The sequence below is a fragment of the Aotus nancymaae genome, unplaced genomic scaffold (assembly GCF_030222135.1).
Source record: "Aotus nancymaae isolate 86718 unplaced genomic scaffold, 86718_ANA_hifiasm-v0.15.2.pri h1tg000028l, whole genome shotgun sequence".
NCBI classification, from domain to species: Eukaryota; Metazoa; Chordata; class Mammalia; order Primates; family Aotidae; genus Aotus; species Aotus nancymaae.
The window spans coordinates 28245858-28465534 of NW_026988441.1; the positions used below are offsets into that span (position 1 = coordinate 28245858).

Below are 219677 nucleotides of genomic sequence, written 5' to 3' on the forward strand. Positions count from 1 at the left end.
AGGGGAGTGGGAGGCAGAGGGGGAGGTGTACAGAGGGCACTGTCCTGGCCGGAGCTCTGAGAGGCCGATCCACAAGCTCTGGTGTCCAGCTCTGGGCTCAGGGCAGGGTGGGATCACATTCTGGGTGGCTGGGGCTGCAGGACTCCAAGGTGAAAGGTCACTCCTGGAAGGGCTTTTCCAGCCGGTTAAAGGTTAACCCGCCCAGAGCCAGAGGCCCAGGCTTCCCCAGCTCACGAGCCCGGGCATCGCACACAAAGGGTGCCTAATAAATGCTGGTCGGGGCCCAGCCCCGGTTCTGGGGGATGGGGTGCGTTGGAGGCGGAGGCAGCTGCGAGGCTCCAGGGCGCCTGGAAGAGACATCTGCAGTCCAGCCGGCCGCCAGGCCAAGCCCTTTCTGTAAAGCACAGAAAGAAAAGGAAATTAAAAGGGAAAAGGGGCAGGCCCTCGGCAGGGGTGGTGGGCATTCCTGTCGCCTCCAGCCGCGGAGCGGGTGGGCGCCCTGCCCCCGGAGGCCAGAAATTCTGGAGAGGGGCCTCCTGACCTCGCCGCCCCGGCCAGCCGGTCTCAGACCACAACATCCCTTCCCCCTAGAGATTCCGGGCACCAGGTGTTAACCCAGGCCGAGAAAGGGTGGGGTGGGGGTCAGACGCCGTGACTTTCTGGAAGAGGAAGCAAACACAATCTAGGGTGCGTGCGTGTGTGTGTGTGTGTGTGTGTGTGTCTCGCGCGCGTGTGTCTTGCGCAGGGGCGTGCCCCCCCGGGTGCCACTGGACCCCCATCACTGCTTTGCCGGGAACGGTGGGGCGGGGGCAGGTTCCGAGGGGCGCCTCGAGGGTGATCGAGGGAACCAACGTCCAAGGCCAGAGGTGGAGGGGGAGGGCCTTGGAGAGACATCTTGGCGAGGCTCAAGAAGGGCAGAGGGCAGGCGCTGCTCAGGCTCCCGCCGCGGCCCGGCAGGGGTTAAGGCTGGAGCCGGGCGAGGGCGAGGGCGGGGGTGCGGGGGGAGGGGCAGGGGTAGGCGGGGGAGGGTCAGGCCCCGCGGCCCCGCGGCCCCGCGATCGGCCCCCGTCCCTCCCGCCGGCCCGATCGCCCGGCGCCGCGCGCGGCCACCCATGCCCTTATAAGGGCGGCCGTCGCCGGGGCAACGAGCGCCCGCCCCCAGCCCGCGGCGCGCGCCCCTGCCCCCGCCCCCGCCCCCCGCCCGCCCCGCGAATGGAACGCTGTGTGTCAAACCGGCCGCAGCGCGAGGCCGGCGCGCGGGGTCGGAGGCGGTGGCGGCGGCGAGAGCGAGGCTCGGGCCCAGGCGCAGGCCCAGGCCAGGCGGGAGCGGCCGCAGCGGGGGCGGCAGCTCCGGAGGCGCCGGCCCCGCGGCCCTGCAGGCCCGCAGCGGCAGTCGCGGGCGCCGGGGGACCCGGGGGGCGCGGCGACCGGCCCCGGCGCGCGCCCGCCGCCCCTCCCCCCCCGGCACGGGCGGCCGCGCAACTTGAGGCCAAACTTTCCCCCCGGCCTCCCGCGCTCGGATGGCGGCCAGCTGAGTTGGCCGCAGCCCCCGGGCGAGCGGCGGCCAGGCCAGAGGGCGCCCCCTGCGCGGCTCGGGCCGGGCCATGGCCCGCGCGCCCCCGCCGGGGCCCCAGGGTGGCGGGACGCGAGTCCTCGGGGCCCCCGGCCCGCGCCTCTAGCGCGCCCCTCCCGGCCCCGGGCCCGGCCCCGCGCACGCGTGGGAAAGTTGGCCTGGAACCGGCCCGACCAGTTCCTCCGGGGCGCGCGGACCGGCCGCAGGAAGTTGCTGCAAAACTTTTCTGGGGGGTGCAGCCCGTGCCCCCCGCGCGCCGCGGCCGGATGCGCGCCGCGTAGGGTCCCCCGGGCTGAGAGGGGTGCCCGGAGGGAAGAGCGCGGAGGGGGCGCCCCGGCCCCGCTGCCCTGGGGCTATGGCCATGGTGACCGGCGGCTGGGGCGGCCCCGGCGGCGACACGAACGGCGTGGACAAGGCGGGCGGCTACCCGCGCGCGGCTGAGGACGACTCGGCCTCGCCCCCCGGTGCCGCCAGCGACGCCGAGCCGGGCGACGAGGAGCGGCCGGGGCTGCAGGTGGACTGCGTGGTGTGCGGGGACAAGTCGAGCGGCAAGCATTACGGCGTCTTCACCTGTGAAGGCTGCAAGAGCTTTTTCAAGCGGAGCATCCGCCGCAACCTCAGCTACACCTGCCGGTGAGCCCCCCATCCGCGCGCCGCCGCGTGCACCGGGCCCCGACCTGGGGCGGGCCTCTGACCCGCTCGGTCACCTTGGGCCTGGCACTGACCTTCCCTGGGCCTCCACTGCCCACTCTGAGATAGGGGCACAGCACCGCTTCCTACATTCCATGGCTGGGATTATGTATACAGTCGGCGCTGCATCGTTGCAGGTTCCCCCCATCAGGTGGTCCCTGGAGGCTTTTGCCCCAGTTACTTGCTCCTCCTTCCTCCCTGCCTTTTCTCTGGGGAGGGGTCATCTCCGCGCTGGGGGGAAGGGGTGCTGTCAGGGGTGGCATCCCGACCCCAGAGCACCCGCTCTCGGGGATCCCGGCACACGGGATGCCCTCAAGGGAATCGAACGTGAAACTTGGACCGTGGAGCTCGCAGCGTCCAGGGGCCATTGTCTGCGGCCGCGCGGATCGATATGGCGCGCCCTTGGGGTCAAATATCACTTCCAAAGTCGCTGTGGCTACCGAGGCGGCAGACGGAGGGAGGCTGGGGTGGCACGGGGCGGCCTTCTTCGCGTGAGGGGCCCAGCGGTGGGGATGGGGGTGGGCGCTGGGCCTGCCCATCCCGGGGAACCCCCCTGGGCTCACTCTGGGCCTTGGGTCACCGGAAATCGCCACTGGAGGGCCGGCAGGGCCACCGGAATTGACTGAAACGTCCCCCTCCCCCAGAGGTGGGTGCAGACCTGGGGCTCCTGGAAAAATCCCTTAAACTTTGGTTGTTTGTGAGATGGGCAGGGTGTGAAACGTTTCCGAGAAGGCGCCCCCGGCTGTCCCAGGTCGGAGACCTTTCTGGCAGGGCGTGGCCTCGGTAGCTGTTCTGGCGGAAGGTCCCCAAGGAAAGCGATCGGGCTTGTGCAGCCCGGAGTTCTTCTCCCACGGTTCGCGCGTGAGCATCCTATCCGTCCGTTTACAAGCCCCTACTCTGCACCCCAGGTACATGCAGGGTCTCGGCAGGGCGGGTCTAGACAGTCTCATCTCCCAGCTGCACAAAATAGAGTCCCAAAGAGAGGTCCAGGTGCCTGCCATCCGTGGCACAGGTAGGGACCCTTCTGAGTTGGGGCTTTGCAGGGGGAACTGTGGGGTTAGGGAGGCGACCGCTGAGTACGGATTGGGGTGTCCCCAGGGTGAACGGCTGATGGAAGGCTTGTTGACTGAGGCCACCAAATAGGGCCCCAGGTACATGAGGGTGGAGTTTGGCCCCAGGTCTTGGGTCAGGGCTGGCCTGGCACGGCCCTGTGTGGCGCGGAGCTGCCTTGCTCCCTCCTCCAGGAGCACAAACTGGGCCACTAGACTTTGGCCTCATTCTTGCTGCTGGAAAACTGCCTGCTCTCTGGTCATATCTTTAGAGAAGGCAAGGAAGGGGGCTCAGGCAATTTTGGGGTTTCAGGGGCTTTCTGAGGGTTGGATCAGGGAGCACCAAGTTTTGGGGGACTTGCTTGGAGCTGGCAGCTTTGAGCTGTGTGAGTTGTGTGACCTGGTGAAGTCACCATTCCATCCTGAGTCTCAGATGGATTTGGCGGGGTCCTGCTGGGGCCCAGCCTGGGTGGTTTGATGCTCGCCCCTCCAGAGAGACCCCAGCTCCAAGCCTAGCACCCAAGAAGCCCCAGTCTGGAGGAGACACAGTGAGACAGATTCCCCAAGCCTGCAACATCTGGGGTCGCAGGGAGAGAGCAGACTCTGCCTGGAGGTCAGAGAGGGCTCCCTAGAGGAGGCTACGGGACATGAGCCTCGAAGCATGGAATTGGCAGTGGAAGAAGGCCACGGGGGCATGCCAGCCAGACAAAACATTTAGTGGCACACTGGCGGAGCTGTGCTGTAAGAGGAGACTGCACAGCCATGGGAGAAGTCAGAGCCAGGTGGGCCTGAAATGCTGGCTGGGGGTAATGGGGAGCCATAGAGGGTGTGTGAGCAAGGGAGGGATCTGATCAAATTGGACTGGTGGCCAGAAGCCCAGGGAGGAGGCTGATTTCGGCCATGGGGTTGGGCAAAAAACCATGTACTCTTTAGGTGGGATAACAGGAGGAACTGTTTCCTTCCTTGGAGGGACGGGTCTGTCCCAATTCCACAGCTGGGCAAGTTGGGACAGAAGGTTCAGGGCCTCTCCTGAGGTCAGGGGCCTCTGAGCCGGGGCCTGCCTGCCTGCCTGCAGGGCTGCCCCAGGCAGGGCTGTTTCCACCCGGCTGCTCTGTATCCTCCCACTGCCCCGCCGCTGGGCTTTGTTCTGGTTCTGCCTGAGCTCCCTCTGCCCTAGAGAGGCCTCTTCCCAGGGGCTCAGCGGCTGGCGCTGCAGGATCCAGGGGGGTGGGGTTGGGGGCAGGCGCAGAGCCTCGTCTTTCCTAAGTCTGCCAATGGCTTCCTGGGCTGGGGCCTGGGTCTCTCTTGACACTGTCCCCACCGTGAACTCCCCTGACCCACGGAGGTATCTGGTGTCCCATTGCCAGGTGAGGAAACCCAGGCTGAGTGGGGCAGTCACCATCTGAGGGGCGGGGCTGGGTGTCTGCAGTTCAGATGCATCTGTTTTTTTTTTTTTTGAGATGAGTCTCTGTCACCCAGGCTGGAGTGCAGTGGCCCGATCTCGGCTCACTGCAACCTCCACCTCCCGGGTTCAAACGATTCTCCTGCCTCAGCCTCCCAAGTAGCTGGGATTACAGGTGCCCGCCACCATACCACGCTAGTTTTTTGTATTTTTAGTAGAGACGGGGTTTCACCATGTTGGCCCGGCTGGTCTCAAACTCCTGATCTCGTGATTCACCCGCCTCAGCCTCCCAAAGTGCTGGGATTACAGGTGTGAGCCACCAAGCCCGGCCCTTTTTTTTTTTTTTTTTTTTTGAGACAGAGTCTCACTCTGTCGCCCAGGCTGGAGTGCAGTGCCTCAATCTTGGCTCACTGCAACCTCCGTCTCCCCAGTTCAAGCGATTCTCCTTCCTCAGCCTCCCAAGTAGCTGGGATTACAGGCATGTGCCACCACGCCCAGCTCATTTTGTATTTTCAGTAGAGATGTGGTTTCACTATGTTGGTCAGGCTGGCCTGGAACTGACCTCAAGCGATCCGCCTGCCTCAGCCTCCCAAAGCATTGGGATTACCGGCGTGAGCCACCGCACCCAGCCGAGATGCATCTGTTTCATTCCTTTAAGTGGCTCTTCAACTCTGTGACTGTCCCTCTGTGTCCTCTGGGTATGTAGCTGGGACCCCAGGGGTAGTAGCTCCAGGTTCAGGCCTTGGAGAACCCCTAGCTCCTGGTGGCAAGAGACCAGGGGTGTCCAAGGGCAGGGCCAAGGGGAGAAATTTCTGGGGACATTTGAAGAATAAGGGCCTGGACCTTCCTGCTTGGGGCTGACCCTGGACGGGGAGCTCACTACCTCTCAGGGTGGGGCCACCTGTCTCGTCCCTGCAAGAGGCAGCAGCATTCACTGAGGGCTGACCAGGAGTATCTCAGGCTTGCTTAGGCGTTGGGTCGTCTTGCCGGAATAGGACTGTAGGTGTGGGGTCTTCAGAACGGAGGACCGGAGTAACTTTACTTATTCCTTCATTAGTATGGGCCTTTTGCGGGTGATAATGCTGCGACCTCGTAGACCATTAGCCCCTGGCCTGACCCCTAGTTAACTCACAAAGCCCAGCTCACTGTCCATGTCCTCTCTGCCTTCACATCATTTTAGAGACAATGACCTTGCTCAGCCTGACAGTGACCAAATAAAATGAAACCCTTTAGGCGTCCATATTTATGCATTTCAACCCTTTTGCTCTGGCTGTACCCTCTCCCTGGGATCAACTCTCTGTGCACCTGGAGAACTCCTATTCATCCTTCAAAACCCAGTGCCAATGTGCCCTCCCTGGGGTGCTCATCTGCTTTTCCACAGACTCCTCTTCATCCGTCGCCACCCATCCGGGTTATCGTGTCTGCTTTGCAGACCTGTAAGCTGAGCTCCGGTTCCCCTTTGGGGCTACCTCCCCCATCTAGAGGGCCCCTCCTAGTATTTCTGAGGGCCAGCCTCCAAAGGCGGCTCAGAGGCTGGTTTGGGGAGAGGACGTAGGGGTCTCAGGGAGCCCTGGTCTCTGTATACTCCAGGTCCAACCGTGACTGCCAGATCGACCAGCACCACCGGAACCAGTGCCAGTACTGCCGTCTCAAGAAGTGCTTCCGGGTGGGCATGAGGAAGGAGGGTGAGTACACGCTGGGGACACGCTGGGCACGATCACAGCAGCTGGGGCCGGGGTGAGCAAACAGCTTCCTCCCTTCTTCCCTCCCTTTCACAGGGGTCTGGGAGCCTCAAGGGGCCGGGGCCAGCGCCTGCTAACCTCATTACCACCAATCCCTTGATCCCGTGGGGTACGGTCTGGCTCCAGGCTGGAGGAATCCAATTAGAATCCGTGGCCCCCTGGTTGCTGCCATGGAGCTGAAAGGCCAGGGACGTCACTACTTGGGCCCATGAGGGACTTTCCCCAGCCCTGTTCTCTTGCAGGAGCTCGCCTCCCCAAGTATCCCCAACCCTGGCCTCAGAGGCGGGTCCCCCGGCCCTGACACCTTGGTGACCTCCTTGTCTCCTAGCCCGGACACCGCTTTCTGAGCAAGGATGTGTGTTTTTTTATTTTATTTGTTTCCTCTCCACCCTTCACCCATGCTTTTTGTTTGCTCAAGGCAGGAACTCTGCCCGATTAAGGCAAAGGGCAGCTTACCCTTTGTCCTGACCCCGGGTGCTGCGAGTCAGAGTGAGGCCCAGCTGCGTCCCTGCTCAGGGGACCTGGGTGGACGTGGGGGCCGCTGGGCCTAGAACTCTGCCAAACCCCCTTAGGATTCAAGTAGAACCCAGAGATTTCCACATGGATTTCTGGGGTTCAGGAATAGAAGCTAGCCTATTGGACAAGATCTCTCTCATGCTGGGTTTCAGGTCCCCCCCGGGGACTGTGCCATGGGCCAGGCTGGCAGTCCTTCCCAATGTCTGACCTGAGCCTCTCCTGCTTTGAAGTTGTTTCTTTTATTTTTTTTTGAGATGGAGTCTCGCTCTGTTGCCCAAGCTGGAGTGTAGTGGCATGATCTTGGTTCACTGTAACCTCCACCTCCTGCATTCTAGAAATTCTTCTGCCTCGGCCTCCCACGTAGCTGGGACTACAGGCACATGCCACCAAGCCCTGGCTAATTTTTTATTTATTTTTGTAGAGATGGGGTTTCACCGTGTTGCCCAGACTGGTCTCAAATTCCTGAGCTCAGGCAATCTACCCGCCTCGGCCTCCCAAAGTGCTGAGATTACAGGCATGAGACACCACGCTGGTCCTCTTTCTCATTTTCTTTTCTTTTCTTTCTTTCTTTTTTTTTTTTTGAGATAACAGTCTCACTCTATCTTCCAGGCTGAAGTGCAGTGGTGTGATTGTAGCTCACTGCAGCCTCAATCTCTTGGTTGAAGTGATTCTCCCACGTCAGCCTCCTGAGTAGCTGGGATTACAGGAGTTCGCCACCATGCTGGGCTAATTTCTTTTTTTTTTTTTTTTTTTGAGACAGAGTTTTGCTCGTTACCCAGGCTGGAGTGCAGTGGCGCGATCTCGGCTCACCACAACCTCCGCCTCCTGGGTTCAGGCAATTCTCCTGCCTCAGCCTCCTGAGTAGCTGGGATTACAGGCACGTGCCACCATGCCCAGCTAGTTTTTTTTTTGTATTAGTAGAGACGGGGTTTCACCATGTTGACCAGGATGGTCTGGATCTCTTGACCTCATGATCCACCCGCCTCGGCCTCCCAAAGTGCTGGGATTACAGGCTTGAGCCACCGCGCCCAGCCTAATTTCTTAATTTTTTGTAGAGATGGGGTCTCTCTATGTTGCCCAGGCTGGTCTCGAACTCCTGGGCTCAAACGATCTTCCCGCCTCAGCTTCCCAAAGTGCTGGGCTTGCAAATGGGAGCCACTGTCTGCATTTTACAGTTGAGGAAACTGAGGCACACATGGGTTGGTGAGGCCATTGGTCAGAGAGCAAGAGAGTTGTCCTTGGGATTTGAACCTGCAGAGTCTGGGAAGAGTGAACAAGAAGTGCAAAGGCCCTGGGGTGGGAACGCGGCCTGGTGAGGGAGTGGAGGTTGCTCACAACCGTTAGCAAAGCGAGGAAGAAGCTCCCTGGAGGACCAAGGAGCTACTTCTGGGCCTGGTCCAGCTTCTCTCCATTTCACAGTTGACTCAGACTCAGGGACCCCTTGGAGCGGGCTTGAACCCAGTACCCTGCTTCTCCGCTCAGCTCCGTTAGCCCCTGGCGTCTGCCCGCATTCCCCTCTCCATTCTCTACACAGTTGACCTGGAGTTCACAGGGGTGATGAGATGGGGCATGCCAACTCATTAAAGCTCATTAATTAGTCTGCTGGCAACCAGCCCAGTCTGCCCTGCCACCCCGGCACAAGCCAGGCAGGCATGTGGCCCTTTTCCGCTTCGTGCCTCAGTTCCCCTTTCTCACCCACCTGGTCACTGCAGACATGTGCTCAGACCAGCAGCAGGGCCTCCCCACTTCACTGCTACTGATGGCGGCTAATGTTTACTGAGGACCTACTGCAGCCCCCCAGGACCTCTCCCTACTGTGGGGCCCTCCCAAACCTTCCCTGAACTGTGGCCTCTGCAGGGACCCAGAGAGACCAACCTGCCCTCAGGGGTTACCATGTGGTGGGGAGGGGATGGAAGGTGGAAAAATGGTCCCCTCTCCATAGCCAAGGGCTGGTGCCGGGTGGGTACTGATTTCTTGCTTTGGGGACCAAGCTGACCACGGTGCCCCAAGTCCTCCGTGGCCCCATCCTCAGCTCTGGGAACCCCATGACTAACAGATTAAGGCTCCAAGCCATGCCCGTCCTTATCCCCAGCAGCTGGGGGGTGTGGGGTGGTGGCTGGACCTGGACGAGGGCTTCTGGCCCCTGACTTTCTAAACAGCCTGGCGCCCATGGGATGGGGTTGGACGTTCTAAGAAAGGCTATGGGCCTGGGGGCTTTGGAGGGGAGGGCCTGAGTGACCCCTTGATGACTTTTGTCTCCCTTCTCCCGTTATTTTCCTTACTTTTCCTGCATTGTCCTTCCCTACCTGACCCCCTCCCCCGCCCCATGTCTCTCTGGGCATCTACATGGCCCCTCATTCCCTCCCCTCTCTTCTGTCTCGCTCCTCTCTCTCTATACCCCTCGCTCCCCTTCCTGTCTCCCCCGTCTCCTGTCCCCACTCCTCTCGGCATTCTGTGTCCCTCCCCCGTTTCCTGCGGTGCCCCCGCCTCCCCTCCCGCCCCCGCCTCCCTCCTGTCCCCGCCTCCCGCAGCGGTGCAGCGCGGCCGCATCCCGCACTCACTCCCGGGCACCGTGGCCGCCTCCTCGGGCAGCCCCCCGGGCTCGGCGCTGGCGGCGGTGGCGGGCGGCGGAGACCTCTTCCCCGGGCAGCCGGTGTCCGAGCTGATCGCGCAGCTGCTGCGCGCCGAGCCCTACCCGGCGGCGGCCGGGCGCTTCGGCGCGGGGGGCGGCGCGGCAGGCGCGGTACTGGGCATCGACAACGTGTGCGAGCTGGCGGCGCGGCTGCTCTTCAGCACCGTGGAGTGGGCGCGCCACGCGCCCTTCTTCCCCGAGCTGCCGGTGGCCGACCAGGTGGCGCTGCTGCGCCTGAGCTGGAGCGAGCTCTTCGTGCTGAACGCGGCGCAGGCGGCGCTGCCCCTGCACACTGCGCCGCTGCTGGCCGCCGCCGGCCTCCACGCCGCGCCCATGGCCGCCGAGCGCGCCGTGGCCTTCATGGACCAGGTGCGCGCCTTCCAGGAGCAGGTGGATAAGCTGGGCCGCCTGCAGGTCGACTCGGCCGAGTACGGCTGCCTCAAGGCCATCGCGCTCTTCACGCCTGGTGAGCCACGCTCCAAAGGGGGCAGTGGGGTGGGGGGACCCAAGGGCGGTTGGGAAGAGGGTGGCCAGGACCCAGACTCCAGCCTCCAGAGCGCCCCGCTCCCCAGCCCTGGCGCCCTGCACACGCTGTGAGCGAGCGGTCGTGGGTGGCCGTAGAGGGGTGATGTAAGCAGTGTGACACTGTGACACCCCCACTCCGTGATCCCAAGACGCTGGGAGAACTCTGAACCCCGGACCCCAGACCCATCTTCCTGTTCCCAGGGTCCCTCAGACCCCTCCTCCCTCACCAAAGGGCCCTTCATGCTTAGTGAGCACTGATAGCACAAAGTTGGGGGGATGTGGGAGGGAAAGTCCTGACCCCTCGCTTCTGGCCCTCTCAGGCCCCCACTGCCTGATTCCCCGGCCCGGGCAACCTCCAGGTAGCCAGGGACGCAGGGATTTAGGTAGGGGCGTGGCTCGGAGGCCCCTCCCATTGAGGGGCGAGGCAGCCCCAGAACCTTCTTAACATAAACATCAACTTTCTAGCAGTGGTAGCCCAACCGTATTCCAGTACCTGGGGGTGCAGCCATCTTTGTTTTTCCACTTTATCTTTTTATTTGTATTTCTGTATTTTGGGACTGGGAACCTAACACGGTTCACTGCAGCCTCGACCTCCAGGGCTGAAGCAATCCTCCCTCCCACCTCAGCCTCCTAAGTAGCTGAGACCACAGGCGTGCACTACTATTCCCGGCTAATTTTTTAAAAGACATTTTCTGTAGCGACAGGGTCTCACCATGTTGCCCAGGCTGGTCTTGAACTCCTGGGCGCAAACAATCCCCCGGCCTCAGCTACCCAAAGTACTAGGGTTATAGGCCTTAGGGTGCTGTGCCTTTACACAGACATCTCTCCCGCCTGACTCCTGGGGAGTTCTTTTCCCTACTGGAAGGCTCTAGATCCCATCAGATGTATCTCTGGGGCTAAGAAGCAGATCCAGGCTACTCTGGGAGGTGGCTTTCATCTGATAAATACGGCCGGCAAGGTTGCTCAGGCCTGCAATCACAGCACTTTGGGAAGCAGAGTTGGGAGAATCGCTTGAGTTCAAGGTAGCAGTGAGCTCTGATTACGCCACTACGTTCGAGTCTGCACAATAGAGTGAGACCACGTCTCAAAAAACAATAAATACGACTTTATTTGTAGTTTTCCCAGAAGATTTTTTCTGGGGTTCCCATCTTCTTGGGTCTCTCTCTAGACACTGCCACATTCTCTCACAGCACAGGCCCTTCTGGGCTCTGTTGTCCTCGTCAAATTCCCTTCCCAGCCCCACCTTCCCTGCAAGCTTCCTTAAAACCTGTCTCCTTGACTGGGCGAGGTGGCTCACACCTAAAATCCCAGCGCTTTGGAAGGCCGAGGTGGAGGGATTGCTTGAGGTCAGGAGTTCAAGACCAGCCTGGCCAACATAGCAAAACCCATCTCTACTAAAAATACAAAAATTAGCTGGGCATGGTGGCACGTGCCTGTAATCCCAGCTACTCAGGAGGCTGAGGCAGGAGAATTGCCTGAACCCAGAGGCAGAGGTTGCAGTGAGCTGAGATTGTGCCACTGCACTTCAGCCTGGGAGACAGAGTGAGACTCCATCTTAAAAAAAAAAATTAGAACCTATCTCCGGGCCAAAGGCATCAGTTGGTCACCAACCACCCTTGAAAGATCACTGCCTGCACCCCGGTGCCCCTGTGGGTAGATGAGACCACCTCACTATCTCTGGAGGAGCGGCTCTGCCTTAGATCCTCCCATTTGCATCTCAAGGTACCATCACCCCCTTCCTGTCTCCTGTTCTTTTTTTTCCCCAGGGTTTTTATGGTGTTAGGTCTTATGTTTAAGGTTTTTTTTTTTTTTTTTTTTTTGAGACAGGGTCTTATTACTCTGTTGCCCAGGCTGTGCTATGATCACGGATCAATGTAGCCTCAAACTCCTGGCCTCAAGAGATCTTCCCGCCTCAGCCTCCTCCCTGAGTAGTTGGGGCTACAGGCACGTCCCATCATACCGAGCTAATTTTTATTTATTTTTTAAAAATTATTATTTTTGAGATGGAGTCTCGCTCTGTTGCCCAGGCTGGAGTGCAATGGTTCTATCATGGCTCACTGCAACCTCCGACTTTCGGGTTCAAGCGATTCTCCTGCCTCAGCTTCTCGAGTAGCTGGGATTACAGGCGCCTGCCACCACGCCTGGCTAAGTTTTGTATTTTTTTAATAGAGATGGGGTTTCACTATGCTGGCCAGGCTGGTCTCGAACTCCCAACCTCAGGCGATCCGCCCGCCTCAGCCTTCCAAAATGCTGGGATTACAGGCATGAGGGTACCTGGCTATTTTTTATTTGTATATTTATTTTGAGACAGGGTCTCCCTCTGTTGCCCAGGCTGGAGTACAGTGGCATGATCCCAGCTCACTGCAGCCTCTGCCTCCCCAGGCTCAAGTGATCCTCCCATCAGCCTCCTGAGTAGCTGGCTACTCTTATTTTTAGTAGAGATGGAGTTTCATCATGTTGGCCAGGCTGATCTTGAACTCCTAAACTCAAGTGATCCACCTGCCTCAGCCTCCTAAAGTGCTGGGATTATAGGCATGAGTTACTGTGCCTGGCCCCAGCTAATTTGTTTTTGTAGAGAAAGGATCTCACTATGTTGCCTGGGCTGGTCTCAAATCCTGGCTTTAGATGATGCTCCTGCCTTGGCTTCCCGCTTGGACTGTGGGTGTGAGCCATCATGCCCGGCCCCTCATTCTTACCACAGTCGCGATTGGTGTCCCCTAGTCACCCCTGTGGGCCCTGTGTTCTCCTGCTGCCTCCCACCCCGTCTGACTTCCCTTTGTTCCCCCAGACGCCTGTGGCCTCTCGGACCCGGCCCACGTGGAGAGTCTGCAGGAGAAGGCACAGGTGGCCCTCACCGAGTACGTGCGGGCGCAGTACCCATCTCAGCCCCAGCGCTTCGGGCGCCTGCTGCTGCGGCTCCCCGCCCTGCGCGCGGTCCCTGCCTCCCTCATCTCCCAGCTGTTCTTCATGCGCCTGGTGGGGAAGACCCCCATCGAGACGCTGATCAGAGACATGCTGCTGTCGGGGAGTACCTTCAACTGGCCCTATGGCTCGGGCCAGTGACCACGACGGGGCCACGTGCGCCGTGGCCAGGCCTGCAGACAGACCTCAAGGGACAGGGAACGCTGAGGCCTCGAGGGGCCTCCTGGGCCCAGGACCCTGGCTTCTCTCCTCAGACTTCTATTTTGTAAAGACTGTGAAATGTTTGTCTTTTCTGTTTTTTAAATGATCATGAAACCAAAAAGAGACTGGTGATCCAGGTCTCAGCCTCGTCCTCCCAGGACCCGTGGCCCGGATGGAGCATGAACTTAGGGGATGGTGGGGGCAGCTTCCCTGGTGTGATGGACAAAGGCCTGGCGTCTGGACCGGAGGGGCCACTCCAGCGGGCAGGGGTAGCTAGCGTGTGCCAGGCCAGATCCTCTGGACGCATAATCTACGTCAAACACTACATGATGACTCAATCAAAGCCAAGAATAAAGACATTTCCTACCTGCCCGGCCTCCCTGATCTTTTTTTTTTTTTTTTTGAGACAGAGTCCTACTCCATCACCCAGGCTGGAGTGCAGTGGCGCAGTTTCAGCTCACTGCAACCTTCGCCTCACAGGTTCAAGCAATTCTCCGGCCTCAGCCTCCCCAGTAGATGAAACTACAGGCACCCACCCCCACACCTGGCTAGTTTTTTTGCATTTTTGGTAGAGATGGGGTTTCACCATGTTGACCACGTTGGTCTTGAACTCCTAACCTCAGGTGATCCGTCCCCACTCAGCCTCCGAAAGTGCAGGGATTACAGGCAGGAGCCACCTTGCCTAGGCTCAGTTATTTTCTTTGGTCAGCACTTAATCTTCTTTTTTTTTTTTTTTGAGATGGAGTTTTGCTCTTTCACCTGAGCTGGAATGCAATAGTGCAATCTTGGCTCACTGCAACCTCTACCTCCTGGGTTCAAGCAATTCTCCTGCCTCAGCCTCCTGAGTAGTTGGCATTACAGGTGCACACCACCACACCCAGCTGATTATTGTACTTTCAGTAGAGATGGGGTTTTGCCATGTTGGCCAAGATGGTCTCGAACTCCTGACAGGTGATCCACCTGCCTCGGCCTCCCAAAGTGTGATAGGCATGAGCCACTGCCCCAGCTCATGGTTTGGATTCCAGTGTCCTTGGGAGAAACTTCTGGGGGCCAGTCCTGTCACATGATCTCAGCCCAACCAATCAGAGCCCACCATTCCCTGGGCCACAGCGATTGGTTTATGATGGGCTTGGGATTCCAAACAGCCAGTGAGATTCTACAGCAGGATTTGGAACTGGGAGGATCTAATTAAAGCAGAGCCAAGGATGGAAGATCAATTTCCCAAGATGCCTTTGGAGTCCGTGGATCAAGCCATACCTGAAACCCTTGGGTGTTTTAAGTTCTATGAACTCACACTTCCCCCTTTTGTGCCTGAGTCAAACTGACATCAATTTTTTTTTCTCACATGGAACTAAAAATCTGTTTCAGGGCCTGGCATGGGTCAAGCACTGGAAGACCCTCCCCCCAGGCCAGGCATATGAACAGTGCCTGAGGTCAGCTGCTGTCCTGAAGTGCCAGGGAGACATGGAGAATGGAGGAATCCGGCTGGGCGCAGTGGCTCATGCCTGTGATCCCAGTACCTGGGGAGGCCAAGGCAGGAGGATCGCTTGAGCCCAGGAGTTTGAGACCAGAGAGAGACCCCATCTCTACAAAAAATAAACAAAATTAACCGGGTGTCATGGTACATGTCTGTGGTCCCAGCTACTCAGGAGGCTGAAGTGGGAAGACTGCTTGAGTCTGAGAGGTGGAGGCTGCAGCGAGCCATGATCACGCCACCGCACTGCGGCCTGGGTGACAGAGTGAGACACAGTCTCAAAAAAAACAGCTGGGCGTGGTGGCTCACGCTTGTAATCCCAGCACTTTGAGAGGCTGAGGCGGGTGGATCACAACGTCAGGAGACCAGCCTGACCAACATGGAGAAACCCCATCTCTATTAAAATACAAAATTAGCCAAGCGTGGTGGCACATACCTGTAATCCCAGCTACTCGGGAGGCTGAGGCAGGAGAATTGCTTAAACCTGGGAGGCGGAGGTTGCGGTGAGCCGAGATCGCGCCATTGCACTCCAGCCTGGGCAACAAGAGCGAAACTCCGTCTCAGCATGAATAAATAAATAAACAACTTGTGTGGGTCACAAATGAGTGCAATCAGAAGCGTTAAGCAACTATACTCAGTAGGTGTCTAATACATGTTTATTTCACTGAAATGGAGAGCAGGACCTACTTCCAGGGAACAGGTTGAGATCTGGAGTCCCTGTAGGGTCAGAGCTAGAGGTCCTAGAGGAGGAAGTCCTGGGAGGCCTGCCCGGGAGGAGGGGCTGTCAAAGCTGAGTCCAAAATGAAGAGGCATTTGCAGTTGTGGAGAAAGCTACCCCCGGTAGGGAGAACTCCAAGAGGAAAGGCTGAGAGATCCCAAGAAAAGCCAGGGACCTGCATCCCCACGTGTCCCTCTGCCTGTCTGCAGGGGCACTCAGAAGTACACAGAGCCCTCGCTGTCTCCTCGGTCATCGAACTTCTGGATCTGGGTCTTGAGATGCCTCAGTTTACCCTTCAGGTAGTGGCAGCGAGCCTGCTTGTCCAGGAAGCCAGGGTCCTAGGCAGGGCGAGAACCCGAAGTCCTTGCAGCAGTCTGCCCTGCGGCCCTCCAGCTGTTCAAGCCTCTGCCTTTCATTCTCAGAACCTCAGTGTTTCTCCTTGAAACTGGGCATAGGCAGCCAGGTGAGCCGGGTGAGGTGGCTCTTGCCTGTAATCCCAGCAGTCTGGGAGGCCAAGGTGGGCGGATCACTTGGCCTGGCCAACATGGTGAAACCCATCTCTACTAAAAATACAAAAATCAGCCAGGTGTAGTGGTGGGTGACTGTGATCCCAGCTGCTCAGGAGGCTGAGGCAGAAGAATCACTTGAACCTGGGAGGCAGAGGTTGCAGTGAGCTGAGATCACGCCACTGCACTCCAGCCTGGGCTACAGAGCGAGACTCTGTCTCAAAAAAAAAAACAAAGGAAAAGAAAAAGAAACTGGCTGGGCGCAGTGGTTCATGTCTGTAATCCCAGCACTTTGGGAGGCCAAGGCAGGCAGATCATGACGTCAGGAGATCGAGACCATCCTGGCCAACATGATGAAACGCAGTCTCTACTAAATACAAAAATTAGCCGGCGTGGTGGTACACACCTGTAGTCTCAGCTACTCGGGAGGCTGAGGCAGGAGAATCGCTTGAACCCAGGAGGTGAAGGTTGCAGTGAGCTGAGATTGTGACACTGCACTCCAGCCTGGGCTACAGAGCGAAACTCCTCTGTCTGCAAAAAAAAAAAAACCAAACTGGGCCTCATGGGAGTGTCAGGGGATGCAAGACTCACCATTTGCTTCTTCTCAAACTCCCTCCAAACTCGGGCTGCAACTTGGGCTTCCTTCTGCAAGAGGAGGAGGAGAGAGGGGGTTTAGGGAGAGTTGAACTCAAGGAGGGATAGGGAAACTGAGGCTCAGACAGACTAAATGCCCATCTAGTGGGGACTTAGCCATATGTCATGGCACCCAGCCAGCCTAGAGGAGAAAGAGTCCTGGAGATCTGGACCCAGTGGGTATCCCAGAGGCTTAAGTCGGGCCACTCATAAGGGCTGCGGGGCAGGGCTTTCTCCCCAGCGCTGACCTGGCTTTGGGGTGGGGGCAGGGAGCTCAGCCGGGCCTCCAGCTGCCTGAGCTTTGCCTGTGCGCACCCCACCTCCCGCTGGAGCTCCAAGTACTCTCCGTACTGGTCCTGGAACACTGCAGCATATCGGCTCCGTTCCCTCGCACTGCTCACCGGTGGGTACTTACTAGCAGGTTGAAGGGGGTCAGAGTGTGAGTGTAACGAACCCCACCCTCTCCCCAGTCAGTGTAATTGGCTTTTCTTTGTCCATGCTGAGTCCCTACTAAAAATGTCCCTTTTCTCTCCCTCTTTTTATTATTTTTTTGAGATGGAGTCTCAAAAATCCTAAAGTAGCTAGGATTACAGGCATGCACCACCACACCCAGCTACTGTTTTGCATTTTTAGTAGAGACGGGGTTTCACCATGTTGGACAGGCTGGTTTCAAACTCCTGGCTTCAGGTGATCTGCCCGCCTCGGGGTCCCAAAGAGTGCTGGCATTACAGGCGTGAGCCACTGAACCCAGCCTATTTATTTATTTTTATATTTTGAGATGGAATCTTGCTGTTGCCAAGGCTGGAGTGCAGTGGCATGATCTCGGCTCACTGCAACTTCCGTGTCACAAATTCAAGTGATTCTCCTGCCTCAGCCTCCTGAGTAGTTGGGATTACAGGCACCCACCACTGCACCCAGCTAATTTGTATATTTTTAGTACAGACAGGTTTTCATCATGTTGGCCAGGCTGGTTTTGAACTCCTGACCTTGTGATCCACCTGCCTCGGCCACCCAAAGTGCTGGGATTACAGGCGTGAGCCAGTGTGCCTGGCCTTATTTTTTAAAAATTTTAATTAATAGGCCGGGCGCGGTGGCTCACACCTGTAATCCCAGCACTTTGGGAGGCCGAGGCAAGCGGATCAGGAAGTCAACAGATTGAGACCATCCTGGCCAACATAGTGAAACCCCGTCTCTATTAAAAAAATACAAAAATTAGCTGGGCATGGTAGTGCGTGCCTGTAGTCCCAGCTACTCGGGAGGCTGAGGCAGGAGAATTGCTTTAACCTGGGAGGCGGAGGTTGCAGTGAGCCGAGATTGCGTCACTGCATTCCAGCCTGGCACCTGGTGACAGAGCGAAACTCTGTCTCAAAAAAAAATTTTTTTAATTAATTAACTAACATTAATTAATTTAGAGACTGGATCTTGCTGTGTTGCCCAGGCTGGAGTGCAACGGCTTATTCACAGGGGCAATCCCACTACTGATAAGCAAGAGATTCTTTTCTCTTTTTACTCTTTGCTAAACTTTTATTTTTTTTTTGAGACAGAGTTTTGCTCTTGTTGCCCAGTCTGAAGTGCAATAGCAAGATCTTGGCTCACCAAAACCTCCACCTCCTGGGTTCAAGCGATTCTCCTACCTCAGCCTGCTGAGTAGCTGGGATTACAGGCCTGTGCCACCATGTCCAGCTAGTTTTGTAATTTTAGTAGAGATGGGGTTTCTCCATGTTGGTCGGGCTGGTCTCAAACTCCCGACCTCAGGTGAGTAATTCACCCACCTCAGCCTCCCAAAGTGCTGGGATTACAGGCTTGAGCCACTGTGTCCAGCTACTCTTTGGTAAACTCTTATTCAACTGTCAAAGCCCCAACCTCAGTTTCCCCTCCTGATCCCAGGCATGAAGAATCACCTGGGGGACACTCACAGCTCATAGTCAGGCACTGGGTGGGGCCTAGGCGTATGCCCCTTAGGGATGGCTCCAATAGGCTTCTTGGCGCCCAGGAGGGCCTGGGAGAGCAGCTCATCCTCAAACACAATTGTCTTCGGCCTTGACTTGTGGGGTCCCGGCTGGGGCTGGCACGGAGGGTGGGGGGCGATGGTTTTGAGGCCTCGAGGCGTCAGTCCCTGCAGCTGCCATAGGAGTCGTGGTTTGGAGTTAAATCGGGGTGTCGGGAAACCGGAGTCCCTCAAACTGGGGGGAATAAATCTTTTGCCTAGAGGCCTGGCCTCAGGACCCCCTCCTAGTCAGGCTCACCGGGGGCCCTGGCCCAGGCGGGTGGGTCTGCAGCAGGTGCCCCCGGGAGCCGCGAGTCTTGGGGGCCTCCCGGGTGGGCATCGGTCTCTGGGAGACGCAGCTCAGGGGTTTCCGGGCTGATGGGCGGGTCCTGCGGGGGGGGTCGTGGCCCGCGCGCGGCGGGGGTGGTCTGCGGGCGGCCTGCGGGTGGACACGTGGAAAGGACACGCCTGGCGGCGGGCACCGAGAAAGGAGGCGTGGGGAGGCAGGTCCGGGAGCTGCCAACTCTCACCCCGTCTATGGTTTTTGCATAGACGCACGCGATTGGTCCGTAGCGACTTCCAGGCCCCGCCCCCGACTGCGTTACGCGGAAGAACGGTATGCAAAAGAGCCCTGACGTCGCCGAGCAACTCCAGTTAACCCCTGCGCTGCCGGAACCTCGCCCTCTGGGGCACGAAGAGCCCACGGACAACCGCGCTCGAGGAGCTCCTCGGGACCTCCGCCCCGCCTGCAAGGCCGCCCAGCTCGCTACCGCCCCGGGTCACCTGTCCCAGCGTCTGGGGCTCCAACCCTTGGTCCGATGTCGGAGAGGCACTGGCGTCCCAGTTGTGCATTAACTGCAGGCTGGCCCCGACTGGCAGGGTCGCTCCGTAGGGCGGCGGGGCGGGGTCTGACGAGAGGGGGCTGGGCCTGACGGCGTGAAGGCGGGGCTGGCCTGACTGGGCGTGGCCGCACACCTGCGAAAGAGGTTCGACTCCGACCTCGCCCCTTAAGTTTATTTGTCTGAAAAGACGGGATGGTTTTGCACATTTAAACTTTGTTTTTTCAGCAATTGTATATTTTAAAAAATTTTAACAGAGTCTCGCTTGCCCAGGCTGGAGTGCAGTGGCGTGATCTTTGCTCACTGCAGTCTCCATCTCCCAGGTTCAAGAGATTCTCCTGTCTCAGCCTCCCAAGTAGCTGGGACTACAGGGAACTACAGGTGCCCACCACCACACCCAACTATTTTTAATTTATTTTTTATTTTTTTATTTTTAGTAGAGACAGAGTTTCGCCTGTTGGCCAGGCTGGTCTCAAACTCCTGACCTCTAGTGATCCGCCTGCCTCAGCCTCCCAAAGTGTTGGGATTACAGGTGTGAGCCACTGCGCCTGGCCCCTTTCATTTATTTTAAGGGCGAGCAGGTGGTGTTAGACAGCAGTCTTTTTTTTTTTTTTTGTCTTTTTGTTTTTATCCTTTTTGTGGAGAATGGGGTCTGACTGTATTGCCCAGGCAGGTCTCGAACTCCTGGGCTCAAGCTTTCCTTCCGCCTCTGCCTCCCTAAAAGCTGGAATTACAGGCGTGAACTACAGCACCGGGCTAGACAGCAGTCTTTTACTTGCCGTGCATGGCTAACTCATAGACAGTGCACCCAAAATCGGCCTTTTTTTTTCGATACAGGGTCTAGCTGTGTTTCCCAGGCTGGAGGGCATGATCATTGCTCACTGTGGCCTCCACCTTCTTCCTGGCCTCAACTGATCCTTCCACCTCAGCCTCCCAAGTAGCTGGAAGCACAGGTGACACCACGCCCCCCCTAAGTTTTGTATTTTTTGTAGAGATGGATCTTGCTATGTTGCCCAGGCTGGTCTCGAACTCCTAAGTTCCAGTGATCCACCCACCTCAGCCTCCCACAGTGCTGGGATTAGTGGCATGATCCTGTAATCGTGCTCGGCAATTTTTTTTTTTTAGATGGAGTTTTGCTCTTGTTGCCCAGGCTGGAGTGCAGTGGCACGATCTTGGCTTATTGCAACCTCTGCCTCCTGGGTTCAAGCAATTCTCCTGCCTCAACCCCCAAGTAGCTGGGATTATAGACATGCACCACCACGTCTGGCTAATTTTGTAATTTTGGTAGAGACAGGGTTTCTCCATGTTGGTCAGGCTGGTCTTGAACTCCTGACCTCAGGTGATCCACCAGCCTCGGCCTCCCAAAGTGCTGGGATTACAAGCGTGAGCCACCGCGCCCAACTCTTGTTGACTTTTAGAAGTTCTTCAAATCTCAGCTGGATTAGGTGGCCTTACACTTGTAATCCCAGCACTTTGGGAAGCCGAGGCGGGTGGATCACTTGAGGTCAGGAGTTCGAGATCAGCCTGGCCAACATGATGAAAACCCATCTCTACTAAAAATACAAAAATTAGCCAGGTGCAGTGGCACGCACCTGTAATCCAAACTACTTGGGAGGCTGCGGCAGGAGGATCACTTGAACCCGGGAGATGGAGGTTGCAGTGAGTCATGATAGCACCACTTCGTCACTCCAGCCTGGGCGACAGAGCAAGACTCTAAAAAAAGTTCTTCAAATGTCAAGAAAATTAGTTTAACCAGGCAGTGTATCTTTTTTTATGGCTGCTATAAATGGGATGCTTTAAAACATTTTGCAGCTATATACATATATAGTACACAAGAAATGAATTTTTAAATATCTGTAAGTTTCTTGCTAGCTTATGGAATTCTCTTGTTGAAATATCTTTAGTCACATTGCTTGGGTCTATCATGTATACAGTCATATCACCTGCAAATAATTTTGCCTTCTCATTTCTTATTGTTCTTTTCCTTCTTATTTTTTAAAATATAATTTTTCTTTCTTCTTGTTTGTTTTAGAGATGGGGTCTCACTCTGCCCAGGCTGGAGTGCAGTGGCACCATCATAGCTCACTGCAGCCTTGAATTCCTGGGCTTAAGAGATCATTGTCTCAGCCTCCCGAATAATTGGAACTATAGGTGCGCACCACCACACCTGGATGATGATGATTATTTTTTGAGACAGAGTCTTGCTCTGTTGCCCAGGCTGGAGTGCAGTGGTATGATCGTGGCTCGCTGCAACCTCCACCTCCCAGGTCCAAGCGATTCTCCTGCCTCAGTCTTCCAAGTAGCTGGGATTACAGGCCTGTGCCACCATGCCTGGCTAATTTTTGTATTTTTCAGTAGAGATGGGGTTTCACCATATTGGCCAGGCTGATCTCAAACTTCTGACCTCAAGTGATCTGCCTGCCTCGGTCCCCCAAAGTGCTGGGATTACAGGTGGCAAGAGCCGCGCTGGGCCTGTTCCTCATTGTGATGGTAGAAATTTTGAGTATTTGCCAATTAAAGTCGACGCTGCCTTTGGCTTGAGATTTTTTTTTTTTTTTGAGAGACAGGGTTTCACTGTGTTAGCCAGGATGGTCTCGATATCCTGACCTCGTGATCCACCCATCTCGGCCTCCCAAAGTGCTGGAATTACAGGTGTGAGCCACTGCGCCCAGCCAGCTTGAGATTTTTAAGTGAGGAAAATAATCTATTTTCTTTCTTTTTCAATTAGGAGACTTTGAATAATGGAGGCAAAACAGTACAAAGTGTCATTTCAGCATGTGATTTTGTTTTCTTTGCTTTGCTTTTTTTTATTTGGAGACAGTTTCCTTCCTGTCGTCCAGGCTGGAGTGCAATGGCGTGATCTCAGCTCACCACAACCTCTGCCTCCCAGGTTCAAATGATTCCTCTGCCTCAGTATCCCAAGCAGCTGGGACTGCAAGTCTGCACCACCACGCCCACTAATTTTTGTATTTTTTGTAGAGACGGGATTTTATCATGTTGCCTAGACTGGTCTCAAACTCCCTAAGTTATCCTCCCACCTCAGCCTCCCACAGTGCTAGCATTACTAGTGTGAGCCACAGTGACCCAGGCAATGTGGCTTCCTGAGTCATAAGGAATCATCCCTGTGTCTCAGGCATAAACTTCATTTTTTTTGAGTAGGGGGATCTCACTCTGTCACCCAGGCTGGAGTGCAATGACATGATCACTGCTCACTGTAGCCTCCAATCCCTGGGCTCAAGGGGTCCTCCTGCCTCAGCTTCCCCAGTAGCTGGGATTACAGGTGGACGTCACCATGCCTGGCCAAGTCTCTTTCTTATGATCTACTTTTTCTTTTTTGAGACGGAGTCTTGCTCTGTCACCCAGGCTGGAGTGCAGCAGCACGATCTTGGTTCACTGCAACTTTTGCCTCCCGGGTTCAAGAGATTCTAGTGCCTAAGCCTCCTGAGTAGCTGGGATTATAGGCGTGTGCCACCACACCTGGCTAATTTTTGTATTTTTTGGCAGAGACGGGGTTTTGCCATATTGGCTAGGCTGGTCTCCAACTCCTGGCCTCAAGTGATCCACCTGCCTAGGGACTGCTAGGATTCCAGGCATGAGCCACCACACCTGGCCCTGACGTTCTTCCCCTGCTCATGGACTGTCTGTGGCTCTTCAGGGACCTCCGAAGACCCTCAAATCTCACTGCCCAAAAAGCACTGCTGGAGGAGGGGCAGGGGACAGACAGAAGACAGACAAGGTGGGTGGGGTCTTTATTTGAGTTTGGGCATGATTCGAATGAAGAGGATCATGCTAATGAAGATGAAGCAGACGATAATGAGCATGGCCCACAGCAGCCAGTTGACTGACTTCTGCGTGTGCTGCTCCAGCCGCTCTGACTCCGTCTTCAGCTTCTCCAGGTTCTGGTCTGCCATTTTCAGTGAGTGTGACAGGGTCTGTGGGTGAGGTGAAAAGGGGGTCAACAGGACTGGGGCCAAGTATGGCCAATCTCTACTTCCCTAGAGCAAGCCTGCCCTCTTGTCGCTTGCTGATGCTGTGCCCTCTGCTGCGAATGCCGTTTTTGCCTTGTACAAAACTCCTATTCATCCCTCAAAGCCCCAGCTACCATGCTCCTGTGCTGGGAAGCCTTCTCTGATGCCCCAGGGCAGAGGCTGGAGAACTCCCCCAGTCCCCAAACCTGGTTGTCCTTCTTGATGACACTCTGGGCAGCCAGCGTATTGGTCTTGAGGCTCCGGGCCAGTCCTAGCATCTCTTCTGCCAGCTTTTCCTGGAGGTTCTGATGTCGCTGCAGGACGAGGTCTAGCTCGGCGGCTGACTGCTTCTCACTCACTGGCTGGGACCCTGCCACGCCACTGATCCCATACACGTGGGGAAGGAGGGCATGAGAAACGGAGTGGGGGAGGGGAGAAGACCAAAACCTTTTTAAGGGACCCAAAGGTCATGGTTCCAGCCACAGCCCTGGGAGGGATTCAGTTTCCCCTCCACTGCTTTGACTTTTCTTTTTTTGAGACAGAGTTTTGCTCTTGTCACCCAGGCTGGAGTGCGATGGCATGATCTTGGCTCACCGTAACCTCCACCTCTCAGGTTCAAGTGATTTTCCTGCCTCAGCCTCCCAAGTAACTGGGATTACAGGTGCATACCACTACGACCAGCTAAATTTGTGTTTTTAGTACATACGGGGTTTGACCACGGCCAGACTGGTCTCGAGCTCCTGACTTCAGGTGATCCACCCACCTCGGCCTCCCAAAGTGCTGGGATTACAGGCGTGAGCCATCGCGCCGGGCCCCCCTTTTTTTTGAGGTGGAGTCTTGCTGTGTCGCCCAGGCTGGAGTATAGTGGCACGAACTCAGCTCACTGCAACCTCTGCCTCCCAGGTTCAGGAGATTCCCCTGCCTCAGCCTCCCGGAGTAGCTGGTACTACGGGCACGTGCCACCATACCTGGTTAATTTTCTGTATTTTTAGTAGAGACGGAGTTTCACTGTGTTAGCCAGGATGGTCTCTATCTCCTGACCTAATGATCTGCCCACCTTGGCCTCCCAAAGTGGTGGGATTACAGGCGTGAGCCATCGCGCCTAGCTTTTTGTTTTTTTTTGAGACAGAGTCTCGCTCTGTCACTAGGCTGGAGTGCAGAGGTGCACTCTCGGCTCACTGCAACTTCCAACTCCCAAGTTCAAGTGATTCTCCTGCCTCAGCCTCCTGAGTAGCTGGGATCACAGGCATGCACCACCATGCCTGGCTAATTTTTGTTATTTTTAGTGGAGATGGGGTTTTGCCATTTTGGCCAGGCTGGTCTTGAACTCCTGGCCTCAGGTGATCCGCCTGCCTCAGCTCCCAAAGTGCTGGGATTATAGGCGTGAGCCACTGAGGCCGGCCTGCTTTGACTGCTGGGAAGAGCACCCACAGAAGTGGCTGCTGGTTGGTTTAGATCCCTGTGGTGGTACCTCAGTGAGCCAGGGTTTGGCCCGTGCCAGCCCCTCCCCGCTGCACTGCCCAATTCCCTCTACTGCCCCAGGGCTGCAGTCACTCACGTTCTCTTCCTCACGTCCATCTCAGGCTCTGAAAACAAAACAGGCCAAGCAAAAAGGCGAGTGTTGGTTTCCCGTTTCCGGCATCCTGCCCATTGCCTGTGCTGGGTCTACTGCTTGGAATGCTGTTTCCTCATTTCATCTGCTGCCCGGTCCTATTCTGACTTCTGACCATGCCTGAATGCCCCTCTTCTACGAGGCTCTCCTTACTCCTGTCTCGGTTCCCTCAGACGCCAAGCTCCCTGCATCCAACCTAGCCTTGGCCCCATAGACTAGGAGTACCTAGCTTTAAAATATTTATTTATTTGCTTATTTTGGAGACACCAGTTTCTCTGTCACCCAGGCTGGAGTGCAGTGGCATGATCTCAACTCACTGCAACCTCCACCTCCCAGGCTCAAGCAATGCTCCTGCCTCAGCCTCCCAAGTAGGTGGGACTACAGGTGTGTGTCACCATGCCTCGCTAATTTTTTTGCTTTTTTTTTGTTTTTGTTTTTTTGAGACAGAGTCTTGCTGTGTCGCCCAGGCTGGAATACAGTAACACGATCTCGGCTCACTGCAACCTCTGCCTCCTGGGTTCAAGCAATTCTCCGGCCTCGGCCTCCCAAGTAGCTGAGACTACAGGTATCTGCCACCACGCCTGGCTAATTTTTTGTACTTTTAGTAGAGATGGGATTTCACCGTGTTAGCCAGACTGGTCTTGAGCTCCTGACTTCAGGTAATCCACCCACCTCAGCCTCCCAAAGTGCTGAGATTACAAGCATGAGCCACAGGACCTGGCCTCCACTTTTTTTTTTTTTTCAGACGGAGTCTTGCTCTGTCACCCAGGCTGGACTGCAGTGGTGTGATCTCAGCTCACTGCAAACTCCCCATCCCGGGTTCAAGCAATCCTCCTGCTTAGCCTCCAGAGTAGCTGGGACTACAGGCATACTCCACTATGCCCGGATAATTTTTTGTGTTTTTAGTAGAGATGGGGTTTCATCATGTTGGCCTGGCTGGTCTCGAACTCCTGACCTTGGGTGATGTGCCTGCCTCAGCATCCCTAAGTGCTGGGATTACAGGCATGAGCCACTGCAGGAGTGCCTAGCTTTGTTTCCTCTGTCCTGGCTCTTCCTCCAGGTGTAATTTGGTGATGCTCCCTTGGTGATATTCTCCCTGGCTGGGGAAGACCCTGTTGGAGTCAGGCTGGTCATGGAGGCCACAGGACAGCAAGGATACATGTCTTGTCCTGGCAGCTGGCCCTCAAGTCCTGTTGTGTCCATGGTGACTCACCTGCAGAGTCCTGTGGAAAGAAGTAAGTGGCATGAGGCCGGGCATGGTGGCTTACACCTCTAATCCCAGCACTTTGGGAGACCGAGGCAGGCAGATCACCAGAGGTCAGGAGTTCAAGACCAGCCTGGCCAACAAGATGAAACTCGTCTCCACTAAAAAGACAAAAAATTAGCCAGGTGTGGTGGTGGGTGCCTGTAGTCCCAGCGACTCGGGAGGCTGAGGCAGGAGAATCACCTGAACCTGGAAGGTGGAGGCTGCAGTGAGCTGAGATCACGTCACTGCACTCCAGCCTGAGCGACAAGAGGGAATCTCTGACTTAAAAAAACAAAAGAAGTAAGTGCCATGAAGTCACCCCTGAAGTCACCCTATTTGTCTTGTTCCTGAACCTGTCCCTTCTGATCTTAACCTCCTCACCTTCAGTTAGGGCCCTGGGGAAATCCCATGACCTCTGAGCCTCAGTTTCCTCAACTACAAACTGGTAACAACAACAGTTCATATTTTGAAAGGTTGAGCTGATCCACATAAAGTGCTCACAAAGGAACATATCATCCTCTTTAATAGCTGAAGAAACTTATCTGTCTTGTAAGTTGCAAGCTAGGAGCCAAACCCCTCTCTTGGGCCAACTCTGGGGCTTAACCAGACACATTACATTTTTGCCTTGTACCAAATTCCTATTCATCTTGCAAAGCCCTAGCCACAGTGCCCTTCTGTCAGGCAGCCTTGTGTGATGGCCCAGGGAAGAGATTGCAGGACCCCCTTGGGTCCCGGTATCTAACGGTATTGTGGGTCTGGCTGCCTGCAAGCCAAGGGTTTCCCAGGGATAGGGAAGGAGTCCTACCGTGCCTAGTAGCTCACTCCGCATCTCGCTGGTGTATCGCGCCCGTGATTGCAGATGTACCGTCTTTGTGGCGGGCACTCGCTCTCTGGCTGTGGTTGGCACACGGCCAGGGGCCAGGAACTGGTTGGCCAGTGCTTTCTCTGAGGAGGTGGTCTGCAGAAATGTGGGAAGAGATGTCACTGGAGGGGCAGGTCCTGGGACCAAAGTGAGCAGTGATATGGTCTGAGCGCGCAGGGACATCCCTGCTCACCAGCTTCTCGGCCTGCAGCATCCCCTTCAGAAAATCGACCTTCCAGGAATATTCATTGATCACTTCAGAGGCCGGTTTGCTAGAAGCCAGGAAGAAGAAAAACACCTGTGCACAGTCCCCAGCTCAGGGAAGGGTCCCAGCTGGGACTGCGGTCCTGGGATGTCCCAACAGAACAGCCACGTGCTGATATGAAAGCCCTGAGGCTGCCTGCACTCACCTCGCGTGGACCTTCAGAGCCTGCAGCATGTCCTCCAGGGCTCCCACGTACTGGGGAGGAAAAGTGGATTCTCACCCGGGGGTCCTTCCCATGTCCTGCTCATTGGAGTGAGAGGGGAGGGGCCAGAACCGAGGCGGGGCCGACAAATGGGGAGGGGTCAAGCGTAAAGGAGTCAGGGCCAGTGGGGGGGACGGGCGGAGTCCCAGGGACGGGGGCGGAAGCTACAGGTAGACGTGGCAGGACTGACCGGAAAGGGCGCGGCCAGAGATCCACTTGGGGCTGGGGAGTTGGGCCGGATGGCTTCCGACACTAAGAACCACCCCTGTGTGTGTCGGCTTCTACGCGGCGGTGCGAGATCCCCTAACCTTCTCTAGGCGCCACTCGTCGGGGTCTCGTTTCTCCGCTGCCATCGCCTCGCAGCGGGATAGCAACCGCACCAGGTTCAGCTCCAGCCTTGACGCCGCCATTATCGCCAGGCCGTGTCCCGCCCCTTCCGGGGGCGTCATGTTAAGGGAGGGCGGAAATGCCTCTACGTGATCTTCTGGGCGGAAGTGTTTCGCCCGCTCCCGTTCGCTGGCCCATGTTTGTTTGGGGCGGAAGTAGTGTCTTGTTTTGAGTCGGGGCGCTGGGCCAGGAGGGGTAGCTCAGGACTGTAATCCCAGCATTTTGGGAGGTGGACGTGAGAAAGGATCGCTTGAGGTCGAGAGTCCGAGGCCAGTCCGGGCAACGTAGCGCTACCCTACCTCTATTTTAAAAAAATAGGAGAGGCGCTACCATTCTTTCTTACTCATGCTTTTCCTCGAGAGCGTGTTAACCCTTCGAGAATGATCGGAGAAAAAAAAAAAAAAAGAATGATCGGAGGACCGGAGTCTTCGGGTGTCAGACCCGCGTGCAATGTGCCCTCTTGTTCTGATATGTCTGCTCAAAGTACCTTCCCCTACTCCTGCCTAGATTCTTCTCTGACGGCGGTGTTTCGCCTCCACGCGCCATTCCCAATTTCTTTTTTTTTTTTTTAATTATTTTTTAATTTTTTTTTTTGAGACACAGTCTCGCTTTGTTGCCAGGCTGGAGTGCAGTGGCGGGATCTCGGCCCACTGCATCCTCCGCTTCCCAGGTTCAAGCGATTCTCCTCCCTCAGCCTCTCGAGTAGCTGGGATTACAGGTGCCTGCCACCACGCCCAGCTAATTTTTGCAATTTTAGTAGAGACGGGGTTTCACTATGTTGGCCAGGATGGTCTCAATCTCTTGACCTCGTGATCCACCTGCGTTGGCCTCCCAAAGTGCTGGGATTACAGGCGCCAGGTACCGCTCCCGGCCCGATTTCTCTTGTAGGAGGGGCTCTAGCTTGGGATTTAGGAATCCAAGGCTTCCCCCACCTCAGAGGGGCTCGTCTGTATTGTTAAGAGTTTCCAGGTCGCAGCTCCACCTCTGACTCCATCCCTGGCCCTGGGCGTGTTTAACTTTTTTGGATCCATTTCTTCTCCCGGGGAAATGGACAGTGTGTCAGTACCTGCCTCAAGGGGGACATGAGCCAGCTTTGCCTGAGAGTGACCAAGGTGGGGCTGGGTCCCTCCTAACGCCCAAACCTCCATGGGGAGAACTCCTTCCTAGCCCACCTCAGTACTGGGAAGCTGAGTACCCCTGCGCCTGCACTGCCACTCTTCTGGACTGACAGGGTAAGGATGGAGGCTTCACAGGGACCAGGGCCTGGCATGCAGCCCTCATCTTTTCCCACACCTTAGGTCATCTGTACCTTGTCACACCAGTGGGCCTGATGTCCTTGGAAAATACCATAGATGGCTGGGCAAGGTCGCTCACACCTGTAATCCCAGAATTTAGGGAGGCTGATGCAGGTGGATTATCTGAGGTCAGGAGTTTGAGATCAGCTTGGCCAACATAGTGAAACCGTCTCTACTAAAAATACAGAAATTAGCTGGGTGTGATGATGCAAGCCTGTAATCCCAGCTACTTGGAAGGCTGAGGCAGGAGAATCACTTGCACCTGGGAGGCGGATGTTGCAGTGAGCTGAGATCACGCCACTGCACTCCAGCTGAGGCAACAGTGAGACTGTCTCAAAAAAAAAGAAAAGAAAAATACCATGGAGGGTCGGGCACGGTGGCTCACGCCTGTATTCCCAGCACTTTGGGAAGCTGAGGTAGGTGGATCACTTGAGGTCAGGAGTTTGAGACCAGCCTGGCCAACATGGTAAACTCCGTCTCTACCTAAACATACAAAAATTAACTGGGTATGGTGCATGCCTGTAACCCCAGCTTTGTTTGGAGGCAGAGGTGGGAGAATTGCTTGAACCCAGGAGGTGGAGGCTGCAGTGAGCCGAGATTGTGCCGCTGCACTCCAGCCTGGGTGACAGAGCGAGACCGTGTTTCAAAAAAAACCCCACGGCAACCAACTATGGAGACCAAACCCAGAGTCCACAAAAGGGGCCTGTAGAGGCTGACAGGGCAGAGTCTAAATCCTAGCCATGCCCCTCCCAGCTGTGTGGCCTCGGACAAGCCCCGCAGCCTCCAGCATGTGCGGTCTGGACTTGCGTTCTTCATGTTTCCCCCAACCAACACCAGCCAGCCACTTCCCACGACTCCCATCCGATGGCAGTCTGGGAGCCCATCTGTCCCTGTTCTGCTGGGCCCATCAGGCACTGGACCCTCCGCCAGATGGGTGGCTGCTGTAGCAGACATTTAGATCTCAGCTGGGCACTGAAACAGGGAAGCCAGAGACGGCTTCCAGGATAGCAGGTGCTCCTCACCTGCCGGGAGCTCCCTGTTTGCTGGAGCGTCAAGGCAGATGTGGGGAGTGTTCCACCCTATCCTGTACCCCTCTTGGCTGAGGCCGCAGGCCGGACCCCTACCCGCCAGCCCTGCTCTTCCAACCTCGATCCCATGTGAGCAGGTGTCCCACGCACACACTTCTCAGGCACTTTTTATTTCTCGCGCTGTGCAGGGGGTTCCTTGTTCCAGATTCGTGGCCATGTGTCTAGGTGTCTGGGGGAGTGGGCCGGGCCTGAGAGAAGAGGGCCCTGCCCCAGAGATCCCAGGCTGTCCCTGTTGACCTGTAAGGAGGTCTGACTTCAGGCTTTGCCCTTCTGGCCCGTGAGCAGTCCTGAGTCACAGGCTCCTGTTCTGTCACTCAGTGCGGGTGGTGCCAAGAGCAGCCTCCTGCAGCCAGCCCCTGGCATCTGGAAGAGTGGCAACCACATTCAAGTCTCCCTGGCACGTGAGGTCCATGGTGCCCCTGTCTCATGTCCTGGCTCCAGCCAATAGCCTAGACCCCCATGGAAGGTTCCAGCATGTCCTCAAATGCACATCGGCCAGATGGCTGTCCCCTGGAGACACGTGTCACACAGGCGCAGATCAGGTAGCCCAAGTGTCCAAAACTCTCACGGAGGGTCCCAGCCTGCTGAACACCCCAAGCCAACCACAGTGGGAGTCTGAGCGTCAGACGGGCAGTGGCCCGGTGGCCTCCGCTCTGACAGCTCACCTCCAGGTTACAAGGGAGATGGGCAGCGTTAATAGAAAACTTTGTACATACACATATAAAAAACCATTTGGTCTTCCATTAAGGCTGTTACAGTTTAAAGTTACGTATACCACATACAAAGAAACAGTTAAACATACTCAAGGGGAGTGGGCAGCTGTGAGGCCACCTTCGGAGACGGGGTGCTCCCCGAGGGCACGTCGGCGATTTGGGGGCCGGGCGCGAGGGGGGCCTGGCTCCAGCCGGACTCTCCTTGCCTTGACTCTGCACTTGGGGCCGATGCCCACCTCACGTTGCTCTTGAGCTTTTGATTCTGGATCCTTCTCTGAGAGCCAAACACTAGCTCTGCAGCTCTGGCGCTCAGCTCCGGCCCAGGGGCCCACCTCGGTCATGCAGACTGTCAGCTGTGGTCCTCAGCCATTGGCTTGGCCCGAGGGGGGCAGGCAGTACATTGGGGGGTCCGAGTACCTCCGCTTGGCCCCAGCTGGCTGGCCGTCCTCGTCCAGCGGCTCCAGGGCGCCCTGTGCTGGCAGGTCTGCCCCAGGTGTGATGTACACAGAGTGTACCTGGTCCGGGCGGCGGGCAGGTGGCTCCCGGCGCCGCACTGGGGCAGCCGCCTCCCGGGCACCCGGTGCCCAGATGGGCAGGTGGGAGGGCAGGCCCGGTGGGAGCTTGATGTTGGCCGTGGGCATGATGGGGGTCCGCCGGGGGGTCTTCACTCTGACCGTTACGAAGGACGACGGCCTTCGACGTGGAGGGGCAGCCACGGTGGGGAGGGGGCTCGGGGCGGGCGCGCCGGGGCAAGGGAGAGCAGGCGCAGGGGGCCCTTTTGAGAGACAGATGGCAGGGTTACTGCAGCTTTGGGGCCGGCAGCCAGAGGACCCTTGCCCTGGGGCCTGCTGGGATGGACGGGAAGGAGAAAAGCAGACGCTACCTTAATACTGACCTTCCGAGGCCCCCCGCCCGGCCCGCTCCTCCAGCAGGCTCTCGGTGCTGGCCGACGTCTCTGAGTCCAGGTTCTCCTCGTCCGAGCCCCTTGGGTCCAGCTCCGGCAACCGGTAGGTGATGTCCTCCCTGGGGGGAAAAGGGTCGTGATGTCCAAGGCCACCCCACCAAAAGTGCCAGGCCAGTGTGGAACAGAGCAGGCTGTCCTGCTCTTAAACTGACTCCCTGTCCCCAGCCTCCCACACCCCAAGCACATCTGGCTTGAAACACTCCTGGATCCCTGAAACTCATCAGGCAAGGGTGTCAGGCCTGTGGCCCCCAACACTGAGCCACCAACACGTTCCTGCCTCGGGGACTCTGTAAATGTGGTTTCTTCGGACTGGAGCACCGCTCCCTGTTCCTGGTTCCTAAGACTAAGGCAGCAAAGCAACCTGGTCACACCTGTTCTCCAGGCATTAATTTTTTTTTTTTTTTTTGAGACGGAGTTTCACCCTTGTTGCCTAGGCTGGAGTGCAATGGCGTGATCTCAGCTCACTGCAACCTCTGCCTCCTGGATTCAAGCAATTCTCCTCCCTCAGCTTCCTGAGTAGCTTGGATTACAGGCATGTGCCACCATGCCTGGCTAATTTTGTATTTTTAGTAGAGATGAGGTTTCTCCATGTTGGTCAGGCTGGTCTCAAACTCCCGACCTCAGGTGATCCGCCCACCTTGGCCTCCCAAAGTGCTGGGATTACAGGTGTGAGCCATGACGCCTGGCCAACTTTCTTTTTTTTTTTTAAGTGATGGGGGACTTGTTGCCCAGGCTGGCTGGCTTCATTCATTGATTCATTTGAGATGGAGTCTCACTCTTTTGCCCAGGCTGGAGTGCAGTGCCGTGATCTCAGCTCACTGCAACCTCTGCCTCCTCCGCCTCCTGGGTTCAAGTGATCTGTCCCTGCCTGCATGGCCAGGTGGCCCCAGTCAGGCTGCTTGTGGCCAACGGTGTGGTAGGAGTGGGTGGGGGAACTGGGGAGGCCCCTCCCTGCTACCCAGCTTCCCGAGTAGCTGGGATTACAGGCATGCGCCACTACACCCGGCTACTTTTGTATTTTTTTGTAGAGGCGGGGTTTCTCCATGTTGGTCAGGCTAGTCTCAAACCTCATGATCTGCCCGCCTTGGCCTCCCAAAGTGCTGGCATGAGCCACCGAGCCCGGCCCCAGCATTAATTTTTAATGGTGCCCCTTTCACACTGACGCCTCGATTGGGTGGTAAATGAGTCACCCTAGCTAAGATCGACTTTAAGAAAAAGTTGCAACATTGCATGTCACTCCTCTCCCCTGTGGGGCACTGTGGTCAAGCATAGTGTTTAAGCACAGCCTGCATCGTGTATTCCTGGTGGAGTTCAAGGACACTGCTGTCCCGTGCAGTACTGTTTGCTCTGGTCCCCGGTTGTGGAGGTTCATCCCTATTATCCCAGCATTTTGGGAGCCCAAGGCAGGAGGACTGCTTGAGCCCAGGAGTTTAAATCCAGCTTGGGCCGGGCGCTGTGGCTCACGCCTGTAACCCCAGCTCTTAGGGAGGCAGAGGCGGGAGGATAGCCTGAGCCCAGGAGTTCGAGACCTGCCTGGGCAATATAGCGAGACCCCGTTCTCCACAAAAAGGAAAAAAACAAAAAGACACACACATAAAAATAATAAATCCAGCTTGGGCAACATAGGCGGACCCCGTCTCTACAAAAAATAAAATTAAAAAAATTAGCTAAGCCTGGTGGTGTGCGCCTGTGGTTCCGGCTACTGGGGAGGCTGAGGTGGGAGGACCCCTTAAGCCTAGGGGATTGTGGCTGCAGTGAACCATGATCCCACCACTGCAATCCAGCCTGGGTGACAGAGCAAGACCCTGTGTCAAAAATAAAGGCCAAGCACGGTGGCTCACGCCTGTAACCCCAGCAATTTGGGAGGCCAAGGCAGGTCAATCACTTGAGGTCAGGAGTTGAAGATCAGCCTGGCCAACGTGGTGCAACCCTGTCTCTGCTAAAAACACAAAATTAGCAGGGTGTGGTGGCGGGTGCCTGTAATTCCAGCTACTTGAAGGCTCGGGCAGAGAATTGCTTGAACCCAGGAGGCAGAGAATACAGTGAGCCGATATAGCGCCACTGCACTCCAGCCTGGGTGATAGAGCGAGACTCCATCTTAAAAAAAAAAAGTATGTTTGCCCAGTGTTAGGGATGACAGGACCACACCTAGCGAGGCCAAGTGGACCACCAGGGACGGGACCTGCCCTCCAGCTTGCCCTAAACATGGAGGATTGAGGGAGGGGGACGGGGCCACTTGCTTCTCCTCCTTGATGGACTGGATGCGTTCGATGAGAATCTCCTTCTCCCGGTCCTCATCACCGCCAGCCGCCTCCTCCTCCAGCAGCACCTCCAGCTCCTCCCCCTGGTTGTCCCGGGCCTTGGGACTCTTGTTCTGAAACAAAGAAGCAGGGGGTCCAACTGACACTTCCGGGTCGGCAAAGTTAGTGCTGGAGGTGAGAGCAGATTGCAGGAGGTTAGTTCTGATGTGGATGTGTTGGGCTTTTAGTGAGACTTCTCTAGGAATCCCACGGGAGAGTGGTGGTCATGTGGCTGATTAGTCATCCTTAGCACAGAAGGTCAGCAGGCAAGGGACCTCCCTAGCATGCAGTTCTGGAAGGTTAGGACAGGCTCTGTCTATCGTACGAGGAGTCTGGGGCCCCAGGGAACCCCAGCATGCACTGCACCGGGAGACATGCACCGTGGGCCCACCGAACGCGTACATACCAGGACTCCCTCATAGGGAGACGAAAACCCCAGTTTGAGAGGCCATGGCTGGGAGAGAGATGAACACAGGGTGACCACACGGGCCGAGACAGACATAGGCATGAGCTGGGGACACATCCAATGACCCGCACCAAGATGGTGGGGGGGGGGTCCCTGGTTCCCACGGGAGCCCAGAACCTGCTCCCCACTAATGTACCCCTGCACTGTGGGCCTGATTCTTCTGCTATGAGGACATTTCCCTGTGGGGAGGGCCCAGGTCAGAAGGGACAAGGCTGGATTAAGGACCTGAACCACCAGCAAGTGGCCAACCGGCCCCCCTACCTGCCCCATCTAGAGGGACATGATTGGAGTGAGGCTGAGCGAAGACCATCATGGTCTTTGTTCAAGGCAGGAGATCTGCCTCTGCCTGCTTGGCCAGGTGGCCCCGGCCAGGCTGCTTGTGGCAAACCGTGTGGCAGGAGTAGGTGGGAAACTGGGAAAGGAGGCCCCAGACCACACCCACGGCCCAGTCCCACCCTCGTCATGGGAGGTCCTGCCCACCCAAGTCCCCTCCCACCAAGAACCCACCCACCAGCCTTCCCAGCAACAAAGCCCAGCACCAGAGACCCCGCTCACCAAACGAGACCCTGCCCCCTCGATCACCGATACTCACAGCATTTTGTCGAAGAAGCGACAGCCTGCGGAAGGCGATGCTCTCTGCAGCCTCCAGTTGGTTGATCTCTTCCATCTTCACTTTGTATTTCCTCATCTGCTCCTTGATCAGCATTTCCACGCACCTGCAGAGAAGGCCCATGGGAAGAAGTGACTCAGTTACCGCTCTGAGGACGTTTGACATCCAGGGAGGTGCTAGCTGGTACCTGGGGGGCAGTGGCTGAAGCCCAGAGACCAAGCAGTGCCTGGGACACGGCTGCGCCGGCTCCCATGCTGTGTGACCTTCGGCAGCTCACTCCACCTCTCTAAGCCTGAGTCTCCTGTCTCTGCACGCCTCCTTGTCTGAAGGAGGGTCAGAGTAAACTGAACCCCTTGGTCACTAGCAGGGTGAGGATTATCCTGCCTCCTAGAGAGAAGTCCAGCCTGTTCATCATTACAATGGCCTAAAAAAAAAAAAAAAAAAGAAGTCCAGGCTGCTGGGCAGTTTGTTGCAGGGGCAGCAGGCAGACGGCCCCAGGAGCTCCAGAACATGTGCTCTGACCCACAGTATGCCCACTTGGCAGTCAAGGCCAGTCTTGTGTTGTCAGTACCAGAGGGACTCAGCTTGGAGTGGTCACTATCAGAAGGAACTCAGCCTGGAGTGGTCAGTACCAAAGGGACACAGCCCAGAGTGGTCAGTACCAGCGGGACTCAGCCTGGAGTGGTTGGTCAGTACCAGAGGGACTCAGCTTGGGTGAGCTGGGCCCATGGTGCTACCTGAAGGGGCTGCTTCTTTTCTTCATCCTCCCGTTACAGGATGCTCTGTAGCAGGGAGAAGAATCCACTAACATTCGCCTATCATCCAGCCTTTGTTAAAAGTTCTGTTTTAGTACAATGGGGTGTGCTCATTAGAGCACATTCAGAAAGAATACAAAGCTGACACACGGCACAGACACAGCTGCTGGGGCCACTGCCATCTGGATAGTTGCCTTTTTTTTTTTTTTTTTTTGGGATGGAGTCTCGCTCTGTCATCCAGGCTGGGGTACAGTGGCCCAATCTCAGCTCAATGCAACCTCCGCCCCCTGGGTTCAAGCAATTCTCCTGCCTCAGCCTCCTGAGTAGCTGGGATTACAGATGCCTGTCACCACATTGGCTAATACATATACACATGTATATATACTTACTTTAATTTTTTTTTTTTAGCTGGAGTCTCACTCTGTCACCGAGGCTGGAGTGCAGTGGCACAATCTCAGCTTACTGCAGCCTCTGCCTCCCAGGGAGCTGACATTACAGGCACATGCCACCATGCCCAGCTAATTTTTTTTTTTTAGATGGAGTTTCGTTCTTGTTGCCCAAGCTGGAGTGGCATGGCACGATCTCGGCTCATTGTGACCTCTGCCTCCTGGGTTCAAGCGATTCTCCTGCCTCAGCCTCCCAAGTAGCTGGGATTACAGGCATGTGCCACCAGGCCTGGCTAATTTTTTGTATTTTTAGTAGAGACGGAGTTACTCCATGTTGGTCAGGCTGCTATTGGAACTCCTGACCTCAGGTGATCTGCCCACCTCGGCCTCCCAATGTGTTGGGATTATAGGCATGAGCCACTGCACTCGGCCTAATTTTTGTATTTTTAATAGAGACAGGGTTTCACCATGTTGCCCAGGCTCGAACTCTTAACCTCAAGTGATCCACCAACCTCAGCCTCCCAAATTGCTGGGAGCTGAGCCACCGTGCCCGGGCTAATTTTTAAATATTTTGTAGAGACAGGATCTCACTATGTTGCCCAGGCTGGTCTCAAACTCCTGGCCTCAAGCAATCCTCTTGCCTTAGCCTCCCAAAATAGCTTGGACTACAGGTATAATCCACTGCAGTTGGCTCTGGACCTTTCTGACACATTTATTTACACAGAGCTAGATGGAGCTGTCGTGGGGTCCCCGGTGGGGCTGCCCTGAGCGTGCCTCTGGGGCGGGGAGGGGGCACTCACGTGGTGATCTTGAGGACATCCTTCATGCTGGTCAGCGGGTCAGAGTTGTCGGGGCAGCGCAGGAGGCAGGGTGCGAAGATGATGGCCAGCGCCCCAGGTGACATGCGGTTGACTTCCTCGAGCAGGGCCACCCTGCACAGCCACTGGCAGTTAGGGGATGGCTATGGCTGAGGGAGGGTGGTCCCACGGAGCCCTAAGACTGAACTTCTGAGCCCTGGGGTGGCTACTGGGACAGTAGTGCCAGAGCCCAGCACTGGGAAATGCTTCTGAAGCACAGAGAGGTGACTCAAGGGACCTGGGCAGGCCAGCAGCCCGGTTGGCATGGCCCTCTCCCAGAACCCCCAGCACTGGTTTGAAACCACCACAGAACGCCAGCCCGGGTCCTACTGGGACATGCTGCCTTGGGGGTTCCCAATGCAGACCCCAACCCCACAGAGGGCAGGTGGGGAGGTACTTGCTTGACAAGGTGGAAGATGAGTCTCTCCAGGGAGTTGTGATTGGCTTCTGGAAGGTGTTCCAGGACAGCGTAGATGGCAGCCAGCTGCTCCTGCTTCTCTGGCAGCTCTGCAGGGGATGGGGTTTGAGGACGTCAGCTCCCAAGGGTCTCCAAGGTGCCTGTGGTCCCCACCCACACGACCTGAGATGCATGGGTGCCACCCACTGTGTGGTGTCCAGGCAAGAATGGATGGCTACAGTAGTGTCCTGGCCCCATCCCACCCTGGGGACCTGCATTGGCCGGGCCGACTGCTTCGGGCCTCCGTTTCTCAGCTTGTGAACCGGGTGGTCCCGCCTCCCTGGCTGGCCACAGCGAGTGCTGTACCCTGACTGTGGCCGCCTGCTTCCGCCCACACCACCGTGGGGCTCACCGACGGCTCGGAGGAAGTCGCCGTACTGTGCGAAGGTCATGAGGGGCTCCGGCAGCTCCCGCAGCCACTGTTTCAGCACCCCCGTGATGGCGTGGATGGGGAAGTTCTCCAGCTTGACTGCTGCAGGGTCTGGGAGGTGGGCAGGGTGGGACTGGTGAGTGGCATCGGGCGGGACGGCTGAACCAGGGGCCTGGCACCGCGCCCACCTGCCCACAGCGCCCACCTGTTTGCAGCGCCTGCCGGAGCTCCCGAGTGCGGTTGGCGGCGCCTGACTTGCGGTAGAGGCCCTCGGTGTACAGGCCATGCATCTCCACGTGTTCCAGGAGCTTCTCCAGCACGATGGGCACCGAGGCCTTGTCGCTGGTCAGGCTGTCCACGCACACGCCGAAGTGGCCCGGCTCAGCGCCCGACTCGCCCTGCGGTGCCGGGGGTTAGGTCTGGGGCTGGTTGTCTTCCTCTCCGGCCGTCTCTGGGGGGTCCCTCCCTCCTGGTCCCACACCAGGCCCTCGGGGCTTCCTCTGTGTGTTCTGTCCCTCCCTGTCCCCTTCTGCATGGCTGTCAGGGATATGGGGCTGCAGAGGTCAGCTGAGGCCAGTGTGACAGCCACTGGGTAGGGGCTTCCTTCGTAGGCTACCCACGGCGTGGGTGATCCTTCGTGGGGAGAGAGCTATTCCTGGCCTCCAAAACCGCCTCACAGGCTGGGCGTGGTGGCTCACGCCTGTAATCCCAGCACTTTGGGAGGCCGAGGCGGGTGGATCACGAGGTCAAGAGATCAAGACCATCCTGGCCAACATGGTGAAACCCCGTCTCTACTAAAAATACAAAACAATTAGCTGGGCATAGTGGCGCGTGCCTGTAATCCCAGCTACTCAGGAGGCTGAGGCAGGAGAATTGCCTGAACCCAGGAGGCGGAGGTTGCAGTGAGCCGAGATCGCTCCATTGCACTCCAGCCTGGGTAACAAGAGCGAAACTCCATCTCAAAACAAAAACAAAAACAAAAAACCCGCCTCACAGAAGTAGACCCTGACTCTTGCTGCACCCCCAGCACTCAGGACCCCACCGTCCTTATGCACAGAGTTGGGGGGCCTCCCTCTGCGTGGCTCAGGACTCTCTCAGGAGCAAGGATGAGCAGGGCTGGAGGAGCTGAGACACATGTACAAGCCTGGGCCCTGCCTGGGGGCCTCAAGGTGTTCGGACAGAACCAGGGACAAAGACGTGTTCTGCAGAACCAGAGGCCACAGCCGCCCCCTGCTGGCTGCCCAATGCCTCACTTGGCCTTCACACCAAGCACCACCTCCCTGTGCACCTGGCCCTGAGTGGAGTGTCATTCTAGAAAGTTCCAGGCCTCGCGCACTCACCTTCCTCCCATAGGTGTAGGAGCAGTGGCTCTGAATCTTGTGCACGCACTTCTTGTGGCAGGTCATCTTGCACACTAGGAGGTCACAGGGTGGGAGTCACAGAGGGTGCTGGGGACCCCAGGTTCCTGGAGCTGCCCACCCAGCTGGCTGGGAACCGCAGACTGCCTTCTTATTTATTTTTTTTTGAGATGGAGTTTCGCTCTTGTCACTGAGGGTGGAGTGCAATGGCATGATCTTGGCTCACCACAACCTCCATCTCCTGGGTTCAAGCTATCCTCCTGCCTCAGCCTCCCAAGTAGCTGGGATTACAGGCATGCGCCACCACGCCCAGCTAATTTTATGTTTTCAGTAGAGACGGGGTTTCTCCATGTTGGTCGGGCTGGTCTCGAACTCCTGACCTCAGGTGATCTGCCTGCCTCGGCCTCCCAAAGTGCTGGGAGTACAGGCATGAGCCACCACGCCCGGCCTGAACTGCCTTCTTTTTGGTTTCCTTTTTTTTTTTCTTTTTGAGACAAAGTCTCACTCTGTTGCCCAGGCTGGAGTGCTGTGGTGCAATCTTGGGGCTCACTGCAACCTCCACCTCCCAGGTTCAAGTGATTCTCCTGCCTCAGCCTCTTGAGTAGCTGGGATTACAGGTGCCTGCCACCATGCCCAGCTAATTTTTGTATTTTTAGTAGAGATGGGGTTTCACCATGTTGGCCAGGATGGTCTCAAACTCCTGGCCTCAACTGACCTGCCCACCTTGGCCTTCCCAAGTGCTGGGATTATAGGTATGAGCCTGAACACCTCTTGAGCAGTGAGGGGTGGTGGGGGATGTGGAGGGGTTTGGGGCCTAGGGAAGCTACTCACCGCTGCAAAGCAGGGCCTTGTCCATGAGCCAGATGTAGGAGAGGCACTGCTCGCACGACTGTGGGATGCTCACCTGGTAGCTGGCGAACACGTGCCCGTTGTGCTCCTGGACCTGTGAGGCCACAGGAAGATGCTGAGCGGGGGAAGGGGGAAGCAGCCCTCCCCGGCCACTGGTGGATGATGGCCCACGGGATCTCAGGGGTGGGTCTGCTATTCAAGACTACAGCTCCTTGTGTACTGGGGGAGAAAACCCACTTGCATGTATACACGCACACATCCGCGTGCACACCAGTCCATGTACACGCTGACACTGACACACACGTGCATGCTCCCGCCAACGCTCGCCTCCTTAGCTCTCATCCACGTGCAGCCTACTCACAGCACGCTCCTGCTTCCGCTTCTTCTTCTGAGCTTTGATCTGCTGTGATGGACAAGAAGGAGGTCAGTAGTGGGGAGAAGAGGCCCTGGGATGAGCCCCAACCCACCCCTGGCACCCCATACCGAGGCGCCTGGGTACCTTTAGCCTTTCCTTGCCTGGAGTGGCATCATTGTCCCTACTGTCCCCCAATTCAGACACCCCAGATCCAGAAGTGAGTCCTTGTGTGTGGGGGGAGTGGGGAGGGTGCAGGGCTCCCCACCAAGAGGTAGGGATGGCGCAAATGGGCATGACATGGTATAGGTGGGCATGACACGTGCTCATGGCAAGGCACGGGTCAGTGTAGCATGTTGTATGTCATAGGTGTGGCATGTCATAGGTGGGCATGGAGTATCTGATCACGGCATGGCACAAGTGGGTGTGGTGTGGGCAGTGCATGGGTGGGCGTGGCATGTCATAGGTGAGTGTGGCATAAGATCATGGGGAGGCATGGGTGGGTGTGGCCAGTCAGGTGTGTGTGGCAAAGATAATGACATTGCATGGTGGGCGTGGTGTGTGGGCAGGGCATTGTGGGCATGGCTGTCATAGGTAGGTACTGCACAAGATCATGGGGAGGCATGGGTGGGCGTGGTAAAGTGATAATGGCATGGCATGGTGGGCGTGGCATGTCACAGGTGGGCGTGGCGTGCTGGGCTGCCCACCTTCACTGGCTCGAAGTCATTCTTGGTGTAGCCGCGGGTGAATTCATCTAGCAGCGACTGGAAGAGGTTGAGGACCAGGTTGGTGTCCTTCTCACCCCGCTCGGTGGCCAGGTTGCTGACGACAATCTGGTAGTTCTCCATCAGATCCTTGTAGCCCACGTGGATTTTCCCATTCTGTGGGAATGCCAGGCATCACCCCGAGGGCCTGGGCGAGGGGCGGACAGAAATGACAGGTCGGGGGAGGGCACGGGAAAAGCTGAGGGCCGGGCCACCACGTACCGGGACGGAGTACATGGTTTTGATGTTGCTCCTGAACTTCTCGGTGGCCTCGATGAACAAGCTCTCGATGGGCGTCTTCTGGGAACGGAGGTCATTGATCTGGAAGGAGAGAGCAGCTGACCCTGCGTGCCTCAGGCCTGGGGACCTGCGTGCCCAAGGAGGTTTCCAGGGGTCACTTCTTCACTTCTGTTCTCTCTTGGGATAAAATCCAGCCCCTCTGGCGAAGCCTGATGTCTCATCGTTTCAACCCAGAGTTAAAGCTACTGACACTGAGGACAGGACTATTCTCCACAGTGGGGCCTGCCCTGTGCGCCACAGCGGGTTAAGCAGCATCCCCGGCCTCTGCCCACCAGATGCCAACAGCACCCTCCCCCCAGGTTGTGAATGTCCCCAGTCATTGCCAGTGTTCCCTGGCGGACAGGATCCCCCCTAGATGAGAGCTACAGGTCAGTTCAGGTCCTTTCCGCTGCCCCACACAGGGGTTCAACACCCAACCATACCCTAGGACGGGGAGGCCTTGAATGGCCTGGTCATTTCAAGATGCCTCTACTCCTAGTAGGGTTTCCTGATCCTTCTGTGTCCCCATTGGCCCTATGTGCAGCTCCCAAATGGAGCTCTATCTGTTGCAAGATCACCCAACCCCCACCCCCATGGGGTATAACCCTCCTGAGAGCAGCCACAGTCTGTTCGCCTCCACTTCTGTTGCACACTGTGCTTCATCAGTCTTTGCTTTGAGACCACGTGCATTATAATTTTTTTGAGCCAGGGTCTTGTTCTGTCACCCAGGCTGGAGTGCAGTGGTGCGATCATGGCTCATGGTGCTGGTGCTTTGACCTTTTGGGTTCAAGCAATCCTCCTGCGTCAGCCTCCCCAGGAGCTGGGACTACAGGTGTGCACCACCACACCTGTGAATTTTTAAACCTTTTGTAGAGATGGGGTCTCTCTGTTGCCCAGGCTGGTTTTGAACTTGTGGGCCAAAGTGATTCTCCCGCCTTGGCCTCCCAGGGTGCTGATATGACAGGCATAAACCATTGTCCCCAGCCTGAACCTGGACTTTGTATTCTTTTTATTTTTTAAATTTTTGTTTGAGATGGAGTGCTTGCTTTGTCACCCAGGCTGGAATGAAGTGGCGCCATCTCGGCTCCGCCTCCTGGGTTCAAGCGATTCTCCTGCCTGAACCTCCCGAGTAGCTGAGACTACAGGTGTGTGCCACCACACCCGGCTAATTTTTTGTATTTTTAGTAAAGACAGTGTTTCACCATGTTGGCCAGGATGGTCTCAATCTCCTGACCTCGTGATCCGCCCACCGTGGCCTCCCAAAGTGCTGGGATTACAGGCATGAGCCACCATACTCGCCCTGACTTTGTATTCTTGACCTGCTAAGCCCTGTGGTGTGTTTCAGAAAACACTGCCTGGCTGTGATGGTTGTCCTGGGTGCCCAGCCTCGTGCCCCTGGCCCTTGCCTAGTGGTCCCACCTTGTTAAGCAGGAACTCGTCCAGGTACTTGAGCTCATTGGCGTTGGTGATCTGGCGGAATACTGATTCCCGCCACTTCTCTGACACTGTGATCTTCCCAATCTTGACGTTTCGGTTCTTCTTCCCTTTGCCTCCGGGTTCCTTGGTGCGCTTCTCACCTGCAGCGTGGCGGTGCTGGTTTCCGGAGGGGGCTGTGGAGGGACAGCAAGCAGCCGGTGAGGGCGGGTTCAGGGGGAGAATACAGAAGACCTCTTATGGCATGCCTTTATCCAGAGCCAGAAACCCCCGGCTCTGAGCCTAGGGCTTGGCCCACAGCCAACTCAAGGCTTGGTTTGGGGACACTGAATGTCCCCAGGGGCACTGGTGGCTCTGCTTTCTGTCCCTGAGGCTGCAGGTGACCAACCTTCCAGGCCCTTCTTCATGGTGGTAGCTTCCAGCACTACGTGCCCGGACACTGCATTCTCCAGCTCCTCCGCGCCCTCCAGGCTGTATTTTTTATCCTTGGTTTTATGCAGAAAAAGCCTCTTAAACGTGGATCTGCAGGAGAAAGTACGTGGCTTCTTTTAAGTCTGAAATGAACATGGATGTGAGGCCCCGCCTCCCTGTGATTAGATAGATAGCAAATGCTCCATCACTGCCTGACTCAAAAAAGGATCTGGCCGGGCACAGTGGCTCAAGCCTGTAATCTCAGCACTTTGGGAGACCGAGGCAGGTGGATCACCTAAGGTCAGGTGTTCGAGACCAGCCTGGCCAACATGGTGAAGCCCCATCTGTATTAAAAATACAAAAAATTAGCTAGATATGATGGTGGGCTCCTGTAGTTCCAGCTACTTGGGAGGCTGAGGCAGGAAAATCGCTTGAACCCAGGAGGTGGAGGTTGAAGTGAGCTGAGATCATGCCATTCCACTCTACCCTGGGTGACAGAGTGAGACTCTGTCAAAAAAAAAAAATATCTGGCTGGGCGTGGTGGCTCATGCCTGTAATCTCACCACTTTGGCAGGCTGAGGTGGGTGGATCAGCTGAGCCCAGGAGTTTGAGACCAGGCTGGCCAATGTGGTGAAACCCCTTCTCTACCAAAAATACACACAAAAAAATTAACTGGTCGTGGTGGTGCACACCTATAGTCCCAGCTATTTGGGAGGCTGAGACAGGAGAATCGCTTGAGCCTGAGAGATGGAGGTTGCAGTGAGCCGAGATCGCACCACTGCACTCCAGCCTGGGTGAAAGAGCGAGACTCGGTCTCGAAAAAAAAAAAAGGATCATCTTATTAAGAGCAACAGTCCTTTCTCTGTACTGGCAGGGGAGTTGCGTGAACAAAACAGGACACCAAACAGAAGTCAGAGGGGGACTCCATTTTCTTTTCTTGTTACAGTTGGGTGTCACTCCGTCACACAGGCTGGAGTGCAGTGGTGTGATCATAGCTCACTACAACCTCAAACTCCTGGCCTCATGAGAGCAATCCTCCCCCGTCAGCCTCCTGAGTTGTTGGGACTATAGGTACGAGCCATGCGCCTAGCTCATTATCTTTTTAATTAAAAAAAGTTATTTTAGAGACGGAGTCTCACTCTCTTGCCCAGGCTGGAGTGCCGTGGTGTGATCACGGCTCACTGCAGCCTGGGAACTCTTGGCCTCAAAGGATCCTCCTGTTTTAGCCTTCTGAGTAGCTGGGACTACAGGCACGCACCACCCTGGCTGGCTAATATTTGAAAATTTTTGTGTAGAGACAATGTTTTGCCATGCTTCCCAGGCTGGTGTTGAGCTCCTGGCTTCAAGTGATCATCCTACTTTGGCCTCCCAAAGTGTTGGGGTTACAGGCGTGAGCCACTGCATCCATCCAGCCACATCCTTGCAAGAGACAGAAGAGAGAAGACACAGACACAGAGGGGAAGGCCAAGTGCCGACAGAGGCAGAGATTAGAGTGATGCAGCCACAAGCCACGGAATACCTGGAACCCCCAGAAGCCAGAAGAGGCAGGAAATATCCTGCCCTAGAGAATTTTTTTTTTTTTTGAGATGGAGTCTCCCTCCATCACCCAGGCTGGAGTATAGTGGCATGATCTCGGCTCACTGCTACCTCTGGCTCCCGAGTTCAAGTGATTCTCCTGCAGCCTCCTGAGTGGCTGGGATTATAGGTATGTGCCATCATGCACAGCTAATTTTTTTTTTTTTTTTGAGATGGAGTCTCGCTCTGTCACCAGGCTGGAGTGCAGTGATGCAATCGCAACTCACTGCAAATACCTCCGCCTCCTGGGTTCAAGCAATTCTCCTGCCTCAGTCTCCAGAGTAGCTGTGACTGCAGGCGTGCACCACCATGACTGGCTAATTTTTGTATTTTTAGTTGAGATGGGGATTCACCATATAGGCCAGGCTGGTCTCAAACTCCTAACCTTGTGATCCATGTGCCTCGGCCTCCCAAAGTGCTGGCATTCCAGGCGTGAGCCACCACACGTGGTTTCGCCATGTTGGTCAGGCTGGTCTCAAACTCCTGACGTCACATGATCCACCCACCTTGGCCTCCCAAAGTGCTGGGATTACAGAAGTGAGCCACCATGCCCAGCCTCCTTATGCAGTTTCTACTGAGCAGATGCCTTCCTGAACATGCTTTGTCAATGTGACTGGTATAGGAGGCCACACTGCTGCGAGGCTCTGGCAGGGACCTCGGGCATCCTCTGGTGGCCTGAGTCTTCCCCAAGCCCCATACTTACTTAGAGTCGACCTGGGAGCCCGGGGACAGCCCTGCATCTGGGCCGGAGGATGCGTCGCCTGACTTCTTCTTCTGGACAGCCGGCTTCTTCGAGTTTCGCTCTCCGTCCATGGTTTCCGATGCAGGCTGCAAGATGGTGGGGGAGGGGCTGCTAAGGAAAGGCTGGCAGGCCTGTCCCCCGCAGCATGTGCACTCCATCCCACCAATGTCACTTCCTCTTTTTCTTTTTGAGACCGAATCTCACCCTGTCCCGCAGGCTGGAGTGCAGTGGCTTGGTCTCGGCTCACTGCAACTTCCACCATCCCGCCTCCAGGTTCAAGCAATTCTCCTGCCTCAGCCTCCTAAGTAGCTGGGATTACAGGCGCGTGCTACCACGCCTGGCTAACTTTTGTATTTTTAGTAGAGACGGGGTTTTGCCACATTACTATTACCTGAGCCTTGGCCGGGGACGGGAGGAGCCTGGAGACGTCGCTTGTGGAGAAGGAGATGCGCCTCTCCCTGTGAGATCAGAAATGTGGCTTTTACTGACCAAGTGAGTTGGCGCTGTTCTCGTCTTAGTGGTTCCTGGGGTCTCACTTGGGCAGTTCTACCCCCCAACCCCAGGGGCACTTGGCAATGTCCAGAGAGTTTTGGTTGTCACCACTGAGGTGGGGGGAAGGAGTGGGTGGGTACTTCTGGCATCTGGTGAGTGGAGGCCAGGGATGCTCCTCAGTACCCTAGAGAATGGTCTCCACCCCAGAGACTGACCCAGCTCCGATGCTGACAGTGTGGAGGGTAGGAAACATTGACTTAGCACAAGAGACCCTGTCTATCCGTCCGTCCGTCCGTCCGTCCCTCTATTCATTGTCTCTCTCCCACCCATCCATCCTCTTTATCTGTCTTCCATCCATCTCTTCATCTATCATCTCTACCCATCTTTTTTTTTTTTGACATGGAGTTTCACTCTTGCCGCTGAGGCTGGAGTGCAATGGCCCGATCTCAGCTCACTGCAACCTCTGCCCCTGGGTACAAGGGATTCTCCTGCCTCAGTATCCCAAGTAGCTGGGACTACAGGCGCGAGCCACCATGCCTGGCTAACTTTTTGTATTTTTAGTAGAGATGGGGTTTCACCATGTTAGCCAGGATGGCCTCGATCTCCTGACCTCGTGATCCGCCTGCCTCAGCCTCCCAAAGTGCTGGGATTACAGGTGTCAGCCACCACGCCTGGCCAAGCCCCTGCTCCTTTAACTCCAAGGAGTGTAGTTAGTCCTGTCCACCAATTAGATCTCAGGGCCCAAGACTGCTAGGGAGCGGGAAAGCCGGGCTTGACCTGAGGAGCCACCTCCTCAAGGCCGGGGCCTTTCTGTGTGAGCACAGCTCCTTCAGAGGCCTCTCAAGGCTCCGGGTCCCAGCCTGGGCCCTGGCTGGGTGCCTTGTCTTCACTTGGCCTTTTGCATGCCCTGCTCGTCCTCCTCCCCTGGGCATACCCACTGGGCATGATGACTCTTGTGTTTCTGGGATATGTGGCACTGTCCCTGGCCTGGACCCCGGTGCTCAGACAAAGAGGCTGTAGGGCTTACTCTGTGGGCGTGAGGGTGGCCCCCATGACCCGGTGTCTGTCGCTGAGGTCCAGGGACTGGCTGAGCATGGTACTGGGGCTGGTGGCGGCCACCAGCTTCTTCCCCCGCCACAGCTCCACGGCGTTGGCCAGCCGCTCAGCGTCCAGGTACCGCTGGATCTGTGTGGAGCCTCCGGGGCTGTCGGGCTTTTCCTGAGACCTCGGGCTGCCGCACGGTTTGCTCCTGTCCTCAGGGGTCTCAGGGGTGCTGCCGGGGGCCGGTGGGCTGACCCTGCCGTCCAAGGCCAGGCTGGTCGGCCGCTCCACCTGGCCAGGCCTGGGGCTCCCACCTGGTGGTGCCTTCTCAGTTTCTGTGGAGACCCTGCCGACTGCCATGGCCGGGGGCTGTTCCATGGGCTGCTTCTGAGATGTGTCCTCAGCCTCCATCTCTACAACTAGAAGGGTTTCATCTTCTCTGCTCTCCTTTTCGTCTTCTGGGAGGCTCAACCCTTGGTCCTGGGTGACCCTTTTGGAAGGTTCTCTGAGGGCACTCTCCTCCTTGCAAGACTGGATGTGTTTGTTCTGGAACTTGACATGCTCCAGCCCTCTTTTTCGACGTGACTCACGCTTCTCCCGGCTGCTGGGGACTTTCTCGTGACTTTCAGCCACCACGGTTTTCTGGGGCGGGAGAGTCTTCTCCGGGCTTGGGGCCTCCTTCTCGGGTGGGGAGTGCTCTGGCGGGGACCTGTCGTCTGGCTGCACCTCAGGCTCCAATGCCAGGTGCCCACCATCCTCCGCCGGCTCCGGCCCCTGCTCAGCTCCCTGCTTGCCGGCTGCCTGGTCCGGCCCATCCTCAGTGCCTGCTCTTGCGGCTTCCCGGGCTTCTCTCTCCTTCTCCTCTGCCTTCTGCTTCTCCAAGATCATCTGGCTGAAGCTGAAGTGAGGAAAAAGCAGAGAGCTGGTTCAGAAACAAACACTCCCTCCACCTCCTTCCAAGTTTCCAGCGGGACCCCCAGCCTGCGGGCTGTAGATGGGGCTGCGCCTGTGCTTAGTGGCCCTGAGAGATGCTTCTGGAAAGCAGGAATCGCCTCGACCAGGAAAGGAGGCGGGGGTTGGTGCCCCCTCCATGTCACAGACACCCCTGCCCTGTGTCTGCCTGGCTGCCTTGTTAGCGGGGAGGACCCTTGTTGGGGCCGTGGTGGGTGGGTTCTGCTAAGAAGCCCCGAACTCCTTTGGGTCCCTCTGTGGGCTTTCCCTTGGGTCTTTATCTAGGAGGCTTTTTGTTTTGTTTTTGAGATTAAGTCTCACTCTTGTCCCCCAAGCTGGAGTGCAGTGGTGCAATCTCGGCTCACTACAACCTCTGCCTCCTGGGTTCAAGCGATTCTCCTGCCTTAGCCTCCTGAGTAGCTGGGATTACAGGCACCCGCCAATTAGCCCGGCTAATTTTTATATTTGTAGTAGAGACGGGGTTTCACCATGTTGGCCAGGCTGGTCTCGAACTCCTGACCTCAGGTGATCCGCCTGCCTCGGCGTCCCAAAGTGCTGGGATTAAAGGCGTGAGCCACGGTGCCCAGTCTGTTTTGTTTTTAATTTTATTTATTTATTTTTTGAGATGTAGTCTTGTTCTGTCACCCAGGCTGGAGTGCAGTGGCACGATCTTGGCTCGCTGCAACCTCCGCCTCTCGGGTTCAAGTGATTCTTGTGCCTCAGCTTCCCTAGTAACTGAGATTACAGACATGCACCACCATGCTCGGTGAATTTTTGTATTTTTAGTAGAGACGGGGTTTTGCCATGTTGTCCAGACTGGTCTCGAACTCCTGGCCCATGTGCTCTACCTGCCTTGGCCCTCCAAGTGCTGGCCTTACAGGTGTGAGCCACTATGCCCAGCTTGTTTTGTTTTTAGAGACAGGTCTGGCTCTGTCACCCAGACTGGAGTACAGTGGCGTGACCATAGCTCACTGCGGCCTCAATATCCCAAGCCCAGGTGATCCTCCCGCCTCAGCTTCCTGAATAGCTGGGACTACAGATATGTACCACCACACCTGGCTAAGTCTTTAATTTTATGTTAGGATGACATCTTGCTATGTTGGCCAGGCTGTTCTCAAACACTTGGGCTCAAGCAATCCTCCCACCTAGGCCTCCCAAAGTGCTGGGATTACAGGCGTGAGCCATTGTGCCCGGCCTTGGAGGCTTTTGCATGTGTGGGTAGGGCCTGCTTTGGGAGCTGGGACCTTACTTGTGGCAGAGCTGTGTCTGTGTGGGCAGGGGAGAGGTGCACAGTTTGCCCGGGTCAGAGGGGCTGGCCTCGGAGCTGTGGGTGCTGGCGCAGGAGCTGCTGATGTCCTCCTGGGGGGTTCTCTGTCCCTGGGAGTGTTGAGCTAGTCCAGGCAGCCCCTCCAACCTTGAGTCCAGGTGTTCCCTGACCGACTCAGGTACAGGGGAGTCCCGGGACAGAGAATGGGTGCAGCCAATGGCAAACCAGGGCTTTGTCCCTGAGTGCTGCCTGCCAGCCTCTCTGCAGCCCATGTGTGCCTGAGAATCTGGTTTCCCACCAACCCCTCCCTGTGTCCAGAATGACATCCCCTTAGTGCCACAGGCTAGATGATATATCATGGGCAGCAATTTGGTGAGTTACCCTCTTGGCTTCTGGAATATTCCGGGGAGCGTGGGCTGGCTCCGCTCACCTCTTGCGCTGCAGATGCCCCCGGCAGAGGCTCTGCAGGCGGATGATGCTCTGTCTCCGGCGCCGGTACAGCTTCCGCTGCCGGTAGCCCCTCCACGCGGCCTGGAGGTACACGGCGGCTTGTGTCCTCTCTAGCGCCCTCCGGACCCGGTAGGACCGCCAGCAGGCCTGGATGGTGATGGCAGCCCGCTTCATCTGCAGGAAGTGCCGGCGCTCCAGCACCATCCGGAACCAGCTCTGCAGCAGCAGAATTTTCCGCACCACCTCCCGGTGCAGCGTCTCCTGCAGGGCCTGCCTCTCCGTCTCCTTCAGGAAGACCTGGTAGGCACGGAGTCAGGTGGCATCAGCCGAGCTGCCCCCGACACCACCTCTGCGCCTGGGAGGTCTGCATAGTCCACCCCAGAGTGAGACCCAGGCTGGTGTGCTGACTGGCCAGGGCTTGCTTTATTTATTTATTTATGAGACAGAGGCTTGCTCTGTTGCCCAGCCTACAGTGCAGTGGTGCGATCTTGGCTGACTGCAACCTCCATCTCCCGGGTTCAAGCGATTCTCCTGCCTCAGCCTCCCGAGTAGCTGGGATTACAGGCGTGCACCACCACACCCAGCTAATTTTGTATTTTCAGTAGAGACAGGATTTCTCCATGTTGGTCAGGCTGGTTTTGAATTTCTGACCTCAGATCTATCCACCTCAGCCTCCCAAAGTGCTGGGATTACAGGTGTGAGCCACCATGCCTGGCCTATTTATTATTTTTTTGAGATGGAGTCTCGCTCTGTCACCCAGGCTGCAGTGCAGTGGTAAGATCTCAGCTCATTGCAACCTCTGCCTCCTGGGTTCAAGTGGTTCACCTGCCTCAACCTCCCAAGTAGCTGGGACTACAGGTGCCCATCACCAGGCCTGGCTAATTTTTGTATTTTTAGTAGAGATGGGGTTTCACTATGTTGGCCAGGCTGGTCTTGAACTCCCAGTCTTAAGTGATCTGCCTGCCTTGGCCTCCCAAAAGTGCTGGCATGAGCCACCACACCTGGCCATGGCTTTTTTTTTTTGAGACAGAGTTTCACTCTGTTGCCAGGCTGGAGTGCAGTGGTATGATCTTGGCTCACTGCAACCTCCGCCTCCCAGGTTCAAGCAATTCTCCTGCCTCAGCCTCCCAAGTGGCTGGCACTATAGGTGCGTGCCCACAGTGAAACCCCGTCTCTACTAAAAATACAAAAATTAGTCAGGTGTGGTGGCAGGCACCTGTAATTCCAGCTACTTGGAGGCTGAAGCAGGAAAATGGCTTGAACCCGGGAGGCGGAGGTTGCAGTGAGCTGAGATCGTGCCACCAGCTGCGCAACAGGGTGAGACTCTGTCTCGAAAACAAAAAAATAAAAAAAAGAAGAAGAAATGTGATCTTATTCGATCACCCAGACTGAAGTGCAGTGGTGCAATCACGGCTCACTGCAGTCTCAAACTCCTGCCTCAGCCTGCCAGGTAGTTGGGACCACAGGTGTATGCCACCACGCTTGACTAATTTTTTGTGTTTTTTTGAGACAGAGTCTCGCTGTGTCACCAGGCTGTACTGTAGTGGAGCGATCTCTGCTCACTGCAACTTCCGCCTCCCGGGTTCAAGCCATTCTTCTGCCTCAGCCTCCTGAGTAACTGAGATTACAGGCGCCCACCACCATGCCCAGCTAATTTTTGTATTTTCAGTAGAGATTGGGTTTCACCATCTTGGCCAGGATGGTCTCGATCTCTTGACCCCATGATCTGCCTGCCTCAGTCTCCCAAAGTGCTGGGATTACAGGCATGAGCCACTGTGCCCAACCCTACTAATTTTTAAATTTGTGTAGAGACAGGGTCCCGGTGTGTTTCCCAGGCTGGTCTCAAACTCCTGACCTGAAGGGATCCTCCCACCATAGACTTCCAAGTAGCTGAGGGACTCTGGGCACGTGCTTCCTTGCTTGGCTGGAAGGGAATTCTTTATACCAGGTGAGGCCTTCCACGGGAACTGACCTTGGCACTTGTTAAACAAGGGTGGCCGAGTAATGCCCCCAGAGCAAGAGGCAACCAGCACATGCCCAGAGATGGGAGACAATCTCTGAAAGGGAAGACAAGGGCAGGCCACCTCCTGCCAGATACTGTGAAGGGGACGGATCAGCTCCTAAACCCTGCCAGTTAGCACAATCGTCCCTTTCCTACCTGTGAGGCAGCAGTAACAGGTGATGTGGAGGGAGTCGCTGAGCCCCGGTGAAGAACAGCAGGTGGGGCTCAGCCACGGCAGCCCCTATCCCTTAGGTGCAGTGCTCTGCTGGGTCCCGAGAAATGCATTTCCTAGAGGCTGGGCACGGTGGCTCATGCCTGTAATCCCAGCACTTTGGGAGGCTGAGGCAGGCAGATCACGAGGTCAGGAGTTCGAGACCAGCCTGACCAATATGGTAAAATCTCGTCTCTGCTAAAAATACAAACATTAGCCAGGCATGGTGGTGCGCACCTCTAATCCCAGCTACTTGGGAGGCTGGGGCAGGAGAATCCAACTTGCACCCGGGAGGCGGAGGTTGCAGTGAGCTGAGATCGCACCACTGCACTATAGCCTGGGTGACAGAGCAAGACTCCATTTAAAAAAAAAAAAAAAAAGAAACACATTTCCTAGACAGAGCCCTGTATGTTTCAGAGAGTGGCCCAGGGTGCCTGCGGACATGGGGAGACATGGTGTGCAGAGGAAGGTGGGGTGCAAGTTTGTGGTGCCCTGAGGGGCAGGAGCACTGACCTTGGTCTTGCCGATCTGGTAGTTCCTTTTGTCTACATTCATCTTCTCCAGGAGGGTGGCGATGACCTCCCTGCAGGGCTGGGCATCCTTGGGCAGGAGTACCTGGAACTGCTCAGTGAAATCCTAGGTGATTGGGTGGAGAAAGGAGAAGCTGGGTGAATGTTGCAGCCAGCATGGAGGAGACGGGGATCTGGTGATTTCCTGGTTAAGGGGAAATTGGGTTTGATGGGAATGGTAATGACAAATCTAAAATTTCAGGCTTTCAGAAATAGTCTGGGCTGGGTGTGGTGGCTCACGCCTGTAATCCCAGCACTTTGGGAGGCCAAGGTGGGTGGATCACCTGAGGTCAGGAGCTCGAGACCAGCCTGACTGACATGCTGTAACCCCGTCTGTACTTAGCCAGGCGTGGTGGCACACACCTGTAGTCCCAGCTATTCAGGAGGCTGAGGCAGGAAAATCGCTTGAACCTGGGTGGCAGACATTGCAGTAAGCCAAGATCACACCATTGCAATCCAGCCTAGGTGACAGAGCGAGACTCTGTCTCAAGAAAAAAAAAAGTAATAGTAGTCTCTCTCTCTCTCTCTCTCTCTCTCTCTCTCTCTCTCTCTCTATATATATATATATATATATATATATATATATATTTTTTTTTTTGAGACAGGGTCTTTGTTATCCAGACTGGAGTGCAGTGGTGTGATCTCAGCTCACTGCAGCCTCTAACTCCTGGGCTCAAGCGATCCTCCTGCCTCAGTCTCCCTGGAAGCTGGGACTATAGGCATATGCGACCACACCCGGCTAATTAAAAAAATTAAAAAAAATTTTTTTTGTAGGGACAGGGTTTTGCCATGTTGTGCAGGCTGGTCACGAACTCCTGAGCTCAGGCAATGTGCCCACCTTGGCCTCCCAGGAGCGGAATTGCTGGGTCATGTGACAATTCTATGATTAGGGTAACTTGTTGAGGAACCATAAGGGGATTTTGTTTTTTTTTTTAAAGATGGAGTCTTTCTCTGTCACCCAGGCTGGAGTGCAGTGGCACCATCTCGGCTCACTGCAACCTCTGTCTTCCGGGTTTGAGCGATTCTCCTGCCTCAGCCTCCTGAATAGCTGGGATTACAGTTGCACGTTACCATGCCCGGCTAATTTTTGTATTTTTAATAGAGACAGGGTTTCACCATGTTGGCCAGACTGGTCTTGAACTCTTAGCTTCATGTGATCCACCCACCTTGGCCTCCCAAAGTGCTGGGATTACAGGCATGAGCCACCATGCCCGGCCAATAGTCTGTAATCTTAAGAAAGACCACTGCAGACAAAAGGTGCTAGATCTTTTTAGATGGTAGAGGTGGCTGGGAATCGGGGCCATCCTTGCAATAGGGCTTACAGTCTAGGACTCGTGAGGGAGTTGGATTATAGCTGGAGGAACATGTCTTTTATTTTTGAGACAGTCTTGCTCTGTTGCCCAGGCTAGAGCGCATGGTACAAACATGGCTCACTGCACCTTCAACCTCCTAGGCTCAAGGAATCCTCCTGTCTCAGTCCCCCAAGTAGCTGGAAGTACGTTGCGTGCCAGCATGCCTGGCTTTTGTACTTTTGTGTGGAAACGGGGTTTCACCATGTTGCCCGGACTGGTTTTGAGCTCCTGAGCTTAAGTAATCTGCCTGCCTTGCCCTCCCAGAGTGTTAATCACAGGTGTGAGCCACTGCACCAGACCTCTATTTTTTGTTTTTTTAAATCCGAGACAGGGTCTTGCTCTGCCACCCAGGCTGGAGTGCAGTGGCTCAGTCATAGCTCACTGTAGCCTCAAACTCCTTGGGTTTAAGTGATCCTCCCACCTCAGCCTCCTGAGTCACTGGGACCACAGGTGCACACCACTTTGCCTGGTTAATTTTTTTTGAGATGGAGTTTCCCTCTTGTTGGCCAGGCTGGAGTGAAAGGGCATGATCTTGGCTAATTGCAACCTCCATCTCTTGGGTTTAAGTGACTCTCCTGCCTCAGCCTCCCAAGTAGCTGAGATTACAGGTGTGCACCACCATGCCTGGCTAATTTTTTTTTTTTTTTAATTTTTAGTAGAGACAGGGTTACACCATGTCAGTCAGGCTGGTCTGGAAATCCTGACCTCAAGTGATCCACCTGCCTCGGCCTCCCAAAGTGCTGGGATTATAGGTGTGCACCACTGGGCCCGGCTAACTTTTAAATTTTGTCCAGAGTTGCCCAGGCTGGTCTCAAACTCCTAGGCTCAAGTGATCCTCCTGCCTCGGCCTCCCAACGTGTTGGGATTATAGGCGTGTGCCACTGCATCCACCCAGAATATTTCCTTTTAGTAAATTATTATTTCAAGTATTTAAGGGCCAAGCATTGGTAAAACACACCAGCATTTCTGTATTTTTATAGTTTTGCCTTTCTTATCAGCATAGGACTAGAAAGACACTATTTTTATTCACTGGATGAGAAGAGAAAGGCACATTACAATCTAGCCTCAGGGTGACACAGGTACCAGCTCTTGGCATGACAGGGGTTCTCTTTTTTTTGAGATGGGGTCTTGCTCTGTTGCCCTGGCTGGAGTGCAGTGGTGTGATCTTGGCTCACAGCAACCTCTCTCCCGGGTTCAAGGTATTCTCCTGCCTCAGCCTCCCGAGTAGCTGGGATTACAGTTGCCTGCCACGATGCCTGGCTAATTTTTGTATTATTAGTAGAGACGGGGTTTTGCCATGTTGGCCAGGCTGTTCTTGAGCTCCTGACTTTAGGTGATCCACCCGCCTCAGCCTCCCAAAGTGCTGGAATTACAGGTGTGAGCCACTGTGCCTGGCCTTTTTTTTTTTTTTTTTTTGAGACAGAGTCTTACTCTGTCGCCCAGGCTGGAGTGCAGTGGAGCCATCTTGGCTCATTGCAACCTCTGCCTCCCAGGCTTGAGTGATTCTCCTGCCTCAGCCTCCTGAGTAGCTGGGATTACAGGTGTCTGCCACCATGCCCGGCTAAATTTTTGTATTTTTAGTAGAGATGGGTTTCACCATGTTGGCCAGGCTGGTCTTGAACTCCTGACCTCAGGTGATCTGCCTGCCCCAGCTTTCCAAACTGCTGGTATTTCAGGTGTGAGCCACTGCGCCTGGCTGAGGCAAGGGTTCCAACTGGGCCACGTGAACCACTGGAAACATTCAGGGATGTCTGTAGCTATCCTGAGTTGCCACGATGGGGGTAGGTGGGGGGCAGAGGTGCTACTGGCATCTAGCAGGCAGAGACCAGGGATGCCGTTCAACGCTGTACCACCCCCAGGATGGCCCCGGCTGTGAACAGTAATCTGACTCCAAATGTCAGTAGTGCTGCCTGGCCAGGCGTGGTGGCTCACACCTGTAATCCCAGTACTTTGGGAGGCTGAGACAGGAGGATTGCTCGAGCCCAGGAGTTTGAGACCAGCCCAGGGAATAAGGCAAAACCCTGTCTCTACAAAATATAAAAAGTTAGTTGGGCATGGTGATAGTCCCAGCACTTTGGGAGGTCAGGGCAGGAGGATTACTTGAGCCCAGGAGTTTGAGACCAGCCTGAGCAACATGGTGAGACCCCACCTCTGCAAAAAAATAAAAACAAAACCAAAAATTTTGCCAGGCGCGATGGCCAGCTCCTGTAGTCCCAGCTACTTGGGAGGCTGAGGTGGGAGGATCACCTGAGTCCGAGGAGGTTGAGGCTGCAGTCAGCCGCGATTGGACCACTGCACTCCAGCCTGGGTGACAGCGTGAGACCCTGGCCCAAAACAAAACCGAAGCTACAAAACCCCATTTTATATCTTTGCAAGTTTGTCCTGGGGCCAGCCACCTCTGCAGACCAAACTTGTTCCCCCAGGAGAGAATGATCTAGTCAAATGCCAACAGTGCTGCGGTGGGAAAACACTGGCATAAAATAATCTGCTGGACTTTTATTTTTTAACTAACTAATTAATTTTTTTTAATTAAAAATTTTTTTTAAAAAAAAGACAGGGTTTCATCATGTTGGCCAGGCTGGTCTTAAACTCCTGACATCAGGTGATCCGCCCACCTCGGCCTCCTAAAGTGCTGAGATTACAGGCATGAGCCACCACACCCAGCCTAATTAATTTTTTTTGAGATAGAGTTTCGCTTTTGTTGGCCAGGCTGGAGTACAAATGGCATGATCTTGGCTTACTGCAACCTCTGTCTCCCAGGTTCAAGTGATTCTCCTGCCTCAGCCTCCCAAGCAGCTGGGATTACAGGCATGCACCACCATGCCTGGCTAATTTTGTGTGTATGTATTTTTAGTAAAGGCAGGGTTTCACCATATTGGCCAGGCTGGTCTTGAACTCCCGACCTCAGGTGATCCACCCACCTCAGCCTCCCACAATGCTGGGATTACAGGCATGAGCCACCGTACCCAGCCAGCCTGCTGGGTTTACACTCCAGAGAGGAGCTCTCTTTGGCAGAGGGTGATCGCCTTGGCCATGAGACAGGTGTGTCCAGGTATGTGCGCGTGGCCTACCTTGAAGGTGTACTTGGCGCTGTACCCTGACCTCCGGATGCGCACGGTCTCCAGCATGCCTGTGTAGCGCAGCTGCTGCAGGACCAGCTCGTCGTCAAAGCACAGCTCTTTCTGAAACAGGAATGCGAGAGATCAGGCAGGTGCCCTTGGCCTGACAGGATGCCCAGGCCCGGGAACTGAGAGATGAGGGCAGATTCCCATGCGACCCCTGCCCCTGGGGATCCCGACCACAGACGGTGTCAGGGGGCACACGTGGGTGCTGGCTAACCGACCTGGGTATGTCCTATGGCACAGAAGTCAGGAGACCCTGGACAAGGGGTCTTTCCTGGTTCCAGATACTCTTTCTGGAATGAGGCCAAGATGGGAGGATCACTTGAGGCCAGGAGTTCGAGACCAGCCTGAGCAACAGAGTGAGACTGCATTTCTAGCCATTTAAATTTATTAAAAAAAAAAAAAAAGCCGGGTATGGTGGCACATGCCTGCAGTCCCAGCTACTCGGGAGGCTGAGGTAAGAGAATTGCTTGAACCCAGGAGGCAGAGGTTGCGATGAGCCAAGATCGAGCCATTGCACTCCAGCCTGGGCAACAAGAGCGAAACTCTGTATCAAAAAAAAGAAAAAGAAAAAGAACCCAAATGCAAATGTGGTTTGGGCTTGTTCTCTGTGCCAGGCACCAGGGTAAGTGCTGGGGATTTGGTGGAGAGGAGAGCTTGGTCTGGGGGCAGGAGCCACATACACGTGATGGGGTGGACAAAACCCAGCATCCCATGGGAGTGTCCCAGGAGAGGGGAGATGCTGCGCTGAGTCCTGAGGAGGGAACAGGCGGGAGCAGCTGGGTGGAGGCCCAGAGGAGGAGGAAGCCAAGGGGCTGATGGGGACACAGGGAGATGCTTCCTGCCAGAGGAGGGAAGAGGCTGGAAATTTGGCTGCCGCAGTGGGCTTTAAGCCAGGAGCTCAGGGGTCTGGACTTCACCCTGGTGGGCAGTGAGGGGTAAGGCATGGTGTTGTCATAAAGACAAACGGAGCTGGGCGAGGTAGCTCACACCTGTAATCCCAGCACTTTGGGAAGCTGAGGTGGGTGGATCACTTGAGGTCAGGAGTTCAAGACCAGCCCGGCCAACATGGTGAAACCGTGTGTCTGCTAAAAATACAAAAATTAGCTGGGCGTGGTGGGCATCTGTAATCCCAGCTACTTAGGAGGCTGAGATGGGAGCATGGCTTGAACCTGGGAGATCAAGGCTGCAGTAAGCTGAAATCACAACACTGAATTCCAGCCTGGGTGACAAAGGGAGACTCTCTCAAAAAAAAAAAAAAAAAACAAATGGGAGAGAATGGGGAGGGTGGTGATGACTGGGGGTGGATGTGGAGGCCAGGGATGCTGGCTGACCCCCTCCAGTGCACAGAACGGCTCTTCTCATAGAGAAGAATCCACTGGCACGGTCCACGACCGAAGGTGCACGATGAGGCATCTCCCCAGGTATAGTTGGCGGGAGGTTCCTGCCTGGCTGTGTGCTCACATTGGTCTGGGAGCCCACATCCCTGCTGAGTCCCTGAGCTGTCCTCCCAGGGACAGAGTGGACCTCTGGGGTAAAGGAAGCCTGGGGTTGGGGCCCCAGTGGTGCTCCCATTGGTGCTCCCACCGGGGCCCTGAGGGTCTCTCTAGAAACTAGCAATGTGAGCAGTGGGCTGTGTGTGCCTCTGAGACTCAGCTACTGCGTAACCTCAGCCCCTGCCTTCCAGAACACTCCCTGCACCGGCTACTCTTTGGGATGTATCTGAAGAGCACCCCCGACCTGTAGCTCCCTGATCAAACCTTCTCTGGGCCCCTCCGTGTTCCAGATGATGTCCCTGCTCTTTTTTTTTTTTTTTTTTTGAGATGGAGTCTTGCTCTGTGGCCCAGGCTGGAGTTCGGTGGCATGATCTTGCTCACTGCAACCTCTGCCTCTCAGGTTCAAGCAATTCTCCTGCCTCAGCCTCCTGAGTAGCTGAGATTACAGGTAAGTGCCACCATGCTAATTTTTTTACTTTTAGTAGAGACGGGGTTTCACCATGTTGGCCAGGATGGTCTTGATCTCTTGACCTCAAGATCCGCCCGCCTTGGCCTCCCAAAGTGCTGGGATTACAGGTGTGAGCAATCGTGCCCGGCCGATGTCCCTGTTCTTGAATGGCCACCTGGGCCACCCTCACTGCCTCCTGCTAACCCCTCATCCCTGGCTGCCTCTGGATGGACTGCGGCACTGTCCCCCATCCTGCGTGGAGGCTGGGGCTGGATGCAGGGACACCGACACCCCTAAGGGTCCAGCATGGGCCTTCTCCTCTGGAACACCGGAGAACCACTCACCTTTTCAGCATTGGAACGGATGCAGCGGATGAAGAAGGGCTCTGCCTTCCCTAGCGCCTCCAGGAGCTTGTTAAGGGATGTCTGTTGAGGGAAACAGAGAGCATTTGGGTTGAGTCAGGGACCCCGGCAGCCTCTGTTCCCTGGGAGGAGGCCTGGGATGCTCTAGCATCAGTGTGGGGTAGATGGGGTCTGCACAGATGTGGGTCCCTGGTGGCGGGACATGAGAGGTTCCTGCTGGATGTTCTGACCCAAGGCTGTGCTATCCCTGGAAGCCCTGGGGGGAGCTATGCGGTCCCTATGGTCCCAGGGCTGCCAGCAGTTGTTTTTGTCTCAGGTGGAAGGCTCGGGCTGGGCAGGATCAGACAAACGCTTTCTGGAGATTTGAAACATGTCTCAGCCTCCGAAGGGACAATGGATATGATGTTTTTTTTGTTTTTGTTTTGAGACAGAGTTTTGCTCTTGTTGTCCAGGCTGGAGTGCAGTGGTGCGATCTCCGCTCACTGCAACTCCACCTCCCAGGTTCAAGCAAGTCTCCTGCCTCAGCCTCCTGAGTAGCTGAGACTACAGGCGCACACCATCATGCCTGGCTAATTTTTTGTGTTTTTAGTAGACAGGGTTTCACCATGTTGGCCAGGCTGGTCTCGAACTCCTGACCTCAGATGATCCACCTGTCTCGGCCTCCCAAAGTGCTGGGATTACAGGCATGGGCCACCTCACCTGGCCAGATGTAGTGGTTTTTGTCCCCGGCCTGCTGTTTCCAAAATGGATTTGAAGGAGCTCCCGTATTAGGTGGTTACCAAAAAAGCCGAGGTGGGAACAGAACAATCAGATTGAGGAAAGAGGAAAAGAACAAAAAAGCTAAGGAAGAGGGCTGGCAGCTGGTGGATGCCCTAAGAAAAAACAAATGAACAAACAAATAAAATGTGTCCCTGAGCCACCTGGCAGCCAGGGAAAAAAGGGAAATATGACCTAAGGACATAGCTCAGTGGTCACATTAGCTCATGACTCTTTTGACTCAGTAATTCTTAACCAACTAGGGACAATTTTGCTCCTCAGGGACAAATGGTGGCATAGTTGGCTGTCACAATCAGGGAGACTAAAAACCCTAGAGTGGGCCGGGCATGGTGGCTCATGCCTGCAATCCCAGCACTTTGGGAGGCCAAGGTGGGCAGATCACTTGAGTCGAGGATGGCCAACATGGCAAAACCCTGTCTCTGCTAAAAATATAAAAAATTATCCAGGCGTCGTGGTGCACACCCATAGACCTAGCTACTTGGGAGGCTGAGGCAGGAGAATTGCTTGAATCCGGGAGGCGGAGGTTGCAGTGAACTGAGATCACGCCACTGCACTCCAGCCTGGTGACAGAGCAAGTTCCTGTCTCAAAAACAAAACAACAGGCTGAGCGCGGTGGCTCAGGCCTGTAATCCCAGCACTTTGGGAGGCCGAGGCAGGTGGATCACGAGGTCAGGAGATCAAGACCATCTAGGCCAACATGGTGAAACCCCGTCTCTACTAAAAACACACAAAAAATTAGCTGGGCATGGCGGCGCACACCTGTAGTCCCAGCTACTCGGGAGGCTGAGGCAGGAGAATTGCTTGAACCCAGGAGGCGGAGATTGCAGTGAGCCGAGATCGCGCCACTGCACTACAGCCTGGGCGCCAGTGCGAGACTCCATCTCAAACGAACACACACACACAAAACCCCCTGCAGTGCGTGGACAAGAAAGATCGGACCCCAGCTGCTTGTGGTGCCTCAATGGGAGCCCTTGGAGTAACTGATGAGCTGCCTGTGCAGGGTGGCGGGGAAAGTCACACAAGCATGCGGCTGAGCTGACTGCCGCCTCCCACCCCTCCTGCTCTGCCTACCTGGAACTGGGCGCTGATGCTTGGTGGCTTTTTCTTCTTGTGCAGATGCAATAAGGACTTGGTGGTGCGGTCGTGCAGGGTCATGCTGATGATGAGTTTCAGGGACTTGGAGTCCAGCAGGTTCTAGGACAGACACATGGGGTCCGGCCTGCCCTCCCGCAGCCCACACGGGCACGGGGAGGCGTCACAAGCATCCCCGGAGCCAGGGCAGAACGGCATCCCCGCAGCAAGCGCCCGGGCGGCAGCTCTTAGGTTTGGTCTCGGGATCACACTGCTGGTGCCGGCCCGGTGGAATGAGCTGGGGTTGCACCTTGCACACAGCGCTGGTTCCAGGAGGGCTGATGACAGCCTCTCTCACAGCCTGCGTGGCTGCCCCATTTCCTCTTCCTCTGGGTTAGGAGAGGAAGCCGGTGCTACTGAACCTGGCCATCCCTCTTCTCTGCACAGCTAGTACAGTTTACGTTGCTTGAGCCGAGAAGGGCCAGGTCCTTTCTGTCTTCTGCATGAGATCACTGGACAGGCCCCCCCCTCCTGTGTCAGCCACTTCTATCGCTGACAAGAGGAACTAGCCCCGTCCCATCTGCTAACTAGACAGCGAGGCTATTCTTACTCTTTTCTCAAATTTCCTAAATGACTGCGCTCGCATGTGGAAACTAGACGGAGCCCCTGGGAGGTGCTCTGTCCCGTCTGGAAGCCGCCCCATAGCCAGGGACTGAAGATGTCCCACTACCTGGGGGCAGAATGAGCCCTGTGGTGCTATGAACCACTAGAGCTCCCCGTGGGACCAGACTGAGGTCAGACTTCAGCTGTGCTGACACCCCTGGCTTCCTCCCTCACCCCTGTCTCTCTGCCTTCTTCTGCAAACCCCCCGCCGTACGCCGCTGTGTGTAAATATCCCCATCTCAGACCCTGCTTCTGGGAAACCCAGAAAGAGACAGCTCCAAATCATCTCAACACGAGAACATTATTTTTTTTCCTTAGAGGGAGGGGGAGATAGTGGGAAGAAGGAGGAAATAAAAGAAGCTGCAGAAGAGACAGCTCTCAAGATGGGCAGAGAAGCAGGACATCTTGGAAGGTGTCGCGCGGGGTGTGTTCTTTTTTTTTACCTTTGGAATGATCTGCTTTTGTTTGATACCTTTACTTTTCCTGTCAAAATATTAAAAATGGTTTTGTGAACAAAAGGAACACAGTGTCGGGATTTGGGTTAGTTCAGCAAGCCACGCCTTGCGGGTTAGACTAAGAGACAGAGAGCGGGGAAAGAGTGAGAAGGCGTTAAGTGCAACAGGGCCGCCACCGCCTCCACGCCGCAGACCTCGGCGTGCATCCGCCACTGTCTGTGGACACCAGTTTCCCCGGGAAAGCGGCAGCCTGACTCTGCTGGTGGCTGCCCCAAGGCAGACAAGAACATTTGGTCTGGGGGCCATTTGGATGTCCGAGAAGTAGGAGGGACTGGCTAGTAATCTACAGGGTGGGGCGTGCATTGAACAGGACTCACTATGGAGGAACTGACATAACCCCAAATAACAGCAGGATACCCTGAGTGGGGCACCGAGGGAGGCTGAGCAGTCCTGGTGGAGACCAGGTGACCAGGCTGTCTTTGCCATGTGCTGGCAGATGCCAAGCAGGCACACGGAGGCCCTTCTGGAACCCTCTGCTGGCAGGGCACAGCAGGGCAGGGACTTGCCCTGCAAAAGAACCAAAGTGGGGACTGGGTGGGAGCTCCTTTCAGGCTCATGCTGGTGGGAAAGAAGAAAACCAAAGCTGGCCAGGCACCGCGGCTCACACCTGTAATCCCAGCACGTTGGGAGGCCAAGGCGGGTGGATCACCTGAGGTCAGGAGTTCAAGACCAGTCTGGCCAACATGGTGAAACCCCGTCCTACTAAAAATACAAAAATTAGCTGGGCATGGTGGCGCGTACCTGTAATCTCAGCTACTTGGGAGGCTGAGGCAGGAGAATCGCCTGAACTCAGTAAGCAGATGTTGCAGTGAGCCGAGATCGTGCCACTGTGCTCCAGGCTGGGCAACAGAGCAAGATCGTCTTAAAAAAGACCCAAAACCCAAAGCTGCTCTTTTGGCCGAGGTAAAGAAGGGGACAACCCCTGTGTTCACAGATACTTTATAGAATCTTAGAGACCAAGGGGAAAATAAATAAATAAATATTTATTCGAAAGGCCTGGTGCCTTTTGAAGACCAGCTAAGGAGATGGTATCTTGCAGGTCTGTGAGATGTTTGGGCCTTCAAGGTTGCATTCAGTTTCCCTTGAATCCCTGTGGGGTAAAATAAAGCATAACAAGTACAGAAGTTTGAGGCTGTGGTGGGCGGATCATTTGAGGTCAGGAGTTCGAGACCAGCCTGGCCAACATAGTGAAACCCCATCTCTACTAAAAATACAAAAATATTAGCCAGGTATAGTGGTGTGTGCCTGTAATCCCAGCTACCTGGGAGGCTGAGGCAGGAGAATCATTTGAACCCAGGAGGTAGAGGTTGCAGTGAGCCAAGATTGAGCCATTGCACTCCAGCTTGCATGACAGAGTAAGACTCCACCTCAAAACAATACAAAATAAAAAAGAACAAAAGTTTGAAACAGGCTCCCACTGGGTGTGGTGGCTCACGTCTGTAATCTCAGTGCTTTGAGAGGCCAAGGCAGGAGGATCGCGTGAGCCCAGGAGTTTGAGACCAGCCTGGCAGCCTGGGCTATGACATAGCAAGACTCCACCTCTATAGACAATAAAATTAGACAGGTGTGGTGGTGCTCGCCTGTAGCTCCACCTACTCTGGAGGTTGAGGCAGGAGGATTGCTTGAACCCAAGAGGTCGAAGCTGCAGTGAGCAGTGATCGCATCACTGCCACACTCTAGCCTGGGCAACAGAATGAGATCCCCATCTCTTAAAATAGAAAATAAATAAATAAATAAACTGGATCCCATGCAGGTGCAAGCTTTGCCCTCAGCCAGCCCATGTCCCAATGGCCACTAAAAGGCGGATTGTGGTGACCTTAAGTGGATGTCCTGTCAGCTGAGGCTGCTGCCTGCCTGGTGCTGGTCAGCATAATGGAAGCATGAGAGTTACTACCCTATTTGGAGGCCAAAAGCAGAGAACGCTTGTGTTCCATGGTGCACTAACAGTCGGGATCCCAGCCCGGTTTATGAACCTTTGGGGCTCTCCCAACTGGCTCACGTGGCCATCTGCAGTGTGCAGGGCCATTCCCTCGAGAAATGGCATTCCCTGCTTCAGATGGCTTCTCTGCAAGCTCACAGTGGCAAAGGCGGGGGCAAGCTTTGCTCTGCAAGTCAGACAGGCACGCGGAGGAGATGGAGGATGGCATGTTTGCAGGTGGCAAATCAGATGTCTCTAGGAAGGAGTGCTCTTGGGAGGCTGTGCCATGTGCTGGGAAGTGCCCGTGCCTGGGCTACAGTGCAGACAGTGGCCAGGGGTGTTATTGATTGGCATTTAGTGATGGCCGGGGGTGAGCCATGAGACAGCACTGTGGTTTTAGTGGCTGTTGCAACTTAGGCAGCCTGCAGGCCCCGCTGGGGTCGCGGGAGTAGGGGGAGGCGGTTGTTGCACTTGTAAGCCGGGCCTTGGGAAGGGGGGACTCACAGGATGAAGGCGCGGGGTTTCTGGAGCCGACTGAGGGACTGGAGAAGCCTACGGGGGTCCTCGCCCTGCCAGGGCAATCCTTTGATGCTCTTGATCATTTGGTTATGCAAATCACTGAGGGGAGAGGTTGAGGGGGCGCAGTGACAGAAAGAAGATGGAGTTAGAGCTGCAGGCCTGCCACCTCGGGGTTCCCAGAGCCATTGGGACCGTTCCCCAGGCCACTGGAGCCAAAACATGCAGCTGGGGAAAGACACTGTGCTCAATGCTGCCCCTCTCTCCTTTCCCAAAAAGGGGGACTGGGCCAGCCTCCCCAATCCCTGGAGCAGGGTGGGGCTTTGAGGCAAACTGGGCCTGGCAACATGGATCATTGATCTTTTTTAATAGGTCATTTCCGGCCAGGCGCGGTGGCTCACGCCTGTAATCAGCACTTTGTGAGGCTGAGGCGGGTGGATTATCTGAGGTCAGGAGTTTGAGACCAGTCTGGCCAACATGGCAAAACTCCATCTCTGCTAAAAATACAAAAAAAATTAGCCAGGTGTGGTGGAGGGCGCCTGTAATCCTAGCTATGCGGGAGGCTGAGGCAGGACAATCGCTTCAACCTGGGAGGCGAAGGTTGCAGTGAGCTAAGATAGCACCACTGCACTGCAGCCTAGGCAACAGAGCAAGACTCTGTCTCCAAAAAAAAAAAGATCATTTCCATCGGATCATTCCACTTCAATCCACTCTCTTCATAGGGATCACTGAAAACGTTCTCTTATTTAAGAGCCTTTGGGGATATTTATTTAGTTTTAAATTTACTTTAATTTTTTTGAGACAGAGTCTTGCTCTGTCGGCCAGGCTGGAATGCAGTGGTGCGATCTCAGCTCACTGCAACCTCCACTTTCCTGGTTCAAGCGATTCTCCTGCCTTAGCCTCCCAAGTGCTGGGATTACAGACATGCACCATCGGATGTGCCCTATTTATTTTTTAAATTCCATGACAGGCTGGGCGAGGTGGCTCATGCTTGTAATCCCAGCACTTTGGGAGACCGAGGTAGGCGGATCATCTGAGGTCAGGAGTTCAAGACCAGCCTGGACAACATGGTGAAACCCTGTCTCTACTAAAAATACAAAAATTAGCTGGGCATGGTGGTGCGTGCCTGTAGTCCCAGTCACTCGGGAGGCTGAGGCATGAGAATTGCTTGAACCTGGGAGGCGGAGAGGTGGAGGTTGCAGTGAGCCAAGATTGCGCGCTGTATTCCAGCCTGGGCAACAGAGTAAGATTCTGTCTCAAAAAAAAAAAAAAAAAAAAAATGCAGCTAGGAGTTGCTCAGAAAAGAAGAACCTAGGGTCTCTACAGGAGAAGCAAATTAGTATCTCTCCAGGATTTTGTGGCCAGATGTCAATCTCCTTGTTGGCTTTACTAAGGCCTTTGGAGGAATTAATTTGAATACGTGAGCCACAGGTTGAACACAGTGGTTCTCAACTGGGGTGATACCATCCCCATCAGGGGACATTTGCCAATGTCTGCAGACATTCACGGTTGTCATGACTTAGGGGCGGCGGTGCTCTCCTGGCATCTGGCAGGTGGAGGCCAGGGAGGCTGCTCAACACCCTACAGTGCACAGGTCAGGTGCCCACCCCAGAGAACGACCTGGCGCAGTGCTGAGGTTGAGAAATGCTCGTTTTCTCTTTTTTCGTTTTTTGCTCTGTTGCCCAGGCTGGAGTACAGTGATGAGATCTTGGCTCACTGCAACCTCTGCCTCCCTGCAACCTCTGCCTCCCAGGTTCAAGTGATTCTCCTGCCTCAGCCTTCTGAGTAGCTGGGATTACAGGTGCCCACCACCACGCCTGGCGAATTTTTGTATTTTTAGTAGAGATGGGGTTTTGCCACATTGGCCAGGCTGGTCTTGAACTCCCGACCTCAAGTGATCCGCCCAAGTTGGCCTCCTGCAAAGTGCTAGGATTACAGGGGTGAGCCACTGCACCCGGCCAGAGAAGCCCTAGTTTAAGGGAATAGTCACCCTCAAAGCACTCTACCTTACTCCCTTCGTTTTGTTTAATGACTGTGGGCTTAGGCTTGAGCACGCACGCTGGAGGTGACACCACGTGTGAATGGGAATGTCTTAGAGCCGAAAACTGGATGCTTTCAAACTGAGTATTAGTAAGGAATGTCTAAATGACACGTTTTTGAGAGACCTTCTAGAAATGAGGATCTGGTTTTTCCTGCTTTTTTTTTGTTTTGTTTTTTTGAATTCCTTATTCCAGACATTTTACTTATTTTTTCTTGTAGGTGTGGGGTCTTGCTATGTTGCCCAGGCTGGTTTCAAACTCCTGGACTCAAGTGATCCTCCCGCCTCGGCCTCCCAAAGCGCTGGGATTACAGGCACGTGCCACCATGCCCTGCCGACAGTGGTTGAAAGCACATGTTTTAGCTCTGGGCAGGTGGCCTGGAGGGACCCAACCCCAGCCCCTGTGCTCCATGCACCATGCTAAGTGCCCGCATGGCCCCACTTACCTGCTCTCCCCAGCCCTCCAGGGAGGCAGAGCAAAGGCAACAGAGGGGTCACCCATCACCTCTACACTCGAGTGGCCTCCACACCCAGGGTGGTCAGTGCAGCGGCCATGGCTTGGAATGTGGCCCTTGACTTTGGCCCATCCCCAGCCCTCCGACCCGGCTAAATCTGCAAATCTGGCGGGAGCGTCCCCCAAGGGCCCTGGCATTCCCTGAACGGCAGGTCCTCTCTGTCTGTGCCCTGGACGCAGCACTGAGTGCCTGGGGAAGATGGCTCCTCTCGGTGCCTCGCTGGCCTCGGGATCGAAGCCTTTCTGCACTTACTTCTTGCTTTCATAGAAAGCAATGATGTCCTCAAAAGCGTTAATATCGAACTCCTCAGAGCCGTCAAATGAGAAATCTAGCATTGAGCAGCTGAAAGGGAGAATCTGTATAAACTTAACATGCTCCTGGGGCAGGACCCGCAGCCCTGTGGCGAGGCCCTGGGGAGATGGATGCTGCTTCTGCTACTGCAGGTCAGAAGTCACTTTGTCTTTAGGGTAAGTGAGGCAAGAAAAAAAAAAAAAAGAAAAAAAAGAGGACTGGGTGTGTGGAGGCTCGTGCCTGTAATTCCATCACCTGGGGAGGCTGAGGCGGGAGGATGGCTTGAAGCCAGGAGTTCAAGACTAGCCTGGGCAACATAATGAGACCCTGTCTTTATAAAAGAAAAAATCAACCAGGCATGGTGGCATGTGCCTGTGGTCCCAGCTACTTGGAGGCTGAGGTGGGAGGACTGCTTGAGCCCCGGAGGTTGAGGCTGCAGTGAGCTGTGATTACATCACTGCACTGCAGCCTGGTCTCAAGCAAAACAAAAGAAAACCAAAATGCAACCAACACAACCAAACAGAAGGAAGCTTTCTAGCTGTTGGGAACTTGGGGATTAAAAAAAAATAGAGGAGTGTATTATTCTCCTTTCTTATGTCCCATTTTGGGTGAAAAAGGCAATTCTAAAAACTTTTTTTTTTTTGAGACAGCGTCTCGCTCTGTCAGCCAGGCTGGAGTGCAGTGGTGTGATCTTGGCTTACTGAAACCTCTGCCTCCCGGGTTCAAGTGATTCTCTTGCCTTAGCCTCTCGAGTAGCTGAGATTACAGGCACCCGTCACCCTGCCTGGCTAATTTTTGTATTTTGTTTCACCATGTTGGCCAGCCTGGTCTTGAACTCCTGACCTCAGGTGATCTGCCTGTCTCGGCCTCCCAAAGTGCTGGGATTACAGGTGTGTACCATCACGTCCGGCTAGCCTGCTCACTTTTCTGCCCAGGGGCTGGCACATGCTTGGGTGGGTGCAGGGCCCGTGGTGATTGCTAGGGTCCACAGAAGACCCCATGTCATCTCATGTGCAACACCGGAGGGCATGTGTTTGTCTGTGAATGAAGTAATGTGGCAGAACTACTTTCAAGGCGTCCTGGGCAGGATGGGGGAGGAACTCTCCAATCAATCAAGCCCGTCTCTGTACCATCAGCGATGCTTGGGCCCCACCTCCCAGTGCCCACCCTAGGCCATAAAACGGATCCTGTGTAAACTGAGCCCCCTCCCATCTCCCTGAAGTGCATCATGCACCGAGGCCTGCTATTCTGTGTCCAGAGAAGCAGAACCATCCAGTGCTGCTTGGTCCTGTGTCTTTCTGGTTCAAACGGCCACTCAGTGACTGATTCAGATATTCAGAGCAACCTTAACCTGGGTTTAGAATGTAGAAACCCCTGAGTCGTTTGAAACAATGCTGCTGCCTATGGATTTCAGTTTGGATGAATCAGGGTCTTGCTCACCGGTAGAGTTTTTCCGAAGGGGTGCTGGCTCCTCTTGGCAGCTCTTCCGGGTGACTTGGGGCACTAGGGCTGCTCATACCTGCCAGAGACACAGAGTGGATGGTGTGGGGATGGCCTCCTGCAGAGGCTGAAACCATTTTAACCCATTTTATTTATTTATTTGAGATGGAGTCTCGCTCTGTCACTCAGGCTGGAGCGCAGTGACGTGATCTCAGCTCACTGCAACCTCCACCTCCCAAGTTCAAGTGATTCTCCTGCCTCAGCCTCCTGAGTACCTCGGACTTCAGCCCACTGCGCCCGGCTAAGTTTTGTATTTTTAGTAGAGACAGGGTTTCACCATGTTGGCCAGGCTGGTCTTGAACTCCTGACCTCAGGTGATCCGCCCACCTTGGCCTCCCAAAGTGCTGGGATTACAGGCGTGACCCACCGAGAATCCCCCGCCCTTTTTTGTTTTTTAATTTTTACCGACAGGGTCTTGCTGTGTTGCCTAGGCCAGAGTGCAGTGGTGTGATCATAGCTTATGTAACCTCCAACTCCTGGACTCCAGCTATCCTCCTGCCTCAGCCTCCCAAGTAGCTGGGGCTACAGGCACATGCTGACACACATGACTAAATTTCAACTTTTCTGGAGAGATGGGGTCTCACTAGTGGCCTCAGCTGGTCTCAAACACCTGTCCTCAAGAGAGCTGCCTTGGCTTCCTGAAGTGCTGGGACTACTGACCGGTGTGCAGCACTACACCCGGACACTTTGACTCATCTTATTTATTTATTTATTTATTATTTTTATTTTTTTTTTCTTTAACAATCACTTCAGTCTAGCTCTCAGGATGTTTGTTTATTTTTTGAGACAGAGTCTTTCTCTGTCACCCAGGCTGGAGTGCACTGGCCCAATCTCGGCTCACTGCAACCTCTGCCTCTCGGGTTCAAGTGATTCTCCTGCCTCAGCCTCCCTGTGGCATCTGGGACCACAGCCACGCACCACCATGCCTGGCTAATATTTGTATTATTAGTAGAGATGGGGTTTCACCACGTTGGGTCGGCCTGGTCTTGAACTCCTGACCCCGAGCGATTGCCTGCCTCAGCCTCCCAAAGTGCTGGGGTTTCAGGTGTGAGCCACTGTGCCCAGCCGACCCATCTTAAAAAGCAGCTCATTACTCAAGTTTGGGCAGTCAGGAAAGTGAAGTTTTGGATCCCCCAAACAGAGCACTATTTTCTATTTCTCATGAAAGCTTTATTCTTCCTCCTTTTCATCAACACCCTTCCGGAGACAGAAGCCACAGCTGGTAACTGAAACTGAAGCTGAGGACAGAAGGTCGGACCCTTAGACCCGGGTGAACCACTGGACTGTGCAGGCCTCAGGTTGCCTCCAGGAAAAGTGAGGACATAGCTTTCTGTCATCCCTCTATCAGCAACTGTACAGGGCTGGCTGAAGTCTCACGTGGATCAGGTACACCCCCTGCCTCAAACCATCTCTGTCTAGCACAGGGAAACAAAAATGTCCCCTTGAGGCTGGGTTCCTGGTAGAGAATGTTCAGATAAAAGAAGCTGGGGCTGAGCACGGTGGCTCACACCTGTAATCCCAGAACTTCCTGAGTCTAAGGCAGGCGGGATCACTTGAGGTCAGGAGTTCGAGACCAGCCTGGCCAACATGGTGAAATCCCATCTCTACTAAAAATACAAAAATTAGCCTGGTGTGATGGTAGGTACCTGTAGTCCCAGCTACTTGGGAAGGCTGAAGTAGGAGAGTCACTTGGACCCGAGAGATGGAAGTTGCAGTGAGCCGAGATCTTGTCATTAAATTAGAGCCTGGGCAAGAATCTTTTTATTGGCGGGGGGGCTTTGAGATGGAGTCTTGCTCTGTTGCCCAGACTGGAGTACAGTGGTGTGATCTCAGCTCACTGCAACCTCTGCCTCCTGGGTCCAAGCCAATGCTCCTGCCTCAGCCTCCCGAGCAGCTGGGATTATAGGTGCATGCCACCACACCCAGCTAATTTTTTGTAGTTTAGTAGAGATGGGGTTTCACCGTGTTGCCCAGACTAGTCTGGAACTCTGGGATTAGAGGCGTGAGCCACGGTGCCTAGCCGACCCTGTCTCTTTAAAAAAAAAAAAAGGAGATAGAGAGAAAGAAGAGAATAAGAGGCCGGGCACCAGGAAGAGCTACATCATCACAATCAGCAAACTCCCAGGGCCAGCGGGATCAGGGGTATTCACTGGCAAAGGAGAGGCCAGATGGAGTTGCTGATAGCATGCCCTGAGGTTAAATTACACACACAGGTCGAGTTTCTGCAGGTAGACAGGTGGCGTCTGAAAGACAACAAATGTACTAAAGGCCACTGAAATGTTCACTTCAAGATGAACTCTGGATGTGCCCCCCATCTCGACAGTGATGCTCCTGTGGGTTCACGCCCCGGCTCCCACCTGCAGCCTTCTCGGCCCTCTCGGCCCGCAGGCGTCCAGCCTCCCGGAGGACGGCCATCGCCCGGATAGCGGCCCGGAGCACGGCCCAGCGGAACACGGCCACAGGGTCCATGCCGATGAGCTCTCGCACGTAGGAGCTGTCGCTGCCCCGCAGCAGGGCCACAATGTCCGGCCGCATGTAGTCCATGTTCTTCTCCCGGAAGTCCTGGTGGGGGATGGATGTGGGCAGTCACTGGGGGGAAGTCATTCACTGGTGCCTACCAAAGACCCAGGGCTGGCGCAGGAAGGGCTGGCATGGGGTGGGGACCATCCTAAGTGCAAATCGCAGTTCTTGAGCTATGGCGCCTTGGACATTGGAGCCGGGCACTCCAATGTCTAAGCGTGTGTTCTTAGAACCCTCGAATCTTGCCCATAGGAGGATCCTCCCACGTGGGCTTCTGGGCCAACTGTGGCTTCCCTCAGGCTTCTGCCCATGGTGACGAGCAGACACCTACCTTGATCTGATATTTCACCTTCCCTGCGAAGTGCTGGATGATGAAGGCTGGCTCCATGACTGGGGTCCCCAGGAAGTACTTATTGTCCTCGTGCTGCTGTTTGAACTTGGCCAGCAGGGTCTGGCTCGTGGCATGGGGGAAGCTGGGAACAGAACACAGAACCTTTGCAGCATGAATGGCGGCAAGGCATGATTTACCTGCTGTGTATTTTACCTTGCAGACCTCTGGTGCACGAGGTGGGTGGGTACATAGGGTGGGCAAAGCAGTGAATTGGCACAGGGCTCCGTAGGCAGAGGGGTGGGAGCCCAGCCAGGGCTACAAAATTAATGCTGAGTAGCCCAATGTTACCCAGAGGCCGGGTAACATTCTCTTCGCCCCCACATGGCTGTTTTCTAGGGGGCTGGGAGAGAGGTCGCTGACCAGGCTTGCTGGGGTCTGCAAAGTCTGTCCCCTGGGAGGTTTGGATCTGTGACCCATCGTGGGCATCTCCTAAGAATAATCCTGGGCCCGGGTGACTTCTGGTCTTGCAGCCATTTGTACCTGAATGCCATGCCTTGGACGGGAGGTCCTTCTCCTGCTCCACAGTTGGAAGGAGAGGTGGGGAGAGGATGATGAAGCCGGGCTCTGGTCTGCTCCGGGGAGCGGGAGGTTGTGCGGGCAGAAAACGGACTCCTTGTACCTGACTCCTTGTACCTGACTGCTTCTGCCTCCCAGGAGGGAAATGATGCTGCTGTTTTGGCACACCCTGCTGGAGCCCGGCCTCACTTTTGAAAATACAGGCACTGGAACGCATGCCCAGATCCCAACCCTGGGGCTCCGAGTTCACGGAGCCGAGGAGGGGAGAGTCTGTAGCTCGGAAACACATCATTTCTGGGACTGAGGGTCCTCCCAGACCCTCAGTTGTTTAGATGATATTTTAGCACACGATCTCAGAAAATCCAAATCAATGTTCAAGAAGAAAAAAAAATTCCATGATGAACAAAAATAGCAAGATTTTAAACAAAGAGACCTGAGTCTGCTGGGCCAGGCCCCGCCTCATGGGCTTCCCCTGATCCGGCCTGGGGAGTTTTTGGGTTGTGATGACATAGCTCCTCCTACTGCTGACTCTACTTGTTTTTTTTTTGTTGTTTTTTTTAAATTATGTAGAGTTGGGGTCTTGCTCTGTTGCCCAGGCTAGAATGCAATGGTGCAATCACAACACACTGCAGCCTTGACTCCCTGGGCTCAAGTGATCCTCCTCTCTCAGCCTCCTGAGTAGCTGGGACTATAACACATGCCACTGTGCCCAGCTAATTTATTTTTATTTTTGCAGAGATGGAGTCTTGCTATAATGCACAGGCTGGTCTTTAACTCCTGGTCTCAAGTGATCCTCCACCTCGGCCTCTCAGAGTGTTGGAATTACAGATGGAATTACAAGTGTTGGAATTCTCTATCTGGACCCCCGCCTCAAGGGGATGTGTCTGTTCCCCTGTCCTGGACAGGAACTAGGTTTGAGGCAGGGGATGTACCCGATTCATTTGAGACTCTGGTCAGCCCCTTGGAGGTGTCACTGACAAGGGATGGATCTGATAGGGCTGCTGATGAAACAACGTGTATATGTCTTTCTTATGAGGCAGAGTCTCGCTCTGTTGCCAGGCTGGAGTGTGGTGGCACAATCCTGGTTTACTGCAACCTCTGCCTCCCAAGTTCAAGCAGTTCTCCTGCCTCAACCTCCCTAGTAGCTAGGACTACAGGCGTGTGCCACTATGCCCAGTTAATTTTTGTATTTTTAGTAGAGATGGGGTTTCACCATGTTGGCCAAGATGGTCTTGATTTCTTGACCTTGTGATCTACCCGCCTCAGCCTCCCAAAGTGCTGGGATTACAAGCGTGAACCACTGTGCCCGGCCAACAATATGTGTAAGTCTTAACCCCCAACCTTGTTTTGAATGTGACCTTATTTAGAAAATAGGGTCTTCGCAGATGGAATTAGGTAAGATGAGGTCATTAGCATGGGTCCTAGTTCTATATGGCTGGCACCCTTCTAAAAAGAGGAGACAGGGCCAAGTGTGGTCACTCACACCTATAGTCCCAGCACTTTGGGAGGTCAAGATGAAAGGATTGCTTGAGCCCAGGAGTTCAAGACTAGCTTGGGCAACATAGGGAGATCCCATCTCTGAAAAAAATTTTTTAACCAGCCTGGCCAACATGGTGAAAAAACCCCATCTCTACTAAAAATACAAAAATTAGCTGGGTGTGGTGGCAGGCACCTGTAATCCCAGCTACTTGGGAGGCTGAGGCACGAGAATCACTTGATTTCAGGAGGTGGGGGTTACAGTGAGCTGAGATGACGTCAATTAACTTGAGCCAAGAAGGTGGTACTACACTCCAGCCTGCGCGGCAGAGCGAGACTCCATCTCAAAAAAAAAAAAAATGAAAACTTAGCTGGGTGTGGTGGCGCATGCCTGTGGTCCCAGGCACTTCAGAGGCTGAGACGGGAGGATGGCTTGAGCCTGGGAGGTTGAGGCTGCAGTGAACTGAGGTTGTGCCACTGCACTCCAGCCTGGGCAACAGAGCAAAAGCCTGTCTCAAAAAAAAAAAAAAAAAAAAAGAGGAGGAGACAGGACTGAGAGATAAGAGATGGAGACAAAGAAGTCCATGTGAAGAGGGAGGCAGGGACTGGAGCAATGTGGCCAAAAGCCAAGGAAAGCCTGGTCTCCCAGAAGCTGGAGGAGGCAAGGAACGTCCTGTCCTGGAGCCTCTGGAGGGAGCAGGGCCTTGCAGACACTTTGACTTTAGACATCCAGGTTCCAGAACCATAAGAGAATAGACTCCTGTGGTTTTAAGAACTCTGCCTCCCGGGTTCAAGCAATTCTCCTGCCTCAGCCTCCTGAGTAGCTGAGATTACAGGCATGCGCCACTGTGCCCGGCTAATTTTGTATTTTAAGTAGAGACATGGTTTCCCCATGTTGGTCAGGCTGGTCTCGAACTCCTGACCTTATGATCTGTCTGCCTCAGCCACCCAAAGTGCTGGGATTACAGGTGTGAGCCACCATGCCCAGCTGAGATGGAATCTTTCTATGTTGCCCAGGCTGGTCTCGAACTCCTGGGCTCAAGAGCCCACCTGGCTTGTAGTGATGCCTTAGGGGAGCCACAGGAAAGTAGTTTGGTCAGTGTCGTGTGATTTCAGTCACTACAACCGGAATGAGGTGCCTTATCGATCTCCCTGTCTGCCATCATGGCACCCTGTGGACTGTGGGGAAGAGGCGTGAAGGCTCAGCAGTGAACCCAGAGACCGGGAGCATCCAGGTCGCAGCTCCACACACTGCATTGCCCTTTGCAAGGACTCGCCAATCCTGTCTCTTGCTCCACTGCCCAGGCTGGAGTGCAGTGACATGATCATAGTGCACTGCAGCCTCAACCTCCCAGGCTCAAGTGATCCTCCTGCCTCAGCCTCTTGAGTAGCTGGGGCCACAGGTATGCCCCACCACGCCCGCCCCCGTCTCTAGTTTCTAGACACAGGCCCATAATCCTTTGTTGAAAACTCCTGGCAGGTGTGTCTATGTGCACAATTAATCACACGTGTTGATGTTTTCACAGTGAGATGTTTGTGCATTTTGCACACACAAGCTTTGGTTTTGTGGCCCAGTGAAATGAAGAGAAAGAAATTCTCAGGACAAGGCCTGGCATGGTGGCACACGCCTGTAATCCCAGTACTCTGGGAGGCCGAGGTGGGAGGAACCCTTGAGCTCAGGAGTTCAAGACCGGCCTGGGCAACATGACGAAACCCTGTTGCCACAAAGAAACACAAAAATTAGGCCGGGTGTGGAGGCTCATGCCTGTAATTCCAGCACTTGGGGAGGCCGAGGTGGGCAGATCACGAGGTCAGGAGATCGAGACCATCCTGGCTAACACGGTGAAACCCGTCTCTACTAAAAATACAAGAAATTAGCCAGGCGTGGTGGCATGCACCTGTAATCCCAGCTACTCAGGAGGCTGAGGCAGGAGAATCGCTTGAACCCAGGAGGCAGAGGCTGTGGTGAGCTGAGATTGCGCCACTGCACTCCAGCCTGGGCGATAGAGCAAGATTCCTCAAAAAGTAAACAAAGAAATAGAAAAATGAGCCGGGAGTGGTGGTGTGATCCTGTAGTCCCAGCTACTTGGAGGTTCATGTCAGGGGATCACTTGAGTCCAGGAGGTCGAGGCTGCAGTGAGCTATGATCGCACCACTACACTCCAGCCTGGGTGACAGAGTGAGACCCTCTTTCCCAGGTAAAAAGTAGTTCTTGGGAAAGTCTGGATTTGGGGTAAGACTCTGGGGGCTGTAGAACCTGACCCAGTGCCCACGTGCCTATGTGCTGCGATGGACGGGGTCTGGACACTCACTTGCTCTCCTCGTCCAGCAGGTAGAAGAGGCCCGTGGGCTTCTTGCTGATGAGATGGATGCAGCCGACATTGTCCGTGTAGCCGATGTTGTGCCACGTGATCCCCTCGCCCTGATACTCCTCCTGCAGGGTTGGTGCGGGGTCAGTAAGTTTCTCATCTCCCAGATATGTAATACCTACGTAACATGTATTCATACAGGTCGAGTATCCCTCATGCAAAAATCTGAAATGCTTCAAAATCGGAAACTTTTTAAACCAATGCATGGCTTAAAATTAATTCTAATAGGGGCCGGGCGCGGTGGTTCACGTCTGTAATCCTAGCACTTTGGGAGGCCGAGGTAGGCGGATCACGAGATCAGGAGATCGAGACCATGGTGGCCATGGTGGCCATGCTGGCCAACATGGTGAAACCCTGTCTCTACTAAAAATAAAAATAAAAAAATTAGCTGGGTGTGGTGGTGCATGCCTGTAATCCCAGTTACTCGGGAGGCTGAGGCAGAAGAATTGCTTGAAACCGTGAGGCAGAGGTTGCAGTGAGCCAAGATCTCGCCAATGCACTCCAGCCTGGGTAACAAGAATGAAACTCCGTCTCCAAAAAAAAAATGTTAACTCTAATAATACACTTAATTTAACACCATATATCTGAAATGTGATTATGTTAACATAAAACTGACATAAAAAGCAACTGCGAGGCCAAGGTGGGAGGATGGCTTGAGGCCAGGAGTTCAAGACCAGCCTGGACAACACAGCAGGATCCTATCTGTACAAAAAATAAAAAAAAACTAGTCAGGTGTGATGGCATGTACAAGTTGTCCTAGATAATTGGGAGGCTGAGGTGGGAGGATGGCTTGAGCCCTGGCTTGAGTTCGAGACCAGCCTGGGCAATATAGTAAGACTCTGTCTCAAAAAAAAAAAAAAAAAGGCCAGGCGCGGTGGCTCACGCCTGTAATCCCAGCACTTTGGGAGGCCGAGGCAGGTGGATCACGAGGTCAGGAGATAGAGACCATCCTGGTCAACATGGTGAAATCCCGTCTCTACTAAAAATACAAAAAATTAGCTGGGCATGGTGGCGCATGCCTGTAATCCCAGCTACTCAGGAGGTTGAGGCAGGAGAATTGCCTGAACCCAGGAGGCGGAGGTTGCAGTGAGCCGAGATCGCGCCATTGCACTCCAGCCTGGGTAACAAGAGCGAAACACTGTCTCAAAAAAAAAAAAAAAAAAAAAAAAGATACCCAGAACTTTTGACTGCCAATGTTACATGATATTCAAAGGCAATGCTCATTGGAGCATTTCAGATTTTGGATTTTCACATTTGGGATGTTCAACCAGTAAGTATAACACAAATACTGAAAAATCTAAAAAAATCCCAAACTCGAGACACTTCTGGTCCCAAGCAGTTTGGATAGGGGATCCCCATGCTATGGGAACATATTTATGTATCAATAGACATGCTGACATATAAGTGCATCTGCGTGTGTGTGTTCTTTGCAGCACTATTCCCAATAGCAAAGAAACGGAAGAAACCTAAATGCCCATGAATGGACAAAGGAAATGTGGTGCATATACATCAAGGAATACTACCCAGCCATAAAAAAAGAATGGGGTCAGGTGGGCAACTCACGCCTGTAATCCCAGCACTTTGGGAGGCTGAGGCGGGTGCATCACGAGGTCAGGAGTTCGAGACCAGCCTGGTCAAGATGGTGAGACCCTGTCTCTACTAAAATACAAAAATTAGCCAGGCACGGTGGCAGGCACCTGTAATCCCAGCTACTTGAGAGGCTGAGGTAGGAGAATTGCTTGAACCCAGGAGGTGGAGGTTGCAGTGAGCTGAGATCACGCCACTGTACTGCACTCTAGCCTGGACAACAGAGCAAGACTCCATTTCAAATAAAAAAAAGAATGGAGTCATGTCCTTTGCGGGGACATGGATGGAGCTAGAGGGCATTATCCTTAGCACACTAACACCGGAACAGAAAACCAAATACCACATGTTCTCGTTTATAAGAGAGAGCTAAATGATGAGAACACGTGGACATATAGAGGGGAACAGCACACACTGGGGCCCATGGAGGGTGGAGGGTGGGAGGAGGGAGAGGATCAGGAAAAATAAGTAATGGGTACTAGGCTTAATACCTGAGTGACAAAATAATCTGTGCAACAGACCCTCGTGACCTACGTTAACAAACCCGCACATGTACCCCTGAACTTAAAAAAAAAATCAGTAACAAAATCCATAGGAGTACATCAATAAGAATACATTAATAATTATATAAACTTACTAGATAAATGAATGATTGTAAACAGGAAATAAGAATGCACATTCTCAAATACTGACCACAGCATGGCACTAAATATCACACTTAAAGGCTGGGCGCAGTGGCTCACACCTGTAATCCCAGCACTTTGGGAGGGTAAGGCGGGTGGATCACCTGAGGTCAGGTGTTTGAGACCAGCCTGGTTGACATGGTGGAACTCTGTCTCTACTTAAAATACAAAAATTAGCCGGGGCATGGGTGAGCACGCCTGTGATCCCCACTACTGGGGAGGCTGATGCAGGAGAATCGCTTGAACTTGGAAGGCGGAGGTTGCAGTGAGCTGAGATCACACCATTGCACTCCAGCCTGGGCAACAGAGTGAGACTCCGTCTCAAAAAAAAAAAAAATTACACTTAAAATCACCTAGGGGTTGGCAAACTTTCTCTGTAAAGGGCCAGATAGTACCTTATGAACCAGATGATGCCTATTGCAACTAACAGTCAAGATGTGAGAATAGCCGCTGATGATATGTAAATGAATGACTGTGTGCCAATAAAGCTTTATTTATACAAACAATTTGTGGGGCTGGATTTGACCCATAGGCTGTGGTTTGCTGGCCCCTGCTCCAGAGCTATGTTGTCCAACAGGAATCTTCACATTTTCTTTTTTTCTTTCCTCCTCAGTAGCTAGGACTACAGGCATGTGCCACTATGCCTGGCTACCAAAAAAAATATTTTGGCAGAAACTCCGTCTGAAAAATTTTTTTTTTTTTTTTAGAGACAGGGTCTTGGTATGTTGCCCAGGATGGAGTACAGTAGTATAATCATAGGTCATTGCAACTCCTGACCTCAAGCAATCTTCTTACCTCGGCCTCCCAAAGCCTTGGTATTGTTAGCATGAGTCACCATGCTCAGCCTCAAATTTTCTAATAATCACACGTAAAAAGTAAAAAAATAGGTAAAATTAACTTTTTTTTTTTTTTTTCAGACAGGGTCTCGTCCTGTCACCCAGGCTGGAGTACAGTGGCACAACTGTCACTTATTGCAGCCTTGACCTCTTGGGCTCAAGTGATCCTCCCCCCTCAGCCTCCTCAGTAGCTGGGACTATAGATATGTGCCTCTGTGTGTGGCTCAAAATTAACTTTAATAATAGACTTAATTTAACCCTGAATATCTAAAATGTGATCATGTTAACGTGTAACTAAGAGGCCGAGATGAGAGGATTGCTTGAGGCCAGGAGTTCAAGAACAGCCTGAGCAACATAGCAAGACCCTGTCTCTACAAAAAATAAAACATAAAAAACCAGCTGGAGGCCAGGCACAGTGGTTCACACCTGTAATCCCAGCACTTTGGGAGGCTGAGGTGGGCGGATCATGAGTTCAGGAGATCAAGACCATCCTGGCCATGGTGAAACCCCATCTCTACTAAAAAATACAAAAACTTAGTCAGGCGTGGTGGTGCATGCCTGTAGTCCCAGCTACGCAGGAGGCTGAGGCAGGGGAATCGCTTGAATCCAGGAGACGGAGGTTGCAGTGAGCTGAGATCGTGCCACTGCACTCTAGGCTGGTGAAGGACCAAGACTCCATCTCAAAAAAAAGAAAAAAAGAAAAAAAAAAAGCCAGCTGGGTGTGGTGGCACGTAACTATAGTCTCAGCTACTCGGGAGGCTGTGGTGGTGGGATTGCTAAATCTCAGCGTTTGAGGCTGCAGTGAGCTAAGACAGTTTATGTTCTTTTTTCTCACGTACTAAGTCTTTGCAATTTTGTGTGTATGTCACCCTACCTGCACAATTTAATTCTGACCAGCTACATTTCCGATGCTTCACTGCCAGAAGGCTTAATAGGAAAATCCGCTGGATATTTACATAAGCCCACCAGTTTCATTTTCCCATCAGAATCATCAATGTGAAGGAGAAGACATGAATAATGATGGTTGACTATTTAGCTGTGAAAAGACACGTCAGGGCCGGGCGCGGTGGCTCACGGCTGTAATCCCAGCACTTTGGGAGGCCAAGGTGGGCAGATTGCCTCAGATCAGGAGTTTGAGACCAGCCTGGCCAGCAAGGTGAAACCCCATCTCTACTAAAAATACAAAAAATTAGCCAGGAGTGATGGTGGGTGCTTATAGTCCTAGCTACTCGGGAGGCTGAGGCAGAAGAATTGCTTGAACGAACCAGGGAGATGGAGGTTGCAGTGAGCCGAGATTGTACCACTGCGTTCCAGCCTGGGTGACAGAATGAGTCTCCATCTCAAAAAAAAAAAAAAAAAAAAAAAAAAAAGGTCAGATAGGTCATCAGCATCCTTGATCTAAGCAAATCCTTAAAAGGCGACCCTGTTTCTCTCCCTTGAAAGGATTTTGTTAGGACAGAGAAGCCCCCAAATGAACAGTGTCTCAAAACATCCCTGACATTTGCCTCATCCTGGGCTGGGTGAGGTTTCTGGAATTTTCCTTTTGACTGAGAAAAATTCTGGGGCAAGTTCGCTGATGATCTGGGCCTCCAGGGAGATTCCAGTTCTAGTTCATTCCATTTTCTCCTTGAGCTGGGTGGGCAACGACATATTTCCTTATAAAATGCTGCAGCTGTTTGTTATGGGAAACAGTATGGTGGTTCTTCAGAAAAATTAAAAACAGAATTACCATATGACCCAGCAAGTCCACTGCTGGGTATATACCTGAAAGAACCAAAAGCAGCATCTCGAAGAGATATTTGCACACCCATGTTCATAGAAGCATTATTCACAATAGCCCAAAGCTGGAAGCAACCCAAGTGTCTACTGAAGGATGAATGGATAAACTAAATGTGGTATATCCAGAAAATGGAATATTATTCAGCCTTGAAACGGAAGGAAATTCTAACATATGCTACAATGTGGATGAACCATGAGGACTTATACTGTGTGAAATAAGACAGTCACAGAAAGGCAAATAATTTCTAATTTCACTTACATGAGGCACTTAGTCAAAAATTATATATAGAGAAAGTAGAATGGGCCAGGCACAGTGGTTCACGCCTGTAATCCCAGCACTTTGGGAGACCAAGGTGGGAGAAGTGCCTGAGCTTGGGAGCTTGGGAGTTCAAGACTAGCCTGGGCAACATGGCAAAACCTCATCTCTACAAAAAATACAAAAATTAGCCAGGCATGCTGGTGTGCACCTGTGGTCCCAGTTACTCAGGAGGCTGAGGAAGGAGGATCACTTGAGCCTAGGAGTTTGAGGCTGCAGTAAGCTATGATTACACCACTCTAGCCTGGGTGACAGAGAAAGACCCTGTCTCAAAACAAAACAGTGGAATGGGTGAGTTCAGGGCTTGCAGGAGGGGGAATGGGGTGAGTGTTTCATGGGGACAGAGTTTTGGTTTGGAAATTGAAAGAGTTCCAGATATGTTTGGTGGTGATGTTTGCGTAACAATGCTAATGTGTGAAGGTACTTACTGTGGCTGAACTGAGTATTTACAAATGGTTAAGATGGTAAATTTCACGTGATGTCTAGTTTACCATGTTAAAAAAAAATGGACAAAAAAGTCCTTTCTGCACCTGCTCCAGTTTGAAGATGTGCTGGTTGAAATAATACTGCAGCTGCTCGTTGGCGTAGTTGATACAGAACTGCTCAAAGCTGTTCCTCTCGAAGTCTTCAAACCCGAAGATGTCCAGGACCCCGATGGACAGGCACTGGGAGAGACAGAGAAAATGGTCACTGCCCAAGCGTATCCCCAAAGGAGCCGGCCTTCATGAGAGGGGCTGGCTCCACAGGCTGTGACCTGTCAGGTTCCGAGGGCCCGATGCTCGGCAGAACACTTTGCCATCACCAGCATGGAACCCATAATTTTTTTTGAGATAGGGTCTTGCTCTGTTGCCCAGGTTGGAGTGTAGTGGCACCACAGCTCACTGCAACCTTGACCTCCTGGGCTCAAGCAATCCTCCTGCCTCCGCCTCCTGAGTAGATGGGACCATGGGTGCATGCCAGAATCTGTTATTTTTGAATAAGGGGCCCTGTGATTTTTCTTTTCTCTTTTTTTGAGAAGGAGCTTCACTCTGCCACCCAGGCTGGAGTGCAATGGCACAGTCTTGGCTCACTGCAACCTCTGCCTTCCAGGTTCAAATGATTCTCCTGCCTCAGCCTCCCAATGGCTGGGATTACAGGAGCTCACCATCACGCCTGGCTAATTTTTGTATTTTTTTTCTTTTGAGACAGAGTCTTACTCTGTTGCCCAGGCTGGAGTGCAGTGGGGTGATCTCAGCTCACTGCAACCTCTACCTCCCAGGTTCAAGCAATTCTCCTGCCTCAGCCCCCCAAGTAGCTGGGACTACAGGCATGTACCACCACACCTGGCTAAATTTTGTATTTTTAGTAGAGACAGAGTTTCACCACATTGGCTGGTCTCAAACTCCTAACCTCATGATCCGCCCGCCTTGACCTCCCGAAGTTCTGGGATTACACGCGTGAGCCACAGCGCCCGGTTGGGCCCTGTGTTTTCATGCTGCCCTGGGTCCCTTGCATTTTGTAGCCCATCCTGTTTCCTGGGCCTGCCTGTGGGAGGAACCAGCCTCTTGACTGCAGATGCCCCGGCTCCGGATGTTCCAGGTCATCTACCAAGGATGCTGGTGCTGAGGACGTGGCCCCCCCTGGCCTGGCTTAAGGGAGCAGATGGGACACTCACTGAGACTGCCTCTTCCACGTCCTTCTTGTTGAGGAGTGCGTGGTTGATCCGCAGCACAATCCAGTCGAACAGGGCACTGTACAGAGACTTGGCCATGGAGTCGCGGGCAGTGATGGCCTGTGGACACAGAAGGGGTGGCTCACCTCTGGCACAGCGGGGCCTGTGCTGGTGTCTTGCTCTGTTGCCCAGGCTGGAGTGCAATGACGTGATCTCGGCTCATTGGAACCTCCACCTCCTGGGTCCAAGCAATTCTCCTGTCTCAGCCTCCCCAGTAGCTGAGATTACAGATGAGCACCACCATGCCTGGCTAATTTTTGTTTTTACTAGAGATGGAGTTTCACCATGTTGGCCAGGCTGGTCTCAAACTCTGACCTCAGGTGATCTGCCTGCTTTGGCTTCCCAAAGTCCTGGGATTACAGGTATGAGCCACCGCCGTGCCCAGCCAAGATGGCCTTTTGAATTTTTTTTTTTTTTTTTTGACACAGGGTCTCATTCTGTTGTTCAGACTGGAGTGCACTGGTGCAATCTTGGCTCACTGCAAACTTCACCTCCTGGGCTCAAGCGATCTTCCTGCCTTAGCTTCCTGTGTAGCTGGGGCTACAGCTGCACAACACAACTGGTTCATATTTCTTTTTTTGAGATGGAGTTTCATTCTTGTTGCCCAGGCTGGAGTGCAATGGCGCAATCCCAGCTCACTGCAACCTCCACCTCCCAGGTTCAGATGAGTCTCCTACCTCAGTCTCCTGAGTAGCTGGGATTACAGATGCATGCTACCATGCCTGACTGATTTTTGTATTTTTAGTAGAGATGGGGTTTTGCCATGTTGACCAGGCTCATCTGGAACTCCTGACCCCAGGTGATCCGCCTGCCTCGGCCTCTCACAGTGTTGGGATTACAGGCATGAGCCACCGCATCCTGCCTTAATTTTTAATTTTATTGTGGAGACGGGGTCTCACTATTTTGCCAAGGCTGGTCTCGAACTCCTGGGCTCAAGCAATCCTTATGCCCTGGCCTCCCAAAGCATTGGGATTACAGGCGTGAGTCACTGCAACCAGCCAAGGTGGCCTCTGTCAACACTGGACTCATCCAACACATACCTTTCCCCCTGTTCTAGAGCATGTGCCTGCACACTGAGGCGTTAACAGACCCAGGGGCCCCTGGACAGGCTCTGAGGCCTCTCCATACACTGGCACGCTCCTCAGAGCAACCCAAACTGCTGCTAGTGAGGAATTCAGGCTCAGGGAGGGCATGGGGCAATTGCGGTAGAACTAGCAAGGAGGGTCTAACTGCAGGCCCCTTGTTCTTCTGGGGGCGCCATGTGGCTGTCACCATGTGCATCAAAGCTCTTTTGTGACTCAGCGCAGGAGCTCACACCTGTAATCTCAGTACTCTGGGAGTCGAGGTGGGTGGATCACTTGAGGTCAGGAGTTCAAGACCAGCCTGGACAACATGGTGAAACCCCATCTCTACTAAAAATGCAAAAAAAAAAAAAAAAGAAAAAAAGAAAAAGGCTGGGCATGATGAGTCATGCCTGGAATCCCTGCACTTTGGGAGGCTGAGGTGGGCGGATCACCTGAGGTCAGGAGTTTGAGACCAGCCTGACCAACATGGTAAAATCCTGTCTCTACTAAAAATACAAAATTAGCCCAGCTTGATAGCGTGTGCCTGTAATCCCAGCTACTTGGAAGGCTGAGGCAGGAGAATTGCTTGAACCTGGGAGGTGGAGGTTGCAGTGAGTCGAGATCACGCCATTGCACTCCAGCCTGGGCAACAAGAGTGAAACTCTGTGACAAAATAAAATAAAATAAAAATGCAAAATAAATTAGCCAGGCCTGGTAGTGCACACCTGTAATCCCAGCTACTTGGGAGGGTGAGCATGAGAGTCACTTGAAGCTGGGGTGTGCAGAGGTTGCAGTGAGCCGAGGTCGTGCCACTGTATTCCAGCCTGGGCAAGAGTGAGACCCTATCTCCAAAAAAAAAAAAAAAAAAAAAAAAAGGCTCTTAAGGTCTAATCTATATAGAATAAATGGGATTTTTTTTTTTTTTTTTTTACACATTCAGGTCTCAGCTCTGACAGATGTATTCAGCTGCAGACAAGATCCAGAACACGTTCCCCTCGTTTTGCATGTCCTGGATGTCAAGGAAATGGAGCCACACAGAATGCAGCCCCTGCCTGGTGCTTCTGGCTCTGCATGGAGCCTCTCGGGGGCACCGGTGCTGCTCAGGTCTTAGGTGCTGTGCCGCCACTTCCTGGCAACATCACGTGGTGCCCCGGACCCGTGTGGGCTGAGAATGTCCCCGGTGCCTGTCTGAAATCCACAGCAGCTTCCCATCGGGTGAGAAGCTAAAAATCCCCTGGCCCCCCACCCCGTGACTAGGTACTTTCCTGTTATTAAACAAGCTGCAAGTGACTCTGCTCTTGAGATGGAAAAATGCAAGAGAAATACAGCACAGAGAAAACATCCAGGCTAGGGCAAAGACCAGAGGGAGGCTTCTTATCAAGATTTAGTGTCACAGGCTTGAGACTCACATGCTGGAAGGGACCATGGGTCATTATTTTGGCTTTGGGGCCTGATCTCTGTCGCAACTGCTCTGCTTAGCTGTTATAGCCCCAAAGCAGTTTAGATGGTATGTAAATGAATGGGTACAGCCATGTGCCAATAAAACTTTATTAGCAAAACCAGGTGGAGGGCCGGATCTGGCCAGCCATTGCTCATGAGAACCAGCATGCACACAGCACATCTAGAAACACAGCTATGACTGCATGTGACTCAGGGTCTGGTCTGAGGGCCATGGTCTGCCTCCCAGGCTGGCTTGTGCCATATTTAACCTCATGTGACAATCAGAGGCACTGCCTGGGTTCCATTCTAGTGCTTCAGGGACAGGAACAGCCCATCCATGCCAGCTGTTTCCAAGGACCTCTCCCACTTGTGTTTTGGGGTCAGGCACCCCATGAGTGCCTGGGCAGCACTCACCTCGCTGAGGCTGTAGGGAAGGATGAGCTTGTCGTTGACGGTCACTGTTTTTCTTTTGGTTAGAACCTCCACCAAGATTTCCCGCTTCACCTGTTTGGAGATCAAGGAGGGGGAGAAGGAAAAGGGAGATGGAGGGCTTAACAGGCATGTCCTGGTATCACTGAGGCAAGGCCCAGAGCCTGAGGCAGCTAGGAGATGGAGTCCCAGCAGCCAGGCCTAGAAGTGAGCTCTGAGGCCCGCCCACCCACCTGTGATGTGCTGGGTTGTTTTTTTTTTTTTTTTGAGATGGTGATGGAGTCTCACTCTATCACCCAGGCTGGAGTGTAGTGGCGTAATCTTGGCTCACTGCAACCTCCGCCTCCCAGGTTCAAGTGATTCTTCTGCCTCAGCCTCCCCAGTAGCTGGGATTACAGGCATGCACTACCACACCCGGCTAATTTTTGTATTTTTAGTAGAGATGGGCTTTCTCTATGTTGGTCAGGCTGGTCTTGAACTCCTGACCTCAAGTGATCTGCCCGCTTTGGCCTCCTAAAGTGCTGGGATTACTGGCGTGAGCCACCGTGCCCGGCCTGAGATGTGCTGTTCTGCACTTGGCAGGTTTCAGAATTCCCACATGGCACAGGCTCGCTGGACGCTCATGCTCTGTGGCCCAGGTGTGTGTATGCACAGTTCTCATGTGAGTGCAGGCCATGGGTCCAGGTGGCACCTGGTGACCAGCACTCACTGCCTTGCCTACTGGAGCTGGTGGTTCCCATCTGTCGCACAGGGACTGGGGCTAGACATTAGCCAGAGAGCCCGACACGCTCATCCCTCCCCCAACTGCCAAGCTCCCTTTCTGAGCTGGTGGTCTCTGCCTATCAGCAGCAAGAGTGGGGGATAAGTGGGGGCTTTCTCTCTCTTTTTTTTTTTTTGAGATGCAGTCTTGCTCTGTCACCAGGCTGGAGTGCAATGGCGTGATATCGGCTCACTGCAACTGCCTCCTGAGTTCAAGCAATTCTCCTGTCTCAGCCTCCCGAGTAGATGAGACTACAGGTGCGTGCCACCACACCTGGCTAATTTTTGTATTTTTAGTAGAGATGGGGTTTCTCCATATTGGTCAGGCTGGGCTCGAACTCCTAACCTCAGGTGATCCACCCGCCTTGGCCTTCCAAGGTGCTGGGATTACAGGCGTGAGCCACCGCACCTGGCCAGCGGGGGCTTTCTCTAAATATCCCAGCAGATGCTCATATATCCCCAAGAACTCAACAAAAGCTGGGGCTCTTGTATCCTACTTTAAGAAAAGCTACAGGTGGAACGCAGGCTTAATTTATGCCTGAGGTTGCAATTTTTTGACTTTTTGCAATCAGACCTTGGTGATGACCTTGAGCAACAGGATGTAACTCCCACATGCTTAGTGTTCCAATAATGGAACACTAGGCATAAATGGGTTAAAAAACAAAGACCAGGGCAGGGCTCCTCAGCCTCACTGCCATTTATACTTGGAGCTGGATAATTCTCTGCCATGGGGGGGCTGTCCTGTGCACTGCAGGGTGTTGGGAAGCATCCCTGGCCTCTGCCTAGCAGATCCCAAGAGCAACCCAGAGTATGGCAACCAGACATTGCCTGGTGTGTCCTGGGGGCAGAATTGCCCTTGGCTGAGAACCAGTGGAGGAGGGGATGGCAGGTCCAAGAGAAAATGACTTTGCTGATCAAACTAGAATTTTTTGTTTTTTGAGAGATAGGGCCTTGCTCTGTCACTCACTCAGGCTGCAGTGCAGTGGCATGATCAGAGCTCACTGCAGCAATGAACTCCCGGGCTCTAGCAATCTTCCTGCCTTGGCAGGCTGGGATTACAGGAGCACACCACCAACAGCTGGCTGATTTTTAAATTTTTTTGTAGAGATCGACAGATACTATGCTGTCCAGGCTAGTCTGGAACTCCTAGCCTCAAGCGATCCTCCTGCCTCAGTCTCCTGAGTAGCTGGGATTACAAGGATGAGCCACTGCACCCAGCCCCAAGCTGTAGTTTCTTTTTTTTTTTTTTTAGACAGAGTCTTGCTCTGTCAGCCAGGCTGGAGCGCAGTGGTGAGATCTTGGCTCACTGTAGCCTCCGCCTCCCAGGTTCAAGCAATTCTCATGCCTCTGCTTCCTGAGTAGCTGGGCCTATAGGCGCGTACCACCACAACGGGCTAATTGCTTTTTGTATTTTTAGTACAGATGGGGTTTCACCATGTTGGCCAGTCTGGTCTCAAACTCCTGACCTCAGGTGATCTGCCTCCCTCAGCCTCCCAAAGTGCTGGGATTACAGACGTGAGTCACCACGCCCAGCCTGCTGTAGTTTTAAAGAGGCTTTCACTTGAGGGTGGGAGGAGGAGGTGCCCTGTCCACAGAGTTCATCAGAAATGAGGAAGGAACACGGTGGAGATGATAGCGTAGGACGTGAGGACCTGGCTGATGAAACCTCAGTCGATGTAGGAAGTTCTGGGTATCATCCCTCGTATTGAGAGGTACCCAGAGGCGTAGTAAGAGTCAGCCTGAGGAGGGACAGAGGTGGCAAACAGTACCTTCAGAAGCTGGGACAGGGTGTCCAGCACCTCAGGCGGCCCAACCTCCAACCCTTCCTCTCGGCCTGTGGCTCTCTTCTTGTAAGTGACGTTGCCGAGGTACAGGATGGCCGAGAGGACAGCAAAAATCCTGGGAAGGAAAAGGCACTCACATTTGGGCAGCTTCTACATTCCTAAAACAGCAGACACTTCCAGGGAACCGGGCCAAATCCATACAGCCAGCAAATTCTGGTAGGAGCGCATGGAGGTGGAAAGATGTCTAAGGCCTCTCTTGAGGACTGCCTCTCTGGAATGTGACTTTGCAGACAGTTCTCTTTTTTTTGAGACTGGATCTGGCTCTGTCGCCCACACTGGAGTGCAGTGACACAATCATAGCTCACTGTAACCTCTAACTCCTGGGCTCAAGTGATTCTACTGCCTCAGCCTCCTAAGCAGTTGGGACTACAGGCTACAACACTTAGCTCATTTAAAAACATATTTTTAAAGGGACAGGGTCTTGCTGTGTTGCCCAGGCTGGTCTCAAACTTCTGGCCTCAGGTGACTGAGGCCTCCTGAATAGCTGGGATTATAGGCCTGAACCACCGCACCTGGCTAGAGAGCTATTTTATTATTTTTTTTGAAACAGAGTCTCACTCTGTCACCCAGGCTGGAGTGCAGTGGCACAATCACAGCTCACTGCAGCCTCAACCTCCCCAGGCTCAGGTGATCCTCCTACCTCAGCCTCCAGGTAGCTGGGACTGCAGGTTTGCACCACCATACCTGGCTAGTGAAACTGTCTCAAAAAAGAAAAAAGTGTACAGATCCCTCTAACTGGCCCCTAGACCAAGAAATAGAACATTCCAGGTCCTGGATCCTGGAGCCCCCCAAGCCCGGAGGAAGCATGGTCTTGACATCTAATGCTGTCTATGAACTTGATGGGAATGAAACTCTAGGTACTTGTGTCTGGCCAGTCACTGGCTGTGTTGTCCAGGCTGGAGTCCATTGGCTATTCAGAGATGCCGTCTCTTTTTTTTTTTGAGACAGAGTCTCACTCTGTCGCCTAGGCTAGAGTTCAGTGGCACTGTGGCCTCTGCCTTCTAGGTTCAAGTGATTCTTGTGTCTCAGCCTCCTGAGTAGCTGGGATTACAGGTGTGCACCATCATGCCGGGATAACTTTGTATTTTTAGTAGTGATGAGGTTTCTCTATGTTGGTCAGGCTGGTCTTGAACTCCTGACCTCAGATGATCCTCCCGCCTCAGTCTCCCAAAGTGTTGGGATTACAGGCATGAGCCACAGCGCCTGGCTGGCCAAACCATTTTTAAGGGTACAGTTCGGCACTGTTAAGAATGTTCACGTTACTTTTAATTGGCATCACCTAATGACCAATGGCTTGAGCCCCTTCTCATGTGCTCGCTGCTGTTGGGCCACATTCTGTGGGGCCACAGCTCTGTTCAGGACACTGTCTGCCCATTTTCACTGGGTTGTGGATTGTACTACAGAGTGACTGGTAAGGGCCACGCATGCCCCCTGTAGGCTCGTGGGGACGGGCTGGGGGCCGCATACTTACTGCTTCTTGGTGGCGGGGAGGAAGCCCACCATCTCCATGGCCTGCTTGAGCCTCTCAAAGTCATGCTTCAGGTCCTCCCCATCTTCAATCTTCAAGTTATGCTGGAAAACAAAGGCGTCAGGGCATTCCTGGGCTGGTGAGGGTGGCGGGCCAGAGTGATTTTGGCTGGAGCTGGCGGGGCAGGGCCCCAGAACCAGGGGAATGAATGGGTTCTTTTAATGCTGCCTTCTGGGAGTGGGTTTGGGGGCCAGGGCAGGCTGCCTCTGACTTCCCGGCTGTGCATAAACAGCTTGAGGCCGGGAACAGAGGTGCCATTTGTGGCTGGGGCTCGAGGCTGTTTACCTGGTTGAGGTAGAAATAATCTTCAGGCTGCTTGAGCTGAAATTCTCGGCGCTCTTCCTCACTGACCCCGAGTAACAAATAATAAAACACGTGGTAGTTCCTGCAGGTCAAAATTAGGAGGAAAACGGTCGTTCTTGGAGGCCAAGCAATAGCTACTCTGCAAACCACTACTAACATGGCTTTGGAGAACACACCTCAAATATGTACAAACTTAAAACAGTAAGTCACTTCTTACTATGTCTTAAAAAAAACAAAACAAAAAAATAAACGTCTTGAGCGAATAGATTTCTGGAGGATTGGAGGTGGGTAGGTGTACATTTCACTTATTTGTCAATCAGAAATGTTTCTTTTTTCTTTTTTTTTTTGAGACGAAGTCTTACTCTATTGCCCAGGCTGGAGTGCGGTGGGGCGATCTCGGCTCACTGCAACCTCTGCCTTTGGGGTTCGAGTTCAAGTGATTCTCCTGCCTCAGCCTCCTGAGAAGCCGGGATTACAGGCACTCACCACCACACCCAGCTCATTTTTGTATTTTAGTAGAGACAGGGTTTCACTATGTCAGGCAGGCTGGTCTTGAACGCCTGACCTCGTGATCTGCCCACCTTGGCCTCTGAAAGTGCTGGGATTACAGGCATGAGCCCCGCGCCCACCCCCCACCCTACTTCTTTTTGAAATGGAGTCTAGCCCAGGCTGGAGTGCAGTGGCGCGATCTTGGCTCACGCAACCTCCACCTCCCGGGTTCAAGTGATTCTCCTGCTTCAGCCTCCCAAGTAGCTGGGATTATAGGCGTGCGCCACCATATCTAGCTAATTTTTTGTATTTTTAGTAGAGACAGGGTTTCACCATGTCATTCAGACTGGTCTCAAACTCCTGACCTCGTGATCCACCCGCCTCAGCCTCTCAAAGTGCTGGGATTACAGGCGTGAGCCACAGTGCCCGGCTAATCAGAAATGTTTCTAATCTTTTTTTTTTTTTCTTGAGAAAGGGTTTTGCTCTGTTGTTCAGGCTGGAGTGCTGGTGCGATCACAGCTCACTGCAGCCTCGACCTCCTGGGTTCAAGTGATCCTCCCAACTCAGCCGCCTGAGTAGCTGGGACTACAGTTGTTCATCACTATGCCCAGCTAATTTTTTTTGGTCTTTTTTGTAGAGATGGGGTTTCAGCATGTTGCTCAAGGTGGTCTTGAACTCCTGGGTTCATGTGATCCTCCCACCTAGGCCTCCCAAAGTGCTGGGACTATAGGCATGAGTCACTGCTCCAGGCCTGTTGTTTTTTTTTTTTCTTAAAGAGACATGACTCTAGCCGGGCATGGTGGCATATGCATGTAATCCCAGCTGCTCGGGAGGTTAAGGCACGAGAATCTCTTGAACCCAGGAGGCGGAGGTTGCAGTGAGCTGGGATCAAGACTCTGACACAAAACAAAAACAAAAACAAAAAGCCCAACCAAACAAACAAACAAAAATAAAGAGAGAAGGACTCGCTCTATTGCCCAGGCTGAAGCGTAGTGTCTAGCTCGCTGCAGCCTCAACCTCCTGGGCTCAGGTGATCCTGTCTGCCTAGGCCTCCTCAATAGCTGGGACGATCGGCACAGGTGCAGGCCACCATGCTTGAGAAAAGTTTCTAATCTAACTATATATTGGGCATAAGACATCTGAGCACCTACTGGGGACAAAACCTCCAGGGAGGCACACAAAGGTGGCTTGGGAGGTATGAGGACAAAGCGTGAGGCCACCGGGGCAGATCTGGGGAGAAGACGGATGGGCAGGCCCCGCTTCTGTGAGAGCCTCCGTGGCCTCCCGCAAAGTTCCTCTGACCTCAGGACATTTGCGTTGCTTCCCTCTGTAAGGGGAAACACAGACGTGACGTGGCATTCAGAGATCCCTGAGGAAACGTTCCCCTACCTCTCGTCCTTCTCCTGAGATACCAGGCGAGACTTTTCAAGCAGATATTTTTCGACAACAGCTCTGTCATTAAGAGAAAAAGAGAAAGAATAAAATGTTAAGTTATGGTATTGTGTTATTATTTTTTTTTGAGATGGAATCTTGCTCTGTTGTCCAGGCTGGAGTGCAATGGCATGATTTCCGCTCATTGCAACCTCCGCCTCCTGGGTTTAAGCAACTCTCCTGCTTCAGCCTCCTGAGTAGCTGGGATTACAGGCATGTGCCACCATGCCCGGCTAGTTTTGTGTTTTTAGTAGGGATGGGATTTCTCTATGTTGGTCAGGTTGGTATCGAACTCCTGACCTCAGGTGATCCACCTGCCTCAGCTTCCCAAAGTGCTGGAATTACAGGTGTGAGCCACCCAGCATTGGTTTTAAGACAGGGTCTCGCTCTGTTGTGCAGGCTGGAGTGCAGTGGCATGATTATAACTAAACGAAGCCCCGACCTCCCAGGCTCAAGTAATCCTCCCACCTCAGCCTCCCGAGTAGCTGGGACTACTAATTTTTGTAGTTTTTGTAGAGATGGGGTTTCATCATGTTGTCCAGGCTGGTCTGTAATTCCTGGCGTCAAGTGATCTGCCTGCCTCGGTCTCCTGAAGTGTTGGGATTATAGGCGTGAGCCATGCATCTGGCCTGTCATTGTGGTTTGGATTTGCATTTCCCTGGTGACTGATGACGCTGAACATCTTCTCACGTGCTTACTGGCCATTCATAGCTCTTCTCTGATGAAGTACCCATTGACATCTTTTGTGGTTTTCTTACTGGGGTGTTGGTACTATTATTGAGCTGTAAATGCTCTTTCTATAGTCTAGACTCAAGTCCTTTGCTGGTTCTGGTCTGCAGGTACCTTCTCTGGATCTGGGGCTTCAGTTTTTTTTTTTTTTTTGAGACAGAGTTTCACTCGTTACCCAGGCTGGAGTGCAATGGCGCGATCTCGGCTCACCGCAACTTCCGCCTCCTGGGTTCAGGCAATTCTTCTGCCTCAGCCTCCTGAGTAGCTGGGATTACAGGCACACGCCACCATGCCCAGCTAATTTTTTGTATTAGTAGAGACGGGGTTTCACCATGTTGACCAGGACGGTCTCGACCTCTTGACCTCGTGATCCACCCGCCTCGGCCTCCCAAAGTGCTGGGATTACAGGCTTGAGCCACCGCGCCCGGCCTAGGGCTTCAGTTTTTTTACAGTATCCTTGAAATCACAGGGGTCTGTGATACCCATCAGTACTTAGTTGTATCTATATGGTCTGGTGTTCTGCTCTTTACTGATCATTTTCTTTTTTTTTTGAGATGGAGTTTTGCTCTCTTGTCGCCCAGGCTGGAGGGCACTGGCATGATCTCGGCTCACTGCAACCTCTGCCTCCCAGGTTCAAGCAATTCTTGCCTCAGCCTCCTGGGTAGCTGGGATTACAGGCGCCCACCACCACACCTGGCTAATTTTTGTACTTTCAGTGGAGAGAGGGTTTCACCATGTTGGCCAGGCTGGTCTTGAACTTCTGACCTCAGGTGATCCACCCACCTCAGCCTCCCAGAGTGCTGGGATTACAGGCATGAGCCACTGCACCTGTCCTTCCTGATCATTTTCTTTTCTTCTTTTTTTTTTTTTTTTTTGAGATAGAGTCTTGCTTTGTCGCCCAGGCTGGAGTGCAATGGTGCAATCTCAGCTCACTGCAACCTCCACCTCCCAGGTTCAAGCAATTCTTCTGCCTCAGCCTCCGAAGTAACTGGGACTACAGGTGCATGCCAATAAGCCCGGCTACTTTTTGTATTTTTAGTAGAGAGGGGGTTTCACCGTGCTGGCCAGGCTGGTCTCTAAATCTTGACTCATGATCTGCCCACTTCGGCCTCCCAAAGTGCTGGGATTACAGGCGTGAGCCACCGCTCTTGGCTGTTTTCATTACGCCAAGCAGTTAAGGTGTTTCCTTCAAGTTAAGTTCTCAGAGGCCCCTAGGAAGGCATGTGGCATCTGTGGGACCTTGAGTCTAAGGGTGCCAGTGCAGGGGACTAGGGTGTCTCTGCAGCCCCAAATATCTCTCAATGCTAAAAGCAGTGGCAGTGAATGGTTCTTTGAGGACACATATGTTGTAGGCATCATTTTATGTATTTCTCAGGGACTCCTCTTACACGCTGGGGCAGGCGCTGGGGCCAGCACGGTGGCTCCTGAGGAGTGGACAAGGAATCGAGGCTTGGAGAGACTGTGCTGCCCAGGGCCCCGTGGGAACGGGGTGGCCTGGTGGGATCCTTTCACACCAGCTGGAGCTGGCTGAGTCTGGTGGGGCCGGTCTGTCATGGGGGTCCGCCATCTCCAGATGTGTGAGCTCACTGGGGCCTCCAGATCACTCTCATCTGAGCCCATCCTATTATGCAGGAGACATAGCTGGTGCCCAAGGGGTGGCAGGGCCAGGGGGCAGCACAAGGAACCCAATGCAGGGCCTGCCGAATGCCACCTGTCTGTCTCTAGGACAGCAGTTTTTTTTTTTTTTGAGACAGAGTCTTACTCTATTGCCCAAGCTGGAGTGCAGTGGCACAATCTCGGTTCACTGCAACCTCTGCCTCTCGGATTCAAGCAGTTCTCCTGCTTCAGCCTCCTAAGTAGCTGAGATTACAGGCATGCACCACCATGCCCAGCTAATGTAATTTTAGTAGAGATGGGGTTTCACCATGTTGGGCAAGCTGGTCTTGAACTCCTGGGCTCAAGAGATCTACCTGCCTCAGTCTCCCAAAGTGCTGGGATTATAGGCATGAGCCACCAAGCCTGGCCCAGGACAGCAGTCTTTTGCCTGCTGGCTCACACAGGGACACACAACATGCACAGGTGGGTTTGGATGGCCTGGCCTGGGGCCTCTCTTCTTTCAAATAGGAGAAAAAGTGTTTCCTTCTATTCCTTCCCCGGGCTAGTAACCATTCAGTTTCGGCACCTTCCTGTAGTCTGTATTCCTGGGGACGGAGGCTGTGTCTGGTTCTAGAAGGAGACTCATGTTTCAATCTCAGCCTCTGGCTGATTCCCTGGGCTGCTTCTGTGGGTCTGGCAGAGGATGTGGCCCCATGGTGGCAGGATGGCAGGCCAGCAATGGGTGTCGGTACTGAAATGTTGCCTGAGCAATGATGGCTCCTTCCCTTCCCCAGTCATTTTCTTTTTTCTTTTCTTTTCTTTTTTTTTGAGACTGAGTTTCAGTCTTGTTGCCCAGGCTGAAGTGCAATGGCGCAATCTCGGCTCACCGCAACCTCTGTCTCCTGGGTTCAAGCGATTCTCCTGCCTCAGTCTCCTGAGTAGCTGGGACTACAGGCACGCACCACCACACCCACCTGTGGGGACATAAGGGACACCGACTCACCCTCTCACGATGCCACTCTCTAGGTAGCTGACTTGGATGAATTTCCCAAACCGGCTGGAGTTGTTGTTGTGGGCCGTCTTGGCGTTTCCGAAAGCCTGCAAGGAAATCAAAAGCAGGTTTTCAGATCATGATGATGGAATTTCTTTTTTTCCCTCTCGTTTTATACTGTGCTTTTACTTTTACTTTTATTTTGTATTATTCAATTTATCTATTTTTTTCTTTTGGTAATAGTCTCACTCTGTCGCCTGGGCTGGAGTGCAGTGTTGTGATATCAGCTCACTGCAACCTCTGCCTCGCGGGTTCAAGCAATTCTCATGCCTCAGCCTCCTGAGTAGCTGGAACTACAAAAGTGCGCTACTGTGCTATTTTAGTAGATATGGGGTTTCACCACGTTGTCCAGGCTGGTCTCGAACTCCTGAGCTCAGGTGATCTGCCTGCCTCAGCCTCCCAAAGCGCATGAGCCGCTGTGCCCGGTCTCTGTTTTTTCTTTAACTGTTCCTGCAAAGCAAGGCTACCCAGTAAGCAGAGAGTAGCCCATTTTCTTTTTCTTGAGACAGCATCACACAACATCACCCAGGCTGGAGTGCAGTGGTGTGATCTCAGCTCACTGCAACCTCTGCCTCCTGGGCTGAAGCAATCCTCCCATCTCAGCCTCCGGAGTAGCTGGGACTGTAGGCGTGTGCCATCACGCCTGGCTAATTTTTTGTAGAGACAGGGTTTTGCCATGTTGCCCAGGCTGGTCTGGAACTCCTGAGCTCAAATGATCCACCCACCTCAGTCTCCCAAAATGCTGGAATTACAGGCATGAGCCATCGTGCCTGGCCTCAATTTATCTTATTAGTTAATATTTTCCAGAATGTGACATAATTTGCAAACACATTTTATTTATTTATTTGTGTTCTAAATAAACTTTATTTTTTTACTTTTAAATTTTATATTATTTTTGAGATGGGGTCTTGCTCTGCTGCCCAGGCTGAAGGGCAGTGGTGCGATCTCAGCTCACTGCAACCTCTGTCTCCCATGCTCAAGGGATCCTCCCGCCTCAGCCTCCTGAGTAGCTGCAACCACAGGCATGTACCACCATGCCCAGACTTGTGTCTGGTTGCTGCTTCTTTTTTTTCTTTTTCTTTTTAAGAGGCAGGGTCTTGCTTTGTCCCTTAGGCTGGAGTGCAATGGTGCAATCATAGCTCACTGCAAGCCTCAACCTCCTGGGCTCAAGCAATCCTCCTGCCTTAGCCTCCCAAGTAGCTGGGACCACAGGTGCATGCCACCATGCTTGGCTAATATTTTAAATTTCTTGTAGAGAAGCATCTCTGTATGTTGTCTAGGGTGGTCTTAAACTCCTGGCCTCTAGTGATTCCCCCGCCTTGGATTCCCAAAGAGCTGTGATGACAGGCACAATGGCTCGCCTGCAATCAATGTTTCATCCCTTTTTCATAGGGCAATCTTTTTGCTCTGTACTGAGGAGTTCACACACACAGGGAAGTGTGTGCAGTGCAGGCAGTATGCAGGGGTGCCCCCTGGGGTTTTCCATACAACCATCACCTGCATGAAGATGGGAGACATCCACTCTCTGTCCAAATTCCTGGGGTGCTCCCTTCCCATGAGAGACTTACTGCTCCAGAGGGGTTAAGATGGAGCCCTGGGGGAACTTGAAGCAAGGAAGGTGCCTGGCGCAGGACAGAGAAGCTGGGAAGAGGTGGCGGGGGAGCTCTTTCTTTTAGGGAGAAAGAAGATGGGGTGAGGCCAGCAGGATGCAGGCTGTGAGGCCTGGCAGATGAGAGCGAGGTGGCAGAGCTGGTCCTGGGGCCTGGCGTTCTACCATCCAAGCCCTTGTGACCGCTGGGTTTGGGGAAGAGGTGACATGGCAGGGGGAGGGCACAGGGGCAGGGGGCACGCCCTGGAGTCAAACGTGGAAAGTTTGGCAGCAGTGATGTTCCCGTTTGAGAGGCTGGGACGCCCAGGGAGGAGAGGAGGGAGTGAGGCCACAGTGGGAAGGGAGTGCCAAGGCCATTGCCAAGGTCCCATTGTAGGAGGTGGGGCAGGAGGTGGCCAAGTACACAGGGGAGGCAGAGACTGGAGACACAAAGACACGGAATAACGGGGTCTTCCTGAAGGCCTCATTCCACACGGGGATGGATACCGGCTGTCATGGACTTCATATCTGTGTCCCCCAAAGTTTTTTTTTTTTTGAGACAGGGTCTCACTCCATTGCCCAGGTTGGAGTGTAATGGTGCGATCTCAGCTCACTGCAACCTCCGCCTCCTGGGTTCAAGTGATTCTTATGCTTCAGCCACCTGAGTGGCTGATATTACAGGCATGTGCCACTGTGCCTGGCTAATTTTTTTTTTTTTTTTAGACGGAGTCTCACTCTGTCGCCAGGCTGGAGGGCAGTGGCGTGATCTCGGCTCACTGCAACCTCCACCTCCTGGGATCAAGGGATTCTTCTGCCTCAGCCTCCCAAGTAGCTGGGACTACAGGCACGAAGCAGCAGACCCAGCTAATTTTTGTATTTTTAGTAGAGATGGGGTTTCACCATATTGGCCAGGATGGTCTTGATCTCTTGACCTTGTTATCCACCCCTCTTGGCCTCCCGAAATGCTGGGATTGCAGGCATGAGCCAGGGCACCTGGCTTAATTTTTGTATTTTTAGTAGAGACTTGGTTTCATGTTGTTGCCCAGGCTGGTCTCAAACTCCTGACCTCAACTGATCTGCTCGCCTCGGTCTCCCAAAGTGCTGGGATTACAGGCGTGAGCCACCAGCCCTGGCCTCCTACAAACTTTATATGTTGAAATCTAACCCTAAGGTGACAGGTTCAGGAGGTGAAGTCTTTGGGAGGTGATAAGGTCACATATATGGGGCCTTCATGAATGGAATTAGTGTCCTTATAGAAGAGGCCCCAGAGAGCTCCCTCACTCCTTCCACTATGTGAGGACATGGGAAAAGACGCCATCAATGAACCAAGAAGTGGGCCTTCACCTGACCCCAAATCTGCCAGAGCCTTGATCTTGGACTTCTCACTTCCAGAACTGCGAGAATGTATTTCTGTCAGCCACCAAGTCTACGTGGTACAGTCATGCACCACACAGGACAACCGTCAATGATGGACCGACGGACCGCATAGACGACGGTGGTCCCACAGATCGTAACACTGCACTTTACTGTACTGTTTCTATGTTTTGATCCATCCATCAAATCTTTTTTTTTTTTTTTTTTTTGGGACAGAGTCTCGCTCTGTTGCCTGGGCTGGAGTGCAATGGCACGATCTCGGCTCACCGCAACCTCCGCTTCCCAGGTTCAAGTGACTCCTGCCTCAGCCTCCCGAGTAGCTGGGATTACAGGCACAAGGCACCATGCCCGGCTAATTTTTGTATTTTTAGTAGAGACGGGGTTTCACCATGTTGGTCAGGCTGGTCTCGAACTCCTGACATCGTTATCCATCTACCTTGGCCTCTCAAAGTGCTGGGATTACAGGCGTGAGCCACTGAGCCTGGCACCCAATATATATATATATTTTTTAAGACAGGGTCTCACTCTGTCGCCCAGGCTAGAGTGCAGTGGCATGATGGTGGCTCACTGCAGCCTCAACCTCCAGAGCTCAAGGTGATCCTCCCACCTCAAGCTCCCAGGTAGCTGAGACTATAGGCATGTGTCAGCACACCTGGCTGATTTTTTTGTAGAGAAGGGGTTTCACTGTGTTGCCCAGGCCAGTCTCAAACTCCTGGGCTCAAGCGATCTGCTAACTTTGGCCTCTCAAAGTGTTGGGATTACAGGTGTGAGCCAACGCACCGGCCTATCTATCTATTTAGAGACAGAATCTTGGTCTGTCGCCCAGGCTGGAGTGTGGTGGTATGATCTTGGCTCACTGTAGCCTCAACCTCCTGGGTTCAAGCAATCCTCCTGCCTAGGCCTTGCAAAGAGCTAAGATTACAGGTATGAACCACCAGGCCTGGCCTATGTTTAGATACACAAATATTTACCATTGTGTTCCAACTGCCCAGGGTATTCAGTACAGTAACATGCTGCACAGGTTTGTAGCCTAGAAGCAACAGGCTACACCTGTTTGTTTTTGTTTTCTTCAGACCAAGCCTCACTCTGTTGCCAGGCTGCAGTGCAGTGGCATGATCTCGGCGCAATGCAACCTCTGCCTCCCGGGTTCAAGCGATCCTCCTGCCGCAGCCTCCTGAGTAGCTGAGACTACGGGCGTGAGCCACCTCACCCAGCTAATTTTTGCATTTTTAAATAGAGACAGGGTTTCATCAGAGTTTGAGGCCAGGCTGGTCTTGAACTACTGACCTCAGGTGATCCACCTGCCTTGGCCTCCCAAAGTGCTGGGATTACAGGCGTGAGCCACCGTGCCCAGCTAGCTACACCTATGTGTATAGGTATAGCCTATTAGTGGTTATACACTAATACACCTATTAGTAGTGTATAATTCACTACACACCTACAGCGTAAGCACGTAGTAGGCTATATCATCTAGGTTTGTGTAAGTTCACTCTAGGATGTTTGCACAACCACAGAACTGTCCAATGACACGTTTCTCCTGTACTTAAGCAATGTGTAACCACATTCTGTTACAGTAGCCCGAACAGGTTAAAATTTTGGCTGACCACTGAGTGGAGGCTTCTGTGGGGCAGCCTGAAGGGGGAAGTCCTGTTAAAAATGTATCTGACTGGCTGGGTGCAGTGGCCACACCTGTACTCGCAGCACTTTGGGAGGACGAGGCAGGAGGATGGCTTGAGACCAGGAGCTCCAGACCAGTCTCGGCAACATGGTGAAATGCTGAATCCAGAAAAAATAAAAAAAATTAGCCAGGTATGGTGGCGGATGCCTGTAGTTCTAGGTACTTCGGAGGCTGAGGTGGGAGGACTGCTTCAGCCCAGGAGGATGAGGCTGCAGCGAGCCGCGTTTGCTCCCCCTGTACTCCAGCCTGGGAGAAAGGGTGAGATTCTGTTTCAAAAAAAAAAGGATCTGACCATGGAAGGCCCGGACACTCCCTTGGAGAAAGCTCCATTCAGCTGCAAAGCCTCGGGCAGAGCTTGAAGCCTGGACAGTGTCTGTGGCTGAGCCCACATGCAGGTCACGTTCCTCAAGAGGGTGGCTGTTTGGGTCATGGGACAAGGAAACAGGGAGGGGCTTGAGATAATGGGGGCAGGAAGGTGGTAACAAGGGGGCCCCAGAGAGAGAGGTGACCTGGCCCTCTACAGGGAAGGGAGTTCAGGCAGTAGCTGGGTGCTTTTCAGAGGGAGGGGAACCTGGGTTGCTTTGCTCAACAGTTGATTTTTTTTTTTTTTTGAGACAGGGTCTCACGCCTAGGCTGGAGTTCAGTGATGCGAGCTCACTGCAGCCTGGATCTCCTTGGCTCAGGTGATCTTCCCATTTCTGCCTCCTAAGTAGCTGGGACCACAGGTATACATCACTCTGCCTGGCTAATTTTTTTTTTTTTTTGAGATGGAGTTTCGCTCGATTCCCAGGTTGGGGTGCAATGGTGCGATCTCAGCTCACAGCAACCTCTGCCTCCCGAGTTCAAGTGATTCTCCTGCCTCAGCCTCCCAAGTAGCTGGGATTACAGGCAGGCACCACCATGCCCAGCTAATTTTGTATTTTTAGTAGAGACGGGGTTTCTCCATGTTGGTCAGGCTGGTCTCGAACTCCCAACCGCAGGTCATCCACCTGTCTCAGCCTCCCAAAGTGCTGGGATTACAGGCATCACACCATGCCTGGCCCATGCCTGGCTGATTTTTAAAATTATTTTTGTTGAGACGAATCTCGCTATGGTACCCAGGTTGGTTTGGGGCTCCTGGACTCAAGAGATCCTTCCATCTCGACCTCCCAAAGTGCTGGAATTACAGGTGTGAGACTGCGCTCGGTCTGACCTGTTGAATTTTGAAACAGTCTCTGGAGGGTCTCATGAAACCTGGGGGGCTCGTTGGTAGTCGGGAACCACCAGGAGCACTGCTGGTGAAGCTGGCTTTCCTGGGTGCCTATGGGACATTTTGGGGGTGAACCACTCCATGTAATGGGATGTTGTGTGTACTACACGATGCTGAATAGCATCCCTGGCCTCTACCTACCAGATGCCATCTGGGATAACCAAAGAATATCCCTAGAGATCATTACATCACCCCGGCTGGGGAGCACTGATGTATAGAGACAGGAATAAGAGTGGGGTGCAGGGCCAGGAAGTCGGGGCTCACTGGTCCCTCTGTCCCTCCTGAAGGCTCCCACGTGCACTGCATCCTAGGTGCTGAGGGATCCCTGCGGTCTTTGGCTTCATTTCCAGCTCTCATTGTCCAATGACACATTTCTCCCGTACTTAAGCAATGTGTAACCACATTCTGTTACAGTAGCCCGAACAGGTTAAGATTTTGGCTGACCACTGAGTGGAGGCTTCTGTGGGGCAGCCTGAAGGGGGAAGTCCTAGAGATGGTGGCTGAGAACTGTTTTGTTTTCGTTTGGAGTGAAACCCGCAGTCTGGAGGCACCGTCTCATTTCCTTGGATGCTCACGGGACACTGCAGGGCCATAGTCTGGAGCTCACGCAGGAAATGAGCTTCAGCCTGGAGCCTGGTGCCCGGGCCTAGGGACCTCCTCCCTGCTCCATGCCTGATAGCACGATGCCCGGCCTTGCCTATGTGGTTCCATGACCAGATTCCCCTCCCAAGCAGCCTCAATTCAGAGATCTGTCAGGCAGACCTAAAATAAACGCCCATGAAGGGGCAGAGAAAGCTCCCCCTGCCTGTCCTAACTATGAGCAGATGGTGAAGGGATGCCTGTCTTCGGAAGGAGCGGGGAGTGGGGCGGACACAGTCCTGTTGGAGGGCCCTGGGGTGTCTGCAGTGGGAAACGGGTCTCTGAGCCGGGGTCCCCACAGCGCCTTGGTGTAGAGCCCGGTCTGTGGCAGAGGCATCCCCAGAAATGTACATTCACACCCCAAAGAGCAACAATGCTCCCTTTAAACCCAGGGGACAAGTCTCTGCAGGGACTTCTCACATCACAGCCAGGCCTAGTGTCTTGGGGACATACGACAGGGAACGCCTTTGGGATGTGAGGTGCCCCTCCCACCACCGTGGCCGCCCGAGGGCTGGCTTTCTGGTTCTGCGATTACCCCGTGCACCAATTATCCATGCACAGAGGCTGCTCCCAGGCCCGGTGACCTCACGCGTCTGGTATGTGGTCTCAGCACACTGCGACTTTTCAAAGCCCATCTAAAAATATCCGGTTGGTGCTATTATACATCCGAGGGGGAAGTGCGGGCCCAGTGCTCGCAGCGAGGGGTGCTATTGTGTTGCTGCTCGGCTGGGCTGGCGGGGGCTCGTACCATCTCCAAGCACAAGGAGATGGTGTGCCTGGCAGATCATGTGGCGTCCGGGGTGGACAGGAGGCAGGAAGTGGGACCCCAGTATCAGCAACTATGCGATATAATCTGGCACATGCACTGGGAAGGCGGATGCCATCGTCCCCCCAGGCTACGAAACCCACAGCGCCGGACACGCTCAAAAGCAAGAAAGGCCTCTCCTTTCGCAGAAACACATTTTTTTTTTCTTTTATAATATAAAGAACATGCTTCTAATATAAGTTGTACACTTTGGAAAAAAAATTATAATCTCACTACATCCAGCAAGACCACTTCTGGGTATCTACCCAAAGGAAATGACATCAGTATGTGGAAGAAACGCCTGCGCTCTCATGCTCATCACAGCATGAATCACGATAGCCAAGACATGGACTTAACCTAAGTGTCCATCAACACATGAATGAATAGGCCGGGCTCAGCACCTCACTCCTGTAATCCCAGCACTTTGGGAGGCAGGGTGGGCAGATCACTTGAGGTCAGGAGTTCGAGACCAGCCTGGCCAGGATGGCAAAACCCTGTCTCTGTTAAAAATACAAATACAGGTGGTGTGCACCTGTAATCCCAGCTACTCAGGAAGCTGAGGCAGGAGAATTGTTTGAATCCAGGAGGCAGAGGTTGCAGTGAGCCGAGACCACACCACTGAACTCCACCTGGGCTACAAGGCAACACTCTGTCTCACAAAAACAACAAAAAAACCCCCCACAGATGAACGGATAAAGTAACTGTGGTTCATATACACAATGGAATAATGTTTAGCCTCCTTAAAAAAGGAGATCCTGGCTGGGCATGGTGGCTTACACCTGTAATTCCAGCACTTTGGGAGGTCAAGGCGGGCATTCACTATTTGGGTGATGTATTAGAAGCCCAACCTTCACCATTACCCAATATATTCCTGTAACAAACTGCACGTGAACCTGCAGTCCAAAAATAACTCCTAGAAGCAGAAAGTAGGGCTGGGTGCTGTGGCTCATGCCGGTAATCCCCCAGCACTTTGGGAGGCAGAGGTAGGAGGATCGCTTGAGGCCAGGAGTTTGAGACCAGCCTGGGCAACATAGTGACACCCCATTTCTACAAAAAATAAAAAATTATTGAGGTGTGGTGGCACACATCTGTTGTCCCAGCTACTTAGGAGGCTGAGTCAGGAGAATTGCTTGGGCCCAGGAAGTCGAGGCTGCAGTGAACCTGATCGCACTACTGTACTCCACCCTGGGCGACAGAGCAAGACCCTGTTTCAAAAAAAAAGTAGAAAGTAGAATACTGGTTACTGGGGGTGGGGGCAGGGCTGGGGAGATGTTGGTCAAAGGATATAAAATTTCAGTTAGAGAGGAGGATTAAATTCAAGCAATCTATTGTACAACATGGTGACTGTAGTTAATATTTTTGTATTTTGAGAATTAGTAAGAAAATAGATCTTAAGTGTTTTCATCACAAAACGTGTTGAGTATATCAGGTAATGCATATGGCTAATTAGCTCCACTGACCCCATTCCACAATGTATATATATTTCAAAATGTCATGTTGTCTGTGATGAATATATACAATTTTCATCAATTAGAAATAAAATAAGGCTTGGTGTTGTGGCTCACATCTATAATTCCAGCACTTTGGGAGGCTGAAGTGGGTGGATCCCTTGAGGTCAGGAGTTCAAGACCAGCCTGGCCCACACGGTGAAACCCCATCTCTACTAAAAATGCAAAAATTAGCCAGGCGTGGTGGCATGCACCTGTTATCCCAGCTACTCCGGAGGCTGAAGCAGGAGAATCACTTGAATTCGGGAGGTAGAGGTTGCAGTGAGCTGAGATTGCATCACTGTACTCCAGCCTGGGTGACAGAGTGAGACTTTCTCAAAAAAAAAAAAAAAAAGGAATAACCGGGCACAGTGGCTCACACCTGTAATCCCAGCACTTTGGGAGGCCAAGGCAGGGGGGATCACTTGAGCCCAGGAAGTTCAAGACCAACCTTGAGACCCTGTGTCTACAAAAAAAGAAAAAATTAGTCAGCCATGGTGATGCATGCCTGTAGTCCCAGCTACTCAGGGGACTGAAACAGGAGGATTCTTTGAGCCCAGGAAGTTGAGGCTGCAGTGAGCCATGATTATACCACTACACTCTAGCCTGCATGACAGAATGAGACACTGTTCCCAGCCCCTGCACGCTCCAGAAAAAAATTAATTAAAATAAAAATAATAACCTGATGAAAAGTTTGCATCACAGAAAAAAAATAAATCCGTAAAGCTATCACTCATAACTCAACCACCTCCCAGTCACAGTTTCCAGGTGAAACTAACATAGAGGCAGTCTTGCCCCCTCCTCTGACAGGGGTGAACTAGGCATGGGCCCAGCGGGGATGCCATGTGCCCACCAGGGACACTGAGAGCTAGAAAAAGTCTGGCCACCTTCCAAATTCCCCTGCCTTTGAGATTTTTCTTCCGGGCGATTTCAAAAGGTTTCTTGAATTGGGAGAGTTAGAGAAAGAATTATTCGATGGGGCTGGGCACAGTGGCTCATGTCTGCAATCGCAGCACTTTGGGAGGCCAAGGTGGGTGGATCACCTGAGGTCGGAAGTTCAAGACCAGCCTGGCCAACATGGTGAAATCCCGTTTCACTAAAAAATACAAAATAAGAATACAAAAATTAGTCGGGCATGGTGGCGAGTGCTTGTAGTCCCAGCTACCTGGGAAGCTGAGGCAGGAGGATCGCTTGAATTCGGGAGGCGGAGATTGCAGTGAGCTGAAATCATGCCACTGCACTCCAGCCTGGGAGGCAAAGTGAGACTCCGTCTCAATTAAAAAAAAAAAAAAGAATTATTCAGTGGTACTCATTAACACACAGGCAGGAAGCCTTTATTCCCAATGCTGTGATGGGGCCTTGCGGTAAAGGCAAATGATTGGGCTCAACTCTGAATACAGCTTGGGCAAGTGAGACTTTATCACCAAGGAGCAGGGTGGGGGTCAGTGGATGGGAAATAACTAAGAGAAAACATTGCGTGTACAGCAGTTTCTAGCTAAACCGACCTAACAGGATTCTTGCTGAAGACAGGCCAGGATGATCAGATAGTACCCGGGGGATGGGGAAGGATGAGGAGCCTGATCAGATATCGAGGGTGATCAGAACTCAAGGGCAGAGGGTTCCTGCTAAACTGACTTAGCAGGGTCTCAGCTGAAACTGAATTACAAAGAGGCACTCAGATGGGACAGGGACAAGGTTCAGAAATCTAATGTTCGGTCAAGTACAGAATCTTTGAAAAGAGACATCCAGGGTTGAACATCCTATGTGGTCGAAAATTCTAGATCTCCCCACTTTTTGTTTTTTTGAGACTGAGTCCCACTCTGTCAACCAGGCCGGAATGCAGTGGCTCACTGCAACCTCCACCTCCCGCGTTCAAGCGATCCTCCTGCCTCTGCCTCCCGAATAGCTGGGACTACAGGTATGTGCCACCAGGCCTGGCTTATTTTTGTACTGTTAGTAGAGATGGGGTCTTGCTATGTTGGCCAGGCTGGTCCCAAACTCCTAGCCTCAAGTGACCCGCCTGCCTTGGCCTCCCAAAGTGCTGGGATTACAGGCGTGAGCGACTGCGCCTGGCCAAAATTCTAGATCTTCTATCTAAAGGATGGCTCTCTTCTTAGGTGGAATGCCTGGTAACATTTTAGGGAGGCTGGGCGGGTGGCTGACACCTGTGATCCAAGCACTTTGGGAGGCCGAGGCAGAAGGATTGCTTGAGGCCAGGATTCAGGACCAGCTGGACAACATAGCAAGACTCTGTCTCTTAAAAGAAAAATGACTGAAAAGTTCGCCGGGTCTGGTGGCACACGCCTGTAGTCCCAGTTACTCAGGAGGCTGAGGGAGAAGGATTGCTTGAGTCCAGGAGGATGAGGCTGCAGTGAGCTATGATCACACCACTGCACTCCAGCCTGGGCAACAGAGCTAGAACTCGTTAAAAAAAATTCTCCTAAAACGTTCTAGAGAGAACAGTGACTGTGACATATATGACATATCATGACCTGTGATGAGGAGTGGCCCATTAGCAGCATATGCTGTAGGACTTCAGACTCCCTCTTTATCTCGATTTTTTTTTTTTTTTTTTGACGTGGAGTCTCACTCTGTTGCCAGGTTGGAGTGCAGTGGCGTGATCTCGGCAACCTCCGCCTCCCAGGTTCAAGTGATTCTCCTGCCTCAGCCTCCCGAGTACCTGGGATTACAGGTGCATGCCACCATGCTCGGCTAATTTTTGTAGTTTTAGTAGAGATGGGGTTTCACCATGTTGGCCAGGATGGTCTCGAACTCCTGACCTTGTGATCCGCCTGCCTTGGCCTCCCAAAGTCCTGGGATTACAAGTGTGAGCCACTGTGCCCGGCCACTCGCATTCCTTTAAGGGGCAGACTTGACATCCCCATTTCAGATGAGGAAACCGAGGCGCTGAAAAGTCTGCTGCCCTCGCTGAAGTCCAAGAGCAGGAGGCTGATGCATCCGTGGCTCCCCTCCTGGCCCACGCCCTGCCCGCCTGCCCTGACATGTTTGGTCACGTTTAGCCAGAGCTCAGGTGTCACAACCTCTGGGAACCTCCCTGGACCTGCCTGGACAGAGTGCGCTGCTCGCCTCCCAGAGCCTTGATGCTGCTGCTTTTTCTTTTCTTTTCTTTTTAAGACGGAGGCTCGCTCTGTCGCCCGGGCTGGAGTGCAGTGGCACGATCTTGGCTCACTGCAACTTCCAGGTCCCTGGCTCAAGTGATTCTCCTGTCTCAGCCTCCCCAGTAGCTACAACTACAGGAGCCCACCACCACGCCCAGCTAAGTTTATTGTATTTTCAGTAGAGACGGGGTTTCACCATGTTACTAGGGGGGTTTTGAACTTCTGAGCTCAGGCAATCCGCCCACCTCGACCCCTTGATGAGCACCCCACCCGACCCCTTGATGCCGTTTCTTCCTCCCTCTGCGACACCACCTCTGGGTGAAGCTTCCGCTCCCACCTGCTCAGTCCACAAGCCGTGCAGAACTTCTGATCTCCCCTGTCTGATCAAGGCCACGCAGGCAATGAGATGAAGGAGTGATGGGTATAGCCAAGAGAGGCTGCGGCTGGAGAAAGAACATCTGCACATATCGATCCACCACAGAGCCTAAAGAAACGGGCCGAGGCCAGGTGCAGTGGCTCACACCTGTAATCCCAGCACTTTTGGAGGCCAAGGCGGGCGGATCACCTGAGGTCGGGAGTTCGAGACCAGCCTGACCAACATGGAGAAACCCCATCTCTACTAAAAATACAAAATTAGCTGGGTGAGGTGGCACATGCCTGGAATCCTAGCTACTCAGGAGGCTGAGACGGGAGAATTGCTTGAACTGGGAGGCAGAAGTTGCGGTGGGTCGAGATCACACCATTGCACTCCCACTTGGGCAACAAGAGCGAGACTCCATCTCAAAAAAATAAAGTAAGGGGCCAAAAGAGGGAGATTGTCCCCTTGCTTTTCGGCCTGCAGAAGTCCTCTCTCCTTCCAGGTGGGGTAAGGGGGAGACCACCATGTGACACTGGCCAGGGCCTGGCAGCCAGCAGAGTGATCTCATGGCTTGGGACTCCTGTTCTTTCCTGGGTGTTCTCTAAGTTCCTGGCGGAACTTTCTACCTGAAACAGCACTCAGCTCGAGGCCACTGAGCAGGTGACGCCTGCCTGGGGACACTGACAACAGTCAGACCCAGATAAGAGCTGTGACCCTGAGTGCAGGCGGCTCAAGCCTGCAGGCGGAGGCCACATCTCAAGGCTGTGCTGGGCCCTCATGGACACAGGAGCCCTGAGGGCAGTGCCCCATCCCAGGAGGCCCGAGAGGCCAGGGGGGTCTGCTGTGCCAGGTCTGCCAAGCAAACAGCCATGGGGCAGCCACTGTGAGCTGAGGCTGTGCTTCATGGAAATCCCAGGGAAATAAACCTCTAAGTCTTCATGGGGTTGCAGGCTATTTCCTTCTTGAGAAAAGTTTTGCTCTGTTGCCCAGGCTGGAGTATAGTGGTGCAATCCTAGTTCACTGCAGCTTCAAACTCCTGGGCTCAAGCAATCCTCCTGCTTCAGCCTCACAAGTAGCTGGGAACACCAGAGGATATCACTGTGCCTGGCTAATTTAAAAAAATTGTTTTTTGGTAAAGACAGGGTCTCGCTATGTTGCCCAGGGCGGCCTTGAACTACTGGGCTCAAGCGACCCTCCCGCCTCGGCCTCCCAAAGCCCTGGGATTACAGGCGTGAGTCACCACGACTAGCCAGGTTGCAGGCTACTTCTGCTGAGACACTGCAGGATTCAGTGGGTCCTGGGGGCCAGTGGGAGGGTTGGAGGCTCAAGGCTACTCTGGGCAATTTGGGCAAATTACTTCATGGCTCTTGATTTCAGATTTCCCTCCTGTAAGGTAAGGTTTTGGAAAAAACTCCCGCCTTAGCAGATTGAAGATTAAGTGGGATTTTTGTGCGAACCAGAGGCCAGCAAACCTGTTCTGCAAAAGGGCAGGTGGTGAATAGTTCTGGCTGTCTGTTGTCACCGCTCAGCTCTGCTGATGTAGCAGGAAAGTGGTCACAGACACACAGGTAGGGGCATGGGTGTGGCCACATGGAGGACACCCTCCCGGTACCACTGATCTCTACTGGGGTCCACACAATATGGCCAGCCACCTATTACTGTACAGCTTATGTTCCAGGGACAGTTTTCACATTTTACAAATGTTTAGGGGGCCGAGCATGGTGGCTCATGCCTATAATCTCAGCACTCTGGAAGGCCGAGGCAGGTGGATCACTTGAGGTCAGCAGTTCGAGACCAGCCTGGCCAAAATGGTGAAACCCCATCTCTACCAAAATACAAAAAACATCAGCCGAGTATGGTGGCAGGTGCCTGTAGTCCCAACTACTTGGGAGGCTGAGGCAGGAGAATTGCTTTAACCCAGGAGGCGAAGGTTGTAGTGAGCCAAGATCACACCACTGCACTCCAGCCTGGGTGACAGAGCAAGACACCATCTGAAAAAAGAAAAAATGCTTAGGGGAGAAAAAAAGTCAAAAGATGGCTGGGTGGCTGAAATTGATGTGAAATTCAATTTTCAGCAGTAGCAAATGACGTTTTCCTGGCACACAGCCACATAGGTCTGGTCTGGCCTAAGGCTGCATCTGAGATATGATAGCAGTCGAGCCATTCAGACAGAGTCCGGGTGGCCCCTCAGACCTATGTGAACTACAGACTGTCTGGTTTTTGTGGGAACAGAGTGGTGGGGGCCGCTGTTCTGGATTCTCTGTTAAATGGCCCCCTCCTCTAAGGATCTCAGACATGGCTCCAGCAGGATGGGTCGGCAGGAGGTGAGTGTCGCCCTGGGTGACTGGTCTCCCTGGGCCATGGCGGGGACGTGGAGAAGCAGGACTGGGAAACACCCAGACAAAATGGGTCCACAGGGTCACGTGCCCCAGAGGGGCTGGGTGAGAAGAGACTCTCTGGGAGCTGGGAGCAGAGGGGGCGGAGGCCAGCAGGCAGGGCTGGAGGCGAAGAAGTGAGAAGTTTAGCTGATGCTTTCAACAGAGCCCAGAGCCGTGGTGGAGGCGGGGCCGAGGGAATGGGGAGGTTGGCGGGGGCCGTGTCAGGGATGATACCAGGCAGGCACAAGGAAGACCCCAGGAAGAGGGGAGTGTAACAGAGATGAGAAGGCAGCTATGGGGTCGGGGCTGGGAGACGGGACTCCCCACACCCCCAAGCCCAAGCCTGCACAGGAGGCAGCTGCAGGCTTAGTTGGCCTGCGGATGTCAGGGCAGGAAGTGGAAGAGTCACCCCAACCTCATGGCTCCCCCATTCGCAGGGGAGGAAGTGGAGGCTCTCCAGGGCCCCTGGCCCAGCCGCTGCCGGGTGCTGTTCTTTTCTGATTGCTCAAGGGGCTTGGGGCACCCGGCAGGCTCTCGATAGTCAGTCGCTGGTTAGATGGACGGGCGGAAAGGGATGTACAGAGAGTTGAGTGATCCCAACTCCATATGCCCCAGTTCACAAGACACACCAACTGTCGGCCACAGATGCAGACGGCACCACATCAAACACTGAAACGCAGCAAGGACTCCCGGGGCTAGGATGGGGCTGTTTAAGAAGGGCAGACTCCTATAAGCGCTGAAATCTCACAGTAAACCCTACAGGGGTGGGGTAGGGGAGCCTTAAATAACAACAAAACCCAAGTGTGAAATGAGTCACTGAAATCTTACATATGTCACTAAATTTGGGTTTAGGTTATCACAAAAGCATGTACTAGGCCACAGAAAGAATACAGAACAAACCAGGCTTTGATGGGGGAAGGTCCTGTTTGGTTCTCAGGGCTGTGAAAATATCTTAAGAATTTATCAAGTTTCCCCTGGGGCTCATCTCACCCATTTTTTTTTTTTTTTCTTCTGAGATGGAGTCTTACTCTGTCGCCCAGGCTGGAGTGTAGTAGCATGATCTTGATCTTGGCTCACTGTAACCTCTGCTTTCCAGGCTCATTCAATTCTCCCACCTCAGCCCTCCAAGTAGCTGGGACCACAGGCATGTGCCACCACACCCAGCTAAGTTTTGTATTTTTGGCAGAGACGGGGTTTCGTTATGCTGCCCAGGCTGGTCTCGAACTCCTGAGCTCAAGCGATCTGCATGCCTCAGCCTCCCGAAGTGCTGGGATTACAGGTGTGAGCCACCAGACCTGATCTCAGCTTGCCCATTTGATGCCCAAATCATTCTCTTTGGGGGTTATTTTGTTCTTTTTCCCAGCTTGAGATAGGACATAAATTCATTTACTTCAAAATTCTTCCCTATTTGTGGATCTAAAGTGTGTTCAGCTATGTGGTGTCCTCTTACCATGGCTTTAAATATAGCCCCTGGATTCTGATAACATATGGGTGTTTGTTATTGATTTTTAGAAAACCTGTAGTTTTTGTTTGTTTGTATTTTTTGAGACAGAGTCTCACTCTGTTGCCCAGGCTGGAGTGCAGTGGCATGATCTCGGCTCAATGCAATGTCTGCCTCCCAGGTTTGAGTGATTCTCCTGCCTCAGCCCCCCGAGTAGCTGGGATTACAGGTACACACCACCATGCCTGGGGAATTTTTACATTTTTAGTAGAGATGGAGTTTCGCCATGTTGGCCAGGCTGGTCTTGAACTCCTGACCTCAGGTGATCTGTGCCTCGGTCTCCCAAAGTGCTAGGATTACAGGCATGAGCCACTGCGCCCAGCTGTGTTTGTACTTCTTTATCTAAGAGTTGCTCAATGGAAGTTTACTTTTAAAAAATTCCATATAGTTTTATTGCATTGTTAGAGTGTCACTTGTAATTGTTTGACTGTGGGAAGTTATAAATGCTTTCTCTTTACCTGACGTAGAAATGATTATTTGTAGAGATGGGGTCTTGCTATGTTGCCCAGGCTGGTCCTGAACTCCTGGGCTCAAGCAATCCTCCTACCTCAGCCTTCTGAACAGCTGAGATCACAAGTGCGCGCCACCACACCTGACGCTGATATATAAATAATTTTTGAGCCCAGGTGTAGTGGCTCACACCAGTAATCCCAGCACCCTGGGAGGCCAAGGCAAAAGGACTGCTTCAGGCCAGGAGTTGGAGACCAGCCTGGGTAACATAATGATAACCTGTCCCTATAAACAATACAGAAATTAGCCAGACATGATGGTGGTGAGTGCCTGTAATCCTAGCTGCTTGGCAGGCTGAGGTGGGAGGATCGCTTGAGCCCAGGAGATTGAGGCTGCAGTGATTCAAGATTGTACCACTGAACTCCAGCCTGGGCGACAAAGAGAGACCTTGTCTCAAAAAGGAAAAAAAAAAAAGAAAGAAAGAAAAATGATTTTTGATAATGTTCCACATATAAGTAAGGAGGTTTATTCTCTCAGAGTGCATGATATGGCCACAATGTCTGCCTTAAGTATGTGGTTTGGGTGTTTTAACACCCTTGCCTATTTTCTGTGTACTTAACCAAGCTGTGTGTGTGTTTCTCCTGGTATCTTTAAGACTTTCTACTTTTTGGCAGGGCGTGGTGGCTCACACCTGTAATCCCAGTACTCTGGAAGGCTGAGACAGATGGATCACCTGAGATCAGGAGTTCAAGACCAGCCTGGCCAATATGGTGAAACCCCATCTCTACTAAAAATACAAAACTTAGCCAGGCGTGATGGCATGCGCCTGTAACCCCAGCTACTCAGGAGACTGAGGCAGGCAGAATCACTTGAACCCAGGAGATGGAGGCTACAGTGAGCAGTGAGCCAAGACTGTGCCACTGCACTCCAGCCTGGGGGACAAGAGTGAAACTCTGTCTCAGAAAAAAAAAAAAAATTCTACTATGTAAAGGCAGTGGCTATGTTGCTTGGTGCATAGACATTCACAACTGTTACACCTTTATTGCAAAGTGAGGCGTTTAGCATCATAACCAACCTTTGCTACATGTTACGTGCGGAGGCCTGAACTATGTCCGAATTGCAGCTCTGCTATCTCCTGTTTCTCACGGTCTGCTACACCTGTGCTTGCTTTTCCCTTTAACTTCCTGAACCTCTTTGATTTAGGTGTGCCTCGTGTATAAAGCAAGGAATTGAACTTGCTTTTTATACTTGAGAGCCAAGCTGAAAATTCTTTTCTTTTATTTACTTAATATTTATTTACTGAGACGGGATCTTGCTCTGTCCCCCAGGCTGGAGAGCAGCGGCATGATTATAGCTCACTGCAGCCTCCAGTTCCTGGGCTCATGGGTCCTCCCGCCTCAACCTCTTATAGCTGAAACTATAGGCCTTGCACCACTACGCCTGTTTAATTTTTTAATTATTGTAGAGATGTGGTTTTACTTTGTTGCCCAGGCTGGTCTTGAACTCCTGGCTTCAAGTGAGCTTCCTGCCTTGGCTTCCCAAAGTGTTGGGATTACAAGCATAAGCCACTGCAACTAGCCCCGAATTACATCATTTAAACTTAGCAGCATCATGGCCTCATTCGCTCCTGAGGTTCTGTCCACCATCATTCAGCCTCTTCCCTGCCTGCTAACTGACACCTGCCTGTCACGGGCTGTCTGTGCCTGTGTCCCAAACTCCTGGGCTCAAGTAATCCTCCTGTCTCAACCTCCTGAGCAGTTTGGATTATAGGCATGTGCCACTACAGCTGGCTGTGATATAGGAATGATTTTTGAGACTGTTCCATGTAGATTTAAGGAGGTATGAGGGGAGTGATTCTCCAGATCACTTTTTTTTTTTTTTTTTGAGACAGAGTCTCACTCTGTTGCCCAGGCTGGAGTGCAGTGGTGCGATCTCTCAGGTTCAACTGATTCTCCTGCCTCAGCCTCTCTAGTAGCTGGGATTACAGGTACATGCCACCATCCCCAGCTAATTTTTGTATTTTTAGTAGAGATGAGGTTACACCATGTTAACCAGGCTGGTCTTAAATTCCTGACCTCTGGTGATCCGCCCGCCTCAGCCTCCCAAAGTGCTGGCATTACAGGCTTGAGCCGCTGGACCTGGCCTCCAGGCCACTTTTGATGACTTCCTGAAATTGTGCATCTCTTGCAAGATTCTCAACCTCATTTTGAGGCCAACTTGAACCATATTTGCATAATGGGAGGAGCTAGTCTTAGGCTGAGCTGAGAGGGGAATTTAAGTGGAGGCTCTTTCTGCAAGTGTTCAGATCATTAGGAAAGGTTTCATCTTGGGATGACGTTTGCTTCCCCACACAATCCCCAAACCTGAACAGCAAGGACATCCAGTAATTTTTTTTTTGAGACAGGGTTTCCTTTCCATCGCCCAGGCTGGAATGTAGTGGCTCGATCATGGCTAAATACAACCTCCAACTTCCAGGCTCAAGTGATTCTCCTGCCTCAGCCTCCGCAGTAGCTAGAACTACAGGTGCGCAGCACTGTGCCTGGCTAACTTTTGTATTTTTAGTGAGACGGGGTTTCACCATGTTGCCCAGGCTGGTCTCAAATTCCTGACCTCAAGTGATTCAATCGCTTTGGCCTCCCAAAACGCTGAAATTACAGGCACGAGCTACCGCACCCGGCCCTTCCACTACTTTCAATGCAGCAAAATTGAGCATTTGCACATGTAAAGAAAGGTAACCTTGCCACGGTGGCTGACGCCTGTAATCCTAGCACTTTGGGAGGCCAAGGCGGGTGGATCACAAGGTCAAGAGATCAAGACCATCCTGGCCAACATGGTGAAACCCTGTCTCTACCAAAAATACAAAAATTAGCCAGGTGTGGTGGCGGGTGCCTGTATTCCCAGCTACTTGGGAGGCTGAGGTGGGAGAATCACTTGAACCTGGGAGATGGAGGTTGCAGTGAGCCAAGATCGTGCCACTGCACTCTAGTCTGGCGATAGGACTCCGTCTCAAAAAAGGAAAAAGAAAGGTGACCTCTTTAGGGAGGGCTCGGGGGAGGGTCTGTAGCTACCACAGCACCTCTCTGTTCTTCCTGAAGGTGATATTGGCTCTCTCTGTAAATTTGGGGTGGGAGATGCCTCTTGGGGCCCCCAGGGTCCCCTTGGACCAACTCTCCAGAGCTGGGATCAGCAACCTGTCATCCTGGGGTTCCCTCACTTGTGGCAGTGGAGAAAGAAGTCTGAATCACCAAGACTTCAGTCAGCCCCATCTCCCTAACCCCAGTGTGGGACCACTGCTATGTCCCTTCGGTGGGCTGGGTTGAGGGAAAAGGTTGACAATCCAAGTACAATAAGGGGGTGTGTTAAAAATAACAGGTCAGGCGCTGTGGCTGATGCCTGGAATCCCAGCATTTTGGAAGGCCAAGGTGGGTGGATGGTTTGAGTCCAGGAGTTTGGGACCAGCCTGGACAACATGGCAAAACCCTGTCTCTACTAAAAATACAAAAATTAGCTGGGTGTGGTGGTGCATGCCTGTAGTCCCAGCTGCTTGGGAGGCTGAAGTGGGAGGATCATCCTTGGAGGATGATCTTATTATCATTTACCCCTTCCACAAACAGCTCCCTCCATGTAGGTGCTGGCTTCATTTTTTAAAAAAATGTAAATTAAGGCCAGGCATATCACCTGAGGTTGGGAGTTCGAGACCAGCCTGACCAACATGGAGAAACCGCGTCTCTACTGAAAATACAAAAAATTAGCTGGGTGTGGTGGCACATGCCTGTAATCTCAGCTACTCTGGAAGCTGAGGCAGGAGAATTGCTTGAGCCCAGGAGGTGGAGGTTGCGGTGAGCCGAGATCGCGCCACTGCACTCCAGCCTGGGCAACAAGAGCGAAATTCCATCTCAAAAAAAAAAAAATTTAAATTTAAAAAACTGGCCGGGCATGGTGGCTCACACCTGTGATCCCAGCAGTACTCTGTGAGGCCAAGGAGGGCAGACCACTTGAGGCCAGGAGTTCAGAAGCAGCCAGGCCAATATGGCGAAACTACGTCTCTACCAAAAAATACAAAAATCAGGCGGACGTGGTGGCGCGTGCCTATAGTCCCAGCTATTCAGGAGGCAGAGGAGAATCACTTGAACCCGGGAGGCAGAGGTTGCAGTAAGCCAAGATCACACCACTGCACTCCAGCCCAGGGGGACAGACTGAGACTCTGTCTCAAAATAAATAAATAAATTCATTTTAAAAAGTTTAAAGAAATATAGAGATGGGGTCTCGCTATGTTGTCATGCTGGTCTTGAATTCCTAGGCTCAAGCAATCCTCCTGCCTCAGCCTCCAAGTGCTGGGATTACAGGCGTGAGCCACGGTGCCCAGCCTCCATCCAGGTGGTGGCTTCTGAATTACCACTGCTCTCTGCAGATTCTGTCCAGAGTGCCAGACCAGATTTTCAACAGCACCCTCTAAAGGCCTCTAAACTACAGCAAGTCTCTCTGCCTCAGCACTACTGACGTACAGCCGGGTCATTCTTTGCAGAGGAGGCTGTCCTGTGCACTGGGCAGCGTTTAGTAGCATCTTGGCCTCTACCCACCAGAAGCCAGGAGCATCCCTCCCTCCCCAGCTGTGACAACCAAAAATGTCTCCAGGGGTTGCCAAACATCTCCTGGTGGCAGAATCAGGCCCAGGTGAGAACCTCGGTTCACATACCCACTAACTAGAATCCTGTGTGTATATATATACACACATATATATATATATTTTTTTTTTTCTAGATGGGGTCTCCCTCCGTTGCCCAGGCTGGAGTACAGTGGCACAATGTTGGCTCACTGCAACTTCCGACTCCCGGGTTCACGCCATTCTCTTGCCTCAGCTTCCTCAGTAGCTAGGATTATAGGCGCCTGCCGCCACACCTGGCTAATTTTTGTATTTTTAATAGAGACGGGGTTTCACCACGTTGGGCAGGCTGGTCTCGAACTCCTGACCTCAAGTGATCAGTCTGCCTGAGCCTCTAAAAGTGCTTCGCACCCGGCTGAGAATCCCGTAATGACACGGACAAAGGCAGAAGTGGCCGTAATTCACTCTCCCTTAAAGAGGTGATGATACCATCCATACTTACAGACAGCCCCCTCTCGGGAAGGTGCTGGGTCCTGATGCCTGACCACTGCTAAGTCATCCCTTTCTGTCCTTTACCCAGGAGGTAAACCATGTGCCGGCTTCACAAGGCCTGTCAGTGGCTGGGCCGAAAATGCCAAACTGCTTCTGGGGGCTCCTGGGAATGGGGGTCTCAAGGGGGCTGATTTCAGGAGCTGTCTCTGGCTTGCCGTGGCTGAGTCACACAGGAAGAAACCTTAGGTGGCAACTGCACTGTGACATGGGGGACTGAGCTGCCCAGGGCAGGACCTGCAGGAATTGGTTCTGTCCTGGATAATCACTAGGAGACAAATCGGCGGCCAGGCCCTGTGGCTGACGGATGCCTGCCCACGCTCCCGCCCAAACATTGAGGCGGACATCGCAGATGGACAGATGGGTCCTCCATCTCCATAATCCCGCAGCAGTAAAACCCCCAGCACATTCGGGGAGGGCAGGGCCATGGCAGGGGTGTCCCAGACCTCATGCTTCAGCTTTTAATCAACTTTCTCCAAATTCCAAGGAGACCTTTTTATGGTGCTTAAAATATACCCCGTAATTTCACTCTTCTCTTAGATGCAGCACTCCCCAAAATATAACTTCCCCTTTTGTCTAAAATAGCCTTAGATCATATTCCAAACGTCAGGACTGTGCTGTTTTATGTGGCAGGGCATGGAAAGGAGGCCCAGGGAGCACCTGGGGATTTGGGGGTGGGTTTCCCTTCCTCCCGGAGGGTCAACACAGCCTCCACCCTCCCTGGTGGTGCCAGGGGCCTTAGCACTCGGCTGTAGGGCACCCCCATCCTCTCCATATCTATCGAAGACACCTTTGGCTCTGATGTGTCCCTCTTTTCAGCTTAGAGGGGCCTCTCTGCGGTCTGCACCTCTCCCTCCGTTCCCTCTTTCCCACCCAGGCTGCCCCTCACAGCACCCCCTGCTCTCTGTGTTCTGTGCGGGGAACACCCAGGCCTGTTGGTCTGTCTCCAGAGCCAGGGAGAAGGTACCGAGGTTGGGAATGCTGCCGGGTCACACTAACCACCACCTTGTTCCCGGCCACCTGACTTCAGGATGCCTGTCCTCATGCTTGTCCCTCTGGCTTAATTATCCCCTGACTGCAAGCTCCAGTGCACCCTCCAAGCTCCTGGTCACACTTCTGACACCCCAGACATCGGCTTCCTCCTGGGGGCATTGTGGCCTTGGCCATGCACCTCTGGTCAGGCCCTGTCAGCTACAGTGAGGAAGGGGGCTGGTGGGAGACCAGGAGGATGACAGGGTCCTGCTGGGTCCCTGGCAGACTGTGTGCCCTGCAGGCAGGATGCACGTGTCTCAGAGCCCAGGAGGCAGCTGGAAACCCTCTGAGAGAAGGGGCCTGCTGACGTTCAGCTCTGTGAGGGTGCAAGGCAGGGAGAGGACCCCACGCAGCTCCGGCCAGCCTCGGTCAGGTCCCAAATGCATGGGCTGTACGACTACTCCCAGCTGCCTGTGGGCAGAGAGACAGAGTGAGCTAGCCCTGCCGAACCCTGTGGGATCTCTGTGTCTGCGTCCTCCTTTCCTGGCTCCCCATACTGCTTTATGGCCCTGTGTGGGGAAATGGACATTTACGAACACATATGTATGTATGTGTGTAAATGGCATGGATACCTATGCAGAGATTCCTCCAGCTGGTGGTCTGGGCTGTCGGGATCTAGGACGGAAAGCTGGCTGTGTTACTTTTGGGAAGGGAGAGCTGAGCGGAAGATCAGAAGACATCTGGAGGTTGGGCGCGGTGGCTCACACCTGCAATCCCAGCACTTTGGGAGGCCAAGGTGGGTGGATCACCCGAGGTCGGGAGTTCGAGACCAGACAGGCCAACATGGTGAAACCCCATCTCTACTAAAAATACAAAAATTAGCCAGGTGTGATTGTGGGTGCCTGTAGTCCCAGCTATTTGGGAGGCTGAAGAAGAACTGTTTGAATCCAGGAGGTGGAGGTTGCAGCGAGCCAAGATCGCACCACTGAACTCCAGCCTGGGCGACTGAGCAAGACTCCATCTCAAAAAAAAAAAAAAAAAAAAGACATCTGTGAAATGTTCACCTTTATGGGATTCTGGAACATTCTATGAAACGGTAGGTGTACTAGGGGTGGTCAAAGAAAAAAAATTCCTATAAAGGGCCAGGAAGTAAATATTTTCAGCTCTGTGGGTCATGTATTGTCTCAGGTGCAATTACTCGGCTCTGTACTCATGGTGCCAAAGATGCCGGGGATGATATGTAAATGTGTGGGTGTGGTTATGCACCAATAAAACTTTATTTGTAGAGATAGGCACTGGCAGATTTAACTCGTGGGCTGTAGTGTGCCAACCCCTGGTAGATACAAAAAGAAATGAAACCTTGCTGGTGTGGTGGCAATGGCTGTAGTCCCAGCTAATTGGGAGGCTGAGGCAGGAGGCTCACTTGAGCCTAGGAGGTTGAGGCTGCAGTGAACTATGATTGCACCACTGCACCTCGGCTCGGGCGTGAGAGACAGTTTCACTCTGTCTCTAAAAAAATATAAAAAATTTTTTTTAAGTTTAAAAAAATAAAAAATGAAAAGACACTAAAAAGACGAAGTGTTTATGGAAAAAAAAAAGGTGGGGGGAAGCAGCTGAGGGAACCAAAAGCGATAATGAAACGTGTCAAGGTTTTGCCAAAGTGGGGAAATCTCTGGCCGCTGACCCTCTTCCCTGGCAGCAGCCCCTGGTTTGCTTCCCACTGGGGAGATACTCAAAGGAGGGAGAGCTGAGCCACAGCCAGCAACTGGCACAGGTTTCAAGAAGTCACCCCAGGAAGACAGGGAGGATGGAGTGGAGGACCACAGAATCCAGGGAGCACAAACCAGCACTCGCTCGCTCATATCAGAAAACAAGCAAAGCTCTTTGATTACATTCCTTTGCAAAAAACCCCAGCAGGGAGTGTGTCACTTCTCAGCCCAGGCAGAGATCCTAAAATTGGGGACTGCGGTTTTTGGCAATGGGGAGCAAGTCTTAAAACAACATGGTAGGCCAGGTCTGTAATCCCAGCAGTTTGGGAGGCCCAGGTGGGCAGATCATGAGGTCAGGAGATGGAGACCATCCTGGTTAACACGGTGAAACCCCGTCTCTACCAAAAATACAAAAAATTAGCCAGGCATGGTGGCACCCGCCTGTAGTCCCAGCTACTTGGGAGACTGAGGCAGGAGAATCGCTTGAACTCAGGAGGCGGAGGTTGCAGTGATCTGAGATCACGCCACTGCTCTCCAGCCTGGGCGACAGAGCGAGACTCCATCTCAAAAATCAAAACAAAACCAAACAAAAACAACATGGTAAGATGTCACTCAAAGTCTATCTGGAAGGGCAAGCTCTTAGAAAGCCAGATCCTCACACATCTAGGGCCGCTCCACTGTCGGTGACACAGGGACATGTCTGGTCATTGGTGGGCAACGACTGTCCTCTGGGCTCTGGGTGGGCAAGTGGTGAGAGGTGAGGAGGCACACCAGCCACCTCCCCCCAGGGATGAGGGAGAACGTTGGACCGAAACTGCTCCCTGCCACCCCCAACAACCACTTCGAAATGGCGCCAAATATGGTTGGGTTGATGTGTAATTCCAATGGCACGACGTTACCGAGGAAAAAAGAATCTGAAAATATTTAGGCAGAGAACATCTGTTGCAATGAAATTGATCTACGCATCCAGTTGACCTAAAACAGCAGTTCTCAACTGGGGCGGTTCTGCTTCTCAGGGAACACCTGTCAACATCTGGAGATGTTTCTGGTTGTTGGGTCTAGGGGCCAGGGGTGCTACGGGCATCTAGCGGGCAGGGACCAGGATGCTGCTCCGCCCCCCCACAGTACCCAGGACAGCTTGGCCAGAGCAGAATGATCCAGCCCCATGTATCAACAGGGCAGGGGTTGGGAACCAGAGTTGGACCAGGAAGCGCGGCGACTGTCCCCAAGGGTTTCTGACTGTGAGGTCTGAAACTGACCCCATGTGATGGCTTATTCTGCTTTCTCATCACCTATGGGGTTTGCCCTGCCCCTGCCCTGCGTTTGGGCCCCAGCTCCTACCTCCTCCTCTGGGCTGCTCTGCAGACCTAGGGCCCCCAAAACTGCTTCCCCCAACCTTTCTGCAAACAGCTCGGGGAGGCCACACAGGGTGGACAGGCGGCCAGAGATTGATTCTATCCTCGCTTCCTGTGGTGCCCGGGGTGCCCACCTCGCCCCCCTCGAGAACTTTCGATAGCTCGTGGTCGGGGCCAGGTTGTACCTCCTCCTTCTGTCCTTGCACTGCCCTGTCTCCCACACACGCCTGCCCACGTGGATGGATGACCCGGATGTTTGCGTGGATAACCATCTCGCGGCCCAGCCTTTCGGATGGTCTGGGCCAGCCTGAGCCTTGACCGCTGGCGGGGTGAGGGTAAAGAGGGACTCCTGAGAGCCCTCACTCTGCCTCCTCTTCCCCCACGACAGCAGTCTGTCCAACTGAGAGAGGAGGATGGGCACCCAGTGACCCTGGCGCTGCTCCCCCTGACCCGGCCCTGGACATGCTGGCATGCCAATCTCCCTCTGGAGTGCACCAGGCCGCTGCCCCATATACTCCGGACCCCGAGCTCCCTGCCCACCACGCTGATACCCCCAGCCTCCTTTTCCCTCAGCCCAGCGAAGTGACAAGGGGTCTCAGGGACCCTCAGCCTCAAATACCTCTGCATTAATGTAACACAGACACAACTTGAGCCACTGGGGGCTCCTGGACCCTTTGACAGACAGACGGGCACCAACTGCAGGTACTGCTCTTCCTCAAACAAATGCTGGCTTCCCTTTGCTGGCTCGTGACATGGGTGACTTCTGCCTTCTGAGGCCTTGACCCTGTCCTGACCCTGAGCATCCTCCGGTTTGTGGCCCATGCCCTGAAACATCCCCCCATGAGAGGGGAGCCACACACCCGCTCTCAACACTTGCTTCTCCTGGCAAGCTCACCTCGCCACATGGCTAACAGGCAAGGGCTGGGTGAGTGCTTGGTCGGGAGGTGCCCCAGCCTGCTGTCTGCCCATGGCCCTTCTCTGACTGGGTCATGCGACTGGGTCATGGCCTCTGAGGCCCGATGAGCTCTGGGGCTGTCGGTTCTTTGTGTGGCTGGCGCTTAGTTCTCCCTTGGACTCCCCATCAGCTGCTCGAACAAAGCACCCCAAACCGAACTCACCAGGACTCCAGGACTGGCCTCCAGGCAGAGCCCCTGCAAGCCATCTCTGACTCCCTCTCCTCCTCCCCTGGGACTGTCTGTCCTCGGCCATCAGCCTCAGATCTGACACATCCCTGAGGCTGGGACTGTTCCCAGGACTCCCTGTCACTCGGGAAGCCATGTGCAAACGCTCCTGCCTTAGTCCAGAGGCCCCTGTGAGCCGGCCCGTCTGCCCTGCTCCCTGCAGCCAGCCTCCCTCTGGCCACTGGGTTCTCAGTAGGCTGGGCAGGATGTGCAGATGGATGTCCTTGCTGTACCTGGGCAACCCTGCCCCCTTCTGTGTTCCTCCCACCCCTGCTTCTGGTCCCATCTGGTGTCCCTCGGTGCTCCAACCATCAGCATGCCTGAAGCAGCCTGCTGGAGAGGACTATTGTCCTCTTTCCCAGGGCTCATGACAGTCTCCAAGGGATCCTGTGTGAGTGTCAATACCCCCACTCCCCAACACTGTTCTTGCAGGGGCCGCTGATGGGAGGAGGTTGGCCTGGCTGGGGCAGGGGTCCAGGAAAACCCCAACCACCTACCAGCTACGCCAAGGAATGAAATGCTGATACAACTGGTGGGCAGAGAAACAATTTACAGTCCATCATCCATCCACACTGTGGAATACGATGCAGCCATGAAAAAGCAGCACTGATCCACGCTACAACGTGGATGAACCACAAGAACATGATGCCGAGTGACAGAAGCCAGACACAAGAGGCCACACAGTGTGAGAGATTCCATTGATCTGAAATGTCCAGGCAAATCCATAGAGACAGGAAGCAGATGAGTGGTTGCCAGGGCCTGGGAGAGGGGAGTGGGGAGTGACTGCTGATGGGGACAGGGTCTCCTTTTGGGGGGATGGAAATGTTCTGGAACTGGAGAGAGGTGATGGTTGCAGAACACTGTGAGTGTACTAAATGCCACTGAACTGCACACTCTCGCCTGAAGCCAGGAGTTCGAGACCAGCCTTGGGGACATAGCCAAACCCTGTGTCTACAAAAAAATCAAAATAAATTAGCCAGGTGTCGTGGCGTGTGCCTGTAGTCCTAGCTGCTAGAGAGGCTGAGGTGGGAGGATCACTGGAGCCCAGGAGTTTGAGGCTGCAGATATAATTTAATTTATAGATTTATAAACTGCAGATATAATTTAATCTATATATTTATAAACTACAGATATAAATATAATTTATTTATTTATCAATAAATAAGTATATAAGTAAATTATATCTCAATAAGCTCTTAAACAGAAACCTCAACTTCGGAGGCGTGGGAGTTGGCACACTGCTGGTTCCAGAACCTTCTATCTCTGCCACCCTTGCTGAGTGGCTCATGTGCCTCAGTTTCCTCACATGTCAGATGGGGGTGGTCAGTCTGCCCACATCAGGATGTGGCGAGGATGACGTATGAGACAATGCCCCCAACACCGGGTGGAGGCTGGCATCCATCCGTGTCTCACCCAACAGACTCAGGGGGAAAGGACATGGCCCAGGCAGGTGTCCTCTAGGGTGGAGGTCGAGGTGGATAATGGCACTGTGGTCTGGGTGACCTGCCCAGCTGGACCTGCCCCAGTGCTGACTGTGGATGGGGGAACAGAGCTTGTGGCCTGGCTGATGGCGGAGGGGTTGGGGGAGTCGGGGGGAACATGAGACTGGGTTTGTGGGGCCCCTAAGGAGGAGCTGAGGACCGGGTCCAGGTAGGTACAAGTCCTAGGTTCCTTTGCCCCAAGAGGGGGGTCTGGGGCAGTGGCAGGTTCAGGGCTCTCCTCAGTCCCTCACTGGAATGCCTTGGGCATTGGCATAACTTTGGGTGAGCTCGGCTCCACCAGCTGGGGGTGACTGCGCCCCGCAGCTCATTACTGTCACGGTGTCCCACTGTGGGCTGGGCCACAGGGGCTCCATGGAGTCCTGGGAACCTTGGGAAGACAGCCTGACAAGCACGGATCCTGATTTTATTTCTGCTTTCAGAATGAAAGCCCACACACACTGCTGGCTTGCTACAGTTCAAGGTAGATGAAGGGAACCCCAGCCTCTGGCCCCCTGGACTCAGCCTGCTCTCAGAAGGGCCCTGAAGCGAGTCCTGGAAGATCTGAGGCTGCGGGCGCAGGGTGAGGAGCGTGTTCTGGGTGTGCTTAGCGGGGAGCCCCAGTGGCTGAGGCTGTAGGCTGCTCTATCCACAGTCCCATGCTGTCAGGGGGCGCCCGCCCTGAGAGGCGAGTGGCCACGTGGAGGATGGGGAGGCTTCTGCAGCCCCCAGACTTGGTGAAAAGTGATGGCAACAGTTAACTGCAGCAGCGGGCATATCAGCTGATTGGAACCGGCTTTCCACAGTGTTCCCTTCCTGTTTTTTGGTCAGCATTGCACAGAGAGGCTGCAACCCTTGCGGGTGGCAGGGGTGGGGGGGTGCACCCAGCGACACCCAAACCTCAAAACAGCTCAACTTCTCCTTTCAGGGAGCTGAGAAAAAGTCCCTGATCGACGCCGAGAGTTGTGCTGATCTCCGGCTTTCTGCATCCCAGGCGAGAGACGGAGAGCACAGAGGCAGCCTGAACGGAGGGCTGGGACTCAGGCCGGCTTCAAAGCCTGGGTTTGGCTATGGCTGTCTGCGGTGTGGCCTGGGGAGTCCACCTGTGGTGGGTTGACTTGTGGCCCCCCAAAAAGATATGTCTAAGTGCTTACCCCCAGAACCTGTGACTGTGCCCTTATTTGGAAAGAGGATCTTTGCAGATGGCGTGAAGATAAGCATCTTGGGATGAGGTGATCCTGGAATTAGGGTCAACCCTCCGTCCAGGCACCAGAGTCCTCATGAGAGAAAGGAGAGGGAGACTGGACACACACGGGGGAGAAGACCAGGTGACGACGGAGGCAGAGGGCAGAGCCACGCAGCCACAAGCCCAGGAACTCCAAGGACGGCCGAAGCCACCAGAAGCCGGGAGAGAGGCCTGGGACAGAATCTCCCTCAGAGCCTCCAGAGGGACCCAGCCCTGCCCACACCTTGATTTTCTACTTTCGGCATCCAGAACTGTGAGAGAATCAATCCCTGCCGTTGGAGGCCCCCCAGCCCATAATACTTTTATCATAGACGCCTCAGGAAACTCGCACATCCACATGTCTCTCTGGGGCTTGGTTTCCTCATCTTGAAAATGGGCAGAGCTGCTGTGAGAGTTGAGAGATAGATGATGGATAAAAATCACGAAGCCCAAACCCTGACACCCAGTGGGCTTGAGGCATGATTTAGCTAATTATTCCTCTTACTAGAAAACGATTCTTGGGGCCAGGCATGGTGGCTCACACCTGTAATCACAGCACTTTGGGAGGTCGAAGCGGATGGATTACTTCAGGTCAGGAGTTCCAGACCAGCCTGGCCACCATGGTGAAATCATTCTCTACTAAAAATACAAAAATTAGCCAGGTGTGGTGGTGCGCGCCTGTAGTCCCAGCTACTCGGGAGGCTGAGGCACGAGAATCACTTAAACCCAGGAGATGGAGGTTGCAGTGAGCCGAGACTGCGCCACTGCACACCAGCCTGGGCAACAGAGCGAGACTCTGTCTCAGAAAAAGAAAAAAAATGACTCCCAGGTTAGCAGAGAACAGATGGATAATATCTAAAAGCTTAGTGGCTGCAAGGAACAGGGATTACTTCTTATGGGAAGAACTCAAAGACAGCGGCTCTCTTCCCAGTGGGCATTCTGTCCCATACCTCTCTACTCAATGAAATGTCTGGGGACACTCTTGGTTGGTGCACCTGCGGGGTGGGGAGTGCTCCTGGAATCTGGTGGGTGGAGGCCAGGGATGCTGTTCAATGTCGTTCAATGCACAGGACGACTCCCTCCCACAGAGAACAATCTGACCCTGAATGTTAGCAGAGCCCAGGTTGAGAAATCCAGCTCTATGTGAAGACGATTGTATCCCTTTGCAAACAGTCGCCCCAGGAAGCACGTTTATTGCCATGACGTGGATTTGGCTCGAGCCTGTTTTGGAAGCTGGTGTGGGCACCACCCTCGAGTGGCTTAGAACCGCTGGAGAAAACCGGCCTCCCCGGCCCCTGCTGCTGAGGCCCCAAGCAAGGCAGCCTGGCAGGACCAGGGCTCTGACTCACAGAGGGTGACTAATGGCTGTCAAAGGCATCCTGGAGACTGTGCAGGCGTGGAGGCTGGAAGGAGCTTTGCGGGCATCCGGGGAAGAATTACCAGCCCCCAGGATGATCGAGGATTTGGGGCAGCCCTCAGGGACCCAGGCAGCAGATGCCACCAAGTGGGACTTGACGGGGGCTGCTGTGGGCTGACTTGTGCCCCCCGCCCCCAAAATTACATCCACATCCTCACCCCTCGAACCTGTGGATGTGGCCTTATTTGGAAATAGGATCTTTGCAGAGGCAATTAGGTAGGATGAGGTCACACCGGAGTAGGATGGGCCCTACATCCCATGAGTGGCGTCCTTGTTATAAGAAAGCCACGTGAAGACACGGACACACAGGAAGAACACCCCTGATGACAGAGGCAGAGACTGACGCAATGTGGCCACCGGCCAGGGTACATCTGCAGCCCCCAGACAAGCTGGAGGAGGCCTGAAGCGTCCTCCCCCAGAACCGGGAGCAAGTGCAGCCTGGAGGATGCCTTGATTTCCGACTTCTGGCCTCCAGGACCAGGGGAGATTCAATCGCTGTTGCTGGAGATGCCTTGCCCCTAACACTTTGTTGTATAAGCAACAGGAAACTCATCCACACCGTGGAGGGTCCTAGGGAGATGGCACTGTGGAGGCAGCAGCGTGGTGGGGAGGACATGGACCCTGAACTGAGGCCTTGGTGGCAATCCTGCCTCCTGGCTGTGCCACGTTGAGACCTTGGGGCTGGGCATGCTAATTCTGCAGGGCTCAGGTGTTCACCCACCTGCCTGGTCCCATTTGGCAAAATGCTTGACATGATAAATGTTGGATCTACCCTCTTGTTCATTCACCTACTACATTTTTTTTGTTGTTATTTATTTATTTTTTGAGACAGACTCTTGCTCTGTCACCCATGCTGGAGTACAATGGTGCGATCTCGGCTCACTGCAACCTCCGCCTCCTGGGTTCAAGCGATTCTCCTGCCTCAGCCTCCCAAGTAGGGATCACAGGTGCGTGCCACCACACCCGGTTAATTTTTGTATTTTTAGTAGAGACAGGGTTTCACTATGTTGACCAGGATGGTCTCGAACTCCTGACCTCATGATCCACCCACCTCATCCTCCCAAAGTGCTGAGATTACAGGTGTGAGCCACTGCACCTGGCCTGTTATTTATTTTTTCAAGACAGAGTCTTGCTGTGTCACCCAGGCTGGAGTGTAGCTCACTGCAGTCTTGAACTCCTGGGTTCATGGAATCCTCTCACTTCAACCTCCTGAGTAGCTAGGACCACATGCACAACCATGCCTGGTTAATTTACTGTTACTACTTCTTAAAATTTTGAGACGAAGTTTCACTCTTGTTGCCCAGGCTGGAGTGCAAGGGCGCAATCTCAGTTCACTGCAACCTCTGCCTCCCAAGTTCAAGCCATTCTCTTGCCTCAGCCTCCTGAGTCCCTGGGATTATAGGCACTCGCCAACACACCCAGCTAATTTCTGTATTTTTAGTAGAGACGGGGTTTCCCCGTGTTGGCCAGGCTGGTCTCAAACTCCTGACCTCCGGTGATCCTAGTACTTCAGAAGTACTGGGATTACAGGCACGGTGGTTCATACCTGTAATCCCAGTACTTTGGAAGGATAAGGTGGGTGGATCATGAGGTCAAGAGATGGAGACCATCCTGGCTAACAAGCTGAAACCCCGTGTCTACTAAAAAGACAAAAAATTAGCCAGGCGTGATGGCACGAACTTGTTATCCCAGCGACTCGGGAGGCTGAGGCAGGAGAATTGTTTGAACCTGGGAGGTGGAGGTTGCAGTGAGCTGAGATTATACCACTGAACTCCAGCCTGGGCAACAGAGCAATAGTCCGTCTTGTAAAAAAAAAAAAAGAAGGAAAGAAAGAAAGAAAAAAAGGCAGACCGCACACTCATAGGTGGCAGACCCCTGAGGCCACACACTGGCCCTGGCCCTCACCAGGTGACCATAGTTGCATTGTTCTGAGACATGTGGATAGACCTCGTCCTAAAACCCTCAGAAAGATGGGTGCTATGTGGTCACTTCTGTAGCCCTGTGGCCACAAGACTCACCCACAGCGGCACATTGAGGGCTCCTGTAGGGTTTGGCTGATAGGGCAATGAACAGCAGGTAGAGAGTATGAGAGCCTGGGTTGGTCCCTTCTCTGCTGCCTCTACAGTGAAACGAGGGGGCCCCTTCCCTTGCCCACTCTGTGACAATACCTCGCCATCCCCTTAAGCCCCAGGCCTGCCGTAAGCCTTGCGGGCTTGCTTCCACCCTGCTGGTCCCCCTAGAAATGCCCTGTGAAGCACTCCTCAAACTGGTTTGAATACCCTAGGCTTTTCTTTCAGGCAACTTAAGAACAAATGGCCATATTTTGGATTCCGAATGTGTATTAACTGTGACTTTTTTTTATTTTTTGAGATGGCGTATTGGTCTGTCACCCAGGCTGGAGTGAAGCGATCTTGGCTCACTGCAACCTCCACCTCTTGGGTTCAAGAGATTCTCCTGCCTCATCCTCCCGAGTACCTGGGATTACAGGTATGCACAATCATGCCCGGCTCCTTTTTATATTTTTAGTGGAAATGAGGCTTCATCATGTTGGCCAGGCTGGTCTGGAAGTCTGGACCTCAGGTGATTCACCTGCCTCAGCCTCCCAAAGTGTTGGCATTACAGGCATGAGCCAGTGCGCCTGGTGACTTGTATTTTCTGTATTTTTACTGCTGTGACATCCGGGGCCTGACTGACCCCAGAGAGATGCCCCTTCCCAATTCCTAGATTGGCTCTAGCCAATTCCTAGAGATGATTCAGGACTTGCCTTCCATATGCAAACCAACCAGTCCAGAGCCTACACCCCAGCCACCTCCTCTCCGGGGCTCTCACAGTCTAGCCCACTATCCCCTACCCTTGTCCCCCCAGGCCCTGGGACCTGACAACAAGGGGCAGCCCCTATGCCTCAGAGCCTGAATAATTCAAACAAGCCAATCCTAAGCCAGCTTACTCTGCCTAGCACGTTCTGATGCATGAAAATCACAGTAAAGTTTCCTGCCTCTCCGGGCTCCCATTATCCCTCTCTCCCTCGGCCTCCTGATGAGTCTCAGTGCTTCCCCCTGTGGCCTTCCATGGCATTGCACCTTCTTTTGGGAACTGTGAGTCACAAACTCTTTCCAAGGGCAGTTGCCTCCCAACCAGTTGGCCTTGCCCTGCCTGAATAATGACAACAGTCAGAAAACTTCCACTTTTTCTCTCTTTAGAGACGGGGTCTCTCTCTGTTGCCCAGGCTGGAGTGCAGTGGTGTGATCATAGTTCACTGCAGCCTTGAACTTGTGGGCTCCAGTGATCCTCCTGCCTTAGCCTCTCCAATAGCTGGGACAACAAATGTGTGCCACTGCACCTGGCTAGTCCTCGTATTTTTTTTTTTTTTTGTAGAGAGGGGTCCTTGCTATGTTGTCCAGGCTGATGTCAAACTCCTGGGCTCAAGTAATCCTCTTGCCTCAGCCTCCCAAAAACCACTGGGATTAAAGAATTAAAGATATGAGCCACCACACCTGGCCTGAAATTCCTTTTCTTTTTGAGACAATCTCTGTCATCCAGGCTAGAGTGCAGTAGCATGATCATAGCTCACTGTAGCCTCGAACTCCTGTGCTCAAGCGATCCTCCTGCCTCAGCCTCCTGAGTAGCTGGGACTACAGGTGAGCACTACTGTGCCTGCCTGGCTAATCATTTTTTTTTTTTTTTTGTAGAGAGAGGGTCTTGCTATGTTGCCCAGGCTGATCTTGATCTTGAACTCCTGGGCTCAAGCAATCCTCCCACCTCAGCCTCCCAAAGCATTGGGATTACAGACGCGAGCCACCGTGCTTTGGCTTGAAACCCGCATTTTCCAAACAAAGGCCCCCTTCCATAGACGGACCCGCCTCCCTGCTCACCTCTAGCACGGGGCCGGCACCCAGGATGGTCCTCTCGACGCCGCTGGCGTAGCCCTTCTGGCTGAGGGCGGTGAGGCAGTGGATGAGGAAGTTGGTGCTCTGGGTCTTGCCCGAGCCGCTCTCGCCCGAGATCACGATGCACTGGTTCACGCGCTTCCTGAGCATGGTGTAGTAGGCCACGTCGGCCAGCGCGAAGACGTGCGGCTCCAGCTTGCCCAGCTGCTGGTTCTCGTACATCTTCACGTACTTGGGGTTGTAGATGGGCAGGAACTTAAAGGGGTTGATGGCCACCAGGATGCTCCCTGCGTACGTGTAGATCTTCTGTTGCAGGAAGCGGTGCTTGAGGTTCTTCAGGAGGTTGGCCTCGGTCAGCTCGGGGAGGTTACACAGGTCATCAAAGTCCGCCTGCTGCCGCGGCAGGAGGCCACGCTCCACCAGGCGCCGGGTGGCCGTGGCCTGCGCCACCAGCTGCATGTGCACGTACTTGATGGTCCCGTCCGCGTTGCGCTCCTGCAGCAGGAAGTAGTAGCCATCCTCCTGCGGGTGCTCGTCCTGCGCCCGCCGGGGCCACAGCAGCACCCGGTGCACGGGCGAGTCGTTGGCGTCCAGCACCCATTCCTCGCCGCCCGACTCTTTGACCTCCACCAGCACGTAGCATTTGGTGCCGTCCAGTCGCAGGCTGGCGATGGCGTCCTTGATGACGTCCGAGGTGGTGCTGTCCTTGGTGGCGGTCACGCGGCACGAGGCCTGGCTCTCGGTGGTGGACAGCTGGGGGTAGATGTGCAGGTGGTAGGCCGCCTGCTCCCGGCGGCCCGAGCTGCCTGCCTCTTTCACACTCATCCTGCCAGCCGCCTGGCTTCAGCATGCCTCCCGGGCTCAGGGCGCGCGTGTCCTGGAGCTGGAAGGGAGGTCAGAGTCAGGCAAGGTCAGAGTGGTGGGGGCAAGTTTAAGGGGCATGCAGCATCCCGCTCCTGGGCAGAAAGCACCTGACCCGAGGCTGCAGTCCCCCACCCGACTAGGCTCTCCCAGAAAGCCAGGGGCAACCATTCACGGCATACCGTGAGGGTCTGTCTGTCATTTAATGTGATCTCTGGCTGCAGGCAGTGGCTCATGCTTATAATTCCAACACTTTGGGAGGCCAAGGTGGGAGGATGGCTTGAGGCCAGGAGTTTGAGATCAGACTGGGGAACATAGCGAGACCCCATCTCTACAAAAAATAAAAAAATTAGCCAGGTGTGGTGGTGCTCGCCTGTGGTCCCAGCTCCCTGGGAGGCTGCTTGAGCCCAGGAGATTGAGGCTGCAGTGAGCTGTGATTATACCACTGTGCTCCAGTCTGGGTGACAGAGAGAGACCCTGTCACTTAAAAAAAAAATTGGCTGGGCGCTGTGGCTCACGCCTGTAAACGCAGCACTTTGGGAGGCTGAGGCAGGTGGATCAGGAGGTCAAGAGATCGAGACCATCCTGGCCAACATGGTGAAACCCCGTCTCTACTAAAAATACAAAAATTAGCCAGGCATGGTGGTGCACGCCTGTAGTCCCAGCTGCTAGGGATGCTGAGGCAATAGAATCATTTGAACCTGAGAGGCGGAGGTTGCAGTGAGCCGAGATTGCGCCATTGCACTCCAGCCTGGGCAACAAAAATGAAACTCTGTCTCAAAAAAAAAAAAAATCTCTGATAGTGGCTTTTATAAATGACATCATCAGACAACCCCCTAGACCTGATCCTTCCCCTGAGTTTGCTCCATCCCAGCCCCCATCCCACCCCATCCAGAGGCAGCCTGTCAACTCTGAAACCCAACAGCCGCGACCCTCTTTCTGCTATGCTTTTCCCAGCCCACATCCTTCCTGACCTTGTCTCTGAATAAACCTCCCCAGCAGCTCCCCAAGCAGATAAAGACTCGGCCCCACAGGCCTTGGCCATGCATCAGCAGCAGCAAGAGGCTTGTGGGGATGAGCAAGACTGAACCTGCCCCGAAACTTGGGATTCCTGAAACTCCAGGGTCCTCAAAACCCAACCCAGGAAGATAAAGTCCAGGAGAGCCACGAAAAACGCACTCAGAAGAACACCATAAAGTGCATTTGCTTCTGAAGCCACAACTCCGGTCTACTGGGGAGAAGAACATTAGGCAGGCCCAGACTAGGGACATCCTGCAGGAATATGGCTGGTGCGCTCAAGATTGTCAAGGTCACGGGCAACAAGGAAAGACTGAGGAGCTAGCTGTCCAAGACCACAGGAGACTCTCAATGCAATAGGATTTGAATGGAAGAACTAGTGACACCAAAAGTGCACCAGGAGGGTATTAAGTAGCAATGTACCAATACCAATTTCTTTTCTTTTTTTGTTTAGACTCTTGTGCTGTCACGCAGGCTGGAGTGCAGTGGTGTGATCTCGGCTCACTACAACCTCTGCTGCCTGGGTTCAATGAATTCTCCTGCCTCAGTGTCCCGAGTAGCTGTGATTATAGGCATGCACCCACCACACTCGGCTAATTTTTATATTTTTTTTAGTAGAGACGGGGTTTCGCCATGTTGGCCAGGCTGGTCTCAAACTCCTGACCTCAGGTGATCTGCCCACCTCGGCCTCCCAAAGTGCTGGGATGACAGGGGTGAGCCACCGCACCCAGCCTACAAAGTATAGGTTTCTTACATGCATATATTGTGTAGCGGTAAAGTATGGACACTGGTTTTTTTTGAGAAGGAGTCTCGCTCTGTCACCCAGGCTGGAGTACAGTGGTGTGATCTTGGCTCACTGTAACCTTGGCCTCCCAGTTCAAGCGATTCTCCTGCCTCAGATTCCTGAGTAGCTGGGATTACAGGCACGCGCCACCATGCCCAGCTAATTTTTTTGCAATTTTAGTAGAGATAGGGTTTCACCATGTTGGTCAGGCTGGTCTCGAACTCCTGACCTCGTGATCTGCCCACCTCTGCCTCCCAAAGTGCTGGGATTACAGGCGTGAGCTACCGCACCCAGCTTTTTCTTTTTTTCTAATAGTGACACAGTCTCATTATGTTGGCTAAGTGATCTTGAACTCCTAAGCTCAAACGATCCTCCCATCTTGGCCTCCCAAAGTGCTAGGATTACAGGAGTGAGCCACTGTGCCAGGCCAATTTGGATACACGTTGCCTGAATAGTGAACACCGTATCCAATGGGAAATTTTTCCGCCCTCATCCGCCTCCCCACCTCACCTTCTGCAGTCTCCAATGTTCATTCCACTCCATATGTCCACGTATATACATTGTTTAGCTCCACAAAATTCACTCTCTTCATCTTTTTTTTTTTTTTTAAGAGACAGGGTCACCCAGATTATTCTTTTATTTTTTTGTTAGGGTCTTGCTTTACTGCCTAGGCTGGGGTGCAGCGGCATGATCAAGGCTCACTGCAGTGCCGTGGTGCAATCTCTGCTCACTACAACCTCTGCTGTCAGGGTTCAACCAATTTTCCTGCCTCAGCCTCCCAAGTAGCTGGGACTATAGGTATGTGTCACCACACCTGGCTGAGGCGATCTCCCTGGGCTCAGGTGATCCTCCCACCTCTGCTTCCCAAGTAGCAGGGACTATAGGTGCATACCACCATGCATGCCTGGCTAATAGTTTTGTATTTTCTGTAGAGATGGGGGGTCTCACTATGTTGCCCAGGCTGGAGTCAAACTCCTGGGCTCAAACAATCCACCTGCCTAGGCCCCCAGAGTGCTGAGATTATAGGCATGAGCGACTGTGCCTGGCTAAGTTTATTCTTTAAAAAATGTGTTTGCTTCTCAAGGTTGCAAGAAAAAGAAATGCTGGTGCAGGCCCACCTGGGAGCTTGAAGCAAGAGCCAGAAATGCGGTGTGAGTCAACCAAGGACGGCTGAGGATATGAGAACGAGGCCAAAGCTAGAAAGGAGAGGTTGGTATGCCACCAGACCTGAGTGCAGACGTGACCAAGCACAACAGTTAAAAGACACACAGCAGGAGTGATTATCCTGAAGGACCAGAGAACACATTAGGGGAGTGGCAATATCTAAGAGGGGTTCTGAGGCCAGGTGCGGTGGCTCAGGAGCCCCAGCTTCAGCTCAGTTCTTGGGGATATGTGAGCATCTGGTGGGATATTTAGAGAAAGCCCCCAATGGCCGGGCGCGGTGGCTCACACCTGTAATCCCAGCACCTTGGGAGGTCAAGGTGGGTGGATCACCTGAGGTTAGGAGTTCAAGACCAGCATGGTCTACATGGTGAAACCCTGTTTCTACTAAAAATACAAAAATTAGCTGGCCATGGCGGCAGGTGCCTGTAATCCTAGTGAAGGCTGAGGCACGAGAATCACTTGAACCTGGGAGGCAGAGGTTGCAGTGAGCCCAGATCATGCTATTGCATTCTGGCCTGAGCAACAGAGCGAGACTCCATCTCAAAAAAAAAAAAAAAGAGGGGTTCTGAAGGATGAAGAGGAGTTTGTTCACCAGGTGGGTAAAATAAAGTTTTATTGGAAGGCAGCCCTGCTCACTCATTTCCTTATTGTCTGTAGCTGCTTTTGCTACAATAGCAGAGTGGAATAGTTCAGGCAGAGACTGTAATATTATAGCCTGGAAAACCTAAAATATTTACTATCCAGCCCTTCAAAGAAAAGGTTTGCTGACCTCTGCCTAAAGAGAAGCATGACTCAGCACTGTGACTTTGTAGGGTCATGGCCACCAGAGGCTGAGATAACTCAGGCTCTGGGAATTCCTGCAGAAGTGTTAAATGCATGCTTATGAGGCCGAGGTAACAGTTCACACAGGGATAGAGTGGCGACCGGAAAGAAGGTTGGGGGACATGGAAGATCTAATTCTTACAACTCTTCCCTGGCCGGACACAGTGGCTCACCCCTTTAATCCCAGCACTTTGGGAGGCTGAGGTGGGCAGATCATGAGGTCAGGAGTTCAAGACCAGCCTGGCCAATATGGTGAAACCCTGTCTCTACTAAAAATACAAAAATTAGCTCTGTGTGGTGGCGTGCGCCTGTAGTCCCAGCTACTCAGGAGGCCAAGGCAGGAGAATTGCTTAAACCCTCCTGCTTCAGCCTCCCGAGTAGCTGGGATTACAGGTGCCGACCACCACACCTGGCTAATTTTTGTATTTTTAGTAGAGACAGGGTTTCACCATGTTGGCCAGGCTGGTCTCCAACTCCTGACCTCAAGTGATCTACCCACCTTGGCTTCCCAAAATGCTGGGATTTACAGGCGTGAGCCACTGTGCCTGGTCAAGACTCTATTTCTTAAAAACAACAACAACGAACTATTTGAATGAAGCAGCTAATCCACTTTTTAATTGTTTGACACAGGGTCTCACTCTGTCATTCAGGCTGGAATGCAGTGGCACGATCCCAGCTCATTGCAGCCTCGACCTCCTGGGCTCAAGTGATCTTCCTACCTTAGTCTCCTGAGTAGCTGAGACCACAGGCACGCACCACCACACCCAGCTAATTTTTGTATTTTTTTCACCGAGACAGGGTTTTGCCATGTTGCCCAGGCCGGTCTGGAACTCCACCCACCTTGGCCTCCCAAAGTGCTGGGACTACAGGCATGAGCCACTGTGCCTGGCCCTCATCCACTTTAGAAAACACTTTAGCAGTTTATTTTATTTTATTTTATTTTATTTTTTGAGTTGGTGTTTCGTTCTCGTTGCCCAGGCTGGAGCGCAATGGCGCGATCTCGGCTCACCACAACCTCCGCCTCCTGGGTTCAAGCAATTCTCCTGTCTCAGCCTCCCGAGTAGCTGGATTACAGGCTTGCGCCATCATGCCCAGTTAATTTTGTATTGCTAGTAGAGATGGGGTTTCTCTATGTTGGTCAGGCTGGTCTTGAACTCCCAACCTCAGGTGATCTGTCCACCTCGACCTCCCAAAGTGCTGGGATTACAGGCGTGAGCAACTGAACCAGCCAGCAGTTTCTTTAAATGCTAAAACACGTATCTAGCACATGACCCAGCAACTCCCCTCTCAGGAGTGACTCAACAGAAATGAAGCAGATTTCGAGACAGAGACGTCTAGTTCTGAGAGCCCCAAACTGAGAACAAGGCAAATGTCCACCAACTGGTGAATGAATGTACAAACTGCCCACACCATGGAATATGGCTCAGCAATGAGAAGGAACCAACAAGTTCAGAATGGTTGGTTCCTGATGTTCACCATGTAAGAAACCAATCCAGAAATATTGCGCTGAGTGAAAGAAGCCTGGCAAAAAACATGACATACAGACCTAGCAATTCTGCTCCCAGGTGAAGACCCAAAAGAATGGAGAGCAGCAACTCAATTCCTTGTACGCCAACGTCCATGGCAGCTCTATTCACGAGAGCCAAAAGGTGGAAACAACCCAATGTGCATTGGCAGAGGAACCGATACACAAAGTGTGGTCCATCCACACAACGAAATATGACTCAGCCATAGAAAGGAATGAAGCCTGCTCCATGCTACATGGATGAATCCCCGAAAATATGATGCTGAGTGAGAGAAGCCAGACCCAAAAGGCCATGTGTTGTATGATTCTATTGATATGAAATGCCCAGAACAGGCAAATCCATAGAGACAGGAAGCAGATTGGTGGTTGCCAGGGACTGGGGTATGGGGAATAGGGAGTGACTACGATTGGACACGGGGTTTCCTTTTAAGGGGATGAAAATGTTCTGGAATCACATAGAGCTGGTCATTGCACAATACTGAATTGCACACTTTAATTTTTAATTTTTTTTCTTTTTGAGACAGAGTCTTGCACTCCATTGCAGTGCTGTGATCCTGGCTCAATGTAACCTCCACATCCTGGGTTCAAGCGATTCTCCTGCCTCAGCCTCCTGAAAAGCTGGGATTATAGGCACCCACCACCATACCTCGCTAATTTTTGCATTTTTAGTGGAGACTGGGTTTCACCATGTTGGGGAGACTGGGTTTCACCATGCTGGCCAGGCTGGTCTGGAACCTCTGACCTCAAGTGATCTGCCGGCCTCGGCCTCCCAAAGTGCTGAAATTACAGGCATGAGCCACCTCACCTGGCCAAATTTTTATTTTTGAGACAGGATCTCATTTTGTTGCCCAGGCTGGAGTCCAGTGATGCAGCTGTGGTTCACTGCAGTGTCAACCTCCCCTAGCTCCAGCAATCCTCTCACCTCAGCCTCCTGAGTAGCTGGGACTACAGACAGGCACATGCCACCATGCCTGGCTAATTTTGTATTTTTAGTAGAGACCAGGTTTTACCGTTTTTTGCCCAGGCTGGTCTCAAATTCCTGGGCTCAAGCAATCTGCCTCTGTCAGTCTCCCAAAGTGCTGGGATTACAGGCTTGAGCTACCACGCCCAGCCAAATTGCACACTTTAGATGGTGAATTTTACATTTTGTGACTTTTCCCCAATTAAGTTAAAAAAAAAAAAACCCTATATTGTATGATTCCATGTTTATAAAATGCTAGAAAATGCAAATTGATCTATGAAGACAGAAAGCTAATTGGTGGCTGCTGAGGATGTGGGGTGGGGAGGGATGGCAAGGGGCCTGAGGACACTTTTCAGATGATAGACGTGTTTATGACGTCGGTCGTGGTGGTGGGCTCATGGCTGTCTGCACACTTAGTAAGTGGAGCTTATTATGCAACAATTTCACCTGGACGAAACTGCTTGAAAAGGCCAGGTGCAGTGGCTCACGCCTATAATCCCAGCACTTTGGGAGGCTGAGGCAGGCGGATTGCTTGAGCCCAGGAATTCCAAACCAGCATAGATCATACAACAAGGCTGTCTCTACAAAAATAAATACATAAATAAATAAATAATTTAGCTGGGCTTGGTGGCACATACCTGTAGTCCCAGCCACCTGGGAGGCTGAGGTGGGATTACTTGAGCCCAGTGGGTGGAGGCTGCAGCGAGTAGTGATTGCACCACTGCACAGCAGCCCGGGCCACAGAGCGAGACCCTGTCTCCAAAACCCCTCACAAAAAACTGCTTTAAAAATTACGTGGATTTGGCCGGGTGCGGTGGCTCGCACCTATAATCCCAGCACTTTAAGAGGCCAAAGCAGGTGGATCACGAGGTCAGGAGTTCAAGACCAGCCTGGCCAAGATGCTGAAACGCTGTCTTTACTAAAAATACAAAAATTAGCTGGGGGTGTTGGCGGGTGCCTATAATCCCAGCTACTCGGGAGGCTGAGGCAGAGAATTGCTTGAACCTGGGAGGTGGAGGCTGCAGTGAGCTGAGATTGGGCCACTGCACTCCAGCCTGGGCAACAGAGCGAGACTCCGTCTCAAAAAAAAAAAAAAAAATATGTAAATTTAAAAGATCCCATTTCCCCAAGAGTTTATCTTTTTAAAGCTTCTTGCTCTGTATTCAAAAGTTTAGCCTTTGATCCCAGGCACAGCTCCTCGGACACCATGGCAGGGAGATGGTTGGGAATCTAAAGGCGTGTCAGGTTCGCAGGTGCCACGTGGTGCCGCTCACCTGGTCATCCCGGGTGGTAATCATGGAATGTTCCCAGGCAGCTCCATAGGGCCATGGAAGTTGGACAGAGGTTTACGCACTTTCAAGCCAGGCGAGGAATACAGGAGCCCAAATTGAAGACATGCATCTTTTTCTTTTTGAAATGGAAGTTTCACTCTTGTTGCTCAGGCTGGAGTGCGGTGGCATGATCTCAGCTCACTGCAACCTCCACCTCTCATGTTCAAGCAATTCTCCTGCCTCAGCCTCCCAAGTAGTTGAGATTACAGGCATGCACCACCACACCCAGCTAATTTTTTGTATTTTTGGTTGAGATGGGGTTTCACCATGTTGGCCAGGCTGGTCTCGAACTCCTGACCTCAGGTGATCTGCCCACCTCAGCCTCCCAAAATACCAGGATTACAGGTGTGAGCCACTGTGCCTGACAGAGATACGTGTGTTAATCACACCTGCATGAATGCATGTGTATGGCATACATACTTCCATGTGCTTGCATGCAGACAGAGGAAACGTGTGAATACACATGCTTGTGTGCACACAGTGCACAAACATGAACACACCAGTGTGCACACAACACAGGACACACCAATACTCATATAAACACAGCACACACGGACACAGTATGCACATACATGCTTGTACACACACATGCTTGCACACACATGCACACAAAGACACAGGTAGGAAGGAACACACGCGCAAGCACTTTCTTTTTTTGAGACAGAGTCTCACTTTGTCGCCAGGCTGGAGTGTAATGGGATGACCTTGGCTCACTGCAACCTCTGACACCCTGGTTCAAACGATCCTCCTGCCTCAGCCTCCTGAGTTGCTGGGATTACAGGTACACCACACTCAGCTAATTTTTGTATTTTTAGTAGAGATGGGGTTTCACCATGTTGGCCAGGTTGGTCTCAATTTCCTGACCTCATGATCCATCCAACACGGCCTCCCAAAGTGCTGGGATTACAGGCGTGAGCCACTGCGCCCGGCCTGAACCTTTTTTTTTTTGAGACAAAGTCTTGTTCTGTCTCCCAGGCTGGAGTGCAGCAGCACGATCTCAGCTCACTGCAACCTCTGCCTCCCGGGTTCAAGAGATTCTTGTGCTTGAGCCTCCCAAGTAACTGGGATTACAGGTGTGCACCACCACGCCTGGCTGATTTCTGTATTTTTAGTAGACACGGGGTTTTACCATGTTGCCCAGGCTGGTCTCCAACTTCTGGCCTCCAGTGATCCGCCTGCCTTGGCCAGAATGTACTTCTGTATGAACACACACTCATGCACACATGTGTGTACAGCCGTGCACACATGCTTGTATACAAACACACCTGCATGCACACGCCCACCCACATGTTCACGCCTACACACATCCATGCACCTGTGTATGTGCACAGGGCGAGGCCTGGGTGGAGTTGCCCCATCCTGTGAGGTTCACGTTCGTGACCAGGGGCTCAGTGCAGCTCCCAGCTGGTGGGCTTTGGGCTGAGTTACGGCTGAGCCTCGTGGATGTGAGCAGCGCAGAGCTCACTGGGATGTTCCTACTTCCTCCTTCACAGAAGAAAGCAGCTCTGCGCAAGAAATCAGGAGAACCTAAGAATGGGCTCTTTCTCCTGCTCCCTGCAATCTCTGCCACCTGAGAGGAGGGCTGATACTGGCCCAGCTCACAGAACCACAAGGGCTGAGGGCCACATGGATGGCTGCACTTGGGACTGTTCCACGGCCTCCAGGGAATGCTGATGGGGCACCAGGAGCCCTCTGAGCTCTGCTGGGAACACAGCCTGCAGGGGTTTCTGCAGCTCTGCGCCCTTGGTGTGCGGGGCAGAAGGGCAGACACACAGGAAACCCCACTCTCAGAGATGGGGCTGAAGGGGACGGTCACAGGACCGGCAGATGCGTGCCCTGCCCCCAGGCCAGGAGGAAGTGGATAAGCCTTGCTCAAGGCGTCTGCTGAGCAGCCAGGGCTGCAGGGAAGGGGGGTAACCAGAGAAGGGACGTCCCTCCCTGGCAGTGGGATGGGGGTGGTGGGAGCAGAAACGCACGGGGACCACAAACTGGAGTGGCCTCTGCAAGGCTCATCAGCCTGGCCCTCTCCTGCTGCACTCTGCCCTCCCAGGCCCATGTCTGTATCCCGGCAAAGCTCCTCCACTCCGATCTGCCCATGGAACTCCTGCCACTGAGCTGGCCTCATCTGGCCCTTCTGCTCAGGGAGCCCACACTTCCCCTACAGACTCCAGGGAGAGAGGCCACCAAGGGCTTCCGTCAGCATCTCCCATTTTGCGGACGAGGCCTGGATGAGTCCCAGGCAAGTGGTGAGGTGAGGGGGAGGTCGGGACCCTCCTGGAAACAGCCCACATGCTCCCTTGACTTAACACCAGAGCCACTAGCTGGGCGTGCTGGCTCATGCCTGTAATCCCAACACTTTGGGAGGCCAACGTGGGCAGATTGCTCCGAAGTTCAAGACCAGCCTGGGCAACATAGCAAGACCCTGTCACTACAAAAACACTAAAAAATAAAAAAAATTTAAAAATTAGCCTGGCGTGGGCCAGGCACGGTAGCTCAACACTTTGGGAGGCCAACGTCGGCAGAAACCTCGTCTCTACTAAAAACAAAAACAAAAACAAAATACAAACAAACAAAAAAAACTAGCCGGGTGTGGTGGTATGCACCTGTAGTCCCAGCTACTTGGGAGGCTGAGGTGGGAGGATCCCTTGAGCTCAGGAAGTAGAGACTGCAGTGAGCTATGACTGGGCCACTGCACTCCAGCCTCAGACAGAGGCAGACCCTGTCTCAAAACAACAGAACACAAAACAAAACCAGAGACACTGAGACATCCTCTCACCACGCTCCCAGCCTAGGCCCCAGCCCAGGGTACAGACCTGTTCCCTCCACGCTTCCATCCAGCCTGGACTCTGCCCTTCCCACCGCCCACCCATCCTGCAACTCACAGCACCCTCCACGCTGTGGAAACCACTGCCCACCAAGCTTGGCCTCATCCAGCCCACCTGGTCCTGCTTGCCAGCTCTGTAGCCCTGGGGTCAGCAGCGTCAGCTAAACCTGCCCCCCACGTTATGCCTGGGCACTGCACTCACATCCAAGGACACTCATCCCATCTCCAGTCCTCCACTGCCTCTCCCTGCCCTGCTCTGAATACCTGGGGGGTTTGGTCCCTGTGTCTCTCACTGATTGCGTTCTGTCTGCTGGCACCCCAACTCCAGCCGGCCAGGAGGGACCCTGGCGGACCACCCACCACCCCCTCGATCTTCTGTGTCACTGTTAGGGAGCTCTTGGAAGTGCTGACCTCTATGGGGACATCCCAGCACAAAGTCCCTCAGGGTAGGCTCGAAGTCCAGCCTCAGAGCCCCTGGGTGTCTGGCCTGACACAACAGGGCCACCCCTTGGCCCCCACATGAGCTCATGGGACATGCTCAGGCTGTTTTCCATGGGGCCTGGGCCAGGCTCATACACCAGACTCTGCTGGGGCCTCCTGAACAGCCAGCCAGCCAGACCAGTCCCATAGAAGCTGTCCCCAGGCCTCTGACACAGAGCAAGGCATCCAGGTCCCCTGTGCCTGGGTTGTACTTCCGGGAGACACTGACCAGGCCTTTGAATGGGCCTGGCACTGCCCCCACCTCCAAGTGTCCCACCTCTGCAGAGAAGTCCAACACCTCCCACCTGTCAGGCCCCCTGACCTCCTCTGACACCATAGGGACTGTCCCCACCCCTCTGCTGCCTCCTGGTGCCATCATTGTTCTCTCAGAACACAGATCAAGGTTCCTGGCTGCTCACTGGCCAGTCCTGCTCCCGACACAGAATCTCAGGGTGCAGTGTCTCCCCAATACGAGAGCCACAGATCCGGTACCCCTGTCCTACAGGTGGTACCAGCCTATAAGCCTGTCCTTTCATTCACAGTTCCAGGCTGACCCCCTCTACCTGGGCCCAAACACTACCAAGCCTGGCTAATTTTTGTATATTTAGTAGAGATGGGGTTTCACCATGTTGGTCTCAAACTCCTGACCTCAAGTGAACAGCCTGCCTCGGCCTCCCAAAGTGCTGGAATTACAAGTGTAAGCCACTGTGGCTGGCCACAAAACCCCATCTCTATAAAAAATAAAAAAATCAGCTGGGTGTGGTGGTGCACGCCTGTAGTCCTAGCTACTCAGGAGGCTGAGGCAGGAGGATTGCTTGAGCCCACAAGGTCAAGGCTGCAGTGAGCTGTGATCTTGCCACTGTCCTCCAGCCTGGGCCACAGAGCAAGACCATGAATCAAAGAAACAAACAAAAAACAAAACCAAACTGCCTCCAAACAGGGAAGCAACTTATAATGCCTTTTGTGAAAGAATCCTTCTCTCCCTGGATTGGGGATCCCCCTTTGTTAAATACTATACATGGAGTTATTGTATACAGGTGGTTCGCCTCTGGGCTGCTGCGGTTCGTGAGGTGCCAAACTGTTTTGATTACCAGAGCTTCAGAGAATGTTCTCACCCGGCACGGCTTGGTCTTTTGCGGTTTCCCAGGACACCTGGGACCTGGAAATTGGTCTTGCTGTGGCTTAAGATCTCTGCCTCAGGTGGATGCGAAACCTGCCCTTGGAGAATCCCCTGGTTCTGGCGGGAATGAAGGGAAGTAAACCAGGGGTGGAGGAACCAGGGGCCTGAAGTCCCTGTCGGGGACAGCTCAGCCAAGTGGCAACCTTGGGTTGTGGTTGTGTGTTGGGGTCCAGGTCCTGAAAACACGTTTCCTTCCTTAATCCACGTTTCCTTCCTTAATCCGAATTGTCTCACCAAAATACCCCAAGGCTAACACACCGGCTCTACCCCCGACTCATGCCCCTCCCACCCACAGACAATGTGAAGGGAACCAAAATACATCCTCCCGCTGATACCATCAGTACAACCAAGGCCTTGTGTAGGAATGATCCCCTTGTCACCAAATTAAACTGTCAGACTATAAAGATCGAAGAAATGCCAAAAAGTGGTAACAAAGTGCCTGTCAACGGATGATTGGATAAACACAACGTGGCCCATTTAGCCAACAGAATATTATTTGGCTTTAAAAAGGAATGAAGGCTGGGTGAAGTAGCTCATGCCTGTAATCTCAGGATTTTGCGAGGCCAAGGCCAGTAGATCACTTGAGCTCACAAGTTCGAGACCAGCCTGGGGAAAATGGCGAAACTCTGTTTCTACAGAAAGAACACAAAAATTACCCTGGCGTGGTAGTGCGTGCCTGTAATCCCAGCTACTTGGGAGGCTGAGGTGGGAGGATGGCTTAAGCCCGGGAGGCAGAGGTTGCAGTGAGCAGAGATTGTGCCACTGCATTCCAGCTTGGCCGACAGAGTCAGACTTTATCTCAAAAAAAAAAGAAGGAAGGAAGCACTGATCCATGCTACAACGTGGATAAAACTAAAAAACATGATGCTGAGTGAGAGAAGCCATACACAAAAGGCCATATGGTGTATGACTCCATTTATAGAAATGTCCAGAACGCCAGAACGGACAAATCCACAGACACTGAAAGTGATGAGCTGTTGCCAGGGGCTGGGGGAGGGGCTGTGGGGAGTGACAGCTAATGGGGATGGGGTTTCCTTTTGGGTTATGAAAATGTTCTGGAATCAGAGCTGGTGCTTGCACAACACTGTGAATGCACTGCATGTTACTCATGATAAATTTTACATTATGTGTATTTCACTACCATAAAAAATGAGCACTCCTTTTAAAAAAACGGAGCAGTGAAAAAAGAAATGGTTTTGTAAAAGGCAGACTGGCATATGCTTTCTGCACTCTGAAAAGACGCAAATCACAATTCAGGGCCTTTTCCTTGTGTTCTCATAGAAAGGAGATGCAAGGAAAAGGAATGACAACGAAAAAAACAGGCCCTGGAGATGACAGCGGTGGCGGGGGTGGGGGTCAGTGTCCGGATGTGAATTAGCCGCCCTCAAGGCCTGCTGTACAGAAAGTAGGGCTCTGCCTACCAGTTTGGCGGAGGATTCGGAATTTACTGGAGAATAAAGACCTCCGGACAGGGCCTCCAGAAAGTGTAGCGTAGCCATTTTGTTTATACAAGGCCATAATTTGAAGCCACATGTTTGTAGGATGAAATCATTCTTAAGCTAAGAGGAGGCTAACTAGCATTACAGCAGAATCGTTCAGGATGCACCGTGTAGCATTCAGCGCCTTTCACATTTCGTGTATATTTCCCTGATCCTACTGAGATTTTTTTTTTTAGAAGAAACGCTCACGGGCAGTATGGCAAAGATGGACACACACACACTGAGGAATGACCACAAAGTCAGCCTGTCGGTCAGAGGGGCTCAGAGCGGGAGGACAACTTAGAGTCCTTTGTCCTCATTTTTCTCCAACCTAACCATAAGATGGCCACGCTCACGTGCGAGTCGGGAGGAAGGGCACACTCAAGAAAAGAAAACATCAAGAAGACTCCAAGGGACGGCCCAGGGCAGGTGACAGGAGGGAAGAACTAAGCTCTTTTCTGGCATTTCAGAAAGTGGGGGTATGGCCAGGTGTGGTGGCTTATTCCTATAATCCCAGCACTTTGGGAGGCTACTTGAGCCTAGGAGTTTGAGACAAGCCTGGGCAACAAAGAAAAACCCCCAACTCTACACAAAATAAAAAATTAACCGGGCATAGTGGCATGTACCTGTGGTCCCAGGTACTCAGGAGGCTGAGATGGGAGGACTGCTTAAGCCTGGGAGGCCGAGGCTACAGTGAGCCGTGATAGCGCCACTGCACTCCAGCCTGGACGACAGAGACAGATCCTCTCTCTCTTTCTCTCGCTCACACACACATAAATAAATAAATAAGTGAGGCTGGTTCTAAGAATCCACTGCAGAGGTGAATGGGCTCATACCACGGTCAGGTACAGGACATCACAGCAATTGGTGGGCATCATTGGTGGTCCAGAGCCTGCTGAGGGGCCAAGTCCTGGGGTGGGACAGACCAGGGATGGGAAACTCCTTGGGGAGCAGCTGGGGGAGCCAGCAAGGCCAAGAAACAGTGTCCACGGGGCAAAATCACAAAGAGGCATCTCCATTCCCTAAAACTCGTGCTTACCCCGAACCTCAGAATTATGACCTTGTTTGGAAATAAGGTCTTTGGGGATGTAGTCAGTTAATATGAGGTTGTACCGGATTAGGGTGAGCCTCAAATCCAAAGACTGATGTCCTTATAAAAGGAGAAGAGACATATATGCACACAGAGAGAAGACGGTGCGTGAATAAAGATGGAGGCGGGGACTGGAGTGATGCAACCACAGGCCCCGGAACACCTGAAGCCCCAGAAGCTAGAACAGGCAGGAAGAGTCCTCCCCTAGAGCCTCCAGAGGGAGCGTGGTCCTGCTGACACCTTTTTTTTTTTGAGATGGAGTCTCCCTCTGTTGCTCAGGCTGGAGTGCAATGGCGTGATCTCGGCTCACTGCAACTTCCGCCTCCCGGGTTCAAGCAATTCTCCTGCCTCAGCCTCCCGAGTAGCTGAGATTACAGGCATGTGCCACCACACCTGGCTAATTTTTGTATTTTTAGTAGAGACAGAGTTTTCCCATGTTGGCCAGGCTGGTCTTGAACTCCTGACCTCAGGTGATCGGCCCGCCTCGGCCTCTCAAATTGTTGTGATTACAGGCGTGAGCCACCGCGCCCAGCCAACACCTTCATTTCAGACTTGTGGCCTCCTCAGCCAACTAGGACAGGTACTTAGTTACGGAAGCCCCAGGACCCGAATCCAGGTGTGCAGTGCAGAAGACCGTGGGTGCTTCGCTCAAGGCCAGAAAGCAGCTGGGTGAGCCCTTCAGTTGCTCCAGGCTTTCTTCTGCCCTAACCGAATATCCCCAAGAAGTTCAACCCAAACATTCTCTCATGACTTCTGCCAATTCCACACTCATCCACGGGGAGTTGAATGTGTTCTGAACATGTTCAGATTGCCCTTTGTCTTCCTCAAGACATTCCCTCAGACCTTCCATCTGGCCTCACTGGCCTGAGCCCCATGCCCTGAAGAAAGTCCCCTCCCAGATATGAGGTATGTGTTCTTTATTTTTTTGGTGGGGGGGGTTGAGACGGAGTCTCGCTCTGTCACTCAGGTTGGAGTGCAGTGGCAAGATCTCAGTTCACTGCTACCTCTGGCTCCCGGTTCAAGTGATTCTGCTGCCTCAGTCTCCCGAGTAGCTAGGACTACAGGCGCATGCCACCACACCTGGCTAATTTTTTGTATTTTAGTGGAGATGGGGTTTCACCATGTTGGCCAGAATGATCTCGATCTCCTGACTTTGTGATCCACCGCGTCCAGCCAGGTATGTGTTCTTTCAGCACATTCTGGCTGCCTGCCTCCCCGCACCCTAAGTGCTCTCCGCCCTGTGCTATACGCCCGCCCCTCCAGGCCCTGGGGTCTCCCTCCCTGGGGTCTGTGCTGATGTTTCACAGGAGGCTGCCTTCTTACATCTGGTCAACAAATGTTTCTCTGGTACCCACCCCAGGCTGGTGCTGGGCACACAGGAGAGGGTGAGAATGCAGAGGTGAAGGAGACCAACATATTCACCACAGAGCAAGGAGGTATTTGCAACAGTGATAGTGCTCTGGGGAGGAAAAATCCAGCGTAATTGTGCCAGCACGGCACTTCTCAGCCTGGGGTGAGGCTGTCCCCACAGGGACAGGAATCTGGCAATGTCTGGAGACTTTTTTTTTTTTTTTTTTTGAGAAGATGAAGTCTTGCTCTGTTGGCCAGGCTGGAGTGCAGTGGCACAATCTTGGCTCGTTGTCACCTCTGCCTCCTGGGTTCAAGTGATTCTCACATTTCAGCCTCCTGAGTATCTGGGACAACAGGTATGTGTCACCACGCCCGGCCAATTGTTGTATTTTTAGTAGAGACAGGATTTCCCCATGTTGGCCAGGCTGGTCTTGAACTCCTGGCCTCAAGCGATCCGCCTACCTCAGCCTCCCAAAGTGCTGGGATTACAGGCGTGAGCCACTGTACCCAGCCACGGAGACATTTTGGATGTTACCACTTGTGGCGAGGGGATACTGCATCTGGTAGGTGGAGGCCAGGGATGCCGCTCAGTGTCCCACAGCGCACGGCACAGCCCCCACAGCAAAAAATAATCCAGCCCCAATACAAGCCTGGCCAAGGTGGGGAGGCCAGGGATAGGAATCTGTGGGGCAGCACTCGGGGCAGATGGTTGCTGAGGCCTGTGCAATGCAAGCGAGCTGGAAGTGCCCAGAGCTTGAGGACAGCAGCCCAGGCGAGGGCGGGGAGTGGACAGGCGGGGTCAGAGCAGGTCTGAGAACAAGGAGCCCAGTGTGACCGATGGGTCCATGGCTGGAGGCGGGGAGAGAGAAGCCGAGATGAGGAAGGTCAGATCCTCCAGGGCCCTGCCAATGAGGTTAGATTTCATGCAAGTCCAACAGAGGCGCCCCAAGTGGTTTGAAGCGGGGCATCAAGACCAGGGTGACATTAGGAAAATGTCACCAGATGCTGTGGCAGATGGACTCTGAGGAGCCCGGGTGGAAGCATGTCCTGTGGGTGCCTCATGGGGAGCTGACAGTGGCCTGGGTCAGGCCCCTGAGATGCAGGTGGGTTCTGGTCACAGGCAGAAGGCAGAGCCACTGGGCCCAGCAGGTGGCCGGGCTATAGGTCCTTCCTGGAAGACCTGTGGGCTTGTAAATGAAGATGGGGGGCAGCCAGGGAAGCAGGTCTGGAAGGGCAGACGAAAAACCTTTGCATCCCCCTCTGCAAATCACACAGCCCACCTGTTGTCACACCCGGATGGCAAGCCGCCTCTAGGGTAAGAACAGTGACAACACACATAACCTCTGCTTGAAACTGAAGATTGGTGGTGCAGACAGCTGAGTCCTGTTACGGCCCAGCAGTCACCAGGGGAACGAGAGAAATGGCATTTGAGTCCCACTCTGTTTTTATGGACAAGGCACAGAGAGGTTAATCAACTTGGCTGCTGGTCACACAGCCCCAGTCTGCCTTTTTTTCTTGGTTTGCTTATTTAGAGACAAAGTCTTGCTCTGTCCCCCAGGCTGGAGGACAGAGGCGCCATCATGGATCACTGTAGCCTCAAACTCCTGGGCTCAAGCAGTCCTCCAGCCTCAGCCTCCTGAGTAGCTGGGACTACAGACGAATGTCACCATATCTATCTAACTAAAAATTTTTTTTATAGGTTATGGGGGTCTTGCTGTGTTGCCCAGGCTGGTCTCAAACTCCTGGCCTCACAAGGGACCAAGGAGGACCTTGGACCATGCTTGAGGTAGCTTCTATGCCAGCTGGGTCATGGGGTACAGGGCAGGGGCAGCTCCTTGGCCTGAGCACTCAGCCTGTGTCACTGACCACTCTAGTCTCCAGGGACCCCCCGGGGATGCATCCCTGTAGAACCTTCCCTCTCACAGGCCCCCTGGATCCCTCACTTGGGGAGCCAGTCTGCCTCACAGCCTGCTGGGAAGGACTTGGGCGACAATACACTTTTTAGTCCAGTCGTCGGGAAACAAAGTCACTCCATAAACACTGGCCTTTGCTGAGCTCTTAGCAGATGAGCAATTATGACCTCAAAATCCACTTGCTGCCTCCCACCAAAAACCCCGCTCCTGATTTCGTTATAACATCTCCATTGACTCATAAACCTCTTTGGGTGGTCCATGGCCCTGCTGGTTTTAACTTCAAAATGTGTTGAAACGTTTTGTGTCCTGCGTCTTTACTGAGATGTAATTTACATACCACACAACTCACCTGTTTAAAGTAGACTGGGCAGTGGCTTTTAGTATACTCATGAATATATGCAACAATCGCCACAATTTTAGAACTTTTTTTTTTTTTTGAGACAGGGTTTTGCTCTGCTGCCCAGGCTGGAGTGCAGTGGTGTGATCGAAGTGCACTGCTGCAGCCTTGACCTCTTAGGCTCAGGAGATCCTCCTGCCTCAGCCTCCCAAGTAGCTGGGACCACAGGTGCACGCCACCATACCTGGCTAATTTTCTCTATTTTTTGTGGAGACAGGGGTCTCCCTATGTTGCCCAGGCCGGTCTCAAACTCCTGGGTTCAAGCAATCCTCCCACCTTGGCTTCTGGAGTAGCGGGACTAGAGGTGCAAGCCCACCTGGCTAACTTTTCTATTTTTTTTTTTTTTAAAGACGGGGTTTCCTTATGTTGCCCAGGCCAATCTCAAACTTCTGAGCTCAGTGATTCTCCTGCCTCAGCCTCCCAAAGCGCTGGATAACAGGCATGACCCACCGCTCCTGGATAGGACATTTTCATCACCTCAAAAAGAAACCCTAGGCTGGGTGTGGTGGCTCACGTCTGTAATCCCAGCACTTTGGGAGGCTGAGGCGGGCAGATCACGTGAGATCAGGAGTTTGAGACCAGCCTGGCCAGCATGGTGAAACCCCGTCTCTACTAAAAATACAAAAAAAAAAAAAAAAAAAAAATTAGCCAGGCGTGGTGGTGCATGTCTGTAGTCCCAGCAACCTGGGAGGCTGAGGCGGGAGAATGGCTTGAACCTGGGAGGTGGAGGTTGCAGTGAACTAAGATTGTGCGCCACTGCACTCCAGCCTGGGTGACAGAACAAGGCTCTGTCTCAAAAAAAAAAAAAAAGAAAAGAAAAAGAAAACAAAGAAACCCTCTACCCTTTAGTTATCGCCAATCCCAATGATACCCCAAAAGTCTGCCAGGTTTATTTGCATTCTCCACGCCTGCTGACCTGCCTAGGTCGCTCCCTACCTGGCACCCCATCTGCCCCATGCTTCTGGTTTCCACGAGGAGTGTTCTCTGCCTGCCAGGATCGCCCCAAGCTATCCATCTGTGACCCGGCCCTCATGGCCCCAGACAGATGCTCCTCCTCCTGGTCATGAAACCCACCCTCTGCCTGGTTTCTAAAAAGGACATAGGGACCTGGTTCCACTTTCTGATAACCTGAGAATGAAACTGGAAGGTGGGGGCAATGGTCCCAGGATTTGCTGCCACCAATGTCTTTGGTGAAAAAGCCACTCCCCAGCTCCCTTTGAAGCTCATCCCTGTGCCAGGACCCTGGTCATCACACCAAGGAGGCCTCAGGCCAGTCATGGGCTTGACCTGCAGGTCTCAACAGGATCTGCTTGCCCTCAAAAGCCCGGCATTCTTCTTATCAGGGTTTCTCCCTGGGAGTTGACTCTGCCCTCAGGGGACACTTGGGAACCTCTGTCCTGAGACTTTTTTTGAGATGGAGTCTCGCTCTGTCACCCAGGCTGGAGTGCAGTGGTGCAATCTTGGCTCACTGGAACCTCTGCTTCCTGGGTTCAAGCCATTTTCCTGCCTCAGCCTCCCAAGTAGCTGGGACTACAGGTGTGTGCCACCATAGCCAGCTAATATTTTTTGTATTTTTAGTAGAGACGGGGTTTCACCATGTTGCCCAGGATGGTCTTGATCTCTTGACCTCATGATCTGCCCGCCTCGACCTCCCAAAGTGCTGGGATTACAGGCGTGAGCCACCGCGCCTGGCTTTTTCTTCCCCCACTTTGAGACAGAGACTTGCTCTGTCGCCCAGGCTGCAGTGCAGTGGCGTGATCTTGATCTTGGCACACTGCAACCTCCACTTCCCGGGTTCAAGCGATTCTTGTGCCTCAGCCTCCCAAGTAGCTGGGATTACAGGTGCACACCGCCATGCCTGGCTAATTTTTTTTTTTTGTATTTTTAGTAGAGACAGGATTTTGCTATGTTGGCCATGCTGGTTTTAAACTCCTGGCTTCAAGTGATCTGCCTGCCTCAGCCTTCCAAAGTGTTGGCATTACAGGTGTGAGCTACCTTGCCCGGCCCGGGGACATTTTGGGTTGGCAGGACAGGTAGGATGCTAGGATGCTACCAACATGAAGTGGGTTGAGGCTGAGAATGCTGCTCCACACCCTGTGATGCTCAGGGCCCCATCACAGAGAGGGAGCCAGCCACAAATGTCAGCAGTGCTGAGGGTCAGAGACCCCACATTAATTATTTGGAAAAAATTTGATGTAGATCCGTTGCTCATACTACCAGAATACATTCCTTTTTTTTTTTTTTTTGAAACTAGTCTCACTCTGTCACCCAGGCTGGAGTGCAGTGGCACCATTTTGGTTCACTGTAGCCTCGACCTCCCAGGCTCAAGTGACCCTCCGGACTCAGTCTCCCGGGTAGCTCGGACCACAGGCGTGTGCCAACACACCTGGCTAGAGATGGCGTTTTGCTATATTGCCCAGGCTGGTCTGGAACTCCTGGGCCCAAGGGATCCTTCCACCTCAGCCTCCCAAAGTGCTGGGATTATAGGCATGGGCCACAGTATGTGGCCCCCAGTGGGTTATTAACCAGGAGAATCCACTCAGCCTCTCTGATTTTCTCCTCTCTCCTTCCCTGTTCATTTTGTGTATTTAAATGTGTGGGCCGGGCACGGTGGCTCATGCCTGTAACCCTAGCACTTTAAGAGGCTGAGGTGGGCAGATCACCTGAGGTCAGAGCCTGGTTAACATGGTGAAACTCCGTCTCTACTAAAAACACAAAAATTGGCTGGGCGTGGTGGTAAGTGCCTATAATCCCAGCTACTTAGGAGGCTGAGGCAGGAGAATCATCGCTTGAACCCAGGAAGCGGAGGTTGCGGTGAGCCAAGACCACGCCATTGTACTCCAGCCTGGGCAACAAGAGTGAAACTCCGTCTCAAAATAATAATAATAATAATGAATGTGTGCAGATCCTAGGACTTCAGTCAGTCAGATGATGACAGAAACAAAGTCACTTAGGAGTCAACAGAACCCCAAACTAGTGTTTCTCATACAGGGCTGACTCTGCCCTCCAGGAGTCCCTTAGCAATTAACGTCTGGAGACATTTCTAGTTATCCAGACATGGAAGCGGGGGTCTACTGGCATGTGAAGGGTGGCAGCCGGGGATGCTATTCAACACCCTGCATTGCAGAAGGCAGCCCCTACCCAAAAGAATGATCTGCCCCCAGTGTCACCAATGCTGCGGCTGAGAAGCTATGCTTTAAATAAATCAGCAAAGTGGCTGGGCCTGATGGCTCACGCCTGTAATCCCAGCACTTTGGGAAGCTGAGGCGGGCGATCGCTTGAACCCAAGAGTTCGAGACCAGGCAACATGGTGAAACCCCGTCTCTATAAACAATACAAAAATTAGCCTGGCATGATAATGACTGCCTGTAGTCCCAGCTACTGGGGAGAATGAGGTAGGAGGATCACTTGAGCCGGGGGAAGTCAAGGCTGCAGTGAGCCAAGATCGTGCCACTGTGCTTTAGCCTAGGTGACAGAGTAAGACCCTGTCTCAAAAAAAAGGCAATATTTCAGCCTCAAGGACTCATGGGCACATGACACGTTAGCATGGTTCCAACCACACGCCTACTTGACTGCAGGATATTGAGAGTGCGGGGCGCATGAGGAAGCCAGGCTTGTGGAAGCACCTGCCCCAGTTCAGGCCACTTTCTTCACTGCAGGACACCCCAATCCCTTCTCCCCTCCCTGATAAATCATAAGGCTGACTCCCTAGGGACCACCCAGGGGAAAGGGACCAGCTCCCGTGGCACCTACAGCCCAAATAGGTACCACTGCACTTCCTCTGCCTCTCCCATTCTCGTGCCTGCCCAATAAACAGCATCTCCACGTGACAAGATGAGGACCCCAAGAATCTCCCAAGCAGTGGCCAGGGCCCCTCCCCCCTCCCCCCACCAGCACATTCACCAGGAAATTCAAGCCCCCGGTGAGCCCCAGTACCCAGGGAATCAAAATCTCAAACGTCACCCTCCTGTCCCCTGGTTTCATCTGCCCTGGAATGGGATGCAGGAGGTGGCAGACACCTCTTCGTGGAGATGCTCTGAGCCGTGAGCCCAGGAAGAGCCCCAGCAAAGCCGAGCCTCCCACTGCTGCTCTGCCACTGTGACGTCACTCGTGAGGAAGCGGCGGTACCCGCCTCGCAGCCAGATGACCCATGGCACGGCTGACTGGGGAAACTCTTGGGTTTCCCACTTCCCCTGTACGCAATTCCCTGGGCCAGGCAGGCTCCCGTCACAGACTCGCCTGCTGCTGGCACCTTCACAGACCCCACTGGGCTGTTAATTTGACTTCCATGCTCCTGACTCCTGGATGAACATCTGAACGGAGGTGAGGGCTATTTCTGTTCTCCTCAGTCTCCCCAAGGGCCAGCTCTGAGCCTGGCTCCCAGCCAATACTTCCCTTTCGATGAAGGATTTTAAGACCTTCCAGAAACTTCTTTCGTTCAATCACTTGTGACACTGGTTGGCCCTAAGGTCACTTGGGTCCACGAGTGGAGTTACTATTAGATGTCCCTTGCCCTGACCATGGCTGTACTGAGAACAGAGACACCCCTACCCCATCCCGTTTGTAAACTTCATCCAGCTCTCCCACCAGGCACACACGGCCTCTCGGGCCTGGCTCTCTACACATCCCCTTGTAAAACCCCACGGGATGCACTCCTCCCTGGGCTGGGTCCTTGCCTCTCTCTCTCTTTTTTTGTTTTTGAGACAGGCTCTCACTCTCTTGCCCGGGCTGGAGTGCAGTGGCACTATCACGGCTCACTGCAACCTCCACCTCCGGGGGTCAAGTGATTCTCCTGCCTTAGCCACCCAAGTGGCTGGGATTATAGGTGGGCACCACCACACCCAGCTAATTTTTATAGAGACTGGGTTTCATGATGTTGGCCAAGCTGGTCTCGAACTCCTGACCTTAGGTGATCCTCCACCTCAGCCTCCCAAAGTGCTGGAATTACAGGCGTGAGCCACCACGCCCGGCTTCTCGCTTCTTGTTAGTCACTCTTGAACGTATGAGTGTGAGATCTGGAAAATTCCCAAAAGGGAGCTTCCAAAATTGATGCGGTTGACCAACAGGCTCACCCCTAAAGGGTTTATTTAAAGGAGTGAGAAGAGAAAAAGTGGACTTATTGATACAATCATTTCCCTCCAAATTCCTGTATTATCTAAAAATGTAATTTGAAGCAGGGCATGGTGCCTCACGCCTGTTATCCCAGCACTTTGGGAGGCCTAGCAGGCGGATCACCTGAGGTCAGGAGTTCAGGACCAGCCTGGCCAACACGATGAAAACCCATCTCTACTAAAAATACAAAAATTAGCTGGGCGTGGTGGTGCACGCCTGTAGTCCCAGCTACTCAGGAGGCTGAGGCAGGAGAATTGCTTGAACCTGGGAGGCAGAGATCACTTTACTGCACTCCAGCCTGGTGACAGCGGAGCGAGACTCTGTCTCTAAATAAATAAATAAATAAATAAATAAATAAATAAATAAATAAAAATGTAATTTGAATTTGCCCCTCAGTGTTATGGGCTGAGCTGTGTCTGTCACTCACCTCCACAAACAAATATTCACATATTAAGTCCCAAACCTCAGAACTTCAGAATATGAGTATATTTGGGTTTTTTTTTTTTTTCTTAGAGATGGGGGTGTCATTCTGTCATGCAGGCTGGAATGCAGTGTCATGATGACAGCTCACTGAGGACTTAAACTCCCAGGCTCAAGCTATCCTTCTGTCTCAGCTTCTCAAAGTGCTGGGAACACAGGCATTCATCAACATGCCCAGCTAATTTTTGTGTTTTTTGCAAAGATGCAATCTTGCTATGTTGTCCAGGCTGGTCTTAAACTTCTGGTCTCAAGTAATCTTCCTGCCTTGGCCTCCCAAAGGGCTGAGATCACAAGCGTGAGCCACCAAGCCTGGCCTAGAGACATGATCTTTATGGGGATGATTCAGTTAAACTGAAGTCATTAGGATGGGCCCTCTTCCATATAACTGCTGTCCTCGTAAGAGAAAATTTGGACACAGAGACAGGCGCAGAGGGAGGACGACATGAAGACCGAGGGGAAGACGAGCCAACAGAGAGAGGCTTGGAACAGATTCTCACAGTCCTCTGAAGGCACCGACCCTGCCAACACCTTGATCTTGAATGTGATCTTAAACGTCTGGCCTCCAGAACTGCGAGCCAATACATTTCTGTCATTCAGCCACCCAGCGTGTGGTTCTGTTACAGCAGCCTTAGCAAACTCACGCCCAGCAACGGCAGTCATGAAATAGCCCTTGTGGGGCTCCTGCTCCCGCACATACGGCCCTGTGCAGCAGGGCAGAGGTGGGTTTTAAACAAGTGAGTCAGACAAGGACATCTTATTCATCACTCCGACGAACCCACAGGCTGAATCCTTGAATCACTACTTTATTTATCATCGGGCTCCGGCTCAGAAAGTCTCGCCGAGGAAATGAGTAGAACCCAATTTCATCAGTTGCATTTCTGAAACATGCCTAATCTCTGAGGCTCTTTCCCGGCCACAGTGGAAACTGAAAGGGAACGGGGCATGGGCTGCGGCGGTGGGCTGGTGCAGAGACAGAGCCCTTTGTTCTGTCACTCTGGGGACCACGAGGGCAGAAGAGAAGGGCTTGTCTTGCTATGCTGAGAGGCCGCCTGGAGCCGTCTGAATGGCCGGCCGAGCAGGGGCAGCCTGGCACAGCTGGGCTGGGGATGCCGGGCACACAAAGGGCCGGTGGGTGGGGTGCGAAGGCAGCACCCAAAAGGGACTGTCAGTCCTGTAGCCCCAGAGTGTCTCCTCTGATCAAAGTGAAGCAGCAAAGTCACGGTCCAGGAGAGGGCCAAGCAGGGAAGGGGACAGCAAGGGGAAAATGTACCCAGAACAAAAATTCAGCAGTGTGTTCTTGGGAACGGGCAGGCAAAAGGGCCCACGGAAGAGATAACGCAGCTTTACAAAAGCTACGTTTATCTGGGGCAACCTCCAAAGTAGCTCTTGGGAGAGAATCTAATACCTCTAATCTCAGGAGAAAAGCAACAGATTGTTCTAAGGTGAGGACAGTTCCTCCAGAAATCCAGGTCAGTCACGAGACAAAGAAGAGAAAGACAAGGGCACCCGCTGTCCACCCTCGGGCACGCTGCCTAACTCCCCCTTGGTCCATTCCTAACGGCTCCTCCTTTTTATCGAGTCCCACTCCCTCCTGATTAAGAACTGACTGGATGGCAGAATTTAGTTCCTAGTCTCTGCCCCCATTCCCACTCTTAGTGGCAGTTTCTCAGGGGCGCCGCCAACACCAAGGACGCACCGAGGCAATGGTTGGCCCCTGACGGGAACCAGGTTTTACTAATGAGCATCGAATTTCACCTGCGGAGGTGAATCTGTCCCCAGGGCGCACGTGGCCGTGGCGAGAGTCATTTTCAGCTGATACAACTTGTCAGGGAAGGAATACTATTGGCATCTCATGGGTGACAGCCAGGGACGCTGTTTCACATACCACAGTGCACAGTGCACAGGCCCAAATGTATGTCAAAGGTGGTGCAGTTGACAAACTGCCCTAGAGATTTGGGCTTCCCCAGTCAAAGGTTACAAAGGATCCTGCATTTTTCTAGAAAGCTCAAGATGCCATCTCTGAAGTCATTACCTGTCTGGACCTGTTTCTGTATCAAGAAGATAAGAACAAGGACCCTCGCACTGCCGACTGGTAGAATGAGCAAGTTGGGACATTCTGTATAGGCCGGGCTTCAAAGGCATCTCTCTGTGCAACCCCTTCTGCCCGGCGTGGTTTAACACGTGGTATCTTTCCGGGTTTACCTGGGACCAGCCACTACCTCCGAGCAAAGTTGCTAGATTCCCCTTTGTCCTAAAGCTTGCATTGGTGGTTCCTAATTCTGCCCCCGTAATATCTTGTGACCCCTCTGTTGCTGTACTGATGACCTGATCTGAACTCCATTTTCTTTTTTTTTTTTAATTTTAGAGGGAAGTCTCACTCTGTCACCCAGGCTGGAGTACAGTGGCACGATCTTGGCTCACTGCAACCTCAGTCTCCTGGGTTCAAGCAATTCTCCTGTCTCAGCCTCCTGGGTTGAGACTGGAGGGACTACAGCAGCGTGCCACCACACCTGCCTAATTTTTGTATTTTTAGTAGAGACAGGGTTTCTCCATATTGGTCAGGCTGGTCTTGAACTTCTGACCTCAGGTGATCCACCTGCCTCGGCCTCCCAAAGTGCTGCGAATGCAGGTATGAGCCACTGTGCCCAACCTGAACTCTACTTTTTCTGAAGGGGAAGTGCAAGGTGAGGGGGGAGGGGAGGGCACTAGTATGTCCCTCCCCCAGGGCATGAAGATTCACCTCTGTCCCCAGGAATCTACGACGCACCTGACACAATCAACCCTTGCGTAACTGAAATCTCGGCCCACCCAAGACACACCACTTGGAAGAGATGAAGAATGGGAAGCAGCAAGTTAACGAGTCCCTGTGGGGAGAGAATGATGAATCCTACAGGCAAACAGAAAGGGAGATTCCCAAGTCTCCACCTGCTCCACTGAGTCACCAGGCCGGACCCAAGGGAGAGTACTGCCTTGGGATTTCCAGCAATTTGCAGTTTCCAAAGCTTTGGGAACAGGTGCAACGTGCAAAAGCACCTTGGACACCGACATTTTCTATTTGGACGAGGAAAACGAGGTTAAAAAAAAAATCATTTTTGGATATAAACTGTCGAATGGAAAAAGGAACAAAAGTAGGATCATCGTAGCATGGAATGGAGCGTGGCGGTGCTGTGTGGAGTTCAAGGCCGGGACTACGGGGACAGGGACTGGAGACAAGAGGGTGATGAGATGAGTTGGGTTTTCAAGGTTGAAAAATGCTGATGGAGACCAATTCATTCATTTTGCAGGGGAGAGGTCAGAAATAGGCACAGAGACTTGACCAAAGCCAGGATCTCCAACACCATGCTCCCTCCACAAGACCCAGCTTGGCCATTCTCCAGGAGCACGGAAGAGGTGACCACAGGGCTATGGGATCAGAAGATCCCGGTCCTGTTCATCCGGGTGTCTTGACCAGGGCAAGCCCACAGTTCAATGTCTGCAGGAGGCATGACTGTGGGCTGTCATTGCATGTCCTGGGGCAAGCCAGGCCAAAAGCCACCTTTCCTAAAGGCCAGAATATTCTGGAAATCGAGGGGGTGCTTATCTTTCTGTGGCCCTCTTTATATTCAAACTATCCAGGTTAATCTCCTGAATGAGCTATAAACTAGTTATGACCTGGGGTTCCCCAGCCTTTCTGGCAGATCCCAGATAAAGATCCCTATAGCAGCGAAAGGGGAGAAATAAATGCCAATCAAAACCACCCTGCAAAGTCCCTGCCAGGGCCACAAGAGCCAGGCCTGTCAGACGTGAAGAACTTTCCTGTCACCCAGGTCACCTCCGGCTGCTCCTGGACACCTTAAGATTCTGAAGACTCCAACACCAAAAAACGAAGCGAGCTGGGACCCTCCAGCGGCAAAACACTGTGTCCCCACTGGCTCCCACCTCAAAGAGGCACAGAGAAGCCTTCCCTTAAAGACCCCTGGCCTCCAGGGTGCCCAGGAAAGAAAGGAGGGCTCGTGGCTGGCATGCCTCTCCAGGGCTGAGCTCAGAGCAACCGGGGGACAGATTTCCTGTATGTCGTTTTACCCATTTAAGTCCAAGGATGCAGCTCTGCGGAGGTGGTGACAGTCCTGTACATGAGGGTGCATGCACACTCCCTCCTGAAACACAGTTCCGGCCGCACAGCTGGCCTTGAGGTCCCTTCCTTGCACCCAGGGACCCCCAGAATCCCGCTAGTCCTGTCTTAAGGGGAGGGTGGTGCAGTTTCCAAGACCAAGAGACTGGCACATAGGGTGTTGGGACTCGTCCCGGGTCACCCAGCTGTTGGGTGTGAAGTCAGGAAGGACATGAATCAAGAGGGGAGGGTGGGGAGACGGAATCTCCAGAGGCTGCACCTTAACATCTGCACGGGGCCACTCTGACCCCTTCCTTCTCTTCCTTCTTCTCCGGGCCCTCCCTCCCTGAACCTACACTCAGTTCTTACCCTGACTTCTACTCCGTTTACTTCCCTTCCAGCTCCCATTTCCCCGCTTCCCAATAGCTGCAGCACCAGTGAGTTCAGAACCCCCGCATTTACTGAGCGCCCACTGGGGGCCAGGTGCCGCCCTCTTCTCAGACACCCTTCCTTCAATCGCGCGGGCAGACGCCCCAGATCGGTCCCGCACCCCTTCCCCCCAACCGCACCCCAGCTGTCCCGCCACTCGTCTTGCCCACTCCCCCAACTTGGGCCTCTCGTTCCCGCCTCCTTGCCTCCCCACAACGCCGTTTCCTGCGACCCCCCAATTACCACTTAAGCCACGTCCTCTTCAGAGAAGCAGCTCAAAGCCACAAGACTCACCCCCCCACGCCCGCAAACTCCCTCACTAGCTCCATCCCCATCCACTTTCTCCTTCATCAGGTCGCTTCCACCTCATCCCCAGCAACCTCTCCACGACCCTCAGAATCGTTCCCGCCCCCTCGACCCCTGCCAGCGCGTCCCCCATTAGCCCTCAGCTCCGTCCCTCTTCTCCGCAGCCCCCAAAGGCACGCTTCGAGCTCGAGTCGCCAACTCGAGGCCGCCTGGAACTCACCTGGCCTCGGCCACCGCGCGCCGCCGGTCCCGGGCCGGGTCCCCGGGCGGATGACCGCCTGCCCGCCCGCCACTGCTCAGGCCGCTCCGCCCCGCCGCGCCCGCCGCTCCCCCGCGCGCTCCCGCTTCCGGGTTCCGGAGGGGCGGGGCCAGGGGCGTGACGCCAGCGCGCCGAGGGGGCAGGGCATCGCTGAAAGCCCCGCCCCTACTTTCCGGCAGATAAGGCCCCACCCACCGTACCACCCTTACGGCCCCTGGTGGGCGAGACCAAGCGCGAGGGGAGGACAGGCGGCGCGCGTCTGGGGCCGCGCTCTCCGCACGCAGCCGGTGCTGTCCCACGCCCGGTAGCTTCCCCTCCTGTAGCTACACAAATGGTCCGGCCCGCAAGCAAGGGGGCGTGTCGGGCTTTGAAAAGCCGGCGGGTCCGGGCTTGAGGAGGAAGGCGGGAAAATGGCGGATTCCTCGGGGCGCGGAGCTGGGTGAGTTGAGGCGCCCGCAGGTCTGGATTTGTGGACGCCAGAGGAGTGAAGAGGACGGGCAGCGGAATTGTGGGGTGGGGACCCTTGGGTGAGTCTGGGTTCGACCCCGCCAGGAACTGCGCGGGTCCCTGAAGACCCCGATGGCGCGCGACCTCTGCGCATGCTCCGGCGTTCAGATACACTACAGGCCCGGAGTTCCGTGTCCTCCGCTGGGACGCGGGGAGACCTCGGGCCAGCTGCCTGACCGCTCAGTGCCTCCCTTTCTTCCGCTACGAAATGGGGCTGATGACGCACTCAGTCTCGTAGGCGTCGCGTGAGGCTGAAACGCGCTTAGATCGGCGCCTGGGTCTTGACTGGGATGTCGCTCTTGGAATTATCATTACGCAGTGAACAAGTGGTGGGCCACCAAAATGTCCCCTTTACTCCTCCCACGTGCTTTGTTCGGTGCTCCCAGTTTACTGAGGAGATGATGGAGACCCAGGGAGGGGAAGTGATTTCCCTAGGATAACACAGCATGGACAAGGAAGAAGGCGAACACTGGGCGAGGGCTAGGCATGGTCCTGAGGCTGTATTTGTCTAGTTTTGTTAATTTTGCCAGTGTTGATTGTGCCAGGTGCAAAGTGAAGTGCAATTGGCCAGCAACAGGAATCACTCCACCGCCCCTTGCCGTAACCAATAAATTGACAGCACCTCCCAGGTACAGGTGAAGTACCTGAGGCTCGCACAGGTGTCGGAACTCCCCTCAGGTCGCAGCAGGTTCACCGAGAAGCCCATTGGGTTTGAGGCCAGAACCCAGGCTCAGACCCCAGAGGGAGTCTGTGCTCTGTCTCTTTGTGGCTCTGAGACTGCCCGGGGGTGGCCTATGTAAGACCTGTGTATCTGTTTTGCAGCAAGAAGAAAGCAGATACGAACAGTTAGGAAGCTGGCAGGTTAGGAGGAGCCTGTGAGAGGACACAGCTGCTAGCACCTGGGGAACATTTGCTAAGTTGCCACTCCTCACGGTGGTCTGGAAGTGTCCCCAGCATTGCCTGGGTCTCACTTTGGGGTCCTGGGAGCCTGCTTCGAGGAGGTGGCTGCAGGGACCAGTGGAGCCACCCTTGGTGATGGGGCAAGAGTTACAGTGCCCTGGCCTCAGCCCTGTCCTTCCACTGTTTTGCTGGTGTCTGTTCCTGGCTCCCTCCTCTTCCCACTAGCTCAGGCTGAAACCCTGAGTCATCCCAGACTCTCCTTCTCCTGCACCCCCACAGCTGGTGAGTCAGCGATTCCTATCTCAGGGTCCCTTCTTTCCTATTACATCAAGCTTGATTCATTCCATTTATATTTTTATTTTGGAGATGGAGTCTCACTCTGTCACCCAGGCTGGAGTGCCGTTTGTCCTTCGCCAGGCTCACTGCAACCTCCACCTCCCGAGTTCAAGCTATTCTCCCTCAGCCTCGAAAGTAGCTGGGATTACAGGCGCCCACCACCATGCCCAGCTAATTTTTGTATTTTTAGTAGAGACAGGGTTTCACCATGTTAGCCAGGCTGGTCTCCAACTCCCGACCTCTGGTGATCCACCTGTCTTAGCCTCCCAAAGTGCTGGGATTACAGGTGTGAGCTACTGTGACTGGCCCATTCATTCTATTTTTAAATTGAGGTGAAATTCACATAGCATGAAGTTAGTGCTTTTAAAGTGTACAATTCAGTGACTTTACCTTCCTAATGTGTGAAACCATTGCTTTTATTCTGGTTTCAGAAGATTTTTTTATCACTTCTGAAGGAAACCTGTTCCCATTAGCCATTCCCCGTTCCCTCTGCGCCACTACCTCTCAGCCACCTATCCACTTTATGTCTCTATGGATTGCCCTGTTCTGGACATTTCATGGAATTGGATCCTGTACTTTGTGCTCTTTTGTATTTGGCTTCTCTCAGCACAGTGTTTCTGAGGATCATCTTTTTTTTTTTTTTTTTTTGGAGACGGAGTCTCGCTGTGTTGCTCAGGCTGGATTGCAGTGGTGCGATCTCAGCTCCCTTCAACTTCCGTCTCCCAGGTTCAAGCCATTCTCCTGCCTCAGCCTCCCAAGTAGCTGGGACTACAGGTGCACACCACCACGCCTGGCTAATTTTTGTATTTTTAGTAGAGATGGGGCTTCGCCACATTGGCCAGGCTGGTCTTGAACTCCTGACCTTACGATCTGCCTGCCTCAGACTCCCAAAGTGCTGGGATTACAGGTGTGAACCACCACACCCCACCCAAGGTTCATCTTTATTGGAGTCTATCCAGACTTCATTCTTCCTTTTTAGGGCTGAATAACATTCAGGCTTTCTTATTTTTGGACAGGAATTCGCAGCACCATCTGTATTCTCTGCCTTCCATCCTGTACTTCCAGTCATCCCTTCACCTTGGCACTATTGACTTCTGGGGCTGGATCCTTCTCTGGGATGAGGGCCGTCCTGTCCGTTTCATTGTAGGGTGTTGAGCAGCACCCCTGGCCTCCACTTAACTCTGCTGATAGCACCCCCTGTGTGACTGTCAATAGTGTCTTCAGATCGGATAGGGTTAGGGTCCTTATAGGAAGAGACACCAGACTCCTGTGAGCACACAGGGAGATGGCGGCCACCTGCAAGCCCAGAGCATGAAAGCTACCTTGCCAGCATCTTGATCTCAGACTTTTTGACCTCCACAAGTATGGGAAATAAAATTACGTTCTCTAAACAGGGCACAGTGGCTCACACTTGTAATTCCAGCACTTTGGAAGGCCGAAGTGAGTGGGTTGCTTGAGCCCAGGAGTTCGAGACCAGCCTGGGCAACATGGTGAAATCATGTCTCTACTAAAAGCATTAAAAAAAAATCAGGCAGGCGTAGTGATGTGCGCCTGTAGTCCCAGCTACTCAGGAGGCTGAGGTGGGAAGATTATTGGAGCTCGGGAGACGGAGGTTGCAGTGAGCTGAGATCGTGCTACTGCACTCAGTCTGGGTGACAGAGCAAGATCCTGTCTCAATAAAATAGAATAATGTTTAAAACCAGGAAGAGACACCAGACAGCTCACTTGCTTACACTCCTTCTCCACACGCTCATGAAAAAGAGATCCTGTGAGCACACTGGTATTGAATATGAGCTGGTATTTTGCAGCCCAAGTGAGGAACAATGGCAGACTAGTCCTTGTCCTTCTAGAACTTTGTAGCCTGTCTTCCTACCAGCTGCCGGTGGTGTGTATGAAACACCATTGATACTGTCATCTCCTGTATCTAACCCCTCCCCATTCTCCTGTTTCCATAGCAGGGCTAGACTATCTTCAGGCTGCAGGGGAAGCCAGAGTACCCTGCTTTTTTGTATGACTGGTAGCTAAGAACAGCTTATACTTTTTTTCCCTTTTTTTGAGACAGTCTCACTTGATCACCCAGGCTGGAGTGCAGTGGTGTGATCTCAGCTCACTGCAGCCTCCACCTCCTGGGTTTAAGTGATTCTCGTGCCTTAGTCCCCCCAAATAGCTGGAATTACAGGCACACGCCACCACACCCGTCTAATTTTGGCATTTTTAGTAGAGACAGGGTTTTGCCATGTTGGCCAAGGCCGATCTCGATTGCCTGGCCTCTAGCGATCCGCCCGCCTTGGCGTCCCAAGGTGCTGGGATTACAGGTGTGAGCCACCGCGCTGGACCTGTTGGCTTGTGTATTTTTAAATTGTTGTTTAAAGAAAAAGTCAAGAATTTTTTGTGACATGTGAAAACTGTAGGGAATTCAAATGTCATTGTAAGTCTCAGAATTCAGTCTCCACCAGACTGGCCTAGCTCTATGTCCTCTCCAACTGTCGTGTCCTCGTTTATCTTCTGGAACTAAACCACAGGACTGAGCAATTCTTGTATCTCCATCAATCCCTCCCGCTCCAGCACCCAGGCCCTTGTTGAACCCTCGTCTTAGGATGTCCTCTGTTGCGTGTCTGAGCTTACTGTGCTTTGTCATACCTGTCCTCCCATCCCTGTACCTGCTGGGACCACTCCTCAGACCTGCCTGTCAAGATGCCGATCTTCCCTTTCTGGGAGGGAGCTCCGTGTTTTGTTCACTACTGTGTCCCTGCTGGTATACAGTAGGCGCATCACTGTCTGGTGAATGAATGAACACAGGGCTAATTTGAGATCTGCTGCAGTCTCTTCCTCTCTCGTCTCCCTCCTCCCTTCTCAGTTCGGGCGTTCGCCTACGCCCTGCTGCCCAGGTGACGGGGGCTGGCTGCTCCTTGTGTCTCTCTTCCTGTTGAGGTGGCCCAGCCTCACTGAGACTGTCCTCGGGCAGCCCTGGGACTGGGCTGTCTGAGCTTCAACTAGCAGAGGCACCTTGCTGGCTTTCCTGTGCTGGTTGGGCAGTGAGATGAACAAGACCTGTCTCTCTCCTCTTGCAGGAAGCCTGCAACCGGCCCCACCAATCCCGGCAGCGCCAAGAAGAAGGAGAAAAGAGTTCAAGGTGAGCAATGTCAGGGTCTCTTTAAGGAACATGGTTTTCTTCTTTCATGAGGTGCTTTTGGAGGAAGAAAAAACAGGCCAGAAAAGGGGGCCTGTGGCTTTACTTCCTTGTAGTCACGCCTCGGGATTCCGGATCTGGCCATCCCAGCCCTGTGGTGAAGGATGTGTCAGGAATGGTGGTGGTCATTTTGAGCAGTGGTTTCCCTTGCGGACATGGGGGTAATGGGCTGTATCCGGGATGTGTCCCCTGGAAGCATGGGTATGGAGACTGTGGAGATCATTATCTAAAATCATACTCTCCCTTTTTTTTTTGAGAAAGGGTCTTGCTATGTTGCCCAGGCAGGTCTCAAACTCCTGACCTCAAGTGAGCCTCTTGCCTCTGCCTCCCAAAGTGTTGGGATTACAAGCGTGAGCCACCACTCCCGGCCTGAAATCAAACTCTCAATTCCCACTGCGTGAATGTGTCAGTCTCACGAGGGGTACCTGTATGTCTGATTTCCACCTGTTGGTTTGGGGTCAGTGTTTTGTTTTTTTTTTTGAGGTAGAGTTTTACTCTGTCACCTAGGCTGGAATGCAGTGGTGCAATGTCGGCTCACTGCAACCTCTGCCTCCTGGGTTCAAGCAATTCTCCTGCCTCAGCCTCCTGAGTAGCTGGGATTACAGGTGCCCACCACCATGCCTGGCTAATTTTTGTATTTTTAGTAGAGACAGGGTTTCTCCATGTTGACCAGTTTGGTCTCAAACTCCTGACCTCAAGTGACCCACCCGCCTCGGCCTCCCAAAGTGCTGGGATTACAGGCATGAGTCACTGCACCTGGCCTGGCATCAATGTTAACAGCCACCCCTGTCATTGACTCTCATCTGAGCCAAGATCGCACCATTGCACTCCAGCCTGGGCGACAGAGTGAGACTGTCTCAAAACACAAAAAGAAGAAGTGGTCAGCTTACATGGTAGATTCTAGAGTCCATCGTTGGAGGCCAAGACTGATACAGTGCAGTGTTTTTGCAGTGTGTGCAGTGTCGCAGGGCTCAATTCAGTAGAGCTTAGAGCAGGGTTTTAGTTCCAAGTGAGGCTAAGTTTGTATGCTGGAGCACCGCTGCGTGAGTTGTCTTTTCATTTCCTGACTACTTATTCCCAAGTTTTTTTTTTTTTTTTTGAGACAAAGCTTTGCTCTTATTGCCCAGGCTGGAGTGCAATGGCACTATCTCACTGCAACCTCTGCCTCCTGGGTTCAAGTGATTCTCCTGCCTCAGCCTCCCGAGTAGCTGGGATTATAGACGCCTGCCACCACACCTGGCTAATTTCGTATTTTTAATAGAGACAAGCCTTCACTATGTTGGTCAGGCTGGTTTTAACTCCTAACCTCAGATGATCTGCCCAGCTTGGCCTCCCAAAGTGCTGGGGTTACAGGCGTGAGCCGCCATGCCCGGCTATTCTCAAGTTGTAAACATTGCATGTTAATCTCGCATGTGACACGTGTCATATTTATGAGCTACCTTGTTTTTGGAATTATATCCTCCTTTATAACATTGCTTCTGTGGAAAATTTAGCCTGTTTATGTATTTATTTTTTTTGAGATGGAGTTTCACTCTGTCATCCAGGCAGGAGTGCATTGGCGCAATCTCTGCTCGCTGCAGCCTCTGCCTCCTGGGTTCAAGCGATTCTCTGCCTCTGCCTCCCGAATAGCTAGGATTACAGGAGTGCGCCACCACCCTGGCTCAGTTTCGTATTTTTAGTAGAGTCGGGGTTGCACCATGTTGGCCAGGCTGGTCTCAAACTCTTGACCTCAAGTGATCGGTCCCCTCAGCCTCCCAGAGTTCTGGGATTACAGGCGTGAGCCTGTAAAAACAAACAGTTGTATTCTAGTTTCCTGGAAACTTGAAAGTGCTTTTCTTCCCCCACTGTCCAAGGCAGCCCAAGCCTGAGATCCTCCTCGTTGAGAAAAACTGTTTGCTGATGGAGTTAGAAAGACCTGGGCAGGACAGTCTCTGTGCTGGGAACTAGGGGTGTCCTTTACCTCAGCTGTTGGATCACCATCCAGGGCAGACTCTTTGTGTGGCTTGGTTCTGTCCTGGGACCCTGCCTGGTCCTGCCTCAGTCCTTACCTGCCTGCACTGTGAGAGTGGCCCCCCGATTTTCCTCATCTGCCACTCAGCCACCTGCACCCACGCTCGCTCTGCAGGTCTGGCGCATTCCTGCCCTGGGGCCACCCAGATTGACAGCCCAGCCCTTTGGCTGACTGCAGGATCCTTGTTCAGTGTGAGGGCACTTCCTTTCCTCTCAGGGTAGCAGCTGCACCCCGAATCCCCAACAGAAGAATCAACTGGCACTAAGATATGGGCAAAGTCACAGTCTCACTTGGCTGAACTCTCAAGCTCTGTGACATTGAGCAGGTCACGCTCCCTGGTCTGTTCAGTACAAAGGCAAGCCTCTGAGCTCTACGGCACCGATATGCTGCAGAATATTCATTTGACCTAGTCCTGGGTGCCTACCCCATGCCAGGTGGTGGAACGTAGCAGCAAGTGAAGGAGACAAAAATCCCAGGCCCCTGGGGGCTCTAGGGAGGAGGTGGGCAGTGCGTGAGAACCGTCAGGAGGCTGCTGGGTGTGCGAGATGATGACAGATGCTGTGATGGAATGGCAGGCGGGGCAGGCATGCTGGGGTCTGAGCTGAGCATGGCCTTGAGACAGGGAGGTGCCTGCGGGGGGAGGCACAGCAAGAGGGTCCACGGAGCAGATCGGCTGAATAGGGCAAGTGAGGGGTGACAGGGTGACAAGAGGCAAGTTGCTGGTGGCACAGGGCCCTGAAGTTTCCCAGAGGCACTCAGGCTTCCTGAGCCCAGGGACCCAGCAGGCCAGCCTGCCTCAGCCCCAAGGGGCAGCTGGGGGCCAATGGAAGGTTTCCCGCAGGAGGGAGCGAGCCATGATAGTGCCTAGAGCTGCGGGTGGCTCAGATGATTGGACTGAGAATGGGCCGGTGGGCTCAGGAGCAAGGGACATCGCGGTGGTCTTGTCCAAAGGTGTTAAGTTCTGGTGCGGCGGTGTGTCTGCAAGCTGGATTGCTGGGGGAGAGACTCAAGGGAAGAAGCAAGGAGAGGGAGGGGAGCTGGTGATCAAGATCTCTGCGGTGTTTGCTGTGGAGGGGATGGGAGGAATGGGGGAGGCAGAGGGTGCAGCCGGGGGAAGAACGACCTGCAGCATCTAGTGGAGAGTGGAGCCGTGGGGACTCAGGCAGGGAGGTGGGAGTTGTGGGTGTTTCCTTTTCGAAGTAAGGGCTGGGCTTTAGTGCCCAGGATGGAGGGCAGTTTATCTGGGAGCACAGAGGTCCATTCACAGGACCGGGGGATGTAGCCCTCAGGACTGGAGGTGGCTAGATGTGGTGGTGGGAGGGTCTCCTGGGGTCACCGGCTGAGACTGGGTGCAGCCAGGTAGAGGAGGTGGGAGGAACAGGTTTGAGGGAGGGTCCAGGAGAGGGCTGGGGGACAGAACGGGACCAACTGGATCCAGTGCAGACCCCTACCCCCAGAATCTGGGGTGACAGGTGGCATTTGTTCCATCCGCAGTCACCCTCCTAGGAGTAGCCCTGGAAGGGGACCTGGGGTCGGGCTGTCACCAGGGATTTGGCTCTGTCTGAAGAGGGCCTGGGTGTTGGGTGTGTCTCAGGGCAGGGGGTCCCAAATTGAGTAAGGGGCGGGGGTAGTAAAAGGTGGTACCAGGAGTGAGTCCTAGACACATGCAGAGGGGGAAGGAGCTGTTGGGGTCACAGCAAGGGGACCGAGCTGGGAGGAAGGCGTAAACCACCTGGAGGCCGTCAGCAGAAGTTCTTTCTTCTTTCCCTCCCCTTGCCTGAGTACAGGTGCGGCTTTGACCTTGGGGCATGTTCCTTGATCTTAGCTCCTCAGGAAGTCTGGGACTCCACACCTGCCTTGGGACTTGCATACAGTAGGTGTCCCATGCATGCTCGAGGCTGGCGAAGGACAAGGCTGGCGAAGGACGTGGTCAGGGGGAGCAGGAGGAGTGATGACTCCCCCTGTTCGGTCACTGAGTGGGGAGGGCCCCGGCATTGGCTCTCTGGGGCGTGGGGTCTGGGTGTGTGGGGTCTTGAGTCCTTTGTATCCCCACAGGTGGAAGAGTGGTTGAGTCCCGATATCTGCAGTATGAAAAGAAGACAGCCCAAAAGGTAAGGCAGCGCCCAGCTTCTGTGTGCAGCCGTTCTGAGCCCGGCTCTGAGTAACTGGAATTCGGAAACTAGTCACGGGAGGTGCTTACAACCCGGTCCTGAAGGAAACGTTTTGGGGTCTTCACCCAGGTGCTTTTGAGATCGTCAGCCCCTCATGCCACCAGTTTTGAGTCTGTCATTGGCGGCTCATGGCTATACGCCATCTCTTTCACAAAGCTGTGATCTCCATTGAAACATAATGCCATTCTTACCTTGTTCTGTTTTTGTTTTTTAGACAAGGTCTCTCTCTCTCACCCAGGCCAGAATGGAGTGGCGTGATCACGGCTCACTGCCGCCTCAGCCTCCCAGGCTCAAGCCATCTTCCCACCTGAGCCTCCTGAGTAGCTGGCACCAAAGGCGTGTGCTGCCACACCAGCTAATTTCTAAAAGTTTTTGTAGAGACTGGGTCTCCCTAAGTTACCCAGCCTGGTCTTGAGCTCCTGAGCTCAAGCGATCCTCCCACCTTGGCTTCCCAAAGTGTTGGAATTACAAGCATGAGCCCTCGCGCGCAGCCTTTTCTTGCCTTTCAACCCAGTTAATTCACTTTCTGGATTCTGAAGCTGTATTATCCAGTGCCCAGCGCACAGTTCTTGGTGTCTGGCTGGTATTTTAAAAAAAACAGCTACTTGCCAGGAGCAGTGGCTCACTTCTGTAATCCCAGCCTTTGGGAGGCCAAGGTGGGTGGGAACAAGAGGTCAGGAGTTCAAGACAGCCTGACCAACCTGGTGAAACCCTGTCTCCACTAAAAATACAAAAATTAGCCAGGCATGGTGGTGTGTGCCTGTAATCCCAGGTACTCGGGAGGTTGAGGCAGGAGAATTGCTTGAACCTGGGAAGCAGAGGTGCAGTGAGCCGAGATTGCGACACTGCACTACAGCCTGGGCGACACTCCATCTCACAAAATAAAGCTGCTTAGGCAGGCCAATCACCTGAGGTCAGAAGTTTGAGACCAGCCTGGCCAACATGGCAAAACCCCGTCTCTACCAAAAATACAAAAATGAGCCGGGCATGGTTGTGAGCGCCTGTAATCCCAGCTACTCAGGAGGCTGAGCCAGGGAATCACTTGAACCTGGGAGGTGGAGTTTGCAGTGAGCCGAGATCATGCCACTGCACTCCAGCCTGGGCAACAGGGCAAGACCCTGTCTCCTGTCTCAAAAAAAAAAAAAAAATTTAAAAATCAGCTATGGATTTTTAGAGAAAAACTATGGGAAAAATGACACACACCAATCATCCCGAATTAGAGGAAGAGTTTAGTGAACTATCATGTAGGCCACACCGTGAAATATCATGAAACCATTGAAAGTAATGGCATGAAAGATATTTAACCACGTGAGAACGTGCTTTGTGTGAGGGTTCCTGGGAACAATCAGTAGATGATACAATTGTATATATTCTTTCAGTGAGTCAAGGTTGGATTCCTCCCTCTGCTTTACAAATCTTGGTTTATGATAAAATGGAGTCAAATTCCCACTGCCTGTCTTCCACTCTGGGTTGGGTGGCTGGTGGGTGCTTGACCCTGTGACTTAAGATTTGGCTTGAGAAAAGAGAATACCTTTGCACAAACAGATACCCTTCTTGGAGCAGTTTTCAACAAAGGGTCACTGTCTTCCACTCCTGATTTTCATGTTGTTGTGAAGACTTGGTGACAGCGCCCCCGTGTGTCTGTGTGCTGTAACGTTTTAGCCCTTTCCAGCTTTACTGTTTTTTCCCCCATCTTTAAAATCAAGATGTCATTTACATGGAGTCAGTATCCCCCTTTTCAGCATAGGGGTCTGCCTGTTTTGACAGATGTAGACGGTCATGGAAAAGCCTCTACAATCAAGCTACAGAATGGGTCATCCCTAAATCCCCCTTTCCTCTGATAGGACAAGCCCCTCTCCCACCCCCAGGCAACCACAGATCGACTTTCTGAATCTGCAGTTTTGCCTTTTCTAGAAGGTCGTATCTGTGGCATCACAGTTTGTAGCCCTTGTCTATGGCTCCTAACACTTAGCAGAGTGCCTTTCAAGGTAATCTGTAAGTGGTTCCTCCTTTTTTTTTTTTTTTTGAGATGGAGTCCTTTGCTCTGTTACCCAGGCTGGAGTGCAGTGGTGCGATCTCGGCTTGCTGCAGCCTCCGCCTCTGGTTCAAGCGATTCTCCTGCCTCAGTCTCCCAAGTAGCTGGGACTACAGGTGCATGCCACCACACCTGGCTAATTTTCGTATTTATTTATTTTTATTTTATTTATTTTTTGAGACGGAGTCTTGCTCTGTTGCCCAGGCTAGAGTGTAGTGGTGCAATCTCAGCTCACCGAAACCTCCGCCTCCCGGGTTCAAGCGATTCTCCTGCCTCAGCCTCCCTAGTAGCTAGGACTACAGGCACCCGCCACCATGCCCAGCTAATTTTTTGTATTTTTAGTAGAGATAGGGTTTCACCATGTTGACCAGGATGGTCTCGATCTCTTGACCTCGTGATCCACCCGCCTCGGCCTCCCAAAGTGCTGGGATTACAGGCGTGAGCCACCGCGCCTGGCCCTAATTTTTGTATTTTTAGTAGAGATGGGGTTTCATTGTATTGGCTAGGCTGGTCTCGAACTCCTGACCTCAAGTGATCTGCCCGCCTCAGCCTCCCAAAGTGCTAGGATTACAGGCGTGAGCCACCGCGCCTGGCCTAATTTTTGTGTTTTTAGTAGAGATGGGTGTTTCACCATGTTGGCCAGGCTGGTCTCAAACTCATGGCATCAAGTGATCCACCTGCCTCGGCCTCCCAAAATGCTAGGATTACAGGCGGGAACTGCCATGCCCAGCCTGGTTCCTTATGGCTGAATAATATTCCATCAAGTGGATGGACTGCAGTGTGTTCATCTGTTCACTGATTGACAGACAGTCAGTTGGTTTCCTGTCTTGGTGATCACAAATAAAGCCTCCCTAAACATTCTTGTGTGTTTTTCTGTGTAGACTTGTTTTTATTTCTCCCAAGAGGAGGATTGCCGGCTCGTAGAAAAACTCAAACTGTTTCCTGATCTCCCGCTCAACCACAGTCAACATAGGACTTCTGTGACCATTGTGAGGGAGAGTTTCCCCACCAGCAAGCAGCAGACACCAGCTGAGCGTCTTCCAATTCAATTCTGACACACACTACTTGGAAATAGCATCAGATTCCATAGGGTGAGGGCTCAGTCCTCAAGACTGCCCCTTCTGCCTCTAGAACTTCTGACCAACCAAGTTTAAGTTCAAATGGGGGTTCCCATAACGCCCTCTTTGGGTTCATTTAATTTGCAGGAGTGACTCACAGAACTTGAGGAAACACTTAGGTTTACCAGTTTATTATAAAGGATATTACAAAGGATACAGATGGAGCAGAGTGTGGCTCAGCTGGGATTCATGTCTGAAATCCCAGCAGTTTGGGAGGTTGAGATGGGAGGATTGCATGAGGCCAGGAGTTCCAGACTAGCATGGGCAACACAATGAGACCCTGTCTCTATGGCTCAGGCCTGTAATCCCAGCACTTTTGGAAGGTCTAGGTGGGAGGTTTGCTTGAGCCTAAAAGTTTGAGACCAGTCTGGGCAACATAGCAAGACTATGAAAAAAAAAATAAAAATAGTGGTGGGTGCTTATAATCCCAACTACTCGGGAGGCTGAGGCAGGAAGATCAATTGAGCCTAGGAGGTTGAGTCTGCAGTGAGCTGTGATCACACCACTGCACTCCATCCTGAGTAACAGTAAGATCCTGTCTCTTCAAAACAAAACAGGCCGGGTGTGGTGGCTCATGCCTGTAATCCCAGCACTTTGGGAGGCCAAGGCGGGCAGATTACCTGAGATCGGGAGTTCAAGACTAGCCTGACCAACATGGAGAAACCCTGTCTCTACTAAAAATACAAAATTAGCTGGGTATGGTGGTGCATGCCTATAATCCCAGCTACTTGGGAGGCTGAGGCAGGAGAATCCCTTGAACCTGGGAGGTGGAGGTTGTGGTGAGCCGAGGTTGTGCCATTGCACTCCAGCCTCAGCGACAGAGCAAGACTCCGTCTCAAAAACAAAACAAAACCAATAAAGGATAAGAGATGTGTAGGGTGAGGTATGGGGGAAGGGGCACAGAGTTTCCATGACCTGTTCGGGCATGCTACCATCCAGGAATCTCCATGTGTTCAGCTGTCTGACATCTCTCCAAGCTCTGTCCTTTTGGGTTTTTATGGAATCTTCATGACTTAGGTGTGATTGAAGCGTGGACAACCCTGTGGAAATGTGATTGGTCAAAAACAGTATGCTCCAAACCCAGCAAGACCTGTCTGTTCAGGTTCTTCTTGGCCTCTGTAGCATTTTTTCCTCTGGGGTGTGAGGCAGGAACCCTCTCTGACAGGTAAAAGGAGTGTGGGAGGAGGTCAGAGAGATCCCACTTACTGTAACAGGGGCTTATAGGAGTTTCAAGCCATGAGTCGTAGATGAAAACATATATATATATATATATATATAATGGTAACAAGAAACTACCTGTTTTCCACAGTAGCTGCACCATTTTTATGTTCCCACTAGGCACATAGATGACAGTGCAAGTTGTTACATTCACATTCTAGCCAGTCTTGTGGGTGTGAAATGGTATCTCATTGTGGTTTTCATTTGCATTTTCATAATAGCCGATGATATCAGACATCTTTTCAGGTGCTTATTTGCCATTCCTGTATCTTTGCTGATGTGTCTGTTAAGATTGTTTGCCCAGTTTTAAATTGGGTTATTTGTTTTCTTATTACTGAGTTTCGAGGGTGCTTTCTGTATTCTGGATACCAGCTCTTTGTGGTTCTTTGCAAATGTTTTCTTCCAGTCTGGCTTGTCTTTTCATGCTGTTAAGTGTTTTAATTTAAGGCAGAAGTTGTTGGTTTTGATGAAGCCCAGTTGATCACTTTCTGCATTTGTGGATTGTGCTTTTGGAGTCTTATCCAAGATACCCCCACCTAATCCAAGATCACAGATTTTTTCCGGTTTTCCCTGTAGTTTTGTTGTTTCGGTTTTAGTTTTAAGTCTGTGAGTTAGGTTTTGTGTATGATGTGATATTTAAATCAAAGTTCATTTTTTCATGCAGGGTGTTCAGTTGTTGCAATCCCATTTACTGAAATGATTTTCCTTTCTTCCATTGTATTGTCTCATCACTTCTGTCAAATACCAGTTGATCATATATGTGTGCGTTGTGTCTGGACTCTGTTCATTTCCATTGTTCTATGTGTGCATTCTTATGCCAGTTCCACACTGCTGAGGTTACTGTAGCTTTGTACAAAGTCTTCAAATCGGGTAATGTGAGGCCTCCCGCTATGCTTTTCCAAAACTGTTTAGTCTCTTCTAGTTCCTTTGGCTTTCCATAGAGATTTTAGAATTGTCATTTTTCTGGCAAAATACCTGCTTGATCTTGATTACACTGAATCCATAAATCGGGGAGAATGCCTTCTTAATAACATCGAGTCTTTCAATCCATGAACATGGTATACTTCTCCATTTATTTAGATCTTCCTGGATTTTTTTCAGCACTTTTTGTAGCTTCCAGAGTATAGATCTTACCTAAGCATTTGGTGTTTAGTGCTGTTGTACATGGTACTCTTTTAATTTCAGTCTTCAAACTTGTTCATTGCTACTTCATTGCTAGAAATGTGAATTTTTAAATATTGACCCTGTGTCCTGCACCTTTGCTGTGTTAGAGTTCTCCAGAGTAACAGAACCAATAAGAGGATCTTATAAAAGGATATGAATATATAAAATGAGGTTTATTTATGAGGAATTGGTTCATGTGATTATGGAGGATGAGAAATCCCAGGATCTACTGTCTGCAAGCCAGAGAGCAAGGAAGGTTGGTGGTTTAGTTCAGCGTTTGTCTGGAGGCTTGAGACTAGGGGAGCCAAAGGTGTAAATCCCAGTTTGAGGGCAGGAGGAGATGGGGTAAGATGTCTCAGCTCAGCCAGGCAAGCAGGAAGCAAAAGGGGTGAATTTCTCCTTCCACCATTTTGTTGTATTCAGGCCCTCGAGGGATTGCATGGTACCCATACACATCCACCCATTCAAATGCTGATCTCATTAGTAAACACCCTCGGCTGGGCACAGTGGCTTAGTGGCTCAGTGGCTCACGCCTGTAATCCAAGCACTTTGGGAGGCCAAGGCAGGTTGATCACGAGGTTGAGAAATCAAGACCATCCTGGCCAACACGGTGAAATCCTGTCTCGACTAAAAATACAAAAATTAGCTGGGCATGGTGGCATGCACCTGTAGTCCCATTTACTCAGGAGGCTGAGGCAGGAGAATTGCTTGAGCCTAGGAGGCGGAGGTTGCAGTGAGCTGAGATCGCACCACTACACTCTAGCCTGGAGACAGAGCAAGACTCCATCTCAAAATAAATAAATATGAAACACCCTCACAGACACACCGAAAAAATGTTCATTCTGGGACACCCGATATCCAGTCAAGTTCACACACAAAATTGAAAGAAAACACCTGTTAACTTATTTTTCAATTTCAATAGCAGTATTGAAGATGTTCAGGGATTTTCTACATGAAGAATTAACGTCTGCAAGAACAGAGTTTTGCTTTCCAACTTGTTTGCCTTTTATTTCTTATCCGAGGCCCTCCACTGCCATATTGAATGGGAGTGGCGTCTGTGCATCGTCATAGCCTTGCTCTGGTCTTGCTCTGTCTCCCAGGCTGAGGTGCAGTGGTGCGATCATGGCTTACTGCAGCCTTGAACCTCTGGGCTCGAGCAATCCTCCCAACTCAGCCTCCCAGGTAGCTGGGACCACAGGGAGGAACCACTGCACCTGGCCCTTGCTCTTTATAAGGTTTTCATTTTGCTTTTGGGTATTACAAGGACAGTGTTGCATGTGTTTCTTTAAAAAAATTGTTTGACAATATGTGTGTAAAAACTGTTTTTCCTGATGACCAAAGTTATATGTTCTCTCTAGAAAACTAGCAAATACTGAAATGTGTCTAGAAAAAAATTAGTCACCTTTAATCTACCATGTCAGATAGTCACCAGCAAACATTTTAGTAGTCTCCTATGTTCTGTGCAAGTGAGCGTCTACACTTTGACAAAATGTGTTATTCCTATATCTATGAGATAAAATTTCAAACCTCTTTAAATCTCTCCCCTGTCTGTAAGGAAGAGCAGTTAGAAAACATGGTGCAGACCGCGTCAGGGCCGCGTCTTGTGAAGGGGGCATATCTTGTCCTCTGAGTGTCGTGTGTTCCCATAACAGGCTTCTGCAGGAGATGGGTCACAGACTCGAGGGAAGACATCTGAAGGTGGAAGGAAATCCAGCCTGCTCCAGAAAAGCAAAGGTGCGAAACAGCCCTGGGCCTCAGGCAGTGATGAGCGTGGCAGTAAATTTTGTCTCCATGGGTGCTAAGTTCAATTTCCCTCTTTCTTTTCTGGGAAAGATCAGAAGCGATGAGCAAAGAGTTGGAGCATATGAATAGATTGGGGGGATGTGGGGAGGTGAGCGGGGATGGCAAGAAAAGGGGAGGTCATTTCTTCCCTGTGTGGCCCCAGAGAAAAGCTACACTGCCATCATGGTACTCCTTGGTAACATCAGTTTCTGTCTACATGACTGTTTTCCCACTGGTGCTCTGAGAGCGGAACTCTTAGAGAGGCTGTGAGGGCTTCATCCTGAGGTTGGGAGTTCGAGACCAACCTGGCCAACATGGCAAAACCCCATCTCTACTAAGAATACATAAATCAGCTGGGCATGGTGGCACATGCCTGTAATCCCAGCTACTTAGGGTTGGGGGTCTGAGGCAGACGAATCTCTTGAACCTGGGAGGCAGAGGTTGCAGTGAGCCTAGATCAAGCCACTGCGTTCCAGCCTGGGCAACAGAGCGAGACTCCGTCTCAACAAATAAAGACTCAACTGTGCTATTTGTAATACAAAAACAACCCCAGACCAGACATAGACCCCAGACCAGACATAGAGGAACGGGTATAGCTGTGTGCCAATAAAACTATTTACAAGCAGAGGAAGCGGGCTGGATTTGTCCTGTGAGCTACAGTTTGCCACTCCTGATGTAGATGTTAGAGTTCTTGCTACACCCTCCCCCAGTGTGGTTGAGAAGCAGGCACAGTAGAGCCAGCCTGCTGGTCTTCCCCATCTAATTGGGTCAAAGGCCATGCATGAACCTAGGAATGCTGGTGCCACCAGGGGACCAGAGACCGGGCCTGCCACACCTTCAAACCAGTTCTCACTCAAGGGTGATCCCGACCCCCAAGGGACACTTTGGCAGTGTCTGGAGATGTGTTTGGTTGTCCTGTCTGGGGGAAGGGGTTCTACTGGCATCTGGTGGGTGGAGGCCAGGGAGGCCACTCAGCATCCTGCAATGCACAGGACGCCGCCACCACAGCAAGGAAGGATCCAGCCCCACATACCCACATACTCGCAATGCCATGGCTAGGAAACCTTAATTTTTTTATTAAGAGTCTCGCTCTATCGCTCAGGCTGGAGTGCAGTGGCACGATCTTGACTCACTGCAATCTCTGTCTCCCAGGTTCAAGTGATTCTCCTGCCTCAGTCTCCCAAGTAACTGGGACTACAGGTGCCCGCCACCATGCCCGGATAATTTTTAGTAGAGACGAGGTTTCACCATATTGGCCAGGCTGGTCTTGAACTCCTGACCTTGTGATCCACACACCTTGGTCTCCTAAAGTGCTGGGATTACAGATGTGAGCTACTGCGCCTGGCCAGAAACCTTAATTTAAACCACACCCTAATGATTTCAAAGGACTGCTTGTTTGAGTTCCATTGTATAGTTTTGTAGAAAATTAATTTTCTTACTGATATTCAGAGACCAAAGATTAAAAAAAAAAAAGAAAGAAAATTAATTTTCCTAGTGCAAATGCTATACATGCTGACGATAAAATATTCCAGGGCAAAGTAATTAATAGCAGGCTGGGCACATTAGCTCATGCCTGTAATCCCAGCACATTGGGAGGCTGAGGCGGGTGGATCACGAGGTCAAGAGATCAAGACCATCCTGGCCAAAATGCTGAAATGCCATTTCTACTAAAAATGTAAAAATTAGCCGGGTGTGGTGGCATGCGCCTGTAGTTCCAGCTACTCAGGAGGCTGAGGTGGCAGAACCTCTTGAACCCAGACGGCAGAGGTTGCAGTGAGCCAAGATCATGCCACTGCACTCCAGTTTGGCAACAGAGTGAGACTCCGTCTCAAAAAAAAAAAAAAAAAAAAGCGCAATAGCAATAAGAAGTTACCACCTCTAGCTGGGTGTGGTGGCTCACGCCCGTAATCCCAACACTTTGGGAGGCTGAGGCGGGTGGATCACCTCAGGTCAGGAGTTTGAGAAGAGCCTGGCCAACATATTGATACCCAGTCTCTACTGAAAATTCAAAAATTGGCCAGGTGCAGCGGCTCACACCTTTAATTTCAGCACTTTGAGAGGCTGAGGACGGTGGATCACCTGAAGTCAGGAGTTCGAGACCAGTCTGGCCAAAATGACAGAACTCCCTATCTATTAAAAATACTAAAATTAGCTGGGCGTGGTGGTGCACACCTGTAATCCCAGCTACTTGGGAGGCTGAAACAGGAGAATCGCTTGAACCTGGGAGGTGGAGGTTGCAGTGCGCTGAGATCACGCCACTGCCCTCCAGCCTGGCAACAGAGTGAGGCTCCATCTCAAAAAATAATAATAATAGTAATACAAAAATTAGCCAGGTGTTGATGGCAGATGCCTGTAATCCCAGTGACTTGGGAAGCTCAGGCAGGGGAATTGCTTGAACCCAGGATGCAGAGGTTGAAGTGAGCTGATTGCTCCATTGCACTCTAGCCTGGGTGACAAGAAGGAAACTTTGTCTCAAGAAACAAGAAGATGGGAAAAGAGTAGAGGGTAGAATAGGAGTATGGCATCATATCCCACTTTTAGCATCTTGTAAACTGGCAGAAAGGCCTGTTTGCATCTCTTGGGTTATACAGAATGTCTCTCTCTTCTAGTGCTACTTTAAAAATAGATTCAATGATGGCTGGGAATTTCCCACAGGTTTTTTTTCTTTTCTTTTAGCCTTTCCACCTAGGACAAAATTGGGTTTTTAAAAGCAATTGTATTGTTCAGGAACATGGCCTGTGTTTCCTGGCTTAAATGGAGAATGTCTCTTGACTGTGCTGACTTTTGGGTATTCTTTTCTTAACAGCAGATAGCAGTGGGGTTGCAAAGGGGGACCTACAGTCCACGTTGCTGGAAGGGCATGGTACAGCCCCACCTGACCTGGATCTCTCTGCCATTAATGGTAAATCATTGGTTTCACCCCTTCTGTCACTCACTGGGGGTTGCAGTAGGTTTCAGTGGGCTTCCAAAGTACAGTTACTCCTTGGCCTATGATGGGGTCACATCCAACAAACCCATCATAAGTTGAAAATATTGTACAGGCTGGGCATGGTGGCTCACGCCTGTAATCCCAGCACTTTGGGAGGCCAAGGCAGGTGGATCATGAGGTCAGGAGTTCAAGACCAGCCTGGCCAACATGGTGAAACCACGTCTCTACTAAAACAAAAATTAGCCGGGTGTGGTGGCAAGCGCCTGTAATCCCAGCTACTTGGGAGGCTGAGGCAGAGAATTACTTGAACCCGGGAGGCAGAGGTTGCAGTGAGCTGAAATCACACTCCAGCCTGGGCGACAGAGTGAAACTCTGTCTCAAAAATATATGTGTGTGTGTGTGTGTGTGTGTGTATGTATATATGTGACATCAAAAATACACTGAATACCTTGGTAAAGGGGATTAAACTTGCCTTTTGTCCCTTGCAAAGTGGAATAACTTTAAGCTGGACCATTATAATTCCATATAGTTCTCAATTTACGATGGGGTTACATCCAAATAAACCCATTATTTTTAAAAATGGCAACCAGGGACTGTCTGTATGCGCTACTCACCATTAAAAATGCTGTGCTTTATCTTAGACAAAAGCATCATCAGAAAGACGCCACAGTTAGCAAAAGCAATGCCAAAGAAACCTCAGTCAACATCGTTTTCTGCCCCTCGGAAAAAGAGCCCAGTAAGTGTCTGAAACGAAAGGGCAGCCACAGACGGGTTGTATAGATCTGATATAGATCCGACTCTGAACCAGGTGCCACCTGAGCGCCCATGGCTCCAAGAACAGACAAGACATCCATCCCCTTTAGGACAAAAATCAAGACCACAAATGTTCTTAGATCATTTGTAGAGTCTACATTTCCCCGAGTACATATTCAATAGTGGATACCAATATAGGATCATGTAAAAAATGAGACAGGGGACTTCTCTGTGCCCATGCTGTGCTAGGAAAGGCACAAGGTCAGGTCCTGTCCCTTGGTGGGTGGACAGCTAGGCTGTGGTCTTACTGGGGTGAGGACAAGACTGGTGGGTGGGGGACCAGCAAGTGGGGAGACTGCATTCTTGTCCTGGTGCAGCACCAAATTGGTGGGTATCCTCAGCTGGCCCTTGACTGCCCAGCTGCCACTGTCTCTCCACCTGCCAGGTGCTGGGGAAGGAGGGTCATGGACCTCCCTCTTCCATCTCAGAGCGCTGGAGAAAACCAAATAAAATAAAATAGAAGCAGCAGGACCACTACACTAGAGAACTACCAGATATCAAACTGAATACAGAAAATCCACACAAGCCAGAGTTCTGCCCCTGCTGAGGAAAGAGCTGGATTTATGCCACTTTATTAGTAATTGAGAGGGTCTTTTTCTTTTCTTAAGGATTTATCTGAAGCAATGGAAATGATGGAGTCTCAGACACTACTGCTGACACTAGTGGCTGTAAAGGTAAAAACAGTTTTTGGTTCACATACACCATGGATGGAAGGGCAGGCTCCATTCACCATGGGGAGGGAGTCCCCACCTGCCTGAGCTTTTCTTTCACATTTAACAGATGGAGAACAATCTTGCTGAGTTTGAAAGAAGGGCAGAAGAGAATTTATTAATAATGTGTAAGGAGAAAGAGAAGCTACAGAAAAAGGCCCATGAGCTGAAACGCAGGCTTCTCCTCTCTCAGAGGAAGCGGGAGCTGGCAGATGTTCTGGATGCCCAGGTCAGTTGTAAGTGACACTGTGACCAGTTAGTGTTCCCAGTGGATCTGTCCCATCTCCTCTGTTTCGGGTAGCATTCGTGGTAGGGTATCATCGTGCCCTGGCTTCTAACTCTGTGTTGGGCTTTTAATGCCACACTTTTGCTGGTCCTGGTGTTGGGTCTATGACACTTTTAGAGGATGAGGTTACCGTGAACCAATAAGGGAAGCATGCATCTTCTACACACTTGTGCAGAGACTTCCTGACAGCCTGATGGTTACAAGCAGTGACAGGATGACATGCTCTGGGCCTGCCCTGGGGGGTCAGGGTGCTGGTGGGAAGCACATCAGTCCTAGTGCTATGTGGTCAGCTCTGGGACAGAGGTGTCCATGTAGGAGAAGGACAGGAGCGAAGCCCTGGAACCCAGAAAGGGCTGATCAGCAGGGGCGGGCCCCCTACCCAGTGGGTGAGTTTCCTGTGGTTGTTGGAACAGAGTCCCACAACCTGGGTGTGCAAAACAACTGGAATTCATTCTCTCGTGGTTCAGGAAGCTGAAAGTCTAAGATTGAGGTGTTGGTGGTTGGCTCTGTTTGAAGGCCGTGAGGGAGAATCTCTCCTGGCCCAGTCTTTGGCCTGTGAATGGTTATCTTCTTTGTGTCTGTCCACACGTCCTTCCCCCTGTGTGTGTGTCTGGGTCCCTGTTTCCCACCTGGACACCAGTCGTGTTGGATTAGCGCCCCCCACACAACCCCCCATCACCTCATGTTAACTTGATGACCCTGATAAAATCCATATTTTCAAATAAGGGTGCATTACAAGTACTGGGAGTTGGAATATCAGATATGAATTTGGGGGGATCCAGCTCAACCCCTAACGTCCAAAATTTTCACATGAGCACTCCTGCAGCTAGACCCTGGGCTGAGTACATGGACTCTGACCTTAGGGAGCTGAAAATGGAAGAAAAAGAGACAAACCCAGTTGACCCTTAAACAACATGAATTTGAACTGTGAGGCTCCACTTAAATGCAGATTTTTTTCAGTAAATATTTGGAAAAAGTTTTGGAGATTTTTGACAGTTTGAAAAAACTCACAGATGAATCTCATAGCCTAGTAATACTGAAAAAATTGAGAAAAAGTTAGGCATGTCATGAATGCATACATATTTGTCCCAAGCGCAACGTAGTGACACTCGGTCTCTACAAATTTTTTTTTTTGGGTAGAGTCTTCCTCTGTCACTGTCACACAGGCCGTAGTGCAGTGGCACAATCTCAGCTCACTGCAACCTCCGCCTCCCAAGTTCAAGCAGTTCTCACACCTGAGTTTCCTGAGTAGCTGGGAGTACAGGCACACACCACTAAATTTTCTATTTTTAGTACAGACAGGGTTTCGCCATGTTGGCCAGGCTGGTCTCCAACTCCTGACCTCAAGTGATCCACCTACCTTGGCCTCCCAAAGTCTAGGATTATAGGCCTGAGTCACCATGCCTGGCCAATCTCTATAAAAATTAAAAATTAGCCAAATGTGGTGGCACACGCCTATAGTCCCAGCTACTCAGGAAGCTGAGGCAAGAGGTTTGCTTGAGCCTGGGAGGTGTGGAGGCTGTAGTGAGCTATGATCACTCTACAGCACTCCGGCCTGGGCAACATACTGAGACCCTGTCTGCAAAAAATATATATGTGCAGTGGCTCCCACTTGTAATCCCAGCACTTTGGGAGACTGAGGCAGGCGGGTCACTTCAGGCATAGGGTTCCTACCTAATCTCTAACTTGAAGACTTTGGCAGGAGTTTGAGACCAGCCTGGTCAACATGGTGAAACCCCGTCTCTACTAAAAATTTGTATATTAGCCAGGCGTGGTTGTGTGGACCTGTAACCCCAGCTACTCAGGGAGACTGAGGCGCCAGAATTGCTGGAACCCGGGAGGCAGAGGTTGCAATGAGCCGAGATTGCGACACTGCACTCCAGCCTGGGATACAGAGCAAAACTCTGTCTCAAAAAAGTGTGTGTGTGTGTGTGTGTGTGTGTGTGTGTGTGTGTAGATGCTAGTCTATTACATGATTTTTGAATGTTATCAGTAAGGTTTCATTCAACAGTGGCTATCAGTAAATTTGGGGGGAGTCAAAAGTTATATACAGATTTTTGACTGAACAGGGTTTGGTACCCCAAACTCCCGCGTTGCCCAAGGGTCAACCCTATGTTGTTTTAAACCCCCATGAAGACCCAGACAGCGTGTTTGGGGTGGGGATGGCCTTGTGAAAGCAGGCGTTTAGGCACAGTGCTCTAAAGCAGGTGGGCCCAGCCGAGGGCCCAAGCCTGGAACCACTGGAAGGCAGACACGCATTCCCAGTGAGGGGCCTGGGCCACCTTACCATCTACTTGGCTCTCCTGGGGAGAGCTCACCTCACCCTAGGACACTTCTTGAGCTCTGATCCCTGAGGGGTCATAGAGAACAGCGCTGTATCTTTTTTTTTTTTTTTTTTGAGACGTAGTTTTGCTCTTGTTGCCCAGGCTGGAGTGCAATGGCATAATCTCAGCGCACTGTAAGCTCTGCCTCCTGGGTTCAAGCGATTCTTCTGCCTCAGCCTCCTGAGTAGCTGGGATTACAGGTGCCTGCCACCATGCCCAGCTAATTTTCTCTATTTTTAGTAGAGGCAGGGTTTCACTATGATGGCTAGGCAGGTCTCAAACTTCTGACCTCAGGTAATCCACCTGCCTCAGCCTCCCAAAGTGCTGGGATTACAGGCGTGAGCCACCGCGCCCTTATCTTAACCCTGCACAAGCCGTTAAACTTCCAGGGATGGGACTCCAGGATCTCCCTCTACATCCCCCGTCCCTTCCGCTTACAGGTCCAGATGCTCAGCCCCTTCGAGGCTGTGGCCAAACGCTTCAGGGAGCAATACAAGACGTTGGCCACAGCCCTGGACACCACCAGGCATGAGCTGCCCGTGAGGTCCATCCACCTGGAGGGAGACGGACAGCAGCTCTTAGGTAGGAAACGGGATGTCCCAGCTGCGTGTGCAGCAGGCGGGTGAGGAGCATGTGTAGGTGCTTCCCGTGGGTCCGATGTCATTGCCACAAGTGCCCTCTTCCCCATCTAAGGCAGAGGACAGGGAGGGCTGGCCAGGCTGTGGTTCCTCCAGGGTCTCGTCCTGAGAAAGTAACCACGCTGGGATTTGAACCTTGGGCAGTGGGATACACAGTGATCTGCCAAAAGGCATTTTGCCGGGGTGGCCTGTAGTCTTGAGTCCTGGGCCCAACAAATGTGCCTTAGTGGTTGAGAGGTGACAAGACCACCAACCCCACCCCGGCTTTCCCCCTCAGCAGAGCAGTGAGGGCCCTTTTAGGCATAAGGTTCCCACCTCATCTCGAGCTTGAAGACTTTAGCACGTGTGAGGAAAGGCACTGTGCTGCATCTTAAAGATACCTGTAAAGGTACAGGTATCTTCCCAAAGAGCAAGTTTTTGGCTGCCCTGGAGTTTGGTTCTTTTTGTTTCGTTTTTTGGAGACAGCATCTCTCTCACTCCTTTGCCCAGGCCGGAGTGCTGTGGTGCAGTCTCAGCTCACTGCAACCTCTGCCTCCCAGGGTTTAAGCGATCCTCCTACCTCAGCCTCCTGAGTAGCTAGGACTACAGGTATGCACCACCACACCTGGCTAATTTTTTTTTTTTTTTAATAGACACGGTTTCCCTATATTGCTAAGGCTGGACTTGAACTCCTGAGTTCAAGCAGTCCTCCCACCTTGGCCTCCCAAAGAGCTAGAATTACAGCCATGAGCCACCACGCCCTGCCATTGTTCTTTTTTCGGTGGAATCTCTTGCACAGTCGCCCAGGTGGGAGTATAGCTGCATAGCTCACTGCAGCCTTGAACTTCTCAGGATCTGCTTGGGTCCTCCCACTTCAGCTTCCTGGGTAGCAGCCTCCCCAGTGCTTCAGGCAGGCACCACTGCACCTGGCTAATTTTTTTTTTTTGAGACAGGCATTTGCTCTTCTTGCCCAGGAGAGCAACAAGAGCAGTGGTGTGATCTCGGCCCCCTGCAACCTCTGCCTCCTGGGTTCAAGCGATTCTCCTGCTTCAGCCTTCCGAGTAGCTGGGACTATAGGCATGCGCCACTACACCCAGCTAATTTTGTATTTTTGGTAGAGACAGGGTTTCTCCATGTTTGTCAGGCCAGTCTCAAACTCCTGACCTCAGGTGATCTGCCCCCCATGGCCTCCCAAAGTGCTGGGTTTACAGGCCACAGTGCCTGGTGCACCTGGCTAATTTTTGTTTATTTTTTGTAGAGACGAGGTCTGGCTGTGTTGCCCAGACTGATCCAGAACTCCTGGGCTCAAGTGATCTCCCACCGTGGCCTCCCAAAGCACTGGGATTCTGAATAGCTGTGAGCCCCGTTCCCAGCTGGGTTTCTGATTTGATGACTATGGTCACCTCCACATCTGCACTCTCAGGCTCCGTCTCTGCTCAGGTCCTTAGGTAGTTGCTGGCAACTAGCCTAGGGACTGTGAGTTTTCTGGTGCTGCCATACCAAGCAACCACAGAATGGTTGGTTTGAAACCAGAGAAACATTCCGTCGAAGTTCAGGGGACCAGAAGTCTGAAATCAGGGTGTTGATGGGATTGGTTCCCTCCAGGGCAGGCCGCGTGAGCCCGTCCTGTGTCTCCCCTGGCCGCTGGTGGCTGCTGGTGGCCCTTGGCGTTCCTTGGCTTGTGGCTGCGTCCCTCCATTCTCTGCCCATGGCCTCCTCCCTGGCTGTCTTGTTATTGAAAATTCCCACATCAGGCCAGGCAGGTGGATCACAAGGTCAGGAGTTGAAGACCAGCCTGGCCAAGATGGTGAAACCCCGTCTCTTACTAAAAATACAAAAAAATTAGCCAGCATAGTGGCGTGCACCTGTAATCCCAGCCACTTGGGAAGCTGAGGCAGAAGAATTGCATGAACCGAGTTTGCACCATGGCACTCCAGTCTGGATGACAGAGCAAGACTCTATCTCAAAAAAAAAAAAAGAAAGAAAAATTCCCCGCAGGGCCGGGTGTGGTGGCTCACACCTGTAATCCATGCACTTTGGAGGCCAAGGCGGGCGGATCACCTGAGATCGGGAGTTCAAGATCAGCCTGACCAACATGGTGAAACCCCGTCTTAAAAAAAAAAAGAAAGAAAAATTCCTCGCATCTGATGAGGACATCAGTCACTGGATTAGGGCCCACCCTAATGACCTCATTTTAATGCCACCCTGTCCACAAAGACCCTGTTTCCGGTTAAGGTCACAGTCACTGGGAGTGGAGGGTAGGAGCAGAACGTACATATTGCAGAGGGCATAATTCAGTTCACTGCTGGAGGGAGAAGAGGCTGGCTTATAAGGTGCTTGAAAGCCTCCCAAAATGTGACTCTCATGTACAGTTGGCCTCAACGTGATGCGTACTGGGGAGAGAGGTGTGTTGTCCCAGTGCAGGTGACACAGGTCCCGCAGTTGCAGGCCTCCCTCTGCTCAGGGGCGCAGGGAACAAGGACTGGTGTTTTTAAGTTGCCCATGGTCTGGCTGGGAGGCCTCGGGCATTCTCCCTGGCACAGCACAGCCTTTTTCGCATTGGCATTGGTTTCTGTTGAGGACACCACAGTGACATTTCAGTTCTGTTCCAATGCCCTCCTGGATGGTGGACATGCCTGTCCCACAACTGCAGACCGTGGGGCAGAGAAGGCACCCGGCCTGAATGTCTTCTTGGCTTCCGCTTCTTCCCGTGCGCTCTCCACGGTTCTAGCACGATAACCGAGCCCCACGGGAGCAGCCTGTCGGCCTCTCCACTTGGGCACGCCTTGCTTGGGGCACCATGCGATCCAACCCTCACCATCCTTCGTCCCCTCCAGACGCCCTGCAGTGTGAACTGACGACCACTCAGCGTCTCCTGGGAGAACTGGACCTTGGCAATTCGGAAGAAAATGTGCAGGTGCTGGACTTACTGAGCGAACTCAAGGACGTGACGGTGAAAAAGGACCTCGAGCTCCGAAGGTATCTCAGAAAATGCTTTAAGAAAATGGTGGTACCCTGTTTCCTCAGGGCTGTTGGTGGCTGCACTGTTGGGATGGTGCCGAGTTCCCCTTGGGGTTCAGAGGAAGTTCAGTCCCCTGAGCGAGCTGCTCTCTTCCTAGCCATTGCACGATACAAGAATGGCCAGCAGGTGTCATTGTCATCCCTATTGTGGATGACAAAATCATCCAGCAGCACCCGCCTTGCCTTTCCTTCCTTTTTCTTTCTTTTTTTTTTTTTTTTCCCAGAGACAGGGTCTCACTCTGTTACCCAAGCTGGAATGCAGTGGCAGATCTCAGCTCACTGCAGCCTCAAACTCCTGGGCTCAAGTGATCCTCCCACCTCAGCCTCTTCAGTAGCTGGGCCTGCAGGTGTGCGCCACCATGCCAAGCTAATTTCCCTTTTCTAGCTCACTGAGTCATTTTAGAGCTAATGGGGATTCTAGGTGAAATGAGGATCATATATGCTACAAGTCGGGTCCTGGATTCACAGAGTGTAAGACTCAAGCTGAGCAGGGGGACGAGAAGAGCAAAAGAGCTCACAGCCCACCCAGAAAAAATCCACGGAAGGGCTGGCCGAGGTGGCTCATGGCTGTCATCCCAGCACTTTGAGAGGCCGAGGTAGGAGGATCACTTGAGGCCAGGAGTTCAAGACCAGCTTGGGCAACATAGTAAGACCTTGTCTCTATTATTTATTTATTTATTTTGAGACAGAGTTGCCCAGGCTGGTGTGCAATGTCACGATCTTGGCTCACTGCAACCTCCACCTCCCAGGTTCAAGTGATTCTCCTGCCTCAGCCTCCCAAGTAGCTGGGATTACAGGCACCCGCCACCATGCCCGGCTAATTTTGTATTTTTAGTAGAGACGGGGTTTCATCATATTGGTCAGGCTCGTCTCGAACTCCTGACCTCCGGTGATCTGCCTGCCTCAGCCCTCTAAAGTGCTGGGATTACAGGCAGGAGGCACTGCGCATGGCCTCTTTATTTAAAAAGTACACAATTTAGCCAGGCTTGGTAGTGCATGCCTGTGGTCCCAGCTACTCAGGAGGCAGAGGTGGGAGAATCATCTGAGCCTGGGGAGGTCAAGGTAGCAATGAGCTGTGATCGTGCCACTGCACTGCAGCCTGGGCAATAGAGTGAGACCCTGTCTCAAGAAAGAAAAACAAATTCCATGGAAGATCTCAAGCAGCTGGAAGAGAAAGGGTATCACGTCTCATTCACATCCTCAAAGTAACCCAGCAGCACAGGCGCCCTCAGAATAACCCTGTTCGTGTTTTCAGTGTTTGTGTTTTCAGTGCCTTCCAGAGTAAGGTTCCAGGAGAATGTTTCTTGAACTTCTGATTGATAGAAATAGCCCAGATCTTAAAGGACTGTGCGGTGGCTTACACAGAGTACATATCCTTATGGGTCCAGCCCCCCAAACCCATCAAGACCCCCCTCTTTTTTTTTTTTTAACCTCCCCCTAGGAGATTTCTAGCCATGTGCTTTTTTCCACCTCTTCAGAAGAGAATCTTGTCTCTTGCTTACAGTGCTGTATCTTTTTCCTGAGTTGCCTAAAAGATTGGACAAGGACTCATGCAAAACAGCTGCCACCCACTGTGAGATTTCTTCCTCCTGTGGGTGGCCGTGGATCCGTTCAGGACACCTAAGGGTCATAAAGCCACAGTGTCACTCCCGGGATGACTTACTGAGCCATGAACGGCGGAACCCTCATGACCCAGTCGCCTCTTTCGGGCCCCACCTCTCGTTGCTGCCACAGTTGGGGGTTATTATTATTATTATTATTGAGACAGGGCTTCGTTTTCATTGCCTAGGCTGGAGTGCAGTGGTGCAATCTTGGCTCACTGCAACCTCTGCCTGCTCGGCTCAAGCAGTTATCCCACCCCAGCCTCCCAAGTAGCCAGGACTACAGGCGTGCACCACTGTACCCAGCTAATTTTTTTTTTTAATTTTTTGTAGAAATGGGGTTTCACCATGTTTCCCAGGCTGGTCCTGAGCTCCTGGCCTCAAGCCGTCTGCCTGCCTCAGCCTCCCAAAGTGCTGGGATTACAACACTGTAATCCTACCTTACCCGGCCAGGGGATTATTATTTTTTTTAATTTGGAGATGGAGTTTCACTCTTGTTTCCCAGGCTGGAGTGCAATGGTGTGATCTCAGCTCACCTCAACCTGAGCCTCCCAGGTTCAAGTGATTCTCCTGCCTCAGCCTCCCAAGTAGCTGGGATTACAGGCATGTGCCGCCATGCCTGGTTAATATTTTGTATTTTTAGAAGAGACGGGGTTTCTCCATGTTGGTCAGGCTGGTCTCGAACTCCCAACCTCAGGTGATCCACCCGCCTCAGCCTCCCAAAGTGCTGGGATTACAGGTGTGAGCCACTGCTCCCGGCCAGGATTCACTTTTAATGGGAGTTTGGGAGGGGACGGATATTCCAGCCACAGCAGCAGCACAGCATTGAGCTCCCTGAACATTTCTTGGATGAATGAGTCTTTCCTTTCGTGCCTGGTGCTGTTCTTGGGGGGTTTCCCTGATGGAGTCTTTTTAGACAGGTCTTGTGTGCTGGCCCTTTCCCACTGAGCACGTGGGGCATGTGAAAATCCGCACGTGGCAGCCCCTCGTTCACCACACATGTGTGCTTCACCTTGGAGGGTGGAAGCCGTTATTGGTTCTCTGATCCTTGACAGGAGTTTCGCCCAGGTGCTGGAACTCTCCGCAGAGGCGAGCAAAGAGGCAGCCTTGGCAAACCAGGAAGTCTGGGAAGAGGGTCAGGGCCTGGCGCCTCCTAGCCAGTGGTATTTCGATCAAGACACCACCTGCGGAGAATCTCGGGGAGCACCCAAGAACATGCCCCTGTCTGAGGACGACACCCCTGGTACCTTGTCAGCCCCTACTCAGGCCACGTTCATCAGCCCAAGAAGGGAAGACGTTTCTTCAAGCAGCCAGGGAGAAGCCACGTCCTCTGCCGCTCACTCAGGGAGGGACTTGGGGTGACTCGTGACATTCAGGACACTTGAGCACTTTATACACTACCCTAGCACTGGAGCTGTTTTTTAATGTGATAATCTTATTTGATACTTAAAAAATAAACCCGTTTTGCAGTTGAAGCCCTCGTTTTCTATGAGGGGGCCGGTTGGAAGACCTGTGTTGTCTCGAGTTCTTCTGAATGACTGGTCCTGAAATTCAGGACCCCCACGATATGCTGAGTATCCCGCTGTCACGATTATTTCATGTCCTTCAGTCACAAGGGTGGTTTTGGGACAGCAAGTTAGGAATTGGCCCTTGAGTGGACATATTTCATTTTTTTTCATTAGTGATTTGGAAATGTAATTCTTTGTTGTTGTTGTTCGTATGTTTATTGTCTTTATCTGAAAAATCCTCATCAAAAATTGTTTGGTTTAGCTCTCAGCAGCCCGCTCCTGAGCTCTGAGGAAGCTTGCCTTCTTTTGAGCTACCTGATCTTTCTTCTGAGGAAGGGACATTTTGGGGTGGTTCCAGCTCTTCCTCTTAACTTCTTTCTTGGGCTTCTTTTCATAGACTGGATTCTCTCATATAGGAGCGTGAACTTTTTATACATCTCCTCCATCATGTCTGGAGTATGCTGTTCTTTATGTATTGAGAGAACTGTTTCTTGTAAGCATCTTCATCTTCTGCCGTTAGGTAGTGCGTGTCATCTGCAACATTCTGGCCCACGGTGTGCTTCTGCATTAAATTCCTTGCTTTCAGAATCCTAACCAGGGAATCGTTTGGTACTGTGAGGGATAACAAACCTCCATCCACAGCTCCCTTCGGGGTGCTAAAAACTTTATTGCCAGTGGTAGTTCTGGCAAGGCCTGCATCCAAATAGCAGGTGAAGGCACCTGGCCGGACATCAGTGCTTTCCACGTTGTGTTCATCACCAGTCACCTCCACTTGGCCCTCGTAGATCTTGTCCGTGCCAAACCTACTGAGAAGCCTGCGGGCCAGCAGCAGGCCAGTACGGTACGCTGCAGCGTCATTTGTCAGGCCAACCTTCATGCTGTATTTTGACAGTCCGTGTGCATATGCTGCGCAGACTATCATTTCCCCCCCATACGGGCGTAAGCATCTGACAAATGATATCTCTGTTACACGAACTATCATCCTGTATTTGGGTGTGTTGTATTTATTTTTATCCTGTATCATCAAGCGTTTCCGAGCATAGTAATCAGTTTTACCCTTGTCTTCTAAATTTCACTTGGTATCTCTTAAAGTAGGCCTATTCTTTTTTTTTTTTTTTTTAACTTTTTTTTTTTTTTTTAAGACGGGGTTTCACCATGTTGGTCAGGCTGGTCTTGAACTCCCGACCTCAGGTGATCTGCCTGCCTTGGCCTCCAAAGTGCTTGGATTACAGGCGTGAGCCACTACGCCCAGCCAAGTAGGCCTTATTCTTAACAACTTTAACAAACCCCAACCTGCAGAACAGAGACCCGCAGGCCCAGCAGCGCTAGGGGGTCAAAAAGGCTAGAAATGCAATTCTTTATTAGAACTCAAGTTTGTATTTGTAAACACTGAACAGAAGGGGTAAAACCAAAACGATCCACATCATCCTCCCCGCCACCCCAGCTTCTGGGGCAAAGTAGGGGGCTTTTACTTTAACCCCTGACTGGCTCTGGGTCTCGGGCCTGAGATGCTTTTATAAGCTGGTAACTGGGTCCCGGGCAGCCTCGCAAAACTGCTGAGTCCCTGCCTTGCTGGCAGCTTCGGGAGGTTGCTGGGTCCCCGACTCTCTGGCAGCCTGGAGAGACTGCTGGGTCCTAGCGTCCCAGACCTTGACCAAATGCTGGGTCCCAGCCTTTGTTTGCTTTTTAGACAGGGTCTTGCTCTGTCTTCTGGGCTGGAGTGCAGCAGTGCAGTCACGGCTCACTGCAGCCTCGACCTCCTGAGTTCAAATGATCCTCCTACCTCAGCTTCCTGAGTAGCTGGGACCACAGGCATGCACCACCATATGTGGCTAAAAATTGTTTTGGTGTGGCAGGGGCGTCTCGCTCTTGCTGTGTTGCCCAGGGTGGTCTTGAATTCCTGGGCTCCAGTGATCCTCCGACCTCAGGCCCCCAAAGTGCTGGGATTACGGGCATGAGCCATTGGGCCTGGCCCCAGTTTTCATCCAAACTTCTACCCTAATCCCATTGTCTCAGTCCATCCAGGCTGCTGTAACAAAATACTATAGACCACATGGCTTAGAAAGAGAAGTTGATTTCTTGCTTCTGGAGGCTGGAAGTTCCAAGTTTAAGGTGCTGGTAGAACTGGAGTTTGGTGAGACGCTGATTCCTAATTGACTGACTTCTCACTGTGTCCTCCTCACATGGTGGGAAGGTCAAAGTGAGAGGGGAGACCCCCTCCCCGTCTCTCTCCTCACAGGCCTCCACCTCCTCCCTCCGGATGAGAAGGAGGGTAAAAATGAATCCATGGTCAAGCGGCTTGCTGACACCACCGACCAGGCCATAATGAGGCCCAAGGACTGGGAAGATAATGCCCTTTTCAGTTCCCACCTATCTATAAGCCTTGAAAAAGTTGCAAAGAATGTTATCACTACCAGCCAGAGCCCAGAACTAGGTCATGTCCTCCATGTTTGCACAATCCAAACCCCCCCTTAAAGTGGCATCTGCCACCAAGTAATTTACTGCCTTTGTTCAGCTCCCGTAACCCTTTCCCTTCTTTCCTTTCCACCTATGCCAAATGTAAATTAGCAAATCGATGAAAGCCAAAGACTGTGAGGTAAGCTGCCCGGCCAGTGGGTAATAACACAATTTCACCTCTGCTCCCCCTTTAGAGTCATAAGCCCCTAAAAAGGGAAAGAAGCTGCTTCTTGGGGAGCTCAAGATTCACCTGTGTTGCCCAGGCTGGTCTTGAATTCCTCGCCTGGGCAACACAGGTGAATGAGGCTTTAGCCCTCTGCAGCTCCAGCCGAATAAAAAGCCACTTCCTTCCTCAGTTCAGTGTTGGAGAGGTTTGTTTTCTGCCGCTCCTGCTACAAATGGAGCTCCCGTGGGCTTTTTTTTTTTTTTTTTTTGAGATGACAGACTCTTGTTCTGTCGCCCAGGCTGGAGTGCCAGTGGCGTGATCTTGGCTTACTGCAACCTCCGCCTCCCAGATTCAAGCAATTCTCCTGCCTCAGGCTCCTGAGTACTCGGGATTACAAGTACGCACCACCACACCTGGCTAATTTTTGTATTTTTAGTAGAGATGGGGTTTCACCATGTTGGCTAGGCTGGTCTCGAACTCCTGACCTCAAGCAATCCACCCGCCTCAGCCTCCCCAAGTGCTGGGATTACAGGCATGAGCCACCACGTCCGGCCCCTTGTGTCATTCTTTGTCTTGACAAATCTGCCTGGTTGTCCCCAGTGAGTCCAGATTGGGTTTCATATTGCAGTGTCTGCCTTCCAGCTTTTAAAATTTCTGCAAACTGGGGCAAATGCAGCAGATTTGGTTTGGGGCTGTTTAATATTGAGGGACCTCAGGCAGTCTCTTTGGTTCAGCCAGCCTTCCATAGTGCTTTTTTTTTTTTTTTTTTTTTCTCATTTTTGAGACAGAATCTCACTCTGTCACCCAGGTTGGAGTGCAGTGACATGATGGCTCACTGCAACCTCCACCTCCCAGGTTCAAGCAATTCTGCTTTGGCCTCCTGAGTAGCTGAGACTACAGGTGTGTACTACCACACCCAGCTAATTTTTGTATTTTTAGTAGAGATGGGGTTTCACCATGTTGGCCAGACTGGTCTCAAACTCATGACCTGAAGTGATCCGCGTGCCTTGCCCTCCCAAAGTGCTGGGATTAACAGGCGGGAGCCCCAGCGCGCCTGGCCCCATCAGTGTATTTCATTTCAATTTGCATCTGGCACAATGGACACTGGCAAAATGAACAAGTAAGGCAAACGCAGTTTTGAAATCTAGCCTGGCACCCGGCAAATGTTTGACATTCTCCTACTCCCTTTTGCTGTGTGACCTGGGTAAATGACTTCCCCTCTCTGAGCTGCTGTCATCTCTGTAAATGGGGAAGAGTGTGGGTTGAGCTGCGTCTCACCAAAATTCATATGTGGAGGTTGTAACACAGTCCCTCAGCATGTGATTGTATTTGGAGTTAAGGTCATTATTAGAGAAGTAATTAGGTACGGTTATCAGAACCTTCCAAATCAGCACAGAGAGGAGGAAAAAGAACCACAGAGAAGGAGGAGAAAGGAGTGCTGGCCTGGGTCCCTGGTGCTGGGAACCAGCTGGACGCGAGGACACACCAGGCACAGCCAATCCCTTGTGGGTCCGCAGCGGGGGCACCCCGGGATGATTATGGGGTCTTCCTAGGGAGAGCTCACAGTCCCAGCCAAGGCTCCTAATTGCCCGGGGTCAGTGGGTCACTGAGCTAATCCTCCCGAGCACATCAGGGGTGTCTGCCATCACTGAGGGGGGCTTCCAGAACTCCCTGGAACCTAATCAAGTCCAATTAACCAAAAAGGCAGGAATGTGGGCTGGGGCCTCAGCAGGGCTGGGGGGCTTCTCAGCAGGAGACCGGACTGGCCCAGAGACTGTCTCACTTGTGGGAAACAGACCCCAGGTCCCAGCTCCGTCCAGAGCAGGGAGGGAGGGAACCCAGGCCCAGGTCAGTGGGGTCTCTGTTCAGCGGGGCTTTGGGCTGTGGGATCCAGATGCAGGGACACCAGCCTTGGTGGTTAATTTCATGTTCTGCTCACAGACGCATGAGAATTTAAAAGCCACATGTCAGTAAGGCAGACAGAGGAGGACAGATATTGCATGATTGCACTTACAGGAGCCACAGGGAATAGCCAATTCCTAGAGGCGGAAAGCAGAAGTGAGACTCCCAGGGCCTGGGGGAGAGGACTGCAGACGGACTGTTTCAAGGGCCGGGAGTGATGAAAAATGGGGGGTGTAGATGGTGCTGGTTGCACACACCGGGAATGCATTTAATGTCACTGAATTGTACCTTCCAAGTGGTTAACATGATCAATATCATGTATATTTTACTACAATGGCAAGAAAAAGAGTTTGAGTCTAAATTTGCAATCAGCAGGTAACCACTTAAGGAAATTGGTTCATTAATGTATAATTTGATTTATTAGTTGCACACAATGTTTAACTATTTGGCAAAATGTACTCACTAGATGGGAATGCTTAATAAACTGAACATTAAAAATTGCAGGGGAGGCTGAGGTGGGAGAATTTCTTTCTTTTTTTTTGAGATGGAGTCTCGCTCTGTCACCCAAGCTGGAGTGCAGTGGTGCAATCTTGGCTCACTGCAACTTCTGTGTCCCGGGTTCAAGCGATTCTCCTGCCTCAGCCACCTGAGTAGCTGGGATTACAGGCATGCACCACCATACCCGGCTAATTTTTGTGTTTTTAGTAGAGACGGGGTTTCACCATGTTGGTCAGGCTGGTCTTGAACTCCTGGCCTCAAATGATTCGCCCTCCTCGGCCTCCCATAGTTCTAGGATTACAGGCGTGAGCTACCGCGCCCAGCCATGCACTTACCTTTTTAAGGAATGAAGAGTTACGTCTCGCACAGACTCCCAATAGTGGCAGGTAGCACTTAAAGGAGGGGTGTGTCCCAGACCTGAGACCCTGGGTGGGGACTGCACCAGCGTCATCCGGGGTAGAGTGTAAGTCTCAACCCTCTGTTGGTGACCCTCAGCTCAACTCTCTGACCATCACCTGGCCTGGTAGGGTCAGTCCCCGAGACAGTCCCTGTGCTGGGAATTACAAGTGTAAACCACCATGCTCTGCCTATTTTCCCAAATATTTAAACACTGCCATGTAACTAATAAATCAAGCTACACATTTCATGAACTAATTTCCTTAAACGGTTAAATTCGAATTTCAAACTGAAAATGTTTATTTCTTTGCCATTGTAGTAAACTGTACGTGGGCCAGGCCCAGTGGCTCACGCCTGTAATCCTAACACTTTGAGAGGCTGGGGGGGGCAGATCACCTGAGGTCAGGAGTTTGAGACCAGCCAGGCCAACATGGAGAAACCCCATCTCTACTAAAAATACAAAAATTAGCCGGGTGTGGTGACACGCGCCTGTAATCCCAGCTACTCAGGAGACTGAGGCAGGAGAATCACATGAACCTGGGAGGCAGAGGTTGCAATAAGCTGAGATTGTACCACTGCACTCTAGCCTGGTTAACAGAGTGAGACTCTGTCTCAAAACAAAAACAAAAAAACTCTACACGATTGATCATGTTAACCACTTGGAAGGTACAATTCAGTGACATTAAATGCATTCCCGGTGTGTGCAACCAGCACCATCTACACCCCCCATTTTTCATCACTCCCGGCCCTTGAAACAGTCCGTCTGCAGTCCTCTCCCCCAGGCCCTGGGAGTCTCACTTCTGCTTTCCGCCTCTAGGAATTGGCTATTCCCTGTGGCTCCTGTAAGTGCAATCATGCAATATCTGTCCTCCTCTGTCTGCCTTACTGACATGTGGCTTTTAAATTCTCATGCGTCTGTGAGCAGAACATGAAATTAACCACCAAGGCTGGTGTCCCTGCATCTGGATCCCACAGCCCAAAGCCCCGCTGAACAGAGACCCCACTGACCTGGGCCTGGGTTCCCTCCCTCCCTGCTCTGGACGGAGCTGGGACCTGGGGTCTGTTTCCCACAAGTGAGACAGTCTCTGGGCCAGTCCGGTCTCCTGCTGAGAAGCCCCCCAGCCCTGCTGAGGCCCCAGCCCACATTCCTGCCTTTTTGGTTAATTGGACTTGATTAGGTTCCAGGGAGTTCTGGAAGCCCCCCTCAGTGATGGCAGACACCCCTGATGTGCTCGGGAGGATTAGCTCAGCGACCCACTGACCCCGGGCAATTAGGAGCCTTGGCTGGGACTGTGAGCTCTCCCTAGGAAGACCCCATAATCATCCCGGGGTGCCCCCGCTGCGGACCCACAAGGGATTGGCTGTGCCTGGTGTGTCCTCGCGTCCAGCTGGTTCCCAGCACCAGGGACCCAGGCCAGCACTCCTTTCTCCTCCTTCTCTGTGGTTCTTTTACCTCCTCTCTGTGCTGATTTGGAAGGTTCTGGTTCACATTTGCTTGAAAGACCCATTTAGTTTTCCTTTGGCTTTTATTTTTCAATTTTTGATTGTTTTTGAGACAGAATCTCACTCTGTTGCTCAGGCCAGAGTGCAGTGGTTCCATCCTAGCTCAGTTCAGCCTTGAACTCCTGGGCTGAAGCGATCCTCCTGTCTCAGCCTCCTGAGTAGCGGGGGACTACAGGTGTGTACCACCACATTCAGCTAATTTAAAAAATATTTTTTAGTGACTGGGATCTCTGTCTATTATCCACACTGATCTCAGACTTTCGGCCTCAAGTGGCCCTTCTGACTCAGCCTCCCAAAGTGTTAGGATTACAGGCGTGAGCCACTGTGCCCAGCCTTCTTGGTTTTTTACTTGAGAGCAAAAGAAGATTCCTCAACTGGGCTGCTTTCTTTTTCCCAGGAATTTCCCTATAACCTCTGCAGATGCCTTTTTTTTTCTTTCTTGAGATGGAGTTTTGTTCTTGTTGCCCAGGCTGGAGTGCAATGGCATGACTCGGCTCACCGCAACCTCTGCCTCCCAGGTTCAAGTGATGCTCCTGCCTCAGCCTCTTGAGTAGCTGGGATTACAGGCACCCACCACCATGCCGGGCTAATTGTTTGTATTTTCAATAGAGACAGGATTTCACCATGTTGACCAGGCTGGTCTCGAACTCCTGACCTCAGGTGATCCACCTGCCTCGGCCTCCCAAAGTGCTGGGATTACAGGTGTGAGCCACCGTGCCCAGCCTGCAGATGCCTTCTGATAAATCTGTGCCAGGCATGGTGATCTGAGTTGCTGTGGGTGAGAAAAAAACACTTAATTCACAACAGAAGCCTGATATCAGCTAGCTAGCTAGCTTTTTTCCTTTCCTTCCCTCTCTCCCTCCCTGTCTGCCTCCCTCCTTCCCTCCCTCCCTCCCTCCCCCACCACCCCCCCCACCCCCCCGCCTCCTCACTCTGTCACCCAGGCTAGGCTCCTGGCCTCAAGTGCTCCTCCCGCCTTAGTCTCCCAAGTAGCTGGGACTGCAGGTGCAACCACCATGCCCAGCTAATTTTTTGATTTTTATTTTTAGTAGAGATGAGGTCTCACTATGTTGCCCAGGCTGGTCTCAAACTCCTGTCCTCAAGTGATCCTCCCACCTCAGCCTCCCACAGTACTGGGTTTCCAAGTGTGAGCCACCGTGCCCAGCCTCGTGTGACTTTTAAAAGCATTTCATCACAGCATCGTATGGGAGTGTTCATTAACTGCATTTTGTCTCTTTTCCTCTTTTAATGGATTAAAAATGACCCATGTGTGTTCCTGCTGAAAAGGACCCTGGAGATTATCCGAACATTCCCCCCCCCACCACGCCCCCTGCTCCACGCACACAGCAAAGCAGCTCTGGCCAAGTCACAGCCTCCAGAGCGCCCTCCACCCTCGCACTGTGCTTCCTCAATAACCCAGCCTGGGAACATTCCCAAAAGGGGCCGGGAAGCAGCTCACTCAGCAGATGTTTGGTGATTTCGGAAAACAAAAGGGTCGGCGGGTCACATCCATCAGCTCCCTAAAGAGTCCTCCGGGACTGCGCCTGCTGTGCGGCTTGGCACGGCCCACATCACAACGTCGCAGACTTTACATCTTTACTGTCCTTTTAATCACTTCTGCGGGGGGATACCTCAACTTACAAACCATGTAAATATTTTCCTTTCGGCACCAAACTTTCCCCTGGGGAGCTGGAAAGCTCAGCTGGGGTCTTTCCATCTCTGGCCTTCGGGTCCAGGGCTGAACTGTGATAGGAGCATTTGTACCAGCCCCCCGGAGTTGCAGCAAGAGGTACTGTCAGGCTTCAGGGACAGAAGGCTGTTAGGACTGTCACCCTCCACATCTGGTGTGAGGGACCACAGGATGGGAGAAGGCAGATACATGGAGTTTTGAGGCAGATTGGTGGGCCTTGGCAGTTGCTGAACTAAAGTACACCTGCAATCATGAAGCCAATTAAGATGAGAGTGTGCTGGGCGCACTGGCTCACGCCTGTAATCCCAACACTTTGGGAGGCTGCGGCGGGCAATCGAGGTCAGGAGATCGAGACCATCCTGGCCAACATGGTGAAACCCCATGTCTACCAAAAATAAATACACAAATCATCTGGACAGGATGGCGCATGCCTGTAATCCCAGCTATTCGGGAGGCTGAGGCAGGAGAATTACTTGAACCAGGGAGTCGAGGTTGCAGTGAGCTGAGATCATGCCACTGCACTCCAGCCTGGCAACAGAGCAAGACTCCATCTCAAAAAAAAAAAAAAAAAAAAAAAAAAAGGCTGGGAATGGTGGCTCACACCTGTAGTCCCAGCACTTCGGGAGGCCAAGGCAGGTGGATCACTTAAGGCCAGGAATTTGAGACCAGCCTGGCCAACATGGTGAAACTCTGTCTCTAATAAAAATACAAAAATTAACTGGTGTGGTGAGCGCCTGTGATCTCAGCTACTCAGGAGCCTAAGGCACAAGAATCATTTGAACCTAGGAGGCAGAGGTTGCAGTGAGCCAAGATCGCGCCACTACACTGCAGCCTGGGCGACAGAACGAGATTTCCATATGAAAAAAAGAAAAAGAGAGCTGTGTCCAGTGCTTCTTATTAATCAAAACCGGCACATGAATAGAACATACAATTAAGAAAATTGTCTATCGTTGGTAACGCGGAAGAAATCAGTTTCAGGGAAGTGACAGGAGGGAGAGAAACAGCCTGATTGGAAAGGAATGGAGAATGGGAGGAGAGAAATTGGAGAACTTAAGGCCAATATCAGAAAAATAAAGCAGACCCATACAAAAACCAAATAAGGCTGGTGCAGTGGCTCATGCCTGTAATCCCAGCACTTAGGGAGGCTCAGGAGGGAGGGCCGCTTGAGCCCTGGCATTTGAGGACCCCCTTCACTTGGGAGCTGACTATACCTAACCACCCCACCTAGCTAGACCCTGTCTTTACAAAAACCATAAAATTTGCCTGGTGTGGTGGTGCTCACCTGGAGTCCCAGCTACTTGAGAGGCTGAGGTGGGAGGATCGCTTGAGCCCGGGAGATGAAGGCTGCAGTGAGCTATGATCATGCCACTGCACTCCAGCCTGGGTGACAGTGAGACCCTGTCTGAAAAACAAAACCAAACGTCAAAAATCATGATGCCAAGTGGAAGAAGCTAGTCACAAAAGGCCACAGAGTGTGAGATTGCTTTGATCTGAAATGCCCAGAACAGGCAAATCCATAGAGGCCGGAAGCAGATGAGTGGCTGCCAGGGGCTGGGGGAGGGGGCGTGGGGAGTGACTGCGGATGGGGACAGGGTCTCCTTCTGCGGGGATGAAATCTTCTGGAATGAGATAGAAGTGATGATGGTTGCACAACTGTAAGTATACAAAAATCTAATGATTAAATAGATTTTAATCAGTAGTAAATACCACAGTATTTACATACCACAAAGTTCACCCAATGAAAGTATAGATTTACTATAAAGATATACTATAATATAGATTTACTATAGATTAACTACTTTCATTGGGTGAACTTTGTGGTATGTAAATTCTACCCCAATTATACTCCTCAAAAAAGATGGCTGGAGGAGGGGCAGTGTGTGGGGGCCTTCCAGAGCCAAAGATTATTGGAGCCGAGGCAGGGGAGGGGCTGCTGGCTAGGGAGGCGGGAATGAGCCAGCCGGGCTCACAGGGCAATGAGAGGCCAAGTCCCGGGGTGGGGCAGGGATGGCAGAAGCTGGGGGCTGGATGGGGGCCTGGGGAGCTGAATGATGAGGGAGCCTCGGAAGCTTTGCATGAACAAGCGATGAGACAAATGTCCTCTCCTGCAAACCCCTGCCACCATGCCCCGGTCCTGGGAGCCGGCCCCTCCCACTCTCGGGCTGCCTGGCCCCAGTGTCCCTAGGCTGCCGTTTATGGAGCATTGACTAGGTCCAGGCTCAGGGCTGGCCTTACATTCCTGGGTTCCCGTCCCCGCTGGTGCCCTGTGGGGTGAGCCCTGACGTCAGAGGTTCTAGAACACACCTGTTTAGAACTGATCTGCAGAAATATTGGGAGCCACTGAGGGCTGGCACCTGGTATACTGGCCTGGGAGCCGGTGTCTGTAGACACTTGGTGATGGCAGGAAAGAAGGGGAGGAAGTGGTCACCTCCCCTGGGGGCTTTCTACGCCTGTCCACCTCCCCCGGGGGCTTTCTACGCCTGTCCGCCTCCCCCGGGGGCTTTCTGCGCCTGTCCGCCTCCCCCGGGGGCTTTCTGCGCCTGTCCGCCTCCCCCGGGGGCTTTCTGCGCCTGTATGCCTCCCCCGGGGGCTTTCTGCGCCTGTCCGCCTCCCCCGGGGGCTTTCTGCGACTGTCCGCCTCCCCTGGGGGCTTTCTGCGCCTGTATGCCTCCCCTGGGGGCTTTCTGCGCCTGTCCGCCTCCCCCGGGGGCTTTCTGCGCCTGTCCGCCTCCCCCGGGGGCTTTCTACGCCTGTCCGCCTCCCCCGGGGGCTTTCTGCGACTGTCCGCCTCCCCCGGGGGCTTTCTGCGCCTGTATGCCTCCCCCGGGGGCTTTCTGCGCCTGTCCGCCTCCCCCGGGGGCTTTCTGCGACTGTCCGCCTCCCCCGGGGGCTTTCTGCGCCTGTATGCCTCCCCTGGGGGCTTTCTATGACTGTCCGCCTCCCCTGGGGGCTTTCTGCGCCTGTCCACCTCCCCTGGGGGCTTTCTGCGCCTGTCCGCCTCCCCTGGGGGCTTTCTGCGCCTGTCCGCCTCCCCTGGGGGCTTTCTGCGCCTGTCCGCCTCCCCTGGGGGCTTTCTGCGCCTGTCCGCCTCCCCTGGGGGCTTTCTGCGCCTGTCCGCCTCCCCTGGGGGCTTTCTGCGCCTGTCCGCCTCACCTCGGGGCTTTCTACGACTGTCCGCCTCCCCTGGGGGCTTTCTACGCCTGTCCGCCTCCCCTGGGGGCTTTCTATGACTGTCCACCTCCCCTGGGGGCTCTCTACGCCTGTCCACCTCCCCTGGGGGCTCTCTATGCCTGTCCACCTCACCTGGGGGCTCTCTACGAGGTCTCGACCTCACCTGGGGGCTTTCTGTGACTGTCGACCTCACCTGGGGGATTTCTACACCTATCTCATCTAGGGGACCATGCACCTACCTTTCTTTCTTTTTTTTTAATTTTGAATGCTCACAATATATTTTTATTTTATAATTATTTTTAGGGATGAGGTCTCAGTATGTTGCCCAGGCTGGTCTTGAACTCGTGGGCTCAAGTGATCCTCCCACCTCGGCCTCCCACAGTGCTGGGCTTACAGGCATGAGTCACTTCACTGCGCCCAGCCCTGAAAGCTCACAATATGAAACCCATTGCTTAGGGTACAGGCAGGGCACCTACCTTTCTTTTTTTTTTCTTTTTTTGAGATGGAGTTTCGCTCTTGTTACCCAGGCTGGAGTGCAATGGCGCGATCTCGGCTCACCGCAACCTCCGCCTCCTGGGTTCAGGCAATTCTCCTGCCTCAGCCTCCCAAGTAGCTGAGATTACAGGCACGCACCACCATGCCCAGCTAATTTTTTGTATTTTTAGTAGAGACGGGGTTTCACCACGTTGACCAGGATGGTCTCGATCTCTTGACCTCGTGATCCACCTACCTCGGCCTCCCAAAGTGCTGGGATTACAGACGTGAGCCACCGCGCCCGGCCTGCACCTACCTTTCTTATCTGGAGGGCCATTCCCCTGCCCACCCTACCCAGCGGCTGCCTACATCTCACCTCACCTGGGGCCTGTCTGTACCTGATCACCACATTTGGGGGTTATCTATACCTGCCCACCTCACCTGGGGGGCCGTGTAGCCACCCCTCCACTTGGGGGTCCATGTCCCCATTAACCACCTGGGGGCTGTCTACACCTGTCTATCCGTCTCACCTAGGGGGCCATGCACCCACCCACTTCACCTGAAGAGCTGTGTGCCTATCTACCCTCCCCAGGGACTGTCTACACCTGTTCACGTCACCTTGGGGGCTGTCTATACCTGTCTACCTCATTTGGGGGTTACCTGTACCTGCCTACCTCACCTCGGCAGGCCATGTACCCACTCAGTTCACCTGGGGGCTGGTGTGCCTGCTCACCTCACCCGGGGCTGTCTACACCTGGGTTGGACAGGCTATTGGCCGGAGTGGCCATCCCCAGGCTTAGCTCCAGTAGACAGAGGCCTCCCGAGGGGCTGAATGAGGCCACCCACGGGGAGCAGAGGCTGTCGAGCCCCCTCTTCAGCCCCCAGCGTGTGCTTGGAGCTGCTCGCAGCCTGGTGGCTCCTCAGCTTCTGCCTGGGCCAGGTTGTGTCCCGGAACATTTCTGGCACTGAGCTGGCGTCTTCTCCAGGACAGACGCTGCTGGCGGAGCTGAGGCAGACCAGGCCGTTCACGGTGGTGCTTTTATTTCCAGCCTGCTTGCCAGGGTGTCTGCTGGTGCTCAATCGTGTCTGGGCCTCAGTTTTCTTTTTTTTTTTTTTTTGAGACCGAGTTTCACTCTGTCACCAAGGCTGGAGTGCAGTGATGCAATCTCAGCTCAGTGTAACCTCTGCCTCCTGGGTTCAAGCGATTCCCCTGCCTCAACCTCCCAAGTAGCTGGGACTACAGGTGCCTACCACCATGCCCAGCCAGTTTTTTGTATTTTAGTAGAGACAGGGTTTCACTGTGTTGGCCAGGATGGTCTTGATCTCCTGACCTCGTGATTTGCCCTCCTTGGCCTCCTAAAGTGCTGGGATTACAGGCATGAGCCACGGCGCCTAGCTTGGGCTTAAGTTGTCTTTTCTTTCTTATTTTTTTTTAAACCAACTCTTGCTCTGTCACCCAGACTGGAGTGCAGTGGCATGATCTTGACTCACTGCAACCTCTGCCTCCCAGTTTCAAACAATTCTCCTGCCTCAGCCTCCCGAGTAGCTGGGACTATAGGCATGAGCCACCACACCCAGCTAATTTTTGTATTTTAAGTAGAGACGGGGTTTCACCATGTTGGCCAGGCTGGTCTCAAATTCCTGATCTCAGATGATCTGTCTGCCTCGGCCTCCCAAAGTGCTGGGATTACAGGCGTGAGCCACCGCACCTGGCCAGGGCCTCAGTTTTCTTATCCCGGTGCCATCCAAGGTCGCATTCCTGCTCTCATGTCACAGAAGCCTCTAAGAAGGAATGATCAGGTTCAGATGCAGCCTAAGAGGCAGGATATGGTGCCAGCCACCAGACCGCAGTGCCTGGGAGGGTCTGACTCAGAGCTGCACTGAGGGCTTGGGTGCAGGTAAAAAGGGCCGCAGGCGGCATCTCCACCCTCCTCCCCAGACAGATGCACACCCCTGCCCTGCTCCTGCCTTCCACCTGTGCTCACCTGTAGGGACACAGTGAGGTGGGTAAGTCTAGGTAGCTCCCAGGTGAGGTGGGTGGGGACATGGCCCCAAGGTGTGTGTGGATTATTCCTAGGTGAGGTGGATGGGTATACAGCCCCCAGGCAAGATGCACTGGTATAGACAGCCTCCAAGTGAGGTGGGCAGAGACATGGCCCTCCAGGTGAGGTGGGCGGGTGTAGACAGGCCCCAGGTGAGGTGGGCAGGTGTAGACAGGCGCCTGGTGAGGTGGGCGGGTGTCAATAGTCCCCAGGTGAGGTGGGCAGGTGTAGACAGGTCCCGGGAGAGGTGGGCGGGTGTCGATAGTCCACAGGTGAGGTGGGTGGGTGTAGACAGGCCCCGGGTGAGGTGGGCGGGTATCGATAGTCCCCAGGTGAGGTGGGCGGGTGTAGACAGGCCCCAGGTGAGGTGGGCTGGTGGGTATAGATAGTCCGCAGGTGAGGTGGGCAGGTGTAGACAGGCCCCAAGTGACATGGGCTGGTGGGTATAGATAGTCCCCAGGTGAGGTGGGCAGGTGTAGACAGGCCCCAGGTGAGGTGGGCTGGTGGGTATAGATAGTCCCCAGGTGAGGTGGGCAGGGACAAGGACTCTAAGTGAGCCAGGTAGGTATTGTAGGCATAGATAATTCTGAAGTAAGGTGGGTGGGTGAATGGCCCTCAGGTGGGGTGTGTAGGTATAGACAGCCCCAAGACAGAATGGATTGGTGTAGTCCCCAAGTGAGATGGGCAGACCTGACCCTCCAGGTGAGGTAGACAGGAACATGGTCCTCCAGGTGAGATGGGCAGGTATGGACAGACCCCAGGTGAGATGGGCAGGTGTGGACAGACCCCAGGTGAGATGGGCAGGTGTGGACACAGCCCGCAGGTGAGATGGGCAGGTGTGGACACAGCCCCCAGGTGAGGTGGGCAGGTGTGAACAGCCCCCAGGTGAGGTGGGCAGGTGTGAACACAGCCCCCAGGTGAGATGGGCAAGTGTTAACATCCCCCAGGTGAGATGGGCAGGTGAGAACAGCCCCCAGGTGAGGTGGGTAGGTGTGAACACAGCCCCCAGGTGAGATGGGCAGGTGTGTATACAGCCCACCGGTGAGACGGACAAGTGTGGACATAGACCCCAGGTGAGATGGGCAGGTGTGGACACAGCCTCCAGGTGAGATGGGCAGGTGTGGACACAGCACCCAGGTGAGATGGGCAGGTGTGAATAGCCCCCACGTGAGGTGGGCAGGTGTGAACACAGCCCCCAGGTGAGGTGGGCAGGTGAGAACAGCCCCCAGGTGAGGTGGGTAGGTGTGAACACAGCCCCCAGGTGAGGTGGGCAGGTGTGAACACAGCCCCCAGGTGAGGTGAGTAGGTGTGAACACAGCCCCCAGGTGAGGTAGGCAGGTGTGAACAGCCCCCAGGGGAGTTGGGCAAGTGTGGACATAGCACCCAGGTGAGATGGGCAGGTGTGAACAGTCCCCAGGTGAGATGGGCAGGTGTGAACAGCCCCCAGGTGAGGTAGGTAGGTGTGAACAGCCCCCAGGTGAGATGGGCAGGTGTGGACAGCCCCCAGGTGAGGTGGGCAGGTGTGAACAGACCCCAGGTGAGATGGGCAAGTGTGAACAGACCCCAGGTGAGGTGGGCAGGTGTGGACACAGCCCCCAGGTGAGATGGGCAGGTGTGGACACAGCCCCCAGGTGAGATGGGCAGGTGTGGACAGCCCCCTGGTGAGATGGGCAGGTGTGGACAGCCCCCAGGTGAGGTGGGCAGGTGTGGACAGCCCCCAGGTGAGGTGAGAAGGTGTGGACAGCCCCCTGGTGAGATGGGCAGGTGTGGACAGCTCCCAGGTGAGATGGGCAGGTGTAGACAGCCCCCAGGTGAGATGGACAGGCACGGACAGGCCCCAGGCAAGATAGACAGGTAGAGACAGCTTCCAGGTGAGGTGGATGGAGACATGGCTCCCCAGATGATCTGGGAAGGTGCAGACTTCCCTGATGCTCCACAAGCATGCATTTGGAGGCACAGTCACCCAGCTGAGGGAGCACCCCAAAAGGGGTGGGCACCTCACTATGGTGAAGCCACTAGAAGGAGCCAGAAAGATGAGAAGAAGCCCTTTTGGTGCAGAGGGCAGATCACTGACTGGCCTCCAAGGGCAGCCTTCAGGGGACGTCTAGGGCCCACCCTAGGAACAGAGGGGCTGCGGCAGTGCCTCAAGGCTGCCTGGGGCTGGATGATCACAGGACATTGTCTTTGCTCGGACTCAGCGTCCAGGCAGGACAGAGCCACTCAAGGTGGTTGAGGCAAATCTCAGCCAATTTGGGTTTTAGGGAAGTGATTCTGGAGTTGTGAGGCTGAAGCTTCTTCCTGGAAGCGCCGTCAGAGCTTGGACCAGCTGTGAGTTCATCTCCAAGGAGCTGCACGTCCCCAAGGCCACCCTGATGCTGACCCTAGCGCCTACACACTGGTGCCGCCCGCCCAGGGACCATCTGCTCTGTGCTGTCCCCCGACGGCCTGCGTGCACTCCCTGCCCCAAGGACACAGCACAGGGCACTTGGGGCAAGGACGGGAACCTGGCTTGATCTCCGGTCCCCGCACCCACAGAGGGCCTGTGGCAGCCCGAGTCTCCTTTGCCTTCCTCCACGCCTGGTGCTACTTGGAGCAGGCACAAGCTCCTTCCTGCCACAGGGCTGTGTGGCACATTGCTTGTGCTTGGAGCAGTGTTTGGGGCAGCTGGTATCTCCAAACCCCAGAGAGGGCTGAGTCCAAGAGGTCAAGCCCAAGGGCACTTCATATCGCCTTGTCCCAGACACAGACCTTTCCAATGCCTCTTCCTCCACGGAAGGTCCGGGTCCTGCATCCTGTTAGCCTGCCCTATCCCTTCTTTTTTTTTTTTTTTTTACAAGACAGGGTCTTGCTCTGTCTTCTAGGCTTGAGTGCAGAGGTGCAGTCATAGCTCATTGCAGCTTCAAACTCCTAGGTTCAAGCAATCCTCCTGCCTCAGCCTCCTGAGTATCTGCGACTTGCTGGGGCAGATCACAGATGTCCCTCTAAAAGCCACCTTTGGAGGCCATTCAGAGCCACCACACACAGCTGATCTTTCTCTCTCTTTTTCTTTCCTCTCTCCTTTTCCTTCCTTCCTTCTTTCCTTCCTCTTCCTCTCTCTCTCTCTCTCTCTCTCTCTCTCTCTCTCTCTCTTTTTCTTTGAGATGGCATCTCTCACTCAGGCTGGAATAGAGTGGTGAGATCTCGACTCACTGCAACCTCTGCCTCCCAGGTTCCTGCCTCCACCTCCCGAGTAGTTGGGATTACAGGCACCCAACACCACGCCCGACAAATTTTTGTATTTTTGATAGAGATGGGGTTTTGCCACATTGGCCAGGCTGGTCTCAAACTCCTGCCCTCAAGTTATCTGCCTGCCTTGGCCTCCCAAAGTGCTGGAATTACAGGCGTGAGCCACTGTATCCAGCCAAATTTTTAAATTTTTTGTAGAGATGAAGTCTCACTATATTGCCCAGGCTGATCCTGAACTCCTGGCCTCAAGTGATCCTCCCACTTCGACCTCCTAATATACTGAGATTATAGGTGTGAGCCACTGCGCCTGGCCCAGTTTTTGCGTTTCAGCGTACATTTTTGTTTTTCTAAACAGTTGAATAGTTGGTCCTGAAGTACAATGGGGTTAGGGGCGCTGAGCCCCCTTGCAATTGAAAATCCGTGCATAATTTTTGACTCCCCCAAAGCTTAACTATTAATAGCCTACTGTTGACCAGAAGTCAACAGATGACGTAAACAGTCAATTTACACATATTTGGTATGCTTTATGTATTATATATTGTATTCTGACAATAAAGCAAGGTAGAGAAAAGAATAATAAACATGTTACTAAGAAAATCATTCCTAAGCCGGGCACGGTGGCTCACGCCTGTAATCCCGGCTCTTTGGGAGGCTGAGGCAGGAGGATCACCTAAGGTCAGGAGTTCAAGACCAGCCTGACCAATATGGTGAAACTCCGCCTTTAAAAAAAAAAGAAAAGAAAAGAAAATCATTCCTGGCTGGGCGAGGTGGCTGTAATCCCAGCACTTTGGGAGGCTGAGGTGGGCAGATCACTTGAGGTTAAGAGTTCGAGACCAGCCTGGCCAACATGGCAAAACCCCATCTCTAGTAAAAATACAATAATTAGCCAGGCGCCATAGCGCGTGCCTGTAATTCCAGCTACTCGGGGGGCTGAGGCACAAGAATCGCTTGAACCAGGGAGGCAGAGGTCGCAGTGAGCCAAGATTGCACCACTGCACTCCAGCCTGGGCGACAGAGCAAGACTCCACCTCAAAACAACAACAACAAAAAGGAAAATCCTAAGAAAGAGGAACTATCTTGACTATTCATGAAGTGGAAGTGGGTCATCATAAAGGTCTACGTCCTTGCCGTCTTCACGCTGAGTAGACTGAGGAGGAGAAGGAAGAGGAGGGGCTGGTCTTGCTGTCTCAGGGGTGACTGAGACAGAAGAGGTGTAGCAAGTGAAAGGGGAGATAGCAGAGGCAGGCACATTTGGTGTAACTTAATTGATTGATTGAGTGAGGAGGAGTTTTGCTCTTGTTGCCCAGGCTGAAGTGCAATCGCACGATCTCGGCACGCTGCAACCTCCGCCTCCCAGGTTCAAGCGATTGTCATCCTTCAGCCGCCTGAGTAGCTGGGATTACAGGCGCCCGCCACCACACCTGACTAGTTTAGGTGTAACTTTAACTGGAAAAAAAAAATCCAGGCATAAGTGGACCCATGCAGGTCAAACCCAGGTTATGGCTGGGCACAGTGGCTCATGCCTGTAATCTTAGCACTTTGGGAGGCCAAGGTGGATGGATTGCTTGAGCCCAGGAGTTTGAGACCAGACTGGGCAACACAGTGAGACCCTGTCTCTACAAAAAAAAATTAAAAAATTGAAATTAGCTGGGCAGGATGGTGCATACCTGTAGTCTCACCTGCTTGGGGGGCTGAGGTGGGAGGATTGCTTGTGTCTGGGAAGTGGAGGGTGAAATGTGCCATGATAGTGCCACTGGACTCTGGTTTGGGCAGTAGAGTGAGACCCCATGTCAAAAACCAAAAACAGGGCTGGGCATGGTGGCTCATGCCTGTAATCCCAGCACTTTGGGAGGCTGAGGAGGAAGAATTGCTTGAAGTCAGGAGTTGGAGACCAGCAGGGCCAACATGGTGAAATCCTGTCTCTACCAAAATTACAAAAATTAGCCAGGCGTGGTGGTGCAGGCTTATATTCCCAGCTACTTGAGAGGCTGAGGCAGGAGAGTCACTTGAACCCAGGAGGCAAAGGCTGCAGTAAGCCAAGATGGTGCCACTGCACTCCAGCCTGGGCAACACAGCCAGACTCCGTCTCAAAAAAACAAAAACAAGGCCAGGCGCGATGGCTCACGCCTGTAATCCCAGCACTTTGGGAGACCAAGACGGGCAGATCACGAGGTCGGGAGTTTGAGACCAGCCTGACCAACATAGTGAAACTCTGTCTCTACTAAAAATACAAAAATTAGCTGGGCGTGGCAGCACACGCCTGTAATCCTAGCTACTCAGACTGAGGCAGGAGAATTGCTAGAACCTGAGAGGCGGAGGTCGCAGTGAGCCGAGTTCAAGCTATTGCACTCCAGCCTGGGTGACACAGCAACATTCCATCTCAAAACCAACACACAAAACAAAAGCAAAAACCCCTCTGTTGTCCAAGGGTTAACTGTATTGCGCTATAAGTGTGACTGTTTGGGGTGCAGTAACAAGATACCTTAGACTGAGTAATCTACAAACTATATAAATTTATTTCTCATGGTTCTGGAGGCTGGGAAGTCCACGATCAAGGCACCAGCAGATGCTGTGTCTGGTGAGGGCTTCCTCTCTGCCTCCTTCCTTCAGCCTCCCATGGCCAAAGGGACAAATGCTGTGCCCTCACCTGGCAGAAGGGCAAAAAAGGAACCAGTGGCCAAGTGTGGTGGCTCACGCCTGTAATCCCAGCACTTTGGGAGGCCGAGGCGGGCGGATCACGAAGTCAGGAGTTTGAGACCAGCCTGGCCAACATGAAGAAACCCAGCCTGCCGAAACCAGTTCAACCATAGAGACCCCAACCTAGGCGGCGCTGAAGGAATTAAGAAACAGACACAGAGATGGAGTGCAAAAGTGGGGATCAGAGTAGGGCATCAGGGGTCTCACAGCCCTTCCAGCGGAGAGCCCAGAGCAGACTCTGACCCACGTATTTATTCTCTACATTCCAGTGACAAGTGTACCAAGAGGATGTTCTGTGTTCTTTCATTGGTTAAAGGTATACTAACCAGACAGCTAGTGTATGTTTGCTATAGGTTAAAAATAAACTAGAAAGCACTCTTTATGAGGGAACAAAAGGAAGAGTCACATATCCTGCGTTCAAAGAACTAATTCATCTGGTGTGAGACATATTCGTATTGGTAACTTGTATAACGCTTTAAGCCATTTTCTGCTTTGGGGGGTCGACTAGGCTTGCTTTGCGACCGCCCTCAGCAAACAATATGATATATCACACATTCAAAATTTGCTCTCAACACCTGTCTCTACTAAAAATACAAAAATTAGCCGCACGTGGTGGCATGCACCTGTAATCCCAGCTACCTGGGAGACTGCGGTAGGAGAATGGCTTGAACCTGGGAGGCAGAGGTTGAAGTAAAAATTAGCTGGGCGTGGTGGCAGGCACCTGTAATCCCAGCTACCTGGGAGACTGAGGCAGGAGAATCGCTTGAACCTGGGAGGCAGAGGTTGAAGCGAGCTGAGATCGCGCCACTGCACTCCAGCCTGGGCAACAGAGCAAGACTCCATCTTAAAAAAAAAAAAAAAGGAACCACCTAGCTCCTTTCAATTTCTTTGATGAAGGACCAATAATCATTCCTTCTAAAAGCTCCACCTCTCGATACTACCACAATGCAGACTAAGTTTCAAGCTGAATTTGGGAGAGACGCAAATATTCAAACCATAGAAAACTGACATAGAATAAACTGTACCTTTTTTTTTTTTGAGACACGGTCTCACTGTCACCTAGGCTAGAGTGCAGTGGCACCCACATAAACTGCACCCGTTGAAAGTATTTATTTATTTATTTATTTATTTATTTATTTTCAGATGGAGTTTTGTTCTTTTTGCCCAGGCTGGAGTGTAATGGCACGGTTTTGACTCACTGCAACCTCCGCCTCCCAGGTTCCAGCAATTCTCCTGCCTTGGCCTCCCAAGTAGCTGGGATTACAGGCATGTGCCACCACGCCCGGCTAATTTTTTAAATTATTAGTAGAGATGGGGTTTCACCATGTTGGACAGGCTGGTGTTGAACTCCTGGCTCAAGCAATCCTCCTGCCTTGGCCTCCCAAAGTGCTGGGATTAGAGGCATAAGTCACTGCCTCTGGCTTAAACAAGTGCTTTCCATAACCAGGCACTGTCCCAGTGAGTTGACACATACCATCTCTTCATCCCTAAATTACTCTGCGAGAACATGTTGTGAATTCTACTTTATAGCTGAGGCGATTAAAAGTTTCAGAAGGCTGCACATGCTGGCTCATGCCTGTAATCTCAGCACTTTGGGAGGCCTAGGTGGGCGGGTCACTTGAGGTCAGAAGTTTGAGACCAGTCTGGCCAACATGGTGAAACCCTGTCTTTACTAAAAATAAAAAATAATAAAATTAGCTGGGTATAGTGGCGCATGCCTATAGTCCCAGCTACTTGGGAGGCTGAGGCACAAGAGTCACTTCAACCCGGGAGGTGGAGGTTGCAGTGAGCCGAGATGCCACTGCACTCCAGCCTGGGTGATAGAGTGAGATTCTGTTTCAATCAATCAATCAATGGCTCAGAGAAGTCAAGCAACTTCCTGCAGATCACACAGCTGATAAGCGGAAGAATCAGGATTTGAAGTTACGTCTGGCTCCAACATTGACTTTGCTGGACTGCACTGCCCCGATCAGCTTTCTCTCTGAGGTCCTGGCCACGCCAAGGGGGTTCGGTGTTTCTCTGCAGCAAGATGCATTTTCCCCTGGCCGCTTTTTCTTTTATTATGACCAGACTCACATACCATGAAATTAACCATTTTATTTATTTATTTTTGAGAGGCAAGGCCTTGATCTGTTGCTCAGGCTGGAATACAGTGGCTCGATCCCTATTCACTACAGACTCAACCTCCTGGGTTCAAGAGATCCTCTTGCCTCATTCTCCCAAGAAGCTGGGTGTACATAGATGTACACCACTAAGTCCTGATAATTCTTAAAGTTTTTTTTTTACAGATGAGGGGGTCTCACTATGTTGCCCTGGCTGGTCTCGAGCTCCTGGGCTCAAGCGGTCCTTCCGCTTTGGCCTCCCAAACTGCTGGGAGTACAGGTGTAAACAATCTTGCTGGGCCCAAAGTAATCATTTGAAAGTGAACAATTCAGCGGCATTTATTATACTTAAGGTGTCCGCCAGGCGCGGTGGCTCACACCTGTAAACCCAGCAATTTGGGAGGCCGAGACGGGAAGATCACCTGAGGTCAGGCGTTCAAGACCAGCCTGCCACCGTGATGTAAACCTCATCTCTACTAAAAATACAAAAATTAGCCAGGCATGGTGGCAGGTGCCTGTAATCCCAGCTTTTCAGGAGGCTGAGGCAGGAGAATTGCTTGATCCCGAGAAGCAGAGTTTGCCGTGAGTGAGGATCGTGCCATTGTGCTTCAGCCTGGGCGACACAGCAAGACTCCGTCTTTAAAAAAAAGAAAAAAGATGTCATGCAGCTATCACCTCAATTTAGTGGCAAATGCTGTCAATTCCCCAAAAAGAAACCCCATACTCATAAGCAGTCACTCCTCATTTTTCCTTGAACCATGGAAGGAGCCAGCAGTCACACTTGTGCATGACCAAGATGCTATCTTGTATCTGTGGCTGCTGCCAAGGACTGGAGGGGTGATCTGTGGTGGGGGCTGGGTGAAGGTGACACCCCCTACCCCACACATGACCCGAGCTGGGGAGGAAAGCCCAGCTCTGGCTCTGAGGTTTCCTCTTCTGAGCAGGCCTCGTGCCTCCAGGGCTGGACTGGCCCGGAGCCAGCTCAGCTGCTCGGCACAGACCAGTACTGTCCCCCATGGCCCATCCACTTTCATAGGATGCCAAACATCCCAGCCTGTTTCCCTGCTGAGCCTAGCAGAGCTTGTCACTCCTGCAATATCTGGTCAATACCACAGGGAAGAAGCACTGCCTTCCAGGTGGGGGCGAGGACCCAGGCGGGGAAGTGGCTCCTTTCCCCCAAGGACATGGAATCAGGAGAGACTCATCAGATCCAAATTTCTTTTCCTTTTTATTTTTTTTTAGAGACGGAGCCTCACTTTGTAACCCAGTCTGGAGTGCAGTGGCATAACCTTGGCTCACTGCAACCTCTACCTCCTGGGTTCAAGTGATTCTCCTGCCTCAGCCTCCTGAGTAGCTGGGATTACAGGCGCGCACCACCACACCTGGCTAATTTTTGTATTTTTAGTAAAGACGGGGTTTCACCATGTTGGTCAGGCTGGTCTCAAACTCCTGACCTTGTGATCGCCGGCCTCAGCCTCCCAAAGTGCTGGGATTACAGGCATGAGCCATTGAGCCCGGCCATCAGATCCAAATTTCTAAAGCAAAAAGATAACAGATTAATTTTTTTATTTTCTTTTTTTGAAACAGAGTCTCACGCTGTTGCCCAGGCCAGAGTACATGGCGTGATCACGGCTCACTGTAACCTCCGTCTCCCAGGCTCAAGTGATCCTTCTGACTCAGCCTCCTGAGTAGGTGGGATTACAGGCATGCATCACCACACTTGGCTAATTTTTGTATTTTTGGTAGAGATGGGGTTTTGCCATGTTGCCCAGGCTGGTCTTGGAACTCCTGGCCTCAAGTGATCCTTCTGCCTCGACCTCCTAAAGTGCTAGAATTGGGATTACAGGCGTGAGCCACTGAGCCCGACCAAGATTGATCTTTTATAAGACCTTATTTGATCTTTTGTGTTTCAAAGGGATGATGCCTGTCATTCAAATAAGCAAACTTTTTGGCTTACAACTTGTTTTAAAAATATTAGCCTTTTAGGCTGGGCGCAGTGCCTCACGCCTGTAATCCCAGCACTTTGAGAGGCTGAAGTGGGCCGATCACCCGAGGCCAGGAGTTCGAGATCAGCCTGGTCAACATGCTGAAACCCCATCTCTACTAAAGATACAAAAATTAGCCCGGCATGGTGACGTGTGCCTGTAGTCCCAGCTACTCGGGAGGCTGATGCAGGAGAATTGCTTGAGCCTGGGAGGCGGAGGTTGCAGTGAGCTGAGATCATGCCACTGCACACCAGCCTGGGTGACAGAGTGAGACTCTGTCTCAAAAAGACAAAAACAAGGCCAGGCGTGGTGGCTCACATCTGTAATCCCAGCACACTGAGAAGCTGAGGCGGATGGATCACCTAAGGTTAGGTGTTAGAGACCAGCCTGGCCAACATGATGAAACCTCACCTCTACTAAAAATGCAAAAATTAGCCAGGTGTGGTGGTGCATACCTGTAATCCCAGCTACTCAGGAGGCTGAGGTGGGAGAATTGCTTGAATCTGGGAGGTGAAGGTTATGGTGAGCCAACATTGCACCACTGTACTCCAGCCTGGGAGACAGAGCAAGACTCCATCTAAAAAACAAAACATGGTGCTGAGTGAGAGAAGGCAGACGCAAAAATGCACATAGTGTATGATTCCATTTTTTTTGAGACAGAGTCTCGCTGTGTCGCCAGGTGCCAGGCTGGAGTGCAGCGGCGCGATCTCGGCTCACTGCAACCTCCGCCTCCCAGGTTCAAGCAATTCTCCTGCCTCAGCCTCCCGAGTAGCTGGGACTACAGGTGCGTGCCACCGTGCCCAGCTAACTTTTGTATTTTTTAGCAGAGACGGGGTTTCACCATGGTCTCGATCTCTTGACCTCATGATCCACCCGCCTCGGCCTCCCAAAGTGCTGGGATTACAGGCGTGAGCCACCGTGCCCAGCCATGTATGATTCCATGTATGTGAAATGTCCTGGGGTCCTGGACAGGCTTGGCCTGATCTGCCTCTGGGCCTAGGAACCCTGTGGGGGGCACTGTGCTAGAGGACCCAGACCCTTGCAGACCCATCAGCCTGTCTGTCTGTCCTCAGCCCTGACATCCAATCTTATGGGCACCTGGCAGGCACAGGCACATGCTGTGTGCCCATCGGCTTGGCGCAATGGTACATGCCTGTAATCCCAGCACTTTGGGAGGCTGAGGTGGGCAGATCACTTGAGGTTAGGAGTTCGAGACCAGCCTGGCCAACATGGCGAAACCCCGTCTCTACTAAAAATACAAAAAAATTAGCTGGGCATGGTGGCGCATGCCTGTGATCCCAGCTACTCAGGAGGCTTAGGCACAAGAATCGCTTGAACTGGCGTGGCAGAGGTTGGTAGTGAGCCAAGATCGCAACACTGCACTTCAGCCTGGGCAACAGAGCAAGACTCCGTCTCAATAAAAAGAAAAAAAGGAAAGAGAAACGGCCATTGACGACAGGACGGTGTTTGCGGTCTTCCTCGTCCCGCATCCGGACTGCAAAGCCGCTCATCCTAGGCGTGTTTGGAGGTGTTCGACAATCACTGACTGTGGGACTAATGCAGCCAGTTCTTCCCTCACACAAGGGGGCATTCCTAAAAATGACCTCACACTGCAAATTCACACAATCAAGCATGTCATCAATGACACCTAAAAAAAAACAGGCATCTACTAAAAATGGTAGTGCCATCGTACAAATGTTAAATGGTTCAGAATCACAAGAGTATAGTCGGGCGCAGTGGATCACGGCTGTAAGCCCAGCACTTTGGGAGGTCGAGGTGGGTGGATCGCTTGAGTCCAGGAGATGGAGACCAGTCTGGGTAACATGGCGAAACCCTGTCTCTATTAAAAATACAAAAACAATTTAGCTGGGCATGGTGGTACACGCCTGTGGCCTCAGCTACTCGGGAGACTAAGGCGGGAGGATCACTTAAGCCTGGGAGGTTGAGGCTGATCATGCCAACCCAGGCGGTGCTGAAGGAATTAAGAAACAGACACGAAATAGCAAAAAGTTAGGTTCAGAGTGGAGCATCAGGGGTATCGCAGCGTTTCCAGCTGAGAGCCCAGAGCAGACTCTGACCCACATATTTATTCTTTACATTCCAGTGACAAGTGTACCAAGCAGATGCTCTTTGGTTCTGCGTAGGTTAAAGATGATAAACTAATCAGGCAGCCAGTGCGTGTTTACGATAGGTTAAAGACAAACAAGAAAGCACGCTCTACAGAGGAACAAAGGAAAGACTCCCATATCCTGTGTTCAAAGAACGAATTCCTCTGGTGTGAGATGTATTCATATTGGTTACTGTTTTACAATGCTTTGAGCATCTTCTGCTTTAGGGTGTCAAGTAGGTTTTCCTTGCCGCAGCTCTCAGCAAGCAATATGATTTCTCACACATGCCAGAATTTGCTCTCAGCAGGCGAGAGTTAGGCGAGCATACAGTCAGGACACAGTGGTCCTGCGTGGCTCAGCCATGCCAAGGCAGGACTGACATTTTAGACCATACACCACAGGCACACAGGGAAGGCCCTTCGGAGCTAACCCTGACCCTGAAGGTGGAGGAGAGAGGGTCAGTCTTGTGATGCCACAGGGAAGGGCATCCCAGGCAGAGGGGACAGGTGGCACCTCAGCCCGAGACGGCGGTGGTGGTGGGTGGGGGTCTGGTGTACCTCGGAGGCCAGTGGGCCAGAGCCCAATGGTCAAGGGGGGAGTGGAGGGCCCAAAGGCTGGCCTGAAGGCTGAGGAGTGGAGGTTGGCTTCGGTAGGAGCCAGGGCTGTCATGGAGGGGTGGCATGGGGCAAACGTGGATGATAAGGGTGAAAACCCAGATGCTGCTTCTTGGTGCAAGATTTTCTTTTTTTTGAAACAGAGTGTCACTCTGTCGCCCAGGCTGGTGTGCAATGGCGCGATCTTGGCTCACTGCAACCTCCGCCTCCCGGGTTCAAGTGATTCTCCTGCCTCAGCCTCCCAAGTAGCTGACATTACAGGTGCCCACCACTATGCCCGGCTAATTTTTGTATTTTTAGTAGAGACAGGGTTTCACCATACTGGTCAGGCTAATCTTGAACTCCCAACCTCAGATGATACGCCTGCCTTGGCCCCCCAAAGGGCTGGGATTACAGGCGTGAGCCACCTCCATGTGAGTTTAGCAGCCTGCTTGGGGCTGGCTTGGTCTGAGCTTGGAGACAGGTGGCTCCTCCTCTTCTCCAGGCAGGAGAGACGGCTACCCAGCCCACTCCAGCCACTGTTGGCTACATCCCCTCTAGGGGACTGTGCTCAGTGGCAGCAGGTCCTGTATGTCCCAGCCCAGGGGTCCTCATTGCCCAGCCCAGGGCTTGGTGCTGCCTGGGTGATCAGTGCTAGGTCCAAAGGCTGTGGATGGGGCTGCAAAGCCCCCAGAGGCCTCACATGGCTAGAGGCAGGGAGGGGGCAAGAGAAGCTTCCCTCGAGTTTCCTAGAAGGATCAGGAGTTGGACTGGCGAAGGAGGCAGGTGGAGGAAGTCAGAGATTAGGCAGAAGCCAGCAGTGGAGTGAGAACAGGGTGTTCGAGAAACCAGGCTGAGGTCTCTGCCATCAAAGACAGAGCCTGGATTTGGTCTCAAGAAAAGGGAAGCCCTGGCTGAGTGTGGTGGCTCACATCTGTAATCCCAGCACTTTGGGAGGCTGAGGAAGGAGGAGCATTTGAGCCCAGCGTTCAAGACCAGCCTGGGCAATATAGTACGACCCCGTTTCTAACAAAAATACAAAAATTAGCTGGGTGTGGGATTGCACCTGCAGGCCCAGCTACTCTCCAGGAGTTTGAAGCTGCAGTGAGCTGTGATTGCACCACTAAATTCCTGCCTGGGCAACAGAGCAAACCTCTGGTCTCAAAACATAAAAATAAAACGTAA

The 219677-nt window shown here is 52.8% G+C and overlaps 5 protein-coding genes and 1 pseudogene across 7 annotated transcripts; 2 read left to right on the top strand and 4 right to left on the bottom strand.

The window, feature by feature from the left end:
- The first annotated feature begins 1928 nt into the window (after positions 1-1928).
- On the top strand, positions 1929-13622 carry NR2F6 (nuclear receptor subfamily 2 group F member 6). Of its 2 annotated transcripts, XM_064381663.1 has the most exons (5): positions 1929-1965; positions 2047-2206; positions 6305-6399; positions 9504-10070; positions 12918-13622. In XM_064381663.1, the coding sequence occupies exons 1-5, from the start codon at positions 1929-1931 to the stop codon at positions 13190-13192; spliced, it is 1134 nt and encodes a 377-aa protein (XP_064237733.1). In that variant the 3' UTR covers positions 13193-13622. The 2 variants fall into 2 exon arrangements, with proteins under 2 accessions (XP_064237733.1, XP_021524848.2); XM_021669173.2 differs by having other exon boundaries at positions 1929-2206.
- Positions 13623-15360: 1738 nt separating this feature from the next.
- Positions 15361-19422, bottom strand: OCEL1 (occludin/ELL domain containing 1). Its single transcript, XM_012443527.2, has 6 exons — positions 19354-19422; positions 18830-19009; positions 18500-18705; positions 16832-16997; positions 16542-16595; positions 15361-15782 (listed from the first exon to the last, which is right to left on the bottom strand). Exons 1-6 carry the CDS (start codon positions 19420-19422, stop codon positions 15660-15662), a joined length of 798 nt encoding a protein of 265 aa, XP_012298950.2. The 3' UTR covers positions 15361-15659.
- Positions 19423-23141: 3719 nt separating this feature from the next.
- USE1 (unconventional SNARE in the ER 1) lies at positions 23142-27987 on the bottom strand. Its single transcript, XM_021669171.2, has 8 exons — positions 27873-27987; positions 27508-27557; positions 27291-27369; positions 27041-27193; positions 26203-26212; positions 24936-24963; positions 23584-23758; positions 23142-23341 (listed from the first exon to the last, which is right to left on the bottom strand). The coding sequence occupies exons 1-8, from the start codon at positions 27972-27974 to the stop codon at positions 23159-23161; spliced, it is 780 nt and encodes a 259-aa protein (XP_021524846.2). The 5' UTR covers positions 27975-27987; the 3' UTR covers positions 23142-23158.
- Positions 27988-30425: 2438 nt separating this feature from the next.
- On the bottom strand, positions 30426-132276 carry MYO9B (myosin IXB). Its single transcript, XM_064381664.1, is given in 40 exon segments — positions 30426-31417; positions 31419-31822; positions 31943-32070; positions 34252-34385; positions 34718-34765; positions 35370-35493; positions 37329-37460; positions 37787-37892; positions 38195-38323; positions 38418-38610; positions 39553-39626; positions 40402-40513; positions 40781-40822; positions 41479-41652; positions 41758-41856; positions 43234-43424; positions 43637-43770; positions 45938-46062; positions 46368-46434; positions 47496-48407; positions 50158-50474; positions 52904-53026; positions 57383-57493; positions 59722-59802; positions 61588-61710; positions 62694-62733; positions 65188-65301; positions 69484-69562; positions 71901-72105; positions 72395-72536; positions 76759-76880; positions 82544-82678; positions 83668-83784; positions 86643-86732; positions 89186-89315; positions 90732-90832; positions 91074-91173; positions 92970-93032; positions 96340-96434; positions 131375-132276. Coding segments are annotated over 40 exon segments (6477 nt in total). The 5' UTR covers positions 132215-132276; the 3' UTR covers positions 30426-31396.
- Positions 132277-161553: 29277 nt separating this feature from the next.
- On the top strand, positions 161554-191450 carry HAUS8 (HAUS augmin like complex subunit 8). Of its 2 annotated transcripts, none has more exons than XM_064381666.1 (11): positions 161554-161681; positions 166057-166118; positions 170242-170297; positions 177545-177626; positions 180484-180576; positions 181245-181339; positions 182025-182090; positions 182197-182355; positions 185177-185318; positions 188191-188332; positions 191031-191450. In XM_064381666.1, exons 1-11 carry the CDS (start codon positions 161653-161655, stop codon positions 191335-191337), a joined length of 1233 nt encoding a protein of 410 aa, XP_064237736.1. In that variant the 5' UTR covers positions 161554-161652; the 3' UTR covers positions 191338-191450. The 2 variants fall into 2 exon arrangements, with proteins under 2 accessions (XP_064237736.1, XP_064237735.1); XM_064381665.1 differs by having other exon boundaries at positions 161587-161681; positions 180481-180576.
- Positions 191451-191704: 254 nt separating this feature from the next.
- On the bottom strand, positions 191705-193807 carry LOC105710971 (large ribosomal subunit protein uL18-like; annotated as a pseudogene).
- Between the last annotated feature and the right edge of the window lie 25870 nt (positions 193808-219677).

Coding starts and splice junctions, on each gene's coding strand:
- HAUS8 (XM_064381665.1), top strand. CDS start 161,653: ATGGCGGATTCCTCGGGGCGCGGAGCTGG. Junction 166,119..170,241: donor GAAGGAGAAAAGAGTTCAAG/GTGAGCAATGTC, acceptor GTATCCCCACAG/GTGGAAGAGTGGTTGAGTCC. Junction 170,298..177,544: donor AAAAGAAGACAGCCCAAAAG/GTAAGGCAGCGC, acceptor TTCCCATAACAG/GCTTCTGCAGGAGATGGGTC.
- OCEL1 (XM_012443527.2), bottom strand. CDS start 19,422: ATGCACAACTGGGACGCCAGTGCCTCTCCGACATCGGACCAAGGGTTG. Junction 19,010..19,353: donor AGCCCCAGACGCTGGGACAG/GTGACCCGGGGC, acceptor GTCCACCCGCAG/GCCGCCCGCAGACCACCCCC. Junction 15,783..16,541: donor AGTTTGAGAAGAAGCAAATG/GTGAGTCTTGCA, acceptor CGCCCTGCCTAG/GACCCTGGCTTCCTGGACAA.
- USE1 (XM_021669171.2), bottom strand. CDS start 27,974: ATGGCGGCGTCAAGGCTGGAGCTGAACCTGGTGCGGTTGCTATCCCGC. Junction 27,194..27,290: donor TGCTGCAGGCCGAGAAGCTG/GTGAGCAGGGAT, acceptor ACATTTCTGCAG/ACCACCTCCTCAGAGAAAGC. Junction 23,759..24,935: donor ATGGACGTGAGGAAGAGAAC/GTGAGTGACTGC, acceptor GTATGGGATCAG/TGGCGTGGCAGGGTCCCAGC.
- NR2F6 (XM_021669173.2), top strand. CDS start 1,929: ATGGCCATGGTGACCGGCGGCTGGGGCGGCCCCGGCGGCGACACGAAC. Junction 6,400..9,503: donor GGTGGGCATGAGGAAGGAGG/GTGAGTACACGC, acceptor CGCCTCCCGCAG/CGGTGCAGCGCGGCCGCATC. Junction 10,071..12,917: donor CATCGCGCTCTTCACGCCTG/GTGAGCCACGCT, acceptor TTGTTCCCCCAG/ACGCCTGTGGCCTCTCGGAC.